The sequence below is a fragment of the Dromiciops gliroides genome, chromosome 2 (assembly GCF_019393635.1).
Source record: "Dromiciops gliroides isolate mDroGli1 chromosome 2, mDroGli1.pri, whole genome shotgun sequence".
Taxonomy (NCBI): Eukaryota; Metazoa; Chordata; class Mammalia; order Microbiotheria; family Microbiotheriidae; genus Dromiciops; species Dromiciops gliroides.
The window spans coordinates 32,425,449-32,713,806 of record NC_057862.1 but is presented as its reverse complement, the minus strand read 5'-3'; the positions used below and the strand labels follow the sequence as shown (position 1 = coordinate 32,713,806).

Below are 288,358 nucleotides of genomic sequence, written 5' to 3'. Positions count from 1 at the left end.
CCTTGGAGGTCATCTTGTCCAAGGCACTCATTTGACAGATGGGGAAACAGGCCCGGGCTGGAGGAGGAACTTGTTAGTGATGGAGCCTAGGCTATAACCAAGTCAGGCTCCTGATGCTCTGGCCAGTGTTCAGTGCTCACTAATGTTCCACTCTCAAAATCATCTCATCTGAAAAAAAGAATCTTCCTAAGTTTCTGCTGGCAAAGCCTTTTGTCTTTTTGTTAAACCCAATTCATGCTAGTGGGGACAACAAATAGATGTAATTCCCTGTGATTTGCCCTAAACTATTGAACCTATTGTCTGTTTTTAATGGTTTCTTGCAAGCCTAATGAGCCAATGGTGTGATATGGCCATTGAAAATGCTAATGCAATGTTAGGTTGCGATAAGAGAGACATAATGTCTAAGAATGAGGAACATGATGACCCTGCTGTCATCTGCTCTGATCAACCACATCTAGTGAATTTTGTTCCATACTGGTCTCCAGATTTAAGAAAGACATCAATAAGGTGGAAAGAATCCAAGGGAGGGTCAAGAGCATAGTGAAGGGACTCGAGATCCAACTATTGAGTATCAGTGGCAAGAACTAGGAATGTGTAGCCTGGTTCAAAGAAACTTTAGAAAGGATTTCATAGTGCATGAAGGACTGTCATGTGCAAAAGGGGTTATGTCCATCTGCTTGGACCCAGAGGACAGACCTGGGAATAGCAAATGGTAATGCCAAAGAGACAGATTTTTGCTCATATGAAAGGAGAACCCTCTTAATGATTGTAGCTATAGAGATGTGGAATGGGTGCCCTTGGGAACTTGGGGAAGTCTTTATGTGAAGACTGAATGATCACTTGTTGGAGATACTGTTGAAAGGATTCCTGGGAAGGTTTCGAGTGAACCAGATGGCCTTGCAGGGCCCTTCCAATGTTGTCACTCTGAGCTGGGAATCACTGACCCAAGTTATTCCTTGGTTATCAGGTAAGCACTTTTTTTTTTTTTAAGTGAGGCAATTGGGGTTAAGTGACTTGCCCAGGGTCACACAGCTAGTAAGTGTTAAGTGTCTGAGGCCAGATTTGAACTCAGGTACTCTTGACTCCAGGGCCGGTGCTCTATCCACTGCGACACCTAGCTGCTCCCAGGTAAGCACTTTTTGAAGCTCTATGAATTCTATTAGGAAAATCAGAATGAAGGGGTTGAACTGGATGGACTTTGAGGGCCTTTCCAATTCTTAATCTATGATCCTACTAAGTTGTATTACACTAAATAATACCCTACTGACCTGCATTTATTGATCCAGGCCACACTACTATATGAAATTGTATCCCGCGTGTCTCAAGAATGAGGATGGTTTTGCACAGCAGAGTAGATCATCAAAAGGAGGAGCCAACAGAATGTCTTCTTTATTAAAAAAAAAAATCCTCCATGTGTAGTGTTCCTATTATTCATTTTAGAACCCAGAAAATGTACATTTTCATGTAGTTATTGGACCAGACCTATGATTTCATTGGTATAGGAACCCCTAGTTAGGACGCTTCCTTTACCAGTGAAGATAAGTCCATGATATTTCACTTCCAGTCTTAGAGAATTGCCTAGAGCCACTGAGAGGGAAAGTAAATTTCCGAAGTCTTCCTGACTCTGAGCTTGGTTCTCTATCTACCATGCCAAGCTAATTCAAACTTTTCTTTATTTGATCTAAATTGATAACTCAGGACTTTAGTCATTTGTGGAAGGGAGCAATGCTAAATGCTGGTTGGAATCCATTGCCTACAATAGCAATCCTGCAAACCCCCAAGTGTTGGTATTCAACAAAGATCCTTCATTTACATCCCCCCTCCACGAGCTAAGCACAGTATGTGGCACATTGGAAAAAAATTAATAAATACCTGACCAAATTCTTAGTTTCCTTGACCCCAAGGCAGGACCTTGGAGATGAACTTGCTTCTTTGGCTGCTATGGAGAGAAAAGGACACTGCAGGTCTCTTCTAAGTAGCGCTGGCCAGCTGATCTGGACACTGTTGTTAGATTCCCTTAGGCAGGCTGGGGTGGGGGTGGGGGGCGAGACCTCAGCTACAATACTAAAAGAAAGGATGACTCTGAGCTGCTGAAAGAAATGATAATAGCTAGTACAGGTTTGCAAAGCATAGGATTCTACAATGAAGGGGTCTTAGCAATCATCTGACCATATCTCCTCATTTGTTGGAAGAATGTTTTGTTTTACAATAGCTAATGATAATAATAATATCATTTATATAGTGCTTTAAGGTTTGTAGAGCAATGTGCTGATGTCATCTCATCTGATCTAAAACAATCCTGGGAGGTGGGTGCTAATGATCTACGTTTTACAGATGAGGGAACTGAGTTTGAGAGAGGCTTGATGACTTGCCCAGGGAAACAGTTAGTATCTAAGGAGGAATTCTAAGGGTTTTAATCTTAGTCACTTTCAACAAAATATTCAGAAAACCAAGAATAATCCCATAGAAAACAATAACTCTGAATGAGTTGTGATTTGTTTTAAAAAATTAACCTCGGGGCAGCTAGGCGGTACAATGGATAAAACACTAGCTCTGGATTCAGGAGGACCTGAGTTCAAATCCGGCCTCCGACACTTGACACTTACTAGCTGTGTGACCCTGGACAAGTCACTTAACCCCCATTGCCTCACCAAAAAAAAAAAATTTAACCTCAATATAAAAAGAACAAAAATGTCTTTTTGTCTTATTCCGACTTCTTTCTGCTGGGAGTGGGAGGAGGGGAGTCTTTTTTTTTTTTTTTTTTTACTATTATTCCTATTCACAGAGTTCTAGACAGTGTTGGTACCATTTGGATTCTATTTTTCTATGAATTTTCCTATGGTCTTTGCATCCTTCATTTGCATTATGTCAATTCTTATGGCTTTATAATATGCTATTACATTAACATCCTATAATTTATGTAGCCGTCAATCAATGGTTGGACATATTCTAACCTGAATAGGATCCCAAGGCAGAGAGAGAAGTGACTTGCCAAGGTCACTCGGGCACTTAAGTGGCAGAACTGGGATGTCGACCCACATATTCTGATTCCACACTCTTTCTGAAAGCATATTAACTACTCGGTATTGAAAAAAAAAGTTAGTTTTTTCTTTAGCAACTATGTGGTGCAGTGGATAGAGCATGAGGCCTTGAGTCAGGAAGATCTGAAGTCCAATGTGGATTTGGAGACTTACTAGCTGTGAGAGCCTGTGCAAGTCAGTTACCGCTATCTTCCTCAGTTTCCTCGATTGTAAAATGAGCACAATAATAGCACTCCCCTCCCAGGATTGCTGGGAGGCTCAAATGAGATAATATTTATAAAGCACTTAGCACAGTGTCTGGCACATAATAGGCATTTAATAAATACTTGTTTCCCTTTAGGTGAAAAGGGCTGTTCCATTGGATCCAGGATAAAGAGTTAAACTTTCTTTTTGTTTGTTTGTTTGTTTTTTAGTGAGGCAGTTGGGGTTAAGTGACTTGCCCAGGGTCACACAGCTAGTAAGTGTTAAGTGTCTGAGGCCGGATTTGAACTCAGGTACTCCTGACTCCAAGGGCCGGTGCTCTATCCACTGGGCCACCTAGCTGCCCCTAAACTTTCTTTATGTGTGTGTATACACATACAAATTTATTTTAAGAGTACAAATATATATTTTATATATACATATACATTGAATAATGCACACACAAAGTATATGTGTATTCTTGTATAATATAATGTATGTGCACACGTACACAACATTGCTTATACATATATAATGTATAACATATATGTATATATAACATAACATATATGTATATATACACAATTGTATATTATCACATATTCCTTAATTTATATATGTATATGATACATAATACACATTATGCTATATATAATGTCCAACACATAATACAATAATGAATACAAATGCATGACATATGAGGTTAATTTAATGTGATCATGTATGTACACTTGTATACACAGATAATTTTCAGAGTACAAATATAAATTGCTTGTGACCTAGCTAAATGCTAAAAATTAAGGGCTTAGTGGGAAAACCTTAACACTGTACATAATACACTATATACATACACATGTATACATTATGTATCTCTATCAATATCTAGCTACACACACACACAACGTGAACCAATTCTAAATCCTCTGGTATTATACTATTTAGGGATTTTTGTTTTAAGATAAATATATCATCAAATCAAATTATTCACAATTGTGGTTGGGGGAACTCATCCACATACTGTTATTAAGTTTTTAGGGAAATAGAGCACAAAGCTATGGGAACACGAGCCAGTGCGGTACTTTATTCAGCTTTATTTGGTGATGGGAATCCCTAGACAATCATCCTGCTTTTCCTCAGGCAAGCATCTCCGCATCAACAGTAATGTGATGTGTCAGCAGGCATCTAGAGAATTTGTGTTCAGGCATCTGTGTGAGCCCAGCCAAAGTCTTTTTTGCTGTTGGCCTCGCACCCAAACAAAAATTGCATCTTGCAATTTAGACCTATTCAGTATAGAGAGGTGGCATTCATTTTCCCAAATCCACGCATGTAGACTACCCCAGGAACAATATCATTTATTAACCCGACTGGAGTGTTTTTGACAAAAGCCATCTGTCAGTTGACTTCCTGATCTAAAACAAATCTGTTTCTTACTCCAAAGAAATAGCATGTGTGTTGAAAAAAGGATTTATGGACTATTGACTGCCCAATTCTCAAGCCGCTGGAGTAATCGTGCCTATTTATGCTATAGTTATAGTGGGTGAGTGCTGTGAATGGAGACTATGACTTCTAAAGTATAATAATTAATTTTTCATAACCACAAAGTCAAGGATTAAAGCCAGGGTCCTTTTCCCGAGCTGCTATAAAAGCAGCATACTTTTAAAGGGTGGGGATAAGGGGAGGAAAGTCCAAAGAAAATCACAAAAGGCAGGACCTTGGAGATGAACTTGCTTCTTTGGCCGCTATGGAGAGAAAAGGACACTGCAGGTCTCTTCTGAGCAGCGCTGGCCAGCTGATCTGGACACTGTTGTTGGATTCCCTTAGGCAGGCTGGGGTGGGGGTGGGGGCGATACCTCAGCTACAATACTAAAACAAAGGATGACTCTGAGCTGCTGAAAGAAATAGGTAGTACAGGTTTGCAAAGCATTGTAGTGTTCTCTCTCTCTCTTTATTCTCACAACAACCCTGTGAGCTATCTTTCTGCATCTTTTATCTTCCCTTGGTTGTTTACATTGTCCCTCCTCTCCTCCCCCCTTTCCTTTCCAGATCTGATTATTACATAAATACAATTCTGGGAGGCTAAGGACAGAGAAACCACATCCATTTATTAAACGGGAGCCCAGGTGGAGCAGTGGAGTAGTGTCCTGGGGAGAGCCTTGAACTTGGAGGCGGAAGACCTGGCCTCAGTCCAAGTAACCTCATTTTCTCACCACTCATAAACATCTTAAAAAAATCAATTTCATATTAAAAATTAACATTGATTTACATGATTAACACATGTATAACCTATTTTGGATTACATACCATTTCAGGGTTAGGGGAGGGGAGGGAGGGAAGGAATTTGGAACTCAAAACTTAAAAAACCAACAACAAATGTTAACATTTTTTAAACATGTAATTGGGGGAAAGTAAAATATTATTAAAAAATTAACATTGAATATCAATTCAATCAACTAAAATTGCTTGATAACTCTTTACATTTAGATTTAAAGCCAACAACACTAAGTCCTCTCCCTTTGAATTACCGTTAGGATTCTTGGTTCATTTTTATTCCTTTTTCATTCTTTTTTGTTTGTTTTGTTTTTGTTTCTGTGGGGCAATGAGGGTTAAGTGACTCACCCAGGGTCACACAGCTAGTAAGTATCGTGTTTGAGGCTGGATTTGAACTCAGGTCCTCCTGAATCCAGGACTGGTGCTTTATCCACTGCACCACCTAGCTGCCCCTGGACATTCTTTCCTCCCTTAGCTTCTGAGACATTCCTGTTTCCTGGTTCTCTTTCTCTCTCTCTCTCTCTCTCTCTCTCTCTCTCTCTCTCTCTCTCTCTCTCTCTCTCTCTCTCTCTCTCTTTTGGTGAGGCAATTGGGGTTAAGTGACTTGCCCAGGGTCACACAGTTAGTAAGTGTCAAGTGTCTGAGGCCGAATTGGAACTCGGGTTCTCCTGACTCCAGAGCCGGTGCTCTATCCACTGCGCCACCTAGCTGCCCCTCCTGGTTCTCTTTCTCCCTGTGATTGTTCCCTGTAAGACTCCTTTGCTAGATGAGTATCCCTCTCCAGTCTGCTGACAGTGGTTATTCCCTGGGGCTCTCCCCTGGTCCTTCTCTCTATTCTTCTTAGAGATATCAGTTCCTATTGGTTTAATTATTATTCATTCAGAGTAGCTGACTTTGAAATATACACACACATTCTCTCTCTCTCCAATATATATCTATATCTGCTTCTCTATCTCTATCTCCAATAATTAGATTTTGATTATCTGTGCCTCTCTCCCCCCACTCAGCCAACAAACACCCTAAGAGTTCAGGGTCTTACCTGAGTTCCTAATTGCACTTAAAGGCAGTTGGTGATGCAGTGAATAGAGGGAGTCAGTGAGACCTGAGTTTAAATTTGGCTTAAGATACTAGCTGTGAGACCCCGAGCAAGTAATTTAATCTCTGTCTTACTTTCTTCAACTGTAAAATGGGATAATAACAGCATCTATCTCCCAGGGTTTCTGTGACAATCACATGAGATAATATTTGTAAAGAGTACAGTGTCTGACACATAGTAGGCACTTGTTTCCTTCCTTCTTTCTTTCCTTCTTAACTGATCTCATTGTTTTCAATCTCTCCCCCCACTTTTTTTTTGGTGGGGCAATGAGAGTTAAGCGACTTGCCCAGGGTCACACAGCTAGTAAGTGTCAAGTATCTGAGTTTATATTCGAACTCAGGTCCTCCTGAATCCAAGGTTGGTGCTTTATCCACTGTGCCACCTAGCTGCCCCCAATCTCTCCCCTTTCTATGGAGCCTCTACACAGCTGCCAAAATAATCTCCCTAAGGCCCACCACTCTTCTTTGCTTAGAAACCCTCAGTTGCTCCCCGTTGTCTATTGCATAAATGGCAGATTTCTTAGTCTGACATTTAAAATCCTCCATATTCTGGTTCCCACCTGCCCTTCCAGTTTTATTTCATACAACTCCCCTGGCAAACTCTGTGGTCTGGTCACACTGGCCCATTAGTCATCTAATTAGTCACCAACTTGCAGGATTCTGCTACTTGCAACTGTGTGAAACTGCTTTGTAAATTGTACATTTTATTAAGTACTTATATGCCATATAGATGCATATATAGTGTATGTATGTGTGCATGTGCATGCGTGTATATGTATGTGCACATATATGTATGTTTGACATATAAATATATGCCAGGCACTATGCAAAAAACTATTGCATATTATTATTGCAATGTGTAAAAAATTTATTCTCACGTCTCCATTTTCAGGTCCTGTCCCAGTGGTCTTGGGGTGGCTTGGAATTGTCCCTTTGTGAACATCAGCCCAGCAGATGCTCTGACAGTATCTATTGCAGCTGGTGTGGCTTTGACAATCATCTGTAAGTACGTCTCCTGACACCATCCTAGGGAAGTGCAGAGACTGGAAGCCAAAGGCTGACACCAGCAGAGGATTTCTTTCTTTCTTTTTTTTCATAATAACTCATCAAAATCACCTTCTAAGAGGTAGAGATGTTATAATGTGCAGCTCTGGAGGAGGTGCCTTCTCTAATGAAATCACAGATCCTTCAAGATATGGAATTATTATTATAGCTAGAAGTAATTGTTATTAATGATGAGTGAATCTTAGCTACAGATAAATAATGTTAATATTTGATGAGATAGAGAAAATGAAGAGTAAATTGCAAAAGTCCTTCTTGAATTAAAAAAGAAGTTAGGAGAGAAAAATAGGAAACTAGTCTAAGCAGCAGATTTAGTTTAAAAAATATTCATTTTCTTTTGCCATGCTTAGAAGAGGCAGAAGAGGAATGTAGAGAACTGGGAAGTTGAAAACGAAAGATGATTTTTTTGCTAGGGAAGCCAAAGTCATCAGCTGTTCAGGGAAGCAAATTGCAGGGGCCTTGTTGTCTCTGGGCTAGCCTGAAGCCCAGGGATATACCTCATTTATTCATCTAGGAAACTAAAAACCATACAATTAAGTACCTACTGTGTGCAAAGCATTCAAGGAAGGTTTTTGCTTTATGTTAGCTCTGGAGTCAGTGGACCTGAATTCAAATCTGGACTTTGTAACTCATATACTTCATGAAGAAAGTGTGCTGATTTGGCTCTCTGAGAACCAGAGTTCAAATTCTGCCTTTGACACTACCTGTGTGACCTTGGCCTCAGTTTCCTCATTGGTAAAAGGAGGGGGTTGGACTAAAGGGTGTCTAAGTTCCCTTTTAGCTCTAGATCTGTAATTTTATTATTTCAAATAATCCCATAACCTGAGTTCAAATCTTGCCTCAGGTACTTGTTAACTTTAGGAAGGTGTCACTGTAGGTAGAAAGATCTCTGACTTAGGAGCTGGACAACCTGGGCTCAAATTCAAACTTGGTTACATATCACCTGCAGGACCTTGAGCCGTAACTTCCCTCAGCCTCAGTTTCTGTTATATGGAAAAAGAGGAGGTGGGACTGCATGGTATCTAAAATCCCTTCATTATCCAAACCTATGATTCTAAGTGATTAAACATTAAGAGAATTAAAGAAAAGCTACTAAAGTGTACTCTAGAATTTATTCCTTTTAAAAGTTGTTATAAAATATAACATTAAAATTAATGACTCTCCAAGGACTACATGAATCTAACTATAAAAGAGCCTGCAGAAATAAAGGAAGGCCTTAATTCATAGAGAAACATTAATTACCCATAGATCAGTAGAGCCAATATAATAAAAGATGATAATGCTGCCTAAATTAATTTACTTATTCAGTTCCATATCAAACTCCCAATAAGCTTCATTGGCTCCCTATTACCTTCGAGATCAAATATCAGATCCCCTGTTTGACCTTTGAAGCTCCTTATAACCTGCCAATTCTACCTTAAACTAATAGAATGCTAAAAGTTTAAAGGGGAGAGCAGAACCATCTAATCTAATCTCCCATCCAGTTTAATATCCAGCCCACAGGACACACTATATAAAAACAAAAGACATTGAATGAAATAGTATAGCAAAGAAAGTATCCTCCTCAATGTATACTTGAGGTATTATTCTCTTTATTATTATTAATTTTTTGGGGTGGGCAATGAGGGTTAAGTGACTTGCCCAAGGTCACACAGCTAATAAGTGTCAAGTGTCTGAGATCGGATTTGAACTCAATTCCTCCTGAATCCAGGGCCAGTGTTTTCTCCACTGCACCACCTAGCTGCCCCTGGTATTATTTTCTAAGATACAATACCAGAGATGAGGAAAAGAATACACGCAGAGAATATACATGATCAGGCACCTTGTATGAAGGGCCCACCCCCTAGGGAAAAAATGTGATCAGGGAAGATGTGTTAAGGGGCATATCAAATTAAATAATACTTGCAAAATGTTTAGCACAGGTCTTGGCACAAAGTAGCTCCTTTCCCCCCTCTCCCCTGGAAAGTGCCTGGCCAGGGCACACATGTGAAAGGTATATACACAGAGTTTAAGGAAACTTACCCCTCTGTAAGTGATGCCGTAGGGCTGGATGATTCGGTGATGTCATAATGCTGACCTGTGCTACTCTCTGCTGGGTGTCATATCTTTTCTCCATTGAAAGTCACATTGTCTCTGCAGGGACTAACATTCTGCAGTGTTTGTCACACTGTCTCTGCTGGGTATCTCTGCTCCTCTTGTGGTCACTAAATATCTCTCTTCCTTGGTTCCGCTCTTCAAAGTTATTTACCCAGTTTTTGATTCTCTTTTATTGGGGTTCAATGACTGGGAGGCTATGAGTCTATAAATCACCAAACCAAGCTAAATTCAGCCAACAAGAGCTTGCCAGAGTGCCCTAATAATAATATTAGGTCTATTTCTTTGATTTGCTGTGCCTACTGCTGATTCAAAGACCATGCAACTCTCTGATTTAGGGTTAGAAATTCCTTGTCACTCCCATTTAACTTCTCATGAAGATACCGTGTCCCTTAAATTCAAATTAAGGACTGCATCCCATGGAACTGTTTGTATGTTGGGTCTACATAGCTCATTACACTCTTAAGATCTCATGCAAATAGGGGGCAGCTAGGTGGCGCAGTGGATAGAGCACCAGCCCTGGAGTCAGGAGTACCTGGCCTCAGACACTTAACACTTACTAGCTGTGTGACCCTGGGCAAGTCACTTAACCCCAATTGCCTCACTAAAATAAAAAAAAATTTAAAAAAAGATCTCATGCAAATGAAGTTTATCAAGAACAAAAACTGAGCAAAGCCCCCTCCCCTCCTGAACCACACTCCCACCTTTATTGTGTATATCTGCCAATAACACAACCCTTGTCTTTAGTGGTGTATTTTCTGGTCCATATAAAACTTTGCTTTCTCTTTCCATGGAGAAAACCAAAACATTGATTAGCTATGCTCTTCATATAATAATAGCATTCTTCAAAGAATCTATATTGAGACTTACAAAATCAACTATTGATCTTATGGGAAAACAAAAAATTACCAATGAGTTATATACCAGTATAATCATAGCTCTTAGGGCTGAAAGGGTCCTCAAGAGATCTGGTTCATGTTGAGGTCTTTAGGCGATTATTATTATTCCCATTTCACAAACGGGACAAATGAGGTTGAGAGGAGATTTTCCCAAAGTTACAATAAATGGTAGTAATTGGGTATGATGGAGAGAGAATAGAGAGGTTTAAAGGAGTTTGGTGGATGGTGGAAAGAACTTTTAGTTTTAGAGTTAGAAGTCCTGTAATTGAATTTCACTTTTCATCCTTACTGTCTATATAACTTTGGGTGAATCGGTTCCCCTATTAAGGCCTCTGTTTATTCCTCTGCAAAACAAGACAGTTGGATTAGATAATCTTGAGTCCCTTTCAGTCTTAAATATTATGTCTTGGACCTCAGCTCTCCTGGTTTTTTTTTGGTACAGATCTCTTTCCACCACACCAGAAAATATACTTACAATTTTACTTCTGCTCAGTTTATTAAACCAGTATTTGCTCAGTTCCTTTCTATTTTAGAGATTTTAAAAGCCAACATTCCTAAAGTTCAGCAACAGAGAGAGCCAGAGGGGAATGTCACAATGAAGACCTTTAAGAACCTTCCAAAGGACATGTCACCAGAGTTGTTGTGCCAGCTGCTGCTCAGCCAGATGGGAAGTCATTGGCACAGACCTAGCTCTTCCCAAACAGTGGGGGCCCAATCCTGTACAGCAATGCATCTGTATCTCCCCATGCTGCCTGTCACTTGCAGGCTCTAGGAATCCTGCTTTCTACCTGACACTTGGGATTCTGGGATATTCAGAGTTATTGCCAGCAGACCTCTGTATCTAGGAAATGATTCTAGTCCCCTGGTTTGCATGCAAAAGCTGTGACTTGAAGAATTTGCTTTCTTTAATAACCAAATGGATTTATTTGAAATGAAAATTGTGTCACGCAGCATGGAGGAAGAGCTCTGTATCAGAACATCTGGGTTTGAATTTTGGCTCTTATATTTACTAGCTCTGTGCCCTTGGTCAAGTCATGAGCTATCTTTCTGAATGTCATTTTCTTCATTTGTGAAACAGGTATCATGATACTTTCTGCCCTGTGTGGTTGTTATGTACAGAGTGCTTTGTAAACTTCTAAGCCTTGTTAAAAATGTGAGCATTCTGGCTTCAGAAGATCACTGATCAAAATATTCAAAATCAGTTTTTATGTATCTTTGAGAAAAGAACACAGTATACAGTATAGCATGCTATGTACACAGCTGTATAGGGTCATAGATTCAGATCTGAAATGGATGTTAGAGGTCATCTAGTCAACTCCCCCATTTTATAGATGAGAAAACTAAGCCCAAGGGAGGTTAAGTGATTTGCCTGAGGTAATACAGGCATTAATTAATTAATTCAGCCAGTCAATAAACATTTATTAATTGCTTATTATGTGGCAGACACTGTGATAAATGGCAGAAGTGGGATTTGAACTCAGATTTTATTACTTCAAATGTCTTTCCACAGACATCCTGCTCTACCTTCTCTTCACCTCTCTTCTCTTTTAGGTAACCTCAGTTGATCCTGGGACCTGGTGGTAGCTGCATATGCTAGTTTTTCAGTTTAGAATTCATGTCTTCATTATCTTTGTACCTCAGGAACATTTCCTATTTTCTAATGAAATTTGTTGTTTTTGTTCAGTCATGTCTGACTCTTCATGACCCCATTTGGGGTTTTCTTGGTAAAGATACTTAAGTGGCTTGCCATTTCCTTCTCCAGATCATTTGATTGATGAGGAAACTGAGGCAAACAGGGTTAAGTGCCTTGCCCAGGGTCATACAGCTAGGAAGTATCTGATGTCCATCTGAAGTCAGGCCTTCCATAAGGGACCCACATGTACAGAAATATTTATGGCATCTCTCTTTGTGGTGGCAAAGAATTGGAAATTGAGGGAATGCCCATCAATTGGGGAATGACTAAACAAGCTGTGGTAAATGAATGTAATGGAATACTATTGTGCTGTAAGAAATAATGAGCAGGCAGATTTCAGAAAAACCTGGAAAGACTTAAGTGGACTGATGCTGAATGAAGTAAGCAGAACCAGGAGAACATTGTACACAGTAACAGTAACGGTGTGTGATGATCAACTGTGATAGACTTGTCTCTTTTCATCAATACAATGATCCAAGACATCTCCAAAGAACTCATGATGGAAAATATTCTCCACATCCAGAAAAAAGAATTATGGATTGTGAATGCAGATTGAACCATACTGTTTCTACTTTTGTATTTGTTTTTTTCTTTTTTTGAGGTTTTTACCTTTTTTATGATTCTTCTTTCACAACATGATGGTGCCTATATATCCTATGTTGAATTGCTTTCTGTCTTGGGGAGGGGGGAGAAAGAGGAGGGGGAGAGAAAAATTTGGAACTAAAAATCTTATGAAGATAAATACTGAAAATTGTTTTTACATGTAGCTAGAAAATAATAAAATACTTTTATGATTAAAAAATTAAAAAAACAAAAATAACAACAACAAAATAGAAATCAGGCCTTCCTGATTCCAGGCCTGGGGCTCTAACCACTGAACCATGTAGTTGCCTGACATTTGCAAACTTATTTGCAATTATCAAATGCTAGATACGATCCTACTATTTTGAATTTCTTTCTCTTTTTTTTCCTAGTTAGATCACATGGCAAACCCTTATAATCCGGGGTTCTTAACTCAAGATGTATAGTTTCCCAAGAAGGGGTCCATGGACAGATTTCAGGGGATATGTGAACTTGAATGGGAAGAAATGATAGCTTTATTTTCACTAAGGTGTAATTGAAGTTTAGCATTTTTTCAATTATTTAAAAACATTCTGAGGAATCTATAGATTTCACCATATTCCTGAAGGGGTTGGTGACAAAAAGAAAAAAAAAGTTTCTAATCTGCTGCCTTACATCAACAAATTACAGTAACAAGTCACAGACCAAATAAACATGTTTCTATCCATGGCTCAGATTCACATCTCATTCATCTAGCTACAAGACCATGTCACAATCTGCCTTCTGGTTCTACTCTACATGAACCAGAGCCCACCTTACAAGACCTAAGTTCTGGACCTCCACATCTGGGACTTACAGAATCCACACCCCCAGACCCTGGGAAGTGAACTTCCTTATTTTTGGAGCTCGCTCAATAGAGCCCAACCCAATTGATATGTTTTGCAAATTAGCTCACTTGGCCCATTATATCTAATGGAGAACCATGGACTATGTATGCTTCAGTTTCACAGATAGACTCCATCAGTCTGCCATCACGTGCAAAATATTCCCTCTTCTCTTTTGACCTCCCCAGAATAAAACTCCTCTTCCTGATTACCACTACTATATTTTGCAAATTATTTGAATTTCTGCCTTTTCTTTCCTAGTTAGATCACAGGGATTGTATTGGGATTTGATAATTGCAAATTACTGCAAAATTGCATTAATTTCTCTTATTAGAATGTAAGCTCCTAGATGACAATGAATGTCTCATTAAAAAACAAACAAATTAACAAACAAACATTCCCTACACTTAGGACAATATTTTTCATGAGACAAATGCTTAATAAATGTTTTTCCATTCATTTATAAATGCTTTATTAATATTTTGTGAATGTAATTTATTATCAGCCAGTTAATAAGCATTTATTAAGAGCCTGCTTTGTGCCCAGCATGATGCTAAGTCCTGAGGATACAAAAAATGACAAAAACAAATCCCTGCTTTCAAGGTGCTCTTGGTCTGATGGTGGAAGCAACTATGTACAAACATTCAAATAATTATGTACAAACAAGATATAATGTATAAATTGGGGATAATTTCAGAGGGAAAGACTAATATGAAGGAGGACTGGGAAAGACTTTTTGAAGGTGAGATTTTAGTATTATCTTTAATTCCTTGCATTCTTAGTAGTATTTTTTTTTTGGTGGGGCAATGAGGGTTAAGTGACTTGTCCAGGGTCACACAGCTAGTAAGTGTCAAGTGTCAGAGGCTGGATTTGAACTCAGGTCCTCCTGAATCCAGGGCCAGCGCTTTATCCACTGTGTCACCTAACTGCCCCCCATTCTTAGTAGTATTATTCATAATTATTTACTAACAATAATAACTCATAGTTAATACTACTACCATGACTAGTAAGGTGGGAATGAGTTTATTATCTACACCAACATAGGGGGTATTCACATTTATAAGATCACATATCTATCACAATATTGTTAATAGTAATAAACTGACATTTCTGTAATCCTTTATAATTCACTGAGCTTTAGTGCTCTAAATTGGGGCTTAGCTACTCTGGCTGGTCAATGAGTACCCTAGGAAGAGGAATCAAAACAATTGTGCCATTGCTCCTGGAAAATAAAACAACCCACCACACTAGCTCTACTTTCTTTTTTTTTTTTTTTGCAGGGCAATGGGAGTTAAGTGACTTGCCCAAGGTCACACAGCTAGTAAGTGTCAAGTGTCTGAGGCCGGATTTGAACTCAGGAACTCCTGAATCCAGGGCTGGTGCTTTATCCACTGTGTCACCTAACTGCCCCCCATTCTTAGTAGTATTATTCATAATTATTTACTAACAATAATAACTCATAGTTAATACTACTACCATGACTAGTAAGGTGGGAATGAGTTTATTATCTACACCAACATAGGGGGTATTCACATTTATAAGATCACATATCTATCACAATATTGTTAATAGTAATAAACTGACATTTCTGTAATCCTTTATAATTCACTGAGCTTTAGTGCTCTAAATTGGGGCTTAGCTACTCTGGCTGGTCAATGAGTACCCTAGGAAGAGGAATCAAAACAATTGTGCCATTGCTCCTGGAAAATAAAACAACCCACCACACTAGCTCTACTTTCTTTTTTTTTTTTTGCAGGGCAATGGGAGTTAAGTGACTTGCCCAAGGTCACACAGCTAGTAAGTGTCAAGTGTCTGAGGCCGGATTTGAACTCAGGAACTCCTGAATCCAGGGCTGGTGCTTTATCCACTAGGCCACCTAGCTGCCCCTTTTGTTTTGTTTTGTTTTGTTTTTTACTAGCTCTACTTTCAATCCCTGTAATGTCCCCTAGACTAAAGCTCCTTTCTCTGGCCGCCACTTTCCTATATATGTTATATCCCCTATTAGAATATAAGTTCTCTGAAGACAGAGGATGTTTCACTTTTGTGTTTGTATTCACTCCCCTTCCCCAGCACAGGACCTGGTATATTATAAGTGCTTAATAATTAGTTCATTTTAAGCCTAGAAGCAATATAATAGCTCCTAAGGTCTATGCCATCCCCTTCTTGTTGGTTTTAGGGATTTGTAATTTAGATGAAAAGTTATAAGTTTAATTATAATTACTCTGAGCCCCCAGTTAGGAAAATGCATACCATTTAGGCAGAGGTTAGGCTTTCTGCCTAAATTTCTATCTATATCTTTCTTTTGTTAATCCTTGGGCTCTTTCTGATTGAGGAAAATCTCAGGTTACTTGAAATTCTTGAGTAATCGAACAATCAATAAACATTATTAAGCACCTACTATGAGCCAGACACTGTCCTAAGTACTAGGGATGCAAAAAGAGGCAAAAGATAGTCTCTTCTCTCAATGCATTTACAATCTAATGAAAGAGCAGATTATATTATAATGTCTATTGATAGGTAGGCACCAGAGGGGAGTTTGGGAAAGAGCATAGTTTTTTCAGGAATTCCCATAGTCCTTGAGTGGGTGGCATTGGTTTCAGTCTTCTGCTTTGAGATGCCCATTAAGCCAGAGGGTCTCTTTCATATGTCCCTCCTTTTCCACAGCTCAGTCCTACCTTCCCTTTCTCCATTTGCTATTCCCTAGGCTGCTAGTTCTGGGTTCCATGAACCTGTTCCTTCCTTTCCCATCAGTTACACTTCTTGGATTGGACTTCATCATGATAATGTCCTTGGGGAATTTATCCTGCAAGACTGCATCAACTTTGGTACTCATACCTTATCAATACCCTCAGTACCCTTTACCTCTCTGATTGGAGGCTGGTTGGGAGAACAAAGAATCATCAAAAGAGGGTTCCCAGATTAGCCAAATCTTCATTTCTTGTCATTTCCTTGGATTGGACTCTACCATGCCCCTCCCCTCACCCCTGCCTGTGCTGAACTCCTTCCCTTCTCCCTCAATTTTTTCCACTTCCTTATGATTTAATGGGGGAAGTCAATACACAGGAGGAAGTGGGAAAAAAGTTGAGGGAGAAGGGAAGGAGCTCAGCACAGGTAGGGGTGAGGGGAGGGGCATAGTAGAGTCCAATCCAAGGAAATGACGAGAAATGAAGATTTGGCTAATCTGGGAGCAAATAGCAGGCATTTAATAATTGCTTTTTAACTGATTGCTTCCAGACTCTCAGAAATAATAATAGCTAACATTTTTATAGTGCTCTAAGTTTACAAAGCATTTACAAATTTGAAACTTGGAATAACTCTGGGACATAGGTGCTATCATTATCTCTATTTTATAGATGAGGAAACTGAGGCAGACAGTAATCAAGTGACTTGTCCAGGGTCACAGAGATAGTGTTAAGGGCTAAAATTCTAGCTAGTCTGTCTAAAATATCCAATGAGTGGTCGCCAATAAATTATAAGCTTTAGCAAGAGTTAGACTTTTAAGCATTTATTAAGGAGAATAAGAATTTGGTAAAGAGAGAGAGAAAGGCCTAGATTCCTATCTATTAAAGGGAGAGCACATTTCTAGCTCCCTTCTCCGCCAGCGTCCTCAGGAAAGAGCCTGAGACCGAGCGCCAGTCTCTTCCTTCCTCCTCCCACTCGTCCACGTCACTTCCTGATGCCTGGTCTTGCCCTCAAAGACCTTCGCTTCATGGGCAGAACTCTTCTACAGTAAGTATCCAGCAGGTGGCGTCATTCCAATCGTTACAGTCCCCCCTGTTGTTCCTCAAGAAACAAAATGTTTCCTTGACGGAACAGTAAAAACAATATGATAACTATTGCTAACTAATAATATGTGAACAACAATATAGAAAAGGAAGAGAGGAAAGTTTTGTCCAGAGGAGCGATTTTTTTTTGTCCTCATGAACCGACGCTTTGACATTAGTCTTGCAAAGGGAGGGCCTCTGCAGAGAATACATGTTACAGATGGTGTATATTATAACAGAAAGAGAAAAAAACAACAAAAACAACAAATCAAAACTGTTCATTTAAAGTCTCTGAAAGTCTTTTCTCAGATGTCCTCTAGGTGTAGTCGTGGAATGGAAGTCTTTTCAGGGGTTGATGTGTGGATGCTGGTAATCAGCCAGGAAATTTCCTACAAAATTGAGCTTAACACAACTTTAAAATAGCTTTGTCAATAATCAAATCAAACAATGAAAGTTCTCAAAAACATTTCTAAGGGAATTCATAATCTTAGTTGTTACACATGAAACATATAATAAAACAAAAATTGAAACATTCTTTAAAATTATAATATTACTATAGTCCCCCTTATGGAGAGTAATTGAGAAGACAATTGCTGCGATATTAATTTTTTAAAAATAATTTTTATCTTTGTTTCATCACTTTTTGCATCATCTGCCTAATTATCCTCATGCCATTATGAGAAATTAGAAAATCTAATATAATTGGTAACAGGTGTCAAGGCCAAATTCAACACTGTTATTTATCATGGCACCTGAGATAATTATGGGGGTTACCATAAAAGAACAGAGAAATGATGGGATATGAGCATTCCCACACTTGAACAATATGTACTGTCCATGCAGTATGCCAGGCTTAAAATAGGTGGATGGAATATATGTCCATGCCACCGAACATATTGGAAGAAACTGAGTCAGACTTAATCAGATGCATGGGATTGAGATGTCCATGGCATCAGGCATATAGGAGGGAGCATAGAAGCCAGGTGTAGGAGTGAGATGGGTGGGATGAATACTTCCAGCCATCTGTACAATATTGTGGGGAAAAATAAAATAAAATATTAAACCAAGAGAATCCAACCTCAACATTTGTCAAAAGCCGTTCCCTCGGCCATACCTTGACTTCATGCATGTCTCCCCTCATGTGACAGTTCAGTGTCTGCTCTTGCATGTATTCCTCTTGTGATTGGATGGCATCTTGGCCAACTGGCATCTGATAACTCAGAATAAAGGCAATTAATGTCTTAAATGATAAGTTCCCATAATCCAAGTCTCATATGGATTTAAAAATTGAGGATAATAAATGATTGCAAAAAATGTGAATACATCTTGACTCAGAACACAATATATAATTATGCAACAATTTCAAATAATACCCCTTTTTTTAACTTAGTATACAATTACTTTTTTGAAAAATCTGAACATATTTAAATACAAGTTAAAGCACAACAGAATCTCAAAGAAAACTTTTTTTTTGAAACAAGAAAACTTTTACAAATGTTCCCCTCTTTTTTTTTTTTGGAATATGCTTATCAAAAATAATACTTCTTTACACTTGCCATGGCAACCAATTTGCCAGGGAAATGCTTCAAAGAGTTTGATCAAATAATCAGTTGAGAAAAAATAACAAAAACAAACAACTCAGAATATGGGAGCACAATACTCCTAGAATTAACATTGTATTATGAAATCAAAACCATCTTGCAATGTTTCAAAATTAGAGATGAATAAATAGAGAAAAATACACATGGAACAATAAAAGACAATGAAATTCAAACTAGGGAAATCTAAATGAGCATGAACTTAATATTAATATGAGTATTGTAAAATATAAACTTGATCACATGACTAAAAAGCTTTTACAAATATTCTCCTTGTTTTAAAAACTAAGTATAAGACACAATCTCAAAAGCATGAAAATCTCTATAAAAATAAACCCATACCATTAATTTCAAAATGTATATGTAATAGCATAGAAATCCTATGTAACCTCTGAACTGATACTATTACTCTGAGTGAATTCAGAACACTTTTGATTCCGGTATCTAAAATCCCCAATACTCATATCAATATCTTGCTGTTTACTTCTACATTTCTGTAAATTTTATACCCTTCCATGGCAAAAGAAGCGGAGTCTTGAACTATGTTGATGATTGTCATTCTTATTCAGCTTAAGTTTTTCTTCTTTAACCCCTCTATATTGTCTGTCAGTCTTTTCACCATACAAATGCTTTATAAGATTACTAATTAAAGACAAAAGCAGGTTAGCAAAATTATGAACAAAACGAGCATATCTGGAATTTAAAGGGTTTTCTAAGGTTGTCTCAGAAGCACAACCAGGCTGGGGAAGGGCTGAGCCTGAAGCTGCAAATGTAGTTAGAGAAAGTTGAGCATGCGCATCAGTTCTCTGGACTTCCCAGGCCTGGGAAGCAATGGGCTTGGCCATGGGAGGAGTAGAGGGTGGGGTCTGGAGAGGAGGGGAGGGACCAGCACAATTTGAATCACACTTGATTTTGAACTCAGGTCTGGATTCCTCTTCTAAAAATAAAATTGTTACAACAGTTACTATTTATTGCTAACTGTATTACCCTCAATCTGATTTCCTCCTCTATTTTCTATCTTCCTTCACCCTATCCCCCCTCGAAAGTGTTTTGCTTTTTACTGCCCCTCCCCCAATCTGTCTTTCCTTCGCCCCCCCCCCCTCCATCTCCTTCCTCTCTCACTTTCCCTTAGGGCACAATATATTACTATACCCACTTGAGTGTGTATGCTATTCCCTCTTTGAGCCAATTCTGATGAGAGTAAGGTTCACTTACTCCCCTGCTTCTTCCCCATATTCCCCTCTACTCCATAAGCTTTTTCTTTTTCTTTTCTTTTGTTTTTAGTGAAACAATTGGGGTTAAGTGACTTGCCCAGGGTCACACAGCTAGTGAGTGTTAAGTGTCTGAGGCCGGATTTGAACTCAGGTCCTCCTGACTCCAGGGCTATTACTCTATCCACTGCGCCATCTAGCTGCCCCCCTAAGCTTTTTCTTGTTTCTTTTATGTGAGCTACTTTTCCCAAATACACCTCTCCCTTTCCCTTTCTTCCAGTGCATTCCCCTTATCCCTTAACTTTATTTTGAAGACGTCATCACGGGTCAGGTAGGTGACACAGTGGACAAAGCACCAGCCCTGGACCCAGGAGGCCCTGAGCCCATATTTGGCCCCAGACATAAGCCACCTCACACTGCCTGCCCCACAGAAAACAAGGATAAACAAAAAATAAATGATTTACAGATATCATCCCTTCATATTCAACTCACACCTGTGACCTCTAAGTATATTCCTTTCAGCTGCTCTAATACTGAGAAAGATCTTATGAGTTAGAAGTATTATCTTTCCATGTAGGAATGTAAACAGTTTAATCTTTTAATATCCCTCATGATTTCTTTTTCCTGTTTACCCTTTTATGCTTCTCTAGGGTCTTGTATTTGAAAGTGAAATTTTCCATTCAGTTCAGGTCTTTTCATCATGAATGCCTCAAAGTCTTCTTTTTTATTGAAGTCCCATTTTTTCTTGGGGGCCCAATTTATCCCATGTGATACAATCTATTCTCCTATTCAAGGTATATCTTGTTGTCTATCTTGAGTACCTGTCTAAGATAGATGAGGTGATAGACAAATTAAATGGGCTGTCCTACTGTGGGCAGTATGTATGTATTTTTCATCCATTTGATTTTTCCTATGTGGAATACTAAACCATTTTCTTGAGTCATCATAGATCTTACTGAGTAGGTCCATTAGACCAGGACTTAAACTTATTCTACTTGTGACCCCTTTGTTCCTGAAAAATGTTTATGCGACCCCAGGTATATAGGTATATAAAATAGGTATACATAATCTTTTTTGATTGCCAATTTTTTTGCAATCCTTACATGTTACATGACCCCATGTGGGATTGTGACCCATAGTTTAAGAAGCTGGTCTTAGAGTTCTAGGAATCAATGCATTCATTACAAAGCCATCCAGAAACATAAATATCTGGAAGACTGAAAATCATGATTATTGTTCTATGATCAAATCATTATAATCTACTCCTCCCCAAACCACCACCACCACCTCTACCACCACCACCACCACCACCACCACCACACAAAGCTATTCCAAACCTTTGCTTCTTTCCTCAAGACCTTTAAACCATCTCCTCCTCTCTCCCTCCCAACAAAAGACAATACCTTCTACTTTATTGAAAGAATAGAAGCCATTCATTGTGAGCTCCCCATCTCTTCTCTATACCTCGAGCCCCTTCAACATCACCCCCAATCTCTGTTCCTTAGCTCCATTCCTGAGAGAGTAGTGAGGCTTCTCCTTGCCAAAGCCAACCGCTTCCATCTACTGAATCCAGCACCCCAAGCTTTTTCCTTCTTTCATTTATCTCTCATCTTCTGCATTCTCTCATTGTCTTCTGGCTCCTTTTTTTTTTTACTGAGTACAGACATGCCCAGGTCTCCCCTACTTAAAAAAATCTGAACTTGACCCTGAAGCCTTATATCTAGGTATCCTTCTCTGTCACACTCAGCTTTTAGAAAAAGTTCTCCATACTCCTTGCCTCCATTTCCTTAAATCGTAATAATAACAATGATATAACAAAATAAGCATATTATAACATAATATGATATAATAGTTAGCATTTATGTAGCACTTTAATATTTTCAAAGTGCTTTACAAATATTTATCTTCACAACAGCCCTGGGAGCTTCACTTCTCAGTTCTTTTCAATCTGGCTTCTGACTCCACCATTCAGTGGAAATTTCTCTCTTCAAGGTTCTAAGTGATCTCTCAAATATCCAATCCAATGGTCTTTTCAGTGCTCCTCCTACCTCTCTGTTACCCATATCCTCTTCCTGGATACCCTTCCCTCCCATCGCTTCCTTGGCATTGCTCTCTCTTGGTTCTGTTTATATCTAACGCCTCCTGAATAGCCTTTGCTGGATCATCATTCCTCTCCCACATGCCTAAGCAGGGAATTATTTCTAGGCTCTATCTTGGTTCCATTTCTCTTTACATTTTTTCTCTTGTTGCTCTCCTAAACTCCTCTAGGTTCAATGATTACACTTAGGTTGATGATCCCCACATCTATAAATTCAGCCCTGATCTCTTTCCTTAAACTAAAGAGCAAGGAAAAGACACCTGTGAATAATCTGGGGGAAGGGGGGGAGACTCCATATCCCCTCCCTTCATCCAAGAATGGCTTTTCCTCAATTCCTTCCTCCTTCAGAGTTTTCTTTTCAACAATCCCCATCTCACTCACCAAAAAAATGGCTCCTTCCCAGGGTCTGAAAGTGAAAATAAGCAGTCTTGAGCTTCCCTCCCTTGTAGCAGGATTTCAGAAGGCAGCTGGGCCTTGAATGTTATTCTCTTTTTCCTCCTAATGAATGGTCATCTCAACTGAATACATTGCTCAAATGTCCAGTCATTTTGCATTGATAAATCCAAGTTGAAATTATGAAGCCTCTCTATCTGTTTCCTTCTCAGGCTTGTCCCTTCTCCATTCTCTGTCTTGTGAACAGAATTGGCCCGGATTTGAAAGCCCATCTGTACTTCAATACGTTGTCACACACATGCTGAGAAAACACTTGAAACAACCCCATTTACAAAGCCAGCAGTTTAAAAAGGGGCCACAGGCTGTTACTAGAGGCGGAGGGGAGAGAGGAACAGCTGGCCAGGTTCCCATCTATCCAGGACTTTGTTAGGGGAATGGGCCAAACAAAAGAGTGAGTGGAGTACCTAATGGGGCTAGATAGCAGCCCCCTAAGAAAGCTCAGGGGGGAGTCCCCCAGGTGGTCTCACCAAGGACCTTTTTCCTGCATTTTGCATGGTTTCTGGTGGGCTCTGTAATGTCTGGGTCTGGCTTCCTGGGGTTCACTTCTGTCACTGATGAGCCATAAGCTCTTAGCGCAACCGACCCATGGGGGGAAAGTTCAGTATAGCAACTATGGCCAGTCTTTTCCATTCTCCACCCCTCCTTCAAGATCAAAGACCACTGTCTTCCATTGTTTTCTTGACTTGACTTTCTCATCTCTTGCTTACAAGCTCCCTTCTTCAAGTTGAGGGTGAGTAGCAGTCTGGGTAGGTTGCCTTCTGATCAAGTCCAAAATCCCTTCAGAGCCTAAGGAATGCTGGGAAAAATATTATTGAACTCACAAAACTCCTCTCCCTCTCTGTCTTTTTGTCTTTTGACTGAACTCTAACAGGTGGGTCACTGCATTCCTTTCAAAGTCTGTGGGGGATGTCCTGTCTCCTCAGCTCCACCTCCTGGAATCCCTAGTTTTCTTTCTAAGGTGAGTAGCCACCTCTTCCATTCATCCTTCCCTAATTCCCCACGTGCTCCCTTCCTTCTTCAGTAAGCCTGAATTTACTTAGCACATGTTGCATTCCTTCCCAGTAGAATGTAAGCCCATTGACATGGCAACTGCTCTGCTTATGTCTTTCTATTCCCAGCATTTTGCACAGTGCCCAGCACACAGGAGAGCCTTAATCAAGGCTTGCTTAACTGGACTGGTTACATCTCTAGGGAATCCAGGGCATGCATTTTGGTGACTCTTTTATGCTTTTACACAATATTTAAAACAGGCAATCATTCAACAGTTACCTTGGTGGCTGCATTTATGAAAGAATACTAAATACTCTTATCATACACATACAACCTTGTAGTAGGAGAACATTTAAGGTTGTGCTTTGCTCTACCAAGTAAAATGCATTTATGGAATTCAAAAAACCACCCAGGAAACACAGTCTGACCTTGTATTTGAAACCCTGCCACCACAGAAAAGGAGCTCTGTGTTTATGTGGACGAGTCTCAGGTTTGAGAACTTCTCACACACATTTCTATTGCTCCTCTACCCATCCAGGCTTTACCCTGTGAACTTTAGAATTTAATCCATCTCTGGGGGCAGCTAGATGGCGCAGTGGTTAAAGCACCGGCCCTGGATTCAGGAGGACCTGAGTTCAAATCCGGCCTCAGACACTTGACACTTACTAGCTGTGTGACCCTGGGCAAGTCACTTAACCCCCATTGCCTGCAAAAACAAAAACAAAAACAAACAAACAAAAAGAATTTAATCCATCTCTAGGTCTCCCCAAAGAGCAGCTAATTTCAAGAGCTGAGTTCAAATGCAGCTTCAGACACTTACTAGCTGTGTGACCATGGGCAAGTTACTTAACCCAGTTTGCCTTAGTCTCCTCATCTGTAAAAGAACCTGGAGAAGGAAATAGCAAACCCCTCTATTATCTCTGCCAAGAAAACTCTAAATGGGGCCATGAAGAGTAGGACATGACTGAAAAGAAGACTCTTGTGAATCCCTTAGACAGCAAGGAGATCAAATCAGTCAATATTTAAAGAAATTAATTCAGACTATTCATTGAAAGGACAAATATTGAAGGTGAAGTTTAAATATTTTTGGCACATCATGAGAAGATAGAATTCATTGAAAAGACCCATATATTGGGAAAGATTGGAGGCAAGAGGAGAAGGGGATGGCAGAGGATGAGATGGATAGATAATGTCATGGAAGCAAGGAACATGAGTTTGGACAGACTTCAGGAGATGGTGGAAGACAGAAAGGCCTGGAGGGCTATGGTCCAAGGGGTCACAAAGGGTCTGATGTGACTGAACAATAAACAAGAGTCTCCACAACAAAGGAGACATCAGCCTCCTGCAAGAACTTTGGCTGAAAAGATATGGAGTGCAGGAAAGACTATTTAACTAAACCAAAAACATAAAGAACATGAATCTTAGCTCATAAACATTCGAGATACTTCTTCCCTCTTAAATTGTCCTCTGCCTTCCCTAGGTGCCTATGTGTTCAGGTACTTTGCAGTTATGTCTGACACTTTGTGATATCCATTTTTGGGTTTTCTTGGCAAAAATAGTGGAGTAGTTTACCATTTCCTTCTCCAGTTCATTTGACAAATGAGGAAACTGAGGCAAAAGGGTTAAGTGACTTGCCCAGGATAACACAGCTAAGAAGTATCTGTGGCCAGATTTGAACTCAGGAAGATGTGTCTTCTTGACTCCAGGCATAGCACTCTAACCACTGTACCACCTTGCTGCCCAAGGTGCCTTTATACATTCCTATATCTGTAGGACTACCTGGTGGAGTTTCCCCCAAGGAAGAAAGGACTCAAGGTTGTTAGGACATCAAATAAGTCTCTCCCAGCACCTGTATTGCCCCCCAGACTAACAATCTAGAGGGAAAGTATTTAAAATTAATAGAGAATAGAATCCTTTCTCCTGGACCTACACAATTCATATATTTCATAGTACTAGCTCAGAGTAAGGTCTGTTTGCTCCTCCTGCTCATGACTCTATCTCCTTGGTCTGATTCCTATTTGAATCTAGGAACTCCATTTCTTGGTTCCATTCATCTGATTTTAGTTCCTTGATGCATATGGCTCCCTGGAAGGGTCACATGGATATACAGTCTACTGTTCAGGACAATGAGGAAGAATTTGGGTGTACCCCTTCTCTTTCTATCCTCCAATCTCTGGTTCCTTAAGCCCCGGTGTAGCTACCTTTCAAAGGTGGACATAGTAAAGGTGGACAAACTAATCATGTAGTTATGGGAGGGTTTGTTGTGTAATGGGGAAGGTGAGAGACTTAGAGTAAAAAAGACTTGGATTCAAATTTCACTTTATTGTCTTTTGGTCTTGGCCTTCTCATCTGTAAAGTATAAATTACAGTACCTCACTCTCATGGGGTTATTATCAGAATCAAATGAGTTCATGGATGAAAGAACTTATAAACCTTAAAGTTATATAAATGTAAGCTACTATTATTAGCCAGCATAGATCCAGAGCTGGGAAAAATCTTAAAGGTCATCTAGACCAATGCCCTCATTTTACAAATGTGGAAACCGAGGCTCAAGGAAATCCAAGTGATCAATCATCAAACATCAATTATCATTCACTTGTTTTTGTTGGTAAATAAATTTCCTTGGCAAGGCAAGTTTACACTCATTCAAGTCAATGTAATCAGCTTCAGAAAAAGGACCCTATCATGGGGCAATAAGGATCCATGACAACATCTAGCCATACCAGCTGCATAGTTTCTGCCCTTAACCAATTATGTACCATGATGAGATGGTGTATTATAGAGATTCATGTACTAAAATCTGATTGTTACTTTCTTCTACTTTCATCAAGGGTATGCTGAATATATGATTTGTTGTTGTTTAGTAATTTTCAGTCATGTCTGACTCTCTGTGACCCCATTTGAGATTTTCTTTGCCAAGCTCTTTTTACAGATGAGGAAACTGAGGCAAAGAGGGTGAAGTGACTTGTCCAGGGTCAGCTAGTAAGAGTCTGAGGTCAGTAATAGATTCTTCTATTAAAGATTTTAGATTGGGGAAAGTAGGTGAATGCATTAATGGCTACAGGGATGCTTTTTTCTTAATCACATTTTATGGTAAAGATACCATGTCTATTATCTTTTCCATTTTCTTTTTAGAATTTTCTTCTTTTTGAGACACCATGAAAATTGGTCCTTGGTTGCCTTTAAAACTGTGTCAACTCCAGCTTTGATTTCCTCTGAATTAATTTTATCAGGTCTAGCTGCTCTCCGCAGTTCTCTTCCCATATACACATCAATTTCTAGGGTAGTGGATTCCGCTTGTGGTGAATTCACTGTCATTGTTAATGAAAATAAATTGTTATAGAAATGTTGGCTCATTGTTCCATTTCACATCTATTTGTTGTTGTCCTTTTAGTTTTATTTCTAAATAATCTTGGGCTGATTTGATTCTGCTGCATCTAGTGCCATACCCTCAATTGGCCTCATTTTCTCTTTCATTAAGTTTTGCCTTTTAGTGAGGTGATGGTGCTCAGAATCTTCCACCATTCTCCTCTTGCTAACAAACTTATTCTCATCCTCATTTGCTAAGTCTCCCTGCTTCTCAGTGAGATAGTTTTTTGTTTTTTGGTTGAAGTGACTTCAGGCTCTTTGGGGTTCATCATAGCGATTGTTTTATATCAGTTACAATTTTCCAATAAATGTCTGGAAGGGGCCTTTGGAAAATGCCAAGATTGCCCAACATGGAGGCATTCTGACAGGGCATGTGGGTGTGCCCAGAATTCCTAACATGGAAACAGCTGGTCCTGGGAGAAATTCCTCACTTGCATTTTCCTACAACACTGGTGGGAGTAGCCTTCAAGAAATGGGTCTGGGCCTTTGGAAAGGAAAACAGTTTATGACCAAACAAGAGATAGAGTATATTATAAAATGCAAAATGGATGATTTTGATTACATTAAATTAAAAAAAAAATTTGTACAAACAGAAGCAATGCATCCAAAATTAGAAGGGAGGCAGAAAGCTGGGAAACAATTTTTGTGGCCAGTACTTCTGATAAAGGCCTCATCTCCAAAATATATAGAGAACTAAATCAAATTTATAAGAATCCAAGTCATTCCCCAATTGAGAAATGGTCAAAGGATATGAACAGGCAGTTTTCTGATGTAGAAACCAAAGCTATCTATTCACATATGAAAAAAATGCTCTAAATCTCTAATGATTAGAGAGATACAAATTAAAACAACTCTGAGGTACCACCTGACACCTATCAGATTGGCTAAAATGACAAAAAAGGAAAATAATAAATGTTGGAGAAGCTGTGGGAAAATTGGAACACTAATTCATTGTTGGTGGAGCTGTGAACTGATCCAACCATTCTGGAGAGCAATTTGGAATTATGCCCAAAGGGCGATAAAGCTGTGCATACCCTTTGACCCAGCAATACCACTTTTGGGTCTTTTTCCCAAAGAAATCATGGAAGGGGGAAAGGGACCCACATGTACAAAAATATTTATAGCTGCTCTTTACATGGTAGCAAGGAATTGGAAGTTGAGGGGGTGCCCATCAATTGGGGAATGGCTGGACAAGTTGTGGTATAGGAATACAATGAAATACTATTGTGCTGTAAGAAACGATGAGCAGGAGGAGTTCAGAGAAACCTGGAGGGTCTTGCGTGAGCTGATGATGAGTGAGATGAGCAGAACCAGAACATTGTACACAGTATCATCAACATTGAGTGTTGATCTACTGTGATGGACTATATTCTTCTCACCAATGCAATGGTACAGAAGAGTTCCAGGGAACTCATGATGGAAGAGGATCTCCAAATCCAAGAAAAAAAAAAGAACTGCAGAGTATAGATGCTGAATGAACCATATTATTTCTTTTGTTTTTGGTGCTGTTGTTTTTTTCTATTTTGAGGTTTTTCATCATGGCTCTGATTTTTCTCTTATAACATGACTAATGCAGAAATAGGATTAATGTTATTATGTGTATATGTATATATGTATATGTATGTATGTGTATATATGTATATGTATGTACGTGTATATATGTATATGTATGTACGTGTATATATGTATATGTATATGTATGTGTATATATATATATATATATAACCTATATCAGATTACCTGCTGTCTAGGGGAGGGGGAAGGGAGGGGAGGGAGGGAGAAAAATCTGAAATTGTAAAGCTTGTATAAACAAAAGATGAGAACTATCTTTACATGTAACCGAAAAAAATACTTTATTAATTAAAAAAAAAGAAATGGGTCTGGGGGCATTTGTTCTGTATCATTTGGCCTAAGAAAGCTAGCCTTGGAGCCAGGATGCTAGGAGGGATATAGTAACCAGCCAGCCTGGTAGGAAAGCCCTGAGTAGCCAGGGTGCCTGGGACTCAAGCCTGAAGGGGCTTATGGCCTTGGAACCTGGAATATGTCATATAGAAACTGAGATAAACAATGAACCTAATCTCCTCCCCAGAGGCTGAGGTGGTTGGTGTAATGAGGAAGGGAGATTATGTTCCCTGTGTTGGGGGAGTAGATTTGGATGTTTGTGATTATACCTGTTAAAGTAAATATTCCTTTGTAAAAGTTAATCCAATTGCTAGTGCTTAAATAGAACTGAGGTGCAGGGGACCAACCCTTACCCTTGGGAGAAATACCACTTGTAGGTGCTGGAGCCATTGGCAGGTAGCCTAAACACCTTAAACCCCTTTCTGGGTACCTGAGGGCCCTGATGAAGGAGTGAAATCTGACCTACCTGGCCTTCCAGCAGTAAGAGGGGGATATTCAAAAGGGCCATCTGGAGCATGGCTAGATCAGCTCTTTACATGGCAATAATGCAAATGGGTCTCACTAGTTACATTCATTTCTCATTTTTCAGGGTCAACAATTAAAAAAAATCAGTTTGGTTCAGTTATATACAGTGTCTTCTCATTGCAATCCCTCTTTTCTAAATTGATATCAATTTAGACTTTTTCTCTAAGCAATCAATAATCTCACTACACAGACCCATGTTCCTGAAATGGCTTCCATATTGATAACCATTTATTTCCTGTCTTTTAATATGTAGTCAATTTTATTTTTATGGTTGTGTAACGATTGGAATAACGCCACCTGCTGGATACTTACTGTAGAGGAGTTCTGCCCATGAAGCGAAGGTCTTTGAGGGCAAGACCAGGCATCAGGAAGTGACGCGGACGAGTGGGAGGAGGAAGGAAGAGACTGGCGCTCAGTCTCGCGCTCTCTTTCCTGAGGACGCTGGCGGAGAAGGGAGCTAGAAATGTGCTCTCCCTTTAATAGATAGGAATCTAGGCCTTTTTCTCTCTCTTTATCAAATTCTTATTCTCCTTAATAAATGCTTAAAAGTCTAACTCTTGCTAAAGTTTATAATTTATTGGCGACCACTCATTAGATATTTTAAACAGTTTAGCTAGAATTTTAGCCCTTAACAGATGGCTGACCACGAAGAGGAAAGCTGAACCTCACTTCTGATCTTCCGGTTGGGTAAGAAATTTTCCCTACCCTAACCCTTTAAATCTTAAGTACTGCTGAATTGCCTGGTGTTTTCCCTTTAAATTTTTTCAAATGGACCTTTTAAACTCCCTAATTATCCTATTTTTGATTTTAGTCTGTTTAACCAGACAAATGGGAGATAAGATCATGTTAATGCTTTGTTTTTGTGGATTTTCTATTTTTCTTTTTATTTTTGTTAGAAGAGCCAGCAACTTACTCACACAAGGAAATATCTCTCCCTCTCCCAACCATGCTTTTTCAGAGAAACCTGAAGAGATTCCTGCAGCTTTTCCCAGTTCTAACAGTAATTGTTGCTCTAATTTTGCATGCCTGGAGGCAATGACCCACCCTCTAGAAGCTTTTAATCCCCTAGCACCTGGAGGCAAAGTGGGGGAAGAGGAATCCAGGCCTGAGTTCAAAATCAAGTCTGATTCAAATTGCTCTGGTCCCTCCCCTCCTCTCCAGACCCCACCCTCTACTCCTCCCATGGCCAAGCCCATTGCTTCCCGGGCCTGGGAAGTCCAGAGATCTAATGCTCATGCGCAACTTTCTCTAACTACATTTGCAGCTTCAGGCTCAGCCCTTCCCCAGCCTGGCTGTGCTTCTGAGACAACCTTAGAAAGCCCTTTAAATTCCAGATATGCTTGTTTTGTTCATAATTTTGCTAACCTGCTTTTGTCTTTAATTAGTAATCTTATAAAGCATTTGTATGGTGAAAAGCCCGACAGACAATATAGAGGGGTTAAAGAAGAAAAACTTAAGCTGAATAAGAATGACAATCATCACCATAGTTCAAGACTCCGCTTCTTTTGCCATGGAAGGGTATATATTGTACAGAAATGTAGAAGTAAGCAGCAAGGTATTGATATGAGTGTTGGGGATTTTAGATATCGGAATCAAAAGTGTTCTGAATTCACTCAGATTATTAATGTCAGTTCAGAGGTTACATAGGATTTCTATGCTATTACATCTACATTTTGAAATTAATGGTATGGGTTTATTTTTATAGAGATTTTCATGCTTTTGAGATTGTATTTTATACTTAGTTTTTAAAACAAGGAGAATATTTGTAAAAGCTTTTTAGTCATGTGATCAAGTTTATATTTTATAATACTCTTATTAAGTTCATATTCATTTAGATTTCCCTAGTTTGAATTTCATTGTCTTTTATTGTTCTGTGTGTATTTTTTTTCTATTTATTCATCTCTCTAATTTTGAAACATTGCAAGATGGTTTTGATTTCATAATACAATGTTAATTCTAGGAGTATTGTGCTCCCATATTCTGAGTTGTTTGTTTTTGTTATTTTTTCTCAACTGATTATTTGATCAAACTCTTTAAAGTATTTCCTTGGCAAATTGGTTGCCATGGCAAGTGTAAATTGATTCTAGAAGTATTATTTTTGATAAGCATATTTTTAAAAAAAGAGGGGAATGTTTGTAAAAGTTTTTTTTTTTTTCAAAAAAAGTTTTCTTTAGGATTGTGTTGTGCTTTAACTTGTATTTAAATATGTTCTGATTTTTCACAAAAGTGATTGTATACTAAGTAAAAAAAAAGGGGTATTATTTGAAATTGTTGCATAAATATATATTGTGTCAAGTCAAGATGTATTCACATTTTTTGCAATCATTTATTATCCTCAATTTTTAAATCCATATGAGACTTGGATTATGGGAACTTATCATTTAAGACATTAATTGCCTTTATTCTGAGTTATCAGATGCCAGTTGGCCAAGGTGCCATCCAATCACAAGAGGAATACATGCAAGAGCAGACACTGAACTGTCACATGAGGGGAGACATGCATGAAGTCAAGGTATGGCTGAGAGAACGGCTTTTGACAAATGTTGAGGTTGGATTCTCTTGGTTTAATATTTTATTTTATTTTTCCCCACAATATTGTACAGATGGCTGGAAGTATTCATCCCACCCATCTCACTTCTACACCTGGCTTCTATGCTCCCTCCTATATGCCTGATGCCATGGACATCTCAATCCCATGCATCTGATTAAGTCTGACTCAGTTTCTTCCAATATGTTCGGTGGCATGGACATATATTCCATCCACCTATTTTAAGCCTGGCATACTGTATGGGCAGTACATATTGCTCAAGTGTGGGAATGCTCATATCCCATCATTTCTCTGTTCTTTTATGGTAACCCCCATAATTATCTCAGGTGTCATGATAAATACAGTGTTGAATTTGGCCTTGACACCTGTTACCAATTATATTAGATTTTTTAATTTCTCATAATGGCATGAGGATAATTAGGCAGATGATGCAAAAAGTGATAAAACAAAGATAAAAATTATTTTTATTAATTAATATTGCAGCAATTGTCTTCTCAATTACCCTCCATAAGGGGGGACTATAGTAATATTATAATTTTAAAGAATGTTTTAATTTTTGTTTTATTATATGTTTCATGTGTAACAACTAAGATTCTGAATTCCCTTAGACATGTTTTTGAGAACTTTCATTGTTTGATTTGATTATTGACAAAGCTATTTTAAAGTTGTGTTAAGCTCAATTTTGCAGGAAATTTTCCTGGCTGATTACCAGCATCCACACATCAACCCCTGAAAAGACTTCCATTCCACGACTACACCTAGAGGACATCTGAGAAAAGACTTTCAGAGACTTTAAATGAACAGTTTTGATTTGTTCTTTTTGTTGGTTTTTTTCTCTTTCTGTTATAATATACACCATCTGTAACATGTATTCTCTGCAGAGGCCCTCCCTTTGCAAGACTAATGTCAAAGCGTCGGTTCATGAGGACAAAAAAAATCGCCCCTCTGAACAAAACTTTCCTCTCTTCCTTTTCTATATTGTTATTCAGCAATAGTTATCATATTGTTTTTACTGTTCCGTCAAGGAAACATTTTGTTTCTTGAGGAACAACAGGGGGGACTGTAACGATTGGAATAACGCCACCTGCTGGATACTTACTGTAGAGGAGTTCTGCCCATGAAGCGAAGGTCTTTGAGGGCAAGACCAGGCATCAGGAAGTGACGCGGACGAGTGGGAGGAGGAAGGAAGAGACTGGCGCTCAGTCTCGCGCTCTCTTTCCTGAGGACGCTGGCGGAGAAGGGAGCTAGAAATGTGCTCTCCCTTTAATAGATAGGAATCTAGGCCTTTTTCTCTCTCTTTATCAAATTCTTATTCTCCTTAATAAATGCTTAAAAGTCTAACTCTTGCTAAAGTTTATAATTTATTGGCGACCACTCATTAGATATTTTAAACAGTTTAGCTAGAATTTTAGCCCTTAACAGTTGTGATACTTATCACTTGCCACGGATTGTGCTTTCTAGTTTAATCCTCTTTGAGAAGGTAGGATGAACAACAACAACAATTAGTGACACTAAATACTTTTGACCTCTCTCATATCTTAGCCGTGAGGCATGTTCTCCAACATCTATATCTATATGTATAATTTTTTAAAAACTAGTTATCCCCTGCAGTATTTTTCACATTGCCATCAGCAAGTATTAAATTATATATTGATTTGGTTTAGAGAATTGGCCAAATTATAGTCTATGGCTACAATGTATTCCTATTGGGCTATAAGAAATGAAGAAACAGATGATTTCAAAGAGACATGGAAAAGCTTATACGAACTGATACAGAGTGAAGTGAGTCAAACCAAGAGAAGTGTTTATACTGAAATGTCAGTATTGTGAAAATGAACAATTTTCAACATGTTTAAGATGGAGAAGAATGAAATGAGCAGAATCAGCAGAACAATTTATACAAGAACACTGTGAAAATAGCCTTTGAATGCTCTAAGGTCTTCAATCAATGGAAGCGCAACACTAGTTCTGGTTTTACAGTCAGAATTCCAGGTATTCCAGTCTTTCACTTTATTTTTTTTATTTTTATTTTTGGTGGGGCAATGAAGGTTAAGTGACTTGCTCAGGGTCACACAGCTAGTAAGTGTCAAGTGTCTGAGGCTGGATTTGAACTCAGGTCCTCCTGAATCCAGGGCTGGTGCTTTATCCACTGTGCCACCTAGCTGCCCCTTAGTCTTCTGCTTTAGGTAATTGAAGGTTTGCTAGATCCTCCCAGCCAAATGCAATACTTCACTAGTTCGAATTTTCAGTCATTTACGCAGATTTCAATCTGTGTGACAGTGCTTGTATTCCAAGCCTAGTTGAATTCTACCAGTAACATTTTCAAACACGGATTCAAATGTGTTACTAACATCCACACATGTAATTTCGACTGTATCCCCACTAATTTAAAAGCCATCAAAACAAACTACCAAGTGTCGCCTGGCATACTTTGTTTCTATTTTTATAAGGCATGATGTTTCAAGCTTAAGGTTTACTCTTCTAAGGAAACTTTACACCTTTCTCCTACTTCCTTGACATTGTTTCATTAGTATTAACTTTACCCTTCTAAAGAAGCAATTTATAGCATCACACTTGTCTTTGAAAAAAAAAGTATTCTAACAATTGCGCTTCTCCTCAAATTTTATGATAGCATTGGTGATTCCAAAATAATTATCTGTCGGGGAGAGGGATGGTGGTATGGTACAGGACTGATCTTGGAGTCAAAAAGTCTGGGGTTTGAATCCAACCTGAAACTCTTTTTAGCTGTGTAACGCTGAGTAAGTCACTTGATTTCTGTTTGCCTTACTTTCCCCATGTGTAAAACGGGAATAATAATAATAGCACCTACCTCTCAGGATCATTGTGAGGCTCAAATAAGATAATATTTGTAAAGCCTTTGAAAACCTTTGAGTGCTATGTAAATACTAACTATCAGGGGCAGCTAGGTGGCGCAGTGGATAAAGCACCAGCCCTGGATTCAGGAGGACCTGAGTTCAAATCTAGCCCCAGACACTTGACACTTACTAGCCATGTGACCCTGGCCAAGTCACTTAACCCCCATTGACCTGCAAAAAAAAAATTAAAAATTAACAAAAAATTAACAAAAAAAATTAAAAATTAAAAAATGAAAAATGAAAAATACTATCATGCCATTATATTCTGTAAGGGCCTCTTGAGAAGACTGCTATACCATCCTGATACTTTGAGCCCTAAAAGACTCACTCATTGAGAGTGAGTCTTGAGTTTCCTGGTCCAGGAGCCCGTTTGTGGCCATGAAGCCTGGGTCAGACATCTTTGAAGCTAGAGGCTGAGAAAACCGTCCTTTCAGCTCATCTGGATCATGACAATCAGCATTCTCTACCCCACTGGGATAGTGTTACAAAAGATGACCTCTCAACTCAATACTTTTATTTAAATATAAATGTTATTATATTTTCCAAACTTATTAAAATACTTATTATATTTATTCAAATATTTTAAAAGTTTTTTAAATTCTCCTGTGTAATAGTTTATAGAATACTGAATATCAAGGAATAATAGCAGGATAGCAAGTGACCCTGGGGCTGCTCCTCTCTGAATCCCACTGAAAGAGATGAAGAAAACGAAATAGCTAATACTAATTCACATTGCACTTTAAGCCTCATAAAGTGCTTTCTTTCCTCACAACAGCCCAGTGAAGTCTAGAGTTCAAGGCATAATATATGCCCATTTTACAGATGAGGATATTAAGTGACTTGTTCAGACACCCAGACGCTAATAAGGCAGGTTTTCAGCTTATGTTATTGTGACACAGTAGATTGGGAGGTGGATTTGGGGTCAAGAGGCTTGGGTTCAAACCCTGCCTCAGATGTTTAATCTTCATTTCCATAGGTGACCACTTTCAGCCTCAGTTTCCTCATCTATAAAATAAGGGAGTTAGATGTCATAGTTTCTATCCCTTATAGCTCTAAGTCTATGATTCTGTGTCCTCTTACAGGTAAAGTGCACTCTTTTACAGCCTCAGTTTCCCCATCTAAAATGGTAATAATAATACTTATAACAGTAAATGCACTTAGATAATATGCAAATAATACTTGCACAGGATGGTTTTGAGGAAAGGGTTTATCACAACTAAAAGAGTCATAGCAATATCACAATATTGTTCATTTGTTCAGTCATGTCTGACTCTTTGTGATCCCATATGGGTTTTCTTGGCAAAAATACTGGAGTGGTTAGCCATTTCCTTGTCCAGTAGATTAAGACAAACAGAGGTTAAGTGACTTGTCCAGGGTCACACAGCTAGTGTGGGCCTGAGGCTAGATCTGAACTCAGGTCTTCTTGACTCCAGGTCTAGTGCTCAATCTACTGAACCACCTAACAGCCTACCTTATAGGATCCCTGTGAAGAAAGCAGTTGGTAACTCTTGATGTTAAGTGTAGGGAGCCAGAATTTGAACTCAGCTTTGCTGACTCTCAGGCCTGGCATCTTTCCAGAAATCCTTCCTTACAGTGTCCATCCAATGACTGTCTTATGTGCTCTTAAAAATTAGCATAATTTACATCTTGAAAACTGCGATCTCAAATGTCTTAGTAGTGTTATTGGATACCCAATAGAGCCTCTTCTTATTTCCTATTTCTCCCTTTGCCTGTTGGCTTATGGGAGGTTTGCACTTTCTGCTCTCCAATAACAGCAGGCACACCCCGCCCTACCTTGAAAAGTTTTGCTTACATAGAATGACTCTTGAGAAGAAATGCCAGAGCTTTTAAAAGCCAGTTATCCACGCTGAAGCACAGTTGAAACATTTCTTCTGATATTATTTTCCAAATTGGTGACTTTTTTTTTCTGGGGCAGTGAGGGTTAAGTGACTTGCCCAGGGTCACACAGCTAGTAAGTGTCAAGTGTCTGAGGCTGGATTTGAACTCAGGTACTCCTGACTCCAGGGTCAGTCCTCTATCCACTGCGCCACCTAGCTGCCCCTTTCCTTTCTTTTATGTCTTTTGACCTTATCTTAGTATATGGTGTGAGATGTTGGTCTTTACTTAGTTACTGCCAGACTCTTCTCCAATTTAACTGTCAATTTTTTGTCAAATAGTGAGTTTTTGCCCCCACAGCTTGGATCTTTAGGTTTATCAAATAATAGATTAATGTGGTCATTTACTACTGCATATTGTATACCATTGAGCCACCACTCTATTCCTTTGCCAATACCAGGTTTTTACGATTACCACTTTGTAATATAGTTTGAAAAATGGTACTGATAGACCGCCTTCCTTAACATTTTTTCATTGATTTCCTTAAAAGTCCTGATCTTTTGTTATTCCAGATGAATTTTGTTATTTTTCTAGCTCTATAAAACAGTTCTTTGGTAGTTTGATTTGTATGGCACTGAATAAATACATTAATTTAGGTATATGATTTTTATTATAAGAGCTCAGCCTACCCCCCCTAACTGTTTAGATCTATCTTTATTTGTGTGAAAAGTGTTTTGTAATTGTGTTTGTATAGTCACTGGGCTTGCCTTAGCAAAGACACTCCCAGGTTTTTTATAATGTCTGCAGTTATTTTAAATGGAATTTCTCTGTCTATTTGTTCCTGCTGGATTTTGTTGGTTATATATAGAAATGCTGATAATTTATGTGTTTTTGAAAATATCCTGCAACTATGCTAAAGTTGTTAATTGTTTCAACTAGTTTTGTAAGTTGATTTTATAGGGTTCTCTAAGTACACCATTATATCATCTACAGAGTGATAGTTTTGTTTCCCCATTGCTTATTTTTATTGCTTCAATGTCTTTTTCTTAGTTTATTGTTATAGTTAGTATTTATAATATAGTATTGGATAATAGTGGTGATAATGGAATCTTTACTTCATCCCCCCATCTTATTGAGAAGTCTTCTACCTTATTCCCATTTCAGATACTTGCTCTTGGTTTTAGATAGATACTATTTATTTTAAGAAAGGCTCCATTGATTCCTATGTTTTCTAATCTTTATAATAGGAATTGATGTTGTATTTTGTCCAAAGCTTTTTCTACTCTATTGATAAAATCATATGGTTCTTGTTGTTCTTGTTATTTTTAGTTCAATGATTTTTTTATTTTCTATTTTATTAATCCCTCTTCATTTTTAGGATTTCCACTTTATTGTTTGTGGGTTGTTTTTTGTTTTTTGTTTTTTTGGTGGGGCAAGGAGGGTTAAATGACTTGCTCAGGGTCACACAGCTAGTAAGTGTCAAGTGTCTGAGGCCGGATTTGAACTCAGGTACTCCTGAATCCAGGGCGGGTGCTTTACCACTGCGCCATCTAGCTGCCCCACCACTTTGTCGTTTAACTGGATATTTATAATTTGTTCTTTTTCTAGTTTTTTTAAAGGTGCATGCCCAATTCATTGATCTTCTCTTTCTCTCTTTTATTGATGTATGTGTTTAGAGATATAAGTTTTTCCCCTAGGTACTGCTTTGGCTGCATCCCATATATTTTTGTATGTTGTCTCATTGTTGTCATTCTCTCTAATGAAATTAGTGATTGTTTCTAAAATTTATTTTTTGACCCACTCATTCTCTAGGATTAGATTATTTTGTTTCCAATTAATTTTTAATGTATGCCTCCACAAACCATTATCGTTCTATTGCATTAAGGTCTGAAAGTGGTGCACTTAATATTTCTGCTTTTCTGCATTTGATTGTGAGGTGTTTATACCTTAATACATGGTCAATTTTTGTAAAAATGCCTTGTACTGAGAGAAAGGTATGCTTTTATCTATTCTCATTCATTTTTCTTTCAGAGACCTATCATATCTAACTTTTCCAAAATTCTATTCATCTCAACTACTTTCTTATTTACTTTATGGTTAGACTTATCTAGATCTGAGAGGGAAAAGTTGAGGTCCCCCACTAGTATAATTTTACTATATATTTCCTTCTGTATCTCATTTAACTTTTCCTTTAAGAATTCAGAAGCTATGCCATTTGGTGCATGTTTGGTTTTATATATATATATATATATATGTATATATGTATATGTATATATATATACACACATATGTGTGTATGCCTATATGTCTATATACATATATGTCTATATACGTCTATATATGTGTGTATATTATTTCATTATCTATGGTTCCTTTTAGCAAGATGTAGTTTTCCTTCTTATCTTTTTAAATTAGGCCTATTTCTATTTCTACTTTGTCTGAGATCATGATTGCTACCCTTGCCTTTTTTACTTCAGCTGAGGCATAACAGATTCTGTTCCAGCACCTTATTGTAACTTTGTGTTTATCTCTCTGTTTCAAGTGTGTTTCCTGTAAACAACATATTGTTGGATTCTGGTTTCTAATTCATTCTGTTATCTGTCTCTGTTTTATGGGTGAGCTCATCCCATTCACATTCAGTTATGATTACTAATTATATATTTCCCTTTTCCCGCCATCCTATTTTCTTCTCCTTATCTTCCTCTCTCTCTCTTTTTATCATGTCTGTCCTCAAAAGTCTGTTTTGCTTCTGACTACTGCCTGCTTTAATTTGCCCTCCCTTTTATCACTCTCCGTCTTTCTATCCTCTTTCCCTCCAACTTCCCTGTTAGGTTAGATAAATTTCTGTAGACAAGTGAGTGTATGTGTATACATGTACATATGTATATGTATGTGTGTATGTGTGTATATACACACATTCTTCCCTCTTTGAACCATTCCAGTGAGAGTGAAGTTCAAGTATTATCTACCACCCCTCTCCATTTTGTCCTCCACTGTAAAAGCTCTTCTTTGAGTGTCTTTTTTATGTAAGATAATTTCCCCTATTCTTCCTCTCCCTTTCCCCTTCTCCCAATGCATCCATATTTCTCAGCACTTTTTTTTGGAGATCATCCCAATGTAATCAACTCATACTTATGTTCTCTGTCTAGGTAGACTCCTCCTAACTGCTCTAATGATATTAAGGTTTTGAGGACTTATGTCTCATCTTCCCATGTAAGAATGCAAACAGTTTAACCTTATTTCATTAAATGTCCATCTTTTCCCCTGAAGGATTATATTAAGTTTTGTCTGGCAGGTTATTCTTGGTTGTAATCCTGGCTGCTTTGCCTTCTGGGATATATCCCAAGCCCTCCATTCCTTTAATGTGAAAGCTGCTAAATCTTGTGCAGTCCTTGACTGTGGCTCCATGATATTTGAATGATTTCCTTTTTGGCTGCTTGAAATGTTTTCTCCTTGATCTGAGAGTGCTGGAATTTGGCTTTAATATTCCTGGGAGTTTTCATTGTGGGATTTCTTTCAGGAGGTGATTGGTCTATTCTTTCAATTTCTATTTTACCCTCTGGGTCTAGGGTATTGGGACAGTTTTCCTTTATATATATATTTTTATTTTGGGCAGGGCAATGAGGGTTAAGTGACTTGCCCAAGGTCACACAGCTAGTAAGTGTCAAGTGCCTAAGGCTGGATTTGAACTCAGAGCCTCCTGAATCCAGAGCTGGTGCTTTATCTACTGCACCACCTAGTTGCCCTACAATTTTTTGAAAGAGAAATGTCTAGACTCTTTTTTGATCACAGTTTTTAGGTAGTCCAATAATTTTTCAGCAGTCTCTCCTGGATCTATTTTCCAGCTCAGTTGTTTTTACAGTGAGATATTTCATATTTTCTTCTACTTTTGACTCTGTTTTGTTTCTTAATTATTATCTTTCACTAGTCCAGTTCTGATTTTTAAGGAATTATTTCTTCAGTGAGCTTTTATATATCTTTTATTTTTCCATTTGACTAGTTCTATTTTTAAAGAGTTCTTTTTTCAATGAATTTTTGTGCCTTTTAAAAAAAACCATTTGGCCGCTTCTGTTTCTTAAGGTTTTATTTTTTTAGTATTTTTTGTGCCTCTTTTTACAAAGCTGTTAATTCTTTTTTAATAATTTTCTTGCAATACTATCATTTTTCTTCCAGTTTTTCCTCTACCACTCTTATCTCTTTCTTTAACTCCTCAAGGAATTCTTGTTGGGATTATATCCAATTTGTAGTTTTTTTCCTCTAAGGCTTTGCTTATAGCTTATTTTCATGCTGTTGTCTTCTAAGTTTGTGTCTTGTTATTTCCTGATACTATAGTATATTTTTATGGTCAGGTTCTTTTTTTTGGAGGGGGGATTGTTGTCTGTTCACTTTCCCCACCCTATCTTAACTGAACTTTATGTTAAAGTGGGACTTGGCTTTGTTGGGGGGGGGAGGCACTGACCGAGGCTTCAAGCTTTTTTGTGCTGCTGTTTTCAGAGCTACTTCTTGGGGGTCTGCACATTTTTGGTGCTTCTGAGTTGGTGTGATCTGGGCAGAGGCGTAGTCATTGCTCACCTAGTCTGAGTTTTGATCTTTACCCAGGAAGAGCCTCTGCTCCTCTGTAGCTACAAGTGCTAGCACTTCTCTCTGTCCTGGAACTGTGACTGGAGCCCCTGCTTCCTTGTGACAGACAGCAAATACCTCTCTCTTCCCTGGAATTGGGACGCAGGACTGCATATAGGTAATGGAGTTGCCAAACAGTACCCAGTCCTAAACCAGTATCAGTTCAGGGCCTCCTATAATCTCCTTTTCACCTTTTCTCCAACCACTCTACTTTTTCTGAGAGCTTCTGAAGCTGCAGCTACCTCCAAGGTCCACAGCTAGTGTTGCTTTATGTGCTCCAGCCTCCACCCTAGTTTCATAGACTTTTCCTACTAACCTCCTAAGTTGCCTTGGACTGAAAAAATCTCTTACCCTGACCCATTATTGGCTGTGCTTCTCTTTCTTTCTTTCCTTTTTTTTTTGTGGGGCAATGGGGGTTAAGTGACTTGCCCAGGGTCACACAGCTAGTAAGTGTCAAGTGTCTGAGGCTGGATTTGAACTCAGGTCCCCCTGAATCCAGGGCCAGTGCTTTATCCACTGTGCCACCTAGCTGCCCCCTGGCTATGCTTTTCATCATTTTAAAGTTGTTCAGTGGAGAGTGTTAAGAGAACTTAGCTACATGACTGCCTCTAATCTGCCATTTTGGTTCCATCCCTGGTATCATTATCTTTAATGAAATTATTGATTGTTTCTATCATTTGTTCTTAGGTTGGTCTCCTTGTAAAAAGTTTTTTTTGATGCACATTTTGTTTTAACATCTTATTCACTTCTCTATAAACACCATATTTCCCATAAAAGTAGAATAAAACTATCTCATAAACAATTGGGATTGATAGCCCTTGTAACCATTTGCTTTTAAAGTTTACTATTTCTTAGCAAAAAAGAAGAAAGTATGTTTTTACTTCAAGCATCTGGAACCATTATTGGCTGTTGTGTTTGGACATTCATTGCAGTATTATTTAATAATATTACATTATGTTAAGTACCACAAGTTTATTCATACATTTCTAATTTGGGGGAATGTGATGTATTTCCAAATTTTTTCTGCTACAAATAATGTTTAGTGAAAACTTTGGTTGACCTTCAGTATAAAGGGGGTCACTATAAGAAATGTTATGAACAACTTAATAGCTTTTATTTTTACATAATTTCAAATTGATTTCTAGTATCATTGAATCAATGACAATTTTGCCACTAGTATATTAGTATGCCTCTCTTCCACTAACATTATTTATTTCTGTCTTTTGCCATCTTTGCCAATTTTATGTGTTCAAAATCACAGAACCATAGATTTTAAGCAGAAAGAGACTTTAGGGGTCATCAAGTTCAACCCTATCATTTTACAGTTGAGGAAACTGAGGGACAAAGAGATTAAGTAACAGGGCCAGTCACACAGCTAGTATGTACCTGAAGCAAGATTTGGACTCAGATCTCTAAGACACCAAATCCACTGCCCTATGCACTATGTGATGCTTTGTCTCAGTTGTTTTATTTCTCATTTGTTATTATTAATGATTTGGAACATTTTTATATGGTTGTTGATAGCATCCACTTTCACCCCAAAACTATTCTTACCCTTTGGCAATTTTTTTTGGTGGGGCAATGAGGGTTAAGCTACTTTCCCAGGGTCACACAGCTAGTAAGTATCAAGTGTCTGAGGCCAGATTTGAACTCAGGTCTTCCTGAATCCAGGGCCGGCACTTTATCCACTAAGCCGCCTATCTGTCCCTCTGACAACTTATTTATTGGGGAATGGCTCTCAGTCTTATATAGAATCATTTCAGTTCCCTATACATTTTTGGATGAAAGATTTCCCCACCCCCACCCCTCTTTATCCTAGTGCTTGATTTCTTATTCTAGCTGTTTTACTCATTTGTTCAAAAGCTTTTAAATTTAATATAATTAAAATTGTTTACTTTAAAATCATCTCTCTCTTGTGAGTGGTTTTGAATTTTTAAAATCATGTGACCTTTTGTAACCAGACTGGGTATTCATTTGGAATATATTGTGGAATCCATCACAAGATATTGGTTAAAACCTGTTTTCCTCTTAACTGGTTTCAAGTTTTCTCAGTTGTTCTTGGTGAGTCGAGCATCCCTCTCACAGTAGTTTGTGTTCTTGAGTTAATCAAACATGGATGCTGCTGAGTTCATTAGGTTCTAGGTCTTGCTGATCTGGTTTATTTCACTGATATACTTGTCTGTTTTTTAACCAGCCCCAAATTCCTACTTCATAATATAGAGAGTAATATGGGACCTCCCCCCTCTATTATGATGAAAAAAAATTCCCCTTGAAATTCTTGACCTTTTTCATTCCTCCAAATAAAGTATATGCTTATTTTGTGCAGTCCTGTACAGTAGTTCCTGGGTAGTTTGATTTTTTTTTTAGTACTAAATCTGTAGATTAATTTTTTTTTTTTTTTTTTTTTAGTGAGGCAATTGGGGTTAAGTGACTTGCCTAGGGTCACACAGCTAGTAAGTGTTAAGTGTTTGAGGCTGGATTTGAACTCAGGTACTCCCGACTCCAAGGCCAGTGCTCTATCCACTGCGCCACCTAGCTGCCCCTGTAGATTAATTTACTGAGCACCATTTCAAAATCATATTGGTGGGCATATTGAAAATATTTTAAATTATTTAGGTCTTCCTTTTTTGTAGAGACTGCTTTGAAGTTATGATTACATAAACATTTAATATGTGTCTTTGTAATTAGCTTTCATATATTTTCTGCATTTTATAGTTTTAAGTGGTATTTCTTTTTAGATTTTTCCTTCTGGTTTTTGCTCATAGTATACAGAAATTGGGATAATTTTGTGGATTTATTATGTAGCCCACTAGCTGTTTAAATTGCTAAATTGGGTTAGTTTCTTCCTTGATTCTCTAAGGTTTCTAAGTATGCCATCAGCAAATAGGAATAATTTTGCCTCTTTTTAAAAAAAAAACCTGATGTTTATTGCTTCAATTCTTTCTTTTGTTTTATTGCTAGATCTACTATTTCTGGTGCTATGGCTCCAAGGTACAATGGATAAGGCATTGACTTGTGGAGTTAAAGAACTGGGTTAAATCTTGTCTCTGATGCTTATGTGACCTCAAGTCTTTTAACATCTCTGGTCCTCCATTTCCTCATTTATAAAATGATGGAGTTGACCAGGTAGCCTCTGAAGTCTTTTCCAGCTCTGTATTTATTGTCCTAACCCCTCGAATTTGCTAGGAAGGTTTATAGTGTTTCTCCATTACTAATAATGATTATGGGCTAATGCCCTTCTAAAAATATTCCTTAGCATTTTAGACATAAACAAATCCTGTAACTTTCAAAGGCTTTTTCTGTATTTCTGAATATGAATAATATGTTTTTGAGCTTTTGTACAAACAAAACCAGTGTAACCAAAATTATAAGGAAAGCAGAAAACTGGGAAAGAATTTTTGCAGAAAATATCTCTGATAAAGGCTTCATTTATTAAACATATAGAGAACTGAGACAAATTTATAAGAATACATGCCATTCCCCAATTGATAAATGTTCAAAGGACATAAACAGGCAGTTTTAAAACAAAGAAATCAAAGTTATCTAGAGTCATATGAACAAATTCTCTAAATCACTATTGATCAGAGAAATGCAAATTAAAAGAACTCTGAGGTACCCCCTCACACTTATCAGAATGGCTAATACGACAAAAAGGGAAAATGTTGGATGTTGGAGGGGATGTGGGAAAATTGGGACACTAATCCACTGTTCATGGAGTTGTGAATTGATTCAGCCATTCTGGAGAGCAATTTGGAACTATGTCCAAAGGGCTATCAAACTATGCATACCCTTTAATCTCACAATACCACTGCTTTGGTTCATATCCCAAAGACATCCAAAAAAGGGGAAAGGACTTATTTGTTTTGTTTGTTTGTTTGTTTTTGTTTTTCGGGGCGATGGGGGTTAAGTGACTTGCCCAGGGTCACACAGCTAGTAAATGTTAAGTGTCTGAGGCCGGATTTGAACTCAGGTACTCCTGAATCCAGGGCTGGTGCTTTATCCACTGTGCCACCTAGCCACCCAGGACCTATTTGTAAAAAAATATTTATAGCAGCTCTTTTTGTGGTGGCTAAGAAGTGGAAATCAAATTTGAACACAGGTTTGTAAATACTATGCTGTGCTACCTCTATTTGTTAGAAAGGAACAATGCCCCTTTAAACAAAATTCTATTTTCTTTCACTTTGGAGACACACAAAAAAGGGCCCAGTTTTTAAAAATAAAGCAAAATCCATCATTGTTTTATTGTTTTTTACTCAAATCAGCTGCCGTTTTATAAATGACAGAAACAAGATAAGCAAACAATTCCTTTAAACAAATATTTACATCGTCTATGATAAACACAAAGCATTACACAGAGAATCCACCACAAATTGCAGACACCAAGGACTAACTTTTCATCCGGATATACTGGAATTCTATTTGCAACTTATTCTATTCCTAATGAGCTGGAATTAACATGGTTAACTCCAGACTCATCTCAGTGAAAATTTAACCAATTACTTTTTTGGTTTTTGAAAAATTGGATAGCCTCTCTAAAGAGATACTTTGCTTAATACAATTTGATTTATTTATAAAATCTTCCTGGTGCAGGCTTGATTCTTTAGGAAGACAGTTGCAATCATATGGTTGAGGTTATAATATAGCTAGGGGTGTGCTGGCTAATGATTCCTTGCAAAAAAATTTTTAAAATGTACACAGGACAGACTATTAAATTTAATCTAAATTATTACCTGGTTCTCCATCACTTTAAGTCTAAACAATCAGTAAAACAGTCAACCAAACCCTTATTTTGTAGTGTTTCCTGCTTTTTGAGGTATAAATGCACACACTAAAAATTCTGACAATCAGCGCCTGAGGCAGGCTCCAACACACTCTTGTACATAGCCCAAGAGGGCAATGGGTTTTTAGTAATGTTGTCCCCCCCCAAATGAAATGGCCACTATGCCAGTCAGTTTCAGGAGTTAGAATCTCCATGTGTATACAGTAATAACATTGAGGACCATAGTGTAAAGAGCACTGGAGACCTGAGAGCAGGCTAAAAGCTGGGTTCATGTCTTGGCTCATTCATTTCCTAGCTGGGTAATGAGTCCTTTCCCCCTCTGAGCCTCAGATCCATCACCTTTAAAATGAGGGGTCAGACTAGCTGTTCTCTGAGGTCCCTTTAAGCTCAGGGAGGAGCTGGATCAAGTGTCACGGAGCTAGTTTCAGGGAAAAATCAGTACACCCTGGCAGTGAATTAGGAGAGCCCAAGAGTTGGAAGAGGCTCTCCAGATCACGGTATCCTAGACTTACTACTAGAAGAAGCCTTTGAGAACATTTAGCCCATCTTCCTCATTTTGCAATTGAGGTGAAATCACTTGCTCAAGGATGCAGACAGGAAGAGGCAAAATATGCTGAATCCTCTGACTTCAAAGCATTCTGTCTACAGTTATATGCTATGCTGACCCTCCCAGAGCAGCTAGGTGGTGCAGTGGATAGAGCACTGGCCCTGAAGTTGGGAGAACCTGAGTTCAAATCTCACCTCAAACACTGACTAGTTGTGTGACCTTGGGCAAGTCACTTAATCCCAACTGGCTCAAACATCCAGGGCTATCTCTAATGATGTATATCTTGCCACTGGACCCAGATGGCTCTGGAGGAGAGAGTTCTCCTTCACTTAGATCCAATTCAGTTCAAGTCATGACATGACCTTGATGTCATGGTCCTCTTTGAGAATGAAGGAGAAACAACAAAAACAAGATGCTGACCTTCCCTCTCTGTTAGGGAGTACAATTCCCTTAGACAAAAGGAATCTGAGGTCCAGGGAGTTAACGGCTTTCCCAGGATCATAGGACTAATTAGTGTTTGAGATAGCACCAGATTTCAAGTCTCTGACTCCCATTGCAGGTCTCTTTACATTATACCACAAGTACCTTCCTTTGACTTTGGCAGGGATATGCTGGGAAGGTGTGGCTTCCTATCTCAGTGGTTCACTGGTGCTTAGTGAAGACTCATTAGCTAGCCAGGCCTGTCCTACCATTGGCCAATCTCAACTAGGATTATATACAACAGTCTTTTCTGTGTCAAGGACCAGAGCCGTTGAGTAAGACATTTCAAAGAGTGAAATGGGGTTGGCTTTGAGCCTCATGATGTCCATTCTCTATAACTGTTTCTTCCTATCCCCATCTGTATGTACCCCCTATTCTAGAACTGGAGATCTTAACATGGGGTCTGGGAATATTTTAAAATTATTTTCCTATCTGTTAATTCAGCATAATTGGTTTCCTTTTTAATCTTAACCCCATGTGTTTTGTTTTATTGCATTTGAAATAAATGTGATTTAATGTTAATGTTTAATGTATTTAAAATGTTGTTAAGATTAATGTTTAATACATCTAAATGTTAGTCTGAGAAGGGATCTGCAGACTTCACCAGACACTTCCCAAAGGGTCCAGGAAAGGAAAAGAAAAGAACCCTGCTCTGGAGCAAAGTGCATTCTCAATGTGGTCAGAAGAGAGATGGTTAGATTCATGGGGAGACTAAGCCACCTGGTCCTTTGTGGCCCTTCAGAACATCTACTCTGCCATTCAGGTTCAGCTTGGAAAGGGCAGGACAGGATGACTCATAAGGAACTGACTCTTCTTCTTCTTTTTTTTGCAGGACAATTGGGGTTAAATGACTTGCCTGGGGTCACACAGCTAGTAAGTGTTGTCTGAGGCCAGATTTGAACTCAGGTCCTCCTGAATCCAGGGCTGGTGCTCTATCCACTGTGCCACCCAGCTGCCCCAGGAACTGACTCTTCTTGCCACAATGTGGACACAGGTTTGGAAAACTAGGATTGGCAACACTAAAGTCTGAAACCAGAGCTAGAAAGTGATCCAGGAGGGAGGGAAATACTTTGTAGCAGCAGCAGCACCTTATGATGTGAATGAAAACTACATTTAAAACACAGCAAACTTAATACCTATCTATAGCTATTTATTGATGTATGTACAGGTTCATTGTCCACTAATGGTCTCCTCCCATGCTTTGTTATGTAAAGAATTAATTGTTATTTGCAGTCATGATGTGGAGGTGAGCCTGGGCTCTTGCACAGGGGGTTGGTAGAACATGAACTCTGGAACTTCCAACCTACCTGGGAAGGTTTCAGGTACCAGCCTTAAGTTGTGCTAGATGTTTTCTGAGGACTGGCCCAAGGTTAGAAGGACTCATGACCCAAAGGCTGGCCACAAGGGGATGAACTTTAAAAAAAATGTGACAACTCCTTAAAATGTTCATATTGCAATTGGATCAGTGGACAAAACGCCTGTACTAATAAATAATGGATCTTTGAAGTAAAACTTATGTATATACATATTTACATATGTGCATGTATATGAATATATACAGACATTCCTAGCTATGTATGTGTATATCTGTAATTTCAAGTACATACACACATATACGATCACAGATCCAAACAAAACTATCTGTGTGTATATAAACATATGTACATGTAAGAGCTCATGGCTCACAATGTTCTCCTTCTTCCAAATATATAAGTAGGAGAATCTTTAAAAGTGTCAAAGTGAGTCAAAAGGAGCTCAGGACACCAGTAACAAAGATCAATAAGTAACCAAAATTAAGGAAGATCAGAATAGTAACAGGAACAATGACAAAAATGACCATGATTATAACAACGGTTTAAAAAAGTCACAGCACTTAAAATGTCAAGATTTATCCAAGGGTATAAAAAGTAAATGGTTACATGACAAACACAAAGAGCTAGTGAAGCTTCAACTGTCTGAGAACTTGGCTCTTGTCTCTGGGAGATGGGAGAAAGCAAAACCAGACTTTTGGTACAGACTTTTCATAATTCATCAAGGAAATACACTCACATACCCTGAAATATACCCAAATGACAAGAAAAAATAAGAATGGAAGAGGTGAGGAAACTGGACACTAAAAACACCGTCATTTCCATAAAGAATTCTCCTATATTGCACTGGTAGGAAACACTGAAAAATCATTTAGGGAAAGAAGAGCATACAAGAAAGAAAACAGTTTCTCCTTTTTCTTGGTGGTGCTTTCCTATTAAAATAGCATAGAAAACATCCCCGATGAGTGATGATAAAAGCCTGTGAACCTGCCTATAAGGTGGAGGCCTTTGAAGAGGGTTTTTACAGTTCTGTGATCTTGGAGTCACAGTGGCAGTCACCCATCACCTAAAGCAACATTTGATATCTATATAACTTTAATAGTAATTAATACCAAATAATAATAGTTGGAATATTCTGACACTGATTTCAGAAGTCTAGAAGAGAAGGCTTCTGTTTTATGTGGCTCAGAAGGTGAAATCTAAGTATCATTGAACACTGGGTGATGAGATAGTTCTTGTGAAGAATACTGGATGATACAACAAGGTGTCTGAAGGTTCACATTATGCATCGATAACAGGAGCTGACTTAGAGGTGCTCATCAGGGAGTGGATGAAGACTGTTGGCAACCCTGACCATTTTCTTGAGAGAGTGGAAAGAACACTAGACCTAGATGGGGGAGGCCTGGATTTGTTTCCTGACTGTGCTATTGACTATTTGGGGGATCTGAGCAAGGCATTTCTTCTTGAGCTTCCATTTCTTTATCTGAGACAGAGTTGGAAGTGACCTTAGAGGTCATGTGGTCTGACACTTTCCTTCTATAGTGGAGGATACTGAGTCCAAGGTGGATGAAGTGACTTGCCTAACATCATCCAGTGAGTTTGGAGTAGAACTGTGGTCTCCTCACTCTTGAGTTCAGCAGTATTTTCACTATACTATGGAGGGATGCCCACGGTGTATTTCAGATCTAGAATGTGAAGCGATATATGATTCACAGACTTTAAAATCTGATGGAGAACCCTCTAGGCCATAAAGAAAAAGGTCTTTTTCCCCACTGGTAGGTCATGGAAGCAATGACTTGGCAGATCTTGGATAGAAACTTATAAAAACAAGTAAATATTTAACAAGCTCATGGAAACATAATATGATAACTGTGCATCTGTTGAAAGACTCTATGTTGATGTGGTTGTGAAAAGCACCAAGCATGTCCAATAGGAAAACAAAGCTGTCCAGCCAATTTGCAAGGGTGAGGCCTTGAATCTGCATGGTCATGGCTCTGGATAAAGAGGCAGTGAGGATGCTTGCAAAATAATCCAGAAGTACTCAGGGTTCAAGGGTTAGAGATGGGAGATATGGTGATAGGGATAAAGGGAGAGAAGACCAGGGTCTAGGTCAGGGGAGGGAAGTCAAGTGGCAAAAAAGTGTGTGTGTGTGTGTGTGTGTGTGTGTGTGTGTGTGAAGATATATTAAAAAAGGAAAAATAATCAAAGGAAAGAGCAATTAAATGATAATAAAGGATAGGAAATAGAAAAAATAAGGCAAAAGGAACAGAATGGAGTTTGGAGCAATGTGGATAAAAGCACCACCATGCATCTGATGGGCTTGTATGCCAGCGAGAGGTCACAAAGAAGCCATCTTATATGGCCAGAGTATCCAGGATTCTTTACATGGCTGCCTTATAGAAGAGGCATCAGACTTGCTCTGCTTGGCCTCAGAGGGCAGAAGCAAAATCAATGGGTAGACATTGCCAAGGGACAGACTTTGGCTTGGTCTAAGGGACAATGGCCTGAGCCATTAGCTGTTCTAAAGTGAAATGGGCTGTTGCAGGAGGTAGGAATTTCTCCCTGACTGGAGGTCTCTTGTCATCAAGGATGTTTTCAAAGGGATTCTTGTTCAGAGATGGGTTGGGCTTGATGACCTCTGAAGCCTCTTCCAGTTCTGAGAGTCTAGAGCTGTGTGAGATGGTGTCAGGTTAAACAACATACATCATTAAAAGTGGCAGATGTCTGTGACCTCCCCCTGTTTGCTAGCCTCAGAGAAGAGATGGTCACTGTGGTCACTGCCCAACTGGGGTCTTTGTATCCTCTGGGGACGACATTTTTGAGGAGAAAGGCCAGTCTCTGGGTACTCGAATACTTTTCCATTGTACAGGGTATTTCTGTGTTCATTGAAGACAACAGGGGATGGAGGTATGGTGGGGACTGTGAGCAAGCATGAGTCTTGGAAAGATCTGGGGTGAGCAGAGGCTGTGATGTCTGTATTCCAAGAGAATCTCCTCACTATTCTCAGGAGACAGGACGAAATCCTGAAATGCTCATTCAACACATTGCTTACCAAAATAAAAATAAAAAAAACCTGTTGGTGGTAAAATGCAACAAAATATATAAATAGATTTCTTGTCTCAAAATTGATCAAAATATTAACAAAAAACCCAAAATGTAACATTTCCAAACTATGTATACAGTTTCAGAGGTTTTGTTTTCATAAAAAGGCACACTGCCTGCAGTTCTGCTCAGATACTTAACACAAAGTTCTTACAAATAAAAAAAAAGAGAGAAAATAATTTAACCCTTTCACCAACCCTGATTAAATTCTTCAAAATATATTTTTAGAATCTAATAAGCTGTACTGTAGATCTTTATAAAACAACCTTGAAATAACCTTGAAAATGAGGTTAAATCTGAGGAGCACAACCCTTTCATATACATATACACCCATGCATATATATACATATACACAAACACATATATGCACACATCTCAAGCTTCTTACATACATACATTATGTGTATATGTGTATATATACTCTGTATACATACATGGATATGTGTATATTTATGTGTGCTTGATTAGCCAGAATCCAGCTCCAATTGATAAGAATCATCTTTCGATGTTACTTGGATCATCAATCCTTGTCCCTTTCCCCAACTTCCTCTCCAATCTGAAAAGCCAGACTAGTGACTAGGGAGTTAGTCAGATCAAGGGACCTCTTGGGTAGGGGAGGAAGGAGAGAAGAACATTTTGGAAAGAGGATATTTTTAGTCAGGGTTTGGAAAAAAATGATGAACTCAGAGCTCCAGAGAAAAAGAATGCAATCCTTAGTGAATGTATATACAGAACTTTACACATAGATATTTCACAAATTTGGATTCTTACTCAGCCTTCGGTTTGTCCCTAGTCCCACTGTCCAGAGTTTAGGGAGAGGCTTACTAGCCAGTTTAAAGCAAGAATCAAATGTCAGGAGAGTCCAAGATTAGCCAGAAAATTACCTTCTGTGTTATTTTACATAAGTGTCTTCTTGGTTCTGATCTTGCTGCTGTGGTTCTAGCAAGACCCTTTCTGGACTGGTTAAAGCCCACTGCTAATCAGTTCAAGCTCATGGACCTGATCCTTATAGAGGTTGGTTAGTTTTGTTCTGTTACATGGTTTTGTTTGGCCTTGGTTATAAAGGGCAGAGGACCAGGCTGTGGGTATGTCAATGCCACTCACCCCCACTTCTGGAGAAGCAGTGGAGGGCAGGCCATGCTGATGAAAGACCAACAGTGAATCTCCTTTGTCTAGAGAGAACAGTGTGTTGTTAGAATAAGACCAACCTCAAAATACACAGTGGTGCTTCTCTGAAGAGTAGTTCCGTGAATATTACAATAGAGCTCATCTCAAGAAGTGTAGCATTTTAATTCTCCCAGACCAGTGTGTCCAATGATGGAAGTGGGGAATACCAGCTTTTTAAAATTTTCCTATAACTGCAAAACCCATCACCAATTTAAAATAAATCATACCTCCTGTGATCTACCTTACCAATTCTTGCATGATCCTGGGGAGAAAGTTCCCCTGGAACAAATATTTTTAAAAATGAGAGCAAAATCCTCTATGGCCTTAGGGTACAAGAAAGTTGTTAAGGCTTGAGGTGAGAAAAATAAAAAGTGATGGAGGGTTACTTATCATTCTGGGAGGAAAAAGAAAACAATGGGATGATTGGTATAACATTTCAGTGGGAGAAATAACAAGGTGAGATAACTGATTTCCAGGTAAGTCTCAGGAAACACTGTTCAAAGAGAATAGGGCTAGCCAGTGACCTTCTTGCAAAGATGGAGAGGATGACTGTCCCCGTCTCCTCTCATTCAAGTTCAGGTTCAAGTGATCGAGGTAATAGCACCATTCAGAGCTCAGGGCCCAGTTACCAACCAAACGTTCCCTCGATGTGCTAGCTTTTGCAAGGGTCCACTTTTCCACTCACTCCAAGCCTTTTTTTTTTCCAGAAGAAGAATGTTTTCTGGTTTTCAAGGCTGGTGTGAATTAGCTTATCTTATTTGGGAGAACCTGGGCATCCAAAGGGTTAATGATGGAATCATCCAAGAAAATTGAAGGGAGTTTGTCTGCTAGAAGGCAGGGAAAGAGCTGGGATCATGGCTGCTATATCCTGGAATTCCTCTCCAAGAGCAAAGAAAGGAAACCACTACCGCCACCTTTAGGCAAGAGATTGGGTTGTCCAGCGAAGGGCCATCATTCAGGAGGGCTTAGGAGTCCTAGCATGTACCACTGCACATTTACATTGGCTTCCAGAGAGTCAGATGAAAGTGTTAGCAGGTTAAGGACACAAGACTCCCAAGACAGTGAGGGTCATCTTCTTTTTCTAGCTCCGACTTCTTGATGGAGGGCACAAAGGGAAAAAGAATCCCCAAACTTCCAAGCCAACAGGCACTGATATGAGCCTCCTTCTGAAATCCTACTGTGCTCCCCAACCAAGACAAATTCTTAGTGGGGTGGGTGTTGGACTGTAGGGTCTTCCCTTTGAAGGGCAGGTCTGTTTTCTCCCTTCAAGTATCTTCCCCAAGGTGTTATCACTGGCCTGCTTCACTTTTTGGCAATCAGCCAAGGAGTCTGGCCCTTGAGATGGTACAGAAATGGTTATGTTTGAAAATGAGCTACATTGAGAATCAGCAACACACAGAAACTGCTTTGTAAACACATTACCGCCCCACCCCACCAAGGGAAGAGCCTGTCCTTGTAGACTGACTGACCTTGTTCCTATCTGTCCAGACTCCCAGTATCCTGGCTTCTTAGGTGCAGGGCCCTTACAGATGATGCTCATCCAACCAGCCACAAATTAGTGAAGGATCTTTTTAGTTGAAAACAGGTGAGGCTATAGAGATTCTGCCCTTCCCTCTACCCATTCAATTCATTCTCAGACATAGATATAGCCCACGTACACAGCCTCCCTTCTCCAGGCAGCCATCACTGACCAAAGAAGCACACAGAGATCACTTTGGCCTTTGAAATCCTATATAATTTCCTATCTGTACCATACATCATTTGGTTTTGAAGTGGAATTTGTGTGTGCGTGCGTGCATGTGTGTGTGCTCTCTATGTGCACATGCCCCACCCCGCCACTATCTCTATGAGATTGCAAGCTCCTTGAAGACAAGGACTCATCTTTGCATCACCCTTGGTGCCTAGCTCAGGGCCTTGTACACTGTAGTTTCTTGATAAATGTTTGTGATGGATTGAGAATGCTTTTTATCCACACCCACTCTTGCGGCACCTTCACTAGGTGACTTAATGTCATTAGATTCTTGGCTATTGCCTAGCCAGGGAATTTCTAGAAGAACCAAAGAGGCTACTTTCATGTTACTTTTCTGGAAAATAAAGCCAACACTCTTTTCCTTTCATTATGCCTCATCTTACAGATGAAGAAATGAAAGCCAAAAGATAGGAAGTGATTTGCCCAATGTGGCAATGTGAGCTAGATGGTGTGATGGAGATAGAGCATTAGGTCTGGAGTCAGGAAGACCATAATTCAAATCTGGCCTCTTGACTCTTAGGAGCTGTGTAACCCTGGGCAAATCACTCAATAGCTGCCTGCCTCAGTTTCCTTAACTGTAAAAATCAGGATAATAACAACACTTATCTCCCAAGGTAGTCATGAGGATCAAATGAGATGATGTTTGTAAAGCACTTAGCACAGAGCTTGGCACATAGTAAGTGCTATATAAATGCTTGTTCCCTCTCTCCCCATGTTATACAGCTAGTTTCTGGCAAACCTGGCAGTAGACCCTATACAGACCTCTTTTGACTGTATCTTGCATCAGAGCTATAACAGCACTGGCAGATTTGGGTGTGCCATCCTATATGAAGATGTCTAGCTCCCACATGAAAGTTCTCTCCTCTAGGAACTTTTCCTCAGCCTCCATTAGTGTAAAGTTTCTGCATAGGCTTCTCAGTATGGTCCTAGCTGGTGATCAGCTGTTGCTGACATTTGTTTTCTTTGCTTCCTTCCTTGTTAACCTGGGAAAGTGTTTGATGTCTGATGTTCTATGGACATTCTAAAATTTTACTAAGACCCAAGATGGTCCTGGTCTGTGTGTGTGTGTGTGTGTGTGTGTGTGTGTGTGTGTGTGTGCCAGAGAGAGAGAGAGAGAGAGAGAGAGAGAGAGAGAGAGAGAGAGAGAAAAGAAGAAGAAGAAGAAGAAGAAGAAGAAGAAGGAAAGGAGAAGGAGATAGAGGTAGAGAGACAGAGACAGACAGACAAGAGACAGTAGATATATAGAAAAAGAGAGAGCAAGGGTAAATAGAATCTCTTGGACTAAAATTCTGAATAAAGTTAGCCCAGGAAAGATGGGAATGTCTTAAGAATGGAATTCCGAAGAGGCAGTAGGCATGAAGAGAACAAGCAGGAGTTATGTAAAGAGAACTGTATAGAGACACAATGAACTCACCAACCTACTTAGATTTTCAAAGATGAGCATGTTAGATGGATGAAAGGGTAGGTAACAGAATGAGCGCAAAAGTGTAACTAGGTCCTGTAAGAACAATACCAGGAGGGCTGAAGCTCACAATGAACTGGAGCAGGTGAGGAAAGCTAAGAACAAACACATTTTTTAAAAAAGCTGATTGAGGAAAAGAGAATGATCAAAGAAGGGAGAGAACCACTGAGAGGGGTGGATAGGATAATGATAATTGACAGTGGAGAGAAGGTAGAGTCACTTAATTCATAATTTTCCTTTGTTTTCTCTGCCAAGGAGAATAAATTTTGGATAGGAAAGAATAGGACAAATCTGGCTAACGAGGAGTTGACATCCAAGATAAATACAAGTACAAAAAGAGAACACTTGCTTCTTTCCTCTGACAGATGCGTTTGCTGTCATTGATCTTTAAAAGACCATGGAGCATGGAGAGAAGGTGATCTGCCGGACTGGAGACAAGCAAATATCCTGATTTTGTTTTTTAAAAAGGGACAAGAGTACAAACTGCAAATTCTTGGCCAGTGACTTGACTGATTTTGGGCAAAATTTGAGAATGCGCTAACAAAGAGATGGTGATCAAACATCCAGAAAGGGAGGCGATGACTACAAAGAAGCAGCCTGGCCTCAACGAGAGAGTCATTCCTTTCCCTTTGCACAGGGTTACCAGGCTGGCAGATCAGGGGAATTCTATAGATAGAATCCAACTAAGCGAAGAGAAGCATATGCGACAGCTAAGTACCGATTAGCGCAAACAATGAATCCCTTGAAGTGGTCGCATTATTCAAAATCACACCCCCTATTTCCATTTGCTGGAACCAATTACCATATTTTACATAATTATAACTTCAAATAGCGGGAATTCATAGACATGTGACCACTTCAGGGAATTCATTATTGGGTCCTAGCTATATTCTCGTGGAAAAGATGAATAGAGGTGATTCAGATGAGATTATAATTAGGAGAACTGAAAACTGGTTGAGTAAGCTGACACAAAAAGTAGTCATGAATGCAAGGTGTCAGGGAGTGGAAGGCCTAGGGATCAGTTTTTGGTCCTGTGTTTAATATTTTTCCAGTGACTTGGGTAGGTATAGCTGGCATACTTATCAAATCTGCAGATGACACAAAGTTGTTGGGGGGGGGGGGCAGGGGCAGGACTAGCTCACACATTAGATGATTGCGTCAGGCTCCTGAAGAGTGTGACCAGCTGGAACTCTGCTCTAGTGGAATAGGATGAAATGTGATAGGAGCCAATGTAAAGTTTTACTCCTAGGCTCAAAAACTCAGCTGCACCCCGATGGTAATGACACAGTGAGCCGGTAGTTTGAGGTCCTACCAAAAAGCCTCTCTCATCTAAGACAGTAGCTCATATGGAAAAAAAAAAAAGGTGTAGGTGGTTGAGAAAGTGAATGTGATCTCAGAACACATCTGAAATCTAGGGTTCAGCTATGGATGCCATATTTTAGCAAGGACACTGACAAGTTGGACAATAACCAGGGGAAGGAAACTAGGATGGTGAGACTTGAGTTAATGACACATGAGGGTCCAATGAGAGAAATGGGGATGTTTAACAGGGCAACTAGATGGCACAGTGGTTAGAGTGCTGGGCCTGGAGTCAGGAAGACCTGAGTTCAAATCTGACCTCAGACACTTCCTAGCTGGGTGACCCTGGAAAAGTCACGTAACCCTGTTTGCCTCAGTTTCCTCATCTGTAAAATGAGCTGGAGAAGGAAATGGCAAACCACTCCAGTGTCTTGACCGAGAAAACCCTAAATGGAGTCACAAAGAGTTGGACATGACTGAAATAACCGAACAACAACCACAACAAGACAGGAGAAGACAAAAGGATGACGTCTTTAAGTATTTGAAAGCTTAAGTGTCACAGAGAAGAGGGATTTGACTTGTTGGTTTTACCCTAGGAAGGAGAACTGGGAGCAAATGTCAGCTTCCAAACAATCAGAGCTCTCCAAAGGTGGGCTACCTTGGAGGTAGTTGGTCCCCTTTCTTTGGTATTTTTGAGCAAAGGCTGGATGACTGGTTGTTAGGTCTGTTGTGGAATGAATTTCCTAAAATATATTTTTAGGTTGCACTAGTTGGCCCCTGAGGTCCCTCACAACTTTGGAACAATTCAGTTATTCTGAGAAGCATATAGAGATGGGTCTTCCTTCACATGACTGATATGCTTCTGAAAAAATGTAGAAAATTCCACTTCTGCAGATCAAATCTCTGAATCTTCAAACATTAGTGGCCAGACGGACTTGAGATTACCTTGTTCCATCCCATTATTTTACAGAGAAGGAAACTGCTGTATACATGCAACCTCGGAGGCCCAGAGAGGGGAGGTGACTTGCTCAAGGTCACATGCACTGCTAGTAATGATCACATCTGGCTGTCCAACTGAAGCCTTGTGATTATTAGTCCAATACTCTTTCCATTTCACCAAACCTTTTCTGTCTCATTTTAAAGAAGCATCAAAAGAAAGGTAAGTTTTGAAAGCCATGCTCTGGCAAAGTGATTGCCCTGATTTATCTTCTGTGCTAACCTGGCTATTTGTGTATTGGATGTATTTTTTTGGTGATGGTGGCGGGGAGTGTTCTGTGCTGCCCATGGCAAGGTTTTAGTTTGGAAGTGCAGGCAAATGTACCCCTTGGTCTCCATTTCCTTCTGTTGAATCCTGACCATCTGCCTCTTGATATCCTGCTGGGTTCCAAGGGCTTTCGGGAACTCTCTCCTGGGTGCCAAATGGCTGAGCCCGGATTGATTTCTCTCCGACAAATTCATCAGCTCAGAAGATGGTGTGAGAAACAAGCCCCAAGGGATACTTTCATGCTCATACCCCATTGCCATGCGTTGAGAGCCCATGCCTGGCTTTGTTATCTAAGGTTAAGAAGCACACACCCTGCCACATACGTGATTATTTTTTGGTGGTGGTGGCGGTGAATCTGAAATCATGCAGAATATGGTCCTAGGCAAACAATAACCTCATATATTGGGGAGGAAGAAAGGGGTGGAAGGATGACTAGAAAATCCAGACATCTATAAATCTCCCAGGAACTTTTCAGTGTCTGATACCTAATTACAGCTTTGAACACTCTGGTTAATGCAGCCCAAAGGAAGAGGGATTTCCCCAGCCCATCCTACTGCATGACATCAATGCCAAAGGGAGGAGTGATCTGCTCTCTGAGAGGGGTCATCCACAAGGACCCGAGGAGGCATCTATTCCTGCAAAGATTTGAGGAAGGAAGGTACTCTGGGTTTAAGGTGCTAAGACTAGAAGAGAATCACAATTTCTCTGACCTTTCCCAGAGCTGATCGGCACACTTAGAAATTCAAGCCCTGTTTTCCTGTCACACACAGGGTGGCTTCTCCGAGCCCCACCCCACCCAGAATAGTTTGTCAAGCCAGGTGGTCCTCTATCCTTGGTAATTAAGGTGGCACTGAGGCAGCTGGTTCCCTTGAGATGGTGGGGGGCATTCAGATCAGGGGAACAAGGCTCATAAAAGCATCTTGTCAGAAGAGGCAGGGCAGTCACATTTGCTCCCTGGGCACGTACAGTACAAAGGTAATGTATTCTCCTAGGCCTGCAGTGAGACGGTGCCACCTGCCTAAAAAATGATGGCCCCAGGAAAGTCCAGTCTATTCTCTGCCAGGAAGCCTCTTCGTTTACTACTTAGGGATCTCTCCTTTCTCTGAAGAGGATTTGGAATTAGAAGATGTGGGTTTAGATTTGGCCTCTGCTAATTACTACTCATGTGTCCTTGGTCAATTTCCTCACTCTCCCCCAAAAGGGGCGGGGTTGGACCAGATGACCCCTAAAATTTTTCCAGTTCTGGTTCTGATGATCTTAGACTACTTACCATCTGTGTCATAAATCTAATGATTAATTGTGTTGGAGTCCCTTGATTAGATTCAATCTAAGGATTGTTTTCTGTATGTTTCTCTGAAAGGGGAAGGGACTGTTTTAGAGGCAGCTAGGTAGCACAATGGAGAGTGCTGGATTTGGTGTCAGAAAAACCTGAGTTCAAATCCTGGCCACAGACACTTATTAGTTGTGTGACCCTGGGCAAGTCACTTAACATCTCTCAGCCCTCAGTTTCCTCATCTGTAAAATGGGGATAATAATAGCACCTACCTCACATGGTTGCTGTGAGGGTCAAATGAGCGAACATATCAAGTGCTCTGCAAAGCATTTTATTTTGGGGGCAATGAGAATTAAGTGACTTGCCCAGGGTCACACAGCTAGTGTCAAGTGTCTTAGGCTGGATTTGAACTCAGGTCCTCCTGAATCTAGGGTTAGTGCTTTATCCACTGCGCCACCTAGCTGCTCCTCTCTGCAAATCTTAAAACACCAGATAAATGCTATTTGTTGTTCTAGTTCTCCATCATTGGGGAAGTCTTCAGGCAGAGACTTGATGTCCACTAGTTAGAGATGGTGTAGAGGGTGTCCTTTTTCTAGTCTTTTTCTAACATTAAGATTCTTTGGGGCAGCTAGGTGGCGCAGTGAATAGAGCACCGACCCTGGAGTCAGGAGTACCTGAGTTCAAATCCAGCCTCAGACACTTAACACTTACTAGCTGTGTGACCCTGGGCAAGTCACTTAACCCCAATTGCCTCACTAAAAAAAAAAAAAAAGATTCTTTGATCAGTGATAGTCTTGCTTTCCTGGATGAATTATGAATTCTTCCAGCACAGAAATTGGTTTTTCCCCTTATGGAGGTAGCAAGAGCACTAGATTTAGTGTCACAGAACTGCAGTGTAATTATTTGCTCTTCTATTTGCTGTCCACAGGACATTGGATGAGTCAGTTACTGGCTCTCAGTTTTCTCATCTGCAAAATGAGAGGGTTGGACCAGCCCAGGGCTTCTTAAACTTTTTCCACTGGAGACCTCTTTTTGCCCAAGAAATTTTTCCATGACCCTGGGTAATATACGTATATAAAATAGGTCTATTGTACTGGTGCCAAATTTTTTGCGACCCCCACATTCAGTTATGAATCCCCATATAGGATCACAAGCCACAGTTTAAGAAGCTAAGGACCAGATGGTCTCTCCCAGCTCTGAGTCTATTATCTCTTGATCATCAATGATCACTTTGCTCTTAGGATCTAGCAAAGTATTTGTTGTTATGCACACATGATGTTCCATCTCCTGACTCCATGGATTTGTAGTGGCTCTTGCCCATGCCTGGAATGTTCTCCGTGACTCTCCAAGTTTCCCTGACTTCCTTCAAGATTCAGCTGAAATCCTACCTTTTGTAATTCCAAATTCCTATTTTGAGATGACCTCTAATTTATACCATCTATCCTGCATATGCATGTGATCGCCCTCCATTAGAAGGTAAGCCCCTTGAGGGCAGGATCCATGATTTTGTTCTTGCGCTTAGCCTGGCACATAATAAGCATGTAATGAATGGTTGTTGATGGAGTGGCTGACACACAAGAGTTGCTTAGAGAATACTTATTGAGTGGCTGATCCAGATGAAAAGGGATGAATCAAGTTAATGCTTAGAACGTTCCCAAATCTCCAGATGTTTGGCCGAACTGACAATGCAGCTGGAGGACCACATTTTTTACTTTTTTCTCAGATAACCCCATGGGCCTGAGTTAGTGGTCAAGTCCACCTCGATGGGCCCCCCAGGAATCCCCTTGGGAAAGTGTCAATTTCTGGGTTGTCCCTGATTGTTGCTCTTTGTCGTTTTCCTCTCCTCCGTCCCTAGTGGCCCACAAACTGAAGACAACCCACCCTCTTTGCTTCTCTGTTTATCCTCCTGAGCTTTCAAGGGGGTCTCTGTGCCAGCATTTAGCCCTTTCAAACTGAGCTGCTCTCCTGAATCGAAGCTGGTCTTTTTGCAATGAGAGGTTTATCTTCCCATCTGCCCTCCCACACACAGAGAAAAGGTTAGATTTCTCCTCTTCAGAGAGAGCTCAAGGCTGCTTATTAAACTGTGCGGCTGCAGGCCAGAATCAGCATGATGCTGTCATTGTGTCCTGAAGGGAGGTTACGATTGAAAGTTCCCAAGGGGTCTGAAGCCTGCAATCAGGAATTGTCAAAGCACACACCAGCCAGCAAGGACAGGGGAAGAAGGGAAGATGACAGATGAGCTTCAGAGCAGCCCAGATACAAATGCACATTCTATTCAGGACAAAGTAGCCAGACAATGCATGTACACATACACAGAGACAAATATACACAATATGCATGTATAGCATGCATAGCCCATAAGATGAGTGTTAGATTGATGGAGTGAGAAGTATAATGACCTAGAAGCCAAGGAGTCCTAGGTTCAACTCCTGGCTCTGCAGCTGACTTATGTGTGATTAGCCTTTCTAGATTTGTTTCCTTTTTATGTAAAATGAAGGGGCTGCTGTCATATCCTTCAAGACCCTCCCAGAGCGAATCTCATTAGAATTGGAAATATTATCTAGTCTAGGAGTTCTTAAGCTGGGGTCCATGTACCTCTCTGTCCCTACAGGGTCCATGGATAGGTTTCAAGTGGCCCAGAATTGCTTTAAAATGTTTTTTGATGGGGCAGCTAGGTGGTGCAATGGATAGAGCACCAGCCCTGGATTCAGGAGGACCTGAGTTCAAATTTGACCTCAGACACTTAACAATTACTAGCTGTGTGACCCTGGGCAAGTCACTTAACCCCAATTGCCTCACCAAAAAAAAAAAAGTTTTTTGATGATTACATTTCAATAGAGTTGGTTTCCTCTGTAATTCTATACATGTTATTTTATGCATCTAACAAGATGATTCTGAGAAGGGGTCCAGAACCTTCCCAAGATTGCTAATGGAGTCCAGGACACAGAAAGGTTAAAAACTCCTCATTAATAAATGTGAGAAATCCAAAGCCTGGAATGGAGACATATCCAATGTCACAAAAATCTGGGACTTGGACCCTAATCTTTGGTCTCCAAGTCCTCTCAATGCTCCTTCCACATGTAAACATACATAGCTATGTCTGTGTATATTCACACATCAGATGTATGTATATAATATTATTTATACATATACTCACTGAGAAATTGGAAATGGAAATCCTAAATTAATCAGATGTCTGTCTCCCCTCCCACTTTCAACTCTATTTTTAGAAGAAAAGCAAGTCCCAAGAAAACCAATTGATATTAGGAATTTATATTAAAAAATAAAACAACTCCCAGGGTCTCTTGTAGAGTCATTCTATGTTCAGCCCAGTCTCCTCCTCTGTCTCCATCTATAATTTCGGACGATAATAATAGCAATGTCTTAGGCTGTTTTGAATGGTTCACAGAGTGCTTTACAAGGCTGGTCAGAAGATAACTTTGTAGCTCTACAAAGAACCTGATTCATGGAAGACAGATCCAGTCATGCCTGCCATGCTATGCTTATTGAGGCAGGAAATCAAACTTGGGTCTTTGGGTAAGATCCTCACCAATGCATTTCTGTTTAATCTTCAGGTAACCAGAACTCAGTTACTAAGTCAAATAATTTGATCCTACTATTGCCTCAAGTTATTGTTCTTATATGTTGTTCAGTTATTTCAGTTGCATCCGACTCTATGTGACTACATTTGGGGTTTTCTCAAAGATACTGAAGTGGTTTGCCATTTCCTTTTCTAGTTCATTTTACAGATAAGGAAACTGAGACAAAACAGGGTTAAGTGACTTGCCCAGGGTCACACAGCTAGTAAGTGTTTGAGACTGGATTTAAACTCAGGGAGATGAGTCTTTTTGACTTCAGGTCTGGGACTCTCCACTGCGCCACCTAGCTGCCAATTCTTATATCATCACCCCTTTTCATAGCCAAATTTCTAGGGAAAAAAAAGTCTACGTTTGTTGCTTCTATTTTTTCACTGGGGCAATGAGGGTTAAGTGACTTGCCCAGGGTCGCACAGCTAGTGTCAATTGTTTGAGACCAAATTTGAACTCAGGTCCTCCTGAATCTAGCGCCGGTGCTTTATCCCACTGCTCTACCTAGCTGCCCCCACCCCTCACTCACTTTTTTTCTTTTGGCAGGGCAACAGGGTTTACGTGACTTGCCCAGGGTCAAACAGCTAGTAAGTGTCAAGTGTCTGAGGCCGGATTTGAACTCAGGTTTTCCTGAATCCAGGGCCAATGCTTTATCCACTGTGCCACCTAGCTGCCCCCCAACCCCGCTCACTTTTAACACCCTATATTCTGGCTTCCAGTTGGACCATTAGCCTTTTCCAAGGTAACCTTTGTTGCAAAAGTCTCTTAGCTAAATGGAGTGGCTGTTTCTTTGTGCTTATTCTGTTTGACCTCAGCAGCATTTGACACTGTTAACCAGTCTCTCATCCTTGATATTCTCTGCTCCTGGGGTTTCATGACACTCTTCCTCCCTTTTACCTCTCTTAGTCTTCCTGCTCAGCCTCCTTGATGGAGTCATTATCCTCTGTGAGCAGATATACCCCAGGGCTCTGTTCTGAAGTCTCTTCTCTTTATCGATTTTTCTATGCTCCCTTTTGATGATCTCATCAGCTCCCACAGGTTCAACTATTGTCTCAAAACAGAAGACACCCAAGTCCTATTGACTCAGTTCTCATCTATTAAGTCTTGCACTTCCAGTCACTTCCTGAACATTTCTATCTGGATGCAGCACAGGCATCTTTAACTCAATATATCACAAACAACTCATTATCTGTCCTCTTTATTTCCCTCTCTGCCCAGATTCCCTATTTCTGTTGGGAGCCCCACCATTTTTCTAGTCATCCAGGCTTGTAACCTATGGATCAGTCAGAACTCTTCACTCTTCCTCACCTCTTACATTTATTCCATTGACAAGTCTTCTTGATTCTGCTTCCATAGCTCTCATATCCACCCTCTTCTCTCCATTCATAGAGCCCCCATCATTAGGCCTTTATCACAGCTTTCAAAGACCATAGTAATAGCTCTTAATTGATCTTTCCTCTGGTTCCCCTCTCTCTAATTCACCCTTCATACAGTTTCCCTATTGATATTACTAGAAGGGGAAAAAGCATTTATTTTTCTGTGGGGCAATGAGGGTTAAGTGACTTGCCCAGGATCACACAGCTAGTAAGTGTTAAGTGTCTGATGCTGGATTTGAACTCAGGTCTTCCTGAATCCAGGGCCAGTGCTTTATCCACTGTGCCACCTAGCTGCCCCAGGGAAGAAGCATTTATATAGAGCATACTATATGCCAGATACTAGGCTAAATACTTTACAAATATGATCTCTGTTTGATCCTAAACACGAAGGTAGGTGCTATTGTTGCTCCCATTTTATAGTTGAGGAAACTGAGGCTGACAGAAGTTAAGTGACTTGCTCAGGGGCATGCAAGATAGTGTCTGAGGCCAGATTTGAATTCAAGTCTTCCTGACTCTGAGCTCCATTGCACCACCTAGCTGTCTTTTAAGCAGAGGTCTGACCATGTATGTCACTCACTCACAGAGCTTTGAATGCTCCCTATTACCTCTAAAAACAAAATCAAACAAACAACTTCCTCTTTTTTGGATACTTAAAGGTCTTTACAGTCTGGCTTCTACCCACCCTTCTAGGCTTATCATACATGACTCCCCCTCACAGGCTTCCCCCGCTGGTCAAGCTGACCTACTCACCATTGCTTGATATGACATTCTATCTCCTGACTAGAATTTCACCTGATTCTCTCCTGAGAGGAAAGCTCTCTCCTCTCTTCTACTTCCTGGAGGCCCCAGCAACCTTTAAGACTTAACGTCAATGCTATATTCTACAAGAATCTTTTCCTGATTCCTGCAGTTGTCAGTGCTTCCACCCAGAAATTACTTTGTATTTCTTTTCTGTATATATTGCATTTATTTATATGTGAATATGTTGTTTTCTCCAGTAAAACAAGTCTCTTGAGGACAAAGATTATTTCGTTTTTGTATTATATCTGGGAATATGGTTATTGCTGGTAGTGGCATTAAAGAATGTAAATATGTTCTGAGACACAAACAGAATGTGGGTGGTAAGGATGTGGCTCTGGGTGAAGAACAGATGCATCTCTAGGATTGGGTTCTCATTTAGAAATCACTTTACAATCCATTAGATTGTAAGCCCCTTGAGTATCTATCTATCTATCTATCTATCTATCTATCTATCTATCTATCTATCTATCTATCTATCTATCATTTATCTTTTATCTCTCTCATCTATCTACCTATCATCTATCTATCTATCTATCTATCTATCTATCTATCTATCTATCTATCTATCTATCTATCTATCTAGCCATTAGACCCAAATGGCTCTGGAGGAGAGAGTGAGGTTGGTGACCTTGCACAGCTCTCCCTCACTTAATTCAATTCAGTGCAGGTCATGACATCACTCTGATGTCATGGTCCTCTTTGAGAGTGAAGGACAAACGACAGCAACCTCCTTGAGGGCAGGGACTGTCTTTTGTCTCCCCAGTGCTTAGCCCATTGCCTGGCACAGAGTAGGTGCTTAATAAATGTTTATGGAACTGAATTGAATGGAACTTTGCCCTGGAACCCTGCATTTGATGGGACATTTTGTGAATAGCTGCTAATGCAGCACAGCACCACCTGCCTTGATCTTTCCATTATGTGTTTATTTTTGTTGTTGTTGTTGTTTTTTAGTGAGGCATTTGGGGTTAAGTGACTTGCCCAGGGTCACACAGCTAGTAAGTGTTAAGTGTCTGAGGCCGGATTTGAACCCAGGTACTCTTGACTCCAGGGCCAGTGCTCTCTTCACTGCGCCACCTCCATTATGTGTTTAGTAAACAATTTTGTTTCACTAGGAATATATTACTTTAGAAATAAGGAAACTTTCCAGATCTGGTTCCAATTCCTCATTTTATGGAAGAATCACTGAGACCAGAGGTTAAATGACTAGCCCAGGGTCACACAGTCAATTAGTAGGCATCTAGGGAAACATGCCTTGTTGAAAAGCGTGCACTTAGATGAACTTCTGGCCGCAGGGGGGCCACTGGGATACTGAGGTCCCAAGGTATCTCTGCTTATTGGTGTTGGGTGAATTCTTATTGAATGCTTTGTTTGGGGGCAACATGATGGGCTACAGATGGACTTTATTATGGCCTTACCATAGACAAAGAATAACATATCATGAACTGAAGTCCACTCATCAGAAATTTGTGATCAGTTGAGCAGGGTCCAAGTTAACAAAAGGGTTAAAAAAGCAAATGAACAATAGAAACAAACACATGGCAAAGCTGGAGATATTTAACCTAAATGAATAAGCAACCGTAAGCACAGGAGAAGCATCTTTGAGCACACAAACAACTGACACAAAAATTCCAGATTGTGCATATTCATTACAACAGATCCCTTAGAGACCTTTACTAGGCAGCACTTTGTTATACTTAGTTCAGATTGAACTGTTCATGAAAGCAATAAAACTGGAGGCTATAGGATTTTAAACTGGAAAGGGGCAGCTAGGCAGCACCAGACCTGGAGTCAGGAAGGCCTGAGTTCAAATTCAGACTCAGACATTTACTAGCTGTGGACTGCTGTTTACCTCAGTTCGCTCAGCTGTAAAATGAGCTAGGGAAGGAAATGGCAGCCTACTCTAGCATCTTGGTCAAGAAAACCCCTAAAGGAGTCGGACGTAACTGCAAAACAACTAAACAACAATCCTCTAATTTTATAGATGAGAAACTGAGACCCAGAGAAGGGACTAGGTGTTGCTGAATTCTAGTGGCTCTCCAGCTCCAACCTTCTCTTGGGGGTGTTAGTTGTTCTACAAGGACACCTTCTCATCTCCCTAAGGATCTTCTCAAACATGAACTACCCAGGGTTACACAGGTAGGAAGTGGAAGAGCCAGGATTAGAATCCAGATCTTCTGTCTCTGAATCCACTGCTCTTTTCATTATACTGCATTCCCCGCCCCCCCCCAACCCCCAGGTGCTCTATCCCTTCCTCATTAGCAAGGACAGGTGTCATTGAGCAGTGTGATAACAACAACAACAACAACAACACATTTCCTCTGTTAGAATGTAAACTCTTTTAGGGCAAAGGTTGTCTTCCTTTTGTTTTTATATCTTCTGCACTTTGCACAATGCCTGGCACAAAATGAACACTGAATAAATGCATTCTCATTGATTTATTCTACTTGCATAGCCCCGACTTTATATTAAGTGCTTTGGCACATAAAACCAGTTTTCTTGGCAGAGATACTGGAGTGTTTTGCCATTTCTTTCTCCAGCTCATTTTACAGACGAGGAAACTGAGGCAAACAGGGTTAAATGACTTGCCCAGGGTCTAAGTGTCAAAATAAGCTGTGTCCAAAACCAGATTTGAACTCAGGAAGCAGTCTTCCTGACTGTAGGTGTGGTGCTCTAGTCCTTAGCTTCATTTATTTATGTATGTATGTATGTATGTATTTATTTATTTGCTTATTTATTTGTTTGTTTATTTATTTATTTTGCAGGGCAATGAGGGTTAAGTGACTTGCCCAGGGTCACACAGCTAGTTAAGTGTCAAGTGTCTGAGGCTGGATTTGAACTCAGGTCCTCCTGAATCCCAGGCTAGTGCTTTATCCACTGCGCCACCTAGCTGCCCCCTAGTCCTTAGCTTCTTAAATTATGGGTCATGTAACTGAATGTGGGGGTCATGAAAAAATTGGCAACAGTTTAAGGTTATGTATCCCTGTTTTATAAACCCATATACCCAGAGTCATGTAAAAATTTCTCGTGTGAAAAGGGGTTGTGGGTGGAAAAAGTTTAGGTAGCCCTGTTCTATTATATGTGTATGTGTGTGCATAGGTATACACACATATGTGTGTGCACATATATATATATATTTATATATACATACATAGACATATATATTATACAAACATACATACATAAATATAAACACTGTATCCAAAACTTAAGGAATCAGTAACCATAATGGTAGCCAGCCAATATCAGTAATGACCAAGGCACAATATGGAAGAAGCAAGGCCAGTAGATGGTTTTGTGTGACCCCAGATGGGTATTAACCACAACATATGGATGTCTTCCCAAGTGTGTTTCAGGCGATTAGTTCTGAAGGGTTCTCTCCATTCCATAAAGCACATCATAGCCCTGGAGCTATGTCACCATGTTATTAGTTAAATAGACCATCACAGCTGTCTTGCTATAATAATAATAATAATAATAATAATAATAATAATAATAATAATAATAATAATAAAAATTGTCATTGATATAGTGTTTTACAATTTGAAAATTATTGCATATATGTTATCCCATTTGAGCCTCACAATAGCTCTGTGAGGTGGGTGCTACTATTACCCCATTTTACATATAGGGAAACTGAGGCTGAGAGATGTTAAATAGCTTGTCCAGGATCTCACAGCTAATAAGTGTCAAGGCATAACTTGAACTTAGTTTTTCCCAACTCCACATCTAATATCCTAAGTACCGCATCACCTAGCTTCCTCAAATCCCAATATATGCTCTCTATTGCTAGAATCTCAGGCATTCACAGGAAACAGAGTGAATTGAAATAATAGTTGAAAAAGGTATAAATCTTTACTTATGCTTGCAATTTTCCACATAAAATAAGGAGGTGGACTTGATGCTCTCTAAGGTTCTTTCTAGCTCTAACATTTTGTGTTCCCAGGTCTCTCGCAACTCTTATATCTGTGATATATGTTCTAGGATCCCTTCCAGTCATTCAGGCAGTTGACAAGCCTTCATTAAGGCATTACTATGTGGCAGGCCCTGTGCTAACTGCTGGGTATATAAATAAAGGCAAAACCCAAGGCTCCCTCCCTTTAAGGAGATCTCATAATAATGGGGGAGACAATGGAAACAGATACATATAAGATACACAGAGCAGGAGTAAAAGATAATCTCAAGGTATTAGCAATGGGTAGGTAGGGAGCAGGAAAGGTCTCCTGCAGAACAGAAGGTCTGAGCTGAGTCTTGAAGGAAGCTATGAAACTCAGGAGGTAGAGATGATGAAGGAGAGCTTTCCAGACATGGGGAAAAACCATTGATAAGGCAAAGGATCATGTAATGAAGTGTCATTTTGGAAGCACAGCCAGTGTGTCAGGGTGGTTGGATCTTAGAGTATGGGAGGGGAGTAAAGTGTAAGAAAAAGGGAAGAAAAGGGCAGGTTGTAAGGGGCTTTAAATGCCAAACATGACTTTCCATTTGATCCTAGAGGTAATAGGGAGCCATTAGAGTTTATAGATTGGGGGTGGGTGGGTGGTGACATGGTTAGACTTGCGCTTTGGAAAGATTACTGTAGCAGTTGAGTGGAGGGTGAGAAGAGACTTGAGTCTCTATAGAGACCAAGGAGAAATCTTGTGCATTCAGGGATAAGGTGATGAGGACCTGCACCAGAGCAGCAGCTATGTTAGCAGAGAAGATTTATATGAGACATGTTGTGAAGATAGAATTGACAAGACTTGGCAACAGATTGGGTATGTTGGGTGAATGCAAGTGTGGAGTTGGGGATAATGCCAGGGTTGTGAGCCTGGGAAGTTCAGAATAAGGGAAAGTTTGAGAAAGAAAGATAACTTCTGTTTTGGGCATGTTGTTTCAGACGTCCAGAAGGCAGTAAGTGATGCAATATTGGAGCTCAATTGAGAGGTTAGGACTGGATATATAGTTCTGGAATCATCTACATGGAATTGACAATTGGATTCAATTGATAATTGGACTCAATAGAAACCAATGAGCATGAAGAGAGAAGCCCTAGGAGAGAGGATTGGGCAGACACCCAGAGTTAATGGACATGACCTGGAAGAAGATCCAGCAAAGGAGCCCAAGAAGGAATAATTAGACATAGGAGAAGAGCCAGGATAGAGTAGTGCTAGGAAAACTTAAAGAGGAGGGAGCACTAGGTGATACACAGTATCAAAAGCTACAGAGAGGTCAAGAAAGATGAGGATTGAGAAAAGCCTTCCAGCTCTGACATTCTATAAGCTTATGTTTCCTGACCACACTTTTTATCCATCATTTTAACAGTAGCAACCACTGGACCTCTAGAGATTTTGGTTTAATAAGCACAAATGCACACACACACACACACACACACACACACCCCACACCCATGGGAATTTCAAAGCATGAGCTGGCTGGCCCACTTAACAATTGATTGACACATTGCTCATAGATTATGCTTATCTATTCATTAGAATAGGTCCCTTAGAAAATACCTCAGTGGCATATTTCCATCTGAACTATGCATTTGAAAATGGTTCTCTCTTCCTGGAATGTCTTTTCTCTCTCTTTTTTTCATCTAATGATTCTTACCTATCCTTTAAAACCTCATTCAAATGATACCTTCTTTGGAAACCTTTCTCTGATGCCCAGTTAGTATTGACCTTTCCCCTTCAGACTTCACACAGATCAGTTTCTATTGTACTTATCATGTTTAATAGTATGTTATGAGTGTTTTGTGTTATTTCCTCAATTAGACTATAAGCTCCATTGAGGCCTGAACTATATTATATCTAAATCTTCTATCTTCCACAGTGCCTACCATAGTGCTCTGAACACAGAAGATGCTTAATGGTTGTTGCTTTTGATTTGTTGACAAAAGCAATAGCACTTTGGATCACAGAGATATGTGGGTGTGCTATTTTTTGTGTATCTCTAAAACAGGCCCCTTGATATATTTAATGACCAAAAAGGATCAAAAGTTATCATATTCCATTTTTAATAATGAAAAATCCACACGTTTAAAATATTTTCAGGCATGCCTAGCTTGGCAAATACCATTGACCTTCATATTATTTCTCTGGACTCACTCATGAACTAACCAGCACTTTGGTGCTGGACAGCTCCCTTGGCACGGTAATGCAATAATTTATTAAAACTCCAACAGTTAATTAACGAGGGTGCACAAATATCATGCAAACATTGAAGCTGTGCTCACAAACAAAACGTGCATCATGGACAAAGAATTATACCAAAAAATTCTTGGACACAAGGGGGAATGGAATGTTCGATAATTTCTGTACAAAAATGCAGGGTGTTTTTTTTTTTTTGTGGGGAATAATCTGTAAAAGATGCATCACAACGTCTGGCATTTCCAGAAAGAGAAAACTGTATAAAAATAAATATCCTATGTACAAACACACACACAGGCCAATCCAAGGTTAGGGCCATCACTGCAAGAGAAAACATAGATGGAGGTTAGTTTCAATGTCAGTTCTTGGCTTATTTTAAATATGAGTTAGGCTGGGATCCCATTTTATGATAGGAACAAGGCTTAGGACTGACTTCTTATTATACTACAAGCTTCCATAGGGCCAGGACTGTCCCACTCTGCCTCAATACAAGGCTCTGGACATAGTACATGTTCTTGAGACTCTCTAGCTAAGATTTAGGACAGGTGATTGTTCCACAAGGGCAGATCTCATCTACCCCAAATCTTCTGACTCCTGGAAATGGATTTCTCTCCCCTGCATCCCAGTGAGATTCCCAACCAAGCTTCATTCTCACCCCATTCTCCACCCTTCAGAGGCAATCTTAGGAACCTCTGTCAGAAGGCAACAGTCTTACACCATCCACTTTTTAGTGGATGCAACAGAGTCTAGGATGCAGATAATAGCCCCAGGCAAAGCTTCCCTGGGCTCCCTTTTCTTTTAAAATTTGGCTCAAATATCATCTCCTCTAGGGAACCTTCTTTTAGTCTTCTAGATCTTAGTCCAATTGTTGTATCTCTCTAATGCATTTGCCACAGGTGATTGTGTGTTATACTTATCTTGCTGTATGGATTGGAACATGGATTGGATCTGTGACTCCATTGATAGAGGGAACCCCTGGGTAAGGGAACTGGCTCTACCAAGGGAGGCTGGAACCTTCTCTGTATCTTTTAGTATTAGAGAGCTGCCTAGTCAGCTATCAGTTGACAAGCATTTATTAGGTTCTTTTTTTTTTAATGGGGCAATGGGGGTTAAGTGACTTGCCCAGGGTCACACAGCTAGTACATGTCAAGTGTCTGAGGCCGGATTTGAACTCAGGTACTCCTGAATCCAGGGCCGGTGCTTTATCCACTGCGCCACCTAGCCTCCCCTATTAGGTTCTTACTATGTGCCAAGTGCTATACTAAGAGATGGAGATACAAAGAAAGGCAAAAATATGGTGCCTAGAACACTCAGAGGTATAGTGACTTACCAAGGGTCACAAAACCAATATATGTCAGATGCAAGACTTGAATCCATGTCTTCCTGGCTCGAAGACCAGCTCTCAACCCACTAGACTCTGCTGTTTCTATTTGTTCAAAGTTAGTTATTATTGACCTCTCTAATAAGGAGGTAAGATCTTGGAGAGCAAGGTCTAGAACATATCTTTGTATCCCCAGCTCCTAACACAGTATTTCCCACATGGCAGGTATGTGTGTGTGTGTGTGTGTGTGTGTATGTATTTGTTTGCTTGTTTATTTGTTTAGGCAAGGCAATTGGGGTTAAATACCCAGCACCTAACCCAGTACCTCCCACATGGCAATTATGTAGGTATGCATGTATGCATGTATTTATTTATTTGTTTGTTGTTTATTTATTTAGGCAAGGCAATTGACTTGCCCAGGGTCACACAGCTGGTAAGTGTCAAGTGTCTGAGGATGGCTTTGAACTCAGATCTTCCTGACTCCAGGACCAGTGCTCTATCCACTGTGCCATCTAGCTGACCCATGGCAGTTATTTAATAAATTCTTTTTGTTGAATTAATTAATGAATTTGTATTTGTTTCATACATCTCTACTAGACTGTCACCTCTTTGAGAGCAGGGGTCAAGTCTTAACTACATTTTATATCTCTTCTAGCACCTAGCATTTCATCTGTACACTGTTGGGGCTTAATGAATGTTTTGTTGGATCATTGACCTCTCCTGATTGGGGAAGGTGAGGGGGTTTAGTAGCTGTGGCTTAAACCCCTGGTCACTGTGTCCTCAGGCTTGGCATCCTGAGGATCTGCCTGGTTAGCCTTCAATGGACTTATTCCCATCCAAACTAGGAATGATGGTGACCAAGATGAGCTTCTGAAATCCTTAGGAACAAGGACTCCCTCTTCTTTTTTGTTGACGTGGTCATCATGGAGACTGGGATGACTGTCAGTGGTTCTTTTAGATTTTCGGGAAAATGGGCTACCTTAAATTTTTTTTTTTTTGTCTGAAGCCATCAGGTCACTGTAGGACGTGGGAAGAACAATGGTTGTGAGATTGTTGTGGGGGTGGGGGGTGAAGAGAAGGCAAATGACTGCCCTTTGAATTGGGAGGAAGTGTTGTCCCAGTCAGCTCTACTCAGAACTGCCTCCCTTTGCTGGAGGTGCCTGTGGGTCAGAGGGAGTAGGCTGGAGCAGAGCCTGCTGACTCCATAATTAAGACTTAGCATGGTGTAGTGGGAGGAGCACAGGGATTGGAGACAGACAGCCTGCTTTGGATTCCACTTCTTCTGCTTACTGGCTGTGTGATCCCGAGCAAGTAAGTTCACCATTCTAGACCTCAGTTTCCTCCTCTGTGAAAATGAGAGAGCTGAACCACGTGATCTCAAAAGGTTTCTTCCAACTCTGAATTCTGTGATCCCACAGACCTAAGGAAGCTTAAAGATCAACTAGTTAATTGCTACCCATGGGTCATGGGACACTCAATAAGCAGAGCGACTCCCATTTCTTTTGCCATAAACAGCTCACAACAGCCTGAAGAGGGATTGTTTTGGGAGTAAGAATTATTATCCCTGTTTTACAGTCGAGGAAACTGAGGCGAACTTGATATACCCCAGGTTCATACAGTTTCAGAGCCAAGATTTGAACTCACTTCTCTCCTGACTCCAATCCCATTTACAATCCACTTGCTGAGGCCTAAGGCTTATTATAATTTGAGTAGCACAGGGCAGCTAGGTGGTTCAGTGGATAAAGCACCGGACCTGGAGTCAGGAGGACCTGAGTTCAAATTTGTCTTCAGACACTTGACACTTACTAGCTATGTGACCCTGGGCAAATCACTTAACCCTCATTGCCCCGCCCCCCCCCCCCAATTTGAGTAGCAACTGCCAGGCAGAGGTAATGTGGTCTAAGTGACCTTACATGGCACTATGAGGATTAACTGTTAATTAATAACCAATTTATAAGTATCTCTCAGAACTCCGAAGAGAAAAAACTACAGCATGAACCTAAACTGAATAGATGAACCTGATTGGTGTGGGAACCCCATGAACTAGAGCTACCTCAATGCCAAAGAAGGAGGCATCTAAAATATATCTTGAAATGGCTTGCTGGGTAATGAAAAGGTGGTGGTCGGGAGGAGGTTGGAGAAGAATAGATTTATCGAGAAATGAAGGTGATGTAAGAAGAGGAGATAGCAATAGGAATGAAAAAGAAGGCATCCTGAGTGCTGCTTAAGGGATGGCAACAATGAACGATGGGTGGCCCTTCTGCTGACCTGGGTTTGCTCATATGGCTATAGAATGGTACAGGGATGTGTGTGTGTGTGTGTGTGTGTGTGTGTGAATGTCACTGTGGGGGAGTGCACCTATGCCACTAATGTCCTTTAGGCCACCAGGAAACCCTACCTTATTCCAGCAGCCCTGGACTGGCAAGCCATCTTCCCCCTGTAATGGAGAAGGACAAAAGGAGCGCTCAGACTCTTACGCAGGTGGGCAAAGTTTAATAACCTCGGGCCTGCAACCTTTATTTGAGACTCCTTAGGATGGGACTAAACGACATTTTGTTTTATTTCTTTTCTCCACTGCTGGCTCAAAGGTGGAGGTTCTAGGTAGCTTGGTCTCATGGGTTTGGTGGGAGCCTAGGACCTTTGTGTGGATAAGGGGATTTGGGCATCCTATGTGAAGGATCTAGGAAATGACTTTAAGTTACTCTAAATCCCTTGGCACTTGGCCCATCCATGTATCTAGCAAGGTTCTACAAAGGAGATAATGGCTATCCTCAGGTCTCTTGGAATGGGAGTCTCTTAAAGGAAGGGATCAATTGGGTGGGAGCCATTGGTTCTGATCAATTTCACCCAGATGCAATTAGTGGAACCCAGCGTTCAATGCTTCTCACTGAGTTAGTGGTAGATCTTCATTAATAGGTTTTACAATGGTGGGAAGCACCAGGATTAGGTATTTTATTATCCTAATAATGATAATGATAATTTAAAATTTAAATTTAGTTACTTTCATCTAACAAAATCTATTTTCTCTTACCTTTCCTATTATTTTAAAATTTAATATTCTCAACAAACAAAAATCTATTTTCTCATGTTCCCACCTCCCCATCTTTCAATAAACCAAAACCCTCATAACAAATATGCATAATCAAGCAAAACAAATTTCCACACTGGCCATGTCCAAAAATATCTCGTTTTGTATCTTGAGTCCATCCCCTCTTTGTCAAGAGGTGGGTAGCATGCTTAAGATGATCATTATAATTTTAAAACCCATAACACGAACAACAAATATGAAAGCACTAGAAATAGCAAGGGGGAAAGGCAACATTTCTACAGGATGTTATCAGGGTGGGGGGGGACACTTCTTTGTAATAACATTTTCTCAATTTGACTTATTTTTGAGGGAGGAGGAAGAAGGAGAAGATCGGGCATAGTTGTTTCACGGTCATCCTCGCTACCCTTTGACATACAGGATTTAGGAAACAACATGAACACGGACTCTTCAACAGGGAAAGGAGCCACTGGCCAGAGTGGTATTCCCATTGGTACACCAGTGATGGGAGGAGTGATGTGATGTGGAGCTCAGGACAGAGCGAAATGAAATGTTAGGTGTGTGGACAGGAGCGAGGTGGGGTGGAGGAGTTATGACTTGCAGATCCAAATATGACCTGGGGAGTCATAGGGAGAGTTTGTGGCAGGTGAGCTTGGCAGAGGAAAGGGCCCTTGCTGGTTATTGATGGGGGCTTATGGGAAAGATGGAAGAATTCTCTATGGAGGAGTGTTAGTCAACATGCTGCATGCTCAGGGTTTAGCAGCATGGGGATCTGAGAAGGGACTGATATTTTAATGGGCTTGGGCTCACTTGACACTCCAGCCTAAAAGGTTTCTGAACTCTTGTATCAGGGACCCTTCACACTCAGGCTCTAAGAGGCATTCCCTGACAATCTCCATTTGAAGATGTCTCACATCTGAACTTGATCATGAAGGATGGTATCTATGTGGACAGGGGATGATGAAATAAAATGAGCCTGGGACAGTCAAGGGTTCTAACCTTGGCTTATTGAACTAAGTGGAATGAAAAGACCATCATGGAGTCCATGCCTACTTTTTTTTGCGGGGCAATGAGGGTTAAGTGACTTGCTCAGGGTCACACAGCTAGTAAGTGTCAATTGTCTGAGGCTGGATTTGAACTCAGGTCCTCCTGAATTTAGGGCCAGTGCTTTATCCACTGCACCACCTAGCTGCCCCTGCCAACTTGTGATATTGAGAAAGAGGCAGGAGCTTTCTTGGCACAGTGAGGAGCAAAAGGGTGAAGAACAGGGTTCTAGATGTTACTTAGATGATGATGATAACTAATGTAGCTATAGCTAATATAATAGATATATGCACCTACTATGTGCCAGGCACTGTACTAAGCACTTTACAATTATTATCTTATTTGAGCTTTACAATGACCCTGGGAGCTAAGTGTTATTATCATCCCTGTTTAACAGATGAGGAAACTGAGGCAGGGGTTAAGTGACTTGCCCAAGGTGACATAGCTAGTGTCTGAAGTCAGATTTGACTATATCTTCCTAAATGTAGGCTTGGCACTTTATGCACTCTACCACCTAGTGGTCTAGAGAATAAACTTGTCAGAGTGAAGAGAATACAAAATACAATATACTTTCTTTTATCCTGTCCTAATGTCTCCTTTATTGCTTTCTTCCTTCCTTTTCTTATCTCTCTTAACTATTCTCTATTCCTTTGTTCTTCTCCTGGTACTATTGCCTAGGGTAGTATTCAATGGTGAATGTTTCAAAAGGAAGGCAATGTGGGGACAAAGGCAGGGGAGGGGGGTCCTATGGGATGTTCTTGACCAGTCAAAGAGGATGGACCCTATTTTGTTATCTCAGACTAGACCATTTCTTATTGGTTGGAGAATGAGTTAGCACCAGATAATGGTATGACCAAGGCAATGGTGATTGGCACCAATTGTCTCAGGCACAATCTGGAAGAAGGCACAGGACTCTCGGGCCTCTCAAGCCATTCCATAGCCCCATAGGGGACATTGGGGATTGCAGAATTTTGATGGGGACACAGGCAGAATCAGAAATAGGAGGGGCAGTGTGGGGGAGTAGAAAGTGAACTGTACTTGGAACCAGGAGACCTAGCCCCTGCTCTTCTTCCTTTTGGCTGTGTGACTCTCGGCCAATAATTTTACCTCTCTGAGCCCTTGCTTCCTCATCTATAAAAGAGGGGCAATAATACTTGCCTTTATTAACTCTCAGAATGGTCATAAGAGAAACATCTTGTAAATCTTAAAGTGTTATGGAAATGTAAGTTATTATTACGATGAACCCAAGTGAGACTAGAGAAATACTCTCAACTCTTAGAACAGAGGAAGCAGGGCATAGTGGGAGAGAGCACTGGCCCTTGAATCAGAGAATGTGGGTTTAAATGCCACCTCTGATGCTCAACTTCTCTGGGACTCAGTTTCCCCATATGTAAAATTAAGGTTTGGACTAAATGGCACCTGATGTCTCTTCTGGCTCTGGATCTATGATCCTGTAATTTTTAGTCACTTAATCTTTGTGGGGCTCAGTTTTATCATCTGTAAAATGAAGGATTTGGATGAGATGGTCTCTGAAGTCCCTTCCAACTCTACGTCCATGGTTCAGTGTTTCTATGGACTTGCCCAGCATGGCAAATTTCTTAGTTTTGTTGCAATGTCTGAAAGTTAACCAGCTTATAGTCAAGGTCTACATTTCTTCTTCTTCTTCAAGTGAAGGGTGTGGATGGGAAAGGGAAAGTATGTCCGGGTATTAACTCACAATTTCAGGCCACATGGTCCAGCAGAGAAAGCCAAAGGAAGACAAGGAAAGGCTGAATATTCATTAAAGAGGTAGATCCAAGTAACAAGACCTCCAAATCTGGGGTTGTTAGGAAGCAGGCAATGAAGGATGGAAGGAGGAGGCATGCGGGAAGAAGGTCCATGAAAGCCAATAGAAACCAAGCAGGAAGGGGAAGGTAATGCCATACCAATGGGCAAGGGGCATCCAGTCCGTCCAGCCCTGGTAACCCTGGCTCCCCCTTCTCTCCTTTAAAACCTCGATGTCCCTGTTCACAAAATCAACCACGATGATTATTTGGGTCAGAGATGGCCAACTCCATCCCAGTGGAGGAGAGGTCCAGTCCTCCCCTGGCCAGGGCATAAGACACTAGAGATGCCAAACCCAGGAGCCTGAGATCTGGGGGCAAATCTCTCCAACATAACTATGGCTGGTCCTTGGATTGTTTGAGGAATTCAGTGTCTAAAGTCCTGGGAAAGTAGGCTCAGGAAAGGTCTTGATTTCTCTCTCCATCGTCACTCCCATTATGGATAAACCTAATCCAACTTCTTAGCAGAATTTTAATGAAAATTTATAATTACAATTAGATTAGAAGCCCATTGAGGGCAGGACTGTATGGTTTTATAATCTTTATATACCTAGAGTCTTACACACAGTAGATACTTAGAAAATGTTCATTGAATTGGATTGATGAGTATCTTGATACTGGATGGAGAAAGCTTTTAAGTTCAACAAATTATTGATTGATTGATTTTGGGGGGGGTCCTGATAAACTCTTGTCTATTTTTTCTAATGGTCATAAAAGATCTTTCCTCTTGAAGAATCTTGGTCTCTATTGCTAACCCTTTAGGTGCTTGAGACTTTCCTTGCTATAGGCAGAAGGAATCAGTTTGAATGAAGTGACCCCTTGGCTGACTTTTCCCCTAATTAGGTTTGAGATAGTTCATCTCCCTGGGGAGCTGAACTCTAGTGTCCTGTGTACCCAGACCAAGTGAGGATCCAGATTGTCGGTAGTTGATCTGAGGTGGTAAAGAAACAAAGAAGGGTAACCCCATCATTGGCAGCTGTTACTCTGGCTCCCAAAGTCAATCCCAGCTGAAAGCATGGGTTTCCTCTTGGCCAATCCCTTTCTTCCTGGCTTCCTTCCCTCTAGGACTTTACTTATGAAGCTGCAGAAAAGAAAGGGATTTTAACCAGAATTTTTTACTGCTGTGGCTTTGAGCCCAAACCAACAGCATCCAGAATTCCTCTAGCCCTTAGTACAACAGAGGAATTTTGGCATCAGGACTGCAATTAATCATTTCACATTTTAATCTGAGTTTTCCTTCTTTCTTCCCAATTTGTGAATCTCAAGGAAAAAAAAAACCAAACAAACAAGAAACCACAATACAAGCGATTAAATTAGAACATACCAATGGGCAGGGGGCATCTAATCCAGGCGCTCCTTGGTCTCCCTTATCCCCTTTAGGCCCCCTAGAGCCTTTCTTCCCCCTCTCCCCCTGTAAATAATGGTTTAGGCCAAGAAAAAAGATAACATTAAAGCTTTAGGATCATCCATTGTATCAAAGTTAGAGACAGAAAGATAAAAAATAAAACAGAAAACTAGAAAAAAAAACCACAAACAAAAAAACTAGATTCTCCCAATTAATATAGTTTTCTGTAGGGACGTAGACATCAGCTCTGGGTGTGTGTGTGTGTGTGTGTGTGTGTGTGTGTGTGTGTCTTTGTCCCTAAAGGGATCAGAGGAGGAAACAGGACATTGAGTTGGTGATAGAGGGGAGGGGCTGTCCAAGGTAGGCTTCACCATTCTCTTTGCTGTGTCTGTGTATCACATTCTAAGGGGCCAATTCTAATTAGCCATGGAGCAACTTCTTTCTGGGGTGTCTGGACCCTGTGATGCTTTCATCTGTTGGCAATTCTTCCTTAGCCAGCTCCTATTTTTACTGGTGGCTAGTCATTTCCTAATGATGTTTGGCTTAGGCTACTCTTGCAAATGAGTTTGTGTTTCCTAACCATGTATCATGAGTGGGGGTAAGGGGGGAGCAACTGGCCTGAGGATCGAAATTGATCATAGGTAATTCACAAACAGGATAAACCACATGTGAGCAACTAAGGGGTGACTACATGTCAAACTCTTTTAATAAAGAGGTCTTAACTTCAACAGAAAGAGGAAATAATACTAAAACTGGGACCCATTTACAGAAAGTAGAAAATTTCTCAATTCACCTCCTCCCAAACCCTCAGAGTTACATAAAATAAGATGAAAGAGGATTGGTCAAAGAGAAGGTTTTATTCAGCATTTGGCAGGGGTTAGAAGGTACAAATAAAATCAGGCAACAGTGATGTCTAAAGAAAGTGGAAAATAAAAGAGTTTAGATAAAATAAGCTCAAAATTGGAAAAAGAATGGATGGGAAAGGGATATGACTGGGAGAAATTGTCTATAAGGAAAAAATAGTCTCCAGGGATGTGGAGGGAAAAGGAAAGAAAAGAAGATCCAGGCCAAAAAAAGGCAGGAGGGACAGAGGTAAGAGGACAAAGGGGACCTGTAGAAGTAAGAAACACACACACAACACATGTTCTACATCCCAGATAGAACATTTCAGAAAGTGACCGGTTTAGCTTGGATGGACGGCCATTAGACGTTTTCTGTTGGGTGATTCAGAGGCTATACCATGGCATCCATTTAGTGTCTACCAAATTTCCCAAACTAAAAATCTCCCAGGGGCCAAATTCCTAGAGAACTTCTGGACAGCAAAAACAGATGATGTTTATACAACTGCAATTTAGGAATGGGACATTATTATGTTTGTCTGGTGTCTGTCCTATTTAGAAAATGTTAATATTTTTGGCATCGAGTCTTAAATGACTACTGTGACTCTCTTTACTAGGAGAGGACCAAAAACTATCTTAAATTTTTTTTGGCAGAATATCAGCTCCTTGAAGGCAGGAAATGTTTACTTTTTGTCTTGTTACCTCAGGGCCTGGCACACAGGAGGCACATAAAATACTCGTTCACTTTAATAGAATTAGTAGAGAGAAAAAGAGCATCATTTATTAGGCTGAACTTTTGTCAAATCACATGAACATCAGAATCTCTCTGCTTTGGATCAGTCCCATGATCTATCCAGCCCAGCAGAGCAAATGAAGATCTTGATGGCTGAACTTGGGGGCTAAAAAGGATACTTTTCAGTGATTTAGAAGTGCTATTTTTGAAGAAAGTCAGCAGATCCTTTATAGGACTTTCAGATGAATGCCAGAGAAATTTTCTACCATTCTCCAGATTTTTTTGTTAAATAAGTCCATTCCTAATTTGCAAATAGGAAGGGAAAGGCCACTGTCAAATTCTAAGACAGAAAAGAGAAGGCATCCCCTCGATGGGACATCATCGTATAGTTTATTAACAGCAATTTCATAAATTTCACCTCCGTTGTATCATCTACCTCCAGTACCATCTTTGGCAAGGTGGAGTAATGGGTCTACCCCAGCTTTTCTAACCAATATAGCCAGAGCCTTGCCATCCCCACATGGCTGCCCATGAAGTTCTCAAAATAAATCATGACCTCCATGGATTGCTCTGGTCTCAAACCAACAGAAAGAGTCAAAGGAATTTAGTTTGAATAATTTAGGATTAGCAGTAACAATTAGGTGAACCCAAACTCAAAAGAGAGGAGATAAGAAGGATGTTAATAAGCCAAACCATGGGTGGAATGATCACATTTGCTTGGAACCATAAAGTCTTTGTGACTTTGCCCAAGAAATCCTCATTTCCCATCTTGCCTGACATGCTGATTCTGTTTCTAACAGTTATGTCTTCCTTGCATGAGTGGTTCTCATGCCTTTTCACTTGGGGGATGGAGGGAGGCTGAAGAGAGGAGCAGTATGGTGCAGTTGGGTACAGTGCTGTAATTGGAGCCAGGAAGATTGGGGTTCAAATCCTGACTCTGATGATTAACTATCTGTGTGACCCTGGGTAAGTCACTTAGCCTCTCTGAATCTCAATTTTCTTATCTGTAAAATGAACTGGTTGGGTTAGATGGCCTCTAACATCATGTTCAGCTCTAAATCTATGTTCCTATGAACCACAAAGGTTACCTCCCATCTTTCCTCCTTCCCCATCCCATCAATGGTCAGGATTAACAGGGCTAAAACCACATTCTTTGTGATGAGCCACCAATATATGGGCGCTTTGTAAATATTTGCTGAATTGAAATGAAACCAAATTCATCTTCATTGGCAATGAGAAGAAAATGACTTTATATTGCCCATCAAACACATTAATGTCATCAGGGACCTGCCTGCAGACTAGCTGGGCAGTCAGTGGAGCTGGGTGACCAGCAATCTTATTCACTGAATGAGAGGGACTTCCTCAAACAGTAGCTGCTAGTGCCAGCTACCTAACTCTTTTTCCAGGTCGGCCAGGTGTCTTTCCCTATTAGAATGTAAACTACTTGAGGGCAGGGACTGTGTCTTGTTTGTATTTGTATCTCCAGTGATTAGCACAGTGACTGGCCCAAAGTAAGCACTTAATAAATACATCCATCTATCTATCTATCTATCGATTTATCTATCATTTTCCCCATCTGTATGCCTATCATTTATCTGTGTATGTATATATGTATGTATGTATGTATGTATGCATGTATGTATGTATGGTTGGATAGATGGATGGATGTCTCTTGGTGGAGCGCTGCTATTTGTGTGGGTGACTAAGGGTCATGCCTTGGCAGAGCGCTATGCTTCCAGAGAACAGAGAGCAGCCAAGAGCCAATGAAAACACTATTAGACAGAAGGAACAATAAGAGAGTGGGGAGAGGCTGCCCTTTCTCAGGAAGGGCATGTGTCCTGTCAGACTCTGTCATCTGGGATAAGGAAAAGGTAGAAAGGTCACCACTTGCCTAGACTAAACACAACCTCATTATTTGAAGCAGGGCATCCAGGTTTTTCAGGAGTGAGCCCCATGATGAGAAATCCACATGTGTGCGGGCTGAATGCATTTACAAAATAATTTTAATTATTGAGCCAAGCCTGTTAGCATGACCCCTGCTTATACAAAGGTGTAGGTGGGCAAGTAATTAAACCATGCTAAGCTACTAGTTCATGTGTGCCAGCTAACTATAGTAAAATACATTTTTGTTTTGCTGAAAATTTCAGCCAGACCACACCCTGGGGTTAGGCAGGTCCTCGATTGGACACCTGGGGTTAGACCTTTCCATCTAGTTTCTCTAAGAGCAATTCCAGCTGTAATTTCACAAAAGGCTGGTTGCTTACATCACCTAGGCTCTCTCAGACGTTGACCTGGAATTCCTTCCGGTCCTTGCCGGTGATTTCAGATTTAATTTGACGCTTGCTTGTGAGTTTTAGAAAACCTGAGTCTGGTGTATTGATGCATTCAGAATAACATTGGGGATCACAGATTGGGGCTAGAAGTGATGTCAGAGGGCATCTGTTCCAGCCCTTTCATTTTACAGATGAGGAAATGGAGAATCCCCAAGATCACATAAGGACTAAAAGTCAGAGGTGGATTCTAACCCACTTCCTTTGAATCCAGGGTCAACACCTTTCCCACTGTCCTATACTCCCCTCTGAGCTTGCCCAGTAGGGCCCAAACTCTGCTGAGTCTTCTGAAGCCTTTTAAAATAGGCCCAACAACATGTCCGTTGTCCAAAACCCGGCCTTGGAAGCCTGTTCACCAGGAGGCTGGCTATTAAGAAATGGACTTTTTGGGCAACAACTCATCTCCGAAGGTGTGGTGGCTAGAGAGAGCACTCACACTGATGGTGAAACCACAGATTCTTGCCATACTGAAGCTTAATTATTTAGGACAACATGGCTGGAGAGATAACAGTCACAAGGTTACTTTTTGTGGACGGTTAATGTGACTATAAATGGGCGCCAAAGGGCTTAAATATTCCCATATTGCATTAAGAGCCCGTCCTTTTCAGCATCCACTAGGAGTCCAACCTCAGTCTTTATTACAGTGTTAAATATCTCATTGGAAAGCCCTCTAATTTAGGGTGATTTATCAAGGAAACTTGCACTTCCTCCTTGGGCGGGTCATTCCAAATGGATCATTCCACCACATCCTGAAGACATTAGTAACCAAATACAAGGAATTCAGCTCCTGACTCACCCGGTTTCCTTTGTCACCGGGTGGTCCGTGCAAACCCTAGAATAAATCAGAGACAAAGCTGTATTAACAAGCACAGCCCCTGGATGGTCCTCAGGCTCCTTCCCTTCCAAGCTTCTGAAAGCTCTTTACTGACATCTAACCACAGCTTGGGTTGGGGGGAAAGGGGAAATAGGGAGCAAATTTAATTATCCCCATCTTCCAGACTGGAAACCGAAGGGAAGAGAGCCCCAGTAAATTGACCTATAAAATAGAGGATGAGTTATGGGCAGAGCTGTGAATGCTGCCCTTGTTTCCTGACTCCATGATGGGGAAATGGGTTCTGGCCAGGTGGCCTCTCATCTCCTCACTCTGAGCCCATTTAAATGAATGAATAACTGGCCCTGAGGGCCTGTCTTTGGAGCACATGAAAGGCCGGCAGGCCAGTGACTCTGCAGGGAGGGCCCCCATGCTGCCCTTCTGTCTGTCGCCTCCTTTCCAAACATGGAGATTTTTTTTTTTGGTCATTAATCTCAAAGGCTTCGAGTGCCAACCTCAGACCCAGCTGGTGGCGAGATGACAAGCTGAAGTGTAGGGTTGTCCTGTAGCAGCATAAAAATGGCTTGGGCAGCTTGACCCACTAGACTGGGCATGCCGTAAAGAATGGCAACATTAGATCTTGCTGAATTGTCTCTTAAATGGGTGGACCTTACCCATAGGTGAAGTAGGTGACTGGCTATAGGCGCTGTAGGAGGCATTTCTATCCAGATACCTCCTCTTTCCTCCATTTTGTTGTTGTTCAGTCGTGTCCCACTCTTTGTGACCCCATTTGGGGTTTTCTTGACAGAGATACTGGAGGAGTTCGCCATTTCCTTCTCTAGCTCATTTTACAGATTAAAAAACTGAGGCAAACAGGGTTAAGGGACTTGCCCAAGGATACGCAGCTAGTAAGTGTCTGAGGCTGAATTTGAACTCAGGTCCTCCTGATTTCAGGCCTAGGAGTTACTTAGCTGTTTTCCTCTATGGACCTACTGAAATAGCTATTAAAGTTTTAGCATTAAGTACCTGATTTCTTTCAATTAAGACTAAGAAGTATAGTGAGAGGTCATGGAAAGAATGCTGGATGCTGTGAGGAGAGACTTGGGTTCATATCCTGGCTCTGATGTTTACTAGCTAAGTAACCCTAGGGAACATCAAGCCACCTTAACCTCTCTGGGCATCTGTTTCCTTATCTGTAAAGATAAAAGTATCAGTAATACTGAGTTCATAGGTTTGTTGATGCTTGGCTAGATAGAGGTGAGTTAAGACACTGGTGGCTCTGATGGTTTTTAAAAAGATGTCAAGAGGCAGCTAGGTGACAAAGTGGATAAAGCACTGGCCCTGGATTCAGGAGGACCCGAGTCCAAATCCAGCTTCAGACACTTGACACTTGCTAGCTGTGTGATCCTGGGCAAGTCACTTTTAACCCTCATTGCCCCACCAAAAAAAAAAAAAAAACAAAGAAAAAAGAAGCAATGTCAATGGGCCATATTGAGCTGGTGACCACCTCTTGTGAATGATCACATTATAGGTCTGAGGGTCAGCAGACATGACTTCCCCCTGTTCCTGCCACCTTCTAGACTTTATTGCCCTCTGAGCTTCAGTTTCTCTTTTTAAAATGAAAGGGTTTGGATTTGGTCGGTCTTGTTGAACACACTAGATTGAGTCAGGAGGGATGACTTCCAGTCGTCTGAGCTGAGGACTGACTTATAGGTAACATGATCTTAGCCAAAGGTTGTGGAGAGGAGAGCAATGGAGTGAGAGTCAGAGGACCCGGGTTCAAATTCTAACTCCTGCATGTTCTTGGAAAACTCACTTAACATTTGGGATTAGGTTTCCTCGTCAATAAATGAGGCAGTTGGATTAGATGTCCATTTCTGGTTTTGAATTCTACGATCTAATGATTGTGGGCACTGTGGGCATTTATTTCTCCGCTATACCCTACAGGGTCGGCCAACTCCAAAGAGTCATCAGGTTGGGAGCCAGAGCCCCTTCTTTGCTCTTAGAACTCTCACTCCGTGTTCCACTCTACCCTTGCCCCCAGCAAGTTCAATGTCTTCACTTGTGACCTCTGTAAGAGCAGCAAGCGAGAACACTCAGGATGAGCGAGAGCATCCTCAGCCACTGAGATCAACAAGAGGGTGAGGGAAAGCTGCCCAACTTACAGGAAGCCCAGCTGCTCCCATTGGTCCTGTGATCCCAGGGTCTCCTTTGCTGCCCTGAAAGAAACAGAGAACAAAGAAGCACATGAGCGAGCCTGCCTGACCAGGCGATCCAAGGTCCTTGACACACAGAGAAAACCATCTGACAGTGAGTGTCCTCTTGGCCAGAACCCCGAACCACCGTGTCTACATCTTCCCATCCAGATCCACCATGGGTCCTTCAGGGTTTGGCTCATCTAACCTGGAACCACAAGATCTGTGATTGGAAGGGACCTTGAAGATCATTCAGTTCACCCTCCCCCATCATTTTCCAGAGGAAAAGGAGAAGAGATTTGCCCAAGGTCACATGGCTAGTAAGCAACAGAGCCAAGATTCTTCCAGCGAAGGTCTTCCCTGCTGATCTGCTCAGACAGCCAGCTTCTCCTTTGTCACTAGGTTCTTGTACCTAATTGGATATAGCCTGGTTTGGTAGATAGAATAGTGGGCTCTTGGTGGCTAGAGCTGGGATGACCTTCATTTGAATCCCATCTGAGACACTTAGCTGTGTGTCCCTGGGCAAGTTACTTTGCCTTTCTCTGCCTCAGTTTCCTCATCTGTAATGATAATAGCACCTACTTTAGAGGGGGTAGTGTGAGGATCCAATGAGATCACATATGTAAAGTGATTTGCAAACCTTAAGGGCTATATAAATGTGAATGACTGGGGCACTATCATCGAACTCTCTAACAACATAACAGTAGCTTATATCTCTCTGATCCTTTACACTGGGATCGCCCCCATGGACCTGCACCTGTGAGTTAGTACAGCATCATCACCCCATATTACAGATGAGGAAGGTGCAATATGGTTATCTGGGCTTGTGCTTCACTGCTTAGGGTGATGTGATCTCCCTAAGGTTAGGGGCTATGGTTTTTTTCAAGTTGGCATTTCAGGTTAAATGGCTTGCCCCTGGTCACACAGCTCGTAGGTATCAGAACCAGAATTTAAGCTCAGGTCTTCAGACTTTAAAACCAATGGCTTTCCCATTTGTCACCCCAAAGCCCCAAGCTCCTTGGCATCAGGCGCTTCTTTGGTGCCCACCCCAACCTCCAGGACAGGGAGGGAAGGCAACCAGAAGGCATTCTGTAAAGTCTCACTGGACTGAGGCAGACACCATGGATATAAATAGTCTTCCCTATTGGTTAGCCTGAGGCATAGGCAGGGGGGTAAGAAAAGGCAGAGAGGGAATAGAAGAGGAAAAGGTTTATAAACACTTTCTATCTCATTGGATTCTCACAAGAACCCTGAGAGATAGGTGCTAGTATTATTTTCATTTTACAGATGAGGAAACTGAGGCTGAGACATTAAATAACTTGCCAAGAGTCACATCTAGTAAGTGTCTGAGACAGGATTTGAATGTGGGTCTTCTTGACTTTAAATCCAACACTATCCATCAAATGATGAGGCACAAAGAAAGCCATGATACCGTGGGAACTGGAGATGAGGGTGAGATGCAGTTGTCAAGAAGGGGGTGAGAATGGGAGGGGGTTGGCCATGGTTTTAGGTATCATTCAATTGCCTCCATGTCACAGAAGCCATCCCTGTGCTGTGGAAAGATTTGGAGTCAGGGATCTGGGTTCAGATCCTGGCTCTGACCTTTACCAGCAAGGTGGCCCTTAACAAGTTTGGAGCTTTATGGTAGGGAGAGAACCTGGAATTTTATTGGCATGGGGAACTCCCAGAGGAGGACATTCTCTTTACCAGTGTGGATCAATACCTTCTTCTGAAGCTTTTAGACTTGGAGAGTGTGCTAAAAACACGAACCTCTGACCTACAACCCTCCTAAGTGTGGCCCCAACCAGATGAAAATGTAATTGGAACATACTGAACAAAATAAGTACAAACACAATAAAAATAACGCTAATAGGTGGTTTTCAAAGTTAATCCATGGCCTGCAGAGATGGATCCTTATGTCTGGTTTAATGGGACCTGTTTGAGTTTGACATTACTGGTTTGGAGCACTGAGCCCAGGGTCACACAGTCAGGCTGTGTTGGGGCAAGACTTCAAGATGGGGCTAATGATATCTGGAACTCAGAGGATTGTTGTGGAAAATGTGCTGTGTAAATGTTAAATCCTCATGAAGAGATTATTATCATCACCACCACCCACCACTACAACCATCAGCTCTTCCTTGGGTCTGGCAAATTGAGGTGACCACCCCAGGGGCATGGATAAGGAAAGGAGAATGAGCCCACTGAGGAGGGGGGAGTAGGGGGCTTTACCAGCCAGGATTCATAGACTCACAACTACATGAACTGACAGTCAACCCTCTAGCATTGGCAGGGCATAGTTGGTGGGACTGTCTGGTATTCCCCTCCACCCCAACTTCCCCCATTCCCCATAAAGCTGCATGCTGCTTCTAGATTATTTTTTCCCCTTTTAGGGCTGTCCTTGGTGCTTATTTTCATCCAGTTGTTCCCTGGTTCCAGAACGAGAAGGGGAGTGTGACTATTTTCTGCTGTTGCTCTCCTTGGGTTTAAGTGGTAGCTGGAGCGGAAGGAGTTCCTACTTATTATAATATTATTATTATAAGCTCCTGCTTATTCCAGGGCTAATGGAGGTACCTTGGGAGTTGTCAAGGCAGACCCTGTCCAGAGACCCAAGCTAAGAAGCAACACCTGGATCTTCTCTTGCAATGTACAAAGGACTGAATTTGGAACGTGGACCTTGGTTCAAATCCCGACACTAACAGTTGTTAGCATGTCACTTTTTCTCATGCAAAATGGACACAATAAGGCTCCTGATATCTACTGTGCAAGGTTTTGATGAGCAAAGCACTTTGTAACCCTCAAAGCACAATATAAACATGAGTTATTATTGTTATTGGCTGTGTAACCTGGGCAGTTGGTGAACTCCTCTAGGCTGCCCTCTGTAGAACAAAAGGATTATGCTAGATTGTTTCTATCCAAGTGCCTGGCGCATAATGGGTGCTTAATCAATACTCATTGATTGGCTGATTCTGAGGCCCCTTCTAGCTTTAAATCTTGGGACCCTCCATCCATCCCACTGCCGAAATTTGGCTGGTACAGTTTGCCTGAGCAGGTACACTCACCCTTTCCCCTTTTGGTCCTGCTGGGCCGGGAACCCCAACTGGTCCTGGAGTACCCTGTGAGGTTTGAAAAAAAGGGGGGCGGTCATGGCCCTGGTGATCTGGGAAAATCTCATTACCAACTGACTCCTGCAGGCAAAACCACAATGGGCGTGGAAGAAAATCTAGAGAGCTGAGGCTTTGTCTCTTTGCCCATGGTTTTCAGGGCTGGCAAGGCCAAGGTCAGGGCTGGCTATGCAGCTGCGGTCCAGTCCCATTCGGGCTTGGGGAAGGGGGCCGGATGGCTGGTTTCAATCTCCCAATTCTGTAGAATTGAACCCTTCTGCCTCACAGCCAAGCCAGCCAAGCTGAAAACAGGAGGAGGAGGAGGAGGAGGAGGAAGATGGCTCATTTTCTGAAAGCGTTTGACAGGAAAGCCAACAGGGCGTCCCGAGAAGAGGAGGGGCCCTGGGCTGGTAGGCCAGTATCATGCAGGTGGGTGGGCAGGTCACCATGCCATGGGGACAAAGGCAAGATGCACACACAGAGAGAAGCAGGCAGAAGTGGGTTCTATTTATTCTACCACCCTGAGAACCCCGACTCCCGGGACCCACCCTCAACTGCAGCTCTTCATCCTTTGGAAAGTGTGGGCCTCCCCCTTTTGCCTGGGGGCATCCCTGGTCACCACAGCAAGAACTGCCTTAGGAAGGTCTCTAAGCCATCCCTTTAGGCTGGCAAAGTAGAAAGAATGCTGAGTCTAGAGCCAAGACACCCGTGCCTGATACTGCCTAGCTGGGTGACCCGGGGCATGTCACCTCCCTTTTCCTCATCTGTAAAATGGGTTGGATTGGATCACCTGTTAACCCCTCCTTCGCCTCCCTCACTACATTCCACATCCTGCCCCTGTGTGAGCTGTCCCCCATGCCTGGAATGCCCCCTCCCTCACCTTCGACTCATCAAGTGTCTCGCTGCCTCTAAGATGAGCTGTCTTTTAGAGAAAGCCTCTCTTGACCTCCCCCACTGCCAGAGCCCTCCCTCCCAAGCCACCCACACTGGACCACTTTGAACACAGGCTTGTCTTTGTCTGCTTCCTATTTGTGCCAGGGGCACTTTAGATGCCCTTGTCTTCCCTACTTCAAGGGAGTCTCCCTGTGAGTAGGGGTGGTTTCATTCTTTGTATTTGTACCCCAAGTACAACACAAAGTATAGTCCAAGGCACACAATAGGTAATAATAAATACTTGATTGATGGATGTTTCCTTTTAGCTACTATCATCTCTCTTTCTAGATATATGTATACACACATATCATATACATATTTACACATATTTATACATGTATATAAACACATGTGCTATCCCCAAAGTCTTAGTGGATTTTGTGTTATTAAAGAGGAAAACTGAACTGAGACTTTTGGGACTCTGTGTGTGTGTGTGTGTGTGTGTATCTATATCTTATATGGACCAATTTATATAAGGCTGCCTCCTCCACTAGACTCTGAGCTCCTTGGGAACAGGAACCTGTTTTCCCCTTTCTTTGTATTCCCTTTGCTTAGTACAGTGTCTGGAACTTAATGCTTGATGACTGACTGTGTGACCCCTGGTTTTCAATCTGTAATCCTGTGTTAATCATTGAGCTCCTGTCCTCAGAGGAGTTAAGCTGGTCCTCTCACTGCCTCTTCTCAACATCTACAACAGCAAGCACGGTAGGGCAGCTAGGGGGGTGGCTGACCGTTGAGCCAGTCTACATGATCCTGGGCAAGTCACTTTCCTGAATTTTGGTTTCCTCATTTATGGGCTAGGGATAATAAGACTTGCACTGCCTAATTCCCAAGGGCATGGTGGGGAGAGCTCTATGGAGATAGGAGTTATTATCCTCATTAACTGAGCCAAGAAGAAGACCTTATAATTATTCTGGTTCATAAACAGGGGAATTGGGGTGGGCTGGGCTTGGAGCCAGTATTGCCTAGAAACTGCTAAAGTATCATCCAAGGGCTCCCCGTTACCAACCGAACCACCAGATAGAGGTGAGTTCAACAGCCAACATTTCAAAAGTCTCTGTGCCCCAGACCAAAGCTAAGCTGGGTTCAGTGTTTGCTGATCCGACTTAGAAGCATCTCCTGTATGTGAGCATGGGGTGGTTTGTGAGTGGTTCAATTAATGAGCCTTCTCAGTTAAAAATCTAGTACAAATGAAGGAAGATGGGGACTTGAGTTCCATCCCCAGCTGGGACCAATAGCTTAGCACAGAGAAGAAACCCTGTTTTCTGGCCCCTAGACACTAATCACATTCTCAACCCACCAGGCCTTTGGTTGGTTGCAAGATGGAGAAAGGCCACTGCTTGCCGCAAATGGAAATTCAGTTCCAAGTACATGTGCTGAGAGAGCGGGCAAGAAGACCACTTTTGTATTTAAACACAAGGCAACATAAATACCTTGGGGGAGGGAGAGAACAGGGCAGGGGTGGACTCTGAGATGGGCTTGCTGCCCCTTTGCTGTGTGACCTTGGAGTTTCTCTGCAAAATGAGCTGCACTCAAAGGCTCTTCTAATCCACATATCCTATGTTCCAAGGGCCCCTTTACCCCTGACATTCAGGATCCTTCCTATTCGGAAATTGCATTTTGGTAAACTTCCTAATGATTAGAGAAACTCAAAACGTTCTTTTGGTTATGATCCATCTATAGGCTAATGCACTTTATGCTGGTGAAAGGTCATCAAGGTTAAATTAGGAGGTATTTTAGAGTGGGTCTCAATGAAGAAAGTGGGGAAACAATACATGCCAAAGACCTCTGCACCTTAGGTGACAGACTGGTAACTGCTAACAAGATTACCATGGGCAAGAATGAGATGAACCCAGCTCATAGCATGACAACAAGGTAAAGAGTGTGATGGGGGGAGGGGCAGCTAGGTAGTGCAGTGGATAAAGCACCAGCCCTGGATTCAGGAGAACCTGAGTTCAAATCCAGCCTCAGACACTTGACACTTACTAGCTGTGTGATCCTGGGCAAGTCACTTAACCCTCATTGTCCCACAAAATAAAATAAATGATTGAATGAATGAATGAATGAATAAAAAGTGTGATGGGGACATCACCTGTTAACCCCTCCTGCGCCTCCCTCACTACATTCCACATCCTGCCCCTGTGTGAGCTGATACCTTTTAGTAGGTAATGGGTCCCAGACAAGAAAACCTGGTGGGGGGAGGGGGGAGGTGTTGTGAACAGGCAATCACCTTCAAAATCAACCATGTGCATTTGGCAAATCGATAACTCACCATCTTGGACTGAGGACAATTGATGGGAATATTAAGGCTGGAGACAGCCATGCTTCGGGGCAGAATGATTAATGAATACCAATTCAGGATTCTAGAGCGCAGGGAGACTAGGCTCTAGAAGCAGTTTTATCATAGTGTGGTATTGGGCGGGGGTGAAGTCCTAGGAAATAAATCAAATTTGTACTCTCTGGGCCTTGCCTTTCTCCGTATAAAATGAAGAGGTTAGAAAATAGGGTTTTAAAGGATGTTTTGATTTGGGACATTCTGTATTTTACATTCTAAGAGATGACCCAGCTATGATATTCTGTGGTCTCTATTCTAAGGTTCTTTCTAGCTCTGACATTCTATGTTCTAAAGACCCCTCCAGTTCTAATATTCTGTGTTCTAAGACCTCTCCAATTCTGATTTTCTATGTTCTAAGATTCCTTTCAACTCTGACATTTGAAAACAAGGTTCCTTCTAGTTCTGACATCCCATGTTCTATGTGCTAAGCACCCTCCCATCTCAACATTTCATGTTCTAGGTTCTGAGCTTTCTTCTCTCACATTCAATAATTATATAAACCATTTGACCCAGAAGAAATGTAATAAAGCTTTCAAATTAAACTCAGTTGATTCCTTGATGGTGGTGGTGGGAAAACGTAGCGACTCACAGTATAAACGAGGCTACAGTGGGACAGACAAGACAAGTCACAGGCTCGGGGTTGGGGAGGAGGGAGGTGAGATATATGGAGAAACAAGACTCACCGGTGGCCCAGGCCTGCCGTCCAAACCTGAAGCACCCTGGACAGAAGGGAATGGTTTAACAAAAAAGAAGACAGGGAGGAACGGGAGGGTGTTGGGGTGGGGAGGGGGGAAGGAGAAAAAAGGACATGGGGAGGGAAGAAGTGAGTGAAGCAATGACTTTAGACAAACATAACGCTCCTAATCAAACAAAACGGGAAAATAAGCTCTCGAGGACAGGTGATGATATTGACATGGAAATCAACAACAACATGGAGACACTGGATGCAGTGTGGGCTGACCAGGCAGGGCTCTCTGCAGGGAGTCTAGGAAGGAGGTCCTTCCCACCTCCCCTCTCATTCACCCCTTCTTTCCTTCCAGAACTCCACCCCTCTCCTCCAGGCTCTGAATCCTCCGTGACTTTCATGCAACCAAGCAGTGTGGTAGAGTGGAGAGAATGCTGGCTTGTGCAGTCCAGAGGACTTGGGTTCAAGTCCTGATTGTGTCCCTATCTAGCTACATGACCTTGGACAAGTTACAAACTCTCTGGGCCTCCCTTTCTTCCTCTGTAAAATGGAAAGGTTGGAGGGTCTTTCTGGCCCTAAATCTATCATTTCTTCAAGGGCAGGATTAGGGAGGGAAGTTATGGTTACCACTTGTGGATATGCCTCTGGCTAGCTGAAGACAGAGGGAGAGCAAGCTTTGGCCTAAAGACAAGAAAGCCTATCCCTATCAGTTATGGGAATCAACAGTTCTTCCTTTGGATCAAAGTGGGAGTGAATAAAAGAAAGAACCACTTGTGTGGATGGGGCAGGGTAATGCTTGGGGGTGTGGCTTTGGAAATTACTACTCAGCCTGTCAGTGGTGTTTTGGATGCCCTGTTTCTGGGCAAAGGTCTTTGGACAACTCATTCACACACTTGGCTCTCTCCTTTGCAAAATGGCAGGTCATATTTGTCAGAGGAAAACCCTTTGTAAAGAGCAGCATACTGCAGAAATACGAGATGTTATTATTATTGATAATTATTCTGACATCCCGACATGAAAGTCATCTTGTCATCCCTCATCACAGTCTTGTAAGTGACCCTAGATTCTTGAAGGTTATGAACATGGAAAGTCTTCCCAAACTAGAGAGGCTTTAAGTGAATGCCTTAAGAAAGTCTGATGTCTATAGTCTGAGGCCGAGTTCAGAGAAGCCTGGCCAGGTGATAAATGCTTTGGGCAGCGATAACTCATAAAGATGAATGGCAGTGTGAAGGGGTGGAAACAAGGAGACAGAGGCAGAGACAGAAAGAGCCAGAGAGAATGGGAGAGAAAAGAGAGAGAGAAAATGAGAGAGAGAGAATGAGATAGAGAGAGGGAGAGAGGAGAGAATGTGAGAGAAGAGAGAGAATGAGACAGAAAGAGCAAGGGAAGGAGAGAGAAAGAATGAAAGAAAGACAGACAGAGAGGGAGGGAGAGAGAAAGAATGAGAGAAAGAGAGAGACAGAGACATAGAGAGAGAGGGAGAGAGAAAGAATGAGAGACAGAAAGAGAGAAAGGGAGGGAGAAAGAATGAAAGACAGAGAGAGGGAGGGAGAAAGAACGAGAGAGAGAAAGAACAAGAGAGAGAGAGAGAGAGAGAGAGAGAGAGAGAGAGAGAGAGAGAGAGAAGAGGGAGAGAGAAAGAAGGACTCTGTCTCTCACAGAGTCAGAAAGACAGAGAGACAGAGAGACAGAGACAGAGACAGAGAGACAGAGAGGGCTTGTCTCCAAGTCAGGAACACCTGGATTCAAGTCCTGGTCCTGATATAAACTGGCTGCGTGACCCTGGTCAAGTACTTTCCATTCTTGCAGCATACTCCCTCAATCTCAAAGTAGCAGGGCAGGTGCTGATCTGAATTAGCAGAGGGGGCTGCCTCCTCTGGGAGTTCCCTAAGCAATGAGATTACAGTTCTGGTCTAAATAAGTCATTAAGTCTGACTATTAAGGCATGGAAAAGGTTGGGAGGGGATGACTTGATGACATCATGGATCCTTGAAGCAATATGGTGCTGGGGCTTAATGTGTTCTCCCCTTTGGGGGTGACTTTTGTTTTCCTAGAGCAAAGCTTCTTAAACTGTGGATTGTGGCCCCACAAGGGGTCATGTAACTGAATTTAGGGGTCATGAAAAGTTTGGCAACAGTAAGAGGTTATGCATCCCTATTTCATATACCTACATAACTGGGGTTGAGTAAAAGTCTGTCAGGTGAAAAGAGGTCTCCAGTGGAACAAGTTTAAGAAGCCCTGGTCTAGGGAATCAGAGGGAGAGAGAAATGCTTAACTCAATGGAATTAATTGGGAATGGTGGAGCTCCTGCCATTGTAGCACCTAGGCTAGGGAGCTGTCTAAATCTGGCTCAGTACCATTCTTTTTTTTTTTTTTTTTTTTTTTTTTTTTTTTTTTTAGTGAGGCAATTGGGGTTAAGTGACTTGCCCAGGGTCACACAGCTAGTAAGTGTTAAGTGTCTGAGACCGGATTTGAACCCAGGTACTCCTGACTCCAGGGTCAGTGCCATTCTTGCATCCCTTGGATTCCACCAGATGAGTGGCTCTCTTTCCATTTAGAATGGTCCAAATGCCAAAGGGATGCCTGGAACTGGAGCCTAGAGATCTTGAAACCTGGGAGAGAAATGGCCCAATTTCTACTTTGGGGAGATAGAGATGCATTCTCTGTCCGGAGCTGGGGGTCATTCTCTCCCAGGAGTCCAATGACAAGATGGTGGAAGGGATTTGGAGTCAGAGGACTTGAGTTTGAATCCTGCCTTTGACACTACCTGTGTGACCATGGGCAACTTAATTGAACCTCCGTTTCCCTAACTGTAAAAGGAAGGAGTTGGACAAGATGGTCTGAGAGGTCTCTCCTAGCTCTAAATCTCTGACCTTAGATCTATTTACCTCCCAGCTTTGAAAAGTTATGGTGTTACCAAAGGGTAGATCTTAGGGAGGAATGACTGGCCAGGTCCAGCATTGGGGAGGTATAGACATGACTTGCTGAAGGCATTGTCCTAAGATTAGCCTCCTTCATCTTTATCCTTAAAGCATAAGAAGTTTTCCATGAGGGACTGACTGACTGCTCTTTCTGGAGATAAAGTAGCCCTGAGACAATCCCTGAATGGTCATGTCCTTGGAGAAAATAAACCTCAGTGTGATCTCCTTGGAAAAATGACACAGGTCTACACTGCACCAAAAATCCATGTAAAAGCCGAACACAAAAAGTATCTGGGTACTTTGCCTATGTGATATGAAATAACTGGCATTTGGAGACATTTTAAGAAATGGCTGAATGCCATAGAGAATATATTGTTGTCTTCTCACATCTGACTTCTTAAAGGGTAGAGTAGTGTGTCAAAGCAGAGACTTGTGAGGTTTGGAGTAAGGAGAGACCTAGTCTCAAATTCTGGTTCTGAGATACCCGTTCAGTTTGTGAGCCCTACCAAACAAGAAGCTTATTTTAGCCTTTGGAGCCTGGTTCCTCATGCATGACGTGGAGATAATAATGCTTAGACTCCCTCCTTCTCAATGTGATTTGTAAACTTTGCATGTGGGTTATTATTATGTGGATTTCAATCCCAAGAACCGGCTAGATTAATCATTTGGTGCACAACTTAACAACAGTTGAAAACATTTATTAGTTGTTAGTTTTGTGAAGTCTATTAGGATAATTAGATACCTGACTATTTCCACATTGGATGTATTAGCAGGAGAGGAATTCTCCCTTTTGCTTTTATGGTTTAGCTGTGATTATACAAATAAAATCCATCAAGCTCTAGAAAAACATAGAGAGAGAACTCCTGACCTTGTAATTAGGTAGCAGTGTTTCTTACTGGGTTCTCAGACAGGGAACTGGATTGGGGTCTGAAATGTGGGGCAGAGGAACTCATTAATACCCTCAAGGGTATCAGTCTGAGGTCATGGGAGAATCTGGTTTAGGAGTTGGAAGCGTTTTACTAGCTACATGATCTAGATGAGACCCTTTCTTCTCTAAGCTTCTCTAAAATGCCAATAGTTAAACTAGACGGGAACTCTGGAAGCACCTCTCCAACCTTTGAAAGAAGAAAAAAAATCCAAATATTATCCTTGAGTCACTAGGGTTGAATTGTAAAACTGAGACAAACACATTGGGAGGTCTGGGACAGAGTTTCCCTCGAGTGCTGGAAAAGACCATAGAAATGGGGAAACTGAGGCACAGAGGGAAGAAGTGACAAGTTTACTGTCATACTAGTTGGGAGCGTCAGGGCTGGACTAATCGTTGTGGGTTGGTTTTACTAGGCTATCAGGCAATGGAAATACAAGGGCTAAATCAACTCTGGTCCTTCCACACTTGCCGGATGTTGATATTTTTCTAAGTGCTATGGCTCCTGCCTGCTCTCCAATCTTCAACTTTCTGGGCCTTTATGCCAGGGGTGCCCTGAACACCAATTATCTGGACAGTCTGAGTAACATGGGATTGGCAGGTCAAAAACTTTGAAATGTTTGTGCTGGTGGTTGATGTAGAAGTGGGAAAAAGTATGGGAGCATCACTGGCTCTGAGAGGCTCCTGTGTTTGCATCTGAGCACAGCTGTTCAAAGGTCACTTGACACTAAATAAGGGCTACCCCAAACATGGCACCCAGGCTTCATGTTCATAGGAACCATGTTGTTTCCAGACTGATCTGTTGCAAATGACTCAGTAGGCTGTGAGTTTTCCATCACTGGAGGTCTTCCAGTGGGAGCTGGGTAATCACGCATAGATAGAGAGATTAAAGCCCAGAGTAGGTGCTTATACTGTGCCGGCATGGTCACACAGCAGACAAGTGGCATAGAGGAATAGATGGCCTAAGTCAGGAGAGGACCTGGGTTCAAATCCCACCTCTGACCTATACTGGGGATTTTGAAGAGTGAATTCCTGCTCAGGTATAAGTTGGACCAGATGAACTCACTTCCAATTCTGGGATTCTGTGATATGTTCTGGGCTTTAAGGATGATTAAGAGTTGCCATGTGACTAGGGGAAAGGGGGTTCTTTCAGATCACTCTGTTCTCATAGGGTCAATATACTTTCAGGCTTTCCAGAGTTGGGAAGCTGGGTTCAAAGCCTGCATTTTGCATTGCTTAGACCTTCTGGACAGGCAGTATTATTGAGTAGAAGGAACCATTCCCCTGGATTTGAAGGAAGGAGAATTGGATTTGAATTCCTGCTCTGGCACTAGCTAGGTGGCCTTTGGTGAATCTCTGAACCTCAGTTTCCTCTTCTATAAAACATTTGCATTTCCCATCCCATGGGATCATTGTGATGAAAGCACTATATATATATATATATATAATGAGTGGTGGCCATTTTCCAAGACTGTAATGCAAGCATGGGTTATGAGCCACATTTCTCTCCTAACTTCCCATTTCCCACAGGACAGCCCAGCCTGGTAACCTGTACTCTTCAGCATCAGACATCACTTACAATGCTCTTCCTAGTTTCCAGACACTTACAGGCAATCCCAATGGACCTCGGTCTCCTTTTTCTCCTTGGACACCCTTCTCTCCTTTCATTCCATCAAGTCCAGCTTCCCCCTGAAAGAAAGACACATTTGGGGGGGGCATCATGACCTGCTGTTTCCCTAAACAACACATCTTGGAATTGTGGAGTGGTAGGCAGGGTGCCTGGTCCCCAGTTCTGCCACAATGTATCCCTGGTGGCATTTTGTGATCTCTTCCATCATTAGATAAGTTGTTTGACCAGAAGGGGTATTCAAGCTTACTGGGTAGGGGAGGACACAGAGATGGAGTGGGATAGGTTTTTGTGTGAACAGAGTAGGGACTACCATATGGTATGATTTGGGGAATGGTAACAAGGCCTTGATGCTCCAAAATAATCTTTCCCACGTGTTGATTAAGTAATCAATACACAAGCATTTATCAAATGCCTACAATGTGCCAGGGACTGTGTTAAGAGTTAGGATACAAAAGCAATGCAAATTGTGCTTGAAATTCTATGACCAGCACTTCATTTCTTGGACACAGGAGTCCTTGGTGTTTTGGTAAAAGGAAGTCATTTCTCATTTCTTTGAAGTCTTGAGTTTCTGGGGATGTGTGTGTGTGTGTGCGTGCGTGTGCGCACACTCACGCACATATTAACCAAGGAAGATTTGGAACCAGACATGGTTACAATACTCTTTGACCTCCTGCCATAGCTGTGACTATCAAAGTGGAAATATCTACAAAGAGTGACACTATTACATTAATGGCCAAAATTGACTGATAGCTGCAGAGCCACAATCATTGACACCTTAGTGTGAGTGAAAGATGGAGATGTTTTTGATAGGAAGGTAGGGATTACAGGTCTAGAGAGCTAGAAGGGATCTCAGAAAACATCTCCTCTAAACCTCTCTTTATTTGAGGAAACAGAGACCTAGTAAGGCTAATAAATTGCCCAAGCCCAGACAGGGAAGAGATGGAGACAGAATTTGTGTTTTAAGTGGAGACAGTCTTCTCCCTGCTTGGCACTTTTCCTAATACCATCTCCCACATCTGATATGGAATCACCCCAGATATATTTGTTGAACTCTTTCCTTGTCTTCAAGGCCTAACTCAGGTGTGACCCATGCCATGAGCTCCCCCAGGTGAAGTCTCCCATCATCCTTTGCTGGACTTCTTCTCTGTATTTGTTTAGTCTTCTCTTGTATCATGGCTGTTTGTATCTATGTCTCCTCCTACCCCCCCCCCCCAACTAGATGGTGAGTTTCTTGAGTGAAAGGTTTACTTTGGATTTTTGTTTTCCTAGTACCCAGTATGGTGCCTTGCATATAGTAGGTGCTTAATATATGCCCAATAAGTGAAAGAAACAGGTGGTTAAATGAATGGGTAGAAATTCAGAGACATCACAATCACAAGTCAGCATCAACAGATGCTGATGAAGTTCGGGACTTTCTCTCTGCTGAGACCATTTCCACCTGATAGTGACATCCATTTTTATTTCTTAGATATATTGGGGAGATGTAGGGAAGGGGTGGCTCTGCCAAGCCTCTAAGCCCCTTCCTTTTTGCCCTTCTTTTCCTGCTATGGCCCCGTGGATTACAGGGGCAATACCAGTCCTGCCCTGTCTTACCTTTGGTCCAGGAACGCCTTGGAGACCCTGAATTTGGGAGAGAAATAAAGACCATTAAAACTGAACCATGCCCTTGCCCATGAGGCAGCATGTCCTGCATCCCCATCATGACAGAGTTCCAAAGGCTTTGGGTGGGGCGGCCTTATCCATGATCACCGTCTGGGTGCATGGTGGCCATTGCCACTGTGCAGGCTACTCTGGACTGCTATGGGGCCCTGGGGATGTGGAACCATTTGCACTCAGCCATGCTGAGAAGAACAGATCACTTTGTCCATGAGGACCATCATTTGAAGCAATAAGTGTATGCCATGATAATGTGGGTAAGATGACACTGGGTATAAGAATTTCCCAGCTCCTGGGGCTCTAGATTGGAGGTAGGAAGAAAGAAGGGTGTCAGTCACTGGCAGGCAGCTACAGGAAAGGGATTTGAAACCAGAAAACCTGGGTGTGGATCCTGGTTCTGTGGCTTACTAGCCATGGCCAAGCTCATTAATCTCTCCAGGACACAAATCCCTCACTGGTAAATGTGAATAATGATGTAATAAAGGGCTGCTGTGAGGCCCAAATGAGAAGTCAAGTCCTTTGTTAATTTTGCTGACCCATGTGCATGTCAGGAATGACTATTTCTTTTTTTTTTTTTTTTTAATTTTTTTGGGGCAGGGCAATGAGGGTTAAATGACTTTCCCAGGGTCACACAGCTAGTAAGTATCGAGTGTCTGAGGCTGGATCTGAACTCAGGTCTTCCTGAATCCAGGGCTGGTGCTTTATCCACTGTGCCACCTACCTGCCCCAAATTACTATTTCTTTATCTCTGAACCATGACCTCCTCATAGGTATATAACACTTGCCCAGCCCCTACCTGTGAGGATCAAATGATCTGTGAAGTCCTTGGTAGATCACCAACCACTGTCCCTGACTCCTCCCTCTTACCCTACTCCTTCCTCAGACACAGACCCAATCAGCTTCTTCTACCTCTCTCTTCCATCTATCCCTTTCTGTCTTCTAACAGCCACCCCCTAGTTCAGAGCCTTAGGCTATTGCAATCTTCATTGGTCTCCTCAGTCTCAAGTCTCTCCTCCCTGCAATTCACTCACTCTTCACAAAGCTGCCAAACTAGTGTAAATATAATCATGTCATTCTCTTACTCAAATTCCAATGGTTTCCCATTGCCTCTAGCATCAAATATAAGCTTCTCTGTTAAGCTTTTAAAGCCCCTCACAACCTGGCCCCAATCTCCTTTTTCAACCTTATTACACATCACTGTCCCTTGCACGGTCTCCAGTCCAGCCAAACTGGCCTTGTCAGGGTTCCATGATGTGCTTTTCCATGAGCTGTCCACCATGGCTGAACCACACTATCACACCTTAATTTTCTTCCTTTTCTTTCTCCTCTTCTTCTTCTTTTTTTTTTTTTTGGTGGGGCAATGAGGGTTAAGTGACTTGCTCAGGGTCACACAGCTAGTAAGTGTCAAATGTCTGAGGTCAGATTTGAACTCAGGTTTTCCTGAATCCATGACTGGTGCTTTATCCGCTGTGCCACCTAGCTGCCCTACCTTTCTTTCTTTATCTCTCTCTTTTCCTCCTTCCCTTTCTCTTTCCTTTCCTTCCCTTCCCTTCCCTTCCCTTCCCTCCCCTCCCCTTCCCCTCTTCTAATCTCATAGCCACTGACACCTTCTCTCTCACAAAAAATTCACCTCGATTTATTGTGTATGCATCTATTTGTGAACCTGTTGTATCTCCCAATGGCGTGTAAGGTCCCTCAGGGTGGGACCCATTTCATTTTGTCTTTGTATCCCGGTGCCTGGCACATCATCTGCCTTTCCCAAGTACATGCTAAGTGATTTATTTCGCAGAGGCCCTGATATCCCTTTGGGTAGATGGTCAGATGATTGTGTTAGAGGGACGAGTCCCTGGGGGCAGCTAGGTGGCGCAGTGGATAAAACACAGGCCCTGGATTCAGGAGTACCTGAGTTCAAATCCAGCCTCAGACACTTAATAGCTGTGTGACCCTGGGCAAGTCACTTAACCCCCATTGCCCCGCAAAAAAAAAAAAATAGAGGGACGAGTCCCACAGGAATCCTCATTGGCTTGGGATAGGGTCCCTTTAAACAAACCCTTTGAAGTACAACATGGAAAGGCCGACCCAGCAGGACTTGTTTTAAATGGGTCATTTTCTATTTTAATCCTCACATCCTCGACAACTTGTTAGCATGTGAGCAGGCAGACAGGAAGGGGAGGATCGGGTGCCCCACAGCAAAGGGTTAAGTAAATACTGGGCACCATTCTTGACAGACAGGGTCCTGGAGGGTGGCACACCAGATATCACAACATCCTGAGATGATAGCTCCCCATTTTATTAAAAAAGAGTTGTTCTTACTCAGGCAGACCCCCTCATTGTTACTGAGGTCAATTCAATTAAACAAAGACTGATTAAGCACCTACTACGTGCTAGTGTGTGTGGTAGGGGCTGGGAAAAGAAGTAGTCCCAATGTTAAAGGAGCTTACACACCTCTGCAGGGACAGAACATTCAATATGAGTAAGGAAAGGGGGCAGGAAAGGCAGACGGCTTCCACATGTTGAAAGTCACATGATTGTGTTATTGGTTCATGAAAAGAACCTTAAACATCCAGCAGTCCAATCCCCTCATTTTACAGATGAGCGAGCTGAGGTCTAGAGAGGGTAAGAGACTTACTCAACATCACACAGATAATCGTGTAGCCGTACCAGGGTTCAGACTTAGTTCTCCTACTCAGAACACAGTTCTCCTCCACTGTACTTCCTCCGTGGAGGGAAATGAGATGGAGGGTACCCAAGGCAGAAGTCAATACCAACCAGTGGCAATGGGAATCCCATGGAATTATAGGGAGCAGAGTTGGGCTGAAATGCCTTCATCACCCACTAGCCCCAGATCATTAATGAGAACTCACTGCAGGTCCTGGGGGGCCCTGGGGCCCTGGTGGTCCAGATACCTGAAAGGCAAATGAGGAAGACATCAGGAAAACAAAGGCTTTGCCAAATAAGCCTGAAACAACAGGAGGCCTTCTTACAATGTCTTGGAATCGTGAGGTAGCAAGGGGCTTTCAAAGCCAAAGCTATAGGGTTCACTTCAAAGGCCCAGGTCTGGGTTGGGACTCCAAGGTCAAGAAGAAGTAGAAAGATATGAGGAAAACAGAGACTGTCCAGAGCACATTCATCACCCCCCACTAAAAAATATTAAGTGCCTACGATGTGGCAGACAATGCTAAGTGCTTCACAAATATTAACCGAATTTTATCCTTGCAACAAACTTTGGGAGGTAGATGTGATTATTATACTTTTTTACAGGTAAGGAAACTGAGGCAGACAGAGGTTAAGTAACTTCCAAGGGTCCCACAGCTAGTAAGTGCCCATGACCAGATGCCAACCAAAATGAAGACTAGTTCTTTAGAGGGAACCTCAGAGCTTTCTAAGAGATGTGAGGAGGAGGAAGGGTAAAGACAGCTAGAGCTATTTATTTCACATAAAAGTGAAAGCCCTCAATTTTATAGTTCTTGAAAGCCTACAAAGCATACTGAACTCAACACATAGGAAGAAGAAAAAAAAAGAATTTCTTAAATGTCCTCTATGGGCCAGGCACTTTGCTCAGTGCTTTACAATTATCTCTTTTTTAGTCTTGCAACAACTCTTGGGAGGTAAATCCTATTTTTATTTTATAGTCAAGGAAACTGAGGCAGATAGAAGTTAAGTAACTTGCCCAGGGTCCAACAGCTAATAAATATGAGTCAGGATTTGAATTGAGGTCTTCCTGACTCCAAGACCCATGTTCTATGCATTGTGTCACCTAGCTGCCTTCAAGTCTGAGCCTTTACTTTGCTTCTTAGTAAGTGGGTGACTTTGGACAAGTCACTTACCTTCTCTAGAGCCCAATTTTCTCATTTATAAAATAAGGTAGTTGGTAGAGGTGTTTTAGAATCAGCTTGTACCTGGTTATGAGAGCTGATTGTTAAATTGTCAACTTGAGCATTTACACCTTGAAAATCAACAAATGCTACAAAATACAGTTTGATTTATTTTTTATTGTCTAAGACTTAAGAAAGAGCCAGAGAAAAATTTAATAATGTAGATTTATCTATCTATCTATCTATCTATCTATCTATCTATCTATCTATCTATCTATCTATCTATTTTGTGGGGCAATGAGGGCTCAGTGGCTTGCCCAGGGTCACACAGCTAGTAAGTGTCAAGTATCTGAGGCCAGATTTGAACTCAGATCCTCCTGAATCCAGGGCCAGTGCTTTATCCACTGTGGCACCTAGCTGCCCCAATAATGTAGATTTAACTTAAAAGTGTGTTGTACATTTTTAGAGTGGTAGTTGTTAAACTTCTACCAGCACCCCCTTGGATTGAATGAGATGATCTCCCAGGCCTTCTGTAGCTCTAACAATTTTGTTTTAGGGAGCTAAGCACTTAAATGTCTCGTTCTAAAGACTTGAGTATCTTTTGCTATATAAATAGTTTAAGAAAATATGGACTTATTGGGGTGGGCTCATTCTCCACCGACAGATCCCAAGTCATCCATGTTTCCAGAGACGACTGAATGAGTTGCTATGGCCAAATGGATTTACCTGTAGGCCAAACCATTGGGGATAAGCCTCTCCACACTTAGAGAGACTACCTATAATTTTTTTTAAGTGAGGCAATTGGGGTTAAGTGACTTGACCAAGGTCACACAGCTAGTAAGTGTTAAATGTCCGAGGCCGGATTTGAACTCAGGTACTCCTGACTCTGGGGCCGGTGCTCTATCCACTGTGCCACCTAACTGCCCTACCTATCAAATTTTAGACACATGGTTAGTCGTTGGGCTCACATGTGACACCTGTCCATCTTGGCAGGACCTCCAGGGGCATAGGCCTTCACAGCCCGGAGTTATTGTTGGCCTACAACGAGGGCACCAAAGGAACACATATATATGTTTGTATATGTGTGTAAATGTGTACGTGTATATGCAGACACACAAAGGCTTTAGACAAATCAAAGGATGATAGAGTCTGGTGAGTTGCCGTGGTGACCTGTATTGTCTATCCCCAACATCAGAAATGATATCCTTGCACTAATAATCTTTGGATCTTGGTCAAGAACCAAACCCTAGGATGAACAATGGGGCTTCCCTGGGAGGGGAAGTTCTTATATCCTTATCAAGTGACTGTGAAGACCCTTCAAAAGAAGGGAGTGCGATGCACCTTGTAGAATACTCATGGTCCAATAGTGAGGGAAATCAGCTCTCCATGAATGAGAAGGAGGAAGAGGGCCCACTTACCTCTGCTCCTGGGTCACCCTTCTGTCCAGGTTCTCCTTTTTCTCCCTGAAAAAACAATACCTTAGTGTGAATAACTGTGCCAGTGTGAGCCCACGTTCAATTTAATTCAATTAACAAACACTCGTGAAGGTGCCTACTCTGTGCACACTCGTTAAACACCTCCAATCTTTGACAGGTTGGAGCATGTCTAAATAAGGATGAGCAGGCCAAGGAGGGACCACGTGGCACAAGGACTAGCTGAAGGAAGTGGGGATATGTGACCTGGAGGGGGAGGGAGATTTGAGGGTCTGGGCCGAGATGGGAGGTCTACTGTAGGATAATGGAGGGGGAGTCACAAGGGGGCAAATGTTGGTTCAGCGTGTGAAAGATGCCCAACCACACAATGGGCCGGCAGCTCCTTGTTACTGATTATATGTTAGTAGAGGCCAAATAACCATCGATCAGAGAGACATGATGGACAAAGGAGCAGAAGGAGACACAGTTTTGAAGATGGTCAATATGGGAATTTGTTTGCTTCACTATGTATATTTGAGAGAAAAATTTTGTTTTTCTTTTCTTTTTCAATGTAAAGATCTAGATGGGAGGGAAAGAAAAAGTTTCATTAATTACAAAAAACGAAATAAAAAATATAATAAAATTTCAAATAATCATCTGTCAGGGTTCTATACAAAGATTTTTGTCTTGGGTGAGTGTTTGCACCAGACGGTCTTGCTTTTGCTTCCAAGGTAATGATTCTTATGGGATTTAGAGTTGGGAAAGTCAGTGGAAATCATTGACTTTAGCTTCCTCCTTTTACAGATGAGGAAATTAGGACCTAGAGAGCTTTGATCACTTGCCCAAGGCTCCAAGGTTACACGGGGAGTAAGCAGTAGGGTCAGAATTTGAACCCAGGTCCTCGGACTCCATTTATTATCTGCCTACTTCCAAAAAGGATTAAAATGCCTCCCACTAACCCTCTGATTTCGTCATCGGCAGAAGCTTCCAGTAAAGAAACTCCCTCTCCTGATACAGATGAACATCTGTTCTGCAGTTTGTAATTTTAGTGACATTTGCTCAAGGACGCACCCTTGATATATGCGAGAGTCAGGACTTGGCCCCAGGTCATCTTCTTGATCCCAAGGCTGATTCTCCATCTCCCCCACCCCTGATTGTCTCCATGATTCTGTGAAATCTGGGAGTCCCTTAGAGAGAAGACTGGAAGCCAGCCTGGTGTCTCTAGGGAGCTGCAGCCAAGTCCCCTTCTAATCTCTGGAGTACTTTCTGCAGGAATGGAAGCTCCCAACACGAAAGACACCACGTTAGTGGTCAGCGGTGCAGAGCTACTTCCCAACCTTGCCTTGCAAGATCGGGGTTAGTGCAGACTTTGGCTCATGGCCAGGTCCCTGGCATGATTCCGGCAGCAGCCATCAGTGCCCTGGAAGCCCTGTTACCCTCCACCTCCACCTCCACCTGCCTCAAGACATCCTCATGGTAGGACCCTCTTACTGTAAATCCCGGGAGCCCAATTGGACCGGGCAATCCTGCAGCTCCTGGCCTCCCTGGGTCGCCTGGTTCTCCTTTCTCTCCGGTGGGGCCATCAAGACCCTACAGATTGACAAAGATGTCTGTTTAGTTAGTTAAGCTTGGGGTTGGTTATCTCAAAGCACTTCTGTGGCATGCATTCGAGGCTCCCTTCTTTGCTAGGGCCAGGAGGGAGCCAATGATGGGAAAATGGAGGCACAGAGAGGAAGGAGTGCCCCTTGGGCAACTTCTTGTGACATTAAAAAAGCAGTGCCTGGGGCAGCTAGGTGGCACAGTGGATAAAGCACCGGCCCTGGATTCAGGAGTACCTGAGTTCAAATCCAGCCTCAGACACTTGACACTTACTAGCTGTGTGACCCTGGGCAAGTCACTTAACCCTCACTGCCCTGCACAAAAAAAAAAAAAAAAAAAAAAGCAGTGCCTGCTCTCCGAGCATGAATTGACAATTATCTCAGGTTCCAAAGATATGTGGATGAATGGGGAGGGCCATGAACCTAGAGCCGGAAGGAACCTCAGAGGTGATCTAATTCAACCTCACATGAGAAGCAGGTTCAAAGCCAGGATTTGAACCCAGATCCCCCGACTCCAAATCCAGTTCTTTTTCTGGGACATCAATATTAATGCCTTACCTTTGTTTCATACTTTATCAAACTCTTTTCACTGAAGAGTCATTTCATTAAATATTTACAATAACCTGGTGTACCACGAAGGGAGGAGATGACTAATCCATCCATTAGCCACTTGTTCATGGATGCACGGCTAAATCTCTCCAGGGGCAGTATGGTACAATAGAAAGAGCAATGGGCTTGGGAATTGAGGGACCTGGGCTTTCTGTGTGGTCTAAAGCAAGTCAAGCTACATCTCTGGGTTACATTTTCTACATCTGTCAAATGAGAGGGTTGGTCTGGCTGGAGAAGCAGTGTGGTTGCTGTTGGCCAGTCATTTTTCATTTGTGTCTGACTCTTTGCGACCCCATTTAGGGTTTTCTTGACAAAAATACTAGAACATCTTGATATTTCCTTCTCCAGCTCATTTGACAGATGAGGAAACTGAGGCAAACAGGGTTAAGTGACTTGGCCAAGGTCACACAGCTAATAAATGTCTAAGGCCTGGTTTGAACCGAGGAAGATAAGGCTTCCTTACTCCAGGCCCAGTGTTTTGTGCACTATGGTGCCACCTAGCTGCTCAAGAAGTGCGGTAGAAAAGAAATAATATAGGGAGGATTTGGATTCAAATCCTCCCCCCTGCTCTTTATTCCTTTCCCCTTTCTGGGTCTCAGTTTCCTCAACTGGAAAATGTGGACATTGGGTTAAAAGGCCTCTGGGGCCCTTTTTAGCTCTGAATTCTCTAATTCCTAATGTTACTTTCATCTCGAAGGAAGGAAACAAGCATTTATTAGGCACCTACTAGGTGCCAGGCATTTCATTTGATTCTCACAACAACCCTGGGAGACAGGTGCTACCTTAATTCCTATTTTTACAGATGAGGAAACTAAGGAAGACATTAAGTGACTTGCACAAGGTCACAAAACCAGTAAGTATCCAAGGATGGATTTGAACTTAGGTCTCCTTTGATTCCAGGCTCTATCTACTGCTCCATTGAGCATTCTGAACAGATGATTCTTAGTTCAGTGTTCTCCTCACTACACTAAACTGACTTCACTGAGGAAGAAAAGGGAAAAATCTCAGTAGGGGGGAGACCTTTACTTATTTGATTCAAATTCTTGGTCCTGAACAGTACTTGACACCCCAGAGTGAAAGTGAGGGGTTTACTAGGCTGTGACCACAACAACTTTCATTTAAACTTAGAGCTTAAAGTTTTAAAAAGCATCTTCCTTTGAGCCAAGTAGTGTGAATATTATTATTCCCATTTTACAGATGAAGAAACTGAGGCTTAGATTTCTGAAGCCCAAGATCACTCAGCTGACCAGTGACAGATCTTGGCTCTGAATTCAGGTCTTCCATCTCCAACCCCCAGGTACTTCTTGTCTTCCTTCTCTGTTTCTCTAAGTGCACATACTAAAAGTGTGCACTCGTAAATAGTGGGGAAAGAGGAGGGACGGGGCGGGGGAGGCCAAAGAATGAGGGTGACAAATCATCTCTGCCAACTTACCGGGGAGCCAACTTGTCCTGCCTCCCCTTTCTCTCCAGGTGTCCCCACATTTCCTTTTTCTCCTTTTAAACCTGCAGGTCCATCCTTTCCTTGTGGCCCTTGGGGACCAGGGGGCCCGATCTCTCCCGGTTTTCCTCGAGGTCCCTAAAGCAAATACAGGTGACTCTTGCTTATGTGTGCTAATGACAGGAAGAATAATTTTAAAACATATGTAAAGCTTTGAATCTTGCAAAGCACTTTACACATTTCACTGGATCCTCACAATAACTCTGTGAAGCAGGTGCTTTTGTGATCCTCATTTTACAGATAAGGAAGCTGAGTCTGGGAGAGGTTAAGCACTTTACCTGGGGTCACACAGGTGGTAAAGTAGCAGAAACATGATTCAATCCTCTGATTACAAATCCAGTGGGGTCTCCCCTCGACTACACTATGCTGCTTTCACATAGTTTCGCTGAAAGGGTGGTTCCTGACCCTATCTGTTTTTTCATGCATCCAGGCTTGTTCGGGATTTTTTTTTTTAGACTTGACCACTCATTCCACTCTTCTTTTATATTCTACTGTAACGATTGGAATGACGCCACCTGCTGGAGACTTACTGTAGAAGAGTTCTGCCCATGAAGTGAAGGTCTTTGAGGGCAAGACCAGGAGTCTTTTCTTTGGCATCAGGAAGTGACGCCAGCTAGTGGGAGGAGGAAGGAAGAGACTGGCGCTCAGTCTTGCGCTCTTTCCTTGGGACTCTGGTGGAGAGCAGAGCTAGAAATGTGCTCTCCCTTTAATAGATAGGAATCTAGGCCTTTCTCTCTCTTTATCAAATTCTTATTCTCCTTAATAAATGCTTAAAAGTCTAACTCTTGCTAAGGCTTATAATTTATTGGCGACCACTCATTAAATAGTTTAGACAGTTTAGCTAGAATTTTAGCCCTTAACACTTTGTAACCTCTCAAGCCTTCAAATTTAAATCCACATCTGGGAGTCTGGTCCCACAGGTTGCTTGCCTCCTTAAGTAAGAAATCATTTTTGGTGGTTTGTAAGGGAGCCATTGTATGAACCTGGAAATTAGCTCTTACCTTTTCCCCATCATGTCCTGGAGGACCTGGCAGACCAATTTCACCCTAAAGCAGAGAACAGTAAGAAGTCATTTTATTCAAAGTCTTTCCCACTCTTTTTCTAAAAATTATAACACGAAGGGAAGTGTCTTGTGGTCTAGTAATCACCATAGATCAGCAAAGTTGGGAGCTGGATTGGGCTGCCATTTTGAATAGCATCCTAAGTTTTAAAGGTTTCCATAAAGAGTAGCTTGGGTTACTCTTGTCTCTGAGAGAAAAAAAATGAACTGATGGGTGGTTTGTGAGATTAATTTGTAAGGTAATGGCGGAAGTAGCTCTACTTTGTCTCAGATTCCACAAGAATATAATTAAAATCCAAAAGGAATACTAATGGGAGCAGAATAAAGACAATAACTTGGCAGGAAGAACAGAAGGAGGGAAATGACTGTCTAATGGGTGATGAGGGACTTCAGGTATTGGTAAGAATTATAGGTCACATATGAAAGGGGAGAAGATTACAGGATTTATATCCTCTGGGTGGGGGTGGTATGGGACCTGGGAGAAGTATAGGACAGGCATGAAACAAAAGAAGGAAGGTGGCTGCAGTCTAATGATATTCTGGGATTTCTGGAATTTTTGATAGACTTTCCTCAGAACTGGAGAAATGCTTTACCTTTTGTCCTGGTACACCAGGAGCTCCTGGTGGGCCCGTTTGCCCTGGGAGTCCAGGAGGTCCCTAGGGGGAAAAAAGATGGATCTTGAAGTAGGATTCTCAGTTGAACCAAAGGAAGGTAAATTCTAGACTATCCCATGAAGCACATTTGAAAATATCTTATTTTATAGAGACTGGGTAGAAGAATCAGAAGGTTTTTTTTCCACTAAGAATTCTATCAGCTCATACTTCACCATTGGTCTTCTATCACTCCATCAGCCTTAATACTCAATGATCCCTGTATGTTCTGCCTGATGTATAGTTGGAAGGAGTATCAGAGGTCATCTAAGTCCAAAGCTTCTTAAACTGTGGGTTGTGACCCCACTTGGGGTCTCATACCTAAATGTGGGGGTTGTGAAAAGTTTGGCAACAGTAAAAGGTTATGTATACCTTATATATACTCAGAGTTGCATAAAAATTTCTAGGGTGAAAAAGAGTTGTGAGTGGAAACTATTTAAGGAGCCCTGGCCTAGTCTAAATCCCTCATTTTAGAGATGAAGGAACTTTGACCTAGGGAGGCTAAATGAACAAGGTCATACAGCATTATAGCACTGGAAAGGTCTCAGAGGTCATTTAGTCTACTCTCCCATTTTATAGCAGAGACAACTGAGGCACACTAGGGTTATATGATTTTCCCATGGTCACACAGGTGACAGAACCCAGAATTTGAAAACAGATTTTTGGAATTTAAATCTGGTGTTCTTTCAACTATACCTATGTTAACGTGGCATAGATGCATTTAAAAAAAAAAATCAGAGTGAATTGAAGTTAACTGGATTTTGTCTTCCTTCCTTCCTTCCTCCTTGAGATAAGTGAAGACCCTATAAGGTGGTTAATTAACACATATTTGGGGACAGTCTATTGTGTACAAAGCACTGGCCTAGGTGCTGAAACTCAGAACTAAGGCCAAATAAGACCATATAGAAAGGAGGAAAGCCGTGGAATGTTGCTATGGATATTCTGGAGCTGGGATTTCTCTCCTCCTTTACCACGTTAACTTTCTCCAAGTTGCCACAGATAATTCCTCTCATTTGAGCTCTAGAAGGTCAGAGCTGAGAGGGGCCTCAGAGATCATAGAGTTCACTCATCTTTCTCCCTATCCCCTTTACCTCCCCAACACCCCCCTCCCTCCCCGCCCCTCCCTCCATTTTGCAGAAGAACACGGTGTTTGAAATTCATTTTTATGAGAGCTGGTAATAAAGAGAAACATGATGATCTCCTAATATATTTAGTAGCAGCACCGAGGCATTCATCATCTCCTCAAACATGAGTCTTTGGCAAGGACCATTAAGTGATATGTCTACAGGTAGGGTAGATCATGGCCATGGCTTTAGAGACAGCCTTCTTGACTCCTGGCCTTAGGTAAAATTGTCTTGTCCCCTTCTTGTTATTTTAGTTGTCCACCCATCAACATTTCATCAGCCCCGAGTGTCACCTTCCTCTCCCTTCAAACTAGTTCCTGCTTTCCAAAGATACGAAGCAGCAGCCATGGGTGCCAGATCCCCAAGGCCAACCCCTGAGCATCTCTGCCCATCCAAGGACAAAGATTGGACACTCACCATCAGGGCCAAAGTGCGGATCTCCTGCAAGGCAATCACCACAAAGTCAACAGTTTGACAAATCAAGACTCATTTGAGGAACTTGCCCAATCACAACACCCCCATTGGTGGGACAAGGGCCAGAATCTTTAGGTTGGTTTGGGTGATAGTGGTGGGGGTGGGTGGGTCTGGGCTATCTTTCTATTAAGACTTCAGCATAGAGATATTAAATTTTTCATGAGCAATCATAAATGGGAATATTTCACTCTTGACTCCGAGTCCTCAGCAACCATAGAATAATAGATCTAGAGCTGGACAGGACCTTAGACCATCCAGTCCAACCCCCTAATTTTACAGATGAGGAAACTGAGGCTTCAAGGGTTTAAGTGACTTGCCCCAGTCACCTAGCCAGTAAACATCAGAGGTGGGCCCCCTGAGTCCAGATCAAGAATTCTGTCTGCTTCATGTAGCTCTTACAGATGAGGCATCCCTTCTCCCAAGCCTTTGGGTTTTTGTCAGAGTCCTCCAAACACTGGTGTTAGGCTCCTTTTGCTGGAGCTGAAGATCACAGATGCTTTTGGAACCAAAGCAGCAAGCACAGCTGCTTGTGGCAAGAATGATTCTCTTTGCTGTGTTTTTTAACATGGTCCATATGGGCATTTACGTTGCTTGTCTGACTATGTGCAAGCCTATTTCCAAGGTTTTAACTCCCCATCCCTTTTCTTTTTCTTTTTCTTTTTTTTTGGCGGAGGGGAGATGGGAAAGAGAAAAAAATGAATGCTTGTCAATTGAAATTAAATAATAAAATTTAAAACATAATTCTCTTTATCCCCTCCACCCCAATCGGGGACTCTAAGAGAAAGTATCAGGATTTTTTCCCCTGATGATGTTATTCATCATGGAAATCAGTGTGGAAGGGTTGGTGTAGGTAGCTGAGGGGACTAGAGATTGGAAGCTTGGTTACCAAGGGTGTTTAAGCACTGATGGCTTCTTTGATCTGTGAAAGGATGCATGTGTGAAAGAGAGAGACAGGGAGACAGAGAGAGAGAGTGTACAAGCTATGAGTGGGACCTCAGGGGTCATCTATTCCAACACCCTCATTTTACAGATGATGAAACTGACTCTCAGGGAAAATAAATGACTTGCCCAAGATAATACAAGTAGTATCAGTCAGAGGTGGGATTTGAACTCATGTCTTCTGTCAGAAAAGGTGTCTATCAATACAAATGGTGAGCCAGTGGGCATGGCTGTGCTGGTGAGCGTCTGATCCATCTCATAAAAGGAGGAAAGAATTTCTTAATGTTTTTGGTCGCCCATCGTCCTACCTCTTCTCTTCCCCTTCTCTCAGAGCTCAGATTTGGAGGCACAGATACCTGCCTTTAAGCCAACCTAGTAAAGGAAAGTCTGGATCTAGAGAAATGATCATAAGATCTGGAAGGCCCCTTAGGGACCATCAAATCCAATTGGTTCATTTTTATAGATAAAGAGACTGAGGCCTGTGAGGAAGAGTTATTTATCCAAAGTCACCCAGGTATAAGCATCAGGGAAAGCATCAGCAATTTGAACCTGGACCTTCTGATTCCAAAGGCTGCATTCTTTCTAGCCCACCATAAATGAGAGGAGTGACCGTTTTACAAAACAATTGTTATTTTGTTTTTATGGGGTAATGAGGGTTAAGTGACTTGCCCAGGGTCACACAGCTAGTAAGTGTCAAGTGTCTGAGGCTGGATTTGAGTTCAGGTCCCCCTGAATCCAGGGCCCATGCTCTATCCACTGCACCACCTAGCTGCCCCAAGGATGTATATCTTTTAAAAATTACAGGCATTCGGGGCAGCTAGGTGGCACAGTGGATAGCGCACCGGCCCTGGAGTCAGGAGTACCTGGGTTCAAATCTGGCCTCAGACACTTTACACTTGCTAGCTGTGTGACCCTGGGCAAGTCACTTGGCCCCAGTTGCCTCACTAAAAAAACAAACAAACAAAAAATTACAGGCATTGCTAGCACATTTAAAGTACCATTCATTTGCAGAAAAAGAGCTTGCAATGCCTCAGGTATATATGTACTAGTCATCCCACAGGGTCCCCTTATTTGTTTCAATGCCCACAGGGTACTAGGAAATCTTGATTTATGCCCGTCTGTCCATATGTCGGAGTGCCTATAGACCAGTTGCATTTAGAGAGAGCCAGACCACTTGGACCATAAAGACTGTCTTGTCCAATCTCCCCATTTTATGGAGGAAGATATTGAGGTTCATCAAGAGAAGATGACTTGCCCAAAGCCACAAAGTAAACAGCAGAGCCAAGACTCAAACACAGATCCTTTGACCTGAAGTCCAAGATTCTTTGCCCTGCCCCCTACTGCCCAAGTCATCTCTGGGCATGACTCACAGCAATGGTACTTCTGATGGGGAAGGAAGGGTGATGTGAAGGAAGCAGCAGGAGCTTCTTGCTCTGAGCAGCTGGACCTAATAGCCTGGCGACTGTGGAAATGTCACGCCCAAACCACTCATCATTGGTCTTTTCCTTTGCGGATAACCCTAATGGGCAGCGCCACGATCTCTGACTCTGGGCTTCCCTGGGTACCTCTCAAGCCATGGAGGATGAGAAGCTTTGGAGGACAGAGGTCAAGGGCACAGGGAAGCAGGGAGCCCATTTAGGATGAGCAGAGGACCTGGCACAGAGATGCTGGATGGAACCACCAAGACCTCTTACCTGGAGAGCTTCGTTGATGTTTCCATTGTAATCCACCATTTCTCCTTTGCCCGGCTCTCCCTTGGCACCCTGGAAAACAAATCGGAGCGCCTGATCAAGATGTCCGGAGCTGCCCTGCAGCTGGTCTTCACACGTGGGACATGAGAACCGAACTTCCTGCAGGCGTTTTCTGGGGATCTTGTGTTGTGACACATTGGATCGAGACAACCTGGCTGCACAAATTATGTCAGCAGGAGTTTCCTGTTCTAGCCTGGGGGACATGTGGTTCCCTCAGGGGGATTCTGGAGCCTCGAGAGGCTTCTGCAAGAGGACACTGGGACTACCCAGTCTGGGTGCTCCCTCTACCCCAGCGTCTTAAAGTGTTTAAGCATCATGGCGGCCGAAAGCCTCCAGGAGGGGTTGGTGGAAAGACGTCCTCACCTTTGGGCCGGCAGCTCCCTGTTCTCCAGCTGCTCCGGGTTCTCCCTGTAACACAACCAAGGCAGAGTAAAGCCCACAGAGAGAGGGGCACCAGGGCAGTGGCCTCGCCCACAAGGTCAGGGCATCAGGGAGGCTCTGTCACTAATGCCCTAAGGCATCATGGGGACTGTTTTACCCCCAGGGGCCTGGGTTTGATCTGTAAGATGGAAAGGCAGGAGTGTCCTTCTCTGGCTCACTGGCAGGGTGACAGTCAGGGGGATGCCTTTGTGAAAGTTAAAAATGCCAAGAGTGCTTCCTGCCTCTGATACACACTGGCTGTGTGACCCTGGGCAAGTCACTTAAACCATCAATGGTCCAGCCAAGTCTTTAAGACACAAGATTCAGAGAACGCGCATCATTACAGGGAATTCCTCACCAAGAATCCTCCACACTAATAAATTACATGTCTGGTCCAAAATACCACCACCCCCAAACCAAGTCCTCAAACAGTCTAAGAGCAGTCAGGCTGAAACACGCACCAGTGAAACAAGAATGCATCGATAGAAAGCCCAGATTTCTATATTTTATACCCATGACACCGTCTGGCCACCACCACCATCCTGTGAGGTCCATAGTCTTTGGTGAGCCATACAGCACTGCCCTAAGAGGGGAAGGCCCAGGTCCAGGGCCTTCATCTTTGGCCTAGGTCTTGGGGGTAGCAAAGAGAGCTTCCCCTCCCCACCCTGTGTGGTCCCTCAGAGGACTGCCTAATGAAAGCTCCCAGAGGCCAGAACACTCTGTACCTTGTCTCCTTGCCTCCCAGGAGGCCCAGTCTGGCCACTGGTGCCAGCTTCTCCCTGGGAAAAAAACATATGAGATATTAAAAGAGGAGGCAGAGGAGCTTGGGGTGCTAAGTGGGGGGGTATCTTTGGTTTAGGGACAGGAAAAGTTCCTTTATGAAAATTTAGAATCAAGTTCATAGATTTAGAGCTCCTAGAGATGGAGGTGGAGGAAAGGCAGTGAGCTCCTGAACTCATGACAGGATCGCTCCAGAAAACATCCAAATAAGGTCATATGAAAATGCCCAGAGCAGCAAAACTCACAGAAGAATGTGTGCTGAAATCATCTAACCAAGAATGGCTTGGAAGATCAGAAGGAGGGAGCTGCTGTGCTGAGACAGGAGTCGAGCCCAACCCCACAGTCACCCCGACACAGATCCAGTCCCAGGAAGTCCTCACCAGAGAAGGAGACCCCCAAAGCCTCTGAATCAGCTGAAGCACCAGTGTCATCTGGAACTAAGCTCACAGTCTGGTGAGTGGGCTGAGTCCTGGGCAGGGGAGAGACTACAGGGGTCTATGATGGTGCTGTGGCAGAACTTGGATTTTACACCCCTACTCAGAACCAGGCTCGAGTAGAAGTGGCCCAGGTGGGGGAAGGGCACAGGCTCGTCGGAGCTAACAACCACAACACACAAAGCTGGTTGATTGGCAAGTTAGTCTGGGGTCATCTAGGACCAGGAAACAGGCCAGGTGAGGGAAGAACCTGATTCTCCTTAAATCATACCACCTGGGACTTCTTAAGCTTGGGATACTACAGCCTGGAAACAGTGCCCCACTTTAAGGAGCTAAAAGTCTAGTAAAAGAAAGGCAAGATGAGCCGACAGAGAAAGGTGAGGACCATAGAAAGTTTCTTCAGTAACAAGGAAGACCAAGGGGCACCCTCAGAGGAAGATGTCAACATCAGGGCCCCTATATCTAAAGCTTCCAAGAAAAATACGAACTGGTCTCAGGCCATAGAGGTGCTTAAAAAGGACTTTGAAGATAAAATTAGAGAGATAGAGGAAAAAATGGGAAGAGAAATGAGGGTGATGCAGGAAAGACATGAGATGTTATAGACAATCTGGTCCTAGCCCCTCATTTTACAGATGAAGAAACTGAGGCACGGAGAGGTAACAGTGACTTACCCAGAGTCAAAGAGCTAGTAAGTGACCGAGGTGGGATTTGAATCCAGGTCTTCCTGACTCCAAGTCCAGTGCTCTCCCTACTACTCAACACTGGCTCATGGAACGTATTAGAGTTTTTCTGTGTTTGTGTCTTACTTTCCTGCTATGCCCTTAAGCACCGAAAAAAGCAGGGACCACACTTCATCTCAATCACTGAGCTCAGCACCTGCCATGTTGGCCTGGATGAAATGAGGACTTTGTAAATACTTGTTGAATGAATGGATAGATGGATGTATGGGTGGATGTATGTATGGATGTATGGGTGGATGGATGGATGGGTAGATGGATGGATGAGAAGATGGATTGGATGGATGATAGATGGATGGATGGATGGATGGATGGGTGGATGGATGGGTAGATGGGCGGACGGGAAGATGGATTGAATGGATGGATGGATAGATGGGTGGGTGGATGGATGGATGGGTGGGTGGGCGGGTGGATGGATGGATGGATGGGTGGGTGGGTGGATGGATGAATGGGTGGATGGATGGATGGATGGGTGGGTGGGTGGATGGATGGATGAATGGGTGGATGGATGGATGGATGGATGGATGGATGGATGGATGGATGGGTGGATGGATGGATGGATGGGTGGGTGGATGGATGGGTGAGTGGGTGGGTGGGTGGATGGGTGGGTGGACTGAGAAGAAAGAAACTGACCCTCTGGAGAACAAAACAAAGGTATGGGTGGCTGAAGGAGTTTGTGTAGGTTTTATCGTAGACAGGTCATTTCCCCTTTCTGGGCCTCAGTTTCATTTTTTGTGAAATGAAAGGTATGGACTGTCCAAGGTTCCTTCTGCTGGTAGAATTTTTCAGTTCTCTAAAAGAAGAAACTACATGAACTGGAAAAGCTTTCAGAATCTGTGCATGTCTCGGGTTGTAGGATTTATTGAGAAAAGGCCCGGGGAGGGCCAGAGCGGGCAGGGCAACCTCTCTAGATGTGGAACCATGGATGAAGGCTGAGGGAAAACTGCCCTCCTGAGGGGTCTGTTTTCCACGGCACACTCACCTTTGGTCCTGGCGGCCCCGGTATCCCTGGGGGCCCTGGTTCCCCGCGGCCTCCTCCAATTGCATTGCCTGCATCTCCTTTCTCTCCCTATTGAAGATGCAGAATTATTCTTGCCAGTGTAGAGAATGTCACAGGAGAATGAGGGAGCAGACTTGGGGGGTGGGGAGAAGAGTCCACTACTGTGGGCTCTTCAATGGACATAGGATTTGCATGCCTTAGGATGTGGGCTGGAGGGAGGAAAGATCTAAGAGAGCAATGAAGCAACTAGAGAATGGAGAAATGGTTGGAGCTGGAAGAACATTCATTAGAAAGTGGGTCTAGGAAGTGGCTGCAAATTTACCTCTCTGAGCTTGGATAACTCCCATTCAAGCAGGGATCTGCCCACAATCCACATGACAGTTTCTAAATTTTCTGACCACAACATTTCTTTTGTCTAGAATCCCTCACTGACTCCCTATAGCTTCTACACTAAAATTAAAACTTATCAGTCTGGCATTTAGTACACCAAAGCGATTTTCCTTAAGCACAGATATGACCATGTCACCCCTACATGTAGTAAACTAAGGTGGCACCCCCACCCCAAAAGTGTGTGTGTATGTGTATTTCCCCATCTTTTTAGCTTCTATAGCCCTTCACAACCGGGTCCCAGCTTATCTTTCTCATCTCATTATACATTACTCCCCCTCCCAAACTCTGTGATCTAGTCACACTGACCATCTCTCTATTCTTCATGAGGGATAGCCATGCCTTCTCTTGTCTCACTTTTTTTCTGACTGCTTGACATGTCTGAACACACCCATCATCACCCCCCACCTCAAGGAATCCCTCTCTTTCTTCAAGGTTCAGTTCAAGAAGCACTTTCTGTGGGACCCCCCCCCCCACTTCCCTGGTGTCCTCCTTCCCTACTTGCCTGGTATCTAATTACCTTGGATTCCTTCTTTTCATATTTATTCTCTATTTACTTATATGTTCATTTGTTGTCTCTCCCATGAGAATGTAAACTCATTCGGAGCAGAGATTGCTTCATTTGTTATATTTCTATCCCTCACAAGGTGCCCAGAGTACTTAAGTACACACTCAATAAATACTTGTTAATGACTGAATGACTTTTTTCATTGTTGTATCCCCAGGGCCCAAGATGAAGCTTGGCACCGAGCGTTTAATAAAAGCTTGTTGAATTAAATGGAGTTTCCCCAATTCTCTGCTATTCCCTGCTTCGTTGGCTGGATTAGAGAATTAAGCCCCCTTCCCACCCCACCCCCCTGCCCTGGCAGAACACCACCCGACAATGTCATATCTCCTGTGGGTGATGAATAATCTACCAATGGGTCAAGCATGCATTAAGCACTGAGCTCGGCTTCTGCTAAGAGCCTGTTACAGACCTTCTGACCCAGGAATCCAGGCAGGCCTGGAGTGCCAGCACTCCCCTTCTCACCCTGTGGGAGAAACACAGGCAGGTTAGGAGGTCGAGAGAAGACACGGTCTTACCCAGAGACTCCTCCCAAAGGCTTCGACTTTTCCTCTCCAGAAGCCTCTATGGCCCTTGTTCTCTAACCTTGGCCTCCATTCTTCTGGGTTGGTCTTTGACCTCTGGCTGCAGTTGAGCCATGATGCCAACACTCAGGACCCCCAGCCCAAAGAGCACTTGTGAACCAGCCTTGTGACTCACCTGCCAACCCAGCATTTGTGCTGGTGAAGAGTCACCTGTGTCTATTCTATCACTTGGGCCTCTTCGGAGCAAAGATGGCGTGATGGAAAGAACATTGGAATCACGAGGCCCGGGTTTGAATCCTGCCTTTTGTGTTTGATATCTGTGTGACCTTGTGGTGGTTACCTAGTTTCTCAGGGCCTCAGTTTCCTCATCTGTAAAAAGAGCGACTTGGTCTATACCAAAGCTCCTTAAACCATGGGTCGTGTAACTGAATGTGGGGATCATGAAAAGTTGGGCAGTTCTTTTATGTAAACCTATTTTACTCGTGTAAAAATTCCTCTGGTGAAAAGGGGTCACGAGTGGGAAAAGTTTAAGAAGCCCTGCTCTATATATACAGCTTCAGAGGGACTCTAGAGTTTCGATTCCATGATCCCTTGTCTGGGGCTGGTGCCAATGAGGTGAGATAGGTCTGTACCGACAAAACAGCTCTCATGGCCAATACCTCGGCTCAGAGAAGAACATACCATATTGTAGGGAAGACCCTTGGGGCTCTTGCTGCCCACAGTTAAGGGGTATCAGGCGGTCTTCTCTGAGAGCACATGGGCACTCAGAAAGTATGATTCTAGATAACAGTAACAATTTCCATGTCTCAACTCCCATTTCCATAATCAATGAACAAATAGTTATTAAGCACCTACTATGTGTCAGGCACCGTGCTAGATGATGGGAGGTGGTGGTACAAATATCTAAGAGGGGCAGTCTCTACTCTCAAGGGACTTCCATTCTACCAGAATTCCATAGTGCTTTAAGGCTTGGAGAGGTTTAACCTGCACACTCCCTGAGAGAGGCATTATAGGTGTTATCATTTCTTTTTTACGGATGAAGAAACTGAGGCTCAGAGGGGCCATTTCCTTGCCCATGGTTGTAGACCTGGTCAGCCAGGACTCAAACTCAGGTCTTCTACACCCTGTATTTCCATTGCTCTCCATTGCCAATAACACCCACCACACTCAAGGACTGTTCCCCATTCTTTGCCATGCCTGCCCAAAGTGAATTTCTTAACCCCTCTACCCCTAAAATGTACAAAGGTCAATGAAAAGGCAATTTGCCTTTTGCAAGTCTGAGAGTGAGACACAGGGAGGGGGAGAGGGAGACTGTGGATGGCAGCGTCTGAGGGCACAGAAGGACACAACATTTCCTCCTGCCTTCTGATTTCCCTTCTGCAATAAATAGCTCCTAAGGAAGTCAGGTAATGCTAAGCAGGGACACCCAGGACATCTCTGGTGTCAGCACTTGGGAGCCTGTGCCAAGCTCGTCTCTCACTTCCCCTTCCTGGGGATGCATGCACACACACACACACACACACACACACACGGAGGTCACATCCAAGTCCTACATGGGTGGGGAGGGAGGCACACGCGGGAGGAAGCAGGTCGGGAGCAAGTCACACAGTGTCCTACCCTCTGCCCCCTCTTCCCTGGCAAACCTGGGGGCCCTGGCATTCCTGCAGCTCCAGGCTCTCCCTTGGAGGCAAGGCAAGAAGAGAGAGTCATTGAGGAGAAGACAGAGGAAGCGTCCCACCCCGTGCCACAAGGACTCAAGGAATGCCAGCATCTCAGAGTTGGAGAAGACCCTAGAAGGCGTCTGATCCAAGCCCACTAGTTTAGCAGCAATTCTCTCCTGGTAAAAGACCAGCCAGCCTCTGTCTGACAGCCCCCAGCGACTGGACATCTGAAACCCGCCACAGCAAGAAACCCACAACTGCCTTCAGGGGCTCCTTCTGTGGTTTGAAAATCTCCTCCCTTTACACTAAGTCTAAATCTCCTCCCTTCAGTGTCCAACTTATTTCTACCCTCAGGACCAAGATGAAGACATGGAGTCTAGAGATTCCTCATAGATCTTCAAATATTTGAAGGCAGCTGTTGGGTCCCCTTTGGTCAACTCTTTTCTGTGTTAAACAGCCCAACTGATTTCTCCCTTTCCCCAGTTAGAAAGTAAACTCCTTGAGGGCAGGGATTGCCTTTATGCTTGTTAGCATAAAGCACTTAGGACTGTGCTTGCTACTTAATCCTCCCTCCCTCCCTGCCTCCCTTCCTCCTTCCCTCCTTCCTTCCTCCCTTCCTTCCTTCTTTTCTTCCTCCTTCCCTTCCTTCCCTCCTTCTTTTCTTCCTCCCTCCCTTCCTTCCTTTCTCCCTCCTTCCCTCCCTCCCTCCTTCCTTCCTCTCTCCCTCCCTCCCTCCCCCCATTCTTTCACCATCCTGGCCCCCTTTTCTAGATGTGACTTATTTTGTCAAAGTCCTTCCTAATGTCCGACACTGAAAATGTAACGGCCCCCTCCAGGTGTGGTCTGACCAAGCTGGAGGACAGCGTGTTATCATTTTCTCCATGCTGGGCACTATGCCTATAGTTATGTAGTTAAAGGTCATGTTAGGGGTATGGGTTTTGTTTTGTTTTATTTTGGAGTGAAAGATGGCAGTAGGCATAATGGATATTGTTTTGGACTTGGAGTCGGGAAGACCTGGGTTTGAATCCTGCCTCATACACTTACCCCTGTGTGAGCTTAGGTCACTTAGCCCCTCTGGGTCTCAGTTTCCCCAACTCTTAAAAGGGATTGGAATCTAAGGTTCCTTCTGATCTCCAACAGTGATCCTATGGCTCACTGAGCTTGTCTGCTAAAACCCAATTCTATGGATAACAACAAGGGCAGGAGCTCTCCAGCTGAAGGAGATTCAGAAAAAACTGAACAGAAACCAACTTAATATGGCAAATCGAAAGACTTCTTGGACCCTGTGGAAAGGGAGTTCAGTACAGTACAGGACAGAGCACTGGGTTTGGAGTCAGGCACCCTGTGTTCCAATCTACCACTTAGTAACTGTGTGATCTTAGACAAATCACTTCCTTTTTTTTTTTCCCTGGGTCTCAATTTCTTCCTTTGTAAAATGAGTTTGTCTGACCAGATAGCCTCAAGTGGCCACTGATGACTCTAAATCCCAAGGCCAACACTTTAGGTAACCTTCCTTTTACTCCCTGTTGATTTTGTCTATTTTGATGCATTGCTTTCCTCATTAGAATGTAAGTTCCCCAAGGGAGGAGCGCTTTTTTGAGCTTGGAGCAATACCTGGAACCTGTTTCCATTTTAGACTCCAAGATCCATGTTCCTAACTCTACATTTTCACCTGTTCTCACCATATTTTGGACCCCTGCCCACCCCCACCCCCTGCCATGGCAGGAAGGGAACCCCCAAGCTGGGAAGACTCTTCACGATTTGCCACATTCAATCCAAGCCCCTTAGAAATGATCTAATGCAAGGATTCTCATCTTGGAGTCAATAGACACCCAAGGCATCTGTGACTAGATTTCCAGTGGTCTGTGAACCTGGACTGGGGAAAATGACATGCTTATTTAAATACAATTAGTTTGCTTGGCGATCCTGTGTATCTCATTCCATGCATTATTAAAAAGCCTAATTCTGAGGAGTCCAGGAGGTTCACCAAAGACATCCATCACCAAACAGCAATGACAACAGTTAAGTTTCTCTGATCTAATGCAACCCTCTCGTTCTACAGAGATGAAGGAAACTGAGTCTTGGAAAATAACAGTGACTTATCCAAAGTCACACCCAGGTAGTGAGCTGCTGAGAGAGATTTGAGCCCAGATCCTCTGACTCCAAATCTGGTTTTCTAAGATGAGAGGTGAGGAGGGCAAGAGGGAGCAGAGGCTGGGCCAGGGGTAATAGGGATCCTCTTTGAGTTCCTTTAGCCAAACACTGTTCCCAGCAGGGTCACACACAGGGACTGGAGTCAGAGATGGAAGGGGGCATGGGGAGAAATGATACCTTGCTGGCAACAGAGATGAAGAGATGAAGGAGATGAAGGAGATGAAGGAGAGAGCAGCCACTGGGATGATGTGTTGGAGGCCACGTATAGCCAGAGAAGTGGCAGCGAGAGCTCAGTGCCTTTGCAGGAGACAATGGGTGCCTGCAGCCAGCAGCCAACACCAGGCGCCTTGACTTGGTCTACAGACCCAGCATCTTTTTTGTTTGTTTGTTTGTTTTTTTCAGGGCAATGAGGGTTAAGTGACTTGCCCAGGGTCACACAGCTAGTTAAGTGTCAAGTGTCTGAGGCTGGATTTGAACTCAGGTCCTCCTGAATCCAAGGCCAGTGCTTTATCCACTGCGCCACCTAGCTGCCCTGACCCAGGCATCTTTTGCCATGAGTGCCTACCCAAACCTACCTGGATACTTGGAAAGGATAAGAAAGCCCAGAGCAGTGTGTGTGTGTGTGTGTGTTTGTTTGTGGCAGCCCCACTAGGAAAGCCCAAACCAGCCATGGCAATACCTCAGCTTACCCTGTGAGCATGAAAGATGGGAAAATAAAGAATGAGGGAAAAAAGGGAAAGAAATCCAGGGGCAGAAGCAGAAAACGTTCTGGCCTCTGAGAGCAGTGGCCAGGGAGGAAGGGTCACTGCATCATCTTGGAATCACAAAGACCTGAGTTCAAATCCCGACTTTGACACATTCTGCCTGTGTGACTGTGAATCCCTCACTGGCCCCAGGATATAGGTAGAGATACAGCGTGGATCTATATCTGTGGGAAATGAATTATGGGGCTGACTGCATCCCCTTCCCTGCCTCCCCAAAGAGCCTCCTCAGTTTGACTGAATAATTTCCAAAATGGGAAAACAGCACGATTGTCATTCATCTTTGCTGCCTTCCACCAGCTCTCCTTGCAGGGGCAGGGAGATGATTGCATCATCGATCTGGAGCTGGATGGTCAGTTGGGAGCTTCCAGACTTTCTCCAAAGCACAGTGATGCGCCCAAATCTCCACCCATGGTAAGTGGTAAAGCCAGAATTTGAACCCGTGTCATTCCAATCATTACAGGTGGGGGAGGAGGCAGCAGGCCTCTCAAATGAGAGAACAAGTGTAAGCACCTGGCAACCTTAAGGTGCTCACTATCGTCTTCCTGAGTTCAAATCCGACCTCAGATAGTAGGTTGTGTGACTCTGGGCAAGTCACTTCATCCTGTTTGCCTCAGTTTCCTTATCTGTCAAGCGAGCTGGGGAAGGAAAGGGCAAACCACTCCAGTATCTTTGCCAAGAAAACCCCAAATGGGGTCATGGAGAATCGGACATGACTGAAACTACTTAATAACAACAATAGAATTTATATAGTGCTTTAAAGGCTCACAGTGTTTTACAAATATTATCCCATTTAATCCTCACAACAACCTTCAGAGGTAGGAGCTATTATTAATACTGTTTTTGCAGATCAGGGTACTGAGGCAGAAAAGTTAGGTGACGTGCCCAGGGTCACACAGCTTGTATGCTTCTGAGGCTGGATTTGAACTCAGGTCTTCCTGACTCCAGGACCAGTGCTGTGTGCACCGTGGTGCCCCCTAGCTGCAGTGTGCTTCCTCCTCATCTAGCCTGGGAGGCTGGTAGAACAAGTGTTATCATTCCCTTTTTACAGATGGGGAAACTGAGGCACAGAAAGGCAACATGGGAAAGCCAACGGCCACGCAGGAAGTGAGGGACTGGGATTTCGAGCCCATTCACATCTTCAAGGACCCTGTCTTTTCTCCTTGAGCACATTGTCCCTGTTCTGCCCTGATCCTACCCCACCCAGATTAGGTTTTAAAGTGGAACTGACCTTCGTCCCGAAGGCAGCTGTCCCTGGAGCCCCCTGACGGAGAGAAGAGACAAGGACATTTATGGGAGGAAGAGGAAACAGCCCACACTCACACCACACACATGCCCCCGAGCCCTGGGCCTTCTGTCTCCCAGAGCTGGGCCATGTGGGCAGTGCATCCGGCCAGGGGAGGTGGGGCTCGGCTCGACTCCCTGTGGCTCAGAAGCCACTCGAAGGGGAAAGGAAGGCCAGGTAAGGCTTCTGGGAGGGACCCTCTGCTAAGTGAGTAAGAAGCCCAGCTCAAGTCCCCGTGGGGGTCTCTCAGGGTGATTCCCAGCCTGGTCGATGGGGAGGATTGGGCAAGGGGATCCCAGAGGTGACCATTAGCCGGAGAGCCACCACCTTCTTCTCTTCTCAAATGGGTTACCCAGCACTCTGGGACTGAGAGGGAGGAAGGAGGAGGAGAAGGCTAGGACAAGTGATCAAGCCGAATCTTTGGGGAATCTCCTCAGAGGTCAAGCAAGGTCAAGCAAGGGTGGTGGAGAGAGAGATGAGTGCAGGGCTGGGCCTTCAGGGAGAGGGTCTGGGGAAGAGATAACAAGGACTAGCTCCTGTTTCTAGCAGGCTTTCAGGCCTGTGGACTCATTTCCTCACCACACATCTATGAGGGAGACACTACAGTGATTTAATGTCCATTTTACAGATGAAGAAACTGAGGCACAGTAACGGGAAGGTGGCCTGCCCAAGGACACACACAGCAAGCTAGAGTCAGAGCTGGGATCAGGGAGTGAGCGAGAGAGAAAAGATGCAGGGAAATCAGCGGAGCTCAGTCCATTCGCCTGAAAGGTACCTTGGGTCCTGGCCTTCCTGGCATCCCGGGCATGCCCCTCTCCCCCTGAAGTAAGAAATGAGAAACAAGAGTGAGAACGGAGGCCCAGGCATGGGGAACTGAGGTCCAGCAGCATGTGAGGCCCTGCCCAGGAGAGCCAAGGAGAGTGAGGAGCAGCCCCTCACAGAAACCTTGATCTTAAGAAGAATTCTCATTTCCATGAAGACTGAAGTTTGCAGAGCACTTTCTTCCAAGTCCAGCAGAGCATGGATAAGTGTTATTACACCCACTTTACAGGGGAGTAAGTCAAGGCTCAGAGGTGATTTCCCCAAGGTGACATAGCGGGGAAGAGCGGAGGCCAGAATTGGGTACCAGATCCCATCTTTCCAAGACACCTTCCACTACCCCATGTGCGGTGGAGGGACTCCCAGGGAGTGGATTGCACAGTCTCCCGAAAAAATCTCTCTTCTATTTCAAGAAGGCGAGTGATCCCAGGACCTTAGATTCCAGGATGGAAGGGGCCTCGGAGGCCTATCTAGTTCAACCACCCGATTTTACAGATGGGGAAACTGAGCCTGAAAATAGGACGTTATGGAGCGCCCTTTCCACTGTTCCAGGGGACAGACGCAAGATGCTCATCCTACAATTTGCCCTGAAGTTTAACATCCCCAAGTACCAAGGAAGCCCTCCTGCAAGCCACATGGTGCTGTCAGTTTTAAAAAGAACTATCCTTAGCAAAAGCAAAAGCAAAACAAAAAACAATCGGCCAGTGTTAGAATGTCAATTGTCCAGATGAGAAAACAAGTTCAGACAACCTAGCTAGTAAGGTCAAGATTTGAATCTAGGACCTCTGACTCCAAGACTAGCAACTATCTGAGCCAGGGCAAAGCAGCACCATTATCGCCCCCTCCTTCCTGTTTCCCAGGGTTGGTGCATCCCCTGGGGCATCAGCACATCTGGGAGTTTGTCCAGGGGCCTGGGGTGGGGTGGGGGGAACCAGCATATCCCCAGGAGTGGGGAGGGGGGTGAGTAATCTTGGCAGCTTTAACCCCTCCCCCAGCCCTGCCCCCACTGATTTAATAAATGCTTTTTGACTGATTGACTCATATCATGGGAGCTTGCCCAGTTAGCTTGGTGGAGGTTTCCAATTCTTCCCACATCCCCTACATCACCTGACCATCTTTTTTTTTTTTAATGGCAGGATTAAAGTGGCTCAGATGTCAATTAGGAGAAGAGATAGAACCAGTTTTCCTTTTCTGAGAGATTATATCTTCATTTGACAGACTGGGAAACTGAGGCCCAGAGAGAGGAAGGACCATGGCTAGGAATCAACACAAATCCTCTTGACTCCAAATCCAGTCTTTATTCTTCTACCGCACGATCATCAGTTATTTTTTGTTGTTGAATAGGATGAAAAGGTGGTAGTGGGTCTAGCAACATGTCCATGCATTGAAAGTTCTTACAACACCCTCGCATTGTTATCACCATTTTACCTATTAAATAGCATGGATCTGACCAGTTACTCCCTAGCTCAATAAACTTCAATAGCTCCCTATTGTCCTTAGGATACATACAAACTCTTCTTTTTGGCATCTAAAGCTTTTCACTAACTGGATCTGGCCTCTCCTTCTAGCCTTGCTGTCCATCCTTCCCCTTCATCAACTCTATTTTCTATTCAAATTTTCTGTTTCTCATCTATGACATCCCATCTCCCATCTTGCCTTTGTACCAAAAGTCTGCCATGCCAGAAAAGCCTCCCTGCCCCATGCCTGCCTCTTAGAACACCCCATTAAGTCTCAGCTCATGTGCCAACTCCTACATGAAGCTGTGGTCCGTGTCCTCCTTACCCCCAAAGTAATTGTATTTTCTCTCTCTCTCTCTCTCTCTCTCTCTCTCTCTCTCTCTCTCTCTCTCTCTCTCTCTCTCTCTCTCTCTCTCTCTTATTTTTTTTTTTTTTTTGGTGAGGGGTTAAGTGACTTGTCCAGGGTCACACAGCTAGTAAGTGTCAAGTGTCTGAAGCTGGATTTGCACCCAGGTCCTCCTGACTCCAGGACCAGTGCTCTATCCACTGCATCACCTAGCTGTCCCCCCCTTTTTGGTGTAATTGTATTTTCTTTGTATTTATCTGTACATATACATGCTGCTTCTCCCAAATAGACAGTAAGTTCCTTGAGGTCGGGGACAGCCTCATTTTTGTCTTCACTTCCAGCCCGGCACATAGTAGGTGCTTGAATAGAATGCCATGCATCATGCTCTCAGCTGGCTCTCTGAAAGCTAGTAGTTGGGCCAGAGAGGGGCACGGGATAACAAGGCTACTATTCTTTGGGCAGGAAGCCCCCCGGGGGGGCCTAAGTACTGCTGAGCTTGAGAACCCAGCCAGCCATGGGCTAAGCCAATCTGACTGTCATTACTGCCCATTTCCTGAAGACCAGAATCACCAAATGATCCTCCTCACTCCCCAACTGGTTCCCTTGTGGCCCCAGTTAGTTCCTGCCTCCTCTCCTCTTCATTTCTGCCCCCTCAAGACAGTGGTGGGGTCAGGGGGGGTCTGCGACGGGAGCTAAAACAAGCTTTCATTTAGTCTCAATGACCTCTTCACCCCTACTTGCCTCTGGGATCAGACTCTCAATGCTGGAAATTACCAAGTTCCTTTAAACCCACATCTTAAAATTCCCTCTGGGTGGCAGCAGGAAGGAGGGAGGTTTCCCAGCATGACCCTGGTTGTCTCCCCAAATCCTTCCTCCTTCCAAGATAATGCTTATTTAAAAGAATCTGCTTAAAGCATAGGTGTGGCTGTTCTCCCTCCCTCAAAAATCTTCCTTGGTTCAATATTACCTGTGGCACAGTGGATAGAAGTTTCAACTTCATGAGTTCAAATCCAGCCTGATACTCACTTGCTGTGTGATCCTAGGCAAGTCACTGCACCCTGTTTGCCTCAGTTCCTCATCTGTAAAATGAGCTTGAGAAGGAAATGGCAAAATCACTCCACTCCAGTATTTGTGCCAAGAAAACCCCAAATGGGGTCAAGAAGAGTCAGACATGACCGAAACAATTAAACAACAACAAATACCAACTTTTTAGTGTGGTATTCAAGGCTCCTCCAAAGTCTCTCCTTAGTTTCCTTCATGTATTCTATATTAATCAAAATCCAATAACCTAATAAACATTTATTAAATGCCTACTATGACACAGGCACTGTGTTAAGCACTGGGGAAACAATTAATAAAAAGAAAGAGTCTGAACTGATCCTTGATCTCAATCTCAATCCAATCCCTGAGCTTTTGGGTAGGGTATTCTAGATGGGGGAATGTATAAAGTGTGAGACTTGGAGTCAGGAAGACCTGAGTTCAAATCTTGTCTCAGACATTTACTAGCTGTATGACCCTGGGTGAGTCATTTAACCTCTGTCTACATCAGTTTTCTCAGCTATAAATTGGGGATAATAACAGCACCTACCTCCCAGAGTTGTGAGGATCAAATGAGATAATAACTGTAAAGTGCTTAGCCCAGTGCTTGGAACATAGTAGGCATTTAATCAATGCTTGTTTCCTTCCTTCCTCCAGTTCAGGCCACCTCCTCTAAGAAGCTTCGTCTGAAGTCCCCAGTTGAAAAGTGACCTTTCAATCCCGCCCCCCCTTTTAACCGTCTCTATTAATCCTACTCTGTATCAGTCTTACTTGTATCCAGAAGGTATCCCCTTATAGTAAGCTCTTTATGCTATTTTTGTTCAGACCTGTGTGTTTTTTTGTTCTGTTTTGTTTTGGCTGGAGGGAACTCCCCAGTGAGGAAAATCTTTTCTCCAATGCAGATTGCAACTTCTGATTCCTAGAGTGTTTTGGGGGGGGGGGGTCCTGAGAAATAAATTGACCAGACAATATGTGTCAGAGGCAGTTCTCAAACCCAGTCCTCTCTGACTTTGGGGGCAATTCCCTTATCTACTTTGCCAGGTTTGTTATTATTGTTATAACTGTGATTGGTATGGCTAATACCCACAGATAGCTGACTTATAGAGTGCTTTGAGTTTTGCGGAGGGTTTACAGAGATGGTTTCTTTAGGTTTTCACAACAATGCTTCTGTGAAAAGCTAGTGAGTGTCTTTTTGAAGTTAGGAGCTGTATTGTCTCCCCTTTGTTGCCCTGGAGCCCAGCCCAGGTCCCAGTGCACTGCTGGTGTTTGCTAAATGACTGCTGAGTTGATTTGGGGACAGCTGCACCTCAGGAGATCACTAGCAGGCTCAGGAAGAGCGGTCCCAAACCGTGCCTTTGAGATCCCCCTGCAGACTGCAGGTAGGTCTAGGTCCCTCTCACTGCCTGCTCATCCTCAGTCAATATTTCTCGAGTGCTTCTCTGCTCTGAGGGTTGGTCCACCCATCTCCCTGGGAGGGAGTCAGCAATGAGCCTGGCCCCGTGGTTCCACTTGCCTGTAGTGGCCAGCAGGGGGAAGCACAGGACCTTGGTTGGAGCCCCCACTACCCTTGGAGAAGTTCTGGCCCTTGGCTTTCCCCCCTCAACCTTCCCCACTGCCCAATTCCTCTTTCCTCCCACTGCCACAAAGATGGCGACTGGCCACTCTGGCTCAGCTGGAGCCCCAGGGGTGGCCTTTTGGTCGAGTAAATGTGGTGTGATGGATCAGCTTGGCTCTTTCCACTACTGTCCCCACTCGGCCCCTTGTCCAGGGGAAGCCAGGTCACCCAGGCTGCCCAAAGATCCTGGATGACCCTTCTCTCACAGGCATCCCTAATAGACCACTGCAAACTTACTCCCCCTCCCCTGGGAGATCAACGATCACATCCCTGGGAACCAAGATCGGGGAAGGAGGGTCATCACCTGATCAGCTCACTGCTTTCTCTCTAAGCTAAGAGCACAGCATCCTAGAATTCTGTCGAGAGCTGAGAGGGCTCTCAGAGGCCAGCTAGTCCAAATTCCTCATTTAATATCTCAGGAAACTTAGGCTCATAAGCATGTCCAAAGTCACACAGGTGGGATTTGAACTCAGATCCTTTAACTCCAGAGATAGTAGTCTTTCTACAGTACCAAGCAAACTGATTTGGCTCTTTGCTTTCTCCTTCTTATAAGAAAAGCAGAGGCAGCTGGTGGGGCACCGGATAGAGGCTGGGCCTAGAATCAAGAAGACCCAAGTTCAAATCCACCTCAGACACGTACTAGCTGTGTTAACCTGGACAAACCACAGCTTCTGTCTGCTTCGGTTTTCTCAGCTGGGGATAACAATAAATTATAAAAATAATAATAGCGCCTACTTTCCAGGGCCGTTGTGAGGATCAAATTAAAAGATATTTGTAAAGTGCTGAACACAATGCCTGATATACATCAGGTGCTTCATAAATGCTTATTTCCTCCCTCTTCCTCTCTTCTCTCAACTTTTTAGGTTGTCAGGGTGGAGGTGGGGGAGGAGGACATTTAAACTGTCATTTAAATTATTCTTTAATTTTCGGTGGGTTTTAACTGGAGCCTGGCTTCGAGTTCCAATCTTTACTTTGGTGATTGTCTATGTGACCTTGGGCGGGTTGTTTCCCATCTCTAGCTCTCAGTTTTGAATCCGTTGGAAAATGAGGGATCTGGACAGAATGTGACTTAATTTCCCCACTGCTGTGAGTAGGTGCGGGCTGGGTGCACGAGCTGTTTAGATCTGGTTTTTAGCTGGGAAATGGGTAAGACTCGGGCAGTGGGGAAGTCTCTGGCTACTTTCTTCAGCTCTTTACTACTCAGTTGTGGTGTGCCACACCCACTCTCCTCTGGGATTGAATACTGGGCAGAAGGCCTGGGGCCTGCAGCCAATTTTTGGTCTGGTCTCTGTGCTTTAAGAAACAATCGGTCAGGTCGAGATCCCAAGTGCTTTGAGAAGGTCTGTTCCTGACTCTCCTGTGGAAATGTGGGCGACCAATTCTCTCAAGTCTGTGTAAGCCTGTGGTGGGCTTTACAAGGGTCTCTGACCCGGAGTCTTGAGATAGAAAATGTCTATTCTGAATAGAGGCAGATGTGCCAAGTATGCTTGTGGTTAAGGGTAAAAACAAGGGTGGTGGTGGGGGAGATAGAGAGAATGGATAGAGAAGAGGGGAAGGGAAGGGGGAAGGGGAGAGAAGGAAAGGGAAGGGGAAAGGAAGGGGAAGGGAAGGGAAGGGAAGGGTAGGGAAGGGAAGGGAAAGGTGCCTCCATACAATCTCTGAGATATATATATGAACAGGTATGGGAAGATGTGTGTGATGTGTATGTGTATGTTCAGTCATTTCAATCATGCCTGACTCTTCATGATCCCTTTTGGGGTTTTCTTGGCAAAGATACTGGCTTGGTTTGTCAGTTCCTTCTCTAGCTCATTTTACAGATAAGAACACTAAACCAATCAGGGTTAAGTGACTTGCCCAGGGTCACATAGTAAGTGTCTGGAGCTAGATTTGAATTCAGGTCTTCCTGAATGGTGCTCCATCCACTGTATCACCTAGGTGGCCCAAAGGAAGTTTGGTAAAGCTGGAAGAACATAGGAGTTGGAGTCAAAAGACAGCTTCAAATCCTGATTTTGCCATCCACTACCTTTCTGTCCTTGGAAATGTTACTTCCCCTAAAATAAGGGGGTGAGGCTAGATGATATCACAGCACCTAAGTGATGAAGGGGACTTCAGAGCTGCTCTGTTGTCCAAGGATACAAGCTTAGGTTGGGTTATGAGAAGCTTAGAGTCCAGAGCGTCCAGGACTTGGTGGTGATGGATTGGGGAGGAGAATCTTGCTGCTTTCTTTCTTTCCTAGCCAGGTCATGTCCACATTTCAATTGTAGGCTCTTGATAAGCTGGAGAGCAGCCAAAGAAACAAACAGGATGGTGATGGGCTGAGAGTTGGTGTTATATTTGAATCAGTTGAAGAAAATAAGGGTGGTTAGCCTGGAGAGAAGACTCCGGGCAGGGGGCATGGGGGAGAGACACGATGCCATCTAGGAGAGAGTTACGCTTATTCTCCTGGGCCCCAGATGTCAGAAGAGGAGCAACGAGAAACAAATTTAGGTTCAACGTCATGGGAAACCTCACATTGAGAGCCCATCCAAAAGTGGACTGGGCCGCCTCAGGAGGTGGTGGGCAGAACCCAGATGACCACTTATTGGCTAGATCCCCATTCAGGAATGCTTGGGACTGGGTAACCTCTGAGCCCCCATCCGTGTCTAAACCCTGTCACCCAACAACCTTGGGAAAGTGCAGGATAGCAGAGAAGACACTGGATAGGGTAGAAAGACCTGGGTTCGAGTCTCACTTCCCTCACTAACTTCCTGATTTCTTCTCTCCTCCCGCTCTCAGCTCCTTCAATCATAGAAGGCAGGGCTTGGGGATCAATTCCCTAAAGGGTCCCATCCAGCTCCACCGGCTGGGATGCCGTCAGCAGGCGGGCTAAGGGCCTTGTCACAAATTTCTGCTTCTAAACTTCCCCCGTGACATGTTTTGACAGGAGGCCCTGTCTAGATGTCTCTGATTTTCCATTTCCTACCTAAACATTTTTCCATCTAAAGAAGGTTAATAGTTGGTCCTTTAGAAAGGTCTTAACAAAGCCTTCCCCGTTCGAGGATCCAGCACTTGGGGCTGGGAAGGATGGTAGCTACATTTCAGGTGTATTGGGGTATCACATCACTTGTAACCTATGGGTGCAGAATCTGGGGGAGGTTGGGGCTTGGAGCATCCTTCAGTCATCCAGTCCAAACCCCTCATTTTACAGAGAAGGAAACTGAGACTCAGGTGAAGCTTCCCAAAAATTTTGAGGTCACTGTCAATGGAATGGGCCTGTCTTTGGGAGAGTGGATTGACCCTCAAGGACAAAGTGTGGGGCCTCGGGTCCCCACCATGCCTAAGATGTTGAGGTAGATGAACTGCCTTGTTCAAGGTCACAGTATGGGGAATTCACCAAAGTCCCCTGATTCTAAATTTTCTCCAGACTTAATGCAATGACCAGAAAATCGGATTTGCGGTGATCGGGGTTCAGCTCTTACCCCTGTTGCTTCCTCTCTATCTGTGTGTCCTCAGACAAGTCACCCCATAGCTCTCAACCTCAGTTTCTCTATCTGTAAGATCAGCAGGCTACATCGGAGTTCTCCTTCCGCCTTGACATCCAGGGATGTTCTGACTTGCAAGAAGGGGCCCCGAGAATGGGGTTGGATCAGGAAACAGCCACACTGAACAAGCTTTGGCTTCAATGGGCTCTCTGTGCTGGGACAGTTCCAGATGGAAAGTGCCATCCTTCATGGAGATGACGGGAGGAAGGGGCCAACGTTGTGATGCACAAACCCTCACACGTTTCTCATCCTGTGGGAGAGACTGGCTAAAGGGTGATTTATAGTCGGGAGCCCCGAGCCCTGGGAGGGTGGGGCTTGGGAGGAAACCCATGAAGGAAGGAGGCCTCCGAGGTCAATGCCAGAGACAACTTACATTTCTATAGCACTTTAACATTTATAAATTACTTTCCCCGCTTCAGCTTGGTGAAGTAGGGCACATTATCATCCCCATTTTATGGAGAAGGAAATTAAGGCTCAAAGAGATGGAGGTAGAAAGGAGCTTAGAAGCTCCCAGTCCAATCTCCTCATGTTATAGATGAGAAATTTGAGAATCAGAGAGGTTAGTGACCCTCATGGAGGTGTCATAGGTAGTAAGGACAAGGGTCAGAATTCGAACACAGGTCTCGGGACTACTGGTCCAAGGTTCTTTCGACTACACCGCTGTAGAGACAGCTTGAATGAGCAGCTCGGGTGGAAGCAAAGGGGCTTCCCGAAACAGGCCTTCCCACCCACAAACAGAGAAGCTGAATGGGAGCTGTTGTGGGGGCCAAGAATGCTGAGGTTCACACAGACTCATTGTTCTCTGGAGTGGAAGAGGAAGGTTGGATGGAGTCTATCAAGGGTGGAGGGGAGGTGGCCAGAAGGCTTGTTGGCGCCCCTAGTCCCCCAGCCCAAACGACAAGAACAGACTGTTCCGGCTGGGGGCCCGTGAGTAGGTGCTAGGGCCTGCCCCCCCCTGCTGCCCCTCCCCCCTCTAGAGCAGCCCTTTCTTATAGCAGCCTGCTTCCTTTTGCTGCCTGCCGCTCCCCACCTCTGTTCCCATCCAAGACCGAGGGAACCCAGGTCTCGGCTAAGCCCCCTGGTTTTTCCTTTATTTCTGGAAGGGAAGCCATGAGGATGATTGAAAACGACAGAGGGAATTACCTGGGCAAGGATCCCTGCCCAAGGAGGCCAGAAGTTTGGGGGAGCTTTGCTGTCTTTTGCTCTGAATCAAGATCAGTCGGTCTCGCTGCTGGCTCTAAGAGTTGACTCCAGGACTAATGAAGAGGGAGGCTGCAGAGTTTAGCTAAGCAGGTGCCAGGAAGCACCAGGGTTTAAATGATTGAATGCGAGAACTGCTCCTTCCATTTTACGGATAGGGAAACTGAGGTCCTCGGCTTGATGTTTATATCTTAAAAACAAGTTGAATGAATACTAGAACTATTTCTATTCAGACCCAGAGAAGGAAATGGCGAGCCACTCCAGTATCTTTGCCAAGAAACTGCCAGATGGGGAAGCAAAGAGTCAGGACTGAAATGACTGAATGTCAATAAACAAAAATCATGGGACCCAGTGTGTGCGCCAGATGTAGAACTTTGGTCAGTGTGTATTTATGGTAGGTCCCGGAGGTACTGACCATGGAGACCATCTAATCCAACTCCCTTATTTTACAGATGGGGAAACTGAGGCCCATGGAAGTCAAGTAATTTGCCTAAACTTCTGTCGTGACATCAGAAGATTTGAACCCAAGTCCTTTCCATGATACCACAGAGAATCTAATGAGTATAGTGGAAAGGGCACTGACTTCAGATTCCGATTCTAATCCTTACTAGCTGTGTGACTAGCAGATACATTTTGCTCCCCAGGTCTCTGTTTCCTTCTTTGTAAAAGGAAGAGGAAGGGAGCTGGTACAATCAGACGAGGGGGTCTCTAGCTCTAGTGTCCTACACACTTCGGAGACCTAGGGCTTGGATTAGGGTGGGATGGGAATAATGCTTCCTCCATCTGTGATAACTGAAGTTCATCCACCCTTTTTTTCCCCCTCATGGTTCTTGAAGAATCCATCTCTAATGTCCAGTGCCCTCAGTGTCCAGGTTATTGCATTCCTCTCTCCTTCCCCCATCTGGATAGCTTGTCAATGTCCCTCCTAAAATGCGGAGCCTCGGAAGCAAAGCTGCTCCAGATGGGGTCTGACCAGGGCAGATGTCCAGATGAGCCCTGATTCACTTTGTTGCCAAGTCCTGGGGATCGGCCCCCACCCCATCTCTTCCATCTGTCACCTTCTTCTCACTCACACAGATAGCACGGTGGTTGAGGTTCTCATCACCTCTCGCCTAGACTATTGCAACAGCCTCCTAATTGGATTCCCAGCTTCTGGCCTCTTCCCTCGCCAATCCGTCCTCCCTACAGATGCCAAAATCATAATTCTCAAGTACAAGTCTGACCACATCATTCCCCTGCTCAGTGGCTAAAATATAAACTTAGTCTGGCATTTAAAGCCCATTCAACGATCTGGCTGGAGCCAACTTTTCCAGGTTGACTGTACCTTTCTCTCCTTTACACACTCTATAGTCTGGCCACCTCCTCACACCTAGAATGAATTCTCTCCTTTAGGGTCACTTTTTTGATCAAATAAATGCTTGCTAGGCCCCTTCATTTTGGACACAGTGCAGCCTATGCTTGATTGCTGTGTGTCTCTTATGACTCAAATGGAACTTGTGGCCCACTAAGAATCTCCAGGTCTTTTTTATCAGGGATCCCTACCATCTGGACATACTTTTCCCATCTTGCACCTGCACAGTTGATTTTGGGGTCCAAGTGCTGGACCTTATACCCCTCCCTATTATATTTCCTCTTCCTAGTTTTGGTCTCTTGTTCTATCCTACTGAGATTTTTTTTTTTGGTCCCAGATTCTACTATCCAACATGTTAGCTATTCCTCCCAGCTTTATGCCATCTGTAAATCTGATAGGGGTGCCAACTATGTCTAATGCATCTTGGGGACGATTAGAGGACTCACTGATTAATGGTGCGCTATGAAAAATCTGCTTCCCCATACCATAATGGTGGCTCACTTCAAACGCATTAGGGACATTGCATGCCTTTAAATACAAGTATTGATACAGTCAGAGATAAAACCTTGCAAGCCTTCCAGATATTTAGAATTTATGGTCTGACGATATACTCCAAGCCCCCTGAAAGCTGGCCAAGGCTGTAATGTTTTAAACATACTTTATGTCTTGTAACATATTTTAAATAGATTGGCACAATAAATTGTGATCAAATAGATAACACATGGGTGCATAGACATACGTGCGCACGCGGCTGTTGAGTCAGGAGGATCAGTTGGCCCAGAGAGGGGAGGAGGAGTTCGAGCAGGAGGCTGACGGTTTGGTGCCAAACCTCAGCTTTGATCTCACTGTGTTGGCGGAGACCTGACATATTGGCTAACCAGCCTTTGTGAAAATAAAAAATGCCAGACCCGTCCTGTCCAACGGCAAGCGGGGGTGGTGATGGGGGGAGGAAGGGAAGGAAGAGGGAGGTACATAACAAATCATTAGCCAACTTCAGAGACTGAAAAATACCTTTGGTAAGACCCAAATCCCACCCAGCACAGGACGTGGGGAGAGGCATCGAGGCGAGGTGCAAAGAGTAGCAGACTAAAGGAAGACACTCAGCCTCTTGGCTCAAATGATTAGCTGTGTGACCTCAGTTTCCCCCTTTGGCCAATTGGGGGGCTGGTCAGCTCTAACAGTTTTCGATTCTTGGTTAAGTTACTGGGACGAGTTACCGACTCTGGTGACTCAAAACCCAAGTGTCCCTTGTAAGATTCAGTGACATGACGTCAGCCTTCCCAACACCAAAAGATCAGCCATCGCTAGCACCCTGATTTCTTCTCACTTTTCCTTCACCCTCTGACCCTTTTACCTCCTAAGGAAGAAATAAACTCACGCCTCTTTCTGAAGGCGCCTACCTTCACGACGTCAGCCCCCTTTGCCTCCCTGGTGCTGGACAGAAACCACAGAGGAAGAGAAAGAAAAAAAGGACGTGGACCAGGAGAGCAGAGGATGGAGGGTGCCGGACCCACGTGGATCAGATAATGGACCGATCCATGTTTAGAGGCAACGCTATGCATGCTATCCGGGAAAGGATAAAGTCAGAGCTTTGACAGTCCAGGTCTCCTGTGTTCCGTTCAATTTAACAAGTAGTCCCTGTCATTTACTCTCTATAATGGGCCAGTAGCTAGGTCTCCTTTCTCCTCTAATCTAAGCACGTCTCTCCTCCTCTACAGGCAACTTGGGTCTTCATCCCCTCCTGTCTGGACCAGTGTCATCCCTTCCTAGCTGTCATCCCTGCTTCCAGTCTCCCCTCTGCACTCCATTCTCCATAAGTACCAGTCTGCCCACGTCACTCCCCAGCCCCCATGGCTGTTTTGTTGTTGTTGTCCAATTGTCCAGTCATGTCTGACTCTGTGACCCCGTCTGGGGTTTTCTTGGCAGAGGTGCTGGAGTGGTTTCCCATTTCCTTCTCCAGTCCATTTGACAGGTGAGGAAACTGCAGCTTGAATGAGGTTTCAGGCCTGTAGGTACCAGAGCTCGGACTTGAACCCGTTTCTCCAGACTTCTGTTCTTAGGCTCTTTTCACTACCCCCACACTCTTCTCCAGGGAGCCTTGGCCCGGGTTATGGTCCATCAGAACCGGGGCCAAATCAGAACCCTCAAAGCTCAGGAAACTGGAAAGGTAGCATGCCATAGTGAGAAAGAGAGTAGGGGCTAGAGGATCAGAGGGCATCCCATTGTCCCCACTACCGGAGGGCCTTGGACAAGTCCCTTCCCCTCGATGGGTCCTGGTCTTATCTGCAAAATCCAAGTTGGATCCAATGACCTATGGAGCTCCCTCAGGCTCTAGATCCTGGGTCCCAAGGATAAATCCCCATCAAGGCTCCTTCCCTGGACCATTCTGTCCACTCCCTCTGTCCATTTCCCCCAGCCCCCCTCTTCTAGACATGGGGATGCTGGTGGGTATGAGGCCTTTGGTCCCCATGTTCCTCCATCCCATTTTTTTTTCAACCTGGCTTCTTCCTTTGGGTCAATGGAGGCTCCCCTTGGGGACTTCTCTCAGGGAATCACATCTTCCTGGGGCCACTGACTCCAAGGTGACCTTGGCCTGGGCTCTCCTTCAGCAACTGCCCTAATTTGGCTTTTGTGTGTGTGCTGGAAAAACACAAAGAATACACCGTCCCTCCCATCTTCCCTATTCTACAGATTCGAGCCTGAGACTCATGTCGGTTAAGGTCCTTGCCCAGGCTCAGGCATCCAGAAGGTATCAGGGATAGGATTTGAACCCAGATCTTCTTTTAACAAATTATTTTTTCCAATTAACTAGCATTTATTTTCTTTTGCTCCCCCCCCTACTCTTTGTAACAAACACATATGGTTGAGCTGTAGGGTTGTTGTAGGGTCCATCACTTCCTCTTAATTACCATCCGCCTCCTCTGCCCAAAAGAAAAGTACTGGACAAGGCCATCTCCAAAGTCTCAGCTTCAAATCCTGTGATCTTATGATCGCTTGGAACCTCAGTTTCTGAAGTTGTAGGATGGGTATATAGAATAAGTATTCTACCTATCTCATTAGATTACTGTAAAAGAAGCCACTTTGCTAACCACAAAGTACTCTAGGATTAGGAACTGTTATTGGCTTGGTTCAACTCCATGGCCCCTCCCAGGGCTGTGAGCCGGCACGCTGGACAGCGAGACCACAGACTTGGTCCATACAAGTCCATATCTGGTCTATGCCTTTCGCTGTGCTGAGGTGAAACCTTATCCAAAGCCACAGAATTTCAGAAAGGAGCTCAGGTACCTTCCGCTTTGGCTCCTACGGGACGGGGGTCCCTTCTACTGCAGTTCCAACAAATGGCGCTCCGGTCTCCGCTCGAGGGGAGAGAACTCCCTGCCTCTTCGTGTAGCCATTGCTTTGACGGCTCTCACCCTTTGGACGTTTCCCCTCATCTGCAGCCTAAATTCACTTCTTTACACTCAGCATTCCTGGTTCTGTTCTCGGGGCCGAGCAGAAAAAGCTTAATTCACCTTCTAAGGTAACAACTCTTGAAATACTCAAAAACCACACCAGGTTGGTCAGACCCGTCCTAGTAGACGAGAAGAGAACAAGATCTCCTCTACATTTATGGAAGTACGTCCCTCCCCATCACTAGATTTCCGGCCACTCCATGGGGTATGTTCTGTGGCAGGGTCCCCAAAGCCCACCAGTTACTGTGTGGGTAAGCCGGCCCCCAGCCGCCATTAGCAGGAAGGGGTGATGCTGACCGAGGGTCCGCACGCCTCCCAGCTGCCACGGCCGTGCCCCGCCCCCCCCCAACCCCAGAGCCCCGTTCGCTCTGCAAAAGGCCAGATGATGGCTAATGGGAAAACCGACGGTTTGCAGAAAGGAGAGGTAGTAAATTTTGTGAGCTTGCATGAATGGACGGAGGGGTCCACGGGGACTATAATTTTCACTTCCTGACATAACACAAACTTCTCAGTTTATGCAGAACTAATTAAAGCTCTCTCAGGCCTCGCCATTTCACCGCTTGCCTTCCATAAAACACTGCAGTGACGGCAGCCCGCCCCGTTACGGGGTGCAAAGAATGCACGTCTCTGGCGCTCTCCGCGTACTCCTCGCATTCTTTCCTTCTCCTTGTCCTCCGTGTCCTTTCAGCTTCCTGCCTCCTTTCTTAAAGGTTCCCACTCCTGGAGGGTCCCCAGGATATACCTGAAGGGCCGGGACACTCCCTACCAGGGCCAGCGACAATGGACGAGGTTAAGAAGATGACACGTTTCAGAGGTTCAGAGAGTCGGAGAGGAAAGGGACCTGAAGTATCCCTTAGAACCACAGGATAGGAGAGTGCGAAGGACCTCAGCAGCCTTCTAGTCCCCCCCATGCACCAAAGGAATCCCCACTCTAACACCCAGCAAGTGCTTCTCCGGCTTCTGCAAGGCAGCCGGTTTCACTCGGGGACGGTTCTGACCGGAAGAAGTTTCTTCCTTACATCCAGCCCAAATTGCTCTCATTTCGATTTCTGCCCCTAGTTCCTGGTTCTGCTCTTCTAAACCCAGCCGAACAAGGCCAATCCCTCTTCCATAGAACAGCCCTCCCGGTACTTGAACCCAGCTCTTTATAGTTTCCTCGTCTTCAGGGTAGCCATCCCCCTTTCCTTCAGCCAGTCCCAACCTGGACTCTTCCAAGGTCCTTCCCCACCCTAGTTGCTCTTCTCTGGACGCTCCCCAGTTTATCAACGTCTTACTTATACCAGAGCAGAACATGACACCCAGATGAGGTTTAACGAGGGCAGAGTAACAAAAAGATTATCATCATAACAACTAATGTGTTTATAGCACAGTCCGGTTTGCAAAGCACTTTACAAATGTACTCTCTTTTGATCCTCAAAAGCACCCTGGGAGGTAGGTGCTGTTATCAGCCCTATTTTACAGTTGAGGAAACTGAGGCCAGCAGGGGTTGAAGGGACTCTCAGGGTGGTTGTGAGGATCAAATGAGACGGCATTCCTAACCGCCGGCAGACATTTAAAACACAATGTAAATTCTAGTGATTAGCACAACTGGTTTAGTAGCCCCCTTAATAAAGGAAAGTGCTAATCCTGTGAAAAAAACAAGTAATCTGACTTCAAAGTGAGCACTTGACCCAAGGTACCCCGAACCCTCATCTCCCAGCCACTCTGTGAGCCTGGCCTTTCGATGGTTATTATCCCCACTTTTCAGAGAAGGCTCAGCAGATTGCTGCCACTCTTCCTCAGTCACAAAGCTAGCAAGTGTCAGAGCCTAAATTTGCCCCAGGGTCTCTTGACTCCGGATTCATCCATCTCCCTTTCCACTACACTACAGCCTTCTCAAACTATAGGGGAGACGGCTACCTCCATCCAACGGCACCATCTGCCCTTATGGAGGAGGAGATGGGTGGGCTCAGCCAGATCGAGTGACCCAGGAGCACAGAATGTCCAAGCTGGAGAGCAATCAGATGTCATCTCGTTCAGTCTTATTTTATAGAGGAGCCAACTGAGGCCCAGAGAGGGCATACGGCAAGTGAGTCACAGAGAAAGAAATAGAACCTGGCCCCGCTGACTCCAAAGAGACACTGGTAGGGGGTGGGGGAGGGGGCAGTGCTGAGAAGATCTGAGAGTCGAGGCCTCTGAATATTTCCAATCAGCTGGTTAAACATTATTCGCGGTGCCAGTTTTTGAGTCTTGGGCAGTCAACGCTTGGGCTTGCCTCAGGACATTTGGTAAACATTTGTTTTGGCTGTGCCCCCTTTGCTCCCCCACACCGCCCATTCCTCCCATCACTATTTGCCCCCCCCCCCAAGCCCTTCCCCCTGACCTTTCGTCCATGATATCCCTGAACTCCGGGGTCTCCCTGCCAAGACAAAGAAAAGACCATTAGGATGATGATGCCTATGAACAGAGAGCAAAGCCGTTTACCCAGGGAGCTGGCCCTAGGCTGGAGGCTCTGACGAATGCCTGCAGGGACAACCATTTGTTTTTCTCACCCAGCCCTTGGCCCCACAGGCCCTCAGAGCTGGAAGGGACTTCGGGAAGCATGTGGTCCAACCCGTGTGTGAACTTGTCAACATCCATGCCGGGTGGGTCACCCAGACCTCCCAGTGCCTGGGCATTCACAGCTCCTGAGAAAGCCTAGTTTCCTTGAGAAGAGCTTGAGTTATTGGGAAGTTTTCCCTTATATTGAGTTGAAATTTGCTTCCCTGCATCTGCTTCCCCATTACTCTTAGTTCTGTCCTTGGGCCAAGCAAAACAAGTTTAATCCCTCTCTCCTCTCCCCGCCCATTCTCCCACTTAAGTATTTTTTCCCCCTGTAAGCTAAACATCCCCGTTTCCTTTGGTGTACTTTTCAGCTCTTTTTCCACGCCTGTCACCCCCTTCTGTATGTCCTTCAACTCAACACTGTGCTTCCTCACTGCCTAGAACCTCTAGAACTCAAGAGAATAGTCCAAATGGCTTCTGACAAGGATTCTGGGATGATCACTTCTGTCATTATGGATACCCTGAAGCCCAGGATCACTTAAACCATCATAAAGACCTTCTATATCACACTGCATCACAACCCACATCAAGCCAACAGGGAAGCCCAATCATAGTCTTCCTCAACAATCAAGGTCCTTCCTTTCTGTTTCTACTTCTACCCCACTTGGATTAGTCATTCTGGGGCTAAAGCTTAGGGACTGGAGGTAAAGCTAGACTGGTCTTCTCACTATTGCTTGCACACACTTACTACACTTACTTACTTACACTCTTACTAGTTCCATCAGTAGCAGCAGTTTCCCAAGCTCTCCAAATTATATCTGTCCTTCAAAGTTCAGCTCAAATCTACCTACCATTACAAGCCTGCCCAGTTCCTTCCTTTTTACTGTCCTTTATCATCTGGACCACCTCATTTGGGTTCAGGGTGTGACATTTTTCTATTTTAAGCTGAGGTATAGCAGAAAACCAATTGAACTAGGAGGCAAGAGATCCAGGTTCTAGAGTTCTGTCTCTGACCCAAAATTAGGCAAACCACTTAACTTTTCTAAGCCTCCATTCTCTCGTGTATTAAATAAGAGGGTTGGATTAGATGATGTCTGATCATCTTTATAATTCAGCTTTGAGATTCCAGAGAATAGGAGACAGAGAGCTTGGGTTTGCAAGCCAAAGACCTAAGTTAATTTGCTGCTGCTTTAACTTACTAGCCTATGCAATGAGAAAAACAAAAGAAAAAACATTCCACTCCTCCAGGGCTCAGTAACCTCATTTTAAAATGGAGGCTGGTGGACTAGAGGGTCTCTGTGGCAAAGCCATCACTAAAGCTTTCAGGGCAAATATCACAAATCACCCCTGAGGCAAATGGCATAAAGCAACCCCCCAGCTGGAGGGGGTGAGGGGGGGTTGAAACTGCTGCTAGAGACCTATTGCCCAGGGATGGAGGTGGGGAGGGGGCTCCCTGAAGCCCAATTTCTGGGGGTTACCTAGTTTGACCCATTATTCTTGCTCAGTAGGTGCTAAGCTCGGTTGTTTATATATGGCAGGACTAGTGCTAGCAGAATTCTCTGAATTCTGTACCCTGAGGCAAGCCCCAGTGGCCAAAGCCTGGTTCTGGCTCTGCTCTAGATCTCACGTCTAACAATCTTCCGTTATTCCACAGGCTCTTTCAGCTCTGACATATATTGCAATTTAAGAGTTTCACATCCTGAAGTCTGGTATAGGAAAAAGCACTGAGCTGGGAGTCAGGAGACCTCGACTCAAGTATCTGCATGACTTTTGGACACGTCACTCCCTGCTGTCTCTGGATGAGCTAGCGAGCTCCCAGTTAGTGGAGGCCTTCACGCAAAGGCCGGATGGCCATGTGTCAGGAATGCCACAGAGAGCATTCCTGCTTTTGTGACAATTTCCTTTTCTGTCAAATGAAAACTTGGGCTGGACAATCTTGGCTGTCCCTTCCAGCTCTAATGTTCTCTGCTCAGTTTCTCTTAGCATAGGGGGAATTCCTTATACTCCTTTTGTATTCCCCATCCACCTAGTATGGGGCTGGGTGATTAGCAGATGCTGAATGAGTCCTGGGGAGCTGATCATTTTCCTAGATGGCTCCAATGTCTGCCAAAATGGGCTGTGCTCTGTGCCATGGCCAGATGAACATTGCCATGAGTCTCAAAGCCTCATCTCATCAACCCCAGCTCTCTTTCTCTCTCTCTCCGTTTCTCTCTCCCCCTCTCTCTTCTCTTCTCTTCTCTTCTCTTCTCTTCTCTTCTCTTCTCTTCTCTTCTCTTCTCTTCTCTTCTCTTCTCTTCTCTTCTCTTCTCTTCTCTTCTCTTCTCTTCTCTTCTCTTCTCTTCTCTTCTCTTCTCTTCTCTCCCCCCTCTCTCTTTCTCTCCCTCCTCTCCTTTCATTCTTCCCTCCTCCCTTTCATCCATCTCTCATCCCTCTCCCTCCCCTTATCTCTGATCTTTCACCTCTGTCTCTCTCTATTTGTAAGTCTTTCCCCCTCCCTCATTCTCCTTCCAGTCTCTTCCTACCAACCACAAGCCACCATACTGCTTTACCACTCTCACCTTTGGTCCAGGTGATCCAGGTAAGCCCTGTAGGTGACAAGAAGATAAGAGTATGAGACAATCTTTCTTCCCCAAGTGGTTTGGAAGAGCAAAGATTATTTGGGGGGAGGAGACAAAGGAAAACCAGGGATTCTACAGAGGTATCTTGAGCCTGCAAGGCGCTGTTGGAAAAGGGAAAGACTATTGAATCACTCAGGAGCCTGAACCTTTGGGTTTCAGTCTTGGCTCTGCCTTTTCCTAGCTGTGCAGCCATGGACAAATCCCTTCTCTGGGAGCTGGCTTCCACTCTTCTGAAATGTGAGTCTGAATCAAAGGATCCATAAGGTCTCTGCCACCTCTTCCTTTCTATGATTCAAAAGTTACTCAAAAGGACTTGGTTGGTATAAATTGAGGCAGAGTGAAATAAGGAGAAGAGCAATATATACAATGATTACAAAGTAATGGAAATCAAAAAGTCACCAAGAAGAAATCTGGTTCTTGCTTTGGACAATTGCAAACCCCATAATGGTCTTGGAGAGTAGATATGGAAGCATGCTTCTCTCCCTTCAACAGAGAGGTGGGGGACAGGAGCAGCATGTTACATTATTAGATGAGCTCAGCACTTAGTTCAGTGCTTAGCACAGTGCCTGGAACACAGTAGGTGCTTAATAAAAACTGATTGATTGCTTGGTTGATTGATCGAGGTCATTATATCAGATTTTTAATAACATGTTCTTTCCTGTTATAAGAGAGGGCTCAAGTTGAGGTGAGGAGGTTTTTCTAGAAGTAAAGAGTATAAAAACAAGGCATAAATAAAGCTTTTTTTTTTTAAAGGGCCAGTTGGGATAGGGATAGGGGAACACTCAGAGGGAAGCAATTCTCCATTTTTAAGATCATAGATCTGGGCCCAGAAGGGACCCTAGGGGTCACCTAGTTTAAACTTCCTATGTTACAGGGAGGTTATTGAGGCTAAGAGATGAGAACACAGGAGGTAAGGAGCAAAGGTGGATTTCATCCATTGCCTCCCATCTGGGTTCCCCAGGAGACAAGATCATCTTTCCCTCTGGGATCAAGGAGGGTGTTCACACCCTGCAAAGTCTCCTCGGGCAGAATGAATATTCGAATGAATATTCGGGGGAATTAATAAGCTAAGATCAGAGATAAGGGGAGGGAAAGGAATGAGAGATGGATGAAAGGGAGGAGGGAAGAATGAAAGGAGAGGAGGGAGGGAGAGAAAGAGAGAGGGGGAGAGAAGAGAAGAGAAGAGAAGAGAAGAGAAGAGAAGAGAAGAGAAGAGAAGAGAAGAGAAGAGAAGAGACGAGAAGAGAAGAGAAGAGAAGAGAAGAGAAGAGGGGAGGGGAGGGGAGGGGAGAAGAGAAGAGAAGAGAAGAGAAGAGAAGAGAAGAGAAGAGAAGAGAAGAGAAGAGAAGAGAAGAGAAGAGAAGAGAAGAGAAGAGAAGAGAAGAGAAGAGAAGAGAAGAGAAGAGAAGAGAGAGAGGGAGAGAGAGGTATTCCAATTAGGCAGGGCATGGAGGCGTGAGGGACCTTAAAGATTGTTTAGCCTCCTCCTCCTCCTTTCATAGGTGAAGAAACTGAGGCCCTGAGAGGGGGCGGGGGACTTGCTCCAAGTCCCACAGGGAGATACTTGGGGATCTTTGGATATGGGACAGGTTGGTTTGGTTTGGTCCAAGTCCACACCTCTCTTCCCCACATCCTCCCTCCCTGCCAACCCTGCCTGTTTCCAAGTTCAGATCCCTTCCTAAAAGCCAACTTCTTCCAGCAGCTCAGGCTTCCTGGAGCTATTTCTGAATGCACTCAAGTCCCCTAGGGCCCCGGCTTTGGCAGCTGTTCCCACCTTCTCCTGGAAGGGATGGCTGCATTCTCTCTGGGGTGAAGGACACTTCCAAGGGACAAGCAGGGAACTTGGGATAACAATGCTGACTCTGCTCGGAGCCACAGGGGACAGGGACCAACCAAAGGAGAGGTGGGGCCCACAGTTGTGATTTGTTCGGACCTGACGCTTTACAAAATCAATAGGTTGGGTCTTGGGGCTTGAACCAGGTTAGATCGCTGGACCTTTGGAAATGACTGGACGATCCTGAATTCTAGAGCATTTCTGAGTTAAAAGAAATGCAACCCAAGGCAGTAGGGAGTGCTAGTATTATCATCATCCCTATTGGACAGCTGAGGAAACTGAGGCTCAGAGAGGTTAAACGTGACCATTAGCCATGACAGAGCCCCAGGCTCTGGGTTCCAAGGCAAGTGCCCTCCTGTCTCTCATAAGGACTGTCCATATTGCTCTTTCATGTTGGCATTTAATACTGAGAATGTGACTTGATATAAGTGTTTTTTGGGAACCCATCATCCTAGTAATATTCCTATTTGATCTCTAGTTGGAAAGCAGCTCCATCTGGAAGCAGGGGGATGGCCTCAATGACCCCTACATTGGGTTCCCTCTGGACCAGTGGCTCTTGGGTCCTCCTGGTCTTCTTGGGTTTGATCCCCGCCCCTCAGGAGCTCCAGTGACCCTGTGGCAGTGCCTCTAGGCAGGCAGAGAGGCCCCAAAGAACAGCACACAAACATACCTTTCCATCTTTGCCTGGCCTCCCTGGCTCTCCTGCTTTGCCCTGTGATCCAAGAGAGAGAACGTTAAAGGGGCTCTGGGTGGTGGGTGCCCTCTCCCCGCTTCACCTCTCTCTGAACCCAAAGGTGAAGCGCCCCCCCCACCTCGTTGGTCCTTGGCTAGGTTTCTTCCTGCCATTCTGACAGTTGACCAGGAGGAGCTGGTACCAGTTAGCTATCTCCATGTCAGTGGCTGCATGAGAAGTTACAGTGGCGGGGGAGGGGGGGGTGATGAGAAGAGAATGGAAAGAAGATGATCATACTTACAGGTGGCCCCATGGGCCCTGGCTCTCCCGGGTTACCCAGAGGTCCAATAGGTCCAGCAGGTCCAGGGGGACCAGGGGGACCAGGGGGGCCTTGGATGCCGGCTTGTCCCTGTTCACCCTGAGGTTCATGGAAACAAGGAGTTAGAAGAGGGGAGCTGCCTTGAGCATCCCAGGAAAGCCTCAGCCCACCAGTGGTGATGATGAAGGTGATGGTGATGATTGTGAAGAAGGAGGTGAGGTGGTGGGTGACATTGGTGATCACATGCAGGCAGGAGTGTGGTGGCTAGAGGAGGCGAGCCAGGAGCACCAAGCCCCACCCAGAGAGATTTCCAAAATGGGGCATGGGCAAGGGGCGCTCCCACACTGGCCTCTTCCCAGCTGGTTCCAATGCGTGAGGTTTTCCTGCCCCAGGAAGGCACCGAGATGGCTCCTCACGCCACGTCCTGCAGGGTGATTCTCTGAGCTGAACTTGTGGGGAAGCTCTGGGACTTTATTTTCTTAATCTTAAGAAGATTCTCTTTTTCTCAAGTAAACCATTTCAAAGGCCTCAATTGGTTGCCCATTTCTCCTTGGAGGGCAAGACTCCAGGACCAACAGTTGGAAGTTACACGGAGACTGTTTTGGTCTTAATATGAAGAAAAACTTCCTAAAAATTCAACCTGGCCCCAAATTATTGGAACAGAGTGTGGTGGCAAGTTTAGAGTCCCCCATCACTAGAGGTCTCTGAGCAAAAGCTGGATGCTATCAAGGGGATTCCGTGCTTTGGCAAAGGGTTGGACTAGACAGCCTCTGAGTCCATTTGGGGTCCCTTCTGATTGAGAACTAGATGGCTGAGGTCTGTTCCCACTTGTAGATTCTTTGACCATAGACTCTTCTTCCAGGGGTCCTGGGGGGACCAGCACCTCTCCTCTAGAATCCCTTCTGTTGGCCAGTCGGTGACCCCACCTCCTCCAAGTATTTGATAGGCTAAGATGAGGGATGGAGAGGTTGCACATGACAGCACGGAGGGTGATGGCCCGGAATGGGGAGACCTGAGGTCAAGTTCACCTCCATCCCAGTAACTGGGTGACCCTGGGTATCCTGTAACATCAGGGGGCTAGAATCTCACACAGAATCTCAGAGTAAGAAGAGATCTCAGAGGGCAGTTGGTCCAACTGATCATACCTTAGGTATTCCCTCTACAAAAATTCTTGAGACTTGGCCATCCAGCTTCTGCTTAAAAACACTCATGATGGGCGCTGTGTTTCCATAGTGCCTTATGGTTTGCAAAACCTTTTCCGTGAGGAAGAAAGAATATTTTGCAAAGTCAAAGCATTCTCTAAGGATCTCCCAGTTCTACTGAGGAGGAAACTGAGGTGCAGAGAAATTACGGTGCTTTTTTTGTCCAAGGTTCCAGACCTCCTAATAAAAGCAAGTGCTCTTTTAAGGTTTAAAAAATATGTTACAAACATTACCTCATTTGATGCTTACAACAACCCTGGGAGGGAGGCGATATCATCTCCCCCACTTTACAGATAAGAAAACTGAGGCAGACAGAGGCTGAGGGACTTATTCAGACTTCCACAGCCAGGAAATGTCTCAGGATTTAACTTGGTTCTTCCAGACCCCAGACCCAGTGCTCTCTACACTGACAATCTGGCCTCCTGTGCTACTGGATCCAGATTCCATGTTCTTGCCTCCATCCCCTTGTAATCTTCCTGAGGCAGCCTGTTCCATGTTAGGGTGGTTCTACTGGCCGGGAAGTTTTCCCTCACATCCAGAGAACAGTGTGGCCCCATCAGCCCATCCCTGCTCCCTGTTCTGCCATCTGGGGCCAAGCAGAAAAAAGAATCTCATCCCACCTGAATATGGAGATGCCATCCACCCCCACCCCATCCCCATCCCTCCAAGTCTTCTCTCTCCAGGCTATATATCCCAAGTGATCCAAGATGATCTGGAAGATCAGCTGGAGATTTGATGATGCTATGATTAGCTGACAGGACCATCCTACACACTCCCCTGGGAAGTCAAGCACAGTGTGTGCATGTGTGTGTGTGTGTGTGTGTGTGTGTGTGTGTTACTGGGAGCCCGGGCAGGGGGAATGCGAGACCTTTCCTTCTGCACATTCATGGAGCTTCGAGTGTACCCATATATGGAACGTCGAAAGCCACTCTCAGACAGACGTTTAGCTGGCTCACATATTTTCTCCATGACCTCTGAAGAAATGATGTGAGCACAGCTCTTGGGAGGAGCAGCAAAATGAAAAAGCATCTGGTTTAGGGCCAGGAGCTGGGGGCTGGGGATAGGGGACCCCGGGTGCTAGGACCAATTCCAGCACTACCCAAGACCCCTGGATTTCGAGTCCAAGGACCTGGGTGACCTCAGGTCTCCGGGTCTTGGTTTGCTCATCTACAAAATGGGCATATTAATAGCTGTGAGGATTAATGAGATAATAATGTACATAGGGGACTTTAAAAGCTATAAAAATCTCAGTGGCCACCATCATTTTACCTATAGGACCGCTGAAGGAATTATAATACAATATAATAAAATGTACATGCCTATAGCATCCTCTATGTTATTAAACATTATGGTTCTGTGGCCAGCTATGCCGTACTGACTCTTGAGCCCTTATTATCCTGATAATAACAACTGTCCTACCTGAAGATATAAAAGTCAAGTGTCCAGTTGACTCCCTTGCCCACAGTCAGGGTGGGTTTGGGAGAAGGGACAGAAATAATTATGGAAGTTCACATCATCCTAACACTTTATAGTTTAGCAAGACTTTGATAAACCTGGTATAGGAGAAGGCGTGATGGCTCTGGAGTCCGAGAGCCTGGGTTCAAATCTCGACTATGCTCTGTGTGACCTTGGACTTATCTCCCACTAGATCTCAGTTTTTTCATCTGTAAAAGGAGTGGGGGGGACTAGATGACCTTGAAGGGTCTTTCTACATGGAGAGCAATAATTCTAGGAACTCTGTTAGGTAGGGGAGGCAAGGATTATTATTCTCCCCATTTTATAGCCCAGGAAATTAAGGCCCCTGAGGGGAGTGAGGGGGTGGGGTGGAGTTAGGGCTTTGGCCTCCTGGCTCTGGGTCTCCTGCCCTACCTTCTCTTGCTCGTCTTTGGGAGGCCAAGAGGTAAGCCCCAGAGCCCCAGCTGCAGCAGATTTCCCACCATATCAGGGTCCAGGTGGCTGAGCCTGGCCAAGTGTGGCGCCGGTCAGAGGCTGGCCCGTGAGCCCAGATGCCTGCCCTCCATCGAATGATGCCTGGATTAAGAGCCCTGAGCGCCTCAGGGCTGTCTAGGATTTGGCTGGCCCATACAGGCGTCAGGTAACACATGCATCAGATGTCCCTGGTATTTTTAGTCATTGATCAGAGGGAGCTCTGCTTTCGGTTTTGCTGGACACCGCAGAGATGCCTGGTTATCCAGCCTTCTGGGCTCAGGGCCCTCTAGGTGGGTGGCTGGCTCTCCTGATTGTAGGTGCTCCCTTTGTTTCCTGCTCTAAGCGTCCTCTATGTGGGGACAATGGCTTTCATGGGCTCAGAGTTGGCTGGGACCTTAGAGGTCATCTGGCTCACCGCCCCCCCCCCCTCCGCCATCTTACAGAGGCTGGAGGGGAGGACTTGCCTGGGGGCACGGATAGTGAGCATTGGAGCCAGAATCCAACCCAGGTCCTTCCTCTGGTCCCAAGTCCATAAATGGTCTTCTTGCTGCCCCACAAGAAGGCCAGTGATTCTGAACCCCAAACGACCCGCACCAGCAACAAAGAGAGCTATGAAAGACTTGGGAACACGTGGAACCCACCACTGTTCCAGAAGATTCCTGATGAGACACGCCATCCTCTTCCAGATAGCGATCTGATAGGTGCAGAGCTGTTTGGGGTCTGATTTTTTGGTGATTTTTTTCGGCATGACTAACGTTGGACTTTGTTTTTCTTGACTATACATATTTTAGCAGAATTTACATTTCTTGCTTTCTCAATGTGTGGGGAACTAAAAATAAAATAAAATTGAATTAAAAATGAAAAATAAAAGTCATTTCAAATAAAACAAAAAGAAAAAGAAAAGAACACTGGACTCGTAATCAGGAGACCTGGTTATGCCCCTTACTGACTGACTATAGCCAAATTCCTTTGCATTTCTGAGCCTCAGTTTCCTCATCTGCAAAAGGGGAAATAATACCCACCTCAAATAATTATTGTAAGGAAAGTGCTTTGTAAACCTTAAGGTGCCATAGACTTTCAAACATTCCATCATCCAAATGGGGGTGGAGGCTTCTGGCAGCTTGGGGGATTTCTTCCCTTGTTTAAGTTTTTGGGTTATTTTTTTTTAAACAATGAAAGTACCCAGCTGCTCTGCCTTCCAAAAGCTTTGATACCAGAGTTGGAGGGAAAGGATGTCATGACTAAACCCATTAGATCACAGTATTCAGATCTGAAAGAGTCCACCTCAGTGATTCTTTTTTTTTTTTTTTTTTTTTTGCAGGGTAATGGGGGTTAAGTGACTTGCCCAGGGTCACACAGCTAGTGTCAAGTGTCTGAGGCTGGATTTGAACTCAGGTACTCCTGAATCCAGGGCTGGTGCTTTATCCACTATGCTACCTAGCTGCCCCTAGCTCAGTGATTCTTAACCAGGGATCCATGGACCCCCAAGTGGTTCAAGGAGGTGTGAGCTTGTATGGGGGGAAAATGACACCTTGATTCTCATTCATCTCTAACTGAAATTTAACATTTCTCCGAATTACTTAAAAGGACTGTTATTCTGAGAAGGGACAGACAACTAAAAGGGTTAAGATTCCCAGGTCTAATGTCTGATAGAGTCATTGACCCTATGCAAGGTCAGGTCTCTTTGCCCTGCTGGGCCCTGAAGCTTGGCTGGCCTCCTCCTCCCAAAAGCCTTCCCTGCAGGAGTCAGTGAGGGTGTCAAGAGGAGGCATCTACCTGAAAGGTTCGTCTTTTTATGACTGGGGGTGGTGCTAGCCGCACCGAATTGAGAAGAGGCAGCAGCTGAGGAGGTCAGAGGACAGAGGCCAAGGTCACAAGTAGCCAGGAAGATGCCGAAAGTCCCAGAGGGCAGGTCAGGAAGGAGAAGAGGAGAGAGAAGAGAAGAGAGAGATTAATGAGGATGAACCAGGGGGAGACACCGGAGCCAATGGGCAGAGGGGAGTTTTTTGGCAGCGGAGACCAAAGGGCAAACCTCAGAGCTCTGAGCAACATCTGCCTGGGCCTCCCAAAGAAAGAAGGGGAAGGGGCAGCCAGCGGGAGGCCCGTGAAGCCCACAGCCCTCTCTCGGCTGCTTTTCCTTTCCTGTGGGGCCATTAGTTGTATGCTTAGTGCTTGCCCTCAGCGGGGTTTGTGATCTGGCGGAGCTCAAGGTAAGGCTTCTTTGGATGACTTCCTGTCTTCCGAAGCCATCTCTGCTCAGGGGGCAGCCAGCTGGCTCCTAGAAGGGGAGTGCCAAGCCCTGTCCCATCCCACTGAGGGCAAACAGGACTGGCAGATAACCCTCGCCCCCTGATGAGGGTGCTCATTAGTGAGCCCAACAGAGAAATTCTCCTTGCCAGAGCAGGGGGCCTCGGGGAGAATGGGGACTATGCAAAGGAGAGGGTCAAGTTTGGGGCATCCTTCGCCCCTCTGAGTCCCTACGGATTTGCCCCCTTAATCTCCAGGGGGATTGGTGCATACTGGGGGAAAGAGGGGCTCCTTTCCCAGGTCCTTGTCTCAGAGTGAGAGGTTTGCCCCCAATCTCCCGCCTCTGCCCTTGTTCATCACTGCCCATCTGATGTGGCTCTGCCGGAGCCAAGGAGCCTGCCTCACCGAGGGGCAAACCCAGGGCCCCAATATTGTGCTGCTGGCGCGCTGCCCTCACTTTGGGCTTTATATAGAGCACTCCAGGCTGAGGTTAACCAGCCTGTGGAGGCTCTGACTCACGTGGCCACAAGCAAATCTTGGGGGAAGGAAATGGATGCTCAGGTCATTCTGGTGTTAGGTGACCTTTAGGGTCTTCCTTTAGTAAAATGGATGTCAGCCAACACTGAGGTTAGGATGGGTGGGCCACAGGGAGGGTGTGGTCACTATGGTCATGGGGTGATGGCCCCTTAGCTGGGGGAAGGGCAGTGCTCTCAAAATGCAGGCCAAAGATTGCTCTGGAGTCCTTGGTCACTTGAATGTGCTGAATGTGGATGAGGTCACAAGGAATATGATAATGATAGAATATATTCTGTAAAATAATTATAAAAATAAAACAGGAGAGGGTCTTGACCTGTGATTTCATGGGTAGAGGGAACTCTATCAATGCAGGTCAGCATCTTACCTGCAGCTTCAAGACTTGTCTAGAGCAGTTCTTAGCATAATGCCTGGTACACAGCAGGTACTAAATAAATGCTTACTGACTGGTGACTAGAACCCTGAGAGGTTAAGTGACTTGTCCAGAGTCACACAGCCAGTATGTGTCAAAGGTGGGATTAGAACTCCTTGCTTCTTGGCTCCAGGGCTGGCTCTCCATGCACTACCCCAGGTACTGATGAGAATTAGGTATTCTTATCAAGTATAAGATGAAAAGAATGAGAGCAGTATCAACAATAATGATGGTGGTGCTAGTAAAAATGCACCAGGGGAAAAAATGCACCAGGGCTATGTATGGACTTGCTTGGAACCAAGAACAAAGCAGGGAAAAGTGGCATCTGCTCGTTCTTGGAGAGATCATTTGACTTGTACTGGGTGGGGGGAGTGGGCGCTGTTGACTCCTGCTGTACTTGGGAAGATCCATTTCCATCACCATCTCCCTAGACAGTCCCTTCCCACTACCAGGGGATGTACAATATTGGGGTCTTTGCCTGCGAATGCTCCTCGGCAGAGCAGGCTCCACAGAGACCATCCTCAGAGCCCACAAACCTTCAGGGTAATTATCTGGTTGGAACGCAGAGCTGCCAGGGTGGTGTTTAGATATTCCTGGGGGGCCGGGAGGGAGAGCGGAGACAGAGCAGAGAGTGAGTTGTCCAAGCCCGTGAGACCCAGTTCTAGACCAGTACCCCTCCCCCCACAGCCAGACCTGGAGGGTCACATCCCACCTCCTTCCTTTCTCTAATTGTCCCACCCAGTTACCAAATGAACCCTGAGGGTGGGTTCATACACTTTGCCCCTTTGCCCCTTAGCTGCCTCACAGGGGCACGTTGGGGAATGAGGAGGTCACCCATTGAACAGCCTGGACATCTCTCCTCTCTGATTCTCTCTCCTATTGTGGTTCCCCTCCCATATCCTTCTGTAGCCTATGGGAAGGGTGTGTGTGTGTGTTGGGGAGAGGGAGAGAATTGGGTTAGACTGGGTGCTGTAGCCATGGTGAAGACACAGAACAACTTTCTAGAGAGAAGAGATCCCACCTCCGAATCTCCTCCTTGATATCTCTGCCAGCAATAAGAGGAGAAGGGTGGTCTCTTCTTCCTTGTGACCCCCAATGGGGTTGTTCCATGAATCAGATCACTGTTAACATGGTTACTGGGCTATTCTTTGAGACCAGCATATGAGCATTTCATTAAATTTCTTTTCTTCTCTATCCATCTCCCCTTCCTCTTCCTTCCTTCCTTTCTTTCTTCCTTCCTTCCTTCCTTTCTTTTTCTCTCTTTCTTTTTTTCTCTCTCTCTCTTTCTTTCTTTCTTTCTTTCTTTCTTTCTTTCTTTCTTTCTTTCTTTCTTTCTTTCTTTCTTTCTTTCCTTCCTTCCTTCCTTCCTTCTTTTTCTTTCTCTCTCCTTCTCCTCTAACCAGTCTCCTCCCTTCCCCTCCCTCCTCCCTTGTCTCATAACAATCCTATGAGCCCATTGTTCCAAATAGCCTTCTATTATTGTATCAGGGCTGGAACACAGGCATCCTCTCCATCCCCCTGCCCCACCCATCTCCTTTTCCCAATCCATATGCTCCTGGCAGGTTGTCTCCATACCAGAGCTCCAACTAGCCCTGGGGTCCAAGCCGAATGTCTTAGCAAAGGTCAGGCTGCCTGTGAAAGCCCCTGCTATGTGGGCTAGGGAGCCTTTGGTTTTATGGGTGCTCATGCTGGTATCTTTCCAGTGGATGATCTGAGGAAGGGGAGGCCTGGTTTTGGGGGTGAATCACACCCCCTTCAGGCCTGCTCTGTGCCTGATAAAGCAGAAGAGGAGGGGTAGGACTATTAGTCTTGAGAGTATGCCTGACAACCCATTGGTGTGTGCCAATATATCCCAGTGTGTGTCCACAGTGTGTGTCCCTGAATGAAATATTTCTTTCTCTTCCTCCTTTTCCTCTTCCCTTTACCCTCATGGAGAGTAACCAGATGAGAGGTGAGGTGACCTACCCCCACCCAATGCTAAACCATCATTTTTCTGGATTGAGATGTCACTTGGCTTCTGATTGTTGAATCTCAACCAGAGCATCCTTGCCTTTTGGCCCTCCAAAGTACAGCCTGCTCCCCAGACATAAATATGTGATCCCAAAGGGTCTTGCTATGAATGTAGAGGCCCCTGGAATGAGGGCACTGAGGGATGAGGCTAGGAGGCTGGGGAAAGGAGACTGCCCCTGCCTTAGGCCTGCCATCTCTTGCTGTGCCTGGTAGCTGGACTTCAGTCAAAGTGCTGGGGTGAGGTGAGGACCTCACCCCTAGTCCTTTGGACAGTCAGCCTTCAATTATCTGCAGCAATAGCAGCAAGAAGAGGTGTGGCTCACCCCAAAGAGCTGCTTATACTTGGTTTTGGAAGCTGCTTAGGCGCATGCCATGAGGCATGTGGTCATCCCTGGAGTCAGACCCAAGCCCCAGGCACGTAGGCATACACAAAGCCCAGCCACACCATCATACACACACTGTAACGCCCAGCCTCCAGGACTTCCTCCCACTGCCCACGGCCCATGGTCCAAGGTCCATGGCCCATGACCCATGGTCCCAGACCCATGCCCTGCTCATTTGGGAGTCTGAGTCTCTAATGGGCCAAGAGAGATGATCCCAGAGACCCCAGAGAGCAGGGAATTGAGGGTTGGCTTTGATCCACTCTCTGATTCCTGCTAGAATATCTTAAGAAGTTGCATCAAAGGTTGGGGTGGGGTGAAGCATCAATTTTCCTGTTCCTGACAGGTCAAGAAATGCCTGCTAAAGGAAGTCAGTGGGGAAGTAGGCAGTTTGGAAAAGGGGACAAAGAGAGATTTACTTACCCGGTGTGGGTAGTCACCACATTGACCCTAGGGAAAGAAGGAGAAACAGAGATGATTGTTAAGATGCTACCTCAGCTAAGTGGCACAGTGGATAGAGCACCAGCCCTGGAGTCAGGAGTACCTGAGATCAAATCTGGCCTCAGACACTTAACACTTACTAGCTGTGTGACCCTAGGCAAGTCACTTAACCCCAATTGCCTCACCAAAAAACCCACAAAAAACCAAAAAAACAAACAAAAAAAAGATGCTACCTCAAAAAAATGCCACCTCACATTCACAGCCCGGTATTTCCACTGAGGGTTCCCCAATCTGCCAGCCGCAAGGCCTCTGGTGTGGATCGTCAGGAGAAACCTGGGCCCCTTTCTTTTTATCCTCAGTGCTTTGTATACAGTAAATAATTAATAAATGCTTGTTGACTTTGACTAGCTATGTCACCTTGGACAAGTCATTTTATGGTGGCATTTGCCCCTTTGTAAAAAGGGGATGATGATGCTCCTATTACCTGTACTGTGGGGTCAGGAGGGGGAAAGTGTGTTGTAAACTTCACAGTGTGATAGATATAGCTGTGATCGCATTTGGACTTTTTGGCTCTCTCTCCTCTGAGGCTGCAGAAGGAAGCTAATATCACTTCCCAGAAAGGTCAGGAAGCAGTAAATGGGCCGTGTTGGGATAGCCCTGATAAGCCGAGGCTTTGGGACCGCAGGGTGAGCTCCAGAGCCTGCCAGGCCTATTTCTAATCTAGCTTGCTGTTTCCAAAATCAAATCTGGCCTAGCTAATAATAATAATAATAATAATAATAATAAAAGGACCAACCATACGCAGAGGGGGCAGCTAGGTGGTATAGTGGATAGAGTGCTTGGAATCAGAAAGACATCTTCCTGAGTTCAAATCTAGCCTCAGACACTTACTAGTTGTGTGACCCTAGGCAATTCACTTAACCTTGTTTGCCTCAGTTTCCTCATCTGTAAAATGAGCTGGAGAAGGACATGCCAAGAAAACCCCAAATGGGGTCACAAAGAGTTGGACAGGACTGAAAAGGACCGAACGACCACAACATGCCCAGAGGGCAGGCGCTGGCCTTAAAGGGGAGAAGGAACAGTGCAATCTTCAAAGCAGATACTGGGCTCATCATATGAAGCGCTTTGGCCCTGATGCCAGAGAAGAGCTGGCCCGATTGGGCCAAAGGATCTTAGAATCTCAGAGTGGGGAGGGGCCCCTTTGGCCATGTAACTGAGCCTATACCCGCTAGGAATCCTGATCCACCCAAGCGGTCTGGAGGGACCCTCGCTGGGGATCTTCAAGCAGCGATTGGGTGACCACTGCTTAGGGATGTTGAAGAGGGGGCCTGGATGGCTGAAGGTGGGATTGACTGTTGAGCTCTCTTACAACTCTCTGGTTCTGTGACTCCAGATCCAGGGCTTCATGCTCACATCATTTTGTGGTTCAGTCATTCCTGACTCTTCATGACCCCTTTTGGGGTCTTCTTGGCAGAGATACTGGAGTAGTTTGCCATTTCCTTCTCCAGCTCATTTTTACAGAGGTAGAAACTGAGGCTAGCAGGGTTCAGTGACTTCCCCAGCTAGTTAGTACCAGAGATTAGATTTGAACTCAGGAAGATGAGTCTTTGTGACTCCAGCTCAGGGCTCTATCCATTGGGCCCTTCTTCACCATGCCATACCATGCCAAATCACTGTCAAAAAATTAGTGGGAAGAAGCTATGATTTCTCAGGAGGTTCCATATTTCATTAAAAATAAATCCTAGAGGTGGAAGCTAGGTGGCACAGTGAATAAAGCAGTGGCCCTAGATTCAGAAGGACCTGAGTTCAAATTTGGCCTCAAACACTTGACACTGGCTGTGTGACCCTGGGCAAGTCACTTAACCTTCATTGCCCTACAAAAATAAATAAATAAACAAAAAACAAAACAAACAAACAAACAAATGAATGAATAAGTAAGTAAATAAATAAATCCTAGAAATCCATGATGAGACTTACCTTTTCTCCTTTTTGTCCTGGGGGTCCCTACAAAGAGAAATTGGGGGGAAAAGAGTGAGGAACCGAGGCCCGGGATACAGAATGTTCTCTCTTCACCTCCGCCTTCTGGTTTCCCTGGCTTCCTTCCAGACTTGGCCCCAATTCCCCCTTTCCTCCAGTCAGTGCTTTCCTTCTGAGATTACCTTTTATCTTCCCTCCACAGATCTTCTATACACCCACTAACTGATGTGCTGTCTCCCCCATTAGATGGAGTTCCTTGAAGTTTGGGACTGGATTTTTGCCTTTCTTTTTAGTCCCAGAATTTAGCACAGTACCTGGCACATAGTAGGTGCTTCATAAATGCTAGTTGACCCAAAGCCAGCTGGGAAAATGCCATTTCTGATAGGAATGCCACACCCCACCTGTGGACTTACCGGTTGTCCCCTGGGACCTGACAGACCCTGTGAGGGGAAGGAAACACAGACAGTCAGCCGAAACAAAGCCAAGGATTTGAAAGGAAATCAACAGAGTCCCAAGTTTTTCATTGGCACAGAGGCTGCTGAACCTAGGGAGCTGGTGGCATTAGAAGATAGAGCTCGAGGCCTGAAGTCAGGAAGACCTGAATTCAAATCTTGCTCAGACATTTTACTTGGGTGATCCTGGGCTACATCTTTCAGCCTCAGTTTCTCCATCTGGTGAGGATCACATGAAATACCCTACAAGGAGTGCTTTGCAAATCTTAAAGCACAATAGAAATGCTAGTTATTACTATTCATGTTAATAATTATTATTATTATCTCACTCAGGAGTGGGGAGAGGGAAAGAAAGGTGGAAATGGGTAGAGAAAAGCTTGATTTCTTTCTCTGACTGCCCTTGGCAAACTGATGGGGTGCCCCCTGCCTCTCCTCATTGCAAACATCCAGGGAGTATGCAGGGGTGGGGGGTCCTTGCCCCACTTCTCCCCTAGCCCCACCCTTCATATGAAGGAGCCAAAAGGGCGTATGGTGCCACCATGACTCAGTGACTAGGCTGAATAGTGTCATTCAGTTTGATGGGCATTTATCAAATGCCTACTGCGTGCTGCGCCAAAAGCCAGGATACAGGAACACGATGAGATTATTCCTGCCTTCTGCAGGCCCCTAATCATGGGAGGTGGACAGAGGTTAGGTTTTATCTAAAGGATTCTCTCTCTCCCAGGGCCTACCTAGCAGTGTTCTACAAACAGGAGGCCCTTCTAACCAATGTTTGGCAAACGAATGAATGAGGGAATGCAGTATTGTCTCCATTTTATGGATGGATGAGCCAGGGCCCAGGAAAACAAAGTAACCCGCTCAAGGTCACAGCCCGAGTTAGCAGCCATAGCCTGGCTAGAACGCAGGTCCTGCCTCCCCAGCTGGTTTTTTTTCCGGGGTCGGAAGGCCTGTTGTCCAGCCCCGGCAGGCCTGGCTGTCTGGCCTCCAGCAGCTCTTCAGTGGTGGCCTATGAGCAGCCTCACCAACCTTTGGAGCAAGGAGGTCTCAGGCTGGGCAGCCAGGAGCCGGCTGCAGAGGGGCCAGACGGAAGGCTCACTCCTCCTCCTGGTGGCTGAAGTTACACGTGGCCCCTTGCAGTGGGGAGGATGCCCAGGCCCGTAGGTGTAAGCTGGAGCATGGCTCCCCCCCCCCCCCCCCCCCCCCGCCCTGCACACATGCTCTGTCCATCTGCTGCTAATTGTCCGCTCGGCGCCCCTCTCCTATTTCACAAGACAATGTTATCAGGCCTGGCCCAGGCAACTTGCAGGGCTCTGGCCTGGCCTAGGGGAACATTTCCCAACCCAGCAGGGCCGGCGAGCCAAGCATACATCAGATTCCTGAAGGAGAAAACACACACGCACATATAAACACACCCACACATACAAATACACACATACACACACAGACACAGACACAAACCAGGAGGTGGAGAGACGGGAGAGCTCGCGCGTCTCCATTTCGGCCACTGTGCATTATTAAGCTAACAAGGATCAGAGCATAAATGCTTGTGGGATGCTTTTCATTTCTTAGAGAAGCCCTGAGCGGCAGGTAGTGCAAAATCTCCATTTTACAGATGAGAAAATGGAGGCTCAGATCAGTGTATGAAAGGGAGTATGGTAGGATGTAAAAGACACAGGAGACTCGGGTCAGAGGACCCGAGGTCCATGCCAACCCTCCTGCTTGCTACCTCAGTGACCCTGGGCAATTCACCTAACCTTTTCCAAGCCTCAGTTTCCTGATCTGTAAAATAAGAGGGGGTGTCCCAGGTGCCTTGTAGCCCTGGGTCCTGTCCCTAGCCCAGGATCCCACAGCTACTGGCTTTTAGTCAGAATTCGAACCCAGGTCCCCTGCCCTGAGGCTTAAAGGGCTCTCCTCTGCTGCATGTGGAGAATCCTGAGGAGGGAGGGCCAAGCAGCCTGCTCAGGAGAGGCTCCTCCTCTGTGGGGCTCCCCTTGGGCTCAGGCACAGACATTCTGAGTTCCCGAGTTAGGTTTCCTCAAGTGTGAGGGCACAGTGTGTCTACACTGTCTCAGCTATGGCCCAGTAAGAACCCCCTCCATGCCCTGCCATTAGATCTTACCATCTCCCCCTTCGGTCCAGGGTAACCCTGAAAGAGAAGACAGTGAGGGCCAGACAGGATTATTTCTAAACCCAGAAGCCTGCTCTACCCCTTCACCTTCTTCCTTTCCTCAGTTTTCTTCCCTCCTTCCTTCCTTCCTTCCTTCCTTCCTTCCTTCCTTCCTTCCTTCCTTCCTTCCTTCCTTCCTTCCTTCCTTCCTTCCTTCCTTCCTTCCTTCCTTCCTTCCTTCCTTCTTTCCTCCCTCCCTTCCTCCATTCTTTCCTTCCTTCCTTCCTTCCTTCCTTCCTTCCTTCCTTCCTTCCTTCCTTCCTTCCTTCCTTCTTTCCTCCCTCTCTTCCTCCATTCTTTCTTTCTTTCCTTCCTCCATTCCTTCTTTCTTTCCTCCCTCCCTCCCTCCCTCCCTTCCTATGCCCAAAGCCCTCATACAGGAACAGTTGCCTGCCCTAGGGGCGGGTGGGGATAGAAGATTGAGGGCGGTGCAGACTGTGTGTCTACTGGGGAGAAGGCTGACCCCCTCCCCCAAATCTGTTGCTACCAAGGAATCCTGGTTACTTCAGTGGAAAAGACCATGGTGCACAGGCCATTGTGGCTGAACCGTGTAAACATGGGTTAGTCCATCCACGGGAAGAACGAGGCCAGCTGCCAGCTCCCTGATCTTCAGTGCAGTGTGGCAGTCATTTGGTGGGGAGCTGGCACTGGCCATGAGCAGTCCTGCTCCCAAGAGAGCTGGCATTTTTTCTGGCTGGAGCTCTGGGGTACTGAAGAAGCTGACTCCTTGTCCCCTAACCCTATCCCCATAGGCCTTAACAGTGCAACTGCCCTTTCTCTGTTTCACTGTCTCTTGGTAATAGTGGCCATTTAGTCGTTCTTAGTTCATTGGGACCTCTTTCTCTTGGCAGGATTTGGATCTGCGGATCCTTCATGGGGGGAAATCAGACTATGCCCCATGCCCTTTCACAAAAAGAAAAACAAACCCTACAAAACATTTATATCCAGGTGATATCAGGGTAAAGTGCACACCAAGGGCATTTTTGCCAGGCAATATGGCGGAGTGGAGGCTAGAATAACAAACAACTCACACTTCCAGGGTGTCTCTAAGGTTTAGAAAGCACTTTCCTCTCAACAGCTCTGTGAGGTAGGCACTAGAATATTATTTTTCCCATTTTAGAGATTAGGAAGTTGAGGCAGAACAGTGAGGTCACTTGCACAGGTTACCCAGCTAGTTCAATCATCATCCCTATGCACAGGACTTCCATATTTCCTTATCCAGCCCCAGTCTTTTAGTCCAGCATCACCAACTATCCATTGGACATGTCACACTGGATGTCCTGTCCTGGAGACACCTCAAACTCACTCTGTCCAAGTCAGAACTCATCATGTTCCCCTCTCACCTCCATCCCACCCTCTTCCAGTTTCTGTTAAGGGCACCACCACCTTCCAGTCCCCCCAGCCTGGAAACCCTAGAGTCATATTGGTCTCCTCTCCTCCCTCCCCTCACCACCACGTCCAATGTGTTACCAAGTCTTGTTATTCTACTCCTGTGACATCTCACATCTGTCTCCTTCTCTCCACTCACAGCCATAGCCTAGTTCCCTTATCACCAAATCTCACCTGGACTATTGCAGTGGCCTCTTCAGAGGTCTCCCTGCCTCCTATCTCTCCCCTTTGCAGTCCATAATCCACACAAATGCCAGAGAGAGATTCCTAAAACCCAGATCTGTCCTTTGCATTCCCCTGCTCAGTAGCTTCGCCTCTTGCCTCTAGGATCAATCCAATTCAATAAACACTTTTAAATGCCTACTGTGTGCCAGACACCATGTTAAGCCCTGGGGATATGAATAAGAAAAAGAAAAACAGTCTTTCAAGGAGCTTAGAGTCTAAGAATCAAATACAATCACCTCTGTTTGGCATTTAAAAACATTTATAATGGGTCTTTAGCCAACCTTTCTGGTCTAATTACACATTATTCTCCTTCATGTACTCGGTGGTTCAGCCAAATTGGCCAATTTGCTGACTCACATAATACAGCCCATCTCCCACCTCCATGCTTTTGCACAGTTGTCAGCCAAATCTGGAATGCTATCCTTCCTCATCTGAACCTCTTGGAACTCCTACCGTCTTTCTAAGCTCAGCTGAGGCACTGCCTCCCACACAAGGTTCTTCTTGATATATCCAGTGCTAGTGTCTCCCCCAGGGAAATTACCTTGTATGTCTCTTGTATTCCCTTACATATGAGCCAGTTATAAAGAAGGTGCCAACCTGCACTAGTAAAGGGAGTTTCCTCACCAGGGAAATCCATCCACTATCCCTATTCTTATACGTACATGTGTAAAACATGTGTTGTTTTGCCTGATAGAATGTAAGCTTCTTGAGGGTAGCAACTATTCTCTTTTTTGCCTTTGCATCCCTGGTGCCTAGGATAGTGTCTGGGTCCCTTTCCTGACTTAGCCCTCATTTTCCTTATCTATAAAATGGGGACACTAATGCCTGTATTTACTACTTGTGTCCCAGGGTTTGTGGGGAAAGTGCTTTGGAAACCTTGCAATACTCTAGGAACGTGAATTATTCTTTTTTTGGGGGGGGCAAGTAACTTGCCCAAGGTCACACACCTTGTAAGTGTCAAGTGTCTGAGGCTGGATTTGAACACAGGTCCTTCTGAATCCAGGGCTGGTGCTTTATCCACTGTGCTACCTAGCTGCCCCAAGAATATGAATTATTCTTTTCCCCGGGGCAATCAGGGTTAAGTGACTTGCCCAAGGTCACACAGTTAGTTAGTGTCAAGTGTCTGAGACCAGATTTGAACTTGAGTCCTCCTGAATCCAGGGCCGGTGTTTTATCTGCTGTGGCACCTGGCTGCCCCTGTGAATTATTCTTTTTTTTTTTTTTTTTTTTTTTTTAGGCAATGGGGGTTAAGTGACTTGCCCAGAGTCACACAGCTAGTAAGTGTCAAGTGTCTGAGGCCGGATTTGAACTCAGGTACTCCTGAATCCAGGGCCGGTGCTTTAACCACTGCGCCATCTAGCTGCCCCGCCCTGTGAATTATTCTTAATGGAGAGAAAGAAATAACAAAAATGCAACATTCAGCTGGAGGGTGGTGGGAGAAGTGAAGAGGGTGATGGGGGCGGGGAGGAATCATGGGCTAGATGTATGTGAAAGAGCCTCCTGTCATTTTTAACCTCAGCTGGGCAATTCCTTCTTTCTTCCCCAACATGCGGCTTTCCTGAGTCCGTGCCTGGCTCCAGCCCTGCCAGGCCTCTCTCCCTTCCTCTCCTTCTTTCACCGTTCCCTTCCTCAAATCTCTGGCTTCAGGCACTGTGCCCTCAGATGTACGCTTGTGAAATTCTGCTCTGGAGATGGCCATGGGTGCTGGGGCCCTGGAACCCCCCTTCCTTTCCTCTTTCCAAGGAGAGAGTTGATTTCTTGTGTCCTTAAAACAACAATAAATAACTTTTTTGCATCTTTAATTTGTTCTAGAGACCCTCATAGGGAAGGCAAGAATCTCTCAGCAGGATCAAGAAACTTAAGTGTGAATGACCTCGTACCAGGGAGAAGGGTGAAAAGCCTGAGGAAAAAGTAGCCACCTACCGGTTTGCCGTCTAAGCCGATGGGGCCCTGGAGCAAAAGAAAGACAGAAGAAAAGTCAATATGTCAGCCATGGGCTGATCATTAAATATTAAACATCATTACCTTCTTTCCACAGAACCTAGCCTCAGCCCTTGAAAAGAGGGACAATAAGGAAGAGCTACTCCTTGGGAAGCTGTGCATAGGATGGAAATCCCGAGTCCCCAAATAGAGATCCCACTATTCAAAATGGCACAGTGGGTAGAGCACTGGACCTGGAGTGAGGAAGACCTGGGTTTAATTCCTGCCCCCGGCACTTGTCAGTGAACCTTACTTCCTCGTGCCTCAGTTTCCTCATTTGTAAAATGAAGAGGTGGAACTAGATAACCTCTGGGGTCCCTTCTAGGTTGAAATTTAGGATCCTATGAAAAATCCCCAGCCCATTTCTTCCCCAGATGGAGCCTCAGTATATCAGCTGGTCCTTCCACTGTGGGACTGTGGGTACCCTCCTTCTCTAGGACCATGTAGGCAGGCCTTGAGGTTGGTGGTTCTTAGTGTCCTTGTTCTCCCCACCCTGCTCTTGGGCCCATTCCCTACCTGCCAAACCTCTAAACCAGAAGGCCTCAGAGACCAGTTAGTGCAACCCCCCACCCCTGAGAACCAGGACAACTAAGAAACCCGATCAAGGTTGGAGGACCTTAGGGTCATAGAGATAGAGCTGGAAAAGATCTCAGAGGCCATCTAGTCCAAACATCTCATTTTACAGGTGAGGAAACTGAGGCAGACCGAGATTAAGTGACTCATCCAGGGTCACACAGCTAGCAAGTGGCAGAGGGAGGATTCCAACCTAGGTTTCCCAGACTCCAAATCCTTTCCTTTAGCTATGCTGCTTCCCTAATGGGAATGGAAGACTATGCTTCTGGTGACTTCTCCCCATTTCTTGGATCTTGCAACTGGCTAGGGTACTGAGCCTGGAGTTAGGAAGGTCTGAGTTAAAATCAAGCCTCAGACATTGGATAGCTGTGTGACCTGGGCAAGTCTACCTCAGTTTCTTTACTTGTAAAATAGGAGTAATAGTACCACCTCCCTCTCAGAGTTGGAGTGAAGATCAAATGAGATAGTAAGTGTAAAGGGCTTTGTAAACCTTAAGATGCTATTGTAAATATTAGCAATTATTATCTCTGTGTCCAAGCTAGGTCAGGGGTCCCTACCCTCTAGGGTAAGTCTTACTGACTCCTCTTTTTTTTTTTTTTTGCGGGGCAATGGGGTTTAAGTGACTTGTCCAGGGTCACACAGCTAGTGTCAAGTGTCTGAGGCCGGATTTGAACTCAGGTACTCCTGAATCCAGGGCCGGTGCTTTATCCACTGTGCCACCTAGCTGCCCCTTGACTCCTCTATTATTACAGTGTCTTGGGCAGCTAGGTGGTACAATGGACAGAGTGCTGGGCTTGGAATCAGGAAAAGACCCATCTTTCTGAGTTCAAATCCAGCCTCAGACAGTTACTGTCTGTGTGACCCTGGGCAAGTCATTTAACCCTATTTGCCTCAATTTCCTCATCTGCAAAATAGGCTAAAGAAGGAAATGGCAGACCACTTCAGTGGCCAAAGAACCTGAAAAATGGGGTCACAAAGAGTTGGACACGACTGACCGAACCAACTGAAGAACAATGAAAATTAAAGTATCAGGCTGGGGTTGCTCAGTCTCTTCAGCAGAACCAGAGAGGTTACTGGGTTTCACTACTTGCTGGCTCTTTACATTTTCTCTCTATATATTTTTTTACAACTAAGAGCAGTCCCAGCTCTGAGCTATCCCATGTCTGGCTGCATTTTTGGAAGGGTCAAGGGGTAGAGCACTGTTGTTTCAGATGGAAATGCTAATGCAACGGATAGCTCAGTGCAATGAGGCCTGGCTATAATGGATTCCCCACCCCACTCACCGGAAACCCAGGGAAGCCTCTTGTGCCAGGCTGACCCTGCAAAAGAGAGAAAGAAAGAATAATAAAAAAAAGTGAGTCAGACTGAGAGATGCTGATTCTTACCACACAGGGGCTCTAAGTCCCCTTGTCTTCTTACAGCAATTGATAACTTTGGGTTCTAGAGTGGGAATAGAACTTGGTGATCATCCAGTAGAATCCTCTCATTGTAAAGTGGTAGAAACTGAGACCCAGAAAAGGAAAGTGACACCCCCAAAGTCACACACCAGTAAGAGATGGTGTGAGGATTTGAACCCAGTGTTGCTGGTTTCCTTCTCTGGACTACATGTTCTTTTTTTTTTTTTTTTTTTTTTTTTTTTAGTGAGGCAATTGGGGTTAAGTGACTTGCCCAGGGTCACACAGCTAGTAAGTGTCAAGTGTCTGAGGCCGGATTTGAACTCAGGTACTCCTGACTCCAGGGCCGGTGCTCTATCCACTGCGCCACCTAGCTGCCCCTACATGTTCTCTTGAAGGACAGAAAGGGAAGATAGAGTTATCGAGGGTGGGCACAGACAGAAAGAAGCTGGAGGGATTCATCTGAAATTCATTCATTCAACAAACATTTATTAAGCCCTGGATGTCTACAGGGCACTGAGATGGATACAAAGTTCAGATAAGACACAGTCCTATCCAAAGGTATGCACAACATGCTTCATTAGGGATTGTAACCAGGGATTTTTAAAAAGCATTTATTAAATAGTAAATTCAATAAATTAAAGTAAATTAAATTAGTAAATTAATACATTTATTAAATTATTCGAGCCAGCTAGGTGGCACCACAGTGGATAAAGCTTGGGGTCTGGAGTCAGGAAGACTCATTTGCTTGAGCAGCTAGGTGGTATAATGAATAGAATGCTAGACTTAAGGCCAACAGGTCCTGAGTTCAAATCTTCCCTCAGATACTTACTCCATGGCCTGGGCAAATCTCTCAACTTTGGTTTCCTCATCTATAAAATGGGGATAATCATAGCATCTATCTCGTAGGGTTAAGATCAAATGCTTTGCAATCCTTAAAAGAACAATATAAACCCTAGTTACTCTCATTATTATTATCAATTTTTGTAATTATATATTCATATAATCCTCAAAAAGGCCTTCCCAGAGGAAGTGACTTTACATTCTCAGAGGCTCTGGAAGATTCCAGGATAGGCACTGGGCTTGTGACTTCATTGGTATAGGGAACTTCTAGGTGAGGAAACTCCCTCCTCCAACACAGGCCAGCATCTTCTCTGCAACTTGGAGTCTTACAGTGTAGCATAAAATAGAGAGGGGTTAAGTGACTTGCTCAAGGTCACACAAAGGCAGGACTTGAACCCAGATCTTCTTTGCTTTGAGGTCAGTTCTCTATGTCCTACTCCATGCTGCCCCTGGGCATTCCTAACACTCTGGGAAAACACAAAATATGAATTCGATGCGAGATAATATGTCCATAGTCCAAGGACCAGTTGGGTTAAGTGCAGAGAGCCTCATCACCAGAAACTTGAATACCAGGGAATGTATTTTTTTCATCCCCAGAAGGTCATTAAGACTTACTACAATGGGAAGACGGTGGCATTCTGCAATGGCTGAGGGAGTCATCATTCTGACCATTTCTTGGATCCTTGAAGGAGTCATGGGAGAACTGATCATATTTTTATGCTTCAAGACTGTAATTTAGGGCAGCTAGATGGCACAGTGGATAGAGCACTGGCCCTGGAGTCAGGAGGACCTGAGTTCAAATCTGGCCTCGGGCACTTGATGCTTACTAGCTGTGTGACCCTGGACAAGTCACTTAACCTCAATTGCCTCACCCCCCAAAAAACGAAAAACAAAACCAAAAAAGACTGTAATTTAATTGGCATGGGCTGTTGAATGAATGAATGTAAGAATGAATGGGGGGCAGCTAGGTGACACAAAGGATAAAGCACCAGCCCTGGATTCAGGAGGACCTGAGTTCAAATCCAGCCTTAGACACTTGACACTTACTAGCTGTGTGACCCTGGGCAAGTCACTTAACCCCTATTGCCCTGCAAAAAAGAATGAATGAATGAATGGATGGATGAATGAATGAATGAATGGATGCATGGATGGGTGGATAGTGCACTCCCACCATAACTAATACATAGTCTTTGAGAGTTTTTGTTGCTGAAAAAAATCAATCATTGGTAGCTAAGCAATTGATGAGCTCCTACACCTTCTTCCTAGATAACACATAGTTTGTCATTGGGTTGAAGTCTTGGTAGGACCCACATGATCCCTGCACCTTTGAAATCTTGGAGTCATCTCTGTACCACCAGGAGGCATTTGGAGGACTTTAGTGGAAGAAAAAAAGATATTAACGACTTCAGAAAAAATTATTTATATTTGTAAGACTCCACCTGCTGAAAATCTCAAGCACAAATGTTGGGAACTGGGACAGCTGAGTATCTTGGGAATTATCATTTTCCCCTCTCCCTATCTTTCCCCTTAGCTTGGAAGAAGAGAAAGGAAACATTGCATGGGATCTGGGGACTGGGGACCAGACCTTGAGTCCCTCTTGTTAAAAGGCTAGAGAAGGGGGGTGATGGCAATTCCTAAGATGCCCAGCTGTCCCACTTTATAACATTTGTCCTTGAGAGTTTTAGCAGGTGGGGTGTTATTATTTTTTTAATACATCTTTATTTCCAAAGGTTTCTCTCCCTTTTCTGCTACCCAGAGAAGCATCCTTAGAAACAAAGGATAGAAAAGAAAGATGGAAAAACCCAGTTTAATTAAACACACCCACTGAGAGTGCCAGAATCTGCAATTTTTCACACCCATAGTCCTTTCACCTCTTCAATGGAAGGAGGGAGGTACATTGTCCCATCTCTTCCATGGGACCAAACTTGTTGATTGTAATTAGTGTTCAGTTTCTTTTTGTTTTGTTTTGTTCTTTTCGTTTACTCAATTGTAGTCCTTGGGCATATTGTTTTCTTGGTTCTGCTTAGGATCATAGATCTAGAGCTGAAAGAGACTTTGGAAATCATTGCGTCCAACCATCTCACCATACAGATGAAGAAAGGGAGGTCCAATAAGGTTAAGTGACTGGCCCAAAATCACACAGTTAAATGTTGGTGGTGGGATTTGAACATGGGTCCTGACTCCAGAATCAGTAACCTTTCTGTCTCCCTCACTCTGTCTCCCTCACTCTGCATCAATTTATACGTCTTCTCATGTTTCTCCATATTACTCATGTTCCTTACTTGTGGTGTAGTAACATTCAGTTACATTCCATACAATGATTTATTTAGACATTCCTCATTTGATAGGCAGCTACCTTGTTTCCAGTTTCTTTGCCAACACAAAGTATTGCTACAAATCTTCTAGTGTATGTACATGGGACTGTCTTTGTATCCTTGAGGATCCTTGACTTGTCTATCAGAGGGATCATTAATTGATGGTGATGACCGAGTTCTCTAATGTAGTGGTGCCATGCCTTTAACATGTGAACAAACAAGGCTGTCTCAAAGCCTTGGGCACCAGACACTTGCTTTACCCCTTTCAGCCTGGGGTTGGGAGTCTCTGAATTTAAAGGGAGAGCAATTCCAGGGTGATTTTTAAGCAAGGTCTCTCTTCTCCCAACTTCTCTTACCAATATCAATTCCAGGTGATGTATCTGGGTCGATCTTGACCAGGTGGGAACCACCATGGATGCTGACTTATCATGTGACAGGAAGGAAGGAAGCTCAAGGAGACAGCAGTCCACAATCACCAAGGTCAGGGACCTTCTTTCCTCCAAGAAGAGTCTAGTCATCTACCATGAAGTTCTCAGGGAGTTGGGGTCTTAGCTGTGCCTCCCCCTCCAAGCCCCTTCACTGGAGGAGATCAGAATCCATCCCCTGGACGAATATGGTTCTTTCAGAGATCCTCCAACGTGGTGGAGGCTCACTCCTGGCTTCTTTAATATCACATCCATCCTGGTGCTGTCCATCTGTTATCCTTCACTTTCACGGCCCACCAGCCCCGCCTCCTTCTTTAGGCCTTAAGGAAGCCGTTTATGCTCTTTCTCTTGTGCAAGTCATCAGTGGGAAGAGACTGTTTACCAGTCAGTGGTAATTCCAAACTTCTCAGACATATGGCTCTCTGGAAGAAGAGTGGTATTCACAAGAGGGGTTGTTGCAAGAAGCGTGGGGTCATTGAAAGTGCTTTTTTGTTTTCCAAATGGGGTCCAGCCAGGGGCAGGTAGGTAGTGCAGTGGATAGAGCACCAGCCCTGGAGTCAGGAGGACCTGAGTTCGAATCCAGCCTCAGACACTTGACACTTACTAGCTGTGTGACCCTGAGCAAGTCACTTAACCCCCATTGCCTCACCAAAAAACCAAACAAACAGGGTCCAGCTTAATCTCAAGCACCCATGAATCACTAGAGCTGAAAGAGACCTTAGATATTCTTTTTCTTCTCTTTTTTTTGGTGAGGCAATTGGGGTTAAGTGACTTGCCCAGGGTCACACAGCTAGTAAGTGTCAAGCGTTTGAGGCCAGATTTGTTTTGTTTTGTTTTGTTTTGTTTTGTTTTGTGGGGCAATGAGGGTTAAGTGACTTGCCCAGGGTCACACAGCTAGTGTCAAGTGTCTGAGGCTGGATTTGAACTCAGGTCCTCCTGAATCCAAGGCCAGTGCTCTATCCACTTCACCACCTAGCTGCCCCGATCTTAGATATTCTAATCCACGCCCCCAATTGAGGAAACTGAGGCCCATTAAAGTTAAGAGTCATGCTCTAGTATAACACAGGGAATAAATGTAGGAGCCAAGCATGGAACCTGTTCCTTGATTCCAAGAATCTTTTCATGATACTTCATCACCTCTCATTTCTCCTCCTATTTGATTCTGGGTCCAGATAATTGTTCATTTGGAACCTGTGTGGCTGATCTAGGCATTGGTGCCCTAACTCAAAAGGATGCCCATCCAGCTGGCTAAGAAATCACTGAGATTTCTGAGAAAATGGCTTGTAATTCCTTAGAGCAGAACCCAAGTATGGAACTCAACCTGAATCCTTTCAGATTAAAAAAGAGATGAGTGTCTCTCCCCTGTAACTCTACCCTTCACCTTACTTTACGGTCCCTTTCTCCTCAAAATCCCATGATCTTATGGATTCCCCTATAGGGAGGCATTAGGCTCAATGATCTCAGAGGTTCCTTCTTTTTATAAGTCGGTGTACATCACCGAGCCTGCCACCCCACCCCACCCTACCCAAGTGCACACTGTCTGGGAGCCGGAGTAGACATCAGGAGCAGAGAGGTACTATGGAACTTGCTCCTGGCAGGCTTCCCAAATGTTAGGAAGGGAGGGGAATCCATTCATAAATCATAAAGGCCTCCTCTCGTCCATTCAGGCTTCTCCTGGGGCCAAGGGATGCTAAGAATAGCTTCTGAGGAGAAAACCCGGAAACAGTTCTGGTTGGCCCTTGGAAGCTTTTGTATAAACTTTCAGCTGCTCTCCCCTCGCCTGGCCAGAGATTAGTCCCAACCGGGAAAAAAGCTTGACAAGAGGTCAGGAGCAGAGATTCCCAGACCCATCCCCAAGCCCCTTTCCTTGATGCTCTCTCTTTGTGCCGTATAGACAGTCATCCCATTTGTAAAAAGATGGAGGCTGCTCCATCAGCAGCTCTCAAGACCAAAGAGTGCAGTCAGACAAAAGGCTTTTTGCTGGGATCCCCTCTGCTCCAGGGGAAATGAGAAAATCATTTGGCAGAAGGGCTCTCTGACCTCTGGGACCTCCCTGTGTGCCTGCGTGTCTCCCTTCTTTCCTCTTCTTGGGTTTGGGCCCATTTATCAGAGAGGAAGGGTGGAACTCCAATCAGGGCCAATGCCCCGAGGATTGTGTTAAGACGCTAGTCTGGCCCTTGGCTCTCCTGTCACCCTGTCATTCTAATGGGGAAGACTATATTTATACAAATACATACATGTATACAGACACATGAGACATATCCAGTGTAAAGGGTCAATTGGAAGCAATCCCAGTGGGAAGACATAAGCATTAAGGAGAACTGGGAAAGGCAATCGGTATGGTGGGACTGGGATTAAATCCCTGGTTCCTGAAGCCTGATTCCACGGCTCTCTCTCTGGTTCGCTAGCCCTGGGCTCTTTGTCCTCAGGGGAGAGCCACAATGAAGGTCTGAAAAGTTCCCTGGACTCTCCTCCCTCCCTTGAGGCCTGGGTGACAGGGAACTCAGTGAATTCCCAACCACTTGGAAGGGGACCGTTGTGTATCTGAGACATCAAAACAAACTGCCAAGTTGGCAGTCATGCCCAAACAGGGCCCTGCCCTCCCCTACATTGGCCCCAAACAGCAAGGCGAGATGGATAGTTCTGGAGAGGAGGAGCTTGTCAATCCACTTACCTTAGTAGAAGGAATGCTGGGCTTGGAGTCACAGGCCCTTGGTTCAAATCATGGCTCTGCCTGTGTGACCTTGGGTGAGTTACCCTCCCTTTCTAGGCCCCAGTTTCCTCATCTGTCAAATGAGGAGGTTGGACTGAATCAGGGCTTCTTAAATTTTTTCCACTTGTGACTCCTTTTTGCCCGAGGGATTTTTATGTGACCCCGGGTATATAGGTACATATGATGATCCATAGGTACATAGATGATGTCACAGTTTCCCATACTAGAGCTCTTCAAATGAAGACCTGACAACCCCTTGTCAGGGTTATTATAGAGGAGAGTTCTGCTCATGAGGGGCCTGGATTAAGTGTTCTCTGAGCTTCCCCCTAGCTCTGACATTTTGTGACTTCATCCTCAACAGCCAGAGGTTTAGAAAAGCATCCAGTTGGGTCGGTATCTCACCCTCCCAGTGGAGGATGCATTTGGCCACTGCATCTTCTGGTTGGGTGGGACATGGGATTTTAAGGTGGCCTGGCACCTTGGCCACCATCAAGTCTACCCTCCTCTTAGCAGAGACAGGTCTCAAACCCGTGTCCATTGCTTGAAATTCTCTCTTGCCGTCACACCAGCCTCCCCTGGAGGAGCTGTGGAAATCTGGACGCCCCCTCTTTGTTAGAGATAAAGGGTGCTTGAGGAGTCGATGGCCTCCCTTTGATGGGAGAGCTTTTCCCTAACCTGGGTGGCTTCCTGAGGTGCTACCGAGAGCTCAGCTTGAGGTTCCAGCGACAGTCACTTCAGTGGTTTAGCATCAATCCATTAAAGACGGACAAACCCCACCCTCTTGCTGCGGCTAGAATCCAAACCATTGTCTTCTCAAGGACCTAGGCCTGTTTCCCCTTTGGGTCCAAGCATTCATCAATCTCTCCAGAGTCTGGGACAGGTGGCCCCAGGAACTCTTCAAGCTGTTTCTTATTAGCAGCACTTAATTCAAGGCTTCACACAGCTAAGTGGAAAACCACCTGTTCTCCCTCCAGCCCCAGGCTGCAGGGTCTTGCCCCACTTGACCTTGACCCTCTAACAGCAAACAAAGGTGCTTTTTGTCTTCTCTCTCCTACACGCTCTCACCCTCTCTCTCTCTTTCCTCTCTTTCCTTTCTCTCTCTCTCTCCCTCTCTCTCTCTCTCTCTCTCTCTCTCTCTCTCTTTCATACACATACACACACACACACACACACACACACACACAGAAACTGAGACACAGAGAGGATAAGAAATTGTCCAGGGTCACATAGCTACCAAGTGTTTGGGGGCAGAAATGAACTCAAATCTTCTCAACTCTAAGGCTAAGATTTTAGCCACTACTTTATCTGGAAGCCTCCTGTATAATAACAGTTGGCATTTATACAATACTTTAAGCTTTGCAAAGTGCTTCACAAATACCTCACTTTATCCTCTCACCAATACTGGGAGGTAGGTGCTATTATTATCCCCATTTTGCAGATGAAGAAAGTGAGGGTGATAGAGAGGTTCACTGACTTGCTCTGGAGAGATGCACAGATGACCTTGTGGCTCTCCTAGTAGGTAGATTAAGATGAAGGAAGCAGTGAGATGTAGTAGAAAGAACAACGGATTGTGAACCAGGAGACCTGGCCTTGTGGCTCACTTGCTGTGTGACTTTGGGAAAGTCATTTCTCTAAACCCCAAGTGGTTTCTCTATATGTAAAATTTAAAAAGTTTGGCCTAGACATCTTCCTGGGCTGATGTCCTAAGATTTTTCTTCTAATGGCCATCCTAACCAGGTGTTTGCTGGTAAGTGTTTAACAATCAGCTCTTCCCCCCATCCCAAACAATTTTACATATGCATGGAACACTTATAAATTTAAGTTGCATTAACATTTTCTCCATCGCTTTCTTAAGTCTAGAACGACAAAATAATAAAGCATACCTCTATTTGTAGTACTTGCCAGTTTCTAAGGTATAAATGCTCATGCTGAAAATTTAACAATCAGCTCTCACGAGCTGGTTACAGTATACTCTTGCTTCCAATTTGAATATTCCATGTTATGGGTTCTTAGGAACAGTAGCATTCCATGTTCTACATTCCATGGGCTGTTCCAACTCTACGCAAACCCCATCTACTGTTACAGCTAGGCTTGTAAATACTGACATGTAACTCAGGCAATAAGCATTAATTAAGTGCCTCCTATGTGCTAGGCATCCTGTTAAGCATTTGGGGATTGAAAAGGAGGCAAAAGACAGTCCTTGCCTTCAAAGAGCTTACAATCTAATGGGAGAGACAAGATGCAAACAAATGTATACAAAGCAAGCTACATACAGGATAAATAGGAAATAATTAAGAGAGAAAGTGCTGGAATTTGGAGGGGTTGGGAAATCCTGCTACTTTAATTCTGTGGCTGAGCTCAGCAGGAAATTCCTGCGCTTGCTTCTTCTGTTCCTAAGGCAGCCTCATCCTGAGGATCATGATGGAAACTTCTTGATTTGTTACTGAGAAGAGGCCATCCTAAACTAGACCCAGAGTAGGGGACAAATGCGATCCCCTTAGAGAGGAAACTGCTTAGAGTTAGATCCAAACTGGCTGCTCTGGGCACCAGTTCCGGGGGGCCATGGCCCCTGGGAGGATGAATACCTTGTGGGGCTTCAGAGCCTGAGGTCAGCCCATGGCTGTGCCTTCTCCCTCTTTGCCATAAACAGCAGAACCATGGGGCAGCTCTGCGGCTAAGGGCCCATCCTGGCAAAGCCTTCCAAACCCTTTCACGAGGCTATAATTTGGTTATATTTAGTCAGGACCCATTTTTTGGACGACAACATCAATCTGGTCCCATCCATTAAGCCACATCACATGTTGTGGCTGCCCCGCCCAGAGGGAGCTCAGTGTCCGGGCTCTCCCTTCTGCCTCCCCCCCTCCATCTTATTCAGTAGCTCACCCATAGCCCCAACGACAGTCTAAAAGAGAAGAGGAAGCAACTTACCGGGGGACCTCGAGGACCAATAATAGACATTCCAGCATCTCCTGGGGCTCCCTGCAGAGGCATGGAGAGAGAGAGAGAGAGAGAGAGAGAGAGAGAGAGAGAGAGAGAGAGAGAGAGAGAGAGAGAGAGAGAGAGAAGAGAAGAGAAGATTGAAAGAATGATGGAGAGAGAAGAAAAGGGGAATGAAGAGAAGAAGAGGGAGAAGTAATAGAGAAAAGGACAAGAACAGATAGGAGAAAAGAAAGAGTAAAAGGAAGAGAACTGGAAAGTGAGGAAAGAGGGGAAGGAAAGGGATGAGATGGAAAGACAGAAAGGAAAGTTGGAGAAATGGGTGGAGGATGAGAAAAGAGGAAGAGAGGAAGAGCAGGAGGAGAAACAATGGGTAAGTGAGGCATGAGAGGAAAGAAGATCCCCGACCAAGATTAAACCCAGGAAAGGTGACCAGAACCATGAGCCTGGAGCCAGAGCAGAGATTAGAGATGGCGAATGGAGATGCCTATGAGCTCTGGCCTGCCCTAGTGATGTTATCACTTAATCCTGCCTCATAGGTCTAAAGCTGGGAGGTCATTTGGTTCAATACCTTCATTTTACAGATGAAGAAACAGGTCCACAGAAGTCAAGGGACCAGCCCAAGGTCATACAGGTAGTAAATGTCAGAGATGGGATTTGAACCCATGTCTTCTGAGTGCAGAGCTAGGGCTCTTTCCACTGTATTGCTCTGTCTCCTGACGTGATGCTTTTTCAGGGCCCCTCAAAGTGCAGCCCCAACCTAACTGGTTCTTTGAGCAGTCTTCTAAATGACAACACCCATCTCCATGCTACGAGGAGCCCTCATCTCTCCTATGAAGAAAAGCCAACTTGGTTCTGTCTCTAGATGTGCCAGCTCCCTGATGCAGAGATGAAGCCATGCCTTGAGGACTTCAAGGTTAGATGGCAGCCCTCCCATGGTGATAGATGAAGCCTCAGGGAAATCTTGTATAGTGTTGTGTCTTTGGGGCTTAGTTTGAGATGTTTCCACTAAAGCCTGCCCCAAGCTTCAATATGGTGGAGAGGTGGGCGAAGATGTCAAGTCCAGATGTGGAGGATGACTCAGTCTGTTGCTGGAAGACCAACCTCATTCCCTTCAAAGAGACTCATCGATCAAGAAGCATTAATTAAATACTTAGTGTTTACCAGGTCCTAGATTTGATGGCCAGCCACCATATCCTAAAATGACTCTATTGGAAGTGTATAGGGAGATGAATACCCATGCTAACAAAACCACAGATCCCTGAACACTGAAAGGAGAGGTGGGAGGAAACAGCTGAGAAATGTCTCCAAGCGAGGTGAGAGATCCCAAGTGCCTACTTTTTTAGTATTTTGGGGTCAAGGAAACTGGCCCCCAAAAGGAGGTGATGAAACAGTGGGTGGGCAGCACTAAAATATGGTTCAAGAGAGACCTCCAGAAGCAGACATAGATAGATGCAATGGATGACATCTAGACAGACCTGGCTGATGTTTCCAGTTCAAGGAATATTGTGAGCACTTCTCAAAAAGTCCACTCCATCCAAAGGATCATAAACCCAGGGCGGGCAGGGACCTGAGGGGCCATCTAATTAAATACCCTTGTTTTATAGTGACCTGCCTAAGGTCTCATAGGGCATATCAGAGGTAGTTTTTGAGGCTGGGTCATATGACTCTAGACCCAATGCTCTTTCCAGTCTACATTCCTTCTTTCAACAGAACTTGGATTCAATAAAATGATGCACAGAGGCATTGCAGAAGGGTGATCCTGGTGGGGTATTATGGGAATAACTCCACAATAGGCCTGGCCAGTTCCCCGGAAAGACAGATGGAGGTATCTCAGGAGCCCTGCTCCTGTCCTGCTCCTGTGACTTTCTGGGGGTAGCTATTCTTTATTTTGGCCTTCGTGCTCCTGGAAACTAGCCCAGTGCCTGGCACACAGTAAGCACTTAATAAATGCTTGCTTGATTGAATGGGCAATGAAGACAATCTGATCCCAAGGTAGCCTGGGTTTTCTTTTCTAGTTTCTTCATCACTCAAGACTGTGTGGTGGGAATAGGGGGGTGGGGAGTAGAAGCAACTCACTGATAGCCTATTAATCAGACATCTAGACAAAGAGGGGGTTAGACTAGATGACCCCTAAGGTCACATTTGATAAATTCTGGATCCTGGAGGGGCTGGTTCTTTGAGCAGTCTCCTAAACAACAACACCCATCTCCATGCGACAAACCTCTTAAATAGAAAGCTCATTCTAGCTGAGGATTCAAGGCACAGAGGATGGCTGGCTGAGCCAACCCACTTCACAGGAATCTCGGACTGAGGAGCACCATAGTCTGAGCTGCTGACTTTCTCCCCACACTAAGCTGAAATCCTCTTGGGAGTATGGGGGATAATGAATAAGGAAAAATGGGCTTCACTGCCTCCCTGTCTCCAGTACTCATGGGTCAGTCCAGTCCTTCCCTGGGGCGAAGGTGGGGTAGGGGGTCCTAACCTTTCTGCCTCTGGTCTTGGGAAATCTGGGCCAAAGAACCAGCCCCTCCAGGGTCACAGGATTAGAGCTGGAAAAGGCCTTAGAGATCATGGGACCACAGAAGGGGAGCTGGGAGAGACTTTAGAGTCAGGCAGCCCAACCCCCTCATTTTTTACAAATGAGGAAAGTGAGGACCAGATAGGTGATGTGACTTGTCCATGCTTACAGGGATAGGAAGGAGCCAAAGCTAGGGCTCTTTTTGCCATGCCAAACTGCCTGGGGCTCCCTCCACAGGGCTCAGTGTAGAGTGACTTGGGAGCCCACTCCAGGAGAGGGTGGACTGCTGGATGCTTAGGGCCAGGGTGATCTAGAATGGGTCCAAACCCAAATCCTGGGGACAAGCTGGGCTGGAGCCAGTGACAAGATTGGGGTGGAGGAAGGGAAGGGAGAGGCACTGGGACAGATGGGATTTGGCAAAGGACATTGAAGAGAGAGGTTATAGGTCATCCTGGCTGATGTTTTCTGACCCAAACTAAACGGTGACCCATAAAAGATCCAGATTCTGTGGCTTGCTATTATGCTCTCCATGAGGGAGCCTAGGGATAGGGAGGAGACCAGAGCTGGGAGTAGAAGATGCAGGATGTGGGGAAAGAATCAATGAAAATAAAAGGTCATCGGCTGTAAGAAGTTTGTCTTCATAAGTCATCTTTCTACAGGGACTAATGTGGTCATTTTAGCTTCTCAACTGCCAGATCACTGCCCTTTTCCCTAAAGAAAGTGTATCTCTTAAGGGGGTCAGCTGAAGGCTCTGGATTTCTTAGTCCCAATACTATCAGCGAGAGCATCCCTCCCAGTGGGAATGGTGGCCTGGAGATACAAAATGGGGAGGCCAGAGACCCCAGAACTTCCTGCTCTGGGAACAAAGTCTCTGCCTTATCCAGGGAATCCAGTGAGGAGGGGTTGGCAATGGAGGGTCTGTGCCCGTGTGCCCACGTGGCCAGTTGTGGCATATATGGGAATGGGGAGAAAGAGGGTGGGGAGGAGGAGGTGGAAGTGTGTGTTATCACAAAAGCCAGAAAGACCAGCCCACATTTCCTGACCCAGTCTGGAGAACAATATTAGTAGTGGGATGAATGAAATCTAAACAACCAGGCTGGGGGATTGGAGCGGGGTGGAATGATTTGGCCTGACTGCTGGGGTCAGAGGGCACACAGAGCGCAGATGTGATGGTCTGGCTCATACACTAAACCAAGTTTAAAGGCAATAAAATCATATAGTGAAGCAACAGGGTATGTGGAGTTACTGAATCAGACTCAGAATTAGAAATGGCCTCCAGGTTCCGACCAGCACAAGACCAATCCCCTCTATGTCCCCAAAAGGCTATTCAACCTTTGCTGAAGGCCTTTGCCCCCCAAAACAGTTCATGCAGCTCTTGGAGAGTGCTGATTCTGGAGACCCGAAAACTAAATCTGCTTCTTTGCAGCTTGTAGCTTGGAGGACCAGGGAGACTTAGGATCAAGTCCCTTCTCTGCTATGTTCTACTTATATAATGCACAAGCTGTTTGCCTGCCTGGGCCTCGGTTCCACACTGTAAAATGAGGGGACTGGACCTGGTGGCTTCTAATGTCTCATGTGTGGTTTTTCTCCTTAGTCTTTCCTAAGAGTCCTAGAGGGGGGCAGTGGGAGGGTAAAGGGGCACAGGCAGGGGGCAGGAGTACAATCAGGAAAGAACGGACTCACCTTCTCTCCTGGTTGGCCCTTGAGTCCCTGGGGTCAGTGACACCAGCCACACGTAAAACAGGGTGAAGGGGAGCCGGAGGGAGGACACACAAAGGGAGAGGAAGGAGGATGGGGAGAAAAGAGAGAGACAAACAGAGGAATCAATATTGATGGCACACCGACCCTCGTGGCACGACAAGGGGGCATGCTGGCTTCTGTGTTCAAGCAAACGAACATCTGTACAGGGAGGGGGGAATCAAACCCTTTGGCCTGCCTGCCATCCCTCCACAGGTCACTTGTATTATGGAGGAAGGAGAGAATGCCAGACTTAAGGTTAGGAATCTGGGTTCGAATCCTGACTCGGATGCTCACTCAGGTATTGCATGACTCTGGGCAAGTAATTGCAGCTCTCGGCCTTAGGTTCCTCATCTATAACATGGGGATAACAGTGCTTGCATGACCTACCTCAAGGGGTGGCCATGAGGAAGGAATATGAAAAGTGCTTTGGAAATGGGAGCTGTAATTGTTGCCAATACAATTATCATTGTCAGAGGCAGCCTGGCTTTACCAGGAAGACCTGGGTTCAAATCTCGCCTCCGATATTTATGGAATGTGTTAACTATGTCATCTCTCAGTGCTCTAGACAACTCTATGACAACAAGCTGCAGAGAAGGGGCTGACTTGCACTGGAAGAGAGTCCCCTCATCTGGGGATGCCCTACATCAGGGAAATCCCCAGGATGATCTGGGGCTCCATTGCGATCTCTAGTCTATGACAAACTGTATTAAAGGAGGAAAATCTGGTAGGTCAAGGAGGACCTGAGGGGTGGTTTGACACTCAGTAAGAAATTCATCGTGTGTGTGTGTGTGTGTGTGTGAGAGAGAGAGAGAGAGAGAGAGAGAGAGAGAGAGAGAGAGAGAGAGAGAGAATGTGTGAGAGAGAGACAGAGACAGAGACAGACAGAGATAGAGACAGAGAGGAGGAAACAACAGAGATAAAAATTGGAATTGAGATCATGTGTGTGTGTGTGTGTGTGTGTGTGTGTGTGTGTGTGTGTGAAAGAGAGAGACAGACAGAGACAGAGAGAGGAAAGAGAAGAGAGAAGGGTGAGGATTGAGAAAGTATGTGGATGTGTGCTCTGTGTGTGTGGATGTGTTGGGAGAGGTCACATTGAGATCAGAAAAGCTGCCCAGAATGTTTCCTGCCTGGGATGAGGAGCTCTGGCGGGAGGGCAAGTCCTCTTGGGACTCGTCTCTTACGGTCAAGTGTGCCGAGGGGGGAGTACAGGCATCACACAAAGTCAGTGCTTTGGCAGCCAGACAAGCCAAGGATGGACCAGAGAAGCAGGATGGGGGGACAGTGGGGGATGCGGGGGGATGGGTGGCCATCAATGAGTATCTGGACAGATGGAGGTTTGGGGCCAAGCAGGTAGGGCAGGGATGGGCAGGCTCAATTGATGAAGTGACTAAAAAAAAAACTTAATCCACTTTCCTCCTAGCCAGGGAAGGGTTCCTTTCATCATCCAGTGGTGAGGAGAGCAGAGAGTTCTGGATGTGGAGAGAGGGGTCCTGGGTTCCAACCTTGGCTGTGTCAGTCAGGCTACATCTTTTTCCCTTTCTGTGCCTCCGTTTGCTCAGCTCCACAATGAGGGGACCGGACAACTATAGAGAACCTTTAAGGGCCCTTCCGGCTCTAGCTGACCCATCCCTATAATCACCCAATTCACAGCATCACTCGTGCCAGCCTCCCAGTCAGGCAGCCTCATGAGGCAATTTTGACATTCAGGAAACAGAATGCACCGGACAGGCTGAGAACAACGTTTAACAGCCAGGAGACTTTGGAGGGGCTAAAGAAACTTCTACCTTGTATAATCCTTGGTCCCCGCAGTGGGAGGTGTAATAGGTAGAAGGATCAGCTCTCCCTAATCCGCCCAGTCTTAGAACTGTGATGATCACAGCTCACATCTATAGTGATCTGAGGTTGGCAAAGCCAACACTAAGTCATACGTCACCCCCTCTGATCCTTACAACAACCCTGTGAAGTAGGTGCTCTTCTTATCATCCCCATTTGAAGGATGAGGAAACTGAGGCTCGGAAATGGTGAGCTGATTATTTTTGGTCATACATTTGGGAACTTGAACCTTGGTCTTGCCGACTCCAAGCTCGACACTTTCCATAACAACATGCTGAACTTTGAGGGGAATCCATATTAGACTATTCCAGGTCTCTATTTCTTTCTCTGTGAAAGGACTTGACTAGATGGTGTCTAAGATCTCTTCTGGCTCTTAAGACCCTACCACCGCATGGCTTTCTACAGAGGGACCAGCCAGTTGTATTCTCAGTGCAGAGGGTGAGAGGACACAGTTCCTGCCCCCCAGTGATGAAGAAACGGAGGGGAAATGCCTTCTATGCTTTCCTTGGCAACAGGTAGAGCCAAAGGCTTGAGGTAAGAGAGGGGGAAGAGGAAGTGGGATGGTTTGTCTAGTGTTTCCAATAGAGAAATAAGGAAGCAGGATTGTTTATGCAGGGATTCCATTGGGTACAGCTGCTGACTGCTGGGATGGCTTTGAGCCCTCCTGAAAATGAAATAAAAGGGGGAGGGGGTTGACCTCTGCTGCTTACTTTAAGCACTACCATAGGTTGGCTAGATGTGATGCTACATGGTGGTGGTGGTGGTGGTGATAGCAGATCTATTTCTATAGTGCCTTAGGGTTCACAAAGCACTGTCCCATGAAGTCAGGAAGAAAAGTCTTATGCTGGTTACTAGCTGTGTGACCTTGGCCAGCTTCCTTCCCCTCTGACCTTTCAATTGCAAAATGTGGTCTGACTTGATAGCCTCAGAGGTCCCTTGCAGACCCAAGTCTGTGATCTACGAACTCTGTTTTACAATGAAGGGAAACTGAGGCTTAGAGAGGGATCCAGGGACCGGTCTAAGGTTACCTATGTAGCGGGCATCAGAGCCATGTCCTCTGACCCCAAAGCCAACAAGCTTTTCCCTACACCCCATTCTCTCTTCTGCTCTGCTCCCCCTCAGAATTAGGGTCCCTGGCAGCAATGGGGAGGTAAGAAGTTTCCATTTTTTCAGTACCTTTGAATACATTTAAATGTAGAGTTCTGGGGCAGCTAGGTGGCACAGTAGATAGAGCACTGGCCCTGGATTCAGGAGGACCTGAGTTCAAATTTGGCCTCAGACACTTGACACTTACTAGCTGTGTGACCCTGGGCAAGTCACTTAACCCCAATTGCCTCACCAAAAACAAATTGTAGAGTTCTTGGGGTACTGTGTGAACAAGGAGCACACATCAGTGAGCTCATGGACATCATGGAACTCTGTGGTATCCCAGAATGCCAGAAACTCAAAACTGGAAGCGAGTGCAACCCAGACCCAACATTACTGACAGCACAGAAGCTCCTTGATTCACTTTTCATTTTGGAGAGAGGCTGAATGGCTTGGTGGACAATGAGCTGGACTCTGATCTAGAAAGACCTGGGTTCAAATCCAGCCTATGAGAGACCTCTGTAAAACTAGAAGTTGGGGCAGTTTGGCCCATCTGCATTGGTTGGTTGAACAAATTTCTTTACCAGGAGCTCCCCATGCCTGGAATTTTCCAAGCCTATTTAAAATTAAATTAAACTATATTGCACATAGCAAATGACTAAAGTTTTTTTTTAATTGAAAACATAGATTTCCTTTAGGATAAACCCAATGCTTGGTCCTCTGGCCTCTACTTGAAGATTATTGCACTCATCCCCTCCAGGCTGCTAGAATCATCTCAGTAGCTGTTTCTTGTCTGGGATGTGGGGATCACAGGGAAAAACATTAGTGATGTGGTTGATTTGACTGGGTGTGCTCCAGTAACGGTGTGGGTGTGGGACAAGGAGCTGGGTGTGGATGGATGAATGGATGGGTCAGGGAGGATCAAAAGCCAAAGAGGATGGAGCTAGTGGCTGATGGGGGTGGAATTATCCATGGAGATGGAGTGGCTAGCCATGGTGGAGAGCTTGCAGGCCAATAGGAAAGCATCCGTAATGTATGAAGGAATTCAGCCAACTCCTGCTTTTTGTCCACACTCCACCACCTGTCCCTGGCAGGGGCTGAGGGCACAAGATGGGGCTAGACCGTGCCTTTAGTCCCACTCTAGGCTCTTCCTAGGTGACACTCAGAGATGAGAGATAGCACCATGTGTCCTAAGGACTGGTCCTCCAGCTCCATGGAAAAGAGCCACCCAACAGGAAGTGACTGAACCATTGCAAACTCTCTTAGGATAGACAGTGGACAGGAGGCTGTGATGTAGTGGAGAGAGCCCTGGCTTGATGGGCATTAAGACTGTATACTCTAGCTGTGCCACTTTTGTACTGTATGATTTGGGAGCAAGCCACTTAACATCTAAGAAGCTCAGTTTCTTCATCTGTCAAATGGGGATAATAACACTTATGCTCCTGGAATCTAGGGCCACCATGAGGATCCAATGAGTTGACACATGCACTGTACTTTGTAAACCCAAATACACTAATATAAATGTAAACTCTAATTATTATTATTTTCCCTTTGGGGTTTCCATCCCCAAATATGACAGATGTCAGCTTTTTTCAGACTTTCTGAGCATTAAGGGATATATTTGGGGTCTGACATGACTGGCTGGCCAGAGTCTGTCTTGTTTTGCAGGATGGCTGGGGTCCTAAAACATTGCCTGTCAAGATAGTTTCTGTAAATTGAAGCTTACGTTTCTCCTGGATGGGCATTGACCCTGGGCAAAGGGATGGGGAAGGTGGGTGTATATATTCTTTTTGGTTTCTGCTCTTCTCACCCAGGGCTGAGAACAGCTCCAGGTGGGACCCACAGGAGATCTCAGTATCAGCCATTGGCCTTGAGTGGAAGAACTGGGGTGGGGGGGATTTTTCACACATGGTCCAAGAAAATTCTATTTATGTGAGTCTTCTGGGAGTGTGTCTTGAATCTGTTCCTGACTTTTGAATTATGTTACAGCAGGTTTCTGCATAGTGGAGACGGCCATATAATGGGGGACACCCATGGGAAGGGACTTTCTGAAAGGTCCTAAGGAGGACAGGAACCTTGCTCCACCTGCCAATGTGATCTCTGACTCCCTACACAGAGTAGACTCTAGATTCACCCTCACCACACTGGGATGGCCTGGATGGCGGAGCCAGGTCTCAAGAAGCAAGCATTTGGCAACACAGGCAGAAAGATGCAGGTTTCAACTCACCACTCGTCCCGGGATCCCAAGGGCACCTTTGTCTCCCTGAGGAGCAAGGCAAAAGAAATCAGATGGGGACGGATGGGGACATGGAGTCAGGCGTCAATCGAGGGAATGAAGTCACACTTGGCACTATACCGGGCATGAGAACACCATGGTTTACATGACCGGACACATATGCCCTAACTAATGACAAATTAGAATGTGGCACCTTCCCGTGTGGGTGCCCATGGGTACATAAAAAAAACACTCATGTATTTGGAAAACATACCATGTCATCAGGCCGGCATGGTGTGATGGACCCCACCTGTGCTTTGTGCCTTCCCCAACTTTGTATTTTGAATTTAATTTGTATAATGTAAATATATACATTTGCATATGTATATATATAAATAAATATATGATATAAATATCATACAGCGAGGTCCTGATTTTGTGGCTAATGGATCCCCTGAAGGGGTAGCATGTCTTCAAATCGAAATCATCCTGGTATGAAATATACTCATTGGTTCCAGCCCAATGGAAATATTCAGTGCGAATACGATTAATGACAGCACATCAAAGGGATCATTATTCACATTAATCAGGAACCAACTGTTGAAGTAGGAACAATATATTTATGATAAACACTTATTTACATTGTGTGTGTAGAGATGATACTTGACATTTACTCTAGCTACATTTTATATTTTCTTTATCTGAGGGTGTATTATTTCCTCCTAATAGAATATAAACTTCTTGAGACTGGTGCCTATTTCTTTTATACACACACACACACACACACATATATATATGTATATGTGTATGTATATGTATGTGTATGTGTATGTGTATGTGTATGTGTATATGTATATGTATATGTATGTATTCCCAGCAGTTAGCACAGCACATGGAACATAGTAGGTGCTTAATACGTGGTTCCTGAATGAATGATGGAAAGAAATAAAGAGTCAGGTGACCTGGGCTCTAGTCTTGGTTCTCCCATTAATGAGCTGTGAATTTTGGTCAGCCATGTGCCCTCCCCGTGCCTCAGTTTCCTCTTTTGTAAAAATGAGGAGGTTGGAATAGCTGGTAGAAGTCAGGTCCCTTCCAATTCCAGACAGTAACACCAATTGCAAAAATAATCGTTCCTGTCTCAATAACATTTTCTCATTTACAAAGCACTTTCCTCTCTACAACCTTGTGAGACAAATAATGCAGATATTAACCAATGGAATGTAAGCTCTTTGAGGGGTGAGAACTGTTTTATTTTTTGTCTTTGTAGTTCCAGCACCCAGCACAATGTTGGGCACATGCTTAGGGAGTGTTTGTTGAATTGAATTCAATCGGATCCCTATTTTACAGAGAAGGAAACTGAGGCTCAGAGACTTCAAGTGACTCACCCACAGTCACAGTGCAGTCCTTCCATCACCCCATTTTGTTTTGTTTTGTTTTGTTTTTTTCAGGGCAATGAGGGTTAAGTGACTTGCCCAGGGTCACACAGCTAGTGACAAGTGTCTGAGGCTGGATTTGAACTCAGGTCCTCCTAAATTCAGGGCCGGTGCTTTGTCCACTGCACCACCTAGCTGCCCCTCCATCACCCCGTTTTGCCAGGAGTGCTCATGAAGGCCTTCATCCCACTGACCTAACAGCTCCAGGTGGCATTTGTTGGGTCTGTTGTACCCATTATGCAGAGAACAAACACCTCAGGAAAGCAACCACCCCAAGTTGGACTCCCCTTGGCAAAGCTGGGTAATAGTACCCAAGCCTTCTACCTCTGGCTTAGTCTTGCCCCAGGGCCCCTTGATTTGGGGAAGAAGAGTCAAAGTCTCCCCATTCCCCTCCATCCCCTGCCTTAGAAAAGATCAGAAAGTCAGGGCCAAGTCACAAGATCCAGCTGTTCTGGGAAAAGGGCTTTGTTTGGTGGCCAGGGGTTACATCTCCCACTCTGGAAATCTCCTTACACAGAGTTTGCCTCTCCCCTCGGTAAAAAATGTTTTTTTGCCATCACACAAATGCAGACCTTGTAAATTCTGGGTGGGGAACTGAAATTCACTGCTGGCCAGGAAGAACGGAAATCAATTGAACGTAGAAAACAAGATGGTATCTGACCAAGCATGTCTGGTGGAGGAATTGCTGGGTTCTAAAACCCAGCTGGAAAATTACTGAGTCTTGGGCAGCCATGGGGCCAGCTCTCAGAATCTGTTCCTCTTACGAAGGCTAGACATGACCCAAAAGGCAAAAGAACCACTGGGGAAAGCCATTGGAGTCATGAGATGTCTGTGTCCAAGTGGTGACAGGGAGTAACGAGGAACAAACTCACCTACCGGGATCTTGTCTACGCTTCTGTTGTCAAGATTCATCATTTGGTTTCTGTGAAACACTCCACCTTCTTTAAAGCCAAGAGTGTCCATAAGGAAATGATTTTCCTAAAGGTGTTTGGAGGCAGGGATTCTTTTGTTTTGGTCATTCTGTACCCAGAGCTCAGCATGGAGCCTGGTACGCAGCAGGCACTTAATAAGAGCCTGTTGACTGATGCTAGCCATTGGCTAATCCAATCCTCCAGATTTTACAAATGGGGAAACCAAGGCCAAGGGAAGGGAAATGTCCAGGCCAAGGTCACACAGTGAATTAAAAGCACAACTGAGGTCTAGAACCACCTTCTAGCAGTCAGTCTCCTGACTCTTGACTATAGCATGCTTATCACGGTGCCCAATATACAGCATCATTAATAAATACCAGTTAAATTGACTGAAATTCTCATAGCAAGGGATCCAGGATCAGTCAGTGGAATAATAAAGTAAGTGCTAGATTTACACTCAGAGGTTTTATTGTTGTTCAGTTGTTTCAGTTGTGTCTGACTCTTTGTGACCCCATTTGGAGTTTTCTTGGCAGAGATCCTAGAGTGGTTTGTCATTTCCCTCTCTGGCTCATTTTACATTTGAGGAAACTGAGACAAACAGGGTTAAGTGGCTTGCTCAGGGTCACACAGCTAGTAAGTGTCTGAGGTTGAATTTGAACTCTGTTCTCCCTGACTCCAGGCCCAGTGCTCTATACATTGTGCCACCCAGCTGCATCAGAGGATCTGGGTTCAAATTCTAGTATTTCCACTTATTATATGTGTGACCTCAGGCAAGTCAATTAACCTCTGTGGACTAGGTGGCCTCTAATATCCTTTTGAGTTCTGAATCTGTGATCCTAAGGTTATTTGAAACCCACAGATATGCAGATTCATAAATGACAATCCCTCACAACAGAAGCATAAACAGAACCACAATCCATGAGTTTGCTAACTCTTCTTCCTTCCTGGACTTGCTCAGAGTTATCTTTTTTTGCCATAAGTTGCACACCAGTCAAGCATATGGCTTTTGAATGACATTTCATGATGTGGATATTGGTATATATATTATATATCCACATGTGTGTATGTTTGAAATTAATGTTATTTGCAGTCTTAGTCATAAAATGCATGGGTTAGGATTCAGTACAGATTGGTGAGGAGGTTGGAAACTATGCACAGTAGCTTCTGCTCTATGAATTTTACCCTAAATGGTTTTTAAAGGTGGACTCTGGAAGAAAACAAAAAAGAGGCTGCCCCCGTGGGTTTTATGCATCTAACCCCTGCCCACCTTCCTCCTTGTATTTCATGGAGCTGGTCCACCAGTAGTGGTAAGTATGGTCCCAAATGTCTTTCATTACAGAGGTAACTGGCTCAGGGTTTTGTTTTGTTTTGTTTTGTTTTTGCGGGGCAATGGGGGTTAAGTGACTTGCCCAGGGTCACACAGCTAGTAAGTGTCAAGTGTCTGAGGCCAGATTTGAGCTCAGGTCCTCCTGAATCCAGGGCTGCTGCTTTATCCACTGTGCCACCTAGCTGCCCCCTGGCTCAGGGTTTTTTAATTTCAAGAACTGTAATGGCCGCTGGCTGTTAATGTTAAAGGACTGCGGGGTTAAATTACCTTTTGAAAGGTAAGGCCTAGGGGTGAGAGGAAATAACATAATGCTTGTGAGAATTGGAAACCTTCTGCCTCAGACTTGGAGAGTCTAGATCCAGAGGTATCAGTAGGAATTGTGTACCTAGGGCAGGAAGAAGGGCTACTGGGGCGGGGGGGTTCAGACCCAGGACCAGGAATGGGGGTACTGAGGGAAAGAAATGCCACAGGAGGAGGCAGCTTCATAAGGTAGGGGTCATGGCGAGGAACTCAGTGGGAATGTCCCTGATGGGAACCAGGGTGGGATCAGTGTCTTCTAAATATTGGCATCCTGAGACAAAGCCTTGAACATTCCACCCTGGTTATAGCTCTATCTAAGTCTAATACTGCTTTAGAGTTAGGGGGGGGGGTGGCTACTGGCTATCTGATCTCTGAATGGATTGTAATAGGTTTCTTCCCTCAGCCCTCTAGGAGACTGTGTTCTCCTAATTCTAGAGATTATGGAGTCCGGGGCTCTGGATTCAAATCCTGACTGACATTTACTCACAGTGTGATCTTAGGCAAGTCACAACTTCCTTGAGCCTCAGTCCTCCCTCATAAGAGGGTTAGACTAGCTGGCATCTGAGGTCTCCTCCAGCTCCATGCCCTCTCTCATCCCCTGGGACTCCTAAGAAGGAGAACAATGGCCTTCTAAGACATTTGCCCAATCTTCAATGGCTCCCCATTGCCTACCAAATTAGGAGGCAGCATGATAGACTAAGCAACCAGCCCTAACCTCTCTCCAGCTAGTCACTCATCTCCAACTGATCCTTGGACACTTGAACTGGAAATTCCATAGGCATCTCAAAGTCAACATATTCAAAAGAGAGTTCATCATCTTTCTCCCCTTTCAACCTCCCTATTACTGTCAAGGGCACTACCATCCTGCAGTTCTTTCAGACATTCAACCATGCCATCCTCAACTCTTCATTCTCCCCACACATATTCAATCCCATGTCAAATCTTATCTCTACCTACTAGTCACCTGGCGATGAATTCGTTGGCCTAGGCAACCCATAGATCAAGGTAAAATGCAAAATGGTCTCAGCCCTGTTTGGTGGGAGCCCTCTGTCACTTCTGTTGTCTATGGGGCTAAAATGGTGGGAAAGGGGATTGTGGTGGTGAAGAGTTAATCACATGTTTTTTAGGACTTCTAAAATGCTAACTTAGCTATTGATACACTAAGTGTTCAGATCGGGTACTTGGGAAAAATCCATATCATGACTCAAGTATCCTTTGCTAGTGGGCACCAAAAGAAAGGGTGGGGGTGGGGGGAAGCACTTCCTCCTCTTGAATTCTGGGCTCAGCTCACTGTTCATTAGGTTTAATTCAAGTCAACACCCATTTACTACGTATCTCCTAAGTGTCAGTAAATATCACAGACCCTGCCCTCAAGGAGCTGCATTCTTTTGGGGGAAATCAACAGGTATGCTTATAAAGATAAATTAATTATACATATGATATAAACGGCATAAAATACATATGGTATTTCTATATTATACAATGTGTCTATGTTATATTTGATATATTAGTATATGTAATTACATATAATATATATAATTAGATATTGATTATATAATTATTATATTGAGTATCTCCTAAATCCCATTATTTTATCACAGTAGACAAATACAAAGCTATTGCTAGTGGGGTGGGGAGAATTCTGGTGATTAGGGAGGAGTCCTAGGGGAGGCCTTATGAAGGAGGCAGCACCTGAGCTGTGCTTTAGAGGAACTTAGGGATTCTGAAAGCTGACCATCCTAAGCCCATATGACACATCTCTATGCCGTGTATTGGGCGATGACCAACACTATGGCTTGTAGTCATCTCTGTTGCTTATGTTCTTCTGATTGTACGAAAGGCCAATAGCTATTACCAAGGGATGTGAGTTAAAGACTGTGGTCATGGGTGAAGGTTGTATTTGCTGAGGCCGGTCTGTGACTAACCTTGGACAAGTCATTTAACTTTCCTAAGCCTCAGTTTCCTTATCTGTAAAATGAGAGGGTTTGGCTTTGTCCTTTGGGGTTCCTAGCAGCAGCCAAAAGGTCAGAGATACTCTATCTCTGAGGGCCAGTATCCACTCAGCTTTGCACCCCAAGCTTCAGATAGGGGGATTTTGTCAGTGAGAGGGGGACACAGGAAGGACTTTCTTATTTGGACACAGAAGCAATGGTGGTGGATGGGGAAGGATTTCCCCCATCAATCCCCGGGACAAACTGACCAACCAAATAAAGGCATATGGAGTGTGTGTGAAGTAGGGAAAGATTATAGGTGGGATTTAGTAACTTGAGTAACCAGAAAGAAAGAGTTGAGGGAGAAGGATGAAGGGAAAGAGAGAGAGGCCAAGAATAGAGAAATAAAAACTACTTACCGGAAGTCCAGGTCTTCCCACGGGACCCTGGAAAAAAAGGGCAAAAAAACAACAAAAGAGAGAAAAAGAGTTTGTTAAACCTGATGCCAGGGAAATGGCGTACCTAATCTTGCCTCTCCTAAGAACAGAAGGGGCAATGTGACATAATGGGAAGTGTCCTAGATGAAGACCTGAATCAATCTGCATTCAAGTGCACTGACACTTGTTGGCTGTGCTGTGTTGGATAAATCACTCAACATCTCTGAACTTTGGTTTCTGCATTTGTTAAATGGAGAGAAAGTACTTACCTCTTAGAGTAATGGTTGGGTGGCTTAAGTGAGAAGCCCTGGGAGGGCCGTGCTAATGCCAATGACTGTCACTAAGTCTTGACACAGTCACAGTCTTGTTCTCCCTACTCCCCCATACCTGTCACCCAGGACCAGGAATTTGAAGGGGGTAGATCATCCTCCCCTCCCTTCCCCCAGATCTCCCCTTCTGTAGATGATGCTGAGATGGTAACCACTATTTTGGGGCACAGATCTTGAGCTAGGAGGACCATAGAGGACACTGGGTTCAACGTCCTCATTTTACAAAGGAGGAAACTGAGGCCCATGGTGGGGATGTGACTCACCAATTTCACATGGTCAGTAAGTGTCAGCATCAAATTTCAAACCCGGCTCTTCTAGGACCCCAACTTCAGTGCTCTTAGGGGCCCCAGCTACACCCCCCTGCCCCCAGCCCTACAATCCTGTCATTTAAATTCTCCGTGGAACTATTTCATTATTCCTGCACACAGCCCTGGCCTCCTGGGAGGAAACACAGATGAGATTTCTAAAGAGTGGCAGCAGGGAGGGGTCTTTGTCCGGCAGACAACAGGGAGCCCAAACCTGGCTACTGTTTCTTCCCTCCCTGAAGGCCAGGCATCTGTTGTCCTGTTGTCCTTCAAGGCTAAAGAGGGAAGCTCTGACTCTGAGGCTGTTCTAGCCCACTCTGGGACTGATATCACAGACCCTTGGAGTCAGGGCCACTCAGCTTCCACATGGGGACCACCCAATATGCCAGGGGACCACTCAAGGACCTTCTTGAAAGAGACCTCAGAGGGAAGGCAGTAGGAAAAGGCACTGGATGTGGGGGCTAAGGGCTTGAATTTGAATCTGTGTCATCTTGGGCAAGTCCCTTTACCTCTGAGACCTTGTACTTCTGTTAAATTGGGGCTGAGGCAAATCTAGGATCTCTTTCAGCTTTAAGTTCAATGATCCTAGCTCATTCTCCCTTCCCACACAGGAATCCTGTTCATTCTCTCCTTGGACATGGCTCCCAACAGTCTCTGCAGGAGCTCTCCAGTAAATGTAAGCCCTTCCTGATCTTGTACAATCTGTCCCACTGTGGCAGCATGCTGAGTTTCTTCAGAAAGCATCAGGACCTAATGAGTCATGGGAACCAAGTGCAACAAATTCTCAGGAAGGTGAGATCTGGGTGAAAGACCATCTAGTCTTTGGCTATGTCAGGGGAAAAAGAGGATGGGGAGGGGGACTCCAAAAAGGCTAGTTTTCAGCAGGTGGTCCTTCAGGCCTTCCTTACTGCCAAGTTTATTTTGGAAGACTGATGATAGGAATTTTATCTGACGTCCAAAGCATGCCATTATAAATCACCCCTTTTCTTTCAAGGGATGAAATGACTCTCCAATCCCAACGTGATTTATCCATCAAGGGGATAGAACAGATTTCTCAGTATGGGATCAATTTACTACTCAGAGTAACAGATGGAATATTAAATAAGGACCTTATTAAAATCATGAAAGGCTTTCTCCCAGGTATGTATTGAGAGGCAAAACAAATATTGGAATGCCTTCTCTTAAGCACTAGAGACCTCTGGCTCTTGTTGGTTTCAATAACCTCAGGGGTGGACCAATTTCAAAGAATGTCATTCTTCCCATCTCAGTAAAAATCTGACGCACCCACCATGTGTTTGGTCTTTTAAGCTACTTTACACAGGCCCCCAAATGGTCTTTGGGCCTTTTGTTGGGCTTTCAAAACACTGTCCCTTAGGGAAAGATCGCTACTGTATTGATGGGTATCAATTTACTCCTTGGAGAGCATCTTCTTCACCTCTTCTTAACGTTCTTTCTTTTGGCAAGACTTTCCCGTCCCCCACAAGGGACCTGGTAGAAAGCTCTGACAATGAAGAGAGGTATTCTGGCTCTAATTTATTGCTCCTTCTGTAGCTTAACTTGCTGACATTGTATTCTCTATCCCCTTCACCCCTATCTCTTTTCAGAATACAGCCCAAGCCAGTTGGCCCAAGCAGAAGCTGCCCACATAAATTCTCTTGGAAAACAACACTTGCCCAATGTGATTCACATTTTCACTAAGTGAGTGGGCAGGGATGTGTCCCATGGAACTGCATACTGAGAAGAGATGTCTCCTTTCTTGTTGATTATTACGCCCTTCTTCCTACAATTGCCTCCTTTGCGGACAAAGTGTCTTATTACTGAGACAAGCTAGTCTTTTGGATTTCAGTTCAGAGCCTGCTTTGTCAAGAAGGAGAGAGATGTCTTGGGCTCTGGCGTTTCCAAGCCTGGTAAAACAAAATGGAGACCTCTTTCCCTTTCTGTCAATCGGGCACAGGCTGTATGTAGAGGGAGTGAAGAGAAAAGCTAGCTCTGGATGGGAGGCTCTGGCTGACTCCCAGGTCCAGTAGAGGGGACGTTAGCTGGAGAGATATGCTTCCCTTCTCTTCCTCTCCCACCCCAAGACCCTGTTACCATCAGAGAGAACAGGACATTCAAGTTTGTGGGATTTCAGCCACGACCTCAGTACTTACAGGGGGTCCTGAAAGAAAGGGAGAAAAAGCATTGGTCAGTGGGTCTATCCATGAGATCCTAAAAACCCAGATGAGTTTTAGAAATCACACCTGCCATTTAAGGGAGCAGCAAGACTGCTTGACTCAGCATCAAAAGACCTGGGTTTGAATCTCGAGTCTGACCATGAACAGGTCACTTCATTTCCTTTACATCAAACCTTCTCTTCTCTCTCCAAGCCTCCTTCACCATCTCCTTGCTCCTTCTGGAGACCATTTTCTGTGAACTTCCCCTTTTCTCCTTGATCTATGAATTTAACATTGACCAAATTCAGGCACTGGGCTAAGTGGTCAAGCTACAAAGAAAGGTAAAAGACATTCCTCACCCTCATGAAGCTCACAGTCTAATGAGGGAGACAACATACAAAAGCAGGCCGTCCCTCTCCATTCATTTTCAATCCCATTCTCTCTCCTTCAGAAGACCTCTCCCATAGCCATTCCCTATTCAGATGACTCCCAAATATCCAGCCCTAGTCCTAAAATCTAACCCCACATCGCCAGCTGCCCATTGGTTATGTCAAACTGGATATAATGTCCATATGTCTACCACAGAAGTCATTGTCTTCCTTTCATTCCTCCCCCTCCCTGCCCCTGGCCATGAACTTCCCTATTTCTTTCAAGGGACCATTGCCCTTCCACTCACCCGGGTCTACAGACTCTTCCCTCCTCTTGCCCTTTGTATCTAATCACTTACCAAATCTTGCCATTTCCATCATAATAACTTTTCCTATTTGTTTTCTCTTCTCTACTCATATGACTTCCATGATAGTTCCATTAACCTGGACTACTGCAGTAACCACCTCATTGGTCTCCATGTCCTGAGCCTCTCCCCATTCTAATCCATCCTCCACCCTGCTGCCAAAGTGATTTTCCTGAACTATAGCAATGACTTGGCATTGCTTGACTCTGTTCTTCAATAAATATCATTGGCTCCTTATTGCCTTTAGAACAAATACAGGTGTCTTTGTTTAGTTTTTAAAGCTCTTTATAAGCTGGCCCCAGCTTGCTTTTCTAACCTAATTCGACATTATTTCTCCTCTCAGCCTTTTTGCAGTTCCTTACATACGGCACATCATCTCCCGTCCCTGCATTTTTGTATAGGCTGTCCATACTTGGAATACACGCCTTTCTCACCTCTACCTCTTAGAAGCCCTTGCTTCCTTCAAAACTCTGATTTGGCAACACCTTTCCCACCCCCTCCTTACTCCCTCCCTTCCTTCCTTCCTTCCTTCCTTCCTTCCTTCCTTCCTTCCTTCCTTCCTTCCTTCCTTCCTTCCTTCCTTCCTTCCTTCCCTCCCTCCCTCCCTCCCTCCCTCCCTCCTTCCTTCCTTCCTTCCTTCCTTCCTTCCTTCCTTCCTTCCCTCCTTCCTTCTTTTTTCATTTTAAGTACTTTCTTGGTGCTTTTATCTTTTTAATATCACTGTTATTACCCAATCCTTTTCTGTCCACCCCCAAATATTGATTTCTACCTTGTCATCAATAACTAGATTTAAGCAAAACAAAGCAATGTGTTGGCATGTCTGGAAATGCACATTGTGTTTTGTACCCGTAGTCTACTCTTACCTCTCTGACAAGAGACAGGGTGCATACTGGACCATTTGACCTCTGGAGTCATGATTAGACACCTTACCCTGACATTCTATTGAAAAATCTCTTCTAGCTCCAACATTTTCTATTCTAAGGTTCTTCTCATATCTGACATTCTAGGTTCTAGGTTCTAAGGCACCTTCCAGTTCTGACATTCTATGTTCTTGGTTTTAAGACAACTCTTACTTCTGACCTTTTATGTTCTAAGGTCCTTCTCATATCTGCCATTCTAGTTCATAGGTTATAAGACTGTTTCTAGCTCTGACATTCTAGGTTCTAAAGGATACTTCCAGCTGACGTTCTAGGTTCTAAGGTACCTACCAGCTCTGACATTCTAGGTTCTAGGTTCAAAGGCACCTCCCTGTTCTGACTTCTTAGTCTAAAATTTCTTTCCAGTTCTGACATTTTAGGAGGCTAAATATTATGAAAATGTTTTGGGAAAGTTTCAAAGTGCCTAGCAACTGTAAAAGATTATTCTTTCCCCATGAAATGCAGCCAAACAGGGAAAAACCACCTCCATCCCTCATTAGGTCCCTGCTTGATTGCTATCAGGACCGCCCTGGTTTCTTTAAAGTCCGGGCCCATAAGCCTGCCTGTCTCTAAGCATCTCTTCCTCACCATCCATCCATCTTTCAACTCTGTGACTCCTCAGGCTGCGCCCCTTTTGCTGCTTCCCAGCCTGGGTCTCCCTCCCCCCTGCCCCCGCCTCTATCCATCGTGTGGACCCCACCTCAGGAATAGCATTGGCCAAGAAGGGCAAGGCCCTGCGTTCTGAAGAAGGAGGAGGGAAGGGGAGGGAGAAATAAAAGCTATATTAGAACATGAGTCAGAAGGCCCCAAGGCCTGTTGGAGCCCCAGCTGGGTCTCCTCAGTCCCTGGGCACCTGAGGCCGCTGGCTCAGCAGCTACTTGGGCCCCTCCTTTTGTGCTCAGCTAATAAAGCATCCTCATGTTTCCCTCTCACTGTTCACTTTCTCAAAGCTGCTATTCTGTTCTCCTTTATCTCCCCTTCCCACGATCCTGGCCCGTGTCCATGAAGGAACTGTGGCTTTTATGCCAGTCTCTGTCAACCCATCATGTTAAAAAAAATTAGAAGCCACTAGAAGTTAAGAAATGCAGCTGCATGGAGGAGTTTTCAGCTCTGGGTTCTGAGGCCTGCATACAATGCTTCTCTGGAAATGTCTGTGATGGCCTGGATGTCAGGGTCCACTGACCTCTGACACAAGAACTAGGCAGAGAACATGGAAGGACTCGGAAGACATTGTCCAAGATGTAGCTGGTTTGGACCCTGTGACCCAGAGAGGACTGCTCAGGTCATGGGTATTCTCTCTTTTTAAGACCTCAGCCCACTTTCAGCCTGACACGCCAGAGTTTCCCAGGGTCCATAGAATCATAGGTTTTAGAACTTGAACAAAGCTTAGGGATGTTCTAGTCCAAGCCTCTCATTTTACAAAGGAGGAAACTGAGGCCTAGAGAGTAGAAGTGGCTTACCCAAGGTTAAACAGGTATTAAGTGGGGGCAGCTAGGTGGTGGAGTGGATAGAGCACCGGCCCTGGATTCAGGAGGACCTGAGTTCAAATCCAGCCTCAGACACTTGACACTTACTAGCTATGTGACCCTGGGCAAGTCACTTAACTCTCATTGCCCCGAAAAAAACAAACAACCCCCCCAAAGCCCCCCAAACCAAAAACAAACAAAAAAAATAGCGAAACAGGTATTAAGTGACAGAACAAGAATCTGAAAGCAGGTCTTACTCCCAAGTTTTTGTTCTCTTATTTATTGTTTCTTTTATTATTTTCTTAGGTCTTTATATATTAATGTTTATTATTTCTCATTACTTTACTCTAGTTGGCAACCCCACATGTACCCAGCAACCACAGATACAAAGGGGAAGCCGCCTTAGTATCTAACTTTGCCAGAGCCCCCCTACTCTGTTTTTTGTTTTTTGGCGGGGCAATGGGGGTTAAGTGACTTTCCCAGGGTCACACAGCTAGTAATTGTCAAGTGTCTGAGGCCGGATTTGAACTCAGGTACTCCTGAATCCAGGGCCGGTGCTTATCCAGTGCACCACCTAGCCGCCCCCGCCGCCCTACTCTGACAAAGAGAGGTTTTTTCCCAGGGTCACTTCTTCCTTCTGCTAACACACTCAGCTCAGAAGATGATCATTGTAAAGTGCCTGGTGAAGAATCTCTGATATAGTGCACCACCCTCCCCAATTTCTAGATAAAGCAACTGAGAGAAGGTGGAGATGATTTGCTTGGGGTTGCACCTATAGCTGTCAAAATGGAGATTTGAACCCATTCTCCAAACTGGTAAGAAGTTGCTTTGTTAAAATTCCACAACATGTAAATTATCATTATTTTAAGCTGATGAGTTTGGATTTTATCCTTTAGCCTAGAGGAAGCCATTGAAGGATGGTGGCAGCTCAGAGTCAAATTTGCTGCTCACCCATCATCTCCCACCTTATTTCATCTCTAGTCTTTCTGTGCTGGAGGTCCTGCCCTTGACTGACCCTTGCCTCTCCATAGCTTGATCATCCATGCCTGCTGTCAAACCTCTCATATCTAGTAGTGTGCTGGTAAATGTTTAGTTATTATTAAACCCTTATTTTATATTAATAATTTAAATATTTTAACAACATATTAATATATTATTGATATATTTTAGTTATATTAAAGGAAAAATGTACTCATGAGAAACTTTTAAGTTTAATGTCCATTATTAACATTTTCTCCATCACTTTTCTTGTTGTTGAGTCATTTCAATTATATTCGATTCTTTGTGACCCTATTTGGGGTTTCCTTGGCAGAGATATTGGAGTGGTTTGCCATTTCCTTCTCCAGTTCATTTTACAGATGAGGAAATTGAGACAAACAGGGTTAAGTGACTTGCCCAGGGTCACACATCTAGGGAGTGTCTAAGGTTGGATTTAAACTCAGCAGATGAGTCTTCCTGGTTCTAGGTCTGGTATGCTATCTACTGCACCACTTAGCTGCCCGTGTCACTTTCTTGAGTCTACATAATTAAAAAACAATAAAACTGAACAGTGATTTGGAGCATTTACCAATTTCTGAGGTGTAAATGCTCACTCTGAAAATTTAACAATCAGCTCTCAAAATAAGCTGGAACATCTTTGAATCCAGCACACCATTGCATGTGGATCCCTGACCCCCTTTGGATGACCTAAGCTGGATTGATACCTCTGGTCTGGGTGCCTTCTTAGACCCTGGTCTACTGCTACCTGTATGCTTTTCTAAAGCATGGATCTGATCACGTCACTCCTCTCTTCCATAACCTCCAATGGCTCCCTATTACCTCTAGAGTCAAATAACAAACTCTTCTGATAGGTGTTTAAAACCCTTCATCACCTGGCTCTGATTTCTCTTTCTAGACACATTACACATTACTTACCCCCCTGCAATGCAACAATCCAAGCTGGCCTCCTGGCTGTCCCTCAGCGACATCCGTCCTTCTCTCCTCTGTACCTTGGTGCAGGTTGTCCCCTATTCCTGGAATGCTCCCCCTCCTCCCCCTGCCCCTTGGATTCCTGGTTTTTCTCCAAAGCCCTGATTAAGAACCACCTCCTACAGGTGGCCTCTTCCTTTTCCCCTACCCAAGGCAAGGCCTTCTAGCCCCAAATTGTCTTTACTCTGCATGTATCTTGCAGATAGTTAAACAGGTTATGTTGTCTCTCTCAATAAAATGCAAGTTCCTTGAGGGTAGGGCCTGTTTTATTTTTGTGTTTGTGTGCTGGGTCCCAGTACCTGGCACTTATTATGTGTGTATAACAACAACACCACAACCAACAGCAGCAGCAGCAACAGCAGTAGCAACAACAATAACAACAATAAAAGCCATCTAGAGTGCTGGGCCTGAGGTCAGGACTCCTCTTGTTGAGTTCAAATCTAGCCTCAGATACTTCCTAGCTGTGTGACCCTGGGTAAGTCACTTAACCCTATTGGCCTCAGTTTCCTTATCTGGAAGATTAGTTGGAGAAGGAAATGGTAAACCCCTCCAGTATCTCTGCCAAGAAAACCTCATGTGGAGTCACAAAATGTTGTACATGACTAAAAGCAACTGAACAACAACAAATAAATATATGTCAACCTTTTCAATGACTTTTGTATTGATTCCCTTCTCAACAGGTAGGGGAGGGGTAGAAGGAGGAAGAGAATTTGGAACCGAAGATAAAATAAAATACAATTGAAAATAAATAAATGATTGGTTAGAAGGCAGCATGGTGTAGTACAGAGAACTGGACTTGGAGTCCAAGGACCTGGATTCAAATTCTACCTCTGCTCTTTTCTAGCTTTGTGACCTTGGGACCTCAGCTTCATCTTTAAAATGGGTGCATTTTCCTATCTTATTTCCGAGTTTCCTAAATTTTTGTCATGCATTCCTTGTCATTCTGGGCTGCCTTCCTGGTGTTCAATATCCCCTCTCCATTCAGATGTCTGCCTGCCAGGCAAGTTCCCATCAAAACAGCCCTGGGTATACTTCTATCTTGAGGACCCCAACTTTGTCCTCCTCCCAGAGGCCCAACCTTTCCCATTTGGGTCCATCCAAAGCTCTGGGTATGACAAGAGGCACAGAAAAGATATACCCAGGATTGTTTCCCAAACCCAGGAGTGCTAGAATTCTGGGTCTTCCTTAAAGCCTGAAAGGGAGAAAGGTCTTGAAGACTTAAAGCAAAATACTTCTTAGAGCAGGGTTGGTGAATTTATGGAAGTCACTGCCCCCAAGAGGTGGCACAAGATGGAAATATACAGTTTTATAAAAAAATTAGATAATAACATATTATGGATCTGTCACCCATGAATTGAAGGGAAGCTGACTATGTTCTGGGGCGTGTTCAGCCTTTGAGGCTGGCATCAAAGTGGAAGGAGTGACTCTGTAGGAGCCTGAATTAGAAGCAGAGAATCCCCGGGCTGGCTGGATGAAAGGTCTGCCAGTGCAGTATTTCATATGGTCACGGACCAAGTCGCCAGGTAGGCACAGACAGCCTGGCTGGTGATCCTGGCTTCTCTCCCTCCCAGCTGTAAAAATGAAAAACAGGCAGCTCTCTGACTCTCTGGGCTTGCTGAGAGCACATACACAATTCTTTCTGCCAGTTATTGCAAAATTCCTTCATCCACTCAATATATCTTTATCATGTTGGAGGCCCTGTGCTGAGTGTTGGAAAATTATATTGGAGCTACTTAACTGCTTCTATATGTTGAGGTCCCATAGATATCGAAATCTCCCATGATCTTTCCTCTGCTCCAAAAAATCTTCTGGGGCTCTCTGCTGCCCCCTAAACATGGTACAAATTCCTCAGCCTGGAATTCAAGGCCCCCCCCATTACTTGGGTGGAAATTTTTTTTTAAAAAGATTCTATTGCTTTTATTTTTATATAACTCTCATTTCAAAATACTGTCCATCCCTCCCCCTCCATTACCACTCAAATCATTCCTTGTGAGAGAGAGAGAGAGAGAGAGAGAGAGAGAGAGAGAGAGAGAGAGAGAGAGAGAGATTTTTATTTCTTCCAGCATTTAGCATGGAGTACTGTTCACAACGGAAGCTTATTGCATATTTGTTGAATAGATGAGTATACTTGTTGAATGCTGAATAGTAATGACACCCTACTGCTTCAAAGAGGAAAATATCTACTATTGGCCTAACCTGATTCTCTTTTTTCCTTCTCTGTCATGGGCCCCTGGAGTCCCACAGATGCCATCAAGGACCCCAATGGCTACTCCACTGGAGTGATTGCTAGGGACGGTCTTGTAGCTGCCTCTACTTGGTATTCTCTCTCTTCTTTTGTACATCCCTTGACATTGGAATGTCCTTGTGGAAGCAGAAAATTGAGCTGACATGATTCCATTAAATGCTCAGGTGCCTGCCGAGGCTCCTGCCTTAGTGCTCATTATATTATGTATGATGGAGAGAATGCAGTAGAGAAAGAACTGGCCTTGAAGGAGGCAAGAACTAGACTTGAATCCAGCCTTGAATAATAACTAGCTGTGTGACCCTGGGCAACTCACTTAACCTCCTAATTTCTGCATTTGTAAAATTGGAATAATAAGAATAGCCCCTACTACACAATTGTCTTAGGGCTCAAATAATAGTACACTTGTAAAGCACTTGGTCCATGTGAGCTATCATCATTGTCGCTGCCACCACCATCCTCACCATCCTCGATCATCATCATTGCCACCAGCATCATCAGCCCTCTAACCCTCCTTGTCTTTGCTCTGTCCCTTCCTTTCTTTTTCTGTTCCTAGACTACAGCCTAGAAGCTGTTTCTCCTTGGCATTCTCTCTCCTCATATTTCTTATATCCCTTGACAATTTCTCCAGGGAGAGAGACCCAGGCACGTCAGTCCCAGCACCTCATCTGGGGACAGGGAAGGAGGAGGCTCCTGGGTCAGAACTTTAAAGTACTGGGCTTTTTTTATTCTCCACAAAAGCAGCAGAGACAAGGAAAATGTCTCCCCTTAAGCAGAGGCACAGATGAGGAGGAGATGCTTGTTGCTAGGAGACCAGCCATGGAAGCACTCCTTAAAGGAGGCATGGACCAATTCAGCAAAGACTGTCTCATGGGAACTGAGGACCCTGGAGACGATGACCTCAGCTACCCCAGGTGATAGCAGCCCTGACCAGTCTTCTGACTTTGCACTCACCCACCTACCCAGCTTAATCTAAAGCCATGACTTCTTGAAATTTGTGTATTTCAATTGTCACATATTCAGGCATCTGTGCTCAATGCCCTGTGGAATCCCAAAGCATCATTACAATGATGCTAATTAGATCCTAGCCTCTGTTAAAAGAACATGAGCACCGCTTGAATAAACTGTAGACATTTAGCCTTGGAAAGAGAAAACTTGAGGTGTGGGGGGAATGAGAGTTTTGATTCAAGCATCTGGAGAGTTGGCTGTCAGGGAGAAGAGAGATGGGATTTATTCTGCTTGGCCCCTAGAGGGCAGAACCAGGAACAATGGATGGAAAATGGAAAGAGCCTTGATGTTGGGGTGGGGGGGAACTTCCTAGTCATCAGAGGTGTCCCCAAACAGAATGGACCTATTTGGGAGGGAGTAAACTCCCTTTCACAAAAGGTTCAATGAGTGACCATTTGTTTGGTATGTTGTAGAGGGCATCCTTACAAGGCACGGGTTGGACTAGCTGCCTCTGAGGTCTTTTCCAATTCTAAGCTTCCGGGACAATGGGGTTTAAGTGAGTTGCCCAAGGTCACACAGCTAGTAAGTGTCAAGTGTCTGAGGTCAGATTTGAACTCAGGTCCTCCTGAATCCAGGGCCGGTGCTCTATCCACTGCGCCACCTAGCTGCCTGTGACTACTATTTATAATGATAATTAGAATTTATATAGCATTTAAAGATTTGTAAAGTGCTATACATATGTTATTCCATTTGATCCTCACAATAACCCTGGGAAGTAAGTAACATTATTATCCCCATTTTACACATGAAGAAACTGAGGCAGACAGAGGTGAAGTGACTTGTCTAGCACCACCCAACTAGTAAATGTCTGAGGCTAGATTTGAACTTAGGTCTTCCTGATTCCAGGCCCAGTGCTCTGTGCAATATGGCTCCACCTAGCTGTAAGGTACCAAGCTAGGTGCTGAATATATAAAGATAGCTATCACACAGGACATTCTCTTAAGGACTTTGAAATGGAATGGAACAGGGAGTGTGGAATTAATATAAAGAAGAAACAAAAGGCTAGGAGAAGTTTAAAGAAGGAGAAGTCACTTTCGGCCTAGCGGATTGAAGATGGATTCACGGAAGAGCTGGTGTTGGAGCTGGTCTTTGAGAAAGTAGAGCTATTTAGGGGGACGATGGATGGGGCAACAATCATTTTATGCATGGGAATGGACTCCAGGAAGAAGGTACTGAGGTGGGAGCAGGCAGAATATGAATAGGGAATGGAGAAATGGGCCAGTTTGGATGGACCACAGATTATGTGAAGGAAATGAGCAGGAGATAAACTTGGGGAGAGAGGTTGGAGTCACACTGTGGAGAGCCTTGCCTGGATTTTATTCTATGAGAAACAAGGAGCCATCACAAGGTTTTGGGTAAAGGAGTGACATGCTGAGGGCAATGTGTTGGGATGATGATTTAGGATGCAGTGTGAGTACGGATTGGAGAAGGAAGAGACCTTAAGTAAGTAGAGCAGTTGGGCTATGTCAATAGTCTGGGCAAGAAGGAATTAGTCTATGACAATATTATCCTGAATGATCCCGAACTTGGAAACTGAGCAGGGCTGAGATTCATTAGTACTTGGATAGGAAACGACCTGGGACTATGAATGTTGTAGAGTATGGCATCAAGCTGAGTCAGGAAGACCACTTGTTAGGCATGTTATAAAGAAGATTCTTTTTTTGAATGGGTTGGATTATTTTGGCCACCAAGAGGCCCCAACCAATTTTCTTTTCCTTTTTAAATTTAATTTTTTTCCAATTACAAGTAAAGATTTTTTTTTGAGTTCTAAATTTTTCTCCCAGCCTCCCTTCCCTCTGCTCTCTCGAGGCCAGCAAGCAATCTGATATAGGTTATATATTACAATCATATTAAACATATTTCCACATTAGTCATGTTGTAAGAAAAGAAAAAGCAAGAACAATAACAAAAAAGCAACAACAGAAGTGAAAATATCATGCTTCGATCTGCATTCAGATTCCACAGTTCTTTTTCTGGATGTGGAGAGCATTTTCCACCATAAGTCTTTTGGCATTGTCTTGGATTATTGTATTGCTGAGAAGGGTTAAGTCTATCACACTTGATCATCACACAATGTTGTTGATACAATGTACAATGTTCTCTTGGTTCTGCTCATTTCACTCAGCATCAATTCATGTAAGTATTTCCAGGCTTTTCTGAAATCCATCTGCTTATTTCTTACAGCACAATCGTATTCCAATACATTCATATACCACAACTTGTTTAGCCATTCCCCAATTGATGGGTATGCCCTGGATTTCCAATTCTTTGCTACCACAAAAAGAGCAGCTATGAATTTTTTGTACATGTGGGTGCTTTTCCCTTTTTCTGATCTCTTTGGGATATAAACCTAATAGTGGTATTGCTGGGTCAAAGGGTATGAAGAGTTTTAAAGTCTTTTGGTCGTGCTTCCAAATTGCTCTCCAGAATGCCCAACCAATTTTCTAATTCAGTGATGCTTATTCCGAGACAGACACATAATAGTAATGGGTACTTCCTGAGCTCTCCCACCATGTTCTCTGTCCTTCCCATTCTGCTTGGATGCACACATACCTTTTGTGGGTCCTTGGAACTTATTAACCTTGACTGAATCCAAAAGTCTATGAGATCCTCCCAAATGACTTGGAAATAACTTTACAGGAGATCTACATCCTATCCTCCTCCTATTCACCTTCCCTAATCTTGACTCCTTCCTGAGAAATGACCCTGTGGGGAATCTGCCCTCCCTCACCACAGTAAGGGGGCACAAAGAGTTCTCCAGTAAAATTCGCGGTGTTTAAATTATAACTCAAGGCTATCTCATGCAGGAAGTGTTTCCTTGTTCATCCCATCCATTGTTTAACCAAACATGGATTTACCACAACCCTCTTCATGTACCAAAATTACTGCATCTACTTCTTTGCCTTTCTGTTTGTTTTGTTTTTCTGTCTGGCTTTGCCCCAAAATAACAGCTTTCTTTTCTAGCACTTTAGGGTCAAGGGAGTTCTGGTAAATGTTTAACAATCGGCTCTCTGGAAAACTATATTTTACGGGGTTCACATTTAAATTTAATCTGCACCATTACCATTTTCTCCATCACTTTCTTAAGTCTAGAAATCAACAAAACAACATCGGGATTTGTAGCATTTGCTGAATTCCAAGGTATAAATGGTCACACTGAGAATTTGACAATCAGCTCTCTCAGAGCCTGTTTAAGCTGGCTCCAATACTGCCCCTCTTTTCTGCCTACAAAGTGCTTCCCCTGGGAAGCAGATCAGGCAAACGTTATTGTTCTGGGCTTGGGATTTAACCAGTAGAGGGACCTTCTTGCTTGAAAGACAACTGAATTTGGATTCTCATGCCTCCCTACAGATAGAGGTGATCCTGGCTTCTTAAAGGATGTGATAGGATTCACGTCACGTCTGGCAGGACCTATCAATTTTGCAAGATTAGGCTCAGAAAAGGTCCTTGCTTGTCATTGAGTTAAGTGTAGGGGGAGCTCATCACCCGTGTGTGTGTGTGTGTGTGTGTGTGTGTGTGTGTGTGTGTGTGTGTGTGTTTGGGCGATAGCAATTCTTAGAGCATTTTCTAAAGTGTGGCAAGGCTACAATAAGGGTTGATAGAGGGGGCCCCCACACTAATGAAATCAATGATTCTTGAAGCACAGGAGCAAGCTGGTGAGTGGGAACCCTAACTGACCTCCCAGACCTCTTAATTAACTATGCCTTGAGAAGCCAGGCCACTGGACCAGGGTGGTCACAGAGTGACCCCCTGGTGGCAACTTTCCTTAACTGCAGGCCAAGGACCTGGGAGGGAATTTTAAAAGCTCTGCCTGGACCAGCTTTGCATCCTCAAACCCAGGCAGCCACGGCAAACATCCCAACATTTCCGATGGCTCTCTGAGTGATGTCACATCACCATTCCCCAAGGAATCCTCCACAAACAACCGTTACACAGAGTGAGTCATCAGCTTCAAATGACAACCACCCTGTGAAGCAACACAACTCCAGAGGCGGCCGGACAAGTCCTAGGGCCCCGGCAACCGCCCCCGACACAAGCCCTGTGGTCAGAGGGAATGAGCAGCTGTCTTAGCTTCCTAACTCACATGTTTATCAGCATATTCATGAGGTCCACAATGCGCCTTTCTCACAACACCCCTGGCAGGGAGGTAGTCCAGATGCTAGCAGTTCCATTTTTCAGAAGAGGAAACTGAAACCTAGGGAGGGTTAGGGCTTTGTCCAAGATTGCACTGGGGGTGGCTGGCATTGCTGGAATCCAAACCCCAGATCTGGAGTCATGCAATCATCTCCCAGTCCCATGGTACTCTAAGGCTCATGATGACCTCATGGGGTGGGCAGTGCAAATGTTATTAATCCTCCTTTTGCAGATAAAGAAATGAGACTCGGAGAAGTTAGTTTACCCATCTGAGACCTAGAAGTGCTGGGACTTGAACTCGGGGCTTCTGACTAATGTTCATTAACAGTGACATGAGGGATTTCATAGATACAAAACTGGAGGGGATTTTTTGACCCAAGGGGAGCAGGGGAACAGTAGAAGTAGGGCTCAAGATGGAATTGGAGACCCTGGGTTCATCTGTGTGACCTTGTTGAGTGATCTTGGACAAGTCACAACTTTACCGAGCCTTGGGTTTCCTGATCTGTAATGATCACGAAAGTAGTATCAGTCACAATCACAATAATAGCACTAGAAAAGGAGTGCCCTGGGTATAAGGATAGACCTCTGACCCATCCTGGTCTCATGACCCTGGGCAAGTCACTGCTCTGGGCTCCAGGAAACTCTCCGAGACCATTGGTTACAGAGAAGGAGCCAACTTGCACTGGTGGAAGGAGTTTCCTCACTTGAGACTTCTCTACACCAGTCTGTTCATGGGGTCATCCTATCCTAATAAGAGCCAATGTGAGCCAGCAACAGGGACTGCTGGGTAGCTGTGGGTATAGGGTCTCCTGGTCCTTCAGGGGCTGAACTGGAGTGCTCTAGATTAGAATCACAGTGCCCCTCCTTCTGGTCTATCACATCTGTACCACAGTATGACAGACTCATAACACATCAGAGGAATCGCAGACATCTCCTCAGCCCCGAGGACCTCACGGTTTGAAAACACACAAGCAGAATCACACAGAAGACACTCGAGGTCGAAAGTGACCCCATGCTCCTCAAAGCTGTCTTGAGCGCTTCGTCTGGATCTCTCTTTTGCCCCCTTTACATCTCACCTTGTTTCAGGCTTCTTTGTGCCAGGACTGGGTCTCTCCTAGGAAGGGGGGGGGGATTCTATCGGCATTCAGACCTGCTTCCACAGAAAGCAGCTTGAGGCTTAAGCATCAACAGGAGTTTCTAGTGGGGCATGGTGCCCTAAGGGCAGTACCATGGTCACAAAAGTTCAGAATGAGCAGGAGGAAAAGTCAGGCAAACAGAGCAGTTTCTTTCTCCCTTTCTTTCTCTTTTTCCTTCCCTTTCTCCCTCCCTCCTTCCTTCCTTCCTTCCCTCCCCTTCCTCTTTCTTTTCTTTCTTTTTCTTTCTTTCTTTCTTCCTTCCTTCCTCTTCCTCCCTCCCTCCCTTCTGTCCTTTCTTTCTCTTTTTCTTTCTCTTCCTCCCTCCCTTCCTCCCTCTCTTCCTTCCTTCCTCTCTCTTTCTTCATTTCTTCCTTCCTTCTTCTAATTTGTTTCTGTTTTCTCTGCCAAAAAGAATGAACTTTGGACTGGGAAAGAAAGAACAAAAATTCTTAATGAGGAGTTGAAACCTAAGATAAGCAAGGAAATAGGAAAGGGGCACTTGGTCCTTTTATTCAAGCTAGCAGGCCTAGCTGAACTCTATTCTGGGGACTTAAGTAACAGGCAGATGGGATTGCCAAAACAGGATCTTTTACAGCTCATGGAGATTGGAAGAGATGCAAATGTCCTGATTTTTAAGATAGGGAAGAGAACGGGGCCTGCAAACTAGTGTCAAACTACATTGGACACTGGTAACATTCTAGATTATATTGTGAATGTTATTGTTAGGAAGTAATCATCAAAACTCCTTAGAAAAGGAACAAAAAAAAAAGAATTGAAAAGAATTTAAAAAAAAAAAAGAAAGAAAAGGAAGAACAGGCATGGCCACACCTAGGACCAAACATAACTGTCTTGTTCTGTCATTAGGGTCACTCTACTGGTTGATCAAGGGAATACTGGGGACAATGAACTTCCCTAGATTTTAATACTGGGGCAGTTGGGTGGTGCAGTGGATAGAGTACTGGTCTTGGAATCAGGAGCACCTGAATTCAAATCTAGTCTCAGACACTCACTTGCTATGTGACCTTGGGAAAATCACTTAACCTTGTTTGCCTCAATCTCCTCATCTGTAAAATGAATTGGAGAAGGAAATGGCAAACCACTCCAGGATCTTTGCCAAGAAAACCCCAAATGGAGTCACAAGAATTGAACATGACTGAAATGACTGAACAGCAACTAGAAAATTTTAACAAAGCATTTGACAAAATCTCTCTTGCCCCAACACTACACTGTCTTCTTGCCTCTGTATAGGGCACAAAGCAACTGCAGGGATTGGAGTCAAGAGATCTGAGTTCTCTTCTGAGTTGCCCTTTGATGGTAGACAGATGGTGTCAATAATAGCATCATTATAAATAACAAAATCTCTCATGCAATTTTTATGAGAGAAAAAAGACAGACCAATGTCATCAAACTCAAACATAAACAAAGGCCACTAAACCATGCATCAGGATTCTTGCAGATGACACATTGTCTGAGAAAGAAAACCACATCCTAACATTATCTATGCATTTTGTATTGTATTTTTAATTTATTTTGTTGAACATTCCCCAATTATGTTTCAGTCTGGTTTGGCTGCACTAGAGAAGAACTGCAGCAGTTTAGGTCGAACAACCTCTGGGCTAGACAATAGTGCAGTTAAGTGGATTTGCAGCTGGTTGAATTTCAGACCCAAAGGATTGTCACGAATGGTTCATGCCAGCTTGGGAGAAGAGTCTCTGGTAGAGGGTTCTAGGACCTGTGTCTGGCCCTGTACTGTTTGACCCTTTTAGCAATGAGCTGGACAATGGTATACAGATGGCACACTTGTCACATCTGCAGATGACACCAAAATGGGAGAGATCCTAATATGCTGGATGACTAAGGCAGGATTCAAACAGAACCGAGCTGGCTAGGACAGTAGGAGCCTGCTCTAGTATGATAAAATTGAATAGGGATAAATGTAAAGTCCTGTGCTTGGGTTCAAATGGTCAACCTCCCAAATTAATGATGATAATAATAATAAGTAGAATATGTATAGCACTTTAAGGTTTGCAAGGGTCCTCATATTTGATCCTCACAGCTACCTTGCAAAGTAGGTGATATTATTAACTTCATTTTATAGATAGCTAGTAAGTGTCTGAGAGAGGGTTTGGAACTCAAGTCTTCCTGACTCAAGGTCCAGCACTCTATCCACTGCACCACCAAGCTGCCTAGGATGTAAGAGCTGCTCCTGTGACAAAAATCTGGGGGTTTTAATGGACCCCTATGTGAGTGAACAGTGTAGTACAAGAGGCAGGGAAGCAAAGCCAATCTGAGGTTTCATTAAGAGAGGCAGTGTCTAGGATCAGGGAGGAGATGGTCTTCCTGGGTTCTACCCTGGTTAAGACCACACAGCTAGGGGATTGTATTCTGTGCTTCCATAATTCAGGAGGGACATCGATAAACTAGAGTACATCCACAGGAAGACAACCAGGATGGTAAAATACCTGGAGTTCCTGCCTTGTGAAGATGCTTTTCAGCAACTGGGTTGCCTCAGTTTACCCTAGAGAAGAGAAGACTCAGGGAGCAAGTTGGCCTTTCAAGTAGAGACAGGACTTTAACCCACGTCTTCTGGGTCTGAATTGAATATTTGCCACCACGCTGCACTCCCTCCTTAGTATGCATGACAGAGTCATGGGATGGGATTCGAGAGCTAAGATCTTATCCAGGCTCCCCTTCAGAGAACTTGGTACCTGAGGCAGGCGGATACCGTCATCAATAACAATGTCATAATAAATAACACCACCATGCTCCATTGGCAAAGCACTTTACATTGTACTAATGGGCTCTCACTTAACTCTCCCATCTGTCCCAGGGAGTTGGCATGGCAGGAAATGATGCTCCCTTCTTGTAAATGAGGTTGAAGTATGGCCAACAAGGAAGTGGACAAGTCTTCAGTTCCAAAGCCAATCCTTGCTCTTCCCCCATGTCATCAACTGCTTATTAGACATCTTGAAATGGATGACATCTCAAACTCTGTGTGTCCGAATCCATCTTTCCTCTCAGCTTCCCTATTTCTGAGAAAGGCAACATCATCCTTCCGGTTACCCAAGTTTGGAACCATCCTCGACTCCTCATTCTCACTCACCCCACAAAACCAACAGTTGTCCAATCTTGCTCTTCCTCCAGAATATCTCTCAGATGTGACCCCATCTCTCCATTCACATAGCTCCCAGCCAAGCTGAAGCCCTCATTATGTCTTCCAGTGGCCTCCTAATTGGTCTCCCTCCCTTGAGTCTTTTCCCCATTCCCATCCCTCCTCCAGAGAGCTGCCAAAGGGATCCTCCTGAAGTGCAGATTCGACTGTGTCACTTCCCTGCTCCATGAACTTTCATGGCTCCCTACTCTCCCTTGGACAAAATAGAAACTCCTGTTGGGATTTTGAAGCCCTTCACATCCCTCACAAATGCCTCGATCCATTGTTCTAGCATCGTTGTCTGTGACTCTCCTTTCTCTTATACTCTACAGTCTAGTCAGTTCCTCAAACATGGTGCTCCATCAGCCATCTCCAGAGGCACATGGCCATCCCTTGTGTTGGGGATGCTCTTCCTCCTCTCCTCCATCTCTTCTCTCAAGACAAGGTCTAAACAGCCCTTCCCAGAAGCCTTCCCTGGTCCCCTCCCTCCCTGCCTTCACCTCACCCACTCCAGCCACTTACTCTACCCCCTATCTAGGTGCCCTGCATTTCACTTCTTGGTATTCATTCTACAGGGGCAGCCAGGCGGTGCAGAGTGCCTCAGACACTTAGCAGCTGTGTGACCCTAGCCAAGTCACCTCACCCAGGTTGCCTTAGTTTCCTCATCTGTAAAATGAGCTGGAGAAGGAAAGGTCTAACAATTCTAGCATCTTCCCCAAGAAAATGGGGGCACAAAGAGTTGGATGTGACTGAAATGACTGAACAACAACAGAATGGATTCTGTACACACACACACACACACACACACACACACACACACACACACACATTGTTTCCCTGATATAACGTAAACTCCTTGAGAACAAAGATTGGTTCATTTTTTCTGTATATGTATCCCCAGCACACAATGCCTGGTATGCCCATGGCACTTAATGAATGCTTCTTAGTTGACTGAGAGTAGAAAGTTATTTACACATGAAGTGAGGTGGTATTTATGATGAATATTTCCCTTTCATGTAAACAAATGGGGGTGAGGGTGTGTGTGTGTGTGTGTGTGTGAGGATCAAAGCCTATTTGGGGGACCAAACCCCAGGATATCAGCAGCTGGGTCTGGAAGACTAAAGCCTTTTATCCCGTCAGGGAGGCGGGGGAGGGGAGGAAGAGCAGGAAGAGCAGGAGGAAGCACCCTTGGCTTAGCCAATAAAGAACCATCCAGGAGCACCAGGGTTCAAGTCTTGTCTCAGGCACATTCTGGCAGTGTGACTGGGAGTAAGTCCGTGTCTCCAGGAAATTCTATTAGGCTGTAAGTTACAGAGAAGGTGATGGACCTGTGTTAGTGGAGGGACTTTCCTCGCCTGGGACTTCTCTATGCCTCTGAAATCCCAGTCCCAGTCTCTATGATGATGAGATGATGACTATGATGACGATGAATAAAAAGAACAAGAACAAGATGACAGTGGACCTTTGTGTAGATCTTTAAAACTTGCAAACCACTTCTGTAATTATCTCATTTGAACCCCACAGTTACCCTAGGGATTATCTTCCTTTTGCAGAAGAGGACACTGAGGCTCAGAGAGATTATGCAATTTGGATTTGCCAGAGGCAGGGTTTGAATACTGTGGTTCCCAACCCTAGGACCACTGCTTTTTCTAGTACATCAGATGTGAGGAAACAGAGGCCCAGGGTGGCCAGCGGCAAGAGGAGGAGGAGGAGGGAAAGGACTTGGTCAGGGTCACACCTATGGTAAGCAGAAGAGGCAGGTCTTTGGTTTCCAGAGCAGAGTCCAGCAGCAGTCGTTCCCAGCCCATTTTCCTTGTGTCTCCTACTGCCTTGCCTCAATTTACTTATTTCATCTTGACCACAGAGTGAACACACACACGAAATCACAGACTGTGGAACTACTGGAGAAGTCTTAGCATTAGGCACAGAGACTCTCCGAGATAGGATATAAGGAAAAAGATGGAGAAGCCGACATTTTGGAGTGGGGGCTCCTCGGCAGCACGAGTCTCACATTCCCAAGAAGCATTTTCCCTTCCCAGTAGGGATGCCCCCTTCTCAGAGGAGGCCCTGGCTGATTTCTGGGTTTTCTTAATTAAGAGAAGATGTGGCTCTCTCTGCAGGGAGTGTGGGGAAGCCCAGCTAGCCGGGGGCAGCTTTATCAGGTCACTTATGCATGATGGAACACACACATGCTGAGGAACATCCTCCCACCCTCTGCCCTCCCCAGCTGCTGCCCCACAGCTGGCCAGCCCCTTCTGGGCTGGGGATTCTGGGAGACAGTGATGGGGCAGTCTGGGTTCCTACAGAGAGAGAAACTGGGTGGTCTCTGTGCTCCAGGCCCGTCCACCTCCCCACTACACACACACACACACACTCACACACTCACACACATACACATACACCTCTGCCTGAGGCTATGGCAAAGTATAACAACATCCCACTGCCCAAAGCCTCGGACCCTGCTTTCCAGTTGATTAAATAGTAACTCTCCTAACCGCCCCAGAGGCTGAGATTTATGGATCTCTTCGACTCACCCACTTCTACCCCCCACTTCCAGCCACTCCCACCCTCCCCCTCAGTCTCAGCCCCTCTTGCATCTCCACCCACATGTCCAGATTCAATCATTTCCCCCTTCAGTGATTAAAGACAGAGCATCTTCCCAGGGAGTGCAGTTAGATGGAACCTTAGAGAGATCCAATGCTGGTGGGGAACTAAGAGTCCAACTCCCTCATTATACAGATGAGGAAACTGAGGCCCTGATAGGTTACGTGACTTGCCCAAGGCTGCTCACATAGTCCACCCCATCTCTTGACATCTTGACAAGAAAGAACTAAGACTGGGGGTGGGAGGATGGAGGGGGAGTGATTTGACCAAGGTCACTGAGTAGCAGAGCTAAGAGCAGAATTCAGGTCCTCTGGATTGGAGAAGCTCCAGGATGTTCTCACAAAGATGGACTCTGGGCTGAAATATCTTTACCTAGGGGAAGTTAGGTGGTACATTGGATAGAGTACCAGGCCCGGAGTAAGGAAGACCTGAGTTAAAATCTGGCCTCAGATACTTACTGGCTATGTCACCCTGGGCAAGTCACTTCACCCTGTTTGCCTCAGTTTCCTTATCTGTAGAATGAGCTGGAGAAGGAAATGGCAAAGCGCTCCAGTATCTCTGCCAAGAAAACCCCAAATGGGATCAAAGAGAGTCAGATAGGGATGAACAATAACAAGAAGGGGGTGGGTCCTTGGCCTCAGGTTAAAGAGAGCCAGCTTTGCCACGTTACTGGATTTAGAGATGGAAGTCCATCTGCGGCCCCCACCAGTGTACAGAGGAAAGAATGAAGACTTAGATTAGAATGACTTGTCCAAGGTCATGGATGACTAGGAAATAGAAGGGTCAGGGCCTGAACCCAAGTCTTCTACCCTCAAGTCCACTGGCACAAGTGTCCATTGGGAGCCATGATTAGCTAATTCAGGCCTTAGTTGTATGTGCTGCCTTCTCTTCAGAGAAGTACGGCTGTGAGGTTTAACAGGGCTCTAAGTGGTCATCTCATCCAGCTCCTTCATTTCAGAGAGGAAGATATGGAGACCCAAATAGGGGAAGTGACTTATCCAGGATCAACAAGCTAATAACTGGACTGGAACTTGGAGCAAGGGGGTCTCCTGACCCTAAGCCTGGTGTTCTTTCCATTCCCATCCAGAGACAAGTTAAGAGATGGCTGGCAGAAAGCTAACAAGGCCAGCATAAAATAATTATCTGGGAGACATAGCGGTGATTTCCTGATCTGTGTGGGGAGGCACAGCGCAAATCATTGAAGAGGGCAGGGGTGGAGTCACAGTGGTGGATCCACAGGGGTGGATCTGGGGTCAGAGAGCCAGTGTTCGAATCCCAGCCTGGGCACTTCGCAGCTGTGTGACTTCAGGCAATTCCCTTAACCTCTCCTGGCCTCAATGTCTTCATCCAGAAAATGGGGTTGGATGAGATACTCCTACAATTTGGGTGTCTCCTTCTGACTCTCTAGTCATAGCGCTCTTCCATTGCCCAGGCCATGTCTCTTTCACCCAGGCTCCCACGCCATTGACTCTTGTTTTCTCATATCATTTCAAGTGATTTATATAAACATCACTCTGCTTGTTCTTCAAAAGGAACTCCCGGGCAGGAGGGCCACAGGAGGCCAGACAACGCAGCAACAAAGACCCACTTGTTTTTTGCCTACTCTTTATTTAGGGATGAATTTAGGCACCAGCATTTCTCCCTAACAGGTGTATCTCCAATAAAACAGGAGAAGTCAGCCAGGGAAATTGGGTTTACTTAACAGAAGTTTGATTGACTTACAACAAACTTAGTTAGCATGTGTAACTTCTGCAACGCCAAGGCACCTATTTGCTCCTTCTGACCCATTCCTTAGAACCTGGGCAGTATTTCATCTCCCACTGTTTTGAAGGATCACAGAATCTGTCTGAGTAAGAAGGGAACTCTGAGGGCATCTAGTCCAACTCCAACCTAAGCTGTAAGGAAAGGCCTTAGCTTGGGCCCAGCGAGCATCAGCAAACACCTTCACAATTCTCCCCATGGAAAGCTGGATGAAGGAGAACAGAAAGGAGGGGTAAGGGAAGGATACCATCAGAGTTACAAAGGGTGCATAGCCTTTGGCTCAGTGGCCCCATTACTGGGACCATGGCCCACGAAGGTACTGATGGGGAAAGAAGATCTTGTCCTTACAGAAATATTTCTAATAGCACAGTCGCAATAGGAAAATACAAGAAATGAACCGGGTGCCCACTGATTGGGCTGAATAAATTATGATATTCTATATGAATATTACTATGCCATCAGAAAATGAGAAATAGGAAGAACTCAAAGAAATACGGTAATGCCCCAACTGGTGAGGGCCTCATATGGTCCACTATATCCAGAGAAGTCCCAGGCATGCCTCACTTCCCTCCCTGGCTACTCTAATGTCTTACAAGTATTCTCTACTGAACCATCTCCTCTCTTAATGTCCAGGTCTGGAATAATAATCAAAATGATATTGTCATTGCTACTGAAAAGGGTGGGATCGTCTGCTCCCCTACATCTCTTCCCAGCACCAAAATACCACTTTGTGCCTATGCTGGGCACTCACACTCTCTCTTCCTGGCAGAGGTCTTTGCTTTTCTGTTGCTTGTGCAGTTAATAACAACAACAATAAAAAGCTGACCTATAATGTTCAAGGCTTGCAAAGCACCTTTATTAATATCATCTCATTTGAGTCTCATAACAACTCTACGATGCATCATTATCTTGTCCCGATGCGTTGGGCAGTTGGCTCGCGCTGCTTAATAAATCTCTATGCTTAGATGCTCAAACCTTTGTTTCATCTTTTCATTTCGCCTTTCGCCTGCCACAAAATATATTATTCATATAACTTATATTACATGTAATACATAATAAGTAGATTACAATTATTATTATTTACAGATGAGAAGACTGAGTTGAAGAGAGGTTAAGTGACTTGGATCACAAAATCCTAGAAATGCAGTCGAAAGATACTTCAGAAGTCACTGAATCTCCCTCCCTGATTTTACAGTTGAGGAAATTGAGGTTTAGAGAGGGTAAGTGACTTTTCAGGGTCATACAACAAATTCTGAGGCAGAATTTGAATCCAGCTTTTTCAGATTCTGAGTGGATCAGGAAAACAAGAGGGATGTCCTTACAATTAGGTTAAACTCAATATATCCATTTTCAGGTGTAGAGTTAGGGACAGGTCCATAACAGGAATTATGGTAGTTTGTATCATCGCTCCTATCGTGTTATTTTATTTCTTGGTTGGTTTTAGATTACATGTTCATTTTTCCTTTTGATTTGTAGTCTCATTTTGAAAGTATGCCAGATCTTGGACTGACTTTCTACTGACTTGCTGGGTGACCTTAGGTAAGTCATTTCCCCTCTTCTGTAAATCCTTCATTTCCTCTTAAGGGTCCTTCCAGCTCTGGCACGGTGTGTATGTATGCACATGCCCACATGCATGTGTGTGATGAAAAAGGCTTTTCTTGATTTATGGTGCTGTCACAGAAAGAGCCTCATCACGTGGCTGGTCACAGGGGGCTGACTTATTCAGCCACAACAACTCCCTAAATGATGTTATTGGGAAGTTATCATTGCTCTCCTATAGAGGAAGACTCAGGCTAATGAAATCCCAGGTTGTTGAAGCATTGAAATTGCAGTAAAGGGGAGTCAGAGGACCTGGGGTGGAATCCCTGTTCTGGTACTTATTAGCTGTGTGACCTTAGACAAACTACTTAACCTCTCTGAGCTCCAGTTGCCTCGTTTTATGGACTAGTTGACCTTTGAGGTCCCTTCTCTGGTTAATAGTCTCATCTTTATTCTCTAGGTCCATTCAAAGCAGGAACAATTCTCACTCACTCTATGTAGACTGGATTGTGGAGGGGTTGAGGGAAGGGGGAGACACTGCAGCTTGAGTTAGGGAGAGTGGGAACGGAGAGAGCTGATTAAGTTGAACTCCTTTGCTTTGACAGAATGCATCTGTCCCTCCCTTGGCATGGCTGCTAATCCCTCAGTCTCTAAACTCTCCCGTTCTTTCCCCAGCCTGAGAAGCTACAGAGCCTCGAGGCGTGTATACACAGCAGGTGATTTATGGTCAGAGGCAAGGCTAGTGCTAAGGTCAGGTCAGCTTCCCCAAACTCTAGGCTGCCCTGGATCTTTTCACCTGGGAAGAGAGAATATGAGAGAGAAGGAGGAGAGAGGGGATTAGGGGAACTGAGAAAGGAGAAAGGGATGTGAGAGGCAATCAAGGGAGAAGAGAAGGGAGAGAAGCGAGAAAGAAGACATGTGAAGAAAGAGGGAGAGAAGACTGGGCAGAGAAATGTAGTAACAAAAAGAAAGGGGAGAAAACCAAAAAGAGAAAAGGAGGGACAACGAAAGAAGGGGACTAGGAGAAGAAAAGAGACAAAAAGAGAGAAGAAAAGAGAATGAGATGAGAAAAGGGAAAGACGAATGAAGGACAGCAGAAAGAAGAGACTGGGAAGAAATGAGGAGAGAAAAAGAAGGAAGGGAAGATTGACAGATCAGACTGAGAACAGCCACAGAGAATGGATCCTAGCTTTGGAAGTCATATCGGCCAACTCCCTTATTTTACAGAGGAGGAAACTGAGGTTCCAAAAGGTTAAATGACTTGTCCAAGGTCACACAGGCAGAAACAGGGTTCGAATCCATCTTCTGACTCCACATCCAGGGGACTTTCCATAGCAGCCAGGGAATAGAAATAGACATAGTTCTAATACCCAGAGAACCTGGGTTCAAATCCTGTTTCTGATGCATATTGACCTCCTGGGGACTTTGCGTCTTCATGTTTAAAGTGAGGAAGGAGGTTGGTCTCTTGATGGCCCTCTAGCAACTGATCTGTGATTCTTTGAAATATGATGAGAACAAGAAGAGAGAAGGGAGGAGAATGGAGGGAGGAGAGGAAAGCAACATCAGAGAGGAGACAAAAAAAAAGGAGAGGAGACGGGGCAAAGAGGGGGGCCTCCAAGGGGGATGGGATGAGGAAAAGCAGGCTCGCCGTAGTTTCGAATTCCTCGAAGTACCCTGGGGGCAGGGGGAAGAGGTCCCAAATTGGACGGTGTCTCCTCAGAGGAAAAGGCCAGCCAAGGATGGTTTAGGGATGGGTGCGCAGAGGGCTTCCACACGGCAGGACTAAGCTCTCACCCATCCCGCTCTGCTCCGAGAGACTTAGCGAAGGGGGAAGGCGAGACGGGAAAACTTGGAAGGGCGCGATGCGGAGAGAGGCCGGCCCCCACCCCACCCCCAAAGCCACAAGCGCCGCATGTCTTTCAGGAGGCGCCAGGATGGGAAAGCCAGCAGCAGCAAGCGAGCTAGCGAGTGAGCTCGCGAGCTCGGAGGGGAGGAAGGTTAAGGAGATTAGAAGTAGTGCTAACAAATTTAGGATGGGGAAGAAGTCTCTTCTTGGCCTCCCATCAAAGCAAGGATAGAATGTCCCTGGGATGGGAGGGGGAGCAGGGCCCGAGGAAGGTGAGGGAGTGGGGGGAGCCCGAGGGGGGGGGGGACGCTATGTGATTACCAGATGAGCTTTCGTCAGTCTGTTACTCCGCTGCCTCCGGAAAGGGCCTTCCCTGAATGGGAAGGCAGTATTGGACGGCTGCTCCCCGCCTCCCCCGCCCCCTCTTTGCTTTCCCCTCCCCTCCCCCACTCCCCACCCCAAAGCAAACTTCCAAACCCCAGCTAAGGACATGGTCGGGCAGCTGGGGTGAAAAGTGATCCTGGAAGAGACACCGGGCCTCTTCCTGTTGATCGGGTGCATGAAAGCCACCCTTTGGATCCAGCCTGGGGCAGACCCTGCCTCGCCAGCCCGGCTCCTAGGCTGCTTCCCTTAGGATCACAGATGTAGTCCTGGAAGGGAGCCGACGCATTCATTTTTACAGAAGAGGAAACTGAGGGTTAGAGAGGACCCCGCCCCCTTCCCTGCCAAGGACTGAGTCAACCTCGGGCAGGCCCAGCCTAATTGGGTCACCAAGAGAAGTTTTACTGCCTCCCCCAGAAATGACAAGACAAACCTTGTCCTGGAAAAACCTTAGCAAATGGTTATTTCAGACCTCAGGCTGGGGAGAGGGGCCTCGGAGAGATACAGGACATTCAGGACAGCTCTAATCTGAGTATCCAAAGGGTGAGCAGAGCATCCTTACCCCCCAGTCCAGTAGTACAGCAGCACCTAACTTTGTCCCTAGTGTCATGGGGCAAGCTCCGATCCCCCCCTCCTTCCCTCCCTCCCTCCCTCCCTTTCCATCCTCCATCCTTGGTGGTGGTTATTCTTTTTTTTTTAGTGAGGCAATTGGGGTTAAGTGACTTGCCCAGGGTCACACAGCTAGTAAGTGTTAAGTGTCTGAGGCTGGATTTGAACTCAGGTCCTCCTGAATCCAGGGCTGGTGCTCTATCCACTGCGCCACCTAGCTGCCCCATTTTTTTTTTCCGGGACAATGGGGTTTAAGTGAGTTGCCCAAGGTCACACAGCTAGTAAGTGTCAAGTGTCTGAGGTCAGATTTGAACTCAGGTACTCCTGAATCCAGGGCCGTTGCTTTATCCACTGCGCCACCTAGCTGCCCCCGTGGTGGTTATTCTTAAAGCTGATGTTTTTTTTTTCTCTCTTGGGGGTACTGTGATCCCCCACATCACAACTTTCCCCATCGTTGCTATCGTTGGTAGGCATAAGAAATTACATGGGAATTTGGGGAGAGTTTTATAGAATCCGCAGATGACACATGAAGGTCAGCAGACATCACAGAAAAAGTTTAGAAACTCAGAAATGCATAAAATATATGTATAGTTTCATATAATATCAACATATTTTCTCTTTCAAAACTGTAACCATCCCATAAAAGAAAAAAATTCAAGCTTCTTCTCTGATATAAAGAGAGGGCCAAAAAATTTTATCTGGATTTTTTAGATTGTGGGGGCATGGTGCTCCTAACCGCACCCCTCCATGTACTGAGCAGGCCACATATGCCTTTGGAAGTCCGGGCCTCAGCACTGAAGCAGCTAAGAAGCCTGCTTTCCCCCAACATTCAAGAAAATTGGGCTGACCTTGCCCGGGCTATGTCAAGCTGGTTCCCTGGGGCCCAAGGTGTGGTGCACCAGTGGGGACCACAGTGACCAGCCTGTGCCCAGTGACCTGGAAAGGCAGTAGATCCAGGGTCTACAGATGCTAAAAAAAAGATCAGAGAGATCTAGACCAAGTGTCCTCCCACTGGGGCCAAGGCCATGTGGCACCTGGTCCACAACAAGTATCAGAGCTACGATTTGAACCCAGATCTCCTGAGTCTAATGCCCAATCACAGCTGGATAGAGCAGAGAGTCTGGAGCCAGAACCCTTCTGGTTTAAATCTAAGCCGTGTAACCTTGGGCTGATCACTTCAACTCAATACCCGCTTTTCTCAACTGTAAAATAAGTGGGCTGGGGGCAGTTAGGTGGTGAAGTGGATAAAGCACTGGCCCTGGATTCAGGAGGACCTGAGTTCAAATCTGCCCTCTGACACTTGACACTTACTAGTTGTGTGACCCTGGACAAGTCACTTAACCTCCATTGCCGTACCAAAAAAATAAGTGGGCTGGACTAGAACTTTGAGGGGACCCCTCAGCAAGCCAAAAAATCATTTAATATGTATTAAGCACCTACTATGCACCATACACAGCAGGACTCAAATCAATCAATCAGTAAGCCTTACTATGTGCCAGGGTCTGGGATAGAAATCCATTGAATAAAACAATCCCTAATCTCATTAAATTTACATTCTAAAGGGGCATCACCAAGCACAACCCCTTCCAGTTCTCAATCCTATTATTTTTAGAGAATCCTAATCATAGCTCTGGGCACTGCCTCAGTCCCCTTTCCCATCATCTGCTGCCATTTTGTGGCATCTCTCCCTCCTGGAGAAGCTCTGTGACTGTATGAAATGCTGCAGGATGTAGGGTGGGGTTCACACATCTCTAGGCGAAGCCCTGCCAAGGCTGAGAGGCTGTGTGGTGTACTGGTCTGGACAGGAAGATCAGTTTGAATCTTGCCTCTGACCCCTTATTAGCTGTGTGACCCTGGGCAGGTCACTTAACCACTGTTTGCCTTAGTTTCCTCACATGTAAAAGAGAGCCAACAGCATGAAACTCACAAGGCTCTTATAGGGTTGAGGTGAGACAGTGGATGTAAATCACTATGTGAATTTTAGCTGTTATTATTATTACTATTATCCCACCATTCGGTCATGGGTAGCTAAGTCTAGAGCCTTTCACAGTTCTTTATGCACAGTAGGAGCTTTTTCTTTTTTTCCAGGGCAATGAGGGTTAAGTGACTTGCCCAGGGTCACACAGCTAGTCAAGTGTCAAAGGCTGGATTTTAACTCAGTTCCTCTTGAATCCAAGGCCAGTGCTTTATCCACTGTGCCACCTAGCTGCCCCCCATAGTAGGAGCTTGATCAATGTTTGTTCAATATCATACAACATGTTAGTACATGGATCTGCATAGGTTCTCCCCTTTCCCCCACAACATGGGCTGAATGCCTTCCTAAATGCAGCTTAGCCTGTACTTACCACCTCAGAAACCTGTGACTTCATGGATCCCAATCTTGATTCCACTGATGCAGACTGCACCCCCCCACGAACGTTTATATAGCGCCTACTGTGTGATAGACACTGTCATTATCTTGTTTGATCCTCATAACAACTCGAGGAACTAGGTGCTGTTATTATGCCCATTTAATAGACAGAAACTGAGGCAGACAGCCGTTCAGTGACTTGCCCAGGATCACACAGCTAGTATGTGACTGAAGCAGGATTTGAACTCATATCTTCCTGACTCTGGGTCCAGTGCTCTATCTGCCATGCTACCTTGCTGCCCATACTGACTTTGTGAATTTTGCTGGCTCTAAAATCCATCCTACAGTGTGCAGTTCACTGGGGACAAGCCTCTCTGGTCCTTGGACGACCAACAGTGACCAATAAGCCCTCATTCAAACCATTCCCTGCAGAGCTTGGGCCAGGAGCCCAGTTACTGCCAGGTCACACCAGGGCACAGGAAAAGGATGTCACTATTATTTCTCCCCCCCTTCTTTCCTCTGTCCTCACCCCCAACACAACCACCTTTTGCCCAGAGGCCTTTGTAGCTGAATGAGCAGTTTCTTAAACCACTAGAAGTCTGGTCTAAGAAAAATCATCCATTTGGCATCTAGGGTGACGATCGACCCCGTCTCCCAACACCTGCCCCGATGTGTATGACTTAGCCAAGACTGGAGTGTAACCCTTTTATGAATGAGGCTGTCCGTGACAGCCTGCACCTCCCCCCTCCTAGCCGAAAGCCGAGTGTTTCTCTCATGTTTCTCATCCCCTTTACCTAGACCTCTCTCTCCCCAGCTTTTCTCCCTTTCTCTTGGGTCACAGTTCTCCTTGCTTCTCTTCCCTCACTATTGGGCAGGATTTGTGTTGTATCTGCCTTTGTACCCCTAGCACCTAGTGTGGGAGCTCACATACAGCAGGTGCTTAATAAAGGCTTACTGACTCAGGGCTCAATCTTCACAGTTCCATCACATCAGCCGCTCAGAATTTCTCTAACTTCTTGTCTCAAAAATTGATAACACCCAAACACACCTGACATACACCGGCCAAAAGCCTTCTTGTGCCCAACTTAGCCTTTATGCTTCAGGGAGCTGCGATTTCTTTGGTCTGGTCTTTAATCAATCATAGGATCATGAGCTGGACCTCTGAGGCCACTTACTTCTACTCTCTCCTTGTACAGATGAAGAAACTGAAGCCCAGAGAGGTTCAAGGTCACAGAGCTAGGAACTGACAGAGGTAGGATTTGAACTTGTGTCCCTTGACTCCAGAGTCAGCGGTATTTCCAATAATAACAATAATGATAATGATAGATAAGCACCTACTATGCGCCAGGCACTTTGCTAAATGCTTCACAATGATTATGTCACTTGATCTTCACTCTGGGAGGTAGATGCTATTAACATTCCCATTTTACAGATGAGGAAACTGAGGCAAACAAGTTGCGTGATTAGCCCAAGGAAGTGTAGCCAGTAAGTGTCTGAGGCTGGATTTGAACTCAGGTCGTCTTTACTCTAGGTCCCTAGCTCTGGGTTGCCCCATTAGACCACGTGGCTTCAATCAAGCAACACAAAATGTAAGTTCCTGTGATTTGTACAAGGAACATAGTAAGGCAGTGCCTAGCCTCAAGGAGCTTACAGACCACTAGTGGAATACTTCTTATTCACAAATAAGTAAATACAGGATATTTGCAGAATAAATCCATAATGAATGAGGTCAGAGAACTAAAAACCTCTGGAAGGAAATCACCCTTGAGCTAAGCCTTGAATGCCTCTGAAGATTCCAAGGTGAGGAATAAGAAGTCCAAGTATAGGGGACAGCCTGTGCAAAGGCCTGGAGGTGGGGACTGGAATGTCTTGGCTGGGAAGTAGTTAGCAGGTCAGTTTGGCAGAGGTTCAGGTTTGATAGCAATGACCGGTAAGTCTGGAAAGATGGGCTGGTGCCAGATTGTGACAGGCTTTAAATGTCAGGCAGTTATTTCCTCCTTCCACTGATGAAGACCCTCCAAGTGGGAGTATGCTGCCAAATGTTTAACAACCAGCTCTCCAAGAAAAGATGTGCACATGACATAGTTTTAAAACTTAGTCTGGATTCTAAACATTTTCTTCCACCACTTTCTTAAGTCTAGACAACCAACAACATAATAAATCAAGTGGATTTTTAGCATTTGCCAATTTCTGAGGTATAAATGCTCACACTGAAAATTTAACAACCAGCTCTCCAAGAAAAGATGTGCACATGACATAGTTTTAAAACTTAGTCTGGATTCTAAACATTTTCTTCCACCACTTTCTTAAGTCTAGACAACCAACAACATAATAAATCAAGTGGATTTTTAGCATTTGCCAATTTCTGAGGTATAAATGCTCACACTGAAAATTTAACAACCAGCTCTTGAAAGTTAGTTTGAGCTTGCTCCATCTAGCACACTCTACCTCTAATGTCTATAGGAAAAGGTCTTCATGAATTTTTATGGCTAAAAAAAAAAAAAATCCATCCTCTGCCGGCCAGCCCCTTGGTGAAGAATATTTTTAAACTCAGCTAGGTTGGCCCAAAATGACCTTTGTGAAATTTTTTTTAAAAATCATAAGTAGAAGAATGGAACAAACAGTAATGATCACACCAGGAATAGTGAATGAGGAATCCTTCTGGGTGCTTTTACAGGGAGGGACTGAAAAGTAGTATAATACTTTATGCACTAAAGTTAAGTAATCTAAATCTAACTGGTGCCTAACCAAGCTTAGTTGTTTTATTGTTACCTAATGCTGTTTCTAATGAAACATTTAGTGTTTTTTAAAAAATCCTGACAATGATTATAATCTCTTTTCACTTTAATCAGTTATCTTAAATAACAAGTCTTCCACACCAAATGGGGAGGGAGGCTATCCAGTTGTGTTCTTCAGTTATACTAGGTTCCCTTTGCTTTGCAGAAACCCGAGTGAATGAATGGGAGGTTTTCTAGTGGTGCTTTTACTTTGCACATGCTTGCTTTCTTATATTAATGATTTCTTTGAACATTTTCATAGTTTATCAATAAGCATTTATTAATCACCAACTGTGTGCCAGCACCTTTCTAGGTGCTGGAGATACAAAAATAAAAGAAATCGTTCCTGTCTTCAAGAAGCTTATATTCTATTGGAGAAATAATGTGTATGATACAGGTATATATCAAATCAACTAAAAAGTAAATTTTTCCTTTGCGTGTGTAGCCTGACAAACAAGGAAATTAAAGAACTTGCTCAGGGTCCCATGTTGAGTTAATGGAAGGGCTGGAGCTGGAATCAGGGCTCTCAGCCACAAGCACCAGGTGCCTCTCTGGCCCAGCTGCCTCTTCTCTCCTATCAGGAATTGGAAAACAACTAGAAAGCTGGGACGGAGTGAGCAGAGCAGGCTGGGAGATGATTCCCTCCTCTCATCCTCGGGCAGAGTAATTCTCTCCCAAAGGGTGCACAAATAGGGGACTTCCTGGAAAGAGGTGATGTCTCCGTCCATCCTTTCCTTTGCTTCAGCCATAGGGGAAAGATAAACAGTTTATTCCTGGGATTCCCAGCTCTGGGCATCTGGAAGATGTTAACCTCGCTTGGTCCAGGGATGGATTTGGGGAGTGGTGGAAAGAGCAAGCAATGTACCATCAGAAGGCCTGGGTTGGGATTCTAGCCCCACCACTCGTGGTCTATGTGACCTTGGGTAAATCACTTCCCCTCTGGACTTTGGTCTCTCCATCTGTAAAATCTCCACGTTCACTTGCAGGTCCAAATCTTATGATCCTTTCTGATCTGATCCAAACAATATTGTCTTCTTGTATAAATAGAATTGACAGACATCTGCTGGGGGGCCTCCCATCTGCAACACACCTGTGCCCGCCCTGGCCAGGCCCTGCCGGAATGGTGGGCTCTTTGCCTCCAGGAGCAGGGGACCAGGAGAGAGAAGACAGAGCTTTGGGTACAGATATTCATCAGCCATGTCACCCAAGGCAAGTCCGTGTCCCCCTTGGGTCAAATGAGGGGCTTGGACAGACGTTCTCCAAGGTCTCCATCTCTAATGTTCTATGATGCTGCTATCAAACTGGGGAGAAATAGAAGACAATCGCCTTCCCCACAGAGGTTTGAGGAGGGGTCCTAACCTAGGGAAGGGGAGGGCAATGGCTAAGCCAGCCAAACCATGGAATACCTAATGTGACCAGGGAACTGGGGTCATCTCCTCCGTGATGCATTTGCTGAGCTCCCCTCTAGCTGAAAGTGAGCGCCTTGTCTTGGACTCTCACACAGCCCTGTTCATTCCTTTCCCCTGCACTTGGTCCTTAAGCCAAGAAGAAATCATCCAGTGTAACTTCTTTATTTTACTGAAGGGAAACTGAGGCCCAGAGGGTGACTTACCCAAGGCCATCTAGTTAGTAGGGTTGGAGCTGGAATTCAAACCCGGGTCCTCCGATCCCAAATTCAAAACACAGTCTGTGTTGTCTCATGGTATTTGTCTATCTCATCCTTCCTCTCTAGACTGTACAAAGTGCCTTAAGGTACAGACTGTACCTTACTCATTCTTGTATTTCTCAGCATCCTGCTCTTAGTAGGCACCTTGCACACAGTAGATATTTCATAAAAAAAACTATTGAATGGGGGAAACTAGGTGGCGCAGTAGATAGAGCACTGGCCCTGGAATCAGGAGGACCTGAGTTCAAATCCGGCCTCAGACACTTGACACTTACTAGCTGTGTGACCCTGGGTAAGTCACTTAACCCCAATTGCCTCACTAAAAAAACCAAACCAAAACAAAACAAAACTATTGAATCAAATTCAACAGAACACAGGAAGTGGCCAGTGGCAGGAGGCTGAGGTGTTGACTTTGACTTCATAGCAATGACCAAGGAGGGTGGGGTGGGGGTGGGGGGAGACAGAGAGTATCAGGTTTTCTCCAACAGGAGAGCCATGTTTTTTGGCCAAACATTGGTCCAAATTATACAAGTGAGTGGAATCACTGGGAAAACACCTGATGGCTTCCACTTACTGACAGGCCTGCCAAGGGGCCCCGCTCAGGTGTTGTTACCTCCAGAAAGGTTTCCCTGATGAGGGAGCTGTCAGTTCTGCTTCAATGTACCTTGTTGCTACTTAATTGATTAACGTTGTGTTGCCCCAGTAGAATGTCAGTCAACATTTTAAGAGCAGAGGTTGACTCATGCTTATCTAGAGGTAGCTAGGTGGAATGGGGGACCCAGAATACTGGGCCCGGAGTCCTGAATTAAAATCTAACCACAGACATTTCCTACCTCTGTGACCCTGTGTCACTTAACCTCGGATTGTCTCACTTTCCTCAACTGTGAAATGGAGATAATAATAGTACCTACCTCCCATAGCTGTGAGGATCAAATGAGCCTTGCACATAGTAGGTGCTTAAGGAATGCTTATTCCCTTCCCCTTTGTATTCGGATGCAGCCCAGTGCCTTGAATGGAGGTAAGTAAATAAATGTCAGGGCAGCTGGGTGGCACAATGGATAGAGCATGGGCCTGCCGTCAGAAAGACTCATCATCCTGAGTTCAAATCCAGCCTCAGACACTGCCTAGCTGTGTGACCCTGAACAAGTCACTTCACCCTGTTTGCCTCAGTTTCCTCATCTGTAAAAATGAACTGGAGAAGGAAATGGCAAACCCCTCCAGTACCAAGAAAACCCCCAAATGGGGTCATGGTGAGTCAGACAGGACTGAAACAATTCAACAACCAAACAACAATAAAAATAAATGTCTGTCCAACTGAATGCTAGGCACATGGATCATGGGCAAAACAGAGATGGAGGGGCATGGATTACACATGGCTCCCTGTAGGTGGGGTCGGGGATAAGGTCAATGGGGAGCGTCTGAGATCGGTGATCTTAGACTTTTGGGCACTACATAGGGGAACATATTAGCCTAAGGCGGAGTTCTGACTTTCTACTCCTGACTCCCCATGGGACCTGAATGAGGCTGGGTCTCAGTTTCCTTATTTGTAAAATGAGGAGGTGGGGGTAGGTGATATCTAAGGTACCTTCTATCTATGACATCCCATGTTCTCTGGTCCCTTCTATCTGTGACATCCCATGTTGTAAGTCCCTTCGTGCTGTAACATTATATATTCTCTGCTCCTTCTCCCTTTGGCACTATGTTCTAAGGACCCTGAAGCTCTGATATCCCGCATTCTAAGCTCCCTTCCCACCAGCTTTGAAATTCTTTGTTCTAAGGACTCTTCAAGCTCTGGCAATCTCTGCCTAATGTTCTAAGGTCCCTCTCAGCTTCCACATGCTCCGTTCTAAACTCTAACTTCCACATTCTATTTCATACGAACCTCTCTAGATCAACAATTGCATTGGCCTAAGCCACCGCAAGAGATACTGTACTAAATCAGCCCCACGTTCCCTTCGGCCCAGCTCTCTTTTGCCAACAGAGGCCCCCAGGGACCCACTGTGGGAGAACGTGTGGTTGTCCTCTCTGACGTCAAACTGAAAGGTTAGGCCCATCCCAGCTTCCCTCAGTGACCATTTATAGTGCTGAGGTGCTGGAACGTGTCCAGACCCCCTCTGAATCCCCGCAGATGGGCTGCCCATGCCACTTCTTAGAGTGATGAGCTCCTTCACCCCATTAGACCCTGAGTGCAGTTAGACATCTTCATACTGGAACTGGACTCTCACCCCTAAAGTTTCAGAGGGAACCCCTTGTTCTTGGCTTTGGGGGTTTGGTGAGCAAGGAAAACTGACCTTGGCAGGTAGGGTGGGGATAGACAATTGAGGAAATCTCTTTATTTCTGTCTACTTTTGTATGACACGGAGCAAACCAATTTAATTTCCTGCCCCACCCCAAATCCTGCCAACCACTTTCACTTCTCTCCAAATGGAATAATAGTAGCATCTATAATAATAATAATAATATCATCCATATAGTGCTTTAAGAGTTTTCAAAGTACTTTATTATCTTATTTGATTTTCACACCAACCCTGTGTGGATGGTGCTATTATTAGCCCCATTTTACATATGGGGGAAATTGAGGCAGAGCGAGGGTAGGTGAGTTGCCCAACATCACCTAAGTTCATATCTGAGGTAAGATTCAGACTCCATTCTTTCTGATTCTAAGCCCAGCGCTCTCTCCACCACACTGTTTAGACAAGCAGCAGTAGCTGAATTAATGGAGACAGTGTGGGTAGTAAAAAGACATTTCATTTGGAGCTAGACCTGGGTGTGGATCCCAGTTCCACTGAGTCACTGCCTGGGTCCCTTACACCTTGCTGGGTCTTGGTTTCTTGCACTGAATTAGCTCAAGCGGTCACTCACCATGCAAGCTTTCTCTGTGATGGGAGCAGGCGCGGTACTGGGGCTACGAGAACAAAAGTGGGATGAGATCCAAGGTCCCATCCAGATCTTGATTGTATAGTGCCATGGAAGTGGGAGTGAAATCTTACCAAACTCCATCAAATTAATCTCTATATTTGGGGAAAGAAAGCGGGTGATATGGCAAGCTCCTGAGGTGAGCAAGGCCTTGAGAACCCAGAATTATTTCCTTGGCATTCAAGGCTTCCAACAATGTATCCTAGCCTCTTTTTTTTTTTTTTTTTTGAGAGTCACTGTGGCAATGGGAACAAAGCCTGAACTTGAGAGTCAGAAACCCTGGAATCATGTCTTAGCTTTGTCACTGCCACTGTGTTATACGAGCAAATGTCAGAGGCTTGATCTGAACCCAGATCCTTTCACTCTAGAGTAGGTGGTCTTCCCTTTGTACCACCTCTCTGGGCCTCAGTTTCCTTATCTGTAAAATGAGGTAATCAGACCGGATGATCTCCGGGGTCCCTTCTAACACTAAATCCTAGGTTGTGTCTTTAAAATGACAACTCCCACTGGCATGAGGCTTACAAAGCAATTCCCTTACAACAATCCTGAGCGGTACAGAAACGAGGATGGTTATGCCCTTTTTGCAGATGTCGAAACTGAGGCCCATCGAGTCCTTTTGGTACCAGTTCAGCCCTTGTGCTTTCTGCAGGGGCCTCCCCGTTCCCTCTTGAGGGTGCCTCCAGTGATACCCAGATGACGAATCAAACTTCCAGATTGCCTTAACTGTTTAGATTAGGGGGGACTGGGCTGAATCAGGGGGGAAGATGACTGGAAGATCGGTTCAAGGAAAAGAAGGTTTAGCCCAAGAAAATGACTCACCAGACCTGATGGGGGAGGGAGAAGAGGAGGGGGGAAGGATGTGAAGGTGGAAAAAAATACGTGTCGGTAACGTCCAGTCCAATCTCAGGGACGCTCCGGAGCACACAAAACAGGCCCCAGACATGAGGCCCCTTTCTAAGCCTTCCCGACACAAGGCTAGGGGCTGGCTTGTTTGTCCACATGTTTATCTTTTTTAAAAATATGAGTCAGTGGTGTTTCTAAAAACACTAGTACAGTCCTGGGAGCTCAGTCTTCCCTTCTCCCCAGCACCACCCATCACAACAGCTGATAATACACAGAGGAAGAGCGGGGAGGAGGGGCCAGAGGCAGATTTCAGTTTCCCAAGGGAGCTAGTTGCTATTGACAACAGAGAGAGAAAAAATATACTGGGGAGGGGAGGGTGAGGGGGGTGTACGAGGGTGCGGTGGGGGAGAGGATGGTTTAAGATGAGAGGCCTCATTATACAGAAAAATGAAGACAGGCTCTGAGGGTTCCAAAGCCACCTCTGCTGCCCACTCTTCCCAGGGCTTGTACGACAACCATAAGGCATAGGGAAACAGCCAGCTTTCCCTAAAACAGGGGGACCTGTTGGAGTTTGTTATTTTATTTTATTTTATTTTAGTTTTTGCAGGGCAATGAGGGTCAAGTGACTTGCCCGGGGTCACACAGCTAGTTAAGTGTCAAGTGTCTAAGGCTGGATTTGAACTCAGGTCCTCCTGAATCCAAAGGCCAGTGCTTTATCCACTGCACCACCTAGCTGCCCGGAGTTTGTTATTTTTATGTAATGCAGGGATATTATCAAAATGATGATAGAGATAATATTAATAAGATTTTACCTTCAGGGTCAGTCGCATGAAGTAAATGGTATTGGCCTTGTTGGAGTCAGGAGATACTTGGGTCTGCTCGTTATAAAGGTCTATGGATGGGGTAGCCCCCATCCTGACCCTACAGGGTGGGGCTTCTGCCTGGATTTTTTTCTAGGACTTTATTTATTTATTTTTTTTAGTGAGGCAATTGGGGTTAAGTGACTTGCCCAGGGTCACACAGCTAGTAAGTGTTAAGTGTCTGAGGCCGGATTTGAACTCAGGTCCTCCTGAATCCAGGGCTGGTGCTTTATCCACTGCGCCACCTAGCTGTCCCAAAAGTATTTAAAAAGAAATCCTAAAGTCAATCTACAGTCAGCTCCATCATTAGTCACACATCTGGAGAGGCCAAGGGACCACAGGATTTAGCCCTGCCTTTAGAGGTCATCTCCTTGTTTTTTAAAATATTTATTTAAAATTTAATTTAAATAGAATTAGTTTCCTTTGTAATCTCATGTATTTTATGTTATGCATTTAAAATATTATCCTGAGAAGGGGTCCCCAGACTGCCAAGGGGATACACGATACAAAATCTCTTTATTTTACAAGTGAGGAGACTGAGGCCCACTCGGAGAAGTCTCAGGTCACTGAGGTAGAGTAGTTGATGCAGGTTTTGAACTCAGGACCTCTAACCAAATCTCACAGTGATCATCCAGCAAGGATCCACACAGAGTTCAGTTGTCTCAATGCTGTCCTAAGAACAGGCATGACTCCTTTGCCAGTGAATGTAAACTCCCTGAGGACAGGGACTGTTACATTTATATATCCCTGAGACCTCATTCACTGCTGTCACAAAGTAGTGGCTTAATAAATGGTTATTGATTGCTTGATTGAGACTGATGAGCAAGGGTGGAAACCAAAAGACGGAGGCCTTTAGCTGCTGGTGCCGTAGCACATTTTGGTGCCCCAGTGAATCCAGAATAACCCTCGTGCTATAGTGAGAAGTTCACCAGATTTGGAATCGCAAACCAGCTTTGAACACCAGCTCAGCCCCTTGCCAGCTCAGGGACTTGGGGCAAGTCATCTGGGATTGCAGAATATCAAACAGGAAAGGAAGATGGCCTCCTCATTGGGCAGAGGCCCAGAAGGGTCAAGAGATTGGCCCAAGGTCACACAGTCAGCAAGTAGCAAAGCCTTCGGACCTAGGCCTCCTGTCTAGAAATCCAATACTCTTTCTCCCAGATGATACTGCCTAGATGAGCCTAGATTCATGATTTGGGTTTGAATCTTGCCTCTGTTCTGTGCTGTCTGTGTGACTTTCCTTGGAACTGAGCCCAGCTTCTGCCCCTGTAAAATGCAGGGTTTGGACTCCATGGCCTTAGTGATGCCTTCTAGTTTTCACTTTATTATCCTTTGCCTCAGTTTTCTTTTTTCTTTTCTCTTTAAAAAAAATTTTTTTTAAATTTTTTTCTTTAGTGAGGCAATTGGGGTTAAGTGACTTGTCCAGGGTCACACAGCTAGTAAGTGTTAAGTGTCTGAGGCCGGATTTGAACTCAGGTCCTCCTGACTCCAAGGCTGGTGCTCTATCTACTGCACCACCTAGCTGCCCGTACCTCAGTTTTCTTATCTGCAAAATGGGGGCACTAATTATCACTACTCTCCTGGAGTGGAGAGGGGGAGGAGGAGTCAGGAGCTGTTATTATGACAATCTGTGACCAAACCCCTACCTGCTGATTGGGAGTCTCCCTGTCCTGGCTCAGCCCTTCACAGATAAAGGACAAAAGGCTCTGAGATCAGCCGCTTTCCCCACTTGCCGCTGCTGCTGGTGCTGGGCAGGGATGCATGTCCCGGGGCCAGTGTGTGACAACCTCGCAGAGGACATGGTGTCCAGTTACAGAACCCAGCCTGGCACTTCTCCGGGGCCCCCTGCCAGACAAACTGTCAAATCACATTTCCTCTCGAGCCTGGCTGTTTAAAGAGGCAGGCACTTGTAGACACACCCTCTGAAGTAGGGAGCATAGAGTGTGGGGAGGGGGAAGAACAGAGGCCTCTGATCTTTCCTGCCTGAGTCACCTTGGGTGAGTCATTGGCAACTCAGTCAGTTCAACTCAAGTCACTTCGATTCAAGTCATCTCGGCTCAGTTCAGTCTTATCAACTGGGGTTTAATCGATGAATCAAAAACATTTATTGAGTGTACCAGCACTGCGCTGAACAAAAAAAAAACAAACCAAACCAAACCAAAACCAGTCAAAAGCCCAGTCCCTGGGGGCAGCTAGGTGGAGGAGTGGATAAAGCACCAGCCCTGGAGTCAGGAGTACCTGAGTTCAAATCCAGCCTCAGACACTTGACACTTACTAGCTGTGTGACCCTGGGCAAGTCACTTAACCCTCATTGCCCTGCCCCCCCCCCAAAAAAAAAGAGAAGAGAAGAAAAGCCCAGTCCCGACCCACTAGCAGCTTACATTCTAACCAAGGAGACAACATGTAGATAACAGCATAAGCAAGATCTATCTATGTACATACATATGTACACATATATGTAGGTGTATATAGGGACACTTAGGTAGCACAGTGGATAGAACATTAGGCCTGGAGTCAGGAAGACCTGAGTTCGTGTTCAGACCTCAGATACTTACTAGCTATGTGACCCTGGGCAAGTTCCTCACTCACCTGTTTGCCTTAGTTTTCCCATCTGTAAAGTGAGCTGAAGAAGGAAATGGCAAGCTACTCCAATATCTTTGCCAAGAAAACCCCAAGTGGGGTCATGAAGAATCAGACGTGACTGAGATGACTAAACAACAAAAATATGTATGTATGTATATACACACAGACATACACACACATAGAGAGACAGAGACAGAGACAGAGAGAAGAAACAGAGTAGAATAGAGACTGAAGAAGAGAAAGAGAAACAGAGAGAGAAAGAGAGAGAGAGAGTATATGTGATACATGATTAGGTCTGTAATTTGGGAGGGCTGATTAGTGTGGGGAGACGCTTAAGGCCAGGAAACCCATTAGATGTTACTGCCCTGGTCCAGCCTGAGGTGATGAGGGCCCTGTGAATGTACAGAAAGAGACACAGAGGAGAGAGAAGTTGTGAATGGAGAAGTGACAAGATTTGGCGATGGGTGACCTATATGGGATAAAATTAAGGAATCCAGGACAGCACTGTGGTTTCTTGTCTGGGTGAGCAGGAGGCTGGGGATGCCTTGGACAGTAGAAGGGAGGGTTTGGGGAGAAGGAGAAGAAGTTCTGTTTTGGATGGGTTTAGATCATCAACTACCATAAGAGAAGGGGCCCAGCATGGAGCCTTGGGGGACACCCAGGGTTGGCGGTAGAGTCTGGACTGAGGCTGAAGCAAAGGAGACTGAGAAGGAACGGTCGGACGGAGAGGAAGAGAAGTGGGAGAACCTCAAGAGAAGAGAGAACCAATAAAAAGCGGGGGATGCGCAGGGTCCAAGGTAGTGGGGAGAGTTCACCAAAGATGGGAAAAGGCCCAGAGATTTGGTGATCAAGAGATCACTGGGAACACTGGAGAGAGAACTTCAGTGTGGGAGCTGGGTAGGCCATGGCGGGTAAAGGGCAGGTTCTAGACCCAAGGCCATCACATGGTCTTAGAGCTAGAAGGGACCTTAGAACTAAGTGTCCTTTTTTAAAAAAAAAGGGGTTTATTGCCTCGGACTTTTCTTTTTTTTTCTTTCTTTTTTTTTTTAGTGAGGCAATTGGGGTTAAGTGACTTGCCCAGGGTCACACAGCTAGTAAGTGTTAAGTGTCCGAGGTCGGATTTGAACTCAGGTCCTCCTGAATCCAGGGCCGGTGCTCTATCCACTGTGCCACCTAGCTGCCCTGCCTCGGACTTTTAACACCCTGTCGTCATTTCTGGGTGTCCTCTCTCTGAACCCTGTCCTATCCTGGGACAAATGAACTCACATTAAGAGAGCAGGGACCTCGTCAGAAAAGGTATACCACCTTCTGGCCTGCTGGTCCCCCCATACCTCTTATTTGAGGGGAGGAAGGGACAGAAAAAAAGGATTCTAGATTGAGAGTTACAAGGGACTTTAGAGATTATTTCATAATTTTACAGATAAGGAAACTGAGGCCCTGAAGAAATTAAGTGACGTAAGGAGTAGAGTTAGGATTCGAACTCAGCTCCTCTGATGGAAGATTTGGTGTCCTTTCCGCGCCAATGCTACGGTCCCCTCTCCAGTCCCATACTTTTCAGTTGGAGAAACTGAGGCCCAGAATGATGAAGTGGCTCGTTCTGAGATTACACAATTAGCTGGTGACATGCCTGGGACTAGACTCCATCTCTCCTGACTCCTAGCCTAAGATTCTTTCTGTGAGACCATATGTTCTTGGGCCAGCCCCACCCACTCTAGGTACTTGGGAAACGCCCCTCTCTCTGGAGCAGGGAGAAGGCCACGGGGGTCTTCCTGTTTACTGTCCTTGCCCCTTCTCTCAGAGGCAGCACTGAATGTTCCTTTAGCTATATCCCCCTTGGGCCTTGTCAGGGCAGCCTTTTCCGGAAATGGCACTGGGATTACGGGGACCAATTAACCCTTTGTAGCCTGAGAGCTCAGCCCAGGGAGAGCCAGGAAGAGAGAGGCCCTTTCTGCTTCTCTTCTCTACCGATTCTCCAGCCAGACGTGTCCTGCAGGGGGTTGGTAGCAGAAGGAGGTGACTGACCCAGCCAGCCTTGCCTTCCCTTGGCTGATAGAGCTTAGAGCTGAGATCAGAGATTTACGGACGACCTTTGGCCTCTGGTCCAAACCCTTCATTTGAAATTTGAAGAAACTAGCTCAGAGCAGGTAAATGACTTGCCTGGGGTCATATGACAAAGAAATGGCAGAGCCAGGACTCAAATCTGGGGCCCCAGGTTCCAGTTCAGACCAATCCAATGGTCCTGTTCCATACCTTCCTTGCTCCCCCTCCCCAACCACCTCAAATGCTGTAGGTAGATGGGTCCCGATGAGGGCCAACAGGAGGCTGGTAGGCAGGTGGGAGGAAATGGGAAATCTGGCCACTCCTAGCCAATTGGCTTCTCCTAAAACTGGACAACTGCCCACATCCTGGACAGGCAGGCCCAACGAGAGATGCGCTTCTCTCCTCCTTAGGCCAAAGGCCCCCAGCTGTGGCCAAGTGGAGAGGCAGAGCCCATCCCAAAGCAGCTAAGACCAGAAGTTTCCACAATGAGCTGCCTCTCTTGGGGGAGATGCCAGTGCAAGACTATGTGGGAACGAGCCCTTGGGGGGCAGACCTGGGCTCTGGAAACCCAAATCTGGTCCCCAGCTCTGCTGGGGGCTGCCTGAGCTAGATAACCACAGTGCTCCCTTCCAGCTCTGAAACATAAGGGAAATCCAAGGATCCTGATAAACCTCACCCCCTCCACACAGTAGGCAATTGACCCCTGCCACCCCTACTCTCACACCAAAGGCCAACCCACCGTACATCAGATCTGCATTCCTGTTGTTAGGGAAACAGACCCAGGGGACTATTCTTCTGGAGGGGAAGTTCTTAGTTAAGTAGATTGAGTTAAAGGGGACACATTGTTTACATTTGTATTCCAGGTATTTAGCATAGCTCAAGTAGGAGCTTAAAAAAATGCTTTTTCATCTATCCTTCCACCCACTCATACATCCAATACACCCACCCATCCACGCATCTATTCAATCCATCCACCCATCCATCCATCCATCCACCCATCCACCCATCCATCTACCCACCCATCCATCCATCCATCCATCCATCCACCCATCCATCTACCCACCCATCCACCCATCCATCCATCCACCCATCCATCTACCCACCCATCCATCCATCCATCCCCCATCCCCCCACCCATCCCCCCACCTATCCATCCATCCATCCACCCATCCCCCCACCTATCCACCCACCCATCCATCCATCTAACAAGCATCTCCTAAGCAGCTACTCTGTGCTAAGTCCCAGAGATACAAAGACAAAAACAAAGAATTCCTGCCCTCAAGAAGCTAAGAAGCAGAAGGGAGGAGGGTGAGGATTGGAGGGAAGGTACAAAGGCCCGGAGCAGGACAAAGGATCTTCGATGTGGGTAACAGCACAGTGGGTCACTGTGACTGCAATGCAGGATGTCTAAAGAAGAGTTGTGTGCCTTGGGGCTTAGCAACATCATTGGCAGCTGTGTGGAGGCTATAGTGAGGGAGGCAGAGATCAGAGCCTGAGAGACTCCCTGGATTTGGAGGCTACTCCAAAAAGTCCAGGCAAAAAGCAATGGGGGCTTGCACTTGAGTGGTTGGGTTGTGGGTAGAAAGAAGGGGATCAGTGTGAGCTATATGATGGGGGAGACAATGGACAAGACTAGGCAATGGATTGGCTCCCAACAAGAGTGGGAAAGGTGGAGGAGTCAGGTGTGGCTCCAAGGCTGTGAACCTTGCTAATATTTGGGCATTCTACCAATTCACCAACATTCTCTCTCTTTCTCCCATCTGAGGGTGCAAACTCCTTGCTCTTGTGAACCATCCCTGAATGACCCTCAAGGGAAATTTCCCCTTCTTGCCCAGCAAACACAAAATTCTGGTGACTGCTTTGGTATCATCAGAGTGGGAGATCTCCAAGAAACATGTGTTCTCAGCCTTATCGAAGGGGGATCTCTGGAGCTCAGGAAGGGCTTTGGGGAGAAAAGGAGGAAAACATTAACTTGGGAGCTTTCCCTTGGCTGTGTCTAAAACAGCATCCTTTCTGAAGAGGTACACCGAAGGGCAGATGGGAGAGTGGTTTTCCAAGGCCCGGCCAGCATCTGGCTGGAAGAACAGATGCTGGGGCCAGTGAGGGGGGCTGTGGATTGCTGCCACTTGGACAGGGGCTATGCAACTGTTCTCCAGAGTGAGGGGGGAGCTTTCTTAGGTTGAGGGCCCATCTCCTATCCATCAACTTGGCTTTCTTCCTTGGGAAGTCATCTGCTTCAAAGACATCTTTCAGCTTTCACTAGTTTCAATATGGTAGGTGCAACTGACAAAAAACCCAACACCTTAACCCAGTACTTTGTACACAGTAAGTGCTTAGTGAATGCTTGTTAGAATAATTTGAATGCAATTTTCTAAATTATTGTAGGAGCACAATCAGAAGGGACTTCAACAAACTGACTTTGGAGCCTAAGGACCTGAGTTCAAATGTCTGTGAAGACTTGGGCAAGAGGCAGAGGTGAGGATGGTGACCATTTCAGGCACAGTGAGCAGGCTATGCAAAGGCATGGAGGGGGGAGATGGGATATAGGGCATCCCAAAAATCTTAGTGCAATTGAAAAGCTATCAAAGCTTAAAACTGCACTAAGATTTTGGAACAACCTGTATCTGATACCTGTATCTGTAAAATCAAAGACTGCACTAGACAGCCTCCTGGGTTTCATCTAGCTCTGGACCTATGTCCCCGTGGCTCTAAGACCATCTACTTCAAACCATGCCTGAGCAGAAATCCTCTCTCTGAGGCCTGATCATCCAAACTCCATTTGAAGATCTTAGTGCAGTGCCTGGCACATGGGTGGTGTTTCATAAATGCTTCCTTCCTTCCCTTCTTCCTTCCCCATCCTCCTTCTTTCCTTCCTTCCTCCCTCCCTCCCTTCCTTTCTTCCTCCCTCCCTCCCTTCTTTCTTTCCAAAGCAGTCCATACCACTTTGGCCAGCCCCATAAAATACAAGAACTGCTTGCTGGTTTGCACCAATTTAAGAGGCAGGGAGATGGTCTAACCCTAATTTAGGAAGCACCTGAATTATAGACCTTTTCAAAAACAGATATCACAAGAACTAGTCAGGTTGGATCCAATTCAACTTGATTTAACCAACTCTTGGCCACCATTCCCCTAGTCTTCCCCTGTTAGATTGTAAGCTCCTTGAGGGCAGGGACTGTCATTCTTTTTCCTTGTCTTTGTATCCCCAAAGCTTGGCACAGTGCCCACTACACAGCAGTTGCTTAATGAATGCTTGCTGTTGTATTGCCTTGACTTTCCCACCCTGTTTTTCTGCAGTTGATCCTTTGACTCAGCGGCGTTCAGACAACAGAGGCACTGCTTCATGGCATCTCAGGACTAAAGGCCTTTCAGCTTGGTAAAACTGGCCAGCAAGACCTTCAGCAACTCAAGGTTGCCACCCTTTGATTTCCCAGACAAAGGAATGGGGTCCATGTGCCTATGGCAACCTCATTTAACTCCCTAAGCCTCAGTTTCCTCCTTCTTAAGATAGGGACAATTATACCTGTTCTATGACCCTGAAAAAAGAAGTCAAAAGGTGGCTTTCATTCCAATTCACAGCTTTTCACCACCAAGCACAGTGCTTTACACACAGTTGGCATTTAATAAATGCTTATCGAATTTTTAAAAATTGAACTTTCTTGAATTCAGGAAAAATCTTCCTTAAAATCAAAGTGACCATTATGAGTTTTGCTCACAAGTACTGTAGAAACATGAATTACTGTTATTATCATTATAGTATTATTAAGATTATTAGCAGGTGTTTTGGGAGCATCTGCAAACAGTATGTTCTCTTTTGTTCTAGGGTTTCCCTTCGAGGTATTGCTTCTGCTTCTGACGTAAACCTTTGCAGTCTAGACAGCTCAAAGGGAAACTTGCTCTCTTCTTAGTGCTGTTTATGAATGAGCAGAAACTAATTAATGGGATGAGGCATCTAAAAGTGACTGTGAAAGGATCCCTGGCCAGGCACCAATCTGAAGCCCTGGCCACCAGCCCTTCCTGTGTTGGGAGGCAGCTGGGGCCAAATCTGCTGCCAGGGCTCAGGAAACAAGCAGGCTCAGGATGTGTGGGCACTGGCCCTTGCCAGCATCGTTGGGAAGAATTCAACTCAACAAGTACTTACCGAAGGCCTCCTCTCTATGTGTCAGCCACCAGACTAGGCCTCAGTAGGAAAGCATAGCAAAGCCCACTCTCCCATACCCCCCATCCTTTTCCTTCTTCTAGAGATATTAAGAAAACTTTAAAAAATCATCTTACTCTAAAGCCTGATTGCTTGGAAAATATGTAAAAAGTCAAGAACGACTTAAGGCCCCAGAAAAATGGATGAAGATTGGGAACCCAACTTAAGAGGGGCAGCTGGGTGGTGCAGTGGATAGAGCTCCAGGCCTGGGATCAGGAAGGGTTGAGTGTGAATCCAGCCTCAGACACTTACTAGTTATGTGATCCTGGGCAAGTTATTTCACCCTGTTTGCTTCAGTTTCCTCATCTATAAAATGAGCTGGAGAAGGAAATGGAAGACTACTCCAGTATCTTTGCCAAGAAGACCCCAAATGGGGTTACGGAGAGAGGAGCATGACTGAAAATAACCGGTGGGACTTTTTGGCCTAGTTCCAATCTTGATGATTCCCTCTGATCTGAAGGAATCATGATAATTGGTTGGCCTGAGATTAGGAAAAAGGCTTTTATTCCTTCTAGTAACAGAAGTAGCCTTGGAAGACACTAGACCAACCAGATAGGAGACTCCTTAGAGCAAGCAGTCTTAACCTGGGATTCTGCAAACAGATTTCAGGGGATTTGTGAACTTGAAGGGGAAAAGATTCTACCTTGATAACTTCCAACTGAAATTCAGCATTTCCTTCAAATATTTAAAAGCATTTTCTGAGAAGGGTCCATGGGCTTGGCCAGACTGACCAAGGGGCCCATGATACACAAAAGGTTAAGAATGCCCACTGCCTTGATGGGAGTGGTCAAAAGGTATGGAATGATTTTAGGAAATTGATGCTCTAAGGGTGTTCCTGAGCTTAAGTGACCATTGTCCCTCATCACAAAACAAAGAGTTAGTTGAACTTTACCCTGTGCCCTGTAAGGATGCTTTGTCTCATTGTGGAATTTGGTCCATTGTCTTGGAAGGCTATAATTGTAACTTTGAAATGTCATGTGCTTGAGTGTGACTTTCAGAGCCATGGGGGGAACCCTGCCCAGTCTTGGGTCTGTTCTATTTCTCTCAGCATGTCTACTTAGAAAAGAATAATATAAATTATTAAAAATTGTTCTTCTATGCCTAAAGGGCTATAAAGCTGTGCATACCCTTTGACCCAGCAATACCACTATTAGGTCTTTTCCCCAAAGAGATCATAAAAAGGGGAAAAAACCCCACATATACAAAAATATTTATAGCTGCTTTTTTTGTGGTGGCAAGGAATTGGAAATTGAAGGGATGCCCATCAATTGGGGAATGGCTGAACAAGTTGTGGTATATGAATGTAGTGGAATACTATTGTGCTGTAAGAAATGATGAGCAGACAGATTTCAGAGAAACCTGGAAGGACTTACATGAACTGATGCTGAGTGAGATGAGCAGAACCAGGAGAACATTGTACACAGTATCAACAACATTGTGTGTTGATCAACTGTGATAGACTTGACTCTTCACAGAAAAACAATGTTCCAAGATAGTTCCAAAGGACTCACGATGGAAAATGCTCTCCAAATCCAGAAAAAAAAGAACTATGGAATCTAGATGCTGATTGAACTATACTATTTCTATTTTAAAATTTTTCTTCTTTGAGGTTTTTCCCCTTGTGCTCTGACTCTTCTTTCACAGCATGACTAGTACAGAAATAAGTTTAATGTGATTGTATATATATAACCTATATCAGATTGCTTGCTGTCTTGCGGAGGGGGGAGGAAGAAAAATTTGAAAAGAGAAATCTTATAAAAACAAATGTTGAAAATTATCTCTACATGTAACTGAAAAATAATAAAATATTTTTATGAAAAAATAAAAATGAATAATTTTTAAAAAGAAAGGCAAAACAAAAAAATGCTCTCAATTGGCTTATGTTTGGAATAAAGAGTACAGAATTTCCTTCCATTTTTTGGCCTGCAAAGACAAAATATGAAATAGGTTCTACCCTCATGGGGTTTACAGTCTACTGGTGGACATATATAAATATGAAGTAAGTGATGAAGCTTAACTATGGGGAAGAGATGAAAAAATACATCTTACTCCCTTTCCTTGGGAGACTATGGGTGTGGAGTGCGGCATATACTGCCAGACTCAGTTGATGTGTTTGTTGCTTAGTTTTGTTAAACTGGGGTTTTTTCTTTCTTTTTTCATCTTTTGTAACAAAGGATGGCTCACTGAAGAGGAGGAGGAGGGGGAGAAGTAGATTCAGAAATGTAGGTGATATTAAAATAAAAGATATCAACAAAATTTTTTAAACATCCAGGTATTTACAAAGTGGATAGAAAATGATTTGGGGGCAGAGGCCCAAAGAGAAGAAAAACTATGAGGATCAGAAAAGACCTAGATTAGGAGAAGTATCATCTGGCCAACCTAGACAGGTGATCTCAACCCAACTCACTTTATCACAGAGATGGGACAAATATGAACAAACATTTAAACGCCAACTGAACACAATCTAGTCTTAGGAATAGCATCAAAGGTGAGACAAGACAGGCACCCTTGCTCTCAAATAACTTACTGTGTAGTACAAGGGAAACTGAGCAAAGTTCTACTCCCTTCTTAGAAATCATTGAATCTAACAATTAACTTTTTAAATAGCTAGCATTTATAGAGCCCTTTAAGGTTTATAAAGAACTTACTATATTATCTTGTTTGATCCTCACAACCACCCTGGAAGGTAGGTGTTGCTATTATCTTCATTTTACAGATGAGAAAACTGAGGCAGATGGTGGTTAAATAACTTGCCTAGGGACACACAGCTAGTAAGTGTCGGAGGCCAGGTATCGAAACAGATGCTGAGAGAGGAGGATCGACAGGAGGTTACTTATCTGGTCACAGCTTGCTAGATAAGCCTCATACAACCTTAATATGCCTTACTTGAAGGCTGTGGCAGTCTACTGGGCTATAACTAGGGGTAGGGGAGAGTGAGGGTGACCAGGATGCAGAATTTAGGGTCCCTAGTTGCAGTCTTTCTGGGCAGAAACAACAGAGCAAAGTAGTTAATTAACAAAAATAATTAGTTGAAGTTACTAGATAATGGGGTGGAGTGAGCTCTCCCCTTATTCTCCCCCCTTATTTTAAGCTGATTCCCCATCTCCTACTCCATGGTGGTCTCAATAGTGCTTTGTGTTAGTGTCCTGGGTTCACTGTCTCCCCACAGCATGGCATGGTATACATCCCCGCCCCCTTATTCCCCAGAGGAGGTTTGCCCCAGTACAATTTGTTATCCTTGTCACAAGTACAGATTTTATTCACAGGATCACAGACCTGAAATGGGAAAGGCCCTCAGAGGCCATCCAGTCTAACCCCCTCCTTCTACAGATGAGAACACTGAGGCCCAGAGAGGGGAGGTGATTTTCCTAAGGTCCCACAGCTTAGTAAGTGGTAGAGCTAGGAATCAAAACCAGTTCCCACACACATTCCAATACACCCCGCTGGTGTCTTTTGCTCCTCATTCATCCATAGTGATTGTGTGTGTGTGTGTGTGTGTGTGTGAGAGAGAGAGAGAGAGAGAGAGAGAGAGAGAGAGAGAGAGAGAGAGAGAGAGACAAAGACAGAGAGAGACAGAGACAGAGACAGAGAGAGACAGAGAGAATGCCTGGTCCTTAAATTCTTGAGAGCTCAGAAATTCCCACTGCGTGCTCTGCTGAGCTTCTTTCCCATGATACCCAGGTCAGCACATTCTCTAGCAGATCCTGGGTGTATCCCTCCGCGTCAGGGCCCCTGAGACCCTCAAATCAACCAAGGCCTTTGGCTTCCCAACCCCGCCTTCTGTCCATTGCACGTGTCTGGTAAGCCGGATGCCCTCCCGTGTTAACCAGCAGGCATTCATTCGAGCTTAGGGAGGAGCCCTGGCAAGGTCCAGCCTGGAAGGCAGAGGGTGTGGGAGAGATGGCTCTGCTCCTGATCTAGTCCTGACATCTAAGCCTCCTAGGAGAAGAGTAGCTACCCACAGATGGACTCCATGTCCTGGGCTAGTTGCTGTCATCCCAGCCAGGGAAGGAAGGCTGGGGAAGGCGCGAGATCTGGGCTCTCGACTCAGAATGTGGTTGCCCACAGTGGTCAGGACGATTGCGTGTTTATTTGGTGTGCACTGACAGAGCAGTCCCCAGAGAGATGCTGGGCAGAAACCATTCATTGAGCATTAAAGGAAAATCAAGTAAGACTCGAAGCTTAAATCACTGAACTTAGGAGACAGAAGGGTGTCAGACTCAGAGAGGGCCGGAGATGAGATGGGCTGGTGGCCCTGCCCTCTGGGGGCTTCCATTCTAGTAGTAGAAGTAATAATATATAACCCCCTTAGGTTCTCAACGATCGTCCTGTCCCATGCTCTAACTTTACAGATGGGGAAACAGGCCCAGGGGAAGGAAATGACTTACCCTGGCTGGTACACATATGTATACGTAGCACAGTCTCTTCCCAGTACATCACACTCCCCTGGCCAAGTCGTGCAAGCAGAAGCATGCCGTCAGCTCCGTGCTCCCGTGTGGTGGAGTGGGGAAAGTGTCAGCCCTGGATTCAGAGGCCCTGGCTTCTGGTGCCAGGTCATCTATGTGACTTTGGGTAAGTCATTCCCCACTCCCAGCTCCCATAGGCCTCAGTTTCCCCATCTGTAAATTTCTGGAATTGGACTTCACTAGATGATCTCCAAGATTCCTTTATAGGTCATAATTGTATGAGGGGATTGGGAAAGGCTTGGAAAGTTCTCTCTCCTCCCACCCCCATAATATCTCCTTCCAACCCCTGGCCATTCCTGTAGCACCAAGATATAAATAATGTGTTAGGAAAGGGTAATGATAGGTCAAGCCATCCTCTACCATGAATACCTTACTGTTAATCAATCGAATAGGGGAATTAGTAAGCACCAAGACCTGAAATATACTGTTGATATTGGGGGAGGGGATCTGGAAAGATCTAAAGTGGTGCTGAAACTAAGACAGGGTGACTGGAGCTTTGTCCCCAGGAGGTTGAAATTTAGAGGGTACTAACAGCTTTTCTCCTTTGTCAGTTTAGAAATAGCCGAACTTTGCACTTAGTTGGCAAAAATAACTTCCTCTTCAACCCCAATTGCTCAGGGAAGTTTTTCCTCTCAATCCCAGACCAGCCGTAGCCTCGTGCTGTCCCAGGGTCTCCCTGTTCTTCCCACAAGTAGTTAGTACCATTGGCTCTTGTTGAAAAAACCCACCAGTTACAGCTATGATCCAAAGTATCAGACACAGACCAGATGGGCTTAGGTAAGCTCAGAAGGGACATCTTGGGATTCTGGGCAGGGAGCAACAGCTGAAAGCCCTGGAGGGCTGAGGTTACTGGGGGAGGAAAGGAATAGATGCCGAGAACCTCAGTTTCCTCATCTGTAAAACGAGACAGTTGGACTGGAATTTCTCTAAGGTCACTTCCAGGTTTCTTTGCTGGCACTTCACAGTTTCCTCTGGGCCGGCCTGCTCGAAGGTACAGGCAGCATCTCCTACCCCTCCCCTTCCTCTCTGATATTTCCACAAAGATCAGCAAGGTTCAAATGCTGTCCTCAGGAAACCTGGGGGGGTGGTAGCAGGGGAGGAGGAAATATAACAACTCTATGGGCCCCTGGGGGGTGGAAAAGGAGCAGACTACATTCAAGGGGCCAGATCCAGTGTCTCCTTGTCAGTGGGCTTTCCTGCCACTGTAAGCAAATTAAATCAGCTCCAACCAGACTGGCTTAACATCCATCACATGGGCAGGCCCCTCCCCCTCCTTCTCTCTCTCTCTCTCTCTCTCTCTCTCTCTGTCTGTGTCTCTCTCTTTCTGTCTCTCTCTGTCTCTGTCTGTCTCTATCTGTCTCTGTCTCTCTCTGTCTCTGTGTCTCTCTCTTTCTGTCTCTCTGTCTCTGTCTCTGTCTCTGTCTCTGTCTCTGTCTCTGTCTCTCTCTCTCTCTCTCTGTGTCTCTCTGTCTCTCTGTCTCTCTCTCCCCCTCCCTCCTTTTCTTTAAAGGGATTTCTCTGAGGGGCAGCTGGTCGTTCAGGAGATTAAGCACTGAGACTGGAGTCATGAAGACCCGAGTTCAAATGTGGCCTCAGATGCTAGCAGTGTGACCTTGGGCAAGTCATTTAACCTCTATTTGCCTCCATTTCCTCAAGCGTAATATGGAGATAATAATAACAGCTACCTTCCAGGGTTGTTGTGAGCATCAAATGAGGTAATAAATGTAAAGTGCTCAGCACAGTGCTTGGCACATGGTAGGTGCTATGTTAGATATTATATATTAGCTATTATTATCATTATGGAAACGCTTATTCCTTTCATTTCTCCACCTCAATTCCTCTGGGATGGACAACACTCCCTAGGACCCCAGCAACAGCCTCCAGTCCAGCAAAGCCTTTTCCAAAGGGCTCTTTCTTGAATCTCTACTCTCAGCTTTCTCTTCTTTTTTTAATAATATAAATAATATTTTTTTTTGGTGAGACAATTGGGATTAAGTGACTTGCCCAGGGTCACAGAGCTAGTGTCAAGTGTCTTAGGCCGGATTTGAACTCAGGTCCTCCTGAATCCAGGGCTGGTGTTCTATCCACTGCGCCACCTAGCTGCCCCAATAATAATTGTTTTAAAAATCTTATTGTATTTTTAGTGGTCTCTCATTTGAGTCTCCTTATAATCAAGTGATGTAGTTAGTTAATACAGTTCGGAGGGTTGTGGTGCGGGTAGACTTGTGAGTTTGTGTGGGACATCCCCAGTGAAGAAACTCACAGATCTTTACCTAGTGGAAACGGAGGTTCGCTTTACTAAGTATTTTGTCCCAGTCTGCGCAGCTACAAAGTGGCTTGACAGACTTGACCCAGACCTTCTGACTCTTGTTCCTCTTGACCCCGGGCTGCTGCCTCTGCAGCTCCCAGGCACAAGCCCAATAGAAGTTAGCTTCTTGAGGGCAGGCATCATCACTTCCTATTTTTGTTCTCCCACGCCCTCCCCATGGCAGAAACTTGAAAGACATTTGTAGAATTGGATTGTACCCAGTCTCACACTGGCTCGGTCCTCTCTCTGCTTCTGGTGTTTTCTCCTTCTGGCTAAAAGTCTTTTTTGTGCCCATCCATTGCCCATCCTCTTCCAGTTGGCTCATTTCTAAAACCACAAGTTTCGGGTTTCCCCCGCACGACAAAGAGGTAACAGGCAGTGATGGAGAGCTCTGAATGGGGGGGGGGCAAAGACCCAAGACCTGAACCCAGTGCTGTGGCGGAGCCCCTTCCCCTCTCTGGGCCTCAGTTTCTCTCTCTGTGGGTCAGACCCTATGATCCCCTCAGTTCCCTGATTCGCTCTTTCCAGCTGAGAACCCCAGACACAACAGCTCCTGTGCTCTATCAGAAGGTGAGACCTGTGGGTCCTCCCAAGCTCTTCTCACAGGTCACTATTCCCCCCGGGCATTCAGATTCCTCCAGCAAATGGTCCTTCTCCTCCCCCCACCCCACTTTCTCTTTGTTTGAGAGCCAAGTATCATCTCATTAACCTCCAGATCCTCTTCCCCAGCCCTGGGCCCAATCTCCTGTGCCGGTGGGAGGGAGTTTCCCAGGCCTTCCATACACTCTTCTAATTAACCCAGATGACCCCCTGCTAACGATCCTCAGCTGGAAGTCTTAAAGGGGCAGGCAAGTCTCTCCTTCAGGAGCAACCTCATCCTACAAAAGCCCACCTTCCCCATCCCTAGGAGCCTTGGGGCACCCATCCCACAGGCTGGCAGAGAAAAAACCCACTTCTGGCCCAGTTGGGACCTGACCTTCAGTATCTCCTTAATCCGAGGATCGGAGACTTAGAGCCAAATGAACCCCAGTGGTCACTGAGTCCGACTTCCTCACTTGACAAATGACAAAACTGAGGTGCGGAAGAGGAGAGATGACTTGCCCAAGGTCATGCAGGTGGGAGGGCTGAGATTTGAACCAAGGTCCCTTGACTCTAGATGCATTTGTTCTTTCCACCATACCCCATGGCAATCAATCAGCAAGCATTTATTAAGCACCTTCTATATACTAGGCACTGTGCTGGGCGAGAGGGATACAAAGGGGAAAAAAATAAACAATCTCTGCTCCCAAGGAGTATATATACAAATGTGTACAGAGTAAAGACATTGGGCAGTTGGGTGGTGCCGTGGATAGGGCACCTCCTGGCCTGGAGTCGGCAAGACCTGAGTTCTAATCCAGCCTCAGACACTGGCTAAGTCACTTATCCCTGTTTGCCTCAGTTTCCTCATCTGTAGAATGGGCTGGAGAAGGAAATGGCAAACCACTCTAGTGTCTCTGCCAAGGAAACACTAAAGAACCCCAAACAACTGAATGATGAAAACAAAGTAAAAACAAATTAATGAAATACAAGGCCAGTAGGGAAGAAGGGGATACCGGGAAAGGCTTGAACTTATCATGCAGGAAGAGGAGGGTTAGATGGGGCAGAGAGGAGAAGAGAGAGCGTGCCAGGCCTGGAGGAGACTGGAGATGGAGGAAGTGCACAAGGAATGAAGAGAAGGATGGATAGAAGAGTTTGGGAAGGAGAGTCACGGACAACGAGGCTGCTAGGTTGGGTCGGCCGGGTGGTGGAGGGCTTTAAAAGCCAGAGGAGTTTGCTTCCAGAGGCGACAGAGAGCTACCGAAGTTTATTTATTTAGAGGAGTGATCTGCACTTTGGGGGAAATTCTTTTGGCAGCTGTGTGGATGGAGGGGTATGGGAAGACCAATTAGGAGGCTACCACAGCAGTCCAGGGAAGAGGCGATGAAGGGTCTAAGCTAGGATGGTGGCCGTGAAAGACGGGATCGCAATACCGTGAGGGAGTGTGAGGAGTCAGCGATGAACCTGGAAAGGCTCATCTTCTCCCCTCACCCTGGGCCCCAAGGCTTTCCAACGCTCCCTTAAGATTGCTGAGAAGTCATCTAGTTCAATCCCAGAGGAAGATGAGCCCAGGGAGGGACTCCGGACCGCATGGAAGGGTGATTTCAAGCTGAGAGGTTTTGGCTGTCTGAATCTGCACATGAAAGACCAGGAATGTGTGAGGGAGAGGAGACAATGACCTTGCCTGATGGGCTTAGCTTTGTGTCCCTGGTATTTACCTGGTATTTGAGGAAGGTATTTGAAGTTGAAAAATTAGGAGTGTGTGGTTCCTCTTAGCAGGCATTGGGTGAAGACTCCCTACATGGATGAGGATGGAGAAAGGGCATAGTCTAGACTTTGGAGATCAAAATCAAGAGGTGTGGGGAATGTTCACTCCACATCAGAGCAAGTCTGGACTTGGAGACCTAAACCCTGTGACCAGAATGGTCAGGCCTAAGAAAACATGAAGCCTGAGAGCATCGGCTAGCAGTTAAGGCTGGGGTGTTTTCAGCTCCATGCTGGGGAGAGCCCAAAGTGGCTCTGCTCTTTGTTCTAATGAATGTGACACTTGGGACCAAAAAAGAATTTCCTGGGAGATTCTAGGTCCATTATTCAGGATTCCTAAGGGAACAGGATGGCTTACTCTGTGAACCCCAGAGGGGATTTTCCCCCTAGGGAGGACAGTTGCTGATCCTATGACTGAGGCAAATGTGGCAGCTTTTCTAAAGGAGCATAGGAGAGCCCATTCTTTGGAGTTGGGAGTAGAGGTGAACAGTGACTATGTATGCAGTGGATGAACCCTGTGTAAATGTCAGAGACTAATATGTAGCAAGACTAGTGGGAGCAGCACGATTATATCACTGGAAGGTACCAGCGGCCCCGCTACGTGGGAAACTTGAGCTGTTTGTTGAGTCGAGGCCCCAGCCACAAGATACCGACACGTATGTGCCGTGTTCTTATGTGTGGGCCTTTGCTTTGACTGGATTGTGACCTCTGATGGGGGCTCATGAAACGTGGTTTTAGTGAATGCTCACCCATGGGGCACCTTGAACCTAGGATAACCCTTTCTGGGGGCCCTGCCCTACGAGAGATCTATTCAGAGCTGGTAGGGAGCTTAAAGGTCAAATTCTCATTTTACAGAGAAGGAACGTGATTTTAAATGACTTGTCCAAGGTCACATAGATAGTAAGTGGCTGTGTCGGGGCTCAAACCCAAGTCCTTTAACCCTCAAAACAACTATCTCTCCCTTGCACCAGCAGTAAGAAGCAAACAAGATTAGAACCCACGTTCTGACCCCAAGACCGGTGCTTTTCCCACTATAATGTGCTGCTCTGTCCATGATAATCACTCAGACATTTTTATATTTTTATCCCCTCTGTTTTTTTTTTTTACTTACCCTTCTCCCTTCCCAACTAGGGGTGTGGGTGGGAAAATCTAGGTCATTTGGTGGGTGTGGAGACAATCTGAGTTTAGGCAGACCTTCTCTGTGGCTCCTCCCACACACCCACAATACTTTTCCCCCCTAAATATGGCTTATTTATCCCTTCTTTTTGCATAAGCTCTAGAAAGTTCTTTGATGCCTAGGTGAGCTTTACAGAGCTTCTTTACGTAGCGTATGCACCTTCTATTGCTTATTTATACAGGATATTTCCACACTTATTTCATCTCTACCACTCCATGAGCAAGCTGGGCAGGAATCGCAATTGCTGTTTTCCAAGTCTCCAGGCCAGTGGTGGAGCCAAGTTTAGTATCCAGGCACCCTAACTCCTCACCCCCTTCTCTTTCCACTTCACCTGGAACTGAATTTTCCTTGAAAGGGGAAACTTGGGTCAATTCAGCTAAATTCAGCACATACCATAAAGGACCTACTTCGTGCTGTGCACTGTGTCAGGCAGTGGTGGTTGTGTAGAGTTTGGATAAGAAAGGCCCTGACCCCCCCCTACCCCCCATGGAGCTCAGAGTCCAGCAAGGGGGTGAGACACAGGGACAGTGAATGGACTCCTAGACTTGGAGTCGGGAAAAATCTGGTTCAAATCCTGTCTGTGCTCTTTACTAGCTGTGGGACCCACAGGCAAGTCAATGAGCTTTTAGGAGCCTCAGTTTCCTTATTTGTAAAATGGGGACAGTAACACCAGGCACGGCCTCAATTAGTCAACAAGCATCATTAAGCACCTGGGACATGGGCTCTGATAGGTGAGCTTTCATTTTATCTTGCTCTAGATCATTTCGCTGGACACCGTGTCACTTCTGGCCAGCTTAGCATGTGTTCAGTCAACAGCCTCCCCTTTCTAAGTCTGTTGTTGTTGAGTCATTTTTTCAGTTTACATGACCCCTGGTAAAGACACTGGAATGGTTTGCTATTTCCTTCTCCAGCTCATTTGACAGATGAAGAAATTGAGGCAAACAGGGTGAAGTGACTTGCTCAGGGTCACACAGCTAGTAAGTGTCTGAGGCTGGATTTGAACTCAGAAACAGGAGTCTTCCTGACTCTAGGCCTGGCACTCTAGTCACTGAACCATCTAGCTGCTCTCTTTATATTGTCTTCTCCCATTAGACCGTAAGCTTCCTGAGGGCAGGAATTGTCTTGCTGGGTTGTACATATTTGGGTCCCCAGTGCTGAGCAATATTCATGGTACCTAGTAAGGGCTCATTCATTCATTCATTCATTCATTCATTCATTCATTCATTCATTCATTCATTCATTCATTCATATACTAGGGGCCAGATCCTATAGGCACTAGGGCTACAAAGACAAAAATGAACAATCTGGCCTCAAGGAGCTTACATTCTGTCAGGGAGACCATGTGTAACTACACAAGGTCAGTTTTGTGGGAGGAGGGCATTAGCTACTGGGCAGGGGGATTAGGTGGCCCAATAAAATACAGAAAGTGCTTCGTATACTTTATAGCTCTATAAATGCCAGTTAGCAGCAGCACCACCAGCAGCAACACCTTGGGATCCTACGGGATACATGCATTAAAAAGAGGGAAATAAAACTATTGGGGGGGAGGTGCTTGGGGAAGGGGAGGAAGACAGTTCACACATACACTATTCACATTCACCTTCATAGAATCATATGATTTAGAATTGGAAGGAACTCAGATGTTATTTTGTCCAATCCCCTTATTTTCCAGATGGGAAACTGAGGCCCAGAGAGGGCCAATGATTTGCCCAAGGTCACACAGGTCGCAAATGACAAAGCCAGGAGTTGAACCCAGATCCTCCAACTCTAAATTGGCGCATTTATTTTAACCGAACTCCGTTGCCTCCAAGCTACAACTGGAGAATTTAGACATTCTCAGTGATGACTTAATTCAAGTGCTTCATTTCACAGATGGGAAAACTGAGTCCAGACAGTGAAAAAGATTGTCAGAGAACACACATAAGCTAATGTCAAAGCTTCCATTCAAACCCAGGTCTGCGGGTCTCAGATTCAGCGATATAACGCGCTTCTTCCCATCCAGCTCAGGAAGGCCAGGACGGTTTTACAAACTTCATAAGCAAACCCCTCATTAGACTCCAGTGGGATGATCGCATTTTTGCTCACAGCTGGGGTCACTGTCACCCCCACACACACACACACACACTGGTAGCAGACGGACAGGGAGCTCGTCCGGGGTCACGTGTGAAACCCTCCTCTCACCCTCCCCTGGGCCCAGGCCCTTCCTGGCCAGGCTGCTCCTTACCTGGGGGACAGTTACATCTCAACGACGTATCCCGAGGCTCTCGTCTCCTGGCCAAGTGAAGTTTCAGCTTCTACAGGAGGGAGGAAAGAAGGGAATCAGCTCCAGATCACAAAGGGTCAGGAGGGGTGAGGAGGGGTTTGGCTGGGGAAGAGAAGGCTCCAGAGCGGGAGGCCAGGCCAGCTCGGAGTGGAGAACAGATGACTGCTTCTGGATCAAAGGCTTATGTGGAATGGCCTTCAGCGCTCAGCCCAGCCCCTGTCTAATAGGAAGCAGACGGGCCGGGTCTGCTCACTCTCTTTGGGTTGGTCTTAGAGAAAAAAGCCAGACCGTGGGACCTGGAAGCCACTTAGCGTCTGCCTAAGCCGTGGTCCAGTGCCCACCTGATGACATCCTGTCTTGTGTCATTGGCTACTTGTTTTCCATACCTTCTGTCTGTAAACTGGACAGCAAGGAGAGGGCGTTTAGGCCTAAGGCCAGCTTTCCATGGGGAGCTGTGGCTCCAAGTGGAGTGACTCCAGGGCATCCGGAAGATTCCCTTCCTCCAACCCAATCCCTCCCCCACCTGCCCCTGGATACCAGAAATACCTTTAACTGGGCACAAGTCTTCTTATTAAACAAGCTGAGACGGGGCTGCAGTGAAACAGTCCCAGAGGGCAGGGGGAGGAGAGCGACTTTCACCTAGCTCAGTGGGTCACGGAATCCTGGCTATGCCGGTTGGATTGACTTGAATGGATTTAGAGGGGCAGGGATCATCTAGCCCAATCTCTTCCTTTTACAGGTAAGGAAACTGGGGTACAAAGAGCAGGAAATAGTTCAAGGGCAGAGTCAGAATCTGGACTCGGTTTCCCCACCTGTACAAAGAGGGGAATTAGACTGGATGATCTCAGAAGAGAACTACTGGTCCCATGACTGTTGAAGGACAGTGAGTGACCAAGCAGGAGATGTGTCCCTTTCAGAGAGCCCAACAAGGGGACCTGGTCAAGGGAGGCTTCCTGTCTCCCTTGGCCAAGACTCCAGGTAGACTCAGCTAGAAGAAACATGGGAAGGACCTCATTGCCAACTATTAGAAATCTTTGTATCAACACCAAAGAGGAAATGGCAGTTGGCTACTCGTCCCCCACCACGAATGCCAGCTCCAAGGCCCTGAGTGTTTTGGGCCAGGTGCTTCTGACCTCAGCCCTGCCTCCCTGATGCAATCTGGACTGGGCACTCCCCATCGGGACTCATTGGATCCAAGGATATAGAGCTCAAGGGACCTTTGGTGTCGTCTACTCCAACCAGCTCATTTTACATAGGAGGAAACTGAGGATCAGAGATTTTAGGGGAACTGCCCAGTACCATCCAGCTCTAGAACCTCAGAATGTAATGGAAAGAGCTCTGGTCTCGTTTGAACTTGGAATCTGACTTGGAGGCCCAGTTCCAACCTTTCACTAGCTTTGTTCCAAAGAGCAAGGCACTTCAGTCTCTTTAAGGGACAGATCTCTTGCCTGGTAATGGACCTAAAGCAAATCATAGGATTTAAATTAGAAAGCAGAGCCAGGATTTGAATCCAGATTCTCCAACTCTTTACTCCCCCTCACACTCACATTCTACAGTCTTCAGGCCTCCTTGGTGCTCCCTCCATCTCTTGCCTCTATGTGCTGGCCCAGGTTGTCCCCCCACCCCCACAACCCAGGCCTGGAGTGTTCTACTTCCTCACCTCTCTTAGAAGCCCTCATACTTTTCAGTGCCCTTCAAGAGACGTCCCATTTCATGAGGCCTTTCCTGATTCCCTCCAGTGTTTGTTTTCACACTTCTTCTCCCACCCCAACATTGGGTGTTTATTTTTAGATATCTATGAACTAAATACAATCTGGAAACCAGAGGGGCTGACAATAACACCCCTACCTCACCCCCAGTATTCCTCCCAAGGCTTTTTTCTACTTTTCCCCTCCTGCCTGGATGCTGACCACCCATCCTCACCTCTTTGGGAGGGATCCCAGAATTCCTTCTCTACTTTGAACCTCAAGCCACTTGCCCCTACCCCAAAGTGGCAGGCTAAACCCAGGCATCCCCAGGAATGGACAAGGTTGCTTGAATGAACAGGGAGACACCAACTACATCCTTTCAGGCAAAATGGAAGACCACTGGGCCTTACTATATGCTCTACCACCACACTCTCCAGCCCACTGGGTCATAGTATCTACTGTGTGCTGTGCCTTCTAGACACCTGGACTCACTTGGGCCAACTGGGCTGCTTTATCTCTCCCGTGGCTGCCATGTCAGGGCTTCCGGGGGCAAAACTATCTCACTTTTTTATTTGTATCCTCAGTCATTGGCACAATGAAGGCTTAAAAGTGCCTTCTCACTCCTTCATCCATTCGATGTATTGTTTCATCTAGAGATAGCATTTAAATCACTTTGAAAACCTTAAAGTAATATAGAAAGTCTAATTGTGCTCAATATCATTGTCATTCCATCAGCTCCTGGAGGGCAGGGCCTGTCTCCAATGCCTAGCATGGCATCTGGCATGCAACAGGCACTTACTGATAGCATCACAGGTCTGGACGGGGAAGGGACCTTACAGGCCCCCTAGTCTGAACCCTTCATTTTACAGATAAGAAAACTGAGGCCTAAAGAGGTTAAATGACATTGTCTAAGGTCATGCAGGAAGTGACAGAATCATGATTCAAACTCAAATCCAGAGGAGCCAAATTTAGCACCCAAATGAACATACAATCTACTGCACTCTAATGTCCCTCTAATCAATGCTGGATGGATGGATGGGTGAGTGGGTGGGTGGGTGGTTGGACTCTTCTACCTCTTCCATGTTGGATCATTTTGAGGTGGTGAGTTTATCTCAAGGGTGGGTACCATTCCTCTGTTCCCATCCTCCTATGCACCTACTATGTGCAGAGACCTAAGATAAAGTTGCTTTATGTGATCCAGTGGGAAAAGGCAATAGTGGAGGTCTTAGTTCCATCTTGTCCATGTTCAGCACACTGGTTCAGTCTGAGGGGTGCATTCAAGATCAATACAGGGTGTCTCAAGAGTCTTTGTGTTTAGCCTTCATGGCTTGAAATTTAACTTTGGGACAGCCCCTCCAGGGGAGGATCTGGACTGAACACCAAGCCTTGTGAGCTCATCAAAGGAAAGATGCTCAAAACCAGTACTGTGGGCACCCCAGCTGTCCCACACCTCCCACCCATTTGGTCTCGTGCTTTCTTTTGCTTAGGCTATTAAAATGTCGATAACCATTCAGCAACTAGCAGAAGGGGAAGAGAGTCCAGGTATAAACAGGGGAGACTTGGCCTCAACTGAACCTCTTTGGCTCAAGCATTTATAGAAGAGGAAGCCAAGGTCCCCTATGACCAAGTGAGGGTTTGATTGAACAGGCAACTAGTTGCTCAGTCCTTCTAGCTAGTGTTTGGCGTTCTATCCATAGTACGTAGGGAAGCCTCTGGTGCATGTGGGTGCTTCACAGAAGCTTGTGGGATGCACTTGAACTTAACTGAATTAACTGCTCCTGCAGCCACCCCCCTTCCCATGCAGGCTCCTTTATTTCAGCCTCCCAATCCTGCCGTGCACCCAAGATCTGGCACACAAATTGCCTCATCTCAGCCCTGGGAGGGCGGAGGTCACTAACAAGTGCATGAGTGTTGTGGGTGTTGCACATGGTGATGTCTCTACAACCTCCCCCCTCCCACCAGACGGGTGCACCAGATCAACTACACAGACAATAAATATAATAAAGGTTTGGAACAGGGAGTGGAGCATGGGGACAGGGGTAGGCTGGGAAGGCTTCATGGAAGAGGACATGGACAAAGTCTTTGGATCATACATCTGGAAGGAGCTCCAGGGACCATTCAACCTCCTATTTTTACAATTGAGGAAACTAATCAACTTCCTCAAAGTCACACGGGTACCATGAAAAGGGCAGGATTTGAACACAGGTCCTGTGACTTCTTTTCACAGAACTACACTGTCTCCAAAAAGAGAACCCAGAGGCCAAGAGGTATGTGTGTGTGTGTGGGGGGGAGGGAGGGCATTGTGAAAGGGGGTTGTGAACAAAGACACTGTAGCAGGAAAGGGTAAGGTATGGACAGGACTGCATTTTTCATGAGTGATGTCCCTCCCCCCATCTGAAGCCATACCTAGTAGATGGGACCATGCCCGGAGTGCTGTAAAATTCATTCAGGGGGCAGGCAGGTTTCTTAGTCACAAGCCCCCCAAGCATGTGTTGTTCAAAGCAAAGGAAATTGGGAAATCCAAGCCCACGACTCAGAATAATTGGGTTAGGCTGGGAGGAGGGAGCAGGGAGAGGAGGTGGTCACTGAAAATGGGCTGACCCATCACAAGGCTATCCTTACACAGCAAACTTGGCCCAGGATCAGAGAATCCCAACTTGACAACAAAAGGGGGCTGGAGGAATGAACTGAAAGCCATCCAGTCCATCCCCCTGCTTCCTAAGGTAGCTTTGCCAGATGGAAGGGCAATCTCCAATCTTCTGAAGAGAGAGATAGGGTGGTGTGGTTGGTGCAGACAATGTGGAATGTGACTGGGCACGAGAATTGTCCAATCTGGAAACAATTGAAGGTCTAGAGGAAGCTGGGGTGGGACAGTGGGGCAGGGGAGTGAAAGATCAGATGCATTAGGGCTGGCTAGGATCTAACAGAGATTACCATCTGCGTGACGCCTTTTATGGAGGAAGAAACTGAGTCTCAGAAGATTAAGTGACTTGGCCAGTAGCAGAGCCAGAATACCCTTCCTGACCCCTGACTCCAAGTCCCCCGGTCTTTCTGCTACAAAATATGGCCTGCTCCTTGAAGCTTCTCTTCAAAGGGTCAGCAATTGTACCTTCCTGGTGCTGAGACTCTGAGGAGAAAACCCTCTCGGGGAGAGTTTTGGTTTTTTGGACCGAGCTGGTGAATTCCTTAAAGCAAATATAAGCCACTTTGTCATGCCCCCAGGTAGAGCCAAGGAAACAAGACTCTCGCTGGTCTGGAAGACTTGCAAGCCTCCCCTAGAGTGGGCACCTCCAACCTCTGGCTAGTTTCCCTCTGGTCAGTCAGGACCTCCTCTTCCATTTATAGCCTGCAAGAATTGCCCGAGGGTCTCTGAGGTATTGTGGTTTGCCCTTGGTGACACAGCCATTATGTGTCAGAAGCAAGATTTCAACCAGGGGTTGTCTTGCTTCCAAGGCCAGTTTTCTGTCCTGCGGGCAGCATGGGTGGGGGTCGGGGTGGGGGAGAGAGGTTGTCATGGCTTTGCTCAAAATTAAAATTAAAAAATAATTACCTTCTTCTGAAATGCACAAGAGGTGGCTAGCCATGGTGGTGAGCCAAAGTGAATTGGAAGCTGGGCTTGGAGTCAAATCAAATAACAACTTTTTATTAAGAGCCTACTATGTGCCTGGCACTTGGAATACAAGTACTAAGAGTAACACAATCCTTTTTTGTAAGGAGCTCATGGGTCCTGGGCCTTCCTCTTGACATATTCTGGCTGCATGTCCCTGGGCAAGTAACTTACCCCAGCAGTGCCCCTAGTAACTTTGAATATAAATTGCAAGAACTGTGGCTGATCTGTACTGATAAAGGGAGTGTCCGCACGGAGAGCTCCTTAAGAGAATGAAATCATAAATTGGAACAAAAAGAACCCTCAATCATCCGCTTATTTCTATCTTAATTTGGAAACCCATAGACCACGGGGAAGGTCTTACTGTGGGACTTGGCATTGGCAGCTATAACTAGGGACCTGGGAAAAGACTGGGAGATGTCTTACAAGAAGGGTGTTCAATGATGGGGGGCCAAGGAATCTATCAGTCAATCAATACCTAAGCACAAATCCAGGATTCGATCACCGGAATTCAATGAGTGGTCATCTTACCTCTCTCTGCCTAAGGACAAGCAGTGATGGGTAACTTGCTACTTCCCAAGCAATTCCAGGCCTCTTTGGGACACCTTGGATTTCTTCTCTGAAAATATCCGGATCTTGAGATATTGCAACTTAACACTTCATGTGTTTTGACTGCTTTCCTGGGCCGAGGCTGCCTGGACCCCATGTCCAGGAAATCAGCAGTCAGGATTGGTCTGGGATCCATCTGGGCCACTCAAGAACATTACAAATGTTCAAATTCTCACGATTTGATCAGGCAAGGGAATGTGATCATTCCCACTTCTGTCAAAAGGCCATTCAGTCATAGGAAGCAGCAGCCCAGTCTGGACGACCGATCCAAGGACTGTGGGATCTAGAACTGGCAGGGACCTTTGAGGTCATCTTGTTCAAACCCCTTATTTTACAGAAGAGGAAACTGAGGCCCACAGAAGGAGAATGCACCTGCTTACTGTTGGGTTTTACTCTCTTTGGTCATAGTTTGGATGAGCAAAAAGAAAAAGAAAATAGGAAACCTCTTCCTATTTCCCCAATTCTACAAACATGAAAATAACAGGTCAAGAATCTGAGGTGCAATCCCTTAGTTATCTGTTCACGTTGGCATGTCCTGCTTCCTGAGCCAGATGGTAAGCTCGCTGAGGACAGGGACTGTGCTTTCATTTTGACTTTATCTTTAGTCATGATCTGGCATTTATTTTTGTATTCCAGCCTCAGCCTCCTACACACACACACACACACACACACACACACACACACACACACACACACACAGCCTAACACTGTGCCTTGTACATAGAATCCCGACTCTTAGTACTGGAAGAGACCCCACTGAGCCCTTTTCTACAGCACAAATTCAGGGATACTGTATTATCTATCTTGCAGGGTTGATGTGAGATGGAATGAGCCCATCAGCTCACAATGACAACAGTCAGAGTTAGCCACGGCAGGTGAGGAGACCGTAGGGAGGTGGGAATGTCTGCCAGGCTGGAGTGGTGGGGCTTGTGGTTGAGACACTGGTGATGGTAAGGCTTATGTGAGGGGGAGTTGGGGACCAGATCAGGAAGGGTCTTGGAGGAAGCCTGGCATCATGTGGCTGACAAAACATTCATTATCTGCTTCTGATCGGGGCCGATCTTGAGCCCCTCTGTCACCCCACCCATACCCTGGGGATCTTGGCAGCAAGAACTAAGGCCTGGCACTAACCTGCCAAGGAAAAATAGCCTCAGTGTGCCTCCCCTGAGGAAAGGGCTCTAAAATGCCAACTGTTCTGCCCCTCTGCGCTTGATTCCCCTTTGAAGCTTACATGGTCCCCACCCCATCCCCTCAGGGTCCCATAGCTGGGTGAACAAGAGGCCCCAGCCACAGAGGACCTTTTTCAGAAGCACAGATTCACAGAGCATGATGGAACCTCAGAGGTCATCTACTCCAGCTCCCTTATCTGGCCAAGAGAGACTCGAGGGTCAAGGAGGAACTACTGAGCATATGGTTCTCAAACCCCGTTTTGATAAGGTGGCTTGTGGGTATAGGAAGTGGCATCAGCAGACCAAGCCAAACAATTGGGAAGGAGGAGATAGAGGCAAGGCAGAGTCAAGAGGCAAGTGGAGAAAGCAGATCCAATCATAAGCTAAAGGCAGAGTGTGAAGCCATGGAGACAGATGGTTCAGTCTAGGTTACTGTTGTTGTTTGTCCTTCATTCTTGAAGAGGACCATGACAGATGTCATGACTTGCACTGAATTGGATTTAAGTGAGGGAGGGCTGTGCAAAGTCACCAGCCTCACTTTTTCCTCCAGAGCCATCTGGGTCCAGTGGCAAGATACATTATTAGGACGACTGGAGATGGTCCCGGATGTTTAAGGCAATTGGGGTTAAGTGACTTACCCAGGGTCACACAGCTAGTATGTATCTGAGGTGAGATTTGAACTCAGGTCTTTCCAACTTCAGGGCCAGTACTCTATCCACTGCACCACCTAGCTGCACCCCCCTAGGCAGCACTGGCAACTGTGATGGGTCTGGTGCCAGGGCAGGGAAGACATATCACTTCCCCCCACCTCCTCCCTCTATTTCTCCAGAGAGGAAGCCAAATGTTCCCATGGGTTACTTGCTCATTCTAACTTTTCTGTTGCTGTCTGGGGGAGGGAGCCTTAGCTTTTGTTTTTAAATGTTCATTTTGCCTCTTAGCTTTTTAATAGAGATAAAGGATGTTGAACAATATATTCACACCTTTGCTGTAGTTTACTTATTGCTCCCCCAATAGAGGAGGGGAAACAAGAAAGAACAGTCCCCTTTCAGAAATGGGAGACTCTCTGGTTAGTGACAGCTGAACTGGGGGCTTGGAGCTAATTTAGAACTGTTGTTCCCTTGCAGCCTGGGATGTTTACCAGCTCATATTTTAAACTATGGATACATCTCCAGACTCCTTGTCTTTTTATTTCCTGTTCTGCATGTCTGGAAGGCCTTCCCTCCTTGTCTCCATCTCCTAACTTCCTCAATTAGAGACTCAGCTCAAACCCCATCTTCTGCTAGAGGCCTTTCCCCATCCTCCCTACTTCTAGTGTCTTCCCTCTGAGAGTTTCTCTCATTTACGCTGTATATACCTTGAATTGCATAACTGTTTGAATATTGTCTTCCCCATTCAAACGTGAGTTTCTTCAGAGAAGGGACTGTATTTTTGTCTTTCTTTTATCTCCAGAACTTAGCACAGTGCCTGTCACAGAGTAGGTGATTAATTGAACTCAATGATGATAATGATGATGAAGAAAGCAATTTGGAATTATGCGAATAAAATGCCTAAAATGTCCATACCTTTTGACTCAATGTTTCCCCTGCTAAACATACACCCCTAAGGAGATTATTGACAAATCAAAATGTTTCTAGCAGCACTTTTTGAGATACAGAGAACTGGAAACAATGACGATGCCCATCCATGATGAAATAGCTTAACAAACTGGGGTACATGGATACATCGGGATATGACTCTGCTATAAGAAACTACAAACATAATAACTACAGAGAAGCATATAAAGAATTATGTGAGGGAGCGCGGCAGATAAAGCAATGGCTCTGGATTCAGCAGGACTTGAGTTCAAACCTGGCCTCAGACACTTGCCACTAGCCATGTGACCCTGGGCAAGTCACTTAACCCCAATTTCCCTGCCCCCCAAAAAAGAATTATGTGAGCTGATGCCAAATAAATTAAGCAGTCAGGAAAATAACATATAGGATGACTACGCCAATGTCAAGTGGAACAAATAACAACTTCAAACTTATCAAAACTGGATGTTTTGGAATGATGAAGACTAAGCTTGGCCCCAAACAAAGGATATGAGAAGACAAACCTCAAGTCCACCTTGGGGTGCAGAGGTAGGGGTCCATGAGTGTGGAATAATGTATATATAAAATCAATTTTTATGTGTTAATTAATTTTGCTGAATTTTTTTTCTCTTCTTAAAAATTATTTGATAAAAGGGATGGCTCTCTGGGAGTGTGTGTGTGTGTATGTAATGTAAACAACCCCCCCCCCAAATGCTTCAATAAACTTTACTTGTAAAAGATTAAAGACAGTCTTCCAATTTGAGGTTAATTTATCAGCTGATCAGCTTCCTCTATTCAGCTTCTTTAAAAGTTACAAATTGAGCAAGGCTCTAATGGAAGAAATGTTTCAACAAGAGTTGATCTATGTGGCCAGTAGGGATCAAAATCTTATTTTTCATGGCAAATTTGAGGTCAATCCATCAGCTGGATTGACCTTTAAATTCTCTTTCACTTAATATCCGTGAAATATTAAAAGACCGAAAAGAAGGTTCCTGACTTCTTGGGGGAGTGTGGGGAAGAGGTTTCTTATAGGAGAATGTAAACCAGATTTGCCCAGGGTGAGGAATAGATGAGTGGCAATCTGGACCAGGAGATGGAAGGCTCAAACCAGGAAGAGCACAGACCCGTCCTAGTACTGAAGTATATTAAAAATATCTGAATGCTCCATTCTATGTCACATAGTGTTCAGCCTTTAAAAATCCCCTTCCTCTTCATTGTCCTCCCCTATTCAAGTGTTCAAGTGTTCTGGCCACCACACCTAATATTATACTCTCTCAGGGGCTGGTAGAGTTGGGAAATTGGGAAGACCTATTTTGGGCACCCTTCATCCTCCCTTTCAACCCCCCTCCTCATCACCATTGCTCCTGTGCTGTTCTTGCACATGTCCACCTGGAAAGGTGATTGTAAGAGAGAACTATCCAGGGACCAGCTGAGCTGGATGGCTCCAGAGACTGCTTTCATCTCTGAGATTGATGAATCTGCAGAGCCTGGCTCAAGACTGACTGTCATTGCTGCAAATGTAACTTAGACCAGCATTTCCAAGGCTGTGTTCCACAGAACCATGGGATTCTGTGAGACCCACATTAGGGGATATAAATGTCTATGCTGGTGATTTTTTACCTTTTGTATATTAAATATAAAATTCTGTATTACTAAAACAACCTACAATACGTGATGCCTTTCTTTTATTCATGAAAGTCTTGATTTTTCCCATTTGCCTTCAAATCTATGATCAGATGGAAAAGCCTAAAGAAATTATATTAACGGTGGAATTTCAGGCACTGTGATATCTGGGGGATAAGGGAACCTTGAATTAGGACAGTTGGGGGCTACTTCCTGTGTCAATTTGTCAGGCTGATCTTCAGCCCACATACCTCTCTCTCCCCGGGAATACCTTTCGCTGTGTTAACCCCATTTCCTCTCCTTTTTTACCCCACTGAGGCAGCCGCCACTCCTGCCCTCCTGGATCATTTACAGTGGATTTCACAGACACCCTGGGCTTCTTTTGATCTTCATTTGGGTCTGTGTGATTTAACAACAGCTCTGCAGCTGGAAACATCATTAAGTTCACGCAAGCCCGGAGAACATGGGAAATCCACCTGGGAGAATGCCATGGGAAAGGACAAAGACAACCCAGGGAAAACCCTGTGGTCTCCTGTGCTTCACCACCTCCCCCTCCGCTGGGCTATTTCCCCTCTCGGATCCCCTTTTCCATTGCCTCTTATCTATCATCATTCACTCTTCCTTCCCCCTCTACAACATCCCCAACAAGTGGTCACGCAGCCAAGGCTGAGGGGGGAGTCCCTATGCCCAGAGGTGGCTCATTCCACGTGGGGACAGCATGGTAGGAAGCTTTCCCCTTCTATTGGGCCCAGCTTCTTTCTCTCCACAGTTAGCCTCCCTGCTGGAGCCGAGCAGAGAATGGGGCTTAATCTCTGTTCCACATGACGGCTCTTCAAATCCTTGAAGACAACCATTATTACTCTCCTAAATCTTCACTTCTCCACGCTATCTCCGTTCTCCTCTCCACCCCCATCACCCTCCTCTGCACACACAGAATTAAGGGAAAGGGTCCCGGCTCGGGAGGCACAGGCCTCAGGTTCAAATCCCACCCCCGAGGTGACCTTGCCTGCATCCCGGGCAGGTTTTCTCACCTGTAAAATAAGAGGGGGGAGATGAACCAGATGGCTCTAAATCTTTGATTCCCTGACCCCAAGCTTTACACAGGCGGCGTCCTTCCGGAATCGTGGTGGCCAGGACCAAACCCCAATACAGTTGGACCAGGGCTGGGCAAGGAGATCCCCTTCCTCTTCTTGCATGTTTCTAGCAATCTTCAGGCACGTCAGTTTTTCTGACTGCCACATCACGCTGCTGACTCAGAGCTGAAATCTGGCTCCCACCTGTGTTTCCAGCTCTGTCTCTCTCTCTCTCTCTCTCTGTCTCTGTCTCTCTTCGTCTCTTTCTGTCTCTCTTCCTCTCCTCCTCCTTCTCTTTCTTTATTCTTTCTTTCCCTAGTCACCTTCTTTCCCTCCCACCCTCTCTCTTCCTCCCCTCCTTCTGTCTCTTTCCCTCCCTCTCTTCCTCTTTCTCCTTCCTTCTCTTTTTCTCTCCCTTTTTTCTCTTTTCTTCCCTCCATCTCTCCCTTCTCTTCCTTCCACCCTTTCTCTTTCACTCTCCCTATGCTTCCTTCTCTCTCTTCCTCCTCCCCTTCAGCATTTCTTATTTGTATTTTTGGTGGGGCGATGAGGGTTAAGTGACTTGCCCAGGGTTACACAGCTAGTAAGTGTCAAGTGTCTGAGGTCAGATTTGAACTCAGGTCCTCCTGAATCCAGGGCTGGTGCTTTATCCACTGCACCACCTAGCTGCCCCCCCTCACTATTTCTTACTTATCCTACCCCTCTCTTCTTTTTATCCCCATCCTCTTCCTTATTCCTGTTCACCCTGATCATAAATATCTCCCCCATCAGCCTGTCATGGGCTTTCAGAGGTGGAAAGAACCTTAGAGGTCATCGAATTCAAAATCCTTGTTTTACAGATGGGGAAACTGAGGCCCTTTAAAACCACAGAGGGTTTTTTAAGTGGAGATGTGTAATAAAGGAAAGATAACACATTAACCTGTTGGGGGAGGTAAAAGAATGGAGTCCTATGTTCAAACCTGGGCTTTGCTACTTACTGTGTGACTTTGGAGAAGTCGCTTAAATTCTCTGGGCCTGTATCTCCTCACCTGTCAAATGAGGGGTCGCAATGGATGCTCTCTAAAGTATCTTCTACCTCTAAACCATCACCCTTTATCACAAGGTCATTGAGATCATAGGCTCAAGCTAAAAGGACTTAAGGGGCTACCTTGTCAGTCCTGGGAAACTGAGGTCCAAGGAGATATAGTGATTTGCCTAAGATCCTACAGATCATGTCAGACAAAGAATTCAAACCCAAGTCCTGAACATCTGTTTTTTTTTCTTTTCTTTTCTTTTCTTTTTTTTGGGCGGGACAATGGGGGTTAAGTGACTTGCCCAGGGTCACACAGATAGTAAGTGTCAAGTGTCTGAGGCCGGATTTGAACTCAGGTCCTCCTGAATCCAGGGCTGGTGCTTTATCCACTTCGCCACCTAGCTGCCCCCTGGTTTTTTTTTTCACTGTACCACACTAATGGTTAAGAAGGGTGAGTTGGATAGGCTCCCAAGGATAAACTCAGTTCAGGAGATCAGGCCTAGGTATTGTTCCTCGATGGGGGAATACAAACTGGGCATCTTAAGAGGTTGGGGGCAATTAGACACAGAAAGTCAGGGAAGAGTCAAACACAATTCTTTACCCTCGAACTTGTGAGTCAGGCCATTGACTTCCCTTCCCAGCCACACCATTAAAAGCTCACCCTGTGACTCTTCTGTGGGTCCCTTTTTATTTCCAGAAGTTTTCTCCCCACCTTCCATAGAGGTCCAAGTTACAATCTTCAGGATCTTCCCCTATTCTTCCCCCACCTTCCCCCAAGGAACTCTCTGACTATATCATGAGACAGGCCAGCTTTCCTGGGAGGATTTGGGTTGTTGTTGTTCATCTTTTTCAAGAGGACCAATGACATCACAAGGTGATGCCTTGGCTTTTGAGCCAATTGGATTTAAGTGAGGCAGAGTTGCACAAAGCCTCAGCCTCACTCTCTATTTCAGAGTCATTCAAGCCTAGTGGCAGGACAAAAGTAAGGATGACTGGTAATGGATGCAGATGGATGGTGATGGCCTGGGATACATACAGTGGATGATCTTGGAGTATTCATTGCCTGACCGGGCTCTAAGCACTCCACAGCACCTGCTTCCGGTGCCTTCATGGATGTTGGAACAGATTGTTCTCTTCCACCCGTCCCACTGGGGGACGTCTTCACATTCTTAGGGTAGATGTCCCCCTAACTCACTGATGGGTTTAATACCTATTATCTTCAACATGGTTTAGCCCGTTTGCCTAGACCATTTTACCAGAGTGTGGCCACTGGGCAGGATACAGCTTCTTGGAAACACAGGAGAGAGTTGAATGCCAGATGAACACCAAAGGTGGAGAAACAGCCTGGAAAAAGGCTCAGCAAGCCCTCACACCAGAGGTGCTAGTCCTCCCTTAACACCCCACACACTACCTTGGGTATAGAAGATAGGGTTCAGAGATTTTTTATCCTGATACAGGAATTCATTCATCTAACAAATGTTTATTAAGAATTTACTGAGGGGCAGCTAGGTGGCTCAGTGGATAAAGCACCGGCCCTGGATTCAGGAGGACCTGAGTTCAAATCCGGTCTCAGACACTTGACACTTACTAGTTGTGTGACCCTGGGCAAGTCACTTAACCCTCATTGCCTCGCAAACAAAACAAAACAAACAACAACAACAAAAATTATATATATAATTTACTGAATGCATTGCCCAGTGCTAGGTACTGGGAAGTACACATGATTTAAGAAGATGTCATCTCTGCCTTCATGGAGCCCATAGTCTAGTTGGGACATAAGACGAAGGCAAAGATAACCTTGGTATGCAGCATTCAATTCCACCTGTCATGTAAAGGGTAGGAATTCTTTGACTCATCCAGTTCGGAAATCTCAATGCCATCTTTGACTCCTTAGTCTCTCTTATTCCACAGATACAATCAATGGCCTGATCTAGTTTTCACTTCCAAGAGTTCTCACATTCATCCCCTGCTGTCTACTCACACAGCCACCATTCTAATTCCAACCCTTATCACCTCTTGCCTCACCCATTGCAATGCAGCTCTCTAATTGCTCTCTTCCTTAAGTCTCTTCCCACTCCAAACCATCTTCCAAAACAGCTTGTAGTTCCGTTGTGTCTGACTTTTCATGACACCATTTGGAGTTTTCTTGGAAGAGATTGTGGAATGGTTTGCCATTTCTTTCTCTGGCTCACTTTACAGATGAGGAAACTGAGGCAAACAGGATGAAGTGACATGCCCAGGGTCACACAGCCAGTGTCTAAGGTAGGATTTGAACTCAGGAAGATGAAACTTCCTGACTCCAGGTGCTCTACCTAACTGCACTACCTGCCAAAGGCATTTTTCTTAAGTGTTATCTCTAACCCTGTCACTCTCCTATAACTAAAGTGGCTCTCTAACACTTTCAGAACCACAGTCTAGCACCACCCTTCCTTTCCAGTCTTACTTTATCTCCCATTGCCACACCTTTCCTCTGGCTGTCCCCTAGGCTTGGAATGCTCTCCCTATTCACCTCTGCTAGTCATAGAAACCCTGATTTCCTTCAACATTCAACTCAAAACTCATTCCACATGAGATCTTTCCTGTTCCCCAGATGCATCTCCCAACACTTGTAACTGCTGTGTGTGTTGTATATAGCAACAGTTGTACATGTTCTTTCCCTCTTTAGTATTAAGCTCTTTGAGGAGCTTCTTATCCCCAGTACTTGGCACCATGTCTAGAAAACAGTTGGTGTTTATTGTTTTTGTTTTTGTTTTTTTTTAGTGAGGCAGTTGGGGTTAAGTGACTTGCCCCAAACAGTTGGTGTTTAATAAATGCTTATTTGTTGATTGATAATGTGTTTTGCTCTGTGACAAGCACCATATCAGGTGTTGGGGATAAAAAGTTAAAAATGAAGATTCCTATCCTCAAGAGCTATAGGATCATATGTCTGGAGCTGGACAGGGCCTTGAATGGGCATCTACATTCCCCAGTTAATAAAGGATCAAAGGATATGAACAGGCAATTTTCAGATGAAGAAATCAAAGCTATTTATTGCCATATGAAAAAATACTCTAAATCACTATTGATTAGAGAAATGCAAATTAAAACAACTCTGAGGTACCACCTCACACTTATTAGATTGACTAATATGACAAAAAAGGAAAATGATAAATGTTGGAGAAGCTGTGGAAAAATTGAAACACAATTGTATTGTTGGTGGAGCTGTGAGCTGATCCAACCATTCTGGAGAGTGGTTTGGAACTATGCCCAAAGGGCTATGGGACTGTGCATACCCTTTGACCCACTACTAGGTCTGTATCCTAAAGATATCATAGAAAAGGGAAATGGAACCATATGTACAAAAATATTTATAGCAGCTCTTTGTGTTGGCAAAGAATTGGAAATTCAGGGGATGCCCATCAATTGGGGAATGGCTGAACAAGTTGTGGTTTATGAATGTGATGGAATACTATTGTGCTGTAAGAAATGATGAGTAGAGAAACCTGGATTTCAGAGAAACCTGAAAGGACTTACATGAACTGATGCTGAGTGAAAGGAGCAGAACCGGGAGAACATTATACACAGTATCAACAGCACTGTGTTGATCAACTGTGATAGCCTTAACTCTTCTCAGCAATACAATGGTCCAAGACAATTCCAAAGGTCTCATGATGGAAAATGCTCTCCACATCCAGAAAAAAAGAACTATCTGATGTAGATTGAATCGCCATGTTTCTACTTTTTGGTTGTTTTTCTTTTCTTAATTGAGGTTTTCCCTTGTGTTCTGATTCTTCTTTCACAAAACGACTAATGCAGAAATGTTTTTAATGTGATTGTACATATATAACCTATATAAGATTGCTTGCTGTCTTGGGGAAGGCGGAGGGAGGGGAGGGAAGGGAGAAAAATTTGGAACTAGAAATCTTATAAAAGCAGGTGTTGAAAATGACCTCTACATGTAACTAGAAAATAATAAAATACTTTTGTGAGTAAAAAAAAAATTTTAAAAGGAGTAAGAAGATGTAGCTGGGTCACTATGTGAACTTGGGCAAACCACTCTCTAGGCCTCAGTTTCCTCATTTGTAAAATGAAGGAGCTGGACTAGATGGCCTCTGAATTCTCTTCTGGGTCTAGTCTGTCTATGATCTCATGACCGTGTGTGTGCCTGCTCAACTCACTTAACCTCAACCTCAATTTTCCTGCTCCTAAATGAAGACAATACTTCCATTACCTACCTCCCAGGGCTATTTATAGGTTCATAGATTTAGAGCTCTAAGGGATGTGGGAGATCATCTGGTCCAAAACTCTCATTTTAAAGAGGAAGAAACTGAGGCCCAGGGAGGGGAAGGAAGGAAGGAAGGAAGCCTGGCTGGAATTCAAACCTTGGTCCTCACTCCAAATGGTGAGAAAAGAAGGGGTGTTTAAGTGCTACCAGAAAGAAAGGAAGGGAGGAAGGGAGGAAGGGAGGAAGGGAAGAAGGAAGGAAGGAGGGAGGGAGGGAAAGAAAGAAAGAAAGAAGGAAAGGAAGGAAGGAAGGAAGGAAGGAAGGAAGGAAGAAAGAAAGAAAGAAAGAAAGAAAGAAAGAAAGAAAGAAAGAAAGAAAGAAAGAAAGAAAGAAAGAAAGAAAGAAAGAAAGAAAGAAAGAAAGAAAGAAAGAAAGAAAGAAAGAAAGTTTTTGTACTAGACTCAGAAGTCGGGATTTTACCTTCAGGACGGGTGGCATGTGCTCAGACCTCTGCAAATTTTGGCAACTGTAAACAAGATGGATAGGAGGCAGAGGCGAGGAGGAGGCTACTAGGCGGGAGGGGATGAGAGACTGCCTGATCTGTGTGGGGACTCTAATGTGAGTGGAGCAGAAGAGAAATAGCCAGAATCTCATATCCATAGGCTAGAACTGATCACGATCTTAGAGCTCATCTGCATGCGTGTCAGTCTTAACTGTCAGCTCTGTAAAGGCGGTTAGGGGTCTTGTCTCTCATCCCTGCAGCATGAGCCAGGTACACAGTAGGCATTAAGTAAGGACATGGGTTTAATCCGCCTCCCTGGATTCCTAGCCTGAGGCAAAACCATGGACCAGAAGTGTGAGGGACCTCAAGGACGATGGGAGGGAAGCAGAAAGTCCGTGGGCTTGCCTCTGGAGACCCTGAGGGGTGACTCACTCCCTTTTCTCCCTCTTCTCTACAAGGACAAGGCAACAAAAACTGGACAGTTGGGGGAAATGGGGGTGGGCGGAACTTTCGGAAGGGAAAAATGCCCCGAGGGACCAGTTTTGCCTCTGGACACCCGGGCACTCTTCCCAACGCCAGGGTGGGGTTGGGGACCTCAGGCTGGGATCTGGTCCCTGAGGCCGGCTGGAGTCCAGTCCCTAGCTAGAGTGCGGTTGGAGGGAAGTCGCGAAGTCACCACTTCTTCTAGTTCAGAGCATGGAGACCTCCCAGCTCAGGCGGGGGGCGGAAAGGGGAAAAAAAGGCACTAGACCCTAAATGACCAAGGGCCCCGGAGAGTCAGGGCCGCCTGGGTGTGCCACTTCGGCCAGCACCTATAGGACAGGAGTAAGCCGAGGCAAGTGGGAAACTGCCCCGGGAGGGATAGGTTTGGGGCTTAGCTACCGTGGTCAGTTGCAGAGAGCGCAGCAGCTACCTTGGCCCATTCCAACCCTCTCCCCATCAGTGCCAGCGCTGAGGCCCGGGTTCACAACGGCGAGAGCACGTCCGGTGGGTTTCGTGTCCCCACGTCCCTGTCAGAAACTCCTCTCTCCCGCCAACTTCCTTAAGGTCACCCACCCCAGTCCAAATCCTCTTCCCCAAGGTGAATGAGCCGTGGGAACCCAAGTGGAACCCTGGGTGCAGAGTCCGGTCCCCAGAAGATCAGAACTAATATAGGGCTAAGTTAAACACTTAAGGAGACAAGGGGGCAAGTGCAGGATGGGACCAGAGCGTGATAGACAGAGAACTCCGAAGGATGAGAGAGTAGTGGGGTGGAGAGGAGAGGAGAGGAGAGGAGAGGAGAGGAGAGGAGAGGAGAGGAGAGGAGAGGAGAGGAGAGGAGAGGAGAGGAGAGGAGAGGAGAGGAGAGGAGAGGAGAGGAGAGGAGAGGAGAGGAGAGGAGAGGAGAGGAGAGGAGGGGGAGGGGAGGGGAGGGGGAGGGGAGGGGAGGGGAGGGGAGGGGAGAGGAGGGAAGAGGAGAGGAGAAGCAGGACAGAGGGAGAAAGAAGAGTGATAAAAAAGACTTAAAAGAGTGGAGAGAGAAAGAAAGAGAAGGAAAGAAAGAAAAGGAAAGACAGGGAAAAGGAATGGAAGGGAAAAGCGTGCCGAGAGAAGAGACGGGAGGGGGCAGAGAGATACAAGAGGAGAGAGAGAGAGAAGAGGTAAGAAAAGGGAATGAAGGAGAAAAACAGGAGACAGAAAGAAGGGGAGAGAGACAAGAAGCGAGTGCAGAAAAGAAAAAGCGAGGGAAGGAAAGATTACAAAGGAGAAGACTCGGAGAGAGGAGGAGAAGTGAGGAGGAGAGAAGGGCAGGAGAGCTAGTGGCAGGGGCAGGGGCAGGGGCAGGGGCAGGGGCAGAGCAGAGCAGGGCAGGGACCACAACAAAGAGCACCGACCTCCTCCAGCAGCTGGTTGACTCTTCCCAAAATAGCCTCCTCCATCTGGTGCGCGGCCAGCCAGGCGGGGGGCTGCGGGGGCTGCTGCGGGGGCGGGCGCCGCTGCTCGGCTTCCAGCCGGCCCAGGCGGGACTGCAGCTCCGCGCTCCGAAAGTGCACCAGGAGGCTGAGCGCCAGCGAGAAGAGGGACACGCCGCCCAGCAGCGCGCAGCTCCGGGGCAGCGGGGGCCGGGGGCACGGCTCGGCCCGGCCCGCCGCCGCCGCCGCGTCGCTGGCCCCTTGGCGAGCCTTGTCTTCGATCATGCCGGTCCTCCGCGGTCCGCCCGCCCCGGAGCCAAGAACTAAGTGAAGCGCGGTGCGGCGCGGGGCCGCTCGCGGTCTCCCCGGGCGTGGGGGCGCTCAGGGGGGCAGCCAGCCAGCAGCACGCAGGACGGGGTTCAGGGGCACGGTGGTGGCGAGGTCCGCTGCGCAAAGTTGGAGAGCTGAGCGGGCCGCGCGCCACGCGCGGGAGCCCGTCCCAGGCTGACGGGGCGACGGGGCCGAGGCTCAGCGCGCTCGGTGGCCGTCAGTGGCCGTCCGGGGGCTTGTGCGCGGAGGGAGCGAGCTCCAGAGAGCGAGCCGGCGAACTGGTGTCCTCCCCCTATTGCTCTTCCTCCTCCTCCTCGTCCTCCTCCTCCTTCCTCTGGCTGGGGTGGGTCCCCCCGGGGTTTGTCAGTTTCGGTTCCGCGGTGGAGTGAGGGAGGGATCGGCTACCACAGTCCCCATTAGAGAGAGGTGTCTGCCATCGCCGCCTCCTCGGAGGTGTGCCGGGCCCGGCTCCGGCGCCTCTGTAACTTGACACACTCCCCAGCTACAGGGATCCGATGAGCAAGCCCTGCTGCATCCCCTTTCTCTCTCTCTCTCTCTCTCTCTCTCTCTCTCTCTCTCTCTCTCTCTCTCTCTCTCTCTCTCTCTCTCTCTCTCTCTCTCCCTCTCTCTCTCTCTCTCTCTCCCCTCCCTCTCTCTCTCTCTCTCTCTCTCTCTCTCTCTCTCTCTCTCTCTCTCTCTCTCTCTCTCTCTCTCTCTCCCCCCTCCCTCTCTCTCCCTCTTCCTCCCTCCCTCTCACTCTCTTTCTCTCCGCCCTATCTTCTCTTCTATCCCTCCCCTCTACCTGTATTCCTTTTGCTTTCTCACCCTCCTTTCCCCCTTTCTCTCCCTCTGTCCCTCTCACAAATTATTTTTTTCTTTATGCAGAGTTGCTCAGTGGGACGGAAGATTAAGTCTTATCCCCCCTCCTCCCTCATCCCCCAAAGTCCCCACTCCGGGGCTCCCGTTTCCCTTTGAAGTGTCTCTTGAGCAGTTATTTATAGGCAGGAAAGACACTGGGCTGAAGTGCAGGGGCTTCAGGTTTTTTTCTGCCCTCTTCTGTTTCACACCAAGGTGGGGAAGCTGCTTCGGTTTTTCCTCTTTCCCTCCCCCCAGGCAGCTTTGTGAGGCGGGACCACCCCTCCAACTCCCTCCCTCTTCGGGGAAGTTTGCAGGAGTGGCCCTCTTAGGAAGGGAAAGATTCCCCGTGGGATTCCCCTACTGGGTTACTATCAGCTCGTGTTTGTGGCTCCCCGAGGGACCAGGAACTCCGGGAGCCTTGGCTTTCCACAGCTCTCCCAAGCCATTTCCACCACTGTCTAGGGCAGACACACCTCTTTCTTTGGCTCCGAAGCCTAGGGACTCACCTTCGATCAGCCTCGGAGAGATGTACATCATATCTTGCCATTCAAACATCAGCTACGGCATCTTGTCCCTAATTCAACAATCATAGAACTTACTGAGGAATACAGCACCAGACCAGTGCGGGGAGGAGATAGAACATTTGGATAAGATTGAATCACTCTGCCCTCCTTGAGCTTACAGTCTTGAGGATAGGACAAATGCAGCTAGCCATGGGACCTAATTATAGTATATGTATATATGGTACAGAAGAGAGGTATAAACACAACCACCCTTCGGATGTCGAGGGAAGAGCCGGCTATTACCGATGCCAGCAATCAGGGAAGCTTGAGGTGGGCCATAAAACACTGGGTAGGGATTGAATTAGTGGGAGGGGAAGACAGATTTCAAGTATAAGAAATTATGGGAGCAAAAAATATGGAATCAGACCACAGCATTCATTTGAGGTCCAGAAATCAGCCTGGCACAGAAGAGGCACCATGTAAGAGTGGGAAGAAGGCAGTGCCCGACTGAAGTCCTGGAATGCCAGGAAAAGGAGCTTGTACTTTGCTCAGTGGGCAATAGAGAGTGGTGGGAGGGAGATCTGTGAGCAGAGGAGGGAGGAGAGTGGGAGACCATCCCAGTTAGCCGTCATCCAGGGGAACAATCAGCCCTCACGCTGCCTGCTTTAGGACCACTGAACACTTAGGAGGTCTGGGAAGAAGAGGAAAAGGAGGAGGCATTGACTCTCATGGAGAGGTCAGCACAGAATCCCCTTCTCCCTCCCTTGCATCATGGAGAATAAGATCTAACCCAACTCCCCCTTCCTGTACGTTTTCCTTTGGGGCAGCCAGAAGTTTCCTGTGGGGACCCAGGAGTGCTCATGAAGTATCCCTTCAACCTTTTCCCTACCATGGTCCCCGCTATTTTTCCTGCTTTCAAGGGAAAGAGTACACATATGGTGGGAGAGAAACAGAAGAAATTCAACCTCCTAGGAATAAAAGGAGGGTCAAGAAAATTGTCTTGTTCTGGACCCTTAATAGTAAAATGCTGATTGTCCATATTCTAGTGTCATCAAGTGTAATCTCTCACATCATATAATAGCAATATATCTCTCACATAATACATAGAGTTTTAAAGAACCTTAGGGGTCAACTAGTCCAAGTCCATGTTCTTTTTTTCACAGGAGAAAGCAGAGACCTAGAAAGCAGAAGCCACTTGTCCAAGTTCACACAAATAATTGCAGAAATGGGATTAGTCGTCAGATCTTGGCACTCACTTATTACCCATGTGACCTTGTGTAAACCATTGAACTTCTATGGGCCTCAGTGTCTTCCCTTGTAAAAATGGAAGGGATTGGACTAAGGGGCTTCTAAAATCTCTGTCTTCTCCTGAGTCTATAATGCGTGACCTATGGGTATAAATATGGTTTTCTTTTCATTATACACTAACTCTATGCCATATATAATGATTTAATCATCGAGAGGCAGATGTATGGATGCCCTGGTGAAAGATGGAGGAATGGACTTGGAGTGAGGAATTGTTGTTATTCTGCCATGTCCAACTCTTTCTGACCCTATTTGGAATTTCCTTGGCAAAGATGCTGGACTGATTTGCTGTTTCCTTCTCCAGCTCATTTTATGGATGAAGAAGCTGAGGCAAACAGGGTGAAGTGACTTGCCCAGGGTCACATAGGTAGTAAGTATCGGAAGCCATATTTGAACTCAGGAAGATGGGTCTTCCTGATTCCAGGCCCGGCCACTCTATCCACTGAACCACTTAGATGTTCAGGAATATCTGGATTCCAATCCAGCCTCTGACCCAAGGGCTCTCAGCCTCCGGCAACCCTCAAGTGCTTCATCAGTTTTATGACAGCAAATAAAAGTGTCTTGAGCTCCTTAGGTGACAGAATCTGGGGCAAGGGTGTGACAGTGTGGCCCAATGGGGAGAACACTGGACTGGGAGTCACAAGCCCTAGATCTGGTTCTAACTTGCCATGTCTTCTTATTGAGATGACCTCTTGGGTCCCTCTCTTGCTCTGTCTGACATATTCCAGGCAGTTACAATAAATGCAGAGCTAGGTTATTGGTTCTTTAGAATCAAATAGTCATAGATAGCATTTATATGACTCTTTAAGGTTTGCGAAGTGCTTTACAAACATTCTCTCAATTATTCCTCAAAACAATCCTGGAATTACATGTCTTGGAGAGTGTGGATTCTGTCTGGCCACCAGGGGGAGCAAGGAGAGTTTCTAGGTAGAGTGGTAAGGCATCAGCTCTGATGATGGCAAATTGTTGGCTATCTGACCCTGCTGGGCTTTCTTCACTCAGGCCAGTTAAGATGGGGAATAGGGCCAGAGGGCCTCCTTCCATGTCTGCCCTCTGTGCCTAGGCTAGTGACCCCCCAAGGGCTTCTAGGCACCTCCTAGGAAGGAAGAACTGTGATGCTTGACTCATTTATTCATGGGATAAACGTTTGTCCATTTCCTACTTTGTGCAGACACAGGCATGGCCAAGTCCCCAAGTCTGCCCTTGCTGCCCCTGCCCACTTGGATCATAGAATCTTGACCCCTTCTCTCAGTGGGCAAATTGCCATGCACTTGTAAGGGGCGTGAGAAGTCTCCTCTAAGAGAGGATGAAGCAATAGCATTTTGGTCTAGACAATGGAAAGGAGGCTGATCTGGAAGTCAGGAGACCTGGGCTCCAGTCTCAGAGATGATACTTCCCCGATTGTGACTTTGGGCCAAGTCCATTAATCTCATATGCCTCAGTTTCCTCATCTGTAAAACAGGAAAAGATGATTCTGAGGCTACATGTTTGGGAGAATGAGGTGGTATTATGAGGAAAGTGCTTTGAATCCATAAAGTGTAGAGAGAATGACTTTTATCTCACTTTTATTTTTTTGTGGGGCAATGGGGGTTAAGTGACTTGCCCAGAGTCACACAGCTAGTAAATGTCAAGTGTCTGAGGGCGGATTTGAACTCAGGTCCTCCTGAATCCAGGGCCAGTGCTTTATCCACTGCGCCACCTAGCTGCCCCCTTTTTATCTCACTTTTAAAGCAGCAAAAGGGAACAAGATTTTCTGTGCCTCTTTTTCTGTCCTCTTCCATCGTCGCCCCCCCACCATTTCCTCCCCTGACCACAGGGCATCCCGTCAGAGTGCCCAAAGTCTGGAGGTGGTACTGCCAGCAAAAACAATGGGAATTCTCTGTTCTTAGCCACTTCCCTATCAATTCTCTGCCCCGGGGATTGTTTGGGGTCCTCTGCTGCTGGGTCCAGTCCAACCCTTCTTAGAGTGATCATTAATGGTAATCACTGTCTTTTCCTTAAATCGTGTAAATCCTTTCCTCATAACAACTTTGTGAGTTGTGCAGTCTAACTATCATGATCTCTATTTTTCAGACAAGGAACTGAGGCTTGGGGAAATTAAGAGATTTGACATGGATCACAGACCCATTAATTAATAGTTTGGACTTTCCATCCTCCACTCAGTTGTGAAAGTGATTTTCCTAACCGAGGTCTGACCATGTCACCCCCTCTACTCGATATCATGTCTCCCTATCACCTCCTGGATCAAATAGAAAACCTTGTCTGATGTTCAAAGCCCTTTATTACCAGGACTTTTCCCTTTCCAGTCTCCTTACACCTTACCTTCCCTGCCCCTTCCACATACACACAAATAGTCTGCCAGCCTGTGACACCGGACTCCATGGTTGCTTGAAAATGATTCCTGATTGTACACAGTAACAGCAACATTGTATGATGATCAACTGTGATAGACTTAGCTCTTCTCAGCAATACAATGATCCAAGACAATTCCAAAGAACACATGATGGAAAGTGTTCTCGGGGCAGTTAGGTGGCACAGTGGATAAAGCACTGAGCCTGGATTCAGGAGGACCTGAGTTCAAATCTGGCCTCAGACACTTGACACTAGCGGTGTGACCCTGGGCAAGTCACTTGGCCCTCATTTCCCCACAAAAACAAAAACAACAAAAAAGAAAGAAAGAAAGAAAATGTTCTCCACATCCACAAAAAAAGATCTGTGGATTCTGAATGCAGATTGAACCATAATGTTTCTAATTTTGTTTTTGTTTTTTGAGGTTTTTCCCTTGCGCTCTGATTCTTCTTTCACAACATGACTAATGCAGAGATATGTTTAATGTTATTGCACATATATAACCTATATCAGATTGCTTTCTGTCTTGGGGAGAGGGGAAAGAAGGGAGAAAAAATTAGAACTAAAAATGTTATGAAAACAAATGTTAAAAACTATCTTTACATATAACTGGGAAATAATAAAATACTTTTATGATTAAAAAAACAAAAATAACAAACAAGACAAAACAAAAAAAGATGTCCGGGACTCGGGACATGTTCACTGCCCGTCCTCTTAGCCCGGCTCCTCCAGCTTCTTTCAAGTCCCAGCTCACATCCCCCCCCCCCTTCTCCAGGAAATCTTTTCCTCCCCTTAATCCAAGTACCTTTCCTCCATTGATGAGTTCTGATTGGTCCTGTCTGTCTGTCATTTGCATGTTGTCTCCCCATTGGACAGTGACCTCTTTGAGAACAGGGACTGTCCTTTACTTGTCTTTGTATCCCAAGCATTTAGCACAGGGCCTGGCACACAGTAGGCAGTTAACAACAACAACAACACACTAAAAAAAAAAAAAAAGAATACTGCCTGTTCATATTCTGGGGCAGCTAGGTGGCGCAGTGGATAGAGCACCAGCCCTGGAGTCAGGAGGACCTGAGTTCAAATCCAGCCTCAGACACTTAACCCTTACTAGCTGTGTGACCCTGGGCAAGTCACTTAACCCCAATTGCCTCACAAAAAAAAATCAATGTGTTAGACTAGTTGGTATCTAAGATTCCAAACAACTCTAACAATACATTCTAAGGGGCACAAACATTCAGTGTTCAATCGTTTTTCAATCACGTCTGACTCTTCATGACCCCATTTGGGGTTTTCTTGGCAGAGATACTGGAGTGGTTTGCCATTTCCTACTCCAGCTCATTTTACAGATAAGGAACAGAGGCAAACAGGGTGAAGTGACTTACCTAGGGTCACATAGCCAATAAGTGTCTGAAGCCAGATCTGAACTCAGGAAGATATCTTCCCCACTCTAGGCTAGGCACTCTATCCACTGTGTCACCTAGGAGTCATTTTAACATTAGGCAGTCTATGTTTTGACGTCTCCCAGCCTCTATTCTGATGGTCTGCCTTCTGTGGTTTAACCCTCTCCATCCAATGTTCTAGTATTCTATGTTCTAGAATAGGGAATCCTCTCTGGTCTAACACTGTGTTCAAACAGTGTATGTTCTGTATTCTAACATTCCACATTCTAGGTTACTCTTCCAACTCAAACATCCCATGACTCAAACCTGGCTTCTAACAAGGGTATAGGCAGATACCATCAGGACTTGGGTACAAATGAACAGCTACGGGAGGAGGCTCCTGGCTCACAGGGGTTGAGATAACGCCCTGAACAGGGTCCAGGATCTGATGTAGCCTGGCCTCTCTGGTTCCTGCTATCAATCTCTCTTTTGCACAAGCCATAAAATTAGACAAATCCACCTCTGGATGGGAAAAAATTTATCTCTGCATGTGGAGCTGGAGAGCTCTCTGGGGAAAGCCGGTGGCAGCCATGGCCAGCTCCTGATCAAGATCCTGGAGGCCAGACGCTGGAATCGCTCGAGTGACTTCGTAAATGCCTTTTCCTATTTCTTTGCAGGCTTTCTCCCAGTCACTGATCAGTTCATTTACTCTGACCCAGCAAGGGTAGCCAAGGGAGCCTGGGGCTGGGGAGATGCAGGGTGGAGGGCTACAGATGTTCAGAGAAGGGTCATTCTCTGGCCGGGAGGCACCGGGGAGCTTTGTCATCTGCAGCCAAAATAAACTCACTAATTGAGTTTCAGAGGAGTTTGGACTGCGGGATCCCAGAGGTTGAACTAATGAGGTCTCTCTGGGGGTGTACACCAGCAGTTGGAGGGCCCTGGCCTAGTTTGGGTGCTGGGATGTTTCCAGGCACTGGCCTCGGGCCAAAGCAGTTTGTGTATGTTGATATAGAAATGTATGTTTTTATATGTGTGCATGCATATACACACATATATCCACATACACGACCATGGGGGGCATACAAAAGGGTGTAAGCGGGGCAGCTAGGTGGCTCAGTGGATAGAGCACCGGCCCTGGAGTCAGGAGGACCTGAGTTCAAATCCGGCCTCAGACACTTAACACTTACTAGCTGTGTGACCCTGGGCAAGTCACTTAACCCCAATTGCCTCACTAAAAAAAAGGGGGGGGCATAAGGGTATACCTAATTGAGTGTGCTGGGTGTGCGTACATGCTGGTGTATGGGTGCATTAGTGTTTACGGAGATGTGTTAGCTGTGTGTGAGTGAAGGTGACACAGTCAAGCCAGGAAGATCTGAGTTCAAATCCTGATTCCGACATTTATTAGCTATGTCATCCTAGGCAAGTCATTTAACTTGTGCCCCCATTTTCTTAGTGTACACTGGGGCAATGACAGGACTCAATGCCCTCCCTCTAAGGTCCCTTGTACCTCTATGTCCATGAGTCTGGGATCCTAGATTTTGGTATGTTCCTTTGGTTTTGTTGGTGTGTGTGTGTGTGTGTGTGTGTGTTTGTACACATCTGTATGAGGTTCCATAGCTCTTGACTGTCAAATGCATGTGAGTGTCTGCCTGAGACCCAGCAGTGGGAGAAAGGCTGCTAAGACTGAAGCCAGAAGGTAAAGTTCTAGTCGGCAGAGCTTAGCAGACTTGTGACTTTGGACAAGTCATTTGTTCTTTCTGGCTTCCGGTTTCTCATCAGTCAAACAGGGATAAAAGTCAACCTGGAAAGAATGGAAGAAGCTGGGGGGGGGGGGGCAGCCGGGATGTTGGCTTCAGGGATGGGAAAGGGACCCAGGGCAGGACAGAGCAAGGAGGGATGGGTGAAGACTGCAGTGAGGCGGGCTTGGGCTCCAAAGTCCTAACACTCAGCACTCTCCCAGGGTGGAAGGGGCTTTGTCAGGGGCGGGGGGCTCCCCCGTGCCCCCACCCCCAGTGGAGGAGTTCTTGTGGCACATCATGGAGGCTCCAAGGTTCTGAGGTTCTGGAATCTTCAAGACCCGGGGAGAACAGCAGCTTGGTCTAAAGCATTACAAAGATATGTATTTTCAGAGTGGTGTGTAAAGGAATGAGCTAACCAACAAATGAATGAAAGAATGAAAATGTCACTGGGCTTTTTTTTTTTTTTTTAGTGAGGCAGTTGGGGTTAAGTGACTTGCCCAGGGTCACACAGCTAGAAAGTGTTAAGTGTCTGAGGCCGGATTTGAACTCAGGTCCTCCTGACTCCAAGGCCAGTACTCTATCCACTGCGCCACCTAGCTGCCCCCACTGGGCTTTTAAACACTGGGGATGCTGGTACAAAAGTCAGGCAGTCCCTGCCCCTGAGAAGCTCACATTCTTATTATGTGGGGATTGGGAAATTTGTTGCTGTATGAATTTTGTGGGGATGGGGAAAGGGAAGGGAAGGGTCTACACCTGTGATTTCATCCTGGAGGAACACTCAGTATGGAAAATCTCTCTAATGCTACACCTTATTCATAACTTAGAGTCTTTGAAGCCTGAGAAATTGCCTGCCCAGGGTTACACAGCTTAGTAGGTGTCAGTGCACTGCACCAGCCACCTCTTCTCCAGCACATAGTCACTATTTCATAAATATTTGCCGAATGGAGCACTCGAGGACATAGAGTCAGAGCTGGGAGCAGAACACAGGTCCCATGTCTCTCAAATCCCATCTCTTTCCACTGTGCTGTGTTATAGATGTTGTATCATGCTTGAAAGTCAAGCAAGGCAGATGAAACTTTCCTCGGAAGTGATGGGAAGTCATTAAAGGGTTTTGAGCAGAGCAATGGGCTCGCTAGGCCCATCTAGAAATAAAATAATCCTGAATTGGGGGAAGACATGAATGCCCATAGTCATGCCCAACCCGTAAGGAAGTGTTGCAGTAATCACAGACTCTAATAAAGGCTCTTAGCAGAGTACAAAGAGGAGTCTTGGGGGCAGAAAGCCTGGGTTGAAATCCCAGATCTGTTACGTGTTTGATGTGTGACCTTGGAAAAGTCATTTCTCCGTGTGCCTCAGCTTCTCCTCTATAAAATGAAGAAGCGTGCTAGCTGGCCTCTGAGGCCACTGCCAGCCCTCGATCTGTGTCCTCATGAGTCTTGTATGGGCTGAATTAAGGGAAGGAAGTTGTCGGATGCTTTGGCCTCTGTGTATGTTAGGGCTTCTCAGGAGGCAACGAGCTAATCTTAAGGAAGGCAGGGTGGTTTAGTGGAAATAGTTCTGGGTTTGGAGTCAGGAGACCGAAGGAGCACAGATTTAGAACTTGAAGGCACTTCAAGTGTCTTCCACATTATCCAACCCTCTCAGTTTACAGAGGAGGAAACTGAGGCCCAGAGAGGTTAAGACACTTTCCTGAGTCACATAGATAGATAGCAAGTAGTGGGGATGGGGTTTGAAACAATGTCCTCTGCTTTCCAGTCTAGCCTTCCTTTCCCTGATTTCTCCTGCATATTCATATTCGAATCTAGTCCCCACCATGTATGAGCCCTGTGACCATGGACAGAGCTATAACTAGGCTGGGGTGATTGGGACTTTGTCCCTGGGCACCATATTTAGAGAATGCTAAAATCACTTTCAGACCTTCAGCAGCAAAGAAACTTACAGGGCTTAGCATTGCCCATTCCGGTGGTCACACCTTGGGGGAGCTACTGCCCATCCCCAATTTGCTGGTCATGCCCCTGAGCACATCTATAACATGGAAATAATACTACTTGTCTTCCCTACCTCACAGGGTTGTCCCTAGGGCAGTGCTTTGAACACCTCTGAAGGGCTCACACTCATTCCCAGCCTCCAACAAGAGTGGCACAACCCTGTTTCATCAGTAGCCAGCAACCAGGCATAAGGCTTGGAGGAAGGTTCCCATAAACCTCATTACAAAGGCCTTTTTCTCTGTCTTTCTCCAAAGGATTGTTGTTTTTTTAAAGCTCGTTTCTGAAGCCAAGGAAAACTCCCTTTTTTGCTTCCCTGCCCCCACTTCCCCCGGCTCTCTCTCTTTCTCCCAGCCACCCCATGGCCCCCCTCCCCCAATCAGGAAATGAGGGGGTCTTGCTCTGCTCGAGTGATCCGATACTGACATTAACTAGCAGCCGACATCCCGGGCTATTGTAAATATATTAACTCAGGCCTTTCCTTGGGTTTATTAGGCTCAGGGACAACATCTGGAAACAGATGTTTTCTCGGAGATGAAGCAGAAAGGGATGGGAAAAAAAAGTAGAGGAATGGGGCCAAAGCCCAACATGGGCCCTCTTGAGGGGAAACGTGCCGAGTGCCGGGATGTGGCCGGCAGCAGAACAGCCCCTGCTGACCATCCATTCCAGGGCTGGGCCAAGGCCTGCTTGGAGCTCCACCGTGGCACAGCTGGGTGAATTCTTCCCTGCCTAGATGCGGCTACTTGGAAGTTCACCTCGATGTAGGAATAGAGGCATGAGCCGGATGTGTGGTGGGTCCCAGGCTCCGAGACGGTCTTGGCAGATGTCCCTTAACTCCTGGGCCCATTGGTGTCCCCTTAAACTTCACCGTGGGGTCACAAGATCATAGGAGTTCATGCTGGAAAAAGCCAGTGCAGTTTATTGAGTGGAGGGAGGGGGGTGATGTGATCAGATCTACATTTTAGAAAAATCTCTTAGGTGGCTAAATAGAGATTGGATTGGAGTGGGGAGAGACTTGAGATAGGCAGATTCCCCCCCGCCCCTGCCCCCAGCAGATAATGCAGTAATCTAGGTGTGCAGTGATGAGGGTCTGCACTAGGTTGGGGACTGTGTCTGAAGAGAGAAGGTGAAATGGATATGGGAGGTGAGAGATGGTGAGGAGTCCAGGATGACTCGTAGGTTGTGAGCCTGGGGGGATGGGAGGACTGGGCTGATGTCTATAGTCACAGGGAATGTGGGGGTGAGAGGGAAAGATGATGAGATAAAGAGCTCTGTACTCTACCCCCTTTCATTGACACATGGAGGGAAGTGACTAACCCAAGATCAAATGGATGGTTAGTGACTGAGCTGGGATTAGAACCCAAGACCTTGGATTCCAAATGCAGTAGTCCTTCTGACACACCTCATTAGCTCCCCAGACCCAAGTCCAGGTGCTCTGGGTGCTGGTTCTCCCTCCATTTACCTTGTGTCTTTCCAGCCTCACCCAGAACCCCCTTCCTACCTTTGTCCACTCATCACCCAGTGGAGTTGCACCTGTTTGTCCAGGGACACACAACTGACAAGCTGCAAATGCCACTCAGAATGCTGGACCCGAGGTCAAGAAGGCTTGGGTTCAAATCCTGCCTCAGACACTTAGCTGTCTCTGAGCCTCAGTTTCCTCACTTGTGATAAGAGAGGGCTTCACTCAATGATCTCTAAGGTCCCTTCCCAGCTCTTAAACTCTGATCATAATTCATTCCCACATTTTATTACTCCAAATCCAGAGTTCTTTTCCAGTACATACATGACCAATCACCCCAAACCTTTGTTTTCTTTGGTCTTGGAAGCCCCTTGTTGGCAGGGGGCACTTATAACTCAATTTTAGGATCTAGAGCCAGAAGAGACCTCACAACGATGTCTAGCTTAATACTACCTTCATTTACACATGAGGAAATGGAGTCCCAGAAAAGTGAAGCGACTTGCCCAAGGTCACTCAGGTGACAAGATTTGAAGGCAGGTTTCTGATTACAAATCTGGAGTGCCCATGCTCTTGAGGGTTGTCAATAAGGGGATGAAGAGGACGATTTCCTTATCTTGAAAAAAGTAGTACTTTTAATATTCCCACAGACCATAACTCACCTTTTATATAACATTCTGAAGTTTGCAAGGAATTTTATAATTATTCAAATCATTTAATTTGATCCTCATAACAACTCTGGGAGGTAGGCACTATTACTCCTATTTTATGGAGGAAGAGACTGAGATACACAGGTTAAGTGATCTGCCCAAGATCTCAAGGCTACTAATGTCTGAGGGAGGATTTGAACTCAGGTCTTCCAAATCCAGCTTTCTGTCCAGTATGCCACCCTGCTTCTCAATCATAGAATTTCAGAGCTGGAAGACACTTTAGAGGACATTGAATCCATGCCCTTAATTTTACTGATGAATAAACTAAGGCTCATGGAAGGCAACGGACTTGACCAGCTAATACATGTCATTCATTACAAATCAATAACTTTTCATAAGGTAATAAAGTGTCAGGTCCAGGATTCTCACCCAGGCTTTGAGAATTTCAGCCCAGGTTTTAATTCAGAGCTGTGGCTTCATTGGTGTGGGAGCCCCCTCCAAACCTCAGCAGATGCTTTTGTGATTGGCCATGAAATAGAAGTCCTCAGACGTTGTTAGAGCTAAGACAGTCCAGCTATCTAGGAATGAGCCTCTCTCAGTGCTTGGCTAGGCTGGTCCTTGGATGGGAGACACTGTCCAGTCACAGGCCCGTGTTCAGAGCCTCTCCAGCCTGGGTTGGACCCTCCAGAGATCGTGTGTTTCTGGCAGAGCCTTTAAGAACCGAGGATCACCCCTGCACCAGAGGACTCCCAAAGCAAGCACTTGATCCGTGTTTGTTGAACAAACAAATAGTATCAGCCGCACTCTATTCCCAGATGAAGTATGTGTTCCTGGAAGCCCAGAACTAGGGAACACACTTCACCCCTCCCCAAAGTCACTGAAAGATCACAACCAGCTGCCCTTGAGGACAGGGACAAACTGCCCTTGTCTCTGGGCTGGATGAAGCCTCTTCAGTTTCATCCCTGCAAACTGGGGTTGGGGCATCATTTAATCTCTCTGGGGCACAGTATCTTCATTTATATAACAAGACTAGATGGGATCTCGGCTCTGCCATTCCACATGCTCTGGTCCGTCCCGTTCTGACATTCTAGGACTTGGAATTTAAAATCCTCCCACCTCTGACACTGTGTGATTAAGATCTCTTTTCACCCTGACTTTCTATGGTCTAAGGTACTTTCCAACACTAAATCTGGTGGTGGTTTTTTGGTTTTTTTTTGAGTTATTGTCTATTCTAGAAGTACTATTCTCACCAAAATGATAGTACCTTTCCCATCCTAAAAAGGGAGATAGAACAGAACTGAAGGGCCTGCAGAATCCAGGCATCATTTTAATAGTGGAGGATTGATAGTAACTCCAGATTCTTGGGAAAGGCAGCCTCCACTTTTAAAGCTGAGAGGACTTTAGGGGCCATGGAATCCAATCCCCTCATATCCTGTATAAAGAAACTGAGGCTGAAGGAGGTGATGGGACTTGCTTAAAGTCATATAGAAAGTGTCAAAGCCAGGATTCTGAGTTCCTCTGGCTATACATCAGAGAGAGAGG

The 288,358-nt window shown here is 45.0% G+C and overlaps 1 protein-coding gene across 1 annotated transcript; it reads right to left on the bottom strand.

Annotated features, from left to right (window-relative positions):
- Nucleotides 1–71,778: 71,778 nt before the first annotated feature.
- COL13A1 (collagen type XIII alpha 1 chain) lies at nt 71,779–274,547 on the bottom strand. The gene is made up of 39 exons (XM_043980266.1): nt 274,245–274,547; nt 255,274–255,343; nt 197,031–197,038; nt 194,229–194,255; nt 187,920–187,955; nt 182,717–182,743; nt 178,504–178,554; nt 169,169–169,204; nt 167,256–167,282; nt 163,671–163,697; nt 161,513–161,539; nt 161,100–161,126; nt 159,105–159,131; nt 154,875–154,940; nt 149,950–150,066; nt 149,646–149,687; nt 147,082–147,108; nt 144,363–144,398; nt 121,229–121,282; nt 119,847–119,933; nt 117,639–117,692; nt 116,857–116,901; nt 116,437–116,505; nt 113,747–113,770; nt 112,149–112,211; nt 111,497–111,541; nt 110,430–110,573; nt 108,282–108,380; nt 106,797–106,841; nt 104,428–104,469; nt 101,501–101,527; nt 99,886–99,966; nt 94,430–94,465; nt 90,437–90,490; nt 87,348–87,401; nt 85,168–85,203; nt 80,449–80,535; nt 75,610–75,648; nt 71,779–72,211 (listed from the first exon to the last, which is right to left on the bottom strand). Exons 1-39 carry the CDS (start codon nt 274,545–274,547, stop codon nt 72,209–72,211), a joined length of 2,169 nt encoding a protein of 722 aa, XP_043836201.1. The 3' UTR covers nt 71,779–72,208.
- Nucleotides 274,548–288,358: the final 13,811 nt, after the last annotated feature.

What these genes read in the sequence shown, in the direction of transcription:
- COL13A1 (XM_043980266.1), bottom strand. Translation starts at nt 274,547, where the DNA reads ATGATCGAAGACAAGGCTCGCCAAGGGGCCAGCGACGCGGCGGCGGCG. An exon ending in CGGGGCCGCCAGGACCAAAG is followed by an intron (nt 117,693 to 119,846) that starts GTGAGTGTGCCG and finishes TTTTTTTCCCAG; the next exon opens with GGAGAAGCTGGCACCAGTGG. An exon ending in TCCGCACTTTGGCCCTGATG is followed by an intron (nt 112,212 to 113,746) that starts GTGAGTGTCCAA and finishes TTTTCCCCCTAG; the next exon opens with GGACCTCCTGGACTCCCAGG.